The 288,358-nt window shown below is 32.3% G+C and overlaps 5 protein-coding genes across 12 annotated transcripts; 3 read left to right on the top strand and 2 right to left on the bottom strand.

Annotated features, from left to right (window-relative positions):
- Window positions 1-95,671: 95,671 nt before the first annotated feature.
- Window positions 95,672-149,888, bottom strand: LOC127731601 (DNA repair and recombination protein RAD54-like). Of its 2 annotated transcripts, none has more exons than XM_052240375.1 (21): window positions 149,739-149,888; window positions 133,911-133,994; window positions 128,209-128,307; window positions 126,467-126,527; window positions 125,706-125,841; window positions 117,831-117,900; window positions 115,560-115,637; window positions 114,588-114,635; window positions 114,254-114,322; window positions 113,361-113,454; window positions 112,398-112,522; window positions 109,050-109,200; window positions 108,240-108,346; window positions 103,864-103,936; window positions 103,076-103,228; window positions 101,062-101,172; window positions 100,200-100,323; window positions 99,706-99,784; window positions 98,721-98,900; window positions 97,280-97,443; window positions 95,672-96,376 (listed from the first exon to the last, which is right to left on the bottom strand). In XM_052240375.1, the coding sequence occupies exons 1-21, from the start codon at window positions 149,748-149,750 to the stop codon at window positions 96,175-96,177; spliced, it is 2,220 nt and encodes a 739-aa protein (XP_052096335.1). In that variant the 5' UTR covers window positions 149,751-149,888; the 3' UTR covers window positions 95,672-96,174. The 2 variants fall into 2 exon arrangements, with proteins under 2 accessions (XP_052096335.1, XP_052096346.1); XM_052240386.1 differs by lacking the exon at window positions 149,739-149,888 and adding an exon at window positions 140,038-140,247.
- On the top strand, window positions 140,310-190,455 carry LOC127731529 (histone-lysine N-methyltransferase, H3 lysine-79 specific-like). 5 transcript variants are annotated; one of them, XM_052240334.1, is made up of 24 exons: window positions 140,310-140,513; window positions 140,620-140,660; window positions 151,683-151,757; window positions 153,638-153,701; window positions 154,873-155,010; window positions 155,371-155,461; window positions 162,472-162,566; window positions 167,033-167,151; window positions 167,580-167,628; window positions 168,007-168,106; window positions 171,266-171,372; window positions 173,109-173,150; window positions 175,301-175,369; window positions 175,596-175,727; window positions 177,171-177,285; window positions 177,774-177,908; window positions 178,534-178,665; window positions 179,217-179,308; window positions 179,962-180,063; window positions 181,237-181,368; window positions 182,669-182,725; window positions 182,966-184,412; window positions 184,784-186,190; window positions 186,489-190,455. In XM_052240334.1, the coding sequence occupies exons 1-24, from the start codon at window positions 140,439-140,441 to the stop codon at window positions 186,497-186,499; spliced, it is 4,827 nt and encodes a 1,608-aa protein (XP_052096294.1). In that variant the 5' UTR covers window positions 140,310-140,438; the 3' UTR covers window positions 186,500-190,455. The 5 variants fall into 5 exon arrangements, with proteins under 5 accessions (XP_052096294.1, XP_052096293.1, XP_052096291.1 ...); XM_052240333.1 differs by having other exon boundaries at window positions 175,596-175,865; window positions 181,237-181,320; XM_052240331.1 differs by having other exon boundaries at window positions 175,596-175,865.
- A 6,545-nt stretch (window positions 190,456-197,000) lies between these two features.
- On the top strand, window positions 197,001-238,395 carry LOC127731597 (importin-13-like). Of its 2 annotated transcripts, none has more exons than XM_052240359.1 (29): window positions 197,001-197,078; window positions 199,009-199,097; window positions 200,519-200,638; window positions 202,209-202,267; window positions 202,742-202,850; window positions 204,302-204,400; window positions 205,558-205,611; window positions 206,032-206,104; window positions 206,394-206,610; window positions 207,256-207,340; window positions 212,298-212,429; window positions 213,781-213,861; window positions 215,337-215,475; window positions 215,973-216,022; window positions 218,245-218,346; window positions 218,544-218,691; window positions 219,235-219,416; window positions 220,086-220,112; window positions 221,406-221,540; window positions 221,852-222,001; window positions 224,304-224,384; window positions 224,749-224,886; window positions 225,465-225,561; window positions 226,635-226,690; window positions 228,197-228,263; window positions 231,388-231,446; window positions 232,225-232,314; window positions 233,175-233,356; window positions 234,499-238,395. In XM_052240359.1, the coding sequence occupies exons 2-29, from the start codon at window positions 199,068-199,070 to the stop codon at window positions 234,605-234,607; spliced, it is 2,871 nt and encodes a 956-aa protein (XP_052096319.1). In that variant the 5' UTR covers window positions 197,001-197,078; window positions 199,009-199,067; the 3' UTR covers window positions 234,608-238,395. The 2 variants fall into 2 exon arrangements, with proteins under 2 accessions (XP_052096319.1, XP_052096308.1); XM_052240348.1 differs by lacking the exon at window positions 231,388-231,446 and adding an exon at window positions 230,665-230,723.
- A 1,881-nt stretch (window positions 238,396-240,276) lies between these two features.
- Window positions 240,277-241,338, bottom strand: LOC127731808 (centromere protein K-like). The gene has a single exon (XM_052240651.1). It carries the CDS (start codon window positions 241,265-241,267, stop codon window positions 240,455-240,457), a length of 813 nt encoding a protein of 270 aa, XP_052096611.1. The 5' UTR covers window positions 241,268-241,338; the 3' UTR covers window positions 240,277-240,454.
- Window positions 241,339-250,209: 8,871 nt separating this feature from the next.
- LOC127731739 (eukaryotic translation initiation factor 2 subunit 1-like) lies at window positions 250,210-267,206 on the top strand. 2 transcript variants are annotated; one of them, XM_052240585.1, is made up of 8 exons: window positions 250,210-250,273; window positions 254,840-255,086; window positions 258,215-258,294; window positions 260,976-261,124; window positions 261,582-261,688; window positions 263,252-263,349; window positions 264,137-264,280; window positions 266,681-267,206. In XM_052240585.1, the coding sequence occupies exons 2-8, from the start codon at window positions 254,849-254,851 to the stop codon at window positions 266,846-266,848; spliced, it is 984 nt and encodes a 327-aa protein (XP_052096545.1). In that variant the 5' UTR covers window positions 250,210-250,273; window positions 254,840-254,848; the 3' UTR covers window positions 266,849-267,206. The 2 variants fall into 2 exon arrangements, with proteins under 2 accessions (XP_052096545.1, XP_052096538.1); XM_052240578.1 differs by lacking the exon at window positions 250,210-250,273 and adding an exon at window positions 250,711-250,853.
- Window positions 267,207-288,358: the final 21,152 nt, after the last annotated feature.

The raw sequence follows: 288,358 nt of genomic DNA, 5'->3' as shown, positions 1-288,358 counted from the left end.
TGAACTTTGATGGATAGTTGTCTCATTGGAAATTATACCACATCTCCTTATTTTTATAGAGACAAAAAGCAATATTTATTTAAATTTTAATAAATTTTACATGAAAGACCTTGTTTTGTATTAGATTCTGCTAGTATGCCGGTGACTCCCGAATTTCTTGTGATTTTGTTCTGGTAATTTTTAGGATGCTTTTTTTTCCTTTTTTTTTTCTTCAACAAGTAGAAAGATATTGGACATACGTTTTCCCGTGTCACTCTGTATAACACATTTTCTTATGACAGTTACTTTCAATAACACTGTTATTACACTCGCTCCCCCAAAACCATAATAGCTATCATTTTTTTTTTATTAGAATCATTACATAACTTAAATGTTTTATAAGAACCCGTTATTTTGATAGGCATACAACAACCGCAACACATCAGAAATTATGAACACCGTTCTGATAATAAAAATACGTTATTCGTGATTCTTTATAACCATTTTAAACAGCCGGAACATGACCTTTCTTTATCCATGAAAATACACACATCATTGAGAAAAATTACTACATACGAAAAGCTCTATACTAAGTACGCCTTTCTGCGATGTCATACGGCTGGAATTATATTAACATCAAAGATGTAGGAGATTTAGCAAGTCAAGCCTACAGTGATGCCAATGTAATGAGTTTATTCAACACTAACTTAAGATCCAAGCGTAGTCATGGTCTAAAACATTACCATCGTCCAAATGTAAAAAATGTTTGCCAAATCTAGACCACTTACTGGGAGCTTTGATGACCTTTCACATGTCCATCATCCGCTTAGGTTACATTAAATTCGTACCATTCTTTTTTCACTGCCTGTGAACTTTCATAAATGTTTTAAGAGATTATGCACTTGAAAAAGGATGTATGGATGTGTTTTCCCAAATATACTTGTATAATTAGTGATGTAGCTACTTTGTATTATCCAGTAAGATCAGAACCGTTACACAATGGAAATAGAAATTTCTTTCCAAATCAGTTTTCAAATAAAGGAATCGATGCTATCAACATTAGCAACGTTCTTCATCGCAATGAAGTAACATCTAAAATTTCGCTTTATCATAGTTTCAAAATCAGTCTGTTCGTATTGTCTTCTATAGTTCACCAGAATCATGAGACATACATGTTTAACTGAAATCAAGCATGCAAAATCTTGATTTAGAAGAATACCTCTGACATGTTACTGTTCCCACGTTCCATATATTAACAAACCCTCTGGCCATGTAATAAATGGTGATCTAATATTTATTCAACATGAACATCTCCGGAAGGTGATACATCGTGGTCCCAAATTTAGAGAGCCACAACACATCAATTGGAACAATTACTTTAAAATAATAATGGATTCCGTTGAGGATTACGCCAGAGCATCAGAGCATGGGCAAAACAAGAAGAGGTTAAACTAGACAATCTGTCAGAATGTGTTAAAGCAATTAGGTCGTTGATGCAGCGTAGAACCCACAAGTTGAAGCTGTGTAAATGTTCGACCATAGTCCGATTTCAGAGGCAAAGAAGCTGTAAAATGTCTGAAGTCTCTTCACGATAAATTCGTTGGTGTTCCTGTGGAAAAAGCTTCAAACATTATTGTTTATATCTGTAAATCCTATTACCACGAGTGTCTTTATTAGGAATAAATAAACACTCGGGTAATTCCATGTACAAAAACGCAACGTTTGATGAAAATAAGATCTTGGCAAACCATAAGTCCTTCATGACCTCTTTGATTGAATATTTCAATGAGCAACACATCTGAGGACTTAACTTGTTTGTATTCGATACCGTAACTTCACAAAGCTCTGTACAAACAACGGTACATTGTCGGCTCATCTGAATGTTCTACCAAGGAATTGTCCGTTAGATTTTGTTCGAAGTGAAAGACAGATTACAGAAATACTTTGACACTATTTACTCCCGTAGTGGCATTAACCATATGTGGATTCTTAAAAACTCAAAACATTTCTAGAAAACTTTAAATCTCGGTCATTCCTTGAAATAAATTCTATCAAAACCTTCGTATTATTCACCCTATACACCACCATGCCTCATTGAAAATGGAAAACCCGTCTTAAAGAAATAATTCACAATACTTTCCTTCATAAAAATGGTACCATTTGCTGCAAATTTATTGTTTTGGGATATAATTTGGCATATTTTGTTAAGAATGAGCCCGAAAATAAAACATGCTTCACTGAAATACAAGTGATCATTATGCTGGAGTTTCTCATTGACAATATATTTGTTGAATTTGGAGGAAGAATTTTCCGGCAGGTTGTCGGCATTCCTATGGTAAACTACGGTGCAACTCTCCTTATCGACCTTTTCCTTATTTTCATATAATTCGGAGTTCCTTCGGACACTTTTAAAAAACAAGAAGATCAAAGAAGTTATATCAATTAATTTCACATACAGGTATATTACATTTTAAAACCTTGCATCTATGATGACTATTCTGATTAGGTCACATTATTATATCCTCCTGATCTAGAAATAAAAGAAACCACAGTATCAGTTCATTTCTAGACATATACCTCAAATTTGACTACAACTGTCATCTCAGTACCAGCATCTATAACAAACGAGACGATTTCAATTTTGAAGTTATCAATTTTCCTCACCTTAACAGCAATTTCACCCACATATTGAGTATGCATTTCTCAACTCGAAAGAATATTCAACAGCTTGGAGCTGTTACTCAGACTTTGTAATACGTCATTGATGTCTTAGCAATAGATTGATGAACTAGGGTTTATCAAAATCGTCTCATCTTTTTTCTCAAAACGTTCATCGGAAAGAACCAAGACTTAATAGATAAATATTCAGTGTCTACTTCACAATACAAGATGGTCTCGAGTTTTAGATTCTAGGTGCTGAAGTTGGGTGTCCTTTTCTTTACCGTACAGTTTTCCCTTTGTTTGTCCAAGTGCTTTTATGATCCTTTTGGTCGTATGACTCTTGACATGATTTGGTATTTATGCATCCAGCCGTAGGATTTTTGGCTTTGATTATTCCTGGTGCAGGTGGGTTCAGAGGTGTGATTCGGACACAAGAGGTTTACAGTGTTGTTTTCATTTTGTTTACTCTTGTCTTTATATTTTATGTACTATCAACTACAAAAAACATGTTTGTTGGCGTCTTTGTTAGATTTATTTGTATGTTTGTTTGAATTTTTTGGTCAGTTGTGTTGTATGTCTGTTTTTATGTAATGTATGCTTACACAGTATTGACTGCTGGATCACAATTATTGTCACATTAACCTTGTATGTCTGTTTGGGTTGCTCATCCATTGTATCAATATAAAGGAACTATAAACAACTGTCATACAAGTGGGAGGTTTAGAAATCTGAAAAAATAGGTTTAGCCCACCATTTTCTTCGAAAAATCCAAGTCAGGAATATGACGGTTGTTTTCTATTTGTTCCGTTGATTAATAAAGTCTCACGTTTCATTTTCTCGGTTTTTATGGACTCCTCCCTTTTTGGATTTACCTTGGAGTTTGGTGTTTTGGTTATACTTTTTTTAATGGAAAAAAGCGTTCAATATTGTTTCATTTACTTGTGTTTTTAAAACTAGACCAATAAAAATTGTTGCACAATTGTTAAATGACGCAACTTAAATTAACATGGGCCTATGTTGGAGTTGATTTCTCATAGTTCATATAGTTTGTATTTTGATATAACTCATTTACAATATATAGAGACCTACTGCTAAATATGAAATCCACGACCTTGAAATTGAGGTACTGATCAAAGGTCAATTTGGCTTTTAGATTTTGATAATTACGTGTTATCGCTACTGGAAAATAAATAAAAGATAGACCTAAGTGATTGCTGTTTTACGTAAAATAATACCAGTAGCTACAATGAAAGAAAGATAAAAAAGTATAGCACCTTTAATTTTGATGTCCAGGGTAGCCTTTAAAAATGTATGCAGGACTTCAATATTGAAGATTACCATGAAATATTGAAGAGTGAATATATTTCCAATCAGTGTAATAGCAATTCATTATTCCAGATTGTATTGCATTGAATACTTTGAACATTATAGAAAATTTCATATAGGAACGTCATAAATAGTACAGGAAGGTACTTCACAATACCTAGAATAAATTTCCAATGAATTTCAATTCAGAAAAAAACAAAAGAAATTAATGATGCTATGAAAAAAGGGGGGTGCTGGTAATCGGTCTTTGTTTTAAAACGACATAAGAACGAGATATGCTGCGCAACAGTTCCAATCCTGTCAGTTTTGAAATTTATTTGTCAAGTATTCGTTTGTAGTTGGTTTGAAAAAAATTAACAAAAAGATTCGTCGACAGTTTAATGTCTATATTTTGTATAAACTAGTTATTTTTATATACACTTTGTACTTTTAATGCCGATTACTAGACTAACAAAAAATTGATTGTAACTATTTACATCTCTTTACAAAGTGGTTGAAAGATTTTTTACATGTTTAGACACCACATCTTTAACAAAAAATCGGTTAAATTCAAAACTTACATATTTTTTAAAGAATAACGTAACTAAAGTTCTAATGTTTCATTGATAAGATATTTTGTTAAATGTCGGTCATGTTGACAATAAAAGATATGTATGCGCTTTTAAATAAAATAGTTAGCTTAACGCAATAGTATTTGGCAACGCACATTATTTATTTCATGTTTTATCTTCATTGTTTACGTAAGAAAAATCACTTATCGATTTGATATATTGAATATATTTGATAAATGGCGTCAGATCAATTCAATAGAACGATTGTAATTTAAAATTTTGGGCTGCGGTCCAAACTACTGTCACGTGGTTGTACATATTGTAAACATAAAATACTAACGGTCCCAACAACGTAATCAAATGTTAAATCGTTTAAGACAAATACAGATCAGCGAGCTACAATTTTCTAATTCTTAAAAATCAGGTACTGCAAAGTTAATCACGTTTTATGAACAGTGTCAAAATGGATATACCCGGTGAAAGGAATACAGAATCCATGTTTTCATGTGGACTGCTGACAAATTTTTCTTGTGAACACAATAAACATTTCCCTTTTGCTGCAGGACCGTGCGATAGCTGTAAAGTGGTGAGTTTGTATGGATCACCTCCCAAAAGTTATCACTCGTTTACACCGTCCAGCAGTTATGGTTCTCCGCCAGGAAACGGATTTACATTGGAACATTCCAAGCATAATAAGAAGGTAAAACAAGCAAGGCAAGTTCGATGGACTTCTAAACAGCCAGAAATGATACCGGACATAGATGAGGATGTAGAAATTAAAACAACAGAACAATCAGTAAAACCAAAATCAATACTAAAACAGCGAGAAACATGTATGGTAGTTGTCCATGCTGAATAGCAATATGACGGAGAACAATTTTTAAGCAAAACTACCATCATTGCCTTTATTCAACGCTTCGATCAAAACTCTTTATCGTGAAAAATTTCAATTGGAACTTTTCCTGATATTGAGAGAAGTAATGTGTTATTAATAAGTTTTGTGACTTGTTTAACCATCATCAGCAACACAAAAAAAGGATTTAAAGGGATAAACGCATGACAACCCTTGTTGTATAACGTGATAATACAGTCGACGTCTAAAATTATGAATAAGTTCATGTAACGTATGTATAAACCAACAGTTATAACAATGAATACACGTAAACTGGTATAAATTGACAGTACTTGCGAACTGATATACTCAAGCTATTTATTTATATTATACAATGTATGTGCAATAATTAAATTAAATAAAACCAAAACTAGAATTTGTGTTTAGATTTATGTTTTGCAAGTCGTTGAAGTAAGTAAATATCAATCTAATTAAAATACAGATCTCTGATTTCGTTATCCTCATATGTACGAGCACGCGAAATAAGATAGATCTGAATTTTAATCAGATTGAAGTAAATGTATGCTGTATTTTAAACTTTTGTTTCTCGAAAAGATCTTCTGTATTTGCTAATGGTTATCATTTACTGTTCTTCAGTAATATCAGATCCAAAGTAACCTTTGATATCTATGAAGATAAAACTTTTGAACCATATAAGTTTGATTATGAGGTTTGTGACTGTTGTTGATAGGGTGTAGCACAGACTTACACTTGAGTTAATGTTTATCAGTTTTAGAGTAGATACATGACGAAATTGAAACATAATTATGATTATAAAAAAAAACAGCATTTACAATGCTATTTTTGTATTGAAATGATCTTAGCACTGTACAAGGTTATATTGTCAGTTTCAATGCTGGGTCAAAAGCTGAACTCTTACGTATCATTTAAACTCACGGCCTTTTTTACCTAAACGCATTATAAAGTACAACGAAGAAAGAACAGGTTTCACATAACCAATTGTACATTTTTGAATTTAAAACTCAACTGAACATGCATACATGACAAAGAAAATAAATGTATAACGGGAATAGATATGCAGCAAAAATTGAAAAAGAAGTTACAAATTCAAGATTTACATTAACAATATACAATCTTGTTCTGAAAATTGATTCCGTAAGGGAAGTTACAAAAACTTAACTTCCCATCTACACATCGTATGGATCAAGTTTATATGATAAAAAACAAAAGTTTTACCTTTCACCGCCCGAAAATTGAACATATTCAGCAAAATCCGAAAACTTTATTGAACATTAGTAGCATTACAATATAACAGTACAAGATTTGCAACAAAAACAATGAAAAATTAAAGAATTGAAAACTTCATAAACTTTATGTCACAGAGAAAGGTACACATATTTTATAACAATAAAAGACATATACGAAACAATGAAAGAGTAAATGCAGTGCGGACAATGATAATGCAATAAAAATGGACCAGACGATCGAAAAAATGACCATGGTAAACACATATTCTCTTACTCCAGCTACAGGGGTACAATTTGAAAATATGAAATGAAACACACAACAAGTTATGCAGACAAACAGATCTTCAAGAACAACTGTAAGTAAAGCTCAACATTTCGATAAACCATTATTTTAAAACAAAAACCGAGACGCATAGAAAAAAAGTATAACAAAAATACCGAACTCCAAAGTGTATTCAAAAAGGGGAAGTCCATAAAAATTAACAAAATCAAACGTTACACTTTATTAAGCATCGAAACTATATAGGCATTTTCCAAAGAAAATGGTGGGTTAAACCTGGTTTCATAGCTAGATAAACCTCCCACTTGTATGATAGTTGTTTTATAGTTCCGTTGTACTGACACTGACAAAGTTTGGTGAGCAACCCAAACAGACATTATAGGTTAATGTGACAACGATTGGGACCAAGCAGCCAAACCCGTGTCGATTAAGTAAAATATAAAGACAAGGGTAATCTCATCTCTTGACCCACCTGCACCAGGAACGCCCAAAGACAGAAACCCGATAGCTGGATGTATAAATACCGAGTCACGTCAAGAGTCATAGGAACATAATAGCACAAAGACAAATAAAGGGAAAACTGTAAAGTAAATAAAAAGACACACAACTTCAGCACCTTAAATCTTTAATAGCACAGAGACAAAATAAAGGGAAAACTGTAAAGTAAATATAAAGACACAAAACTTCAGCACCTAAAATCGTTAATTCGAGACCATCTTGAAATATTTGTGAGCAGGGGACAGATGGCAGACTAAAGGGGTATTTTCTGTAATCATATCAATAAATTTTATACAACCTATGTTTCTCACAACTTTACCTACAAATTGGCGCAAATGAAATATTTTTTATTGGCGAAAATGAAATGCTGATTGACGCAAATGCAAAACGCCGCTATTTCTTCTATTGAAGCAGTTAGCGTTATACAATATAAGCGTCGTACACTCTCCTGCTTTATCTGCTCCGACAAGCAAGTGAGAAAGAAATTAACAAATTGTGGGTATCTAGAGTTCATGATGGAGGTTTTTCCAAGAACAGGTGTTTATCTACTTTTATCCAAGACGTGTTTTTACCGCAGTCTTTGGGTATCCCAAATGTCAAATTAAGCCTACTAATTCAAAGAGAATCCAACGTCGAACAAATCACAAAACAACTGGAAATGCACCGTCATATCAATGACAAAAACTACCGGAAGAAATGGGAGTTGACCGTCATGTAAAACATGTTTAACTACTAGAAATATGAATTATATATATGTCACAGACACTACCAAAGGAAATTGAAATCGACAGCCGTGCCAATCACACATAATCAGTAGTACTGGAAAAAAGTCGTCATATATCAGTCACAAAAACTATCATAACAATTTTAAATCATTGATTATTTTTTGTTGTTTGGTCTATTTCTCAGATACTATAAGCGATAGGGCCATTATATTTGGTGAATGGAATGATTGTAATGTATACATGTCTGTCTGGCAAATTTCATCTCACCTTGTTTTCATTTTCATGGTTCATTGGTCAATTTTAAGTTTTCATGATTTATGTTATTCTGATAGAATAAGCAATAGGTCAACTATAATTGGTTTATGGAATGATTGTTAGCTTAACTTGTCTGTCTGGCAGGGTTCATCTGACCTTGACCTCATTTTCATGGTTCAGTTGTCAATGTTAGGTTTTCATGGTTATTTCCGTTTCTCGGATAATGTAAGCAGTAGGTCAACTATATTCAGTATATGATATGATTGTATGGTGTTCATGTTGTCTGGCATGGTTCTTCTGACCTTGACTTCATTTTTATGGTTCATTGGTAAATGTTCAATTTTCGCAATTAGGTCTGTTTGTCAGATACTATAAGCAATAGTCGAGCTATATTCATTGTATGGTATGAAATTCAATCATGATAAGAAAAAACAGGCGAGACATTTCAGCGTGTGCACTCTTGTTTCAAATTCAGAAACTGCCGATCTCCAACTTCGGTGTTTCTTAACAACGCAACTCGATCATTGGGGATTGCCCTTTCCATAATTCCATGTGGTGTTGTTTCTCCTTTAGTTTTACGTGCATTCGTCCGTATCATATTGACCTGAAAAGGTAAACAACTATTGTTTAGGATGGACGAAGAGGTTACATGTATATTTGTTTTATAAGTCATATTTATATTGTCATTTTAATATATAATTTATTTAATCAACAGCACTGTTGTGTTAGTATGTGATATTTTGATATGTTCTCATATCCAGTATAGCGGTTGCATTGCGGATAAGGCATTAGCAGATGCTGCTCAAATGAAGATTTGTGTGATTCATGTCGCATATATAATAATTTAATAACATCCGTTTTCCCCACTATATGTCCAATTGAATGTCTATTTGACTGAACGATTTTTTTGTTCACAAATGTTTTACTTTAGATGTTGTATGTGTATCTCTTCATTGGATTGAAATAATGTCATATTGGAATCAATTGGTGAAAATATTCACAATAAAATGTTATGGGTTAGGTTGTGGTAGTGTCATAACCTGCCCCTTTTGTGTTGTATCAATCTGCCCCTTTATGATGTTGGTTACGTGGCGATCACGCGTGAAGAATCTATATTGTACTGAGATTTTATATGACGGCACACATGATGCCCCTGATTTTATCTTCATTTGTATATCTTGATTATTTCAAAGGTATTGATAATATTAACAGGATAATAAACAGCTGCGCCATGAGCGCATGATACGCCCGTCGTCTTGTGTGTGAATTTTTATGCAATAATCATAAATAGTTTCTGACATACGGCGCGAAATACGAAAAAAAAAAAATCAATATCTCTAAAATAAAATTTTGAATCAAAACCAAAAAGTATACAGATCTTTAGATTAATATAACTAAGAAGTGTGTAAAATTTTAAGCAATAATCATATATCGTTTTTGAGATACGGCGCGACATGTGAAAAACCCCTCCCCCTTTTTTTATAAAAAACTCAATATCTCTAAAACAAAATTTTGAATCAAAACCAAAAAGTATACAGATCTTTAGATTAATATAACTAAGAAGTGTGTAAAATTTTAAGCAATAATCATAAATCGTTTTTGAGATACGGCGCGACATGTGAAAACCCCCCTTTTGAAAAAAAAAATCAATATCTCTAAAATAAAATTTTGAATCAAAACCAAAAAGTATACAGATCTTTAGATTAATATAACTAAGAAGTGTGTAAAATTTTAAGCAATAATCATAAATCGTTTTTGAGATACAGCGCGACATGTGAAAAAACCCTCCCCCTTTTTTTACAAAATACTCAATAACTCAAAAATATATTTTGAATCATCACCAAAAAGTATACAGACCTTAAGATCAATATAACTAAGAAGTGTGTAAAGTTTCAAGCAATAATCATAAACTGTTTTTGAGATACGGCGCGACATGTGAAAAAAAAACACGCACCTGTTTTAGTTACTAAGTCCCGTAACTCAAAAAGTTTTAATCTTATTTTCACCAAAAAGTATACAGATCGTTTGATCATCATAAGAAACAACAATGTTAAGTTTCATAAAATTTGGATAAGTCGTTCTCAAGTTACGGTGCGACATGTTTACGCCGGACAGACAGACGGACAGACGGACAGACGGACAGACAGACGGACAGACGGACAGACGACATTTGTATACCATAATACGTCCCATCAAAATTTTGACGGGCGTATAAAAATTATTTCGAACATCGTAAAATATACTCACTGCCTAGATATTCTCATCCGCTGTCTAATGCAATCCGTGTGACAGATTCAACCCCGGTCTCCCCTACTTCCATTAAAAAGAATGAGGAGATGGGATATATTTGCCAATGAGACAACTTTCCAACAGAGTCATTTCAGTAACAGAGATTAGGAAAAAACAACTGGAAATCAATCGTCAAATCATTCACAGAAACTAGGTTCATTAGGCTCATGTCTTTGTGTAGGGATTAACGAGTTTTTTAGATTCCTTCCTTTTAATCTCAATCAGTGGAGTAACAAAGGGTATACAAAACAACAAACAATAAAAATCCGTACTAGAAATGCACATTACACTAAAAGAAAACGACGTCATAGATAATAAAAAACAAGTTCAAACAAAAAAATGTAAGATTGGTGCTGCAAATAACATTTCGCACAGCAACGTTTAAACTGTGCATGATGACACGATCTTATGGAATGATGGGGACAAATAGAGTTACTAAGCAGAAAACAAAAGTATTGTCTAGAACTATCAATTTAGCCAAAAAGAGGGGAGAGAGAGAGATTTGAAGGACAACGTATTTCTGTTTAAATAATATTACTGTTGAAACCTGGATGCGAAAAAATGATTTTTTTTTCATTAAATTCCTCCAGGTGGAGTCAAACCTCCACAATAAATCAATAAATTTGTGATAAAATTAAGTAACTTTTTTGATCAAATGATGATATTCTTATCCCTGCTGTAAAAGCTTTTTAGAAGTCATTAAAATCCTAGTCTTCACTGCTGCATACACGCGCATATCGAACAAACCCGTAAGAAGAAACAAAAGAAACATCACCACCAAGGTTGAAATTAACAATAGGAAAGGAAATTTAACAATAGGAAAGGAAAAGGAAAAGTCGCCCAGTTTATTATAAATTTTGGCACGAAGACTATCATAAGAAATATTAATAGTAATGACTAAAATGGACATCGTCCACATTTGATGTTCATTAAATTAATCTTTTATTAGAATCATGTGCAAAACAGTGTAGGCGAGACCATTGATTGGCGCGCTAAAATATCCCATTGACTATGTCAGATTAGGTGAACGTTCGTCTGTAACGCCCACAACTCACGACGTATTTATTATAAACATTTAAACTGTGGGGTTGCCAAAGAGTTTCAGTATATATACGAAGTACAGTGCACAGTATATTATATACATATTTTATTTGCGATCATAAAATGTACGAAGTCGTCCATTACTATGTAAATTGGGTCGATTAAAAAAAAAGCTGAAAATGTTTCTGTTGCCAAGGGTTTTTCACAAGTATAGTAGTTAGCAGAAAAGTTCACCAAACTATACATTTTACCTATTCAAAAACGTAAATGCAAATTCCACAAGGCTTGATCCAAATAGCCTTTTTATTGTCTAATAACTTGCAAGTACGAAAAAGACAGGACAGAAGTATATTTTGTCTATATGTTTTGTGTACGCACACTTTTTAAAGTTGATCATGCATTCGTTCTAAAATAAAATTTTGACCAGATAAAAGTTAAAAGATGACATAATTGGACATGCAACCGCAATTGTTAAATCGCTTTGACGTCCGAAAAAAAAGATAATAATCAACACATGCATTGTAACTTTTAAAGCCAGTTAAATCCTTTTTTTTTTTTGAAAGAACGTGCGATGTCATAAAAATTGATTATCAAAACATAACGAAAACACAAGTAAAGAACGTTTACACTGAAATGCAGTCAAGTTTAGCGATTGATAATTCATTGACAACATTCTAGCGTATCACAAACAAACAACTTGTAACGTCTCACTTCATTGGCCGAAAGATTTAAATACAACAATTGTTGTGTGCACGTGAATTGACACAGGTGACCGACAATGGAATGTACTACGTTACTACGAACGTAAAAAACAATGATTTTTGGTCGAAATAATTAAATAAGTATTTTGTGAATTTCAAATAGTGGGGTCGAAATATTATACTAATAATTTGTGTTAAGTAATATTCTTTATGCATGCAGCACTTGTACCGCACTATGAAAAATATAAGGATAAAATAAAATACATGTGCCGCTTTTATACGGATGAATGTATGAACCACTTTAATTTCTTTCATATTGACGCTAGGTTATTATCCTGACAATGTCGTAGTTACTTATAATAAGGATCTCATAATACTGATCCATTTCAAATTTATGATGGGTTGCACATTCCTCTTTTATTGTTTTCATGCTATAAAACGAAAATAAAGAAGCTAAGCGTTTGGTCATTCAGAAATGACGTGTCATAAACGAGCAAATTGTCCCCGAAAGATCGTACCATGTGTGCACGTGAATATAGATGTACTATGCAATGTACTATCATGGTCACCACGAAATTCAAATGAATTCAGTGAAGGCATGTTGGTGTAAAAAGGTTTGAAATGTTTCATCGGCGAAGATTTTATTTTTGCATGTGTGGAACTAAAAAATAAATAAATACTTGTGAGAAATGTCGTAGTTTATAAGGAACTATATAAATGTACTGTTTTCGATTTTGATTGGTTGAAAATTTATCCTTTAATTTCATACCGTAAGAATAGAGCTTTGCATAACATTGTTGAACAATCCGCCAAAGTAACGTGTGGCGTGCGTGCGTATTAAAATGAAATACAAAATCATACATGTATGATAAACTTATAAACGAAATATTAAGAAATTAAGGATGACTACTGTAAAAGTATGTACAAAAATGGAGTCACCTTTTATCAATACATTTAGTGAATAACCACACTTTTTAAAACTGATTGTTTTCTATGCAACTATTTAAATATTTACAATATATAATTTTCAACCGAGGATAGCAAAACAGTTAATTATAAATTAAGAAAGTATATCGCTAGAGTTTATAAAGTACATTTCCTTCCACTGTGCCATGGTTTGCCATCTCCATTTTTTCTCTAAACAAAGCATGGCTGGTTACATGTTCTGAATTTACTTAGAATTTCGGGATTTTTTTTTCAAAATCAAGTAAACTAAATCAGAAAAAAAATCACACTATCCTAAAACTTATGAAAGAATGTGAATAATGAACATGACAGTTTATAACACAAACCCATTTACTATAAAAATCGAGCAATATCTTTAGTATGTAATTTGGTTATTTTTGTAGTTAAGTACGGTTTCATTTCAAGTACAACGTTAATTCATCAAGTCCATTGAATAAAAGATAAGGCAGGGTGAGCAACTTGACAAAAAAAGGCAGGATGACGATTTATGTAAAAAATCAGGATAAACGAATAAATATAGTCAGGACCTAACAGACTGAAAAATAGAAAGACAGGACAGAGATAACAACTTAAAAAAATGCAGGACAAAATGTTTCATCCAAGTCCTTCACCCCCAATCAAAATAAAATGGTAGCTCCCTTAATCCAGGACCAATTGAGAGGAGACAGTTGAATTAAATATTTCGACGTGACTGTTAAGATTAAAGTTTAAAATTTTACATGCACATGTATAAAAGCTAGAATTGCCATGCGATAATCAAGAACACAATCATGTTCGGGAATACGACGATGGAAGTTTTTTAACGACCTTGACCGGCTACGTGAATACTGATCAGTTCATTCAGCTTTATAGTACGCGTGTTCTATTTTCGCAGGTGTGAGGTCGAAGGTTTGAATTGACCAATGAAAACGATCGTTCCTTAACGAGTTAATCTAATAAAGTTTGTTTGACTGATTATGTTGCACGACCTTTCGCTAAGCTTGACCGCAGTTCAGTGTAAGTATTCAATATAAATCAAAACACAAAGGTTATTCCTGATTAGTTTTTCGAATTATTTTATTTAGGCGTTGAGACCCTTTGGTGACCTCACAGTTTAAATGTCTATAATAAATACGTCGTGAGTTTTGGGCGTTACAGACGAACGTTCACCTAATCTGACCCAGTTAATGGGATATTTTTGCGCGCCAATCAATGGTCTCGGCTACACTGTTATGCACATGATTCTATGTATATGATTATATCCAGTAACTTTTACCTCATAATATTATTTATTATCCCACTGGTGTATTTCCAATCCATTTTAACTGCACAGTTCTATTTTAAACTGATAACTTTGTGCTTCCTATATTTTGACGTTTCGTGATACATATAGATTATAACATGGCCTTTTTCATATCAGACCCCTTATCAGCCCTAGGTCATGTTATCAGCCCGAGAGCCGACAGGCTCGAGGGATGATTTTGACCATGGGCTGATAAGGGGTCTGATATGAAAAACGACATGTATGTTCTTTTTATCATATACTTCAGCAGAAGACATACAGACAAAACTATTTTAAAACTTTGAAACAATGCATTTGTTGTAATATTTGTTTTGTATTTTTTTTATAATATATTTTCTTGATTATTAATATTTTCTTTTTCTCCAACTTTGTTATGTTTTACTAAAAAAAAACGTACCATTGAGGTACCTTTTCCGGATTTTGCCGAATGACGTCGAACTGTCATGCGATAACGTTACAGAAAAGCATGCGATAATAACCGGAAGCATTTGATATGAAACGGAAGCAGTTGATATAAACCGGAAGCAGTTGATAACAAAAGTCATATCACACGGCTAAGGCAATTCCTCAAATTTAATGAATAAATATATGTACAAATAAGTTTGATCATGGGGTACAATTATACCATTATTTTCTATAAGTATATGATAAATGTATTTAGATTGTCTGTGAATAAACAATCAATTTGAATTTAATTGAAAGCAAAAACATTCTCAAGTACCTGGTGTTGACTTTAAATTTTAGGAATCAGTTCATTGCTACACAAAGTATTGCTATAATAAAAAATACGCTAGTTGATATTATACAAGCATCATTAATTTTACATAAAAATGACTGATATAACTTAATAAAAAGCGAATAACTTTGCCATCATTGCCTTTTAATTGACTCTTATTAGAATCTTCTCCGAGTTTTTTCAGGACAGTGTTTTGTAATAAAACACATATTTTTCTTATATGGAATTTCAGTTACATTTCGTTCTTGAATCAATTATATCGTCTGGAACTGCAGATCATATTTTTAAATAAAAATTAACCAAAGATAACGATTCGACATTGATAATAAGTTTACAAGTAATACAAGTTCAAAAAAGAATTCAAAAACAAAGATCAGTGGTATTAGCCAAATTATAATTAATCTCTAATGATTTTGCTCTCGTCTCTCTTGATCATATAGATAACTAACATATTTATTTTCCTTTTAAGGTTAAAAAACAAGAGCATATATAAAATATCATTGAATATCTTTAATAATTACTTACATAAATAAGTCTTTAAGCCGTTATTAACCTCTTTAAATGAATAAAATCATAATAAACATGTTTGTTTTTAACCTATGTAAATGTTTAGGTTTGATAATCTGGGTGTAGGTGGAGGCTTGCGTTCTTATTGACGATTAATAAAAATTAATTTTATGTGTTAAGCACGGTTATAAAATATTAATGATTTTATAAATTTGCCTTCATGTAATTCCTGACATAAGATCCCTCCACACACTAGACAAACCCAAACGCTTTAATCCCTCCACACAATAAAACAAAACCAAACGCTTTAGTCCCCCCACACACTAGACTAAACCAAACGCTTTAATCCCTCCCCACACTAGACAAAACAAAACGCTTTAATCCCTCCACACACTAGACAAAACCAAACGCTTTAATCCCTCCACACACTAGACAAAACCAAACGCTTTAATCCCTCCACACACTAGACAAAACCAAACGCTTTAATCCCTCCCCACACTAGACAAAACCAAACGCTTTAGTCCCTCCACACACTAGACAAAACCAAACGCTTTAATCCCTCCACACACTAGACAAAACCAAACGCTTTAATCCCTCCCCACACTAGACAAACCCAAACGCTTTAATCCCTCCACATACTAGACAAAACCAAACACTTTAGTCCCTCCACACACTAGACAAAACCAAACGCTTTAATCCCTCCACACACTTAGACAAAACAAAACTCTTTAATCCCTCCACATACTAGACAAAACCAAACGCTTTAATCCTTCCACATACTAGACAAAACCAAACGAATAGCGCTTTAATTGCAGCGCTCAAAGAACGCCCCGAAAGTTAACCCGACATATAGTACCATGTCGATAACCCTACAATAAAGCACAGAGATGCCGTATAATACCAATAAATTATAGACTATAACGAACACGAAAATTTAATAAATACTGTTATTAAAGTCATCGAAGGTACCAGTCTTATAAATTAGAACTTTGAACTCGTGTTTCTTCTAGACAAAACTCAGCAGTGGAGCTCGGTTCAAAACATTTTGAAGTAAAAAAAAAACATTGAAAACCATTTAAAATTCTATACTTGAAGGTAGAGAACACTATTGTTTCGAGCTTTTTTGTTTGTTTTTTGTTTTTTGCTTTTTATGAACAGAAAAGGGGCAAATCGATTATATATCATGTCAACACAAGAGTGCCGCTTACTGGGCAAGATATACCCTCAAGGTTGTAAAAAGTCTTCAAAAATACTAGAGTACGCGTTTCATCTAAATAAGACTGAACAGTTGTGTTCGAATCAAAACATTAGGAAGGCCAAACAATTTGCACGTTAATGTCATCGATCAACACATGAGTAATGCAAAAATGTAGACAACTATGGGATAATCCACATATTTGTTAGATAACTGAGTAACAATGCATACAAATTTAAGGTCAATTTTTTTAAGAGTAAAGTTTTTTTTCTTATATACAATGTAGACCAATATGTTATTTTTGGTAAACAAAAACACAACGAGAAGTACACATTTAACAACACTCACAGCAGTAATGTATGAATAAGTAACATGTTAACGAAAAATCATGTATTGAGTTAAAGGAGATGAGGGGGTATGCGTCAATGAGACAACAATCCTTAAAGGAAAAAAAAGAAACTTCTTAGTAGATTTAAATGTGCTGTGTGGAGGCCGTAGAAAGTTTCTCCGTGCTTGATATGTATTCTCTTCTGTTATGGTGTATTTATTCTTGGGATAACTTCTCTTATATGTGTGCCACATCATTCTCTAAATTTAATGAACAGTTTATTTACTAAAATTTTAATAAGACGCACACCACTTATTCCTTGCCCTCATTCCTATCCACGTTAAATTTTCACTTCAAAACATTTTATGGAAGCGGGATCAATATACCTGTATTTATACATCAGACCGTACTGCACTGGTTACCGGAATTTTGGATACACCAAACCAGGCACTTCATATCTGAGAAACAGGCTATATATGCTTTCAATTTTAGAATTCAATCATACATTTTTGTATTATTCAAAATTATCAGTAAATTGTGTGCCCTACAAGGATCATCAGTCCTTCACCTTTCATCTGATACCTTAATTACTAAAATATATGCTACATAGTTTAAGATTTACACCTGTGCGTAGGAACTATTTTGTTTTAAATATGTACTACTTTCCAGTGTGTTCTTTTTCGACCGGGCTTGATTGGGTGGTGTTACATCTTCCAAAGTCTATTCAAATTATTTTTGCAAAGAATTCCGCTTAAGCCGGTGCTATGGGCCGTCTTAAACTTGCAGTGAGGTGAGAGTTTTGTTGCTCCGTGCTGAGGTCTCACTGTGACTTTGAGATGAGGAACAGCAATAAAAGCGCTGTTCCTTTGCTTTTTGTATGTTTTTTTGTTGTGCATTTACTGATTTTGTGTCATGGATGGATACCCCATATCCTTTGTTTTTCTATTAAAAAAATATAATATAAATGAAACTCCTTGTGATATCTAGAGGCCAGCATACAATCTTCAACAATACACAAGTTTTTAATCCATTTCCAGCGAGTCTAGAAACGTTAGGAATAAAATTATATATTATCTAATATGTGCCATCACCGCTCAATCATCTAAATAACCTCATCATAGATACCAGGATTCAAATTTTGTATTTACGCCAGACGCGCGTTTCGTCTTCAAAAGACTCATCAGTGACGCTCGAATCAAAAAAGTTAAAAATGCCAAATAAAGTACGAAGTTGAAGAGCATTGAGGACCAAAAATTCCTAAAAGTTTTGCCAAATACAGCTAAAAGACTATTACGAAAATAAATCTACGACAACCATTTAGAAACCAACAAGGTCCTGACTTGGGAGATGTTTATTAACATGAGCCTGGAATAAACTCTTCTATTTCCTTTATGTTTTAGTAAAAGTACATGGAGGGTCGCACAATAAAAATATGTTTAGAAAAAAAGAACTTATAATATTGGTATTTATAGACAGCACATGGACAATAAAATCCGTATTTAATAACATTGCATCAAAGACTGCTCGCAATTGCACAAAACTCAAAGTACTTAATCTGCTTATATAGAAAGCTTGACTAATTACACTTCAATATCGACCTCTTCATATGTTTTTGAGTAGACTTCATTCAGCAATCCAAAGTAACTATGTTAATACAATTACAATAAAAAAAAAAGAAGATGTAAAAAAAAAAAATTTAAGTTGTGTTTCAAACTGCATTACAAAATCACAGCCATGCATTATGAACAGATGAAACGGGACATCGATTAAATCAAAATGTCGTTTATTTCTTTAAATAAGTGACAACTTTTTTTTAATCTATGAAGGTTGAAAATCAACTAATATTCCATTATTTGAAAATAACAATTCAGTGACACATTGTTATATTGATTTATTTGTTTATGTTAATTAAAAAAATCAATAGTATTTTCATTCATTATCTTCCATCATGTCCATGGGCACAGTAAGCCAATACAACATTATACATTTATAAGCCAATACAACATTATACATTTAGAGTTCACTACAAGGCCTTCAACATTGGGATTCAAACTCAACAGACAACGGTTAACAGTAAATGCAAAAAGAATAATTGATATATGGTCTTTTCCAGTTGTCAAAAATGAAACTCAAAGAACAAGTGCACACACATAAAAAACAATTCCATCTCAAAAATAATGCCATGTTTTATGAACAAACACATATTTAATTATAAAATTTGTCACCAGAAACATCAAGATACATATGTTTTTTTTTTTTTCATAATGGCCCTGATACATATATCCTTAATATTAATTATGGACTCTGACTGTTCTTGAATGAAGTTGGTTAATAAAAGTATCAATATATAGACTTTTATATATTGGCCCTGTAACATGCCCTTGGTATTAATAATGGCCTCGGACAGTTGTAATGGCCCTCGGCGTTGCCTCGGGGCCATTACAACCATCGTTGGCCATTATATATACCTCGAGCATGTTACAGGGCCAATATGAAAAAGTCCATACATTAATACTATAATAATGATAATCTGTTTAAATAAACTTGTGAAGTAAAAAAGAAAGATTTCAAAATCAACGCATTAAAATGATTGCTAAATGTAAATAGCTTCATCATAAAAAGCCATGTATATGAAGTACACCCATTTATTAAATGGCACCAGTGGAATGATACTTTCACAATAAAATCCGATATTTGTGACCAATTTATGATATCTGTAATCATGTTGTCAATGTTTCATTTCAACGGTGTTTTGATCTCTAAAATGTTGTACGTAATAAAAAATGATGCGTGCATCAAACGTACTGAGAAATTATGTAAACTTCCGTTTTGAAAAAATCCTGTTGCAGATCTAACTTTACTCGTTTATTTGTCGAAAGGTATAGAGAAATTATAGATATTATTTTATTTAAATAGACAATAAAAGCGTAAGATCCTCTTTTCACTAAGTTTTCTTTGACGGATTTTTTACAGTGTCAACGGTAATACAAACTCTGATCAAAGGTTTTGGGGCACTTTGATTAAATATAATCTCATCCTATTTTTTGGCTGCTTAGGTTGGCTTTGATGTTAATAATCCAATCAGATTTGAATTTAAGAATGATACAATTTTGTTTACCTTGCAAAAGCACATGGTTAAAATGGTATGAAAAGAAGAGCAGGATGGTTTCCAGTAAAACTTGTTAAGAAACTTGTTATGGATGTGACATCACAGATGAAGTGATGGAGTTGGATGAGAACAGAAAAGTGTCTGCCAAAAGACAACAACATGTACTAATACTTATTTGTCTAAAAATTGCAATACAAAGAAGATTGTGAAGCAGCAATGTAATCCATCTATGAGAAGGTTTTTTTTAGCCATTTTACTCTTTGTGTTCCTAGATTTACCGCCCTGTTCTTTGACCAATCAACAGAATATTTTCGATAGTGACAACAAATTACAATCTGTCATCACAAATAAATAGTTTAAACTACATCACATATTTATGTGCCTGTCTTAAGTCTGAAACCTCGTTACTGGTTCTTGTATGATATCTGAAAGTTTTACCTTATTTGATGAATTTTATGTTAATAGCTTTTCTTCAGTTGTTCCCGTTTTTATGTTAATGGCTTTTCTTCAGTTGTTCCCGTTTTTATGTTAATGGCTTTTCTTCAGTTGTTTCCGTTTAGATTATATAATTATTATTTTTTTAGACTCGGGACGATTTAGAGCATGATATATTGTACAACTGTCTACAATAGAAGACTGAATGTTGACCCCTACGTGACCCCTACATGTCATTTTGTTATTTGGGTCGTTTGGTTTCTGTCTCACTGATGTATACCCAACTTCTCTTTTTATTCAAGAATAGTAAAAAACAATAAGATGTATATACGTGTTATAGTAGAACTGCTTTAAACAGTATCGGTCGTAATTATTTATTAGAATCGTGTATTTTTGGTTATTTCTTAAACATCTACATAAATGTCGAGGAAATCCACAAATTAGCGTTAAAATAGTACCGTCGAAACCATTTATTAATATGAATACATATCATATCATAAAACCACAAACATAAGACAAAACACTGATGCAATGTTTAAACCATAAACATAGTTGCAATTCCAACATTCCTAGGTTTTTTAAACTTTGTATTATATTTCTTTGTCGTAGGTCATCCTTCCCATTTGTACGTCGTCTAACTTGCGTCAGATTAATCACGAGTAAATGATTAAAATTTAAATTAATATTTGGTAGCTGGCCAAATTGTCACGTGACTTTTACTATAAATTCGTAAAGTAAATAACAGAATGTAAATAACATTATTTAAGGATTGAAGCTAAGCAATAGATATTATAATTAAAGGCTCATTTTTTGACAAGACATGGATATACCCCCAAGAAGAAACACAGAATCTATGTTCGCCTCTGGAATGATGGACAGTTTGTCTTGTGAACATAATAAAGATAATTTATTTTCTACTGGACCTTGTGATATTTGTAAAGTAAAGAGTATATATGGAACATCACCGAAAGGTGATTCATTGCTAACTTCGTCTAGTTACGGAACGCCACCCGGATGTGGGTTTGCCATGGGTAATTACAACGATGTAAAGAAGGAAATTCATAGAAGACAGGTTAAGTGGTCTGAAAACGAAGCAGAATTCATACCGGATTTTTCAAAAGATGAATTTTCAGACAGGAAAAAGACATTAAAGACATCACCGAAACCCATCCTTAAACACAGAGAGACTTGTGTAGTTGTTGTGTATGGGGGTGATTAACTTGAGTCTCCAGTCCGTTTTATTTCAAGACAGGAGTCTTCATAGTAGTTGTTGGATCGTTCGTTCTATTTCTAGAAAGAAGTCTTTAATGCAGTTGTTGCATACAGCTTAATTGATGTTTGTTAGACAACTATGTAGTATTGAATAGATGTTTCCAATGTTACATTCTTTGGAGAAGACGTTAATTATTTGAAAAAACGTGTTTGTCCTTTTCGAACAATGAAATATGTTTAAACTAATATTATAAACCAATCAGAGATTATAATTGTTGCAAAATCGGACAGAAGAGGCAGAAGATACATAAAAAACAAAACTTATCACTAATGTATTTGTTTTAATAAATGATAAAAAATGGTAAGCGTTTCTTTTTTTTAATGCCGTTTGTGTAATTGCATATACAAATGTAGTTATATTATGGAATACTTTACTCCATTAAACTGACTAGGAACATTTGATCCTGTCGTACAACCCATGGAGATGCTTACTGTTTCTGTGCTTGTCGACTCGACTGGTTCGTTATGTTTGGGGTTCATTCTAAACTTCTTTCAAAACCGTATTTGTGTAATACTTAGTTTATTTCAATCCTTCCATCTATAAGGTGGCACGGTAGTATTTCCTGGCCCATAGGGATAATGATAGCCTTTTTAGAATTTTCACCACTTTGTAGCACTGCCCAAAATTCTACATACATTTAACTGAAGTGCTTTCATTATAATATTCAAAAATTAATTTGAAAATGTATGATGACCGTTTACTTTTTTTTTGCTATCTTTATAAACCTAAGGCCACTAGTGCTTTTAGGTCTTTTATCATGCAGTGAATACAAAATTTAAAAAAATTCTCAAAATCATTTTCTCCTGTATGTAAAATTATTTCATAATTTTCTAAACCCGATTCATCACTTAGTTTGGGGAAGTATGATCAGTAGAAACTGTATTTTTTTCCCCGTCACACTGTTCAGATACATTGACTTAAGTAGGATACACAAAAGAGCAAAATTAAACTCCGGAATGTAAATACTACCGTGCCACCTATAACGTATCCCGATTAGTGAATCAGTCATGTTACGCAATTTACATATTGATGATAAATCACCTTTAATTCCGTTTCAGCAGGACGTTTTAATCTGATATTAAAATCTAAATCCGTTTGATGCTATTATATAAAAAAAACATTATGTGAAAAGCGAATAAATCTTGCATAAATTGCTTAATATTTATTCAGTAAAAATTTTAAATGAAATTCTAAAATTAAGTGCAAGAAAACCAGAATACTGTTTCGTAACAATATTCCTGTTTCCACAGTATTTATGTTTGAAAATGCTTGAGATAAACAAAAATATAATTATATGTATTAAATTAAGAACGGAGACGGGGAATACGCCAGAGACAACAACCCGACCAAAGAGCAGAAAACAGCCCAAGGCCACCAATGGGTCTTCAACACAGCGAGAAAATCACGCACCGGAGGTTGGCTTCAACTGGACCCTAAACAAACATGTATACAAGTTCAGCAAAAATGGACGTCACACTAAACTCCGAATCATATAAATGACCAAATTAAAAAAATATACAAGACTAACAAAGGCCAAGGGTTCCTGACTTCTACCAAGAAATTTGTTTTGCATGCACACGTATAAAAATTGCGGTTTTTATCCAACGCAATTTTGAACGTTGTTTCAATTTAGACTTGTTTATATTTTTTCGTTTGGGCTTGTATTATATTTGCCTTCGGGTTTATATGATCCGTTCATCCTATTTCGACCCTTAAAAATTCAAGAGTCTATACTAAATTGAGGTAATTTATATATGGCCTTCCAAATACCGTTTCGATTCCTAACTTCACTGAAGAGACATTAATTGTCGAAATCCGGATATGGTGTACTAATTTTTGCACCTTTTGTTTGCGGTATACCATCTCTTCCGCAAGTTTATTGTTTTCTGTTTGGTATTAAATTAATAATTAAGATCCATTTTGTTACATCTGGTGACCCGTTTATTTGGCAATCGCCAATGGCAGTCAGCAGGGTTTAAGAACATTCGTTGTTCGACCTGCTAGTCAAATGCTTTTGTTAAAATATACTTTTTCACTTTTTGGTCTTTTGGAAAATGTTGTTTGTGCTGTATTTAGACCCCTCTAAAAAGAAATTTGTTTTTTGCATGCACACGTATAAAAATTGCGGTTTTTATCCAACGCAATCATAGGTTTGAACGTTGTTTTCAATTTAGACTTGTTTATATATATGTATTTTTTGGTTAATTCTCTAAATCGATTTATGACTTTTGAACACCGGTATACTACTGTTGCCTTTATTTTCCATCAGCCAATTTTTTATAATTTTCAAACCGCAATTATTCAATGCTGTTTTTTTTAATACGACAACCATCATGAATTAAATAAATGTAAGAAAAGGAAAGTATTACATTTACGCAATCATTTTTCCTAAAAAAAAAACCAGAATATATGTTTATTTAAACATGAATTATATTATATAAGAACCGAGCGTTACTGAACAACATACATGCTCATTGCAGTAGCTAGCTAAATGAAGGATCGGTCAATATTTTCGAACATATGATAAGTATATGATTGATTCCTTATTCAAAAAATAAAAGTTCGTGCCTAATGATGTTTGACAAACGGACATGTCAATATCGTGAACAATATCTAGAGGTTTGTTGAACAACAATATGTGTTTCTAACGCATATTCACATACCTGTTCGAAATATCTGGCATAACTGTCAATTCGAAGCCAGAAACTTATTTAAACTAAGAAGTTGATTTTGCCATTCGTAACTGACCCCTTTTCTCTTCATATCATTTATTTTATTTAGTCTGAATGATCTTTTTATTCAGTAAGAATCTATTGAACCAATTTTGTTACTGAAAGTGGGAATATTAAAACAACCTTGTCTTTCAACATCCAGCACCAAATTCATGAAGTGTATCATCTACCATAACACCCTATACTTATCACAATAATATAGTTCTCAGTATATGTAATGTGCGAATCCTAAAATGTCATTTATACTGTATCCGTGATGAATTTCTGATGTAAAATGATAAATAAACAGACGACAAATTCCAGATTTTTTAATAAAATAAGAAATAATATATAATGTGTACTGTTTTTATAAATTCATGATCTAGGTATGAGATGCGGACGGGTTTTCATCGCGCCTACAGCCATCCAGGTGCAAAATTGATACACAAATAGATAAATATTAAGAATAGTTCACGAACAGAGTGTGCAAGAGATTTAAAAGTAGCAGTTAAGTTTCATTTGCAGAAAAATGTACATTTTAACATAATTATTAATGTTGTTTAACTTAAAACAGGGTTTGTTATTCAGCTTGTTGATATTGAATGAAATTCCACTATGCTGTTTTCGTTATACGATTCAGGTTTACTGTCGAATAATGATACTAGACTTTCATTTTCACTGTAGGGCGATTCATTTCTATTGTATATGCGATGCATTTTCACAGAAGGAAATTAATTAATTTTCATTATATAAAGTCTTAATTCAGCCGACTCTCTAACAAAATTTATGAAGTCAGAAGGATTGATTATGTATGCATACTTAGTGAGTGAAAGCCTGAGGTAATATATCAATAAATTCCTTAAACATGGTATTTATTGCTAATATAGTCAAATAATTTGTCCTGATCTGTATGTAGGTTAAAATTTATTCTTTCCTATGACACGTCATCATTAAATACATATATCTTGGACAGTTAAGCCAATCCACGTCACCGGAAAAGTAAAATTTCTGTTTCGGTCTAAATCTTCATCGCATACTAATATATTAAACGTCATTAGAGCTAATTTCCTAATGCTTGTAGTTAAAAGATGTGGTTGGCCTTGATTGTGTAAATGTTGCCTAAGCATTGTAATTAAGATTGAGAAAACGTTAATACAAACAAAGCAAGCAAGCCAACCAAACCTTTAAACTACAAGCGTTAGGAAAATAGCTCTAATGGATGCATTTGATATAACAAAGAGCATTCAGAAAATGATCTTCATTTCACGATTGAATGAGTGGAAACGTTTTCATCTTGCACAAACAATTGACGCTTGGATGACTGGATAATTGATGTTTATCATGCCATTGTGTATAAATCTTATACAGTAAAGAAAGTTCGAGCAACAGTCGAGTCACCTTAAATATGCTTGAATTTCTTATAAGTCGGTGTTACAAATAAACCAATACGCAATTGTGAGAATACAAAGAAATATTGAAAACAGTTTATTGTTACATGTTTAAATGGTCCTATAGGGTATAACCGCCGTACAGTTGATTCCGGACGTTAATCGCTACATCGCGAAGCGATGTTGGTAGATATACCGTTCTTATATTTACACCAAAGACTAATTGACTAACTGTTCAGTTAAGTATTCAATGTTTATGAAAACAAAGTTTTACTGCTCCTGGCAGCATTGTATATCATTTATATTACATGAACACCATGTGACTATTTTAAATAGACAGGTCTGTGAATTACTTGTAAACATCGCGAAACAAACACTATGTGTAACTCAAACTTGATTAAACTACAAATAGAGCATAGTTGGTTGGCTCTTTCACTAAATGCGACCGTGTATTTTGTGCTTTGTTGTTGTTAAAATACATGTACATAATACGAATGAGAAACCCGTTGTTTTAATTTTATTTGAAGACATTTACTTGAAAAACTGACCTCAGAATTTTGACACTGTACGATTCATTCTCTTTGTAGTTTGTTTTCTTTCTTTAGTACCGTTCGTTGTACATTCTTGTACTGTTCGTTGTGCAAAAGCCTATCAATACGGTAGAAATATGTATGACACGGCGTGACAAATGTTTAAAGCTTTTTTAAGCGAGTTATAAAACTTTTCAAAGAAAATTCGTCGTAGAAAAACGTTATATTCATGGATGTTCTGCTCCAGTAAATTTTCGGATCCATGACAAGCTAATAGCAAACTCACCAACAATATTTGAATATGCATGATATGAACGTGGTTATAACCTTGTATATACAAGTAAGCATCTACGATTAGCTTGCATTTCAAATTGTAAATATCATCAATATTAAAGTCATTTAAAAACTATTTTCAGTTGTTGTATGTCGAATAATCATATAAAACGACAATGAAAATTCATCGCGCTTCCAAAAATTCCACATCAGAAATGATTGCACTTACAGTGATAATTCATCGCATCTATAGTTAAAATGAATCGCATTCAGTAATCAATATTATGGATTCTGCTGCTTAAATAACACTTTTTGGGACTTTAATCCTGTTATTATACATTAAAAAGTTATAGTCTAATGAAATTCTTTTAAAACATACATTCAAATTTATTATTTTGTATTTTCAAAAATAAACAAACGCAGTTTTTCTCATCATCCTTTATTCTACAATAGACATACTCGCATACAACAGTGAAAATGAACTAACTGGATTCGCACTTTATATACACTGGTTCTGTTATGGAATGACTGAATGCGAATTGATCCTTAGATATTATACGATAATACGAAAGAAATTTTAAAACGAAAAATTAAAATGGTATGCAAACATTTATGCGAAAGTATGTTTTTCTAGACGTAGATCAACGAATTTCACGGTATGCAAGTTCAGTGGCTTACATCAGGTAACTTTCTCAATAACATTGACCATAGTGAAGCAATGTGTAGTTCGCGCCATCAAAAAAGGTTAACAATCTATGTGTATGTTGCATATTCAAATCGTACCTTGACAAAAAGAAGTGGAAGATACCAGGGGATGTTCAAAACTCCGAAGTCGAAGAGAACTCAATGACTACAAAAAATCATTAAAAACACTACATATAAAACATAAGAGTGAGCAACACACACGCAAGCACACAAAAACTGGGGGTGATCTCAGGTTCTGAGGGGTAAGCAGATCCTATTTATTTGGAATTAACAGAGAAAAAAGCGATTAACTAATTTTGATGTAACCCGAAATTGTAAAATGAACAATTAAATCGCTACAAATGTTTGCACCTGTCCTAAGTCAGGAATCTGATTACAGTAGTTGTCGTCTGTTTATGTAGTTCATACGTGTTTCTCGTTTCTCGTTTTTATATAGATTAGACCGTTTGTTTTTCCGTTTGAATGGTTTTACACTAGTTATTTTTTGGGACCCTTTATAGCTTGCTGTTCGGTGTGAGCCAATGCTCCGTGTCGAAGGCCGTACTTGACCTATAATGGTTTACTTTTATAAATTGTGACTTGGATGGAGAGTTGTCTCATTGGCACTCATACCACATCTTCCTATATCTAATTAATTTAGTACAGACAATAGTAGCGAACACGATCTCTCTGACATGCGCATCCAATACGTTTGGTTTTTGGCGTATTTTTGCGGAGAACGAAGAAGGTTAACCTCGACGAAGTTCATCAAAAATCGTGATGGTATGTTTGGACTTCGATTAAATGTGTGGCTAGCTTACACTAAATTTGGAAATACTCGGAACTCTCCAATGTAACATCAAGCAGTAGCCAAAAAATGAAAAAAAAAAACAAAACACACCTGAGTATGCAGCAACAAATTGTGTTGAATGATATATTAATAAGTATCGATGACGCCCCGGAAAAACAACAATTACCATGACAAGATAATGATGTAGTATCTAAAAAGCTTATAACGTTTTATCTGTTCAAAATTAAATCACGCATATTCACAATTATTCATTTATTATTGTTTAAACCTCTTCAAAAACGCCTTTCACTGATTTCATTTCTATGTACAACATAAAAGTATGCTTTCAATCGGAACCATACCAAAATAAAAAGAAATGTTTTAAATGTACAATTTATGAAGATTTAATTTTTTTTACATTAGTGGCTTCACTTGAAAGGTAACTTTAATGGAATAAGATTGATTGATCATTGCTTACTTAACGTCTTATTGAAATGAGAGACATTACGAAATGCAAAACAAATTTGAAGACTTAACTTTTATTTTGTTCAGGGATGAACCTCGTAAGTATATGGCCGGCGAATGACATGTTACAAACGCCACATGGTTATGAAGAGTCACACTAGAATTTTCGACTAGGGAGATGCGGTTTAGTGATTTCAGGAGTCAAACAACAAGTTTTTGTTAGAAAATTTTCTAAAGACTACAAAATGGAATTATCATATCAGAAATTTTAGATAAAATTGAGAATGGAAACGGGAGATGCGTCAAAGAGACAACAACCCGACCAAAGAGCAGAAAACAGCCCAAAGCCACCAATGGGTCTTCAACACAGCGAGAAAATCCTACATCCGGAGGCGGGCTTCAGCTGGCACCTAAACAATAATGTAAACTAGTTCTGCGGAAATGGACGTCAAACTAAACTCCGAAACATATATATGAACCAAAATTTTAAAAAAAACATACAAGACTAACAAAAGCCATAGGTTCCTGACTTGGGACAGACGCAATATTGCGGCGGGGTTAACATGTTTTGTGACCTCCCCCTATATCTCTAGCCAATGTAGAATAAACAAACACACAGCAATACGAACAGTAAAATTCAGTTCAAAAGAAGTCCGAGTCCGATGTTAGAATAGGTAACAGAAGAAATTAAGTAAAATGACAATAATCAACATGAATTAACAAATGACTACTAGCAGTTACCGACATGCCAGCTCCAGACCTCAATTAAACTGATTGAAAGATTATGTCTTTATCATATGAAAATCAAGCACAATCCCTCCCGTTAGGGGGTTTAATATCATACCATCATAAAATATACCAGAAGAACATAACCGGTATCATGCCAACAACTGGTTTTAGAATAAATGTGTGTATTTCCGATGCAAAGACCCTATGAGTGAATCAATATTAATTCCAAAAAATCCCATCTTTAATGACCTGACAACAGTATCGTAACTATATCCCTTCTGAATAAGTCTGTTTATAGGTTTGCTTAGTTTTTAAGATGAATGACGACATTTTTGTGCTTTGTATAGAATATTACTATAAAAGATGGGATGTGAAATACCTGAACATATACTATGTCTGCACGTTGATCTATATTTACGAATGATGTCCTTGTACCGATGATAATATTTAGTAAATGTTTTGACAAGTTTGTGTTATCGAAAACCTTGGTGTTATAATTTTCAGTAATACAGAGATATCTTTCGTTAAAATCAAATACGTTGTTACATACACGAGCGAATCCAACGAGTTGAGATGCATAAACACCATAGGATGGTGTTAAGGGAACGCCACCATCTAAATATGGATAATTAACAATAGGAAATGAAAAATCATCTCTTTTATCGTAAATTTTAGTATTAGTCTTTCCTTTAAAAATATAGATATCAAGATCCAGGAAAGGGCAGTGTTCATTGTTAGCATTAGCTTTATTTAAAGTCAGTTCAGCAGGATAAAGGATAAATGAGAATGTATTCTTTTCAAAATAAAGAAAACTTTTTAAAATATTTATATTTTCCTTCAATTAAAATGCAACACTTTAAAACTTTAATCTAGAACAATGTTATAAGTAAACACACTCTGAAATTCAATAAAAGAAGAAACAAAGCAGAAAAAAAGAAAAATTATTCGCCTTTTTGTTTACATAATGCACGTGGATTTAATTTTTCGAAAAAGATCATCAAAATTAGATTTATCCATGAGACAACATCAGATCCCACAACGACATATCGCAGTTACCCTTTTAACCAAAAATGACGACCTTGCGACGAGACCAAATTTTCCAAAACCAAACTATTATATCAGAGCAAATTAAAAAAAACAGTAGTAAGACATAGAAATTTATGTTTTAAGCATTTTTTACTTTGTTGTTTTCGAATGTAATTGTGAAAATCCTGTAGAATCTGCCAATACCATCATAAACTACGATTTTGTTATCTTCGAAGAAAGTGTTGTACTTCACATTTGGTTTATAATTTCCCGTTCTCCGCTATTAAATTGGATATTCAACCAGTAAAACTGCTACAACATATATGTTATTTTAATAGGCGTATGTCATTTGCAATCAAATTCGTCTTTAAATTAAAGAAATTTTCAAAGTTCTCATTTGCAGAATAATAAACTTTGTATAAAGTACTATACATAAGGTGTGCATTCCTCCTATAATATTGCTGTAAACAAAAAGTCTGACATGATTTGTTTATTAGTTGTAGGTGGATTAGAACTAGAAAAAAATGTATCAACAAAACTGTCGAACTTTAAGGTAAATTCAAAAAGGTGGAAGCGAATCAAATCCGACAAAACCAAACACTCAACCATACCAACCAACGGAATGACTAGAAAATTAAATCTCATATTCCTAGCTAGGTACAGTTTTCAATGACTTCGAGAACTCTTAGATTGGTATCCTGTTTGTCTTGTCTTTTTGTGAGAGGTTTTTGTATGCTTAGTGCCAATCTGAAGAAACAAGCCTTTTCCCGCTGACTTTTAAAGTATGCTCTTATGTTGTGCTGATAAACCACTTTCCCAGGTTTGTGGAGGATGAACGCTCACAATATGAAAATTAAATGTGGTATTTTTTCAAATGAAGAGGAAAGTGAGGACCCTTTTTTTCGCTTCATCCGCTTTCTGTTCTAGCGACCCCGACGTGACCAAATATAAACCCGATCAAACGAGAAAACCAAGTAGCTGATCTATGACAAAACAATAAGCGAAAAGCAAATATGCCAACGACAACTGAAACGAAAAACGCTAAACAGACAATTGCCAACGACAACTGAAACGAAAAACACTAAGCAGACAATTGTCAACGACAACTGAAACGAAAAACACTATGCAGACAATTGCCAACGACAACCACTAAATTACATGCTTCTGGCTTGGGATATGCACATTTAAAATGTGACGGGGTTAAACATGTTTTTGAGCGCTCAACCACCCCTTAACTTGAGACAGTAGTGTTAAAACACAACGATGATAAGAACACACATCAGAAATCAGTTGAAAATGTTTTGAACCATCAGATTGTCACGAAGCACAAAATACAGTATCATAAAAAACAGAATACTCTCAGTTTCATAAAGCTAGTTCAAAGCCATTTACGTTTAGCCCAGCCACATTTTATATGTGCCTGTCCCAAAGTCAGGAGCATATACTTCAGTGGTTGTCGTTAGTTAAAGTCTGCATAGTCATTTTTCGTTTGTTTTTTTTTTGTTGGTTTTTACATATTTCAAACCGTTAGTTTTTATATTTTGAATATTTCACATTTGTCATTCCGGTGCCATATCTTGCTTACTGTACGGTAGGAGTTTGCTTATTGTTGAGGGCCGTACCGTGCTCTATAGTTGTTTTCTTCGTCGTCCTTTGGTTTCTGGTGGATAGTCAGCAATCATACCACATCTGCTTATACTTATATATCACGTCTTCTGTATTTATTTTACAGCTAGTGTTGCAGGATATCTAAAGTTTATCACGATGGACTCAAGTAATCACAATGGCCCATGGCTAAAATGAACGAATTAAGGGACAGAAGTTTTCATTTTCTTCCTAAAAAATGATTGCGTGCTCTTTTATAATTACGGTAATAAATGCATACTGTTTAATATATTTTCAGTTTTGTGCATTTGACATTTCTATTCTACTAATTGTCATAATAACCTACAATGTATTAAATAGGGATTTCGCTTGATTAGTAACTAGTAAGTTCAATGGAAAACTTTGAATTAGAATAGATCCGTTTTGATTAAATGAAAAAGGTATGAAGGGAAAATCATCAGCGTTAATAAAAGAATTTGCCATTTAGGACCAAAAACACGACGATGTATATATGCATCATTTGATATCAAAGGATTAAATTAACAAACTAAACTTCATTTGGTCTCTAGTGAATAGTTTTACCACATCTCTTTACTTTCTTACTCACTAAAATCAGCAACTATAATAGAAAGATTTGAGATTAATAAGTACATGTTGTGATAATCTTTTAGGAAATGTCACAGTAGTGTATTGAACGAAACAAGTTGGTTTACTTTATGCATTTAACTGGAATAATAGGTACAAACTCATGTTTGAATTATCAGTCAAATGTTTATCTCATTTGTGTGTTTTCTTCTCTTTTGTGCATTTCTCAACACTCAATTGTATTCAGTTTTACTTTTTGTGTGAAGCCCTGGAATATATCTTGAACAAAATTTTTGAACCAAAATGTATTTAAGAAAATATTAAATTAAGAAATTATCATGTATCCAACAAATGCTCTCCTACATACATCTACGAGGTAAAATGTATGATAAAGATGTCAATGCACACGACACTTGTTTTGAACCTTTCAAGATATGGTTGGAAAGATAAAGCCTAAAACGTGTGTGTCCATGCAAATAAAATGGTTTACAGCCAAAACCTATAACAACTATGCCTACTGATGGACTTGCAACCTTAGTTTAAGTACAAGTACATATGAATGACAAAAAATGGGGAATAGGTCAATCAATGAGACAGCAATCAAACAATGTAATAAAACATACATATAGTTTATAAACTGAAAGTGTAGTAAAAACGTATCGTTGAAAATTCATGATAAGGAAATATTGGCCACAGGACGGTTGAGCGACTAACAGTTCGCAACCAGCGAAGCAACCTCAGTGATTATATTTAAACACGTACAAAGCCGATTTTTTTCAGTGTGCACACCACGTGACACGTTTTTATTGATGGTAGTTTTCATACAGCAACGGAAGCAACATGTATTTGAATGCTTAAAATTAATATACCAAGAAAAGAAAGCTTTGGAACAAACTATAGCTTTTCTGAAATAGTTAAAATTAAAACAGACAACCTTTACATTATTTAATCTTGTTTCACTATTTCCATTGGCGAAGTGTGGATAAACTCGTCTATAACATGGGATTGGCTATGAACATTTAAAATATATGTTGTTCTCGATATATATGCTTATATAAATCCTAAAGGAAGATAGGGTATATAAATGCGGCAAATTGGAATTATTCAATCCGATAAATACACTTATTTTTGTCATTTTTACCTTTCTTTTAAAGATTTTTGTCCTTTTATTGTATATTTTTGACTTTTGCAACTTTAGTATTCTGTACTGTTTTGTTCTTATGGGACGACCATTTGATATTCTGGAGGGAGGAGCACCTTTTGCGAGGCTTGTTTATTTTCTATTTTGATCATAATTTTTCCTGCAAAGGGGTGCTTACAGTGTTATTCAGGATATTCATTTTCACCCTGAATTGAGCAAGATGATTAGTTCTTACCAGGTTAGAATATTCATTTTCCAAAATCCACCTGCCTTCCCCTGCCCCAGAATATCAAATGGTCGTCATGTACCGTTTTTGCAAAAGTTTTTACCAATAATGTACTACCGCAGGTAATCACTCCCTTCTAAACAGTATTATACTTTATCAGAACTTTAAACAACAATCAAAAGGTCTTTGAATAATTTGTTGAAATACTTTTCCTGATATTATAGGTTAAATATGAATAATGAAATTTTGGGAGGAGAGAACATTTCTATTTACTTCATGACACTATATCTTGACATTTCGTTATTAGTGTCTGAACCATATGGTTTATGGAATAATGCCACTTATATGTAGATTTGTTATTCCTGTTAGTATGATAACGTTTTATTGTCAAATATTTTAAAGGATAATTTTATTTATGTATAATATAGTGAAAACATTAAATTGTAATACTTGCGATATGGGTTGGTATTTTTTCTCCATAGTTCTTTCTGTAAAACGAATTTTGCAAATGACTTTACTATAAATTACTTTATTCTATCAAACTGAACAAGTATTTATTTGTGTTTCAGAGATAGCTGTATTCTTAGAGAAATTATATTTTAAAAAATTGACAAATAATCTTGTATTATAAACATTAATTTTTGTAACGTGGTTTAAAGCAAAGTTTATCATATGAGATCACAAACGATCATGTTCCAGTAAAGCAAATGTGTTTATCATGTGAGATCACAAACGATCATGTTCCAGTAAGGCAAGCTTGTTTATCATGTGAGATCACAAACGATCATGTTCGAGTAAAGCAAAGGGGCCCTTTATAGCTTGCTGTTCGGTGTGAGCCAATGCTCCGTGTTGAAGGCCGTACCTTGACCTATAATGGTATACTTTTATTAATTGTAACTTTGGATGGAGAGTTGTCTCATTGGCACTCATACCACATCTTCCTATATCTATTGTTTATCATGTGAGATTACAAACGATCATGTTCGAGTAAAGCAAAGTTGTTTATCATATGAGATCACAAACGATCATGTTCGAGTTCGAATTCAATTAGTTTCATTGACACTGTTTCACATAACTTCGCCTTGTAAAGTGTAATACACGGAATGGGTCGTTGATCGTTGTATGATATCGTTTGGTGACTTTTTAAGTTTACATTTTACCAAATTGTGTAAAGTAGAAGTAAGTCATGCAGAATGTGCTACTTGATAGGTAAATCCGTTTCAATCTGACCATCATAACTGCAAAATATTTCATGCATCGCAAGTAATCGATACCGATACACTTCTTCCATGTTTGCAATTAGGAAAATGGTAAAATAAATGAACAATTCTTGATTTTCAGGCTCTTCCAGTATCTATTTTCGGACTTGAATGTGTGCCTTTTTGCAGTCTCGCTAAATTTGAAAATAATGTAACTGCATGTTGAAGATATAAAGTGTTGATATAAAATGATATAAGATGTGGTATGATTGCCAAAATGAGACAACTCTCCGCAATAGAACAAATGACACAGAAGTTAACAACTATAGGTCACCGTACGGCTTTCAACATTGAGCAAAACCCATACCGCATAGTCAGCTATGGGCTTTACTCATCAGATCGATACAAAGCAGAAAGACATCAACAAAACACAGACCGGACGTAGCAAGGTATTTATACATCCTCACAACAACAAAAAAACACTAATTACAGATCTTAGAGTTGTAGAGCGATGGATGTTGAGCTTATTTCCATTGAATTTATTTCACAATTAGACCATTTAAAAAAAAGTCATAAGATTTAATAACATTTGCTGTACAACGGAATTATGTTCTAATTCCATAATAGAAATAAGAAGATAAACATGTATAAATATAAAAAAGAAGATGTGGTATGATTGCATATGAGACAACTCTCCATAAGAGACAAAATGACACAGAAATTAACAACTATAGGTCACCGTACGGCCTTCAACAATGAGCAAAGCCCATATCGCATAGTCAGCTATAAAAGGTCCCGAAATGACAAATGTAAAACAATTCAAACGAGAAAACTAACGGCCTAATTTATGAACAAAATAATGAACGAAAAACAAATATGTAACACAGTAACAAACGACAACCACTGAATTACAGGCTCCTGACTTGGGATAGGCACATACCTGGGACAGTGGTGTAACAGTACAACATAAGAACAAACTATAAAACTCAGTTGAAAAAGGCTTAACTCATCAGATGGATACGAATAGAATTACATCTAACAAAACACAGAGTGTACGTGGACGGGTACTTGTACATCTAAACAACAAAAAAGACACAAAGTACAGATCTGAGAGTACTCGCAGTTACTGACAGCTAGTTCAAAGCCAATAACAACTAATAAAAAAAATCATGCATCTAAGACTAAATTATCAATCAGGACACATCCAACATCCACTGGATTTAGTGTACAGACGTCATAAACAGTCAGAGAAAAACATGACCTTGTGCAATGCCAAGATACAGGTATCGACAGATTGTAGAGCCATGAATGAGCATATAAAGTATACTTTGATCCACAAGTATCTGACTTAACATTTTATACTTCATATACAGAAGGTGTGCGTACAAATATTGGAATAGGTATTGTGCGAAAAAAAACCCGTATAAAAATAAGGAGATGTGGTATGATTGCCATTGACACAAATTTCCACCAGAGTTCAAATGAAGTGGATGTAAGTATTTAAAGGCAGCCTTGTCTTTTACCTTTTTATACCACGAGAATCATGTTTATAAAGTTGTGTGTTTATGTTGTTTGTAACCTCTTTAGAGTTTATGCTTATGTTTAAAGTTTATAACTATACCGAATCTAAATTAAGCTTTCGTATTCGTATATTTGGATCTCATTATTGAACTTTAAAAAAAATGTTTTTCAATTGCTGACATAGGATTAAGGAATTAAATACTTTAAGTGTCATAATTAGTATTAACATTACAAGAGTATGATTACATCATTATATAAGATAAGTAACTTAAAGAAATATATTTTGATATGTTTTGATGTAGTCACAGGTACAAGGGGGGGGTAAGTAGCATTATCGCTGTTCATCTGATTAACCGGCATCCTATTTTTAAAAGTACTTTCTCAGACCCTACGACTGATTTAATCTGCTCTTCAATTTTTCATTCACAATTTCAGATTTGTTCAAATGTGAATTTTATTTCAATATATTCGAGTTTAGATTCATTTCAAATTCCTCTGATATCAGAAATTCGAAATAGCATTTGTATGCATCCTTAAACTTTAAAAAAAAGTATCAATTCGTATTCAAAGAACATTGATTTTCCAGACAATATACATGGCAGAAACTGCAATTCTACATTAGCCTGATTCGTGTGTTTTATTATGTCGAATAAATCAAATTATGTAATCGTCATTTAAAAAATTATCTTGACTCATGTATATATCTTTACAGGGATTTTTATATTTAGTTGCCTTAATTATCACCATCTTACTGAACAGTAATAAAATCATGTAGCTTCTTTAGAATATCTGCCATGATTGTGTTTTTGCATTCGTATTTATTTTTTCTCTGTAAAGTTTATGGTTCGAGTTAAGTTTTCGAACATAGACTAGCAATCTTTGACGAAATTTCTTGAAATCCGCATAGGCGACAAAACTCTATCTCTTTCTTTCTGGTCTAAGGATAGAGTATGGTGGCTTTTTAGAATAATACTTTTCTAGTCTAATCAAGGAACCGCTGTGGACATCCTCGAAAAAATTCTGAAAACTCAATTATAGAATATAGAGGCATTGAATAAATGTTAGCTTCTGTACACTTTGTAAATAATTTCACTAATAATTATCTTAAACCAAATTGATGCACTCGTTTTCAATTATAAGTAGGGATCAGAAAAGTAGCAATCCACTTTAACAAATTTAAGTAAAAAAGATAAAAGACAAATTAAAAAAAAAAACAGAACTATTCAAGATCGCAACATCATTTAATTAAAACAAATACCATAATTAACTACAATGATATCATAACATCTAAATAAAAGTGAAAACAAATCTAGCCTTTATCAAATCCATTAAAAACTGGGAATAAAAGTTTTGAAGGTTTAGAATATCCTTCTTCGCGACCGTGAAGTAACCTGTCGTATTGGCCTGAATTGATTCTTGTAGTCATAAAAATACTGAATTTGGTGTTTCAAGCACTATTTTGTACTCCGAGTTCTGAGTAAAGAGTAGTACGACCCAGAGCCCAGGAACTCTTTTATCAATGAGAAGTTTATAATTGAGAAAACTGAAGTTATTTCTTTTAAAAACAAACTAAAGTTAAACGACAGGTCGTAGGTATTCGTATGGACACCAATTGCGCCCCTTTAATAGCAGACTTGTTCCTGTCTTGTAGTGAAATCACATTGTAGGGCCAAACTAAGAAAAGACCCGTCTTAATTTCATTTAATTGATAAATTCAACAACACTTACCGTTATTTTGATGATATGTTTTATAGTTTAATAATCAAGAATTCTCTAAATATACTACTATCATTAATTTTATCAAAAGAATTGACTTTTAACTAAATCAATTATAAACAGCAATAACTGTCCTTTCCTAGATTTAATATTTAAGTATAACACAGGGAAATCTACAAGTATTTACGACAAAAGGGACGATTTTTGTTCCCTTTTGTTTATTTTCATTTTTGTTTTGGATTGTGATGTTCCTTGGGCACTATCTTACGGTGTGTATATATCCCCACTCGTTCGCTATGCCCGTGTCTGTAGTGACGTTTTGGATTTTAATGAACGTAATCTGTGTATTACTGGTAAATTATTAAGTCAAGGATTTCGTTACCACAAATTACTTGAAACCTTTACTAAATGTTTTCATCGATACAAACAATTGGTTTGGAAGATTGTCTGTACCTGTAGGAGACTTATTACAATCGGGATAGCACATCCTAATTTCTACGGTGATGTTGTTTATCGAACCCGTAAAATTAGATACGACCCGAGTAAACTTATCGATCCTTGAAATAAACTGCTTCTAATAGGTGAACAATTTAATACTGTAATTAGATCTTTGAAGATTGTTTTTATCGGTATACATATTGATTTTGTTGATATAAATATTGATTTTGTTATCAATGAATTAAAACCAAATACATATTATTGCTCTACATCTATGAATACGGTCCTACATTCTGTCGAGAACTGTATTTGGCATTACACAAGATCATGTTTTTCTCTGACTGCCAATGACGTCTTTACACTAAATCCATTGGATGTTGGATATGAATTGATCGATTTTTAAGTCTAAGATACATGATTTGTTTTATTAGTTGTTATTGGCATTAAACTAGGTTTCATTAACTGAGAGTACTCTCAGATCTGTACTTTGTGCCTTTAGTATTTTTATTAGTTCTTTTTATGCTATATCGTTTGATGAGTTAATATAGAAATAAGAAGATGTGGTATGATTGCCAATGAGACAACTCTCCACAAGAGACCAAATGACACAGAAATTAACTACTATTGGTCACCGCACGGCCTTCAACAATGAACAAAGCCCATGCCGCATAGTCAGCTATAAATGGCCCATAAATGACAAATGTAAAACAATTCAAACGAGAAAACTAACGGCCTGATTTATGTACAAAATTTTGAACGAAAAACAAATATGTAACACAGAAAGAAACGACAACCACTGAATTACAGGCTCCTGACTTGGGACAGGCACATACAGATAAGCCATTTTAACTCATTTTGATAGTTACTTCCTATGTTGTGATGTTAAACCACTGTCCGAGGTTAGCGGAAGGTTGAGCGCCAGCAAACATGCTTAAATTTGCCACATTCTGTATTTGCCTGACCCAAGTCAGGAGCCTGTAATTCAGTGGTTGTCGTTTGTTGCTGTATATCATATATTTTTTCGTTAATTGTTTTTGTACATAAATCAATCCGTTAGATTTCTCATTTGAATTGTTTTACATATGTCATGTCGGGACCTTTAATAGTTTGCTCTCCGGTAAGGGTTTTGCTCATTGTTGAAGGCCGTACGGTGACCTATATTTGCTAACTTCTACGTCATTTGGTCTCTGGTGGAGAGTTGACTCATTTGCAATCATACCACATCTTCTTATTTTTATACAAATCATTAATGGACTTTATATAATTATTATTTTATGCGTATTGTAACGAATTCTTAAGTTGTTTTCCACAGATAAGAATACTGTATAATGTTTTAAATGCGTGTATCAAATCAAACAAATAAGCAAACACACGTCTCAACGTGACCTAAATGGTGAGAAAGTATGATGAATCAAATAAAGCTGAAAAGACTGCATTGTAAATTTTCATCAATTCTGAGGTGATTTTTATTGTTTCCTCAAAATGATTACCTGAGACAAGTAATATTCAAAAAGTTATGATGATTGAACCTAATAACATCTATACATTGGTTAAGACGGTTGTTTTCTGATTCTATATACTAGATTTTCACAGAAAATCGTGACTAACACGATATAACAGTCATAATGAATAGAGAAAACCTCAATTAATATCTTTACAATGAAAGAAAATTGACTTCTTCGTTCATTATCCTCGGATATTGAATCTTTTTAATCGATACATGTGTTTAAGATTCTTAAGATTCTTAAAGCGCTTGTTTAGATTAAAAACTTTGAGTATACTAAAAAAAGTAATTACTTTATTTTAGAAGGTAACACGTGTAGCATAAAATTAATCTTCCATGAGGCCCTCTAACAAATAACATAAAATATAAATACAATCAAGTTCAAAGACCGAGTTGTCAATAAGTTAATGAAAAAAACACGAGTAATCTTTTTATGTTCCAGATTATTAGAAATAAGTTGACAGGTATATAGAAAGAGGCAGTCATACAAATACAAATTATAATTAAGAATTAAATGCTTCTTTTCATATATTTTTGTGTGTAAAAGCGTTGACCAAAATTAAGCACATTTTGTATGTATATATTTGCACACCGTCAACGCTTTAACAACACAATAAAATTATGAAAAAGAAGTAAAGAACTCTTATAATTATATTTCATACTTTATTCACCATTTATAACCACGAAATTACAAGTTAAGGTTGATAGGGCGATCGAATAGAAAGAAAACTAAAGAATAACATTTTTAAATAAGAAATAATAGATTTGTAAGATAATATGGATCATGGGACTCGTTTTCTTACTACAAAACAAAACACGAAAATTTAATGTGCATTCCTTTATAAAATCCAGATTATCTGAGTTATCTAACCTTTTATTACCCGTTGATAAATTAAGAAATTATGAAGAAACTAAGGTTCAAACTTCCTCTGGGAATGTAAACATTAGCTTAATTTGACTGTTCTTTTTATGTCCCTTTACAGCATAAATCTCTGGCTTTCAAATATTTGTGTTTGGACGTTGCTGATGAAGGTATATTAAAAAATGCGCCTCGGACTTACGAAGTTTTTAAAGTGTTATTTTTAGTTGCTAGCACTGGGTCGATACCACTGCTTATTGACTGTTAGTCCCCGGGTGTATCGTCAGTTCAGTAGTGAGTACTTCGGTACTGACATGATTTATAAAATATCTGTCTAAAATTGCTCGCTGATAAATAAAGAAATTATTAAAAACTAAGGTTCAAACTCCTCAGGCAAAGTTAATTCAGAAAATATTTCGGACGCACAATTCTTTTTGTTTATTGCTCAGTTGAAGAAAAAATTGAATCAGGCAAAAATTAAGATAACACACATATTTTTCTTCATTCAAAAGAAGTCTTATAATTGAATAGCATTCCTCTTTAAAGGTTTGCATATTTCACTAACGATCTAGACCGATTGTTTTCTGCTATTTTACAATCTAAGATGGCTCAAGACATCCGATCTACCTTAAATCAAGCTTTTCGATTATTTTCTATGCATTGTTGTAACGTTGTAATGGAGAGCACGTGCAGTCACAAATTTTGCATTTTATTGGAATAAAAATAGTTTTAGAATGCCTCATAATTGTTGTCTGCAAATCAAAATTATGGAATCGCATGAAATATGTATGTTATATAATTATTGGGTCTAAAAAGGACACGTTTTCTATATTATTCATGTTATGTTTGCTATAGCAAAATAAATGAGTGATATACGGTATGTCTTTTTATACCAGCTGCGTAATGTCTACATTTTAAAATGATGAACATAGAAAGGAAATTGCCTGCCAACATTACTCTTTGGTAATATGTCTTCCATGTTATTATTATGGCCACATTGACTTATATGTCTATTTTTCATACAAATCCTCTAAAAGCATTCTCTATTCTAGTTTTGGTTCATGTTTTCTCAAAGTGGAACGCTAACCATAAATGGCTTCGTATGGGCCACTCGCGAAAAAAATAAATATTATCTGGCATTAGTATAATATGAACTACTGCTTGTATTGACTAACTCGGAAAAGTATGAATAGAATGACTTGGAAAGATAACTATTGGCAATATAATACTTTATGTTACCAAATACTGTATTATGTTCAACCACAGGATAGCTAAAAAAATGTGTATACTCAATACAATTATTGTAAAATCGAACTAAGTGGGACAATTAGTTCATTCACGAAACAATGCAAAATTTGTTTTGCGTGAAGAAAAGGATATATAATACTTTCCATTGGTCTAAGTATGTATGACTGTTCTTTTTTAATAATAAATATTTTGTTTAATCTGATATAAACAACTAAGGCTTTGAAAGAAAAGTATCAGCTACGGCTTTATATTTTTTGAGGAACTGTTATTGGAATTGGTACATACATCTGTATCGCTGTATTAAACATTCGGCATGTGTAAGGATGGTAGTAGGACTGACCACCAACATTCTATGTTTGAATTCGGACTATGTAACGTGTGTTCAACAGATAAACATAAACATGAGAAACATAAATCTAAACGTCTGTCCGAAGATCATCATGTCCAGTGGACAAAAGATCCTGTTGTTCGCCAAACTAGTATTCACGAACCTAATGCGTCGTTTGGAAAACCGAAATCTATTCTGAAACATCGACACAATTATATCGTTTTTATTTGCGATATTTGAAGTTTATAAAAAATACAGTGAGATTTGAAATTTAGATTTCAAATATTTCATGAAAATTAAAGAATTGAAAATGAAACGAAAACAATCATTTATTTGGACAAACATGAACTCGGGGAAAATATTACAACATGAACACTAAATAATTTGTACTCGTGGATTTTTATTATGTCAGTGAACTGTTTGTTGTAAGTTCACCAAAAGCAAGTGATATAATTCTGTTGTGGTAGATTGCATATTGTAAAAGACTTTTAATGGTACAAATTCAGTTCATGCGTACAATTATTGTGTTTGCAATGAAATGTGCGAAGGATAAGTGATTTCATTTCTTATTTGAAACACAATTGCTTTGATTGAGAAATGTCTATTTTCTAAATAGGTCACTTGTGGAGCAGGAACTACTGGCACTTCCGGAGCACATGAATTCTCTCCTTATTTTTTTAATAGACTCGTGCTGTCTAATTTTGAGTTTTCTGTAAAGTGTTTAGTGGACTGTTATTTGTCTTGTCTTCATGGATTTTCCTTTGACTTATGATTCTTGACTAGCCTCCTAAGTATCTCCTCCTATTTTTGATCAAATGATTCGTTACCTTCGGGGTACATTTGTTGATTGATTATTAGATACACAATATACGTATAATACAGCCATTGAATGCTGTATAGTAAATCAGCATTGAGACCTAGATTTTTTAAGTTCGTTGTAACAAAACTATGTAGTAGGATGCATTATCCTATTTTAATTCTGATGCTATCAGCTTTCTCTTATTTTCAAATATGTCATGTAATTTTAGTACTAAAGCGGAGTGTGATTCCATTCATATTCAATTCTTCCCACATTTTAACTGTTCACCATAAAAGTAACTAGCAAGCTTTACAGCAATTATAGAATGTTTCCGAGAAAAAAATGTGCGCCTCTTTATATCATAAGAAGAAATGAAGTCCACCACTATCATTTTATTTCCAATTCTATGTCTTTATTGTCAACAGGAATAAGCAAAATAAATGAAATGATATACAACTGTTTAATTCTCTACACAGACTGTGACCAACGAATTTGGTTTATTTTGTATACAGGCTATAGTATACATTTTGTGTGGCTCTATATTAAAGCGCGATGGCTTTTTCTGAGCACTCAGACTTGCACCATAAATAAAGAAATTATCTTCATGATATAGCCAAAAATGCAATAAATGGTGTTAAGCACCAAAAATCATCAATCAACCGAATCTCATTCCTTTAAATATAAAAATGCGTTGTACGAAGGATAAATAGCATGGTACTTATGTATTGTTTTGTAAGAACTTGTTTGTTATTTTGAAAAATAATCCCGTTGTTTGTCAGTTTATGATTTTGCTATATTTAAATTTCAAACAATAGAAAGAAATTGACACTTGATTTAACTAAGACTATATTTGGACGTGAAGTTCCTTAAATAACTAACCAACCAAGGTCGTGTATCCAAGTAATTTATCCATTGTATTATTAGTAATTAATTTTTGTCTCAAATCTCCTTAAATATTTTCAAAACAGAATTTAAATTGACTGATTTTAGGGGAGACCTCTTTCAATACTTATACATTAAAATATTCAATTCCTGAAGCACTACGCAATACCCATCATTATCCAATTATAAAAGGATTTTTTGGGGAAAATATAGGAATCGAATGAATTAAAAGTTAGATGTGATATTTTCAAATTCAAATTATTACTGTATTTCATCACAGGTATTAACTACATTTTGATTGTTGTTTATTTAGAGTACAGTGGCAAATATTTCAAGCATAATCTGGACGAAAACAAATGTACTTTTTAACTGATAGGTAGGGCCTGAAAACTGGCACGGCCAGGATTTAGGGTGGGATAAGGTTGCATAAAGGCAGAAACTTTCAAGGGGTTTTAGCGTGAAAGTTGCTTGTCAATCGCTCTAAAAAAAGGTATTGAAATTTTACGCCCTATTCCTACCGGACGTGGCTGTGTATTTATATATCCCACACAGCCAAATAGGATCTTAAGCATAGGTTTTACCAGCGGATGGAAGAAGTCTAGGTGACCATATTTCTATAACCAAGTCGATCCTATCGATTAGGTATCAATAATGGTAAATATAATCGAAACACAAACCATTTGGTCGCCTGGTGTATCCATTAAAGTGTATCCCTTTAGAAGCAGATAATAAATGCATGTATAGTTGTATTTTAGGAGTTTTCACCTTTTAAGTATGGAGTATATTCACGAAGAAGCAAACTGAAAACAAAACTATTTTCAGATTTCTAGAACTGAATCCAGGATCTAGATTTCATGTTTCTTTATAAAATATCATGTCTACAATTCACATTTTACGGTTTGAGTATTTCTGATGAACGTAAATCCAGAAAAGCGCTTCGGACTCGTAAATTTTGTTTTAAAGGTACTATTTTCATTTTTATAGCACTGGGAAGATACCGCTGCTGATGGACTATTATAAGTCCCCGAGAGTATCATCAGTTCAGTAGTCAGTTCCTCTGTGCTGACATGATTTATAACATGATTATACCTTTTTTAAATTATCCGTTGATAAACTTCGAAATTATTAAGAAAGTAACATTCCAACTCCCTCAGGCAACATTGACCTGAGATGGATTTGGCTTTTACTTTTAGGTCACTTTTGGTCATATAGCTCTTCCCTTCCTTAGGTACTTATATATCCTTGGCTTTCATTTTCTGGGGACTTCGAGCGTTTCCGATAAAGTAAATCCAGAAAAGTGCTCCGGACACATAATATTTATAAAGTGTTATTTTCATATTTAGGATAATTTTCTTATTTCAAACAAAAACTATAACAAACTGGATTTATCGATGACAATTTATAATGATGCTTTATCGAACGTAACGTAAAATATATTTGACACGAATTTACCATAAAAAGTAAGATCTGCATTCGTTACATCTTACATACAAACATTTGGTGCTGCATTAGGATTTGCTGAAAAAATCATTACTTATCTATAATTCTCAAAGATTAAAGATTAACTTGTCAGCTAAGTGAACATTTTGTGTTTCGTGTAGATGCTTCTGCACCATGTCTTAACATTAATTAAACTTCAAAGGAAACTAGTATTTCCATTAGTAATTTCTATAATGCAAGAATTATACATCAAACATAACCGGTTTAAATTAAGACATTAAGTTTTATGGAACGAGAAAATGTCTTAATATCATGAAACGTAAAACTTATAAAAACAAGGAGATGTGGTATGATTTCCAATTAGACAACTATCCACCAAAGTTCAAATAAAGTGGATGCAAGCAATTATAGGCAACCGTACGGCATTCAACAATGAGAAAAACCCATACCGCATAATTGGCTAATTATTTTGTCAGTTTTATTTCAAAATGTTGAAAACGATAATTATGGTTTGTGATGCTTTTCATTAAAATCATAGATTTACAATATACATTTACTGAGTATCATGTTTCTCTATTTGATTGAAGACGTTTTGTTTGCCTTTGGATTCTGTTGCACAAACGGTCATCACACCAGAGTGTGTAAATGATAGAATAAAAAGGTCGGACCAATTTAATCTCAGGACATTTACAACCAGGTCTATTTTAGAACATCTCAATTGTTTTTAAAATTTTCAGATAAATGTCCTATTTTTGGACAAGTAACCGGATCATAAATGAAATGTTCAAATATTTAAATATACATAGATGGAGATGGAGGGGAATTAGCCATGCCTCCTGAGTTAAAGTAAAGCAAACTGAATGACAATTTTCAACGTTTATAACTTTCAGACTATATGCTTTAAAAGTGTTTTCAATCCGTTATTGATAGAATGCCATAAAGTTACAATTACTGTTGTAGCAATCAAGTAATGCCCTTTAATTTGAGCGTAAACACGTCTTTCTCTAGCGTGAGTATAATGTGGACCTACAGTTATAGGGATTCGTCAAACTTCAGTTACAGTTATACAGTTCGAATACCGCTCAGGGAACGATATAATTTTGCAGGTGCAAAATTTGCTGTTCTGACATTGTTGAGCTGAATTTAAGACGTAAAAAGTATATCACTGCAGAGTCGTTGATTTTACTATCCAACAGACAAATATAACGACTACCCAATAGACAAATATAACGACTATCCAATAGATAAATAAAACGACTATTCAAAAGACAAATATAACGACTATTCAATAGATAAATATAATGGCTATCCAATAGACAAATATAACGACTATCCAATAGACAAATATAACGACTATTCAATAGACAAATATAACAACTATCCAATAGACAAATATAATAGCTATCCAATAGACAAATATAACGACTATTCAATAGACAAATATAACGACTATCCTATAGACAAATATAGCGACTTTCCAATAGACAAATATAATGACTATCCAATAGACAAATATAACGTCTATCCAATAGACAAATATAATTACTATCCAATAGACAATTATATTTAAGAATTGTTACAAGAGAAGAATGCAAGTTAAATGTGTGATTTTATAACATCTATAACTGTATTCCTTTTACCATAAGTTGTTAATCAGAAATCACACAAACTGCACAAATATTACAGCCGTAGATTAAGACGACGAGGAACGGCATCGCTTGACATACGGAAGCTATATTTCATATTACCTAGTTGGCGGAGTGCTCTAGGGCGTTGTATATAATGTTTTTGAAGTTGTCGTTGATGTATCTACAGGAACAGTATAAATGTTAACTTTGATGGGCTGAATTTAAGCCGTTAAAAGTATTTATACAGAGAAAGCAATGTAGAGCCACTGCCTCCGATTCCAAATGCAGAAAATATATTAGTAAATATATACATATAGTTGGAGTTATTTTGAATGAAAACAACTACCTTAAATCGTCATATTTCAATCCCTATTTCTACCCCCAATTAACCTTTAAGTTTCAGTGTATCTTTAAATGTTGTGACAAGGACTTTGGTTCGATACTGTTTCTATTGTAACTGCAGTACTCTATTACATGTCTTTACACACCCTATGATTATAATCTAACACATATTTAAATCACAGACAATCAAAAGATAATGGTTATCATTGTATCTACGTTACCATCTGACTTCAGACAATGAATGAGTTGGACGAAGTACTCTGTAACACAGACTTAACAACAATCGCAATGAGAAATCGGTCTTAGTTTAAACTGGTGTGTAATTTCAAATATGTTTACATGCGGGTGCAGAGATCAATATGAATAAATAGATTACGTACTTTAACTTGTTATTCTATTATTGTTAAAACTGGCAATTGTTCAACTCCTGCTATATTTAAAGCTGGAAATTATCAACAACTTTCAGTAACTACATGTCACGTTAGACGTTTGAGTTTGATTTTAGAAATTAGTTTTTCACTTTCGCCATCAGTTGTCAGGAAAAAAGGATTGGAACCCCGCTATCACTTTATTTTGGACTTTCTGTGTTCATCTACAGCAATTATTAATTGTGTACAGAAACTATTAGTTATCAACCTGTGCTGATGTGAGAACAGTTTTACCGTTTTAAGTTTCCTGTATTCACTGCCCTTAACCTTTTGGGGGATTCATTTGCATTTCCAAGGAGACTCTGCATTTGTCTGGCTGTAATTGTCTGTTTTACCAATCGGAAGAGAAATTTTAACAATGATTTACGATTGTGAACATACCAAAGGCTCCATGTTTTCTACAGGACCTTGTGATGATTGCCGCAATAGAATGGACGGTTTTAGAAGTAAAAGCTGCAATAAACAAACAAAAATCCATTGTTATACACCAACTTCTGACAATGATATAAACAAACAGAGGACATTTCAAGTTAAATGGGCGGATAACCATAAAGTAATACCGGACGTCGAGGAAGTCACTTTTGTTCCAAGGATAACTAAAAGATATAAACCAATTCTAAAACATAGGGCCAGCTGTGTAATATTCGTCCATAACAGTTGAATAATTATGAAATGAACTTATGAACTGGTCAACAGTAAAATCCAAAGAACAAGATCGCTTCACAGTGAGCTGGTGTAGTATTCCTTACGTACGAGGACGAGACTTGAGATAATGACTATTTATCTGAATTGATGATGACAATGGGATAATTCAAATGTGCAATGACTGAAAAATACGTGCAATTGTTAACATTACTATGAATGTGCTTGTTTGCTTTATACAAATACAAATAAACAGGTAATAAAGTAAAGTCTCTCTTGTATTGATTAAACAAATAAACGCAATATATACAATTAACAACTATTAAGTTCAAAAAGCACCCTTCTCTTCTTCACTAAATGGCGAAAATATCGGAAATATTACTTGAAAACGTGTTCATAGGCATGATTCTTTTGATAGTGCTATAAAATGGCATAATCAAAGCTGAAATATATGTCTGAAAATGATTTGCTTCTTCGGGATTAATACCTTTCCTGTTTGTCCAGAGAGTATTAATCGCTCAGTCTTTTTTTTTTTTGTATCCGATCAAGATTTATCAGATACAATATGATTTTATATTTCATTTTAAGCTCACCTGAACCCAAAGGGCTATTGTCATCACTTGGCGTCCGTCGTTTGTCGTACATCATCATCGTACGTCGTCATCGTCTATTATCTTTTACAAAAATCTTCTACTTTGAAACCACTTTGCCAATTGGAACCAAACATGACCAATCATCCTTAGTGTATCTTGTTTTAAAATCGTGTCCGTTGATCCCGCCTGCAAACAAACATGGCCACCAAGGCTCAAAATAGAACATAGAGGTAAATGCATGTAGTGTCTTTTATCTTGTAAACCATTATATATATAGTTAATCTGATAGACCCCAAATTTTCATAATATTATCCATATTGACTTAAACTGTCAGACGACTCCTTTTATGAGTTATTGCCTTAAGTGGCGTTTTTTTACCATTTTTAAGATTTTTGCTATCATCTTGCAAACTTTTTTAGATTAAGAGAAATTGTCAATGGCAAAAATGATAAGCAGGACAAGATCTGCAAATAAGTTGACATGGCAGTAATCGTCAGGGGCGCATTGCATTTTCGCCAATTCTTTAAAAATGCATTACATCATTAGCGCCACAACGCCAAAAATTAATAATGCTTTTGTGCCAATTTACAGGTAAAATACAACGAAAACGTTTTGAAATAAGTTGTGTCCTGAATACGAGGCTCGTATAAGAAATGTTGCAGAGTAGAAAAAAATGGACATACTTTATTCGGAAACAAATCATGAGATTAGGAAATATGTCTGTAATTTTTTTAATACCTCCGATTTAGGATAGCTAATAGATATAGGAAGATGTGGTATGAGTGCCAATGAGACAACTGTCCATCCAAGTTACAATTTATAAAAGTAAACCATTATAGATCAAGGTACGGCCTTCAACACGGAGCATTGGCTCACACCGAACAGCAAGCTATAAAGGGCCCCAACAAATTACTAGTGTAAAACCATTCAAACGGAAAAACCAACGGTCTTATCTATATAAAAACGAGAAACGAGAAACACGTATGAACTACATAAACAGACGACAACTACTGTAATCAGATTCCTTGTATTGAATGTATTGAAAAACGGAGACTGATCGTATAGAAGTATCATAAAAAGATACAAAACCAGAATCACAACAGATATGGACAGCAAAACCATTATAAAACATTGAATGATACAGTTAAACATGGCATAGACCAGCAAAAAGTACAATCTCAGCATTGAAATTTTTTTTATCTCTGTTTAATGTTTTCATTTTGATTTACGATGAATGTGATTTTTATGATATTTTGCTATCAAAACTATGTTGTAACATTATTATTAAAAGTCTTTTTTTTCATTATAGATTTATAATATTTACTTGTTTATTTTGGCGCAAATGAAATATATTATTTTGGCGCAAATGAAATACATTATTTCGGCGCAAATGAAATATATTATTTTGGCGCAAATGAAATATGGTTTGTGGCCCAAATGAAATATTTTTTTGGCACAGATGAAATGCCAATTGTCGCAAAAGCAAAGCACCGATCGTCAGTTTATTCCTTATAAGAATTGACGTCCCTGACTGATGATTTTACTTATTTTTCGTTCTTTGTGGTAACTAAAGAAAATAGAGAGAACTGTAAATAGCAAACATGATCAGCAGGACAAGATCGAAAAATAAGTCAAGATGAAATCCTTTGTCGACTCATTATTGCACTTGAATGACGAATCACACCCATATTTGTTAGTGTTCAAGCTAGGATTTGAATATAGAGGGGCGAGCATATAAATAAGAGCACTTTAGCGTGCAGTCAGTCTTGATTTGTTGCAAGCAAAGCCTTGACACATGATCTGTATTTAAATCAAATTGGTCCAGTTTAATTATCTCTCCATTATTCCCTGTAGTAGATCTCTCCATTATACCCTGTAGTAGATCTCTCCATTATACCCTGTAGTAGATCTCTCCATTATACCCTGTAGTAGATCTCTCCATTATACCTTGTAGTAGATCTCTCCATTATCTCTCCATTATACCCTGTAGTAGATCTCTCCATTATACCCTGTAGTAGATCTCTCCATTATACCCTGTAGTAGATCTCTCCATTATACCCTGTAGTAGATCTCTCCATTATACCCTGTAGTAGATCTCTCCATTATACCCTGTAGTAGATCTCTCCATTATACCCTGTAGTAGATCTCTCCATTATACCCTGTAGTAGATCTCTCCATTATACCCTGTAGTAGATCTCTCCATTATACCCTGTAGTAGATCTCTCCATTATACCCTGTAGTAGATCTCTCCATTATACCCTGTAGTAGATCTCTCCATTATACCCTGTAGTATCTCTCCATTATACCCTGTAGTAGATCTCTCCATTATACCCTGTAGTAGATCTCTCCAATATCTCTCCATTATACCCTGTAGTAGATCTCTCCATTATACCCTGTAGTAGATCTCTCCATTATACCCTGTAGTAGATCTCTCCATTATACCCTGTAGTAGATCTCTCCATTATACCCTGTAGTATCTCTCCATTATACCCTGTAGTAGATCTCTCCATTATACCCTGTAGTAGATCTCTCCAATATCTTTCCATTATACCCTGTAGTAGATCTCTCCATTATACCCTGTAGTAGATCTCTCCATTATACCCTGTAGTAGATCTCTCCATTATACCCTGTAGTAGATCTCTCCATTATAACCTGTAGTAGATCTCTCCAATATCTCTCCATTATACCCTGTAGTAGATCTCTCCATTATACCCTGTAGTAGATCTCTCCAATATCTCTCCATTATACCCTGTAGTAGATCTCTCCATTATACCCTGTAGTAGATCTCTCCAATATCTCTCCATTATACCCTGTAGTAGATCTCTCCATTATACCCTGTAGTAGATCTCTCCATTATACCCTGTAGTAGATCTCTCCATTATACCCTGTAGTAGATCTCTCCATTATACCCTGTAGTAGATCTCTCCATTATACCCTGTAGTAGATCTCTCCATTATTCCCTGTAGTAGACCTCTCCATTATACCCTGTAGTAGATCTCTCCATTATACCCTGTAGTAGATCTCTCCATTATACCCTGTAGTATCTCTCCATTATACCCTGTAGTAGATCTCTCCATTATTCCCTGTAGTAGATCTCTCCAATATACCCTGTAGTAGATCTCTCCATTATACCCTGTAGTAATCATACATTCCATTCTTCATAGATTATTCTTTATAAATATATATATTACTGGTTTTTTTCTAAAAAGAATACTTTTAAATAAAATGTGCTTTTTTTAGCGACTGTATTCCAAAGAAGATAGAATGAATAAAAAAATCGCAGTTTTGTCTAAAATAAAACGAGAATCATAATTAAAGAACATATTACATAAATAAGCACCCTTAAAATACTTGGCATAAATATACATGATATATGATCCTCATCAGTTAGTATAGTTAAGTTTACATTATGAATGTTGATGTAGAAAACGCTACCTATACCAAATTCATATCAAATCTAGAGCTCTGTAATTTTTACTGACTTTGAGTTACTGACTGAACGCCTAATTCATTAGGATGAGACAAAAAAAACACGAGACACACTTTCATGTCTTCATTCCTAACTAAATCTGGTTAAAACAGTACAAAAAGACACTTGGCTCTTCTTTAGTATAAACTTACAACATAATATGTTACACGAACGCTAACGCCTGCGGTAGAATTCGATATTCTTTGAAAAGTGGGTTACATAGGAAATAATGTGAATAAAACTAAACGTGTTATACAGATCAAAGCAAAGGAAATGTGTTATACAGATCAAAGCAAAGGAAGTGTGTTGTAAAACTAAACGTGTAATACAGATCAAAGCAAAGGAAATGTGATTGATTGATTGTTGGTGTTTTAACGCCACTTTTAAGCGCCACTTTTGGGCTATTTCGTGGCGGCCAGTTTTTATTGGTGGAGGAAGCCGGAGTGCCCGGAGAAAACCACCGACCTTCGATAGGAAAACTGACAATCCTAGTCAATTAAGATTGGAGTCGAGTGCACCCGCACGAGCGGGGTTCGAACTCACAACCTCAGTGTTGACTGGCTAGTGATTACAGTAGTAGAACTACTTAGACCACTTGGCCATCGAGGACCCCAAAGGAAATGTGTTATACAGATCAAAGCAAAGGAAATGTGTTATACAGATCAAAGCAAAGGCAAAATATTATACAGATCAGAGGAAATGTGCTATAAAAAATGTTTCAATGTTGACTATTAGCGCTTATAGGACAATATGTGATCTTATAGCAACATATTCGACAATCGGGTCTCGAATACTCATACTGTCAGACCATCTGTATATAATGTCTCCCCTTCTGGGCGTGTTCCAAATGTTATAACACATTCAAGTCTATAAAATATTATCATTAGCCACACAAATAAGCAACCAAACAGCATACACTGTTGTTAAGTAATAATTTCAAGATGGCATGTATATCATATATCGCACCACCATGATTCGAAGCAAAACCTTTTCCAATAGGCGAAGAAAATTCCCGTACAGCTGACTCCAACCACCCAGTTACGGGGACAAACAAAAATCATACAACTGGTCGCGACTGTATCTATTTATCAAACTTAGATAGCAGACAGTTGATTGATAAATCTGTCTTCTGAAACAGTTCGGGATCAATTGCTTGCGTTATACACTTGTTTATACATTCACTTTTTTTAAATAGAGAGGATAAAACATAGATTTCAAAATACACTTTTAACTTTGAAAATACCTTATATGAGAAGCGTATTTGCCAATATGGCATATTTTTTGCGCTTTAGCTATTGTTTTAAAATCTTCAGATGGATAGAAATAAGATGCTGTCATCTATTTACAAATAGATTTTAATTTAATTTAATTCTTTATTTATTTAAAGAGGATTGTCAACAGCCAGAGGCTACGTGTGGGTCTCCTCAACATAGATATATACAGATTCACAATTAACAAAGATTGTTTTAGTTTACAAACATGTTTAACACAAGACAAGACAATATGTACAGGACAAGACATACGAATGAAATTTGACTACACAACTATCCAATCACTCGCTCATTCTTACTCACATACACACGACTTTTTTTGGATTCAGTTATATAGAATAATAATTATGGAAAGACGATTTTGAGTACAATCAGGTCAAATGAAAAAAAAAAAAAAAAAAAAAAGAGGAAATAAATAAAAATAAAATAATATAAGTGTATGTATGTGTTTCACAACTAATATGTTTTATTACAAGGAAAAAGATAGTATACAAATAAGTTATTGAGCTATCGAGAAAATCTATTTGAAGATTTAATATATCGAAACACACACTCAAACAGATCTGAATTAGTATCATCAGACAAACCGTCACTACCTTCTATTAAAATTTTACTAAGATAGTTCGGACATAGATCCCGCAACATTGCTATATTTATATCTGGACAAATCAGATTCTTAATACCAAGTAGAAGAGTAATCCGATAGTTCGTGTAACGGGCGCAATGAATTAAATAGTGTTCAGTGCTTTCAATACGGTTACCTGGGCAGAAATCGCAAAACCTATTTAATGTAAGATTATATTTGTACAAGTGGTCATTAAGGGCACTAAGCCCTAAGCGTAATCTAGTATGAATCTTTTTCTCATAACCATGCCCTCGTGAATATACTTTTTTACTACACAAATTGAGATTCTTCTTGGATGGGAAACATTAGCTGAAAGAAGAGAGAGAAGAAAAATTCAAATGTTTTATAATATCCAAAAAAATAATGTTCCAGAATATTTGACAAATTTAATTCCCCCAAAAATCCAAAGTATGACGGTCTATCCTCTACGCAATGGAAATGACATCATTATTCCATTCTGCAGACTAGCATTGACTAATGATTCATTTATTCCATCAACCATACGTCTTTGGAATAATCTTGATGATTCAACTCGTGATGCGGAATCAATAAATAAATTAAAAACTTTACCCTCAGAGTAACATATTTGTACCGAAGCAATATGAGTTTGGAATTCGAAATTTAAATATTATTCTAACCCAACTTCGATGTTTTGCATCATTCTTAAACTATGATCTATATAGGGTCAATATTATTTCTGACCCTTCTTGCCGCTGTGGTGTTAATCGTGAAGATTCCTATCATTTCTTTTTAAATGTATATTATATTCAGACATACGAAATAAAATGTTTGAAAGTCTGCGCTGGCTTCCAAAAGATTGTAAAATTAACATAGAACTACTAACCTCGGGTAGTTATCTTCTTTTTCTAGAGCAAAACCAAACCATTTTCAAAAATGTCTTCGAGTTTATTAAAAGTTCGGAAAGATTTTTAATTGTCTAGATAGCAAACCATGATCGCACACGCATCATCATCTAAGTAAAAGTCTTCCTTTTTTTTGTATTTTTGTTTGTTTAATTTGTATTTAATTTTTTGTTTTTGTTTTCTAAATATTCATTTATTTATTTTTATATATTTATTTTTTGTCTATATTATTGTTTTCTTTCTGTCTTCACTTTTCTGTCTTTTGACATAAATCCATATATATATATATATATATATATAGATATATATATATATATATATATAGATATATATATATATATATATATATATATATATATTAAATAGATATACCATTATATACATGCATGCTCATACATATATTTTGTATTATATTGCTATAAATGTTAAATGGAGAAGACTTCATAAGACTGTTTGACTTGTGTCTTATCCAATTTGTACTTGAACAAATAAAATATGTTTAAACTGAGATTCTTCTTTAACAACCTTTTGAAACTCGCCAAAGATGTTGCTGAAATTAGTTCAACTGACAAGCTATTCCAGTCTTTAATCGTAGCTAGAAAGAAAAGAATTATAGTATTCTTCTGTTCTTGACCTGATAGGTATCAAGTTAACATGTCGTCTTAGTTATAGTTTTCGGTGTTATGATGGAATAATGGATGAAAATTACGGAGATAATCTGGGACAAGATGATTTTTAATTTTGTACAGGTATGTAAGTCTATGAACTTTAAGGTGTGTTTTAAGAAGCTCAAGGCCAACTTCTTTCAATAAAGTGACATGTTTTGTGACCCTGATTGCCCCAGTAGATATAATGCAGGCACGTCTCTGTTCATGTTCAATGTTTGCAGAATCAGCGCTAAAGTAGTTATCGTAGATGACATCTGCATAGTCTAGCAATGAACGAACAAATGCTGTATATAACTTTTCAACGCATAATCTTGATAATAAATGTCGCATCCTCAAGATAGTGTTAAGTTTACTATGACAATTCTTACAAATATCAGCAATATGATCGGTCCAAGAAAGTTTATCATTCAAAATAAGACCTAAATGTTTATGGTGTGTAACTCTCTTTATATTTACATTATTTAAGATCAATGGAGGGTAATGGGGTATATTCTTCTTCTTAGAAATAATGAGATACTCCGTTTTTTGTGCATTGAATGTTACACACCATTGATGGGACCATGTGTTCAACGTGTCGAGGTCTCTGTTCAGAGTTTGAAAACAATCAGAGATGTCATCAATTTGTATGACGAGGGAAGAATCATCAGCAAACAGTTTAATATTGCTGATAATTCCATCTTTAATATCATTAACATAGATAAGAAAAAGCAGAGGACCGAGTATAGAGCCCTGGGGTACACCAGCATAGATGTTTTGACTCGATGATGTCTGGCCATTAATAACGACTCTTTGAGTACGACCTGAAAGGTAATTCTCTATAAGAGACAAAAGTGAACCACATATGCCAAATTGTTTAAGTTTGAAAATCAGGCTTTTGTGCCAAACTTTATCAAAGGCCTTTGACACATCTAAAAAGATTGTACATACATCAGGCTTACCGTTATCTAATGACTTGTAAATTTCATGAGTAATAGTAATTAGTTGATTCACTGTTGAATCGTTTTTCTTAAAACCTGAATTTTCAGTGATAAGTAAATCATGAAATTCACAGAACTCATAGATAGCCTTGAAGATGATTTTTTCAAGGATCTTGGACACAGATGATAGTAGAGCAACTGGTCGGTAATTAGACATGGTGTTTTTATCGCCTTTATTTTTGTACACTGGGCACACATTATATACTTTCCAGAGAGATGGATATACTCCAGAACGTAGTGAGAAATAATTAATTGAACAATCTAGTGAGTGGTTTATACAGAGATTGAGCACAGTACTTTAGAATATGGTTTGATATACCATCTGGGCCACATGACTTACGTGGGTTAGATTGGCGTAAATATTTAAGAACATCTGATTCAACAGCCACTACGTCCTGAAGACGGTAAGAAAGGATATTGGCGGTAGAGCGGGTAAATCGTTTTCATGTTGACCTAAGTGCATCTGAGCAGAAAAATAACAATTAAAGAGTTCTGCCTTTTCAAGATCATCAGTTATCAGATTCATGTTATCTTTTAAAGGGGGACAGCTCTATCTGAATTGTAACCTAAACAGATTTACTAAGGGACCAAAATTTCCTAGGATTAAGGTTTTCTCTAGAAAATGAGCGAATGATATTATTTTCATATCTTTGCTTAGCATCTCTTTTTAAGCGATTGACCTCTCTCCTAGCAACTATGCGATATAACTTGTCTTCGTCTCTCCTGGTCCGTTGATATTTTTTTGAAGCAACGCTCACGCTTACGAATCGCTCGCCTAACCTCGTTACTCATTCATGGTTTATCCTTTTGACGAATAGTCACTGTTTTATTCGGTATAAATTCAGAACAAGCGGAGGTGATAAGGTCAATCGTATAACTAGCAATGTCGTTTACATCGTCAGAAATTTCATATACGGAATCAAAGGGAGCGTTATATAATGCAGTATTCAGACTATTAAAATCAGCTGACTTGTAATCCCAGACACGACGCTGAAATGCACGTGGTTTTCTTACTTTGAGGGATAGTTTATAGAAAATAATGCAATGGTCGAGATTAAGTAAGGGGAACTAACTCCGAAGTTCGATACACAACGTTCATTGTCAGTAAATATAAGGTCTAACAGTGTCGCACTGCTATCCGTATACCTGGTCGGTTCATCAATTAATTGTGATAGACCATACCTATGTGCCAGATTAAAAAGGGATATAAAAATAGATTTTACTGAGATCTATAACATGCTAAAGCTGACTTAGATAAATCTTTAATTTATGTCTATTAGACATTATCCATATTTTTTCTAGACCACGTTAGTCTCTTTAAAATTAATACAGCATGTATCTAGATTACACCAGTATATATGATGTTTGAAGGTGGCGAAACAAGTTTGTTCTGTGGTCATTAATCAGTTCTGAACCAATCCTTTACTTAAAAGCGAAAAAATAAACTCCAATGGAATCTTGTAAAATATCGTGCCAAAAATTTAAAGATTAATACCTGCACATGACGCACATTACATATTACGAGGTTTGTATAGGGAAGTCTTTTGATATATAGGCTAACAAATTTGTTTATAGCAGATACAAAAAGTTTAAAAGAAATGTATTTTCCATAACTTTTTTGCCATTTGTTTTTTAAATTTCGCCAGAGCAGATTTTACACTTTTGAACTTGTCCTATATCGAAAAGACATAATCACCTAGAAATTAGATAAGAAAAATCAGAGACTATGAAGAAAAACAATATAATCTTGTAACATGACGGATTAGATTTAGTAGACTTTTAACTATAACATAACGACAGTGTATTGTACAGGGATTAATATTGTTTTATGACTAACATCATAATATACGTTAATACCTATTGTGAACTGTTTTGAAACATAGGTTAAGGGGATTAGAAATAAACAAACAGATGCGTAGAATTGCAGGGCATTTATTTTCCCGTTATATGTTCTTGCTATGGAGTTGATTGTTTTTGTTAAGTTTTCTTGTTCCATTATTGACAAAATATAGTTTATTCTGATGAAAATGTTTCCATGTATACATAATAGTCATTCTATGTTTTCTCTTGGGCCATGTGATAATTGCAAGAGACAAAGACTCCGAGATGGAAAATCTCATTCTGCAGAAATACTTTCTCGTTCTGCTCATCAGCAATTTAGTGGAAGATCTGACAGGAGTGTTCCTATCGAGAGGCGTTCTGAACCACAATTCAATTCTAATTGGAATAATCCACGTGATCAAATGAAGAGATTGGACAGACGGCATCAAGAAATATTAAATGGTAGAAACACACATAAACCTGGGACATTTGCGTACTATCACGATTCACGAAATCTAGAAACACACCATTTTAGTGGTGGTTCGTTCCAAATCGATAGGCGATCAGATCAAAGGGCATCACTAGAGAGTCGATCTGGAAAAAGAAATATAGTTGGCAATCAAAAGCCTATAGAATATCCACATGAAATACAGAAAAAAATAGAGCCGATGAGATTAAACAGTTCGGAACGTCAGCAGCATAGGTTTGAATGGGATATGAGAGATAACTATAGGTTAGGTAGTGGATCAGAATTCGGTCAACGATTGAATAGTAGAGAAAGGCACAATCTTGGTAGCAGATCCGGAGAGAGAACTTGGCTAGACACAGCGAACGATCCTAGGTACATTAGTAGTCGAGGATCTGAACGTCGGTATAATATGTGGAGTCGACCATCCACAAGAGAACACCTCAATACTCCATCTGAAAAAAGTGCTAGAACGAACCGACGTCGAGTTCATTTAGTTGCTAGTCCACATTATATCACAGAGTCGGATCAAAATCGAAAATCTGTACTTCCATCAATCCCAAATGACCAAATTAAACCAATTCTAAAACGTGGGAAACCAAAATGTGTCATAGTCGTTCACGGTAAAGGATGAAGTGTCAACAAAACTTTTTTTTCATCGACAATTGGAAACATCTTCCAAGTTTCGAAGCATAAAACATTCTGAAACGTATTACATTAAGACCATGCATGAAATTCATTCATTTTGCTTCAATATAATTATCTTCTATCGTCAAAAGAAGAAGGTGCATGACAACAGTTATCGCTGTCTACAGTGGAGATCAGGAATGACAACCAAAAGCTTGCATGAAGTCCATAATACGTTGACGGTAGGCCTCTAGCCATAGAATATACCAGACATACATTTATAAGGGTATACACCCTGTCATTTCATAATCGAGAATTCAAACTATATCAAAAGAAAACAACTTTTGTTACAACATTTATTATTTTTAATGTGCGTGATCGTATTCCGTGATGACATTTGATCTTGAAACGTGAAAAGTGATACGCATTTTCGATATTATCAATGTCTTTGATTTCTCGAGTAAACTATGCGTTCCTAATTTTGTCTGTTTTTTGTTGTTTATTATTCCGTTAGGCTCTTAATTAGAATTCATCTACCCGTAGCAAGCCTATTGAATTATTCTACTAATTAGGTAAAAAATAATGCAAAGAGTTAAAAATAGTAATATATATTAGTTTCGAAAAAAACATGACAAATTTACCTGTAATTACTACAAGATTTCGTAGCAATGTAGTCCTGAAATCGACAATCTATTTTGTTTAACCTTTTGTGAAAGTTTGTTCAGCATGCAAAAAGAAATCAGTGTCTATATTTGTATCGCATATTATAATTTCTATTATCAGGGTTTGGTCGACACAGTCTCAGAATATATCATTTGTCTGCATAGATGCGTTTTGCATTCTTACTTGAAACTCTGTACAAAACGTGTAAATCAAACCGAATATCATTCGTTCTTGTAATTGAACTTTCGAGGATTGGAAATTGCGAATAATAGCCAAGTAATCCCTATTGCGATTTAGGTCAAGTTCATCGTTTATTTACGTCGGTAACCGTACTGATTGAAAATTATTTTGAAACCCAATTATATATATTTTTTAAGACGATCTGTAATTTTCACATGTCATTAAATGAATATTGACTTGTTTTCATTATTTATCGAGAAAATGCACGATATTTAAAGCGTATTTAAAGATTTTATTCTAATGACGATTCGAGACTGATAAAACGAATGTGGAGAAAATAAATAACTTCCGGCGGTGATATTGAAAACATTATTCCTAGTTCTTGATATGGTGAAAATTCCTAACCTATAAAATATTTTTTCCACATTCGTTTCATCAATCTCGAATCGTCATTAGAATAAAATCTTTATAAAATAATTTATATATTTATATATATTTAACCTCTCGGTCTTTAGCAAGGTTAAGGACTCATGTAACAGCATGGCGATAAGGATACTATCTTAACTTCAAATTTTTTAAAGAAGGGACCAACATATCACCAATTCTTAAATTAACAGGAAATTCCGTAAACTTATTTTCTTACTGCAAATATAAGGGTATAAGAGGAAATGCTAATACAAACATTGGACCTTTCTTTACAAAAATGCGCGAATCTTGTTGATGATCGTATTAAAGGAGCATTTTACATTGTGTCATAGATCAAAATTATTCGTTCAGTGTATGTTCACTTGTTTTTGTTAATATGTCTTTTGATTGAGATAGGCCATTTCAATTGATATTTCATAGTGTGTCTTTCTATGTTGTGACGTTACACTATTGTTTCAGGTAGGGTGAAGGTTGGTGCCTATTAAAACGTTTAAACCCGCTGCATTTGTTTGCACCTGTCCCAAGTCAGTAACCTGATGTTCGGTGGTTGTCGTTTATTGATGTGGTTCATAAGTGTTTTTCGTTTCTCGTTTTTCATATAGATTAGACCGTTGGTTTTCATGTTTGAGTGGTTTTACACTAGTCATTTTTGGGACCCTGTTCGGTGTAAACCAAGGCTCCGTGTTGAAGGCCGTACTTTGACCTATAATGGTTTACTCTTACAAATTGTGACTTGGATGGAGAGTTGTCTCGTTAGCACTCATACTACATCTTCTTATATCTATTAGCTACGAGATATGAAAAAAAATAGAATATGATTTAGTGTGGTTCAATCATTAATAAAAGTGAAATAATGAAATAATAATTCGCTTTTAGCAGTAATTTGGTTCAATTTTGTCAAAATAAGCACAGAAACATCGTTGATGAATAATTCACTTGCAAGTGAATAATTCGGCCTCATAGAATCCGTATTCATGTGACCTTCAATTTAACCCATTAGCTAGAGATTGGTTACGCTTGTTTAAGTCGTGTTCAGCCACTAACAGGGAAAGCATGTCAACATTGAAAGTGAAACAAAGGTGAACCATTTTGTTGACTGATTCGATCCACCAAAAATCATTTGTATACAGGTAAAAACGATAATTAACTTATTTCTTAACCAATAACATGAAATCAAACAGACAAAGAAAAATCCAATTGCACGAGGTCGCTATCTATTTATATTTATGTTTATATTTATATCGGGTTATGTGACCGACGGTAGTATTCGGAGGTCATCGCGATAGTTAAATGGCGTCTAGACTGAAATACACACGAAATTCTGATAAATATTATCAAGTACATGCATTGCTAAATGTTTATTTCAGACTTATTGTAATTTGGATATACGTTAAAGTATGTTATAAATCAAATATGAGAATTGAGTCAAATCGGTGAACATGATTTTGACAGCTAATGCCCCTTTAATTAAGCATTTCATAAGTAATTTTGAACCAATTTGTTCTACTGAATATGAATAGAAGCAGACATAGATTATATCAATGAGATAGCAACCCAACAGGAACAAAAACAATAAACATTCTTAATGGTCATCCACGGTAAAGGATGAAGTGTCAACACAACTTTTTTCGTCAACAATTGGAAAACTCTTCCAAGTTTTCGAAGCATAAAACCCATCTGAAACGTATTGTTTGCTTTCGGTCAGTTGGATAACACATGATAATATAAGAACTTACACTAAAAATCATCACAAGAAAGCACTTAGATAAAGGCATAACAAATAAACAATATTTCGATTTAAAAACATCAAATTATCCCGGAAAACGTTTGTGTGTGTATAGGCTGACAAAGCAATCAACATTTTTTACATTTGCTTTTTAGTTTAATAAACATATGGTATTATATTTATAAGTTATACTTGTACTGTTGATATTCAATCAATTTTTTTGGTATTTTTGAAACGAACATTTATTCTGAGTTTTAAGCAGACTAATATATCCTCTTTGTTTTTTAAATAAAATTCTGTACAGGTTTTTATTAGGGCATTGTACAAGATCGAGTCTTCCTATAGTGTTTGTGGTATTTTATCATCCATTCTCAAGAACAGCTACCTATAAGAAGTGTGTATTGTTGAGTCTGGGACGGCCTGATTCCATATCAAAAGGCTGAGTACATGATCTTGTTTTCAGTAACAACGAGCATTCTTTGATACGTCATAACTTAATATTGCTTTGTTTGTGATCATGTTTATAACAGTTATAGAGTAATGTAATTTATTGTATTCAATGTACCAGTTCATTTATCCACTGATCGAGATTGAAAAGAAGAAGGTTAAAATAAGATCTCGAATTAGTTTAATCACGCCACATCTTCATGTGCCCGTCACAAGTAATAAACCTCGTCACTGGTTGTCTTTTGTCATACCTGAATGTTTTGGTCAGTTAGCAACAGCTGGCTCTAAGCGTTCCTGATGAAGGTAAATCTAGAAAAGCGCTTCGAACGCATATTATTTATTTTATGTGTTATTTTCATTTTTGTAGAGAACTTTGTGCTGATGGCAAATCTTTTTGATAGTCCCACTTCTTTTTATGTCATAATAAATAATACTTTTAAGAGCTTGACATTCTGTCAACACATCTTTATATTGTTTCAAAGACTCTAGATGTCGTTGAGTTTTTACATCGTGATGACCGTGATCCTTATCGTTTGTTGTAAATACATCTCTTCAATGAATACTGATTAAAATATTTTTGTTTAGAACATAAATTAATAATATGAAAATTTGTTGTCGTTAGATATATATAGATTATAACATGGCATTTTTCATATCAGACCCCTTATCAGCCCGAGAGCCGACAGGCTCGAGGGATGATTTTGACCATGGGCTGATAAGGGGTCTGATATGAAAAATGACATGTTATGTTCTTTTTATCATATAATTCAGGAGAAGACATACAGACAAAAACTATTTTTAAAACTTTGAAAAAATGCGTTTGTTGTAATATTTGTTTTGCATTTTTTAATAATATATTTTCTTGATTACTAATGTTTTTTTCATTCAACTTTGTTATTTTTTACACAAAATACGTACCATTGAGGTGTATTTTCCGGGTTTTGCCGAATGACGTCGAATTGTAATGCGATAACGTTACAGAAAAGCATGCGCTAATAACAGGAAGCAGTTGATATAAAACGGAAGCAGTTGGTATAAACCGGAAGCAGTTGATAACGAAAGTCATATCACACGGCTAAAGCAATTTTTCAAATGTAATGAATAAATATATGTACAAATTAGTTTTATCATGGGGTACAATTATACCAATATTTTCTATAAGTATATGATAAATATATATATGACCATATATATATATTTCTCTAATTCTTCGTCAATTTATCCCTTTCTGCACCCATTGTATAAAAAATATTTAATCAACGTGTGGTTCGTTTGATCTCAGTTCTTCATTGGTTAAAATCCGATTATGACGTAGGATTTTCTTGCTTTCCTCTGAATTTCCTATTGTGACGGCATGAAAAAAGGCGACCATGCCTGATGACGTCACATAGAAAGAACACATCTTTTTGCAGATCATTCAAAAAGAAGGAAGAAGTTTGCCTGCATATTGTTTGAAAATCATTAGAGAAAGAGATTCCACCACCAAATCTCGTGTAATACGATATTTATCCACTCTCGACAGTTAAATTTTAAATATTTAAAACGCTCGGCGAGCCTCGCGTTTTAAATTTGAAAATTTAACTGTCTCGAGTGGATAAATATCGTATCACACTCGATGCAGTGGTAGAATCTATATATATATATATCTTCCGCATGCAAAGATATTATCAATGATTTTTTACTTATATATATATTATCAATGATTTTTTACTTATATATATATATATATATATATATATATATATATATATATAAGTAAAAAATCATTGATAATATCTTTGCATGCGGAAGAATATCTCAAGAACGTTTTGCGACAATACCGGCAAGGACCGGTAACTCTGCATGGAAGATTGTTTTTGCGGGAAAATATGAATGCCAACTCATATCCAATCTTTTAGAAAAATCGAAGTTTTACAGAAGAGTGTCCACCATGCACTTGAATTCAGAAATAGAATTAGAATAATAGAATAGAATTATATATAAATGGATGAAAATTATACATACATGTAACTGTTATATTAATATAATATATAACAACAAACCAGTGTATACTGATTTGTATCACTACAATATAATAGTTATTACGGTGAGGTTGAATTTCCTGTCATTTATTCATCATCAGCGCACGAACTTGTCTCAGAAAAAAAAATATCTGTACATTAACCTCAGTTTCAGGTATAGAGATGTGATTTTTTTTGTGACAAGTGCTTTTGACCATCCACAAGAACTTGCGGTCAACCGATGTTCAGTACTTCAGTACTTTGATTTCTTTTGCTGGGTTTTTACCTTATTGACGTTCACCCCAACACCCCCATTTATTCATTTATGTTAGAATCTAATGCTCTGAATTTTCATTCTGTTCCTGATAGTTCTAAGGATAATACACAACCAATTGTTCAACAACTAAGTTTCTGCATGCACCTGTCTTAGAAGCTGTCATGAAAATTTTGGATATAAAAATAACTATCTCTGTGAAGTTCTGTCTGTTCAGGTTGTCAAAAATGAAAGAAAAATATATTTACAACAATGTGTGTCCGTTACAAGATTTATGTTTTAAAACGAACCAATATATCGAAATGTCCTTCCCTATCGTGCTCAAGTAAACGACAGACATAATAATGTTGCCCTTTAAATATTTCTAATTTGTTCAATTGGAAAGAACTTCAATCTTATGACCACGACAGGATAGTCAATAGAAAATGACAAAATATGTTAAGGCCCATTTTTGAACTCTTGCATTGGAAATTAACACTTTTCATATATTCAATCAAAAAGCATCCATCAATTATTATTTTAAGTTTGCCTTTTAAAAATACATTAGACCTTCGCAAAAAATGTCAAAATGTCCTGTTTGCCTTATGGTATTGGTTATTTTTCTGCGTAAATCAGTCTTTTGTGTTGTTTTTTTTTTTTTATATTATTGTACCGGATGTTCTCTGAGCTGAATTTAAAATAACAGTCATCAAAAATGAACAACTTTGTGTCACCATTAGGTATTACACAACTTGTCACTGAACGAATACTTCAATAGCGCAATCAAATCCCTGATGTCAAATTCTACCAATAGTAAATTTCTCTTGAATTATTAACACTTTGTCACAGTATAGTTTAAGCTGTACATCGGCATTTAGTAACCATCCCGAACGTTGCTGAGTTATATGTAACATTAATATTAACATTTTCGAATGCGTTATTATCAAAGTCGGAGAACTTAAACGACCGAGTCAAAATGACTTTTAGAATTGATACGAATCTAAGATATATGAATATACAAGTGCCTGTTATGTACGTAGTACTACTGATTTACTCCTGACAAATTGATTGTTGTACCTTCACAAATCACACTTGATAATAAGGCTTCAATAGCATGTTATTTACTTTAGTTGATGTACATTCATTTCTAACTAATACTGGTCCTTTGAAAGTGAATAAAACTCGTCTTATTCCAAGTGGAAGGTATTCATTCAGTTCAATAAAAACCCAACCCAGTTCGTTTATCTACATTTACATAGAGTAACAAGGTGGAAAAGTCCGTTGATCCGAAAAGTATGGTCCGTTGATTTAGATTCACTGAAAAAAAAACATTGGGAAGTCAAAATGAATATATAAATTCCTATATTTAAACACGCGAATAGATATATGATCAAAAGTGACCTAAAATAACAACTAATTCTATCTATGGTCAACTTTGACTGAGGTAGTTGGAACCTTAGTTCAACCAAGAATTTAATTGCAAACGTACATTGTAAATCATGCCAACACCGACGCACTAGCTTCTGCGCTGATGATACACATGGACCAACAGTTAACTGACAGCAGTATGGACCCATTACCGAATAATGAAAATAACATTTTACAAATGTGTTGCGCCTGAAGTTATTTTCTTGATTTACCTTCACAAGGAAAGTTCATACCCGAAAAAAAAAAGCCAATGATGCATTACTACCTACACATGCGCAGAGCAATACAGTCAAAAGTGAACTTAAAAGAATAAACAACTCAATCTATGGTCTACTTTGACTTCAGATGTTGAAACCTTAATTTTTTTTAATAGTTCATCAATTAATCAACTGAGAATTTGATTACAAAAGTATATTATAAATATTGTCAGTAACTAAACACCGACTACTGAGCTGATGCTAAACTCGGGGACTAACAGTCAACCAGCAGACACCGACTACTGAGCTGATGCTACACTCGGGGACTAACAGTCAACCAGCAGACACCGACTACTGAGCTGATGCTACACTCAGGGACTAACAGTCAACCAGCAGACACCGACTACTGAGCTGATGCTACACTCAGGGACTAACAGTCAACCAGCAGACACCGACTACTGAGCTGATGCTACACTCAGGGACTAACAGTCAACCAGCAGACACCGACTACTGAGCTGATGCTACACTCAGGGACTAACAGTCAACCAGCAGTCGACCCAGTGCTAGAAAAAGGAAAAATAAAAAAGGAAAAATGAAAATACAACTTTAGAAATTAGTTGCATTCGAAGCACTTTCCTGGATTAACCTTCACCAGGAAAGCTAATACCCAAAATTGAAAGCTAGAGGTGTTAAACTTCCTGAACATGTGAAGTGATATATGATCAAAAGGGGCATTAAAGAATAACCGAATCCATCTTAGGTATATTTTGCCTGTCTGAGCGAGTAACCAAATCCATCTTAGGTATACTTTGCCTGAGCGAGTTGGAACCTTATTTTTTATCAAGATATGATCTCAGTTACTGAAAGCAAGCTTAATGTACATAACCTGCTATCTCTGTTTCTCTGCAGACAAGATTAGAGGAAAGTGGAAGGGTTTATTTTATGATACCTACATCACCTACTGTCACCTAAAGTACACCTAGTCAATGAAAGTTACTACAAAAATCTCCATCATCTTAACGACCAATCAAATTGCTAAAAAAGTGAGCAGTGATAGAATAAATAAGAATACCGATATTTAGCTATGAATGTCAATCCACAAAATTCACTGATTAGTTGCCCTCAATAATTCAACGAGATGTTTTTTTTCTGTTTTCACTTTTAGTTCACTTGAAAATTTTAGGTGTTTTTTTTCCTTGTTAAGTTGAATTAAGGTGATTTTCCCCTTATCACTTATCTTATTAGCTTGTTACACAAGTACTAACACTTTTTAGAACTTCATTTGACTGTTATCAGAATGTATTTTCGACTTTACCCTTATCACAATGTGTGATTTATATGTACATTCTGCGTGAAATGTCACTCAGATATCATTGAAGTTATCAGAAGGATTTACGATGGTAAATTAATAAAAAAAAAATGTTCGTGCAATGAGGACCAAGCTGCATACGTTTATCTTAACAGATAACGCAATACTTTAAGATAATATGGAGGAATGGTTAACAATAATATGGAGGAATGGTTTACAATAATATGGAGGAATGGTTTACAATAATATGGAGGAATGGTTTACAATAATATGGAGGAATGGTTTACAATACTACACATTGGACTTATGAATCAAGACAAAGAAAATGTTCAACAGGTCGCATGATCAGTATGATTATTATCATCGATCACTTCTGCTGCTACATCGAACTCGGTATCATTATTATCATCGATCACTTCTGCTGCTACATCGAACTCGGTATCATTATTATCATAGATCGCTTCTGCTGCTACATCGAACTCGGTATCATTATTATCATCGATCACTTCTGCTGCTACATCGAACTCGGTATCATTATTATCATAGATCGCTTCTGCTGCTACATCGAACTCGGTATCATTATTATCATCGATCACTTCTGCTGCTACATCGAACTCGGTATCATTATTATCATAGATCACTTCTGCTGCTACATCGAACTCGGTATCATTATTATCATAGATCGCTTCTGCTGCTACATCGAACTCGGTATCATTATTATCATCGATCACTTCTGCTGCTACATCGAACTCGGTATCATTATTATCATAGATCGCTTCTGCTGCTACATCGAACTCGGTATCATTATTATCATCGATCACTTCTGCTGCTACATCGAACTCGGTATCATTATTATCATAGATCGCTTCTGCTGCTACATCGAACTCGGTATCATTATTATCATCGATCACTTCTGCTGCTACATCGAACTCGGTATCATTATTATCATAGATCGCTTCTGCTGCTACATCGAACTCGGTATCATTATTATCATCGATCACTTCTGCTGCTACATCGAACTCGGTATCATTATTATCATAGATCGCTTCTGCTGCTACATCGAACTCGGTATCATTATTATCATCGATCACTTCTGCTGCTACATCGAACTCGGTATCATTATTATCATAGATCGCTTCTGCTGCTACATCGAACTCGGTATCATTATTATCATAGATCGCTTCTGCTGCTACATCGAACTCGGTATCATTATTATCATAGATCGCTTCTGCTGCTACATCGAACTCGGTATCATTATTATCATCGATCACTTCTGCTGCTACATCGAACTCGGTATCATAATTATCATCAATCGCTTCTGCTGCTACATCGAACTCGGTATCATAATTATCATCGATCACTTCTGCTGCTACATCGAACTCGGTATCATAATTATCATCGATCGCTTCTGCTGCTACATCGAACTCGGTATCATAATTATCATCGATCGCTTCTGCTGCTACATCGAACTCGGTATCATAATTATCATCGATCGCTTCTGCTGCTACATCGAACTCGGTATCATAATTATCATCGATCGCTTCTGCTGCTACATCGAACTCGGTATCATAATTATCATCGATCGCTTCTGCTGCTACATCGAACTCGGTATCATAATTATCATCGATCGCTTCTGCTGCTACATCGAACTCGGTATCATAATTATCATCGATCGCTTCTGCTGCTACATCGAACTCGGTATCATAATTATCATCGATCGCTTCTGCTGCTACATCGAACTCGGTATCATAATTATCATCGATCGCTTCTGCTGCTACATCGAACTCGGTATCATAATTATCATCGATCGCTTCTGCTGCTACATCGAACTCGGTATCATAATTATCATCGATCGCTTCTCTGCTGCTACATCGAACTCGGTATCATAATTACCATTGGGTCGCTGCTTCTGCTACATCGAACTCGGTATCATAATTACCATTGGGTCGCTGCTTCTGCTGCACTGATGTTGGTATCATTATTACCACTGGGTCGTTGCTGCTGCTACACTGAAATCAGTATCATTATTACCATTGGGTCGCTGCTTCTGCTGCACTGATGTCGGTATCATAATTACCATTGGGTCGTTGCTGCTGCTACACTGAAATCAGTATCATTATTACCATTGGGTCGCTGATTCTGCTGCACTGATGTCGGTATCATAATTACCATTGGGTCGTTGCTGCTGCTACACTGAAATCAGTATCATTATTACCATTGGGTCGCTGCTTCTGCTGCACTGATGTCGGTATCATTATTACCACTCGGTCACTGCTGCTGTTACACTGAAATCAGTATCATTATTACCATTGGGTCGCTGCTTCTGCTGCACTGATGTCGGTATCATTATTACCACTGGGTCGCTGTTGCTGCTACACTGCAATCAGTATCATTATTACCATTGGGTCGCTGCTTCTGCTGCACTGATGTCGGTATCATAATTACCATTGGGTCGCTGTTGCTGCTGCACTGATGTCGGTATCATTATTACCACTGGGTCGCTGTTGCTGCTACACTGCAATCAGTATCATTATTACCATTGGGTCGCTGCTTCTGCTGCACTGATGTCGGTATCATTATTAACATTGGGTCGCTGTTGCTGCTGCACTGATGTCGGTATCATTATTACCATTGGGTCGCTGTTGCTGCTGCACTGATGTCGGTATCATTATTACCATTGGGTCGCTGTTGCTGCTGCACTGATGTCGGTATCATTATTACCATTATGTCGCTGTTGCTGCACTGATGTCGGTATCATTATTGCCTTTAGGTCGTTACTGCTTCAACTTGATTTATAACCATTTATTTCTATGATTTACAATATCTTGCGCAACGCTGATTAAATATTTGTTTGAGGCAGGAATCATATTTGTGCTTTTAGTTTGTATACAAGAAAAGACAAAGAAAATGGAAAATTATCCAAGTAGAAAATATTTCCATTATTTATAATGTGCACTCAAATTTGTAAAACACAATAAGTGTTGTTATCTTTGTAAACTTTGTATGTTAAACATTTTAAATGGACAAGTTTAAAAGAAATCATGACCCTAGAATAAAAGCCATCAAGATTCAGTTATACTAATTGCGTCACGATGTTTAAACATGTAGAAGATTTTCTGTACTTTGGTTGCATAAACAAGAATAGTAATATAAAACATTAAACCAAAAATAACCGACTTCTAACTTCAAAATCAAAGGATAATGGTGACTAAAGTACATTAAAACATGAGTATTGTACATTGTAAAATCCGTTTTCCACCAACATGTAATCGTTAACGAATTTACAGTAGCTGTCCTAATGGAGAACAGCAATAAAGAAATCATAAATATTCAAAAGATTTCTAATTGTCTTATTTTGAATAAAATTAGATCTTTTAAACATATAAGGTACATGCACGGTTATATACCACCGAATGCTACTGATCATCGAATTATTACATAACACGTGCCATCAGAAGAGCAGGTACAGCTTACACTATCGAAGCATCTGAGTATAACAACTAGTGAAATCTGAAAGACTATTAATAGAAAAGAAAATTACGAAGCATTATCAAGACTCTTTACAGAATGCATCATCAAAAGCAAAATATTATTTTTTTTAATTCAACTCACTCTTTCTAATTCACAATGGAAAATATTGCATTTTTATCAAATGTATGTAAAGAAGAGAATAATTCAATATCCTTAATATTCTCAGTTGACTATACATGTTTTATTTTAATCTTTTAAGTTACAACTCTATTGTATCTTATTTATCAGAATCGCTAAGTAACATAGAAAAACACTAAATTCGAAGGAGTGTAGTCATAAATGACTATCTTGAAGAACATATTTTCATATATGTGTACCAGCTAAGACATTTTGTAATCTAAAATACAGAAAAATCTTGTAAAAGTATTAAAGTTTGATTTTCTTCCTATGAAGCAGAGTGACTATTTATACACGTTGATCAACCGTCTATTATAGTATAATAGAACTAGACAAATCGATTAAACTAAACCTCATATTGACTCCTACTAAGAAGCAAATGTCCATTTTCCTTTCGCCCTGACCCCCCAGTAAGAGTTAAATACAATCAATCATTCTGTAGATCAAAAGGGCTAGGGACAGGTCAAGATTAAAAAAAAAAAAGAATGATACGATATAATTTATTACCTTGTATATTTCGCGAGTAAGATAATCTAGGGATCACAAATATCCCCCTCCGCGATTTTGTTGACGGGATATTTTAGCTTATCATTCATAAATGTAAAATTCACATTTTTTCCTTTCTTGAATTATCAAAGGCTAATTTGCTTCAACTTATTTCACTCCTGGAGAACTTTATTTAGTATGCTTTTCTCAGTCTTATTGCAAGCAGACTGCTAGCCAAGAATCAGTCAACGAGAAAAATAATTTAATGGTGACATGATCTAACAAAAAAATTAATGCTGGACTCCATTTCTTATAAGGCATGTGTTAGTTTATTTTATCTGCAGTCTGCTTTAGGTTTGTAACACAAACTTATGAAGTCACGTTTTCATCACTAAATAGTTCTGTGTTTTGGATGTTTTAAAATAACGATAATCATTTCGATATTTATTCATTAATACGTTATAGGTTGTATACTTCCTACATACTATTTCCTTCTAAAGATAACGTGCTCAACTCTTTTTTAGATTTGAAGAATTTTACATTTCATACGGTTTTAAATTTTCAATGCTATATTTTTATTGCTCGAAATTTCAATCACTTTTCAAACACGTTTTGTACTTTAAGTTGGTCTAATCTTGTGATCACAGCCCTCCGTCGATCGAAGGTCCAATATTTAAGATATATAAGTATACTGTAGTGTACCCTCGGTCAAATTTCTTTACGAATTCAAGTATTGAAAATCGTGTTTTATAAGTATCTTTATTTTATTTTCCAATAATATAAAACAATTGTCACATATCATTTAAGAAAATTATCAACAACAATTGACTTCAAAAGAAAAAGACAATTTCAATAATTTACGTTGATCACGCATTATATGCATAATTGTGTCAAAATAGAACTAGTTACAAACAGTTAAAAACAATAAAAAAAGGATAAACACATTTTTTTCGTCAACATAGTTGATTAAGGGATCTCTGAACCCTTATCCTTCCGAGCTTTGTTGGTAAAAGTCAAAGTATATCTTTAGATTTTTATAAAAACACTACATTGGGTCGAGGAAAGTTGATTTCTAAATATTCATGTAGATACTGTGGTCTTTTCTCGACTGTATATATAGACTTAACGGCTCTACATCAAGGTCCATTGTGTTAACTTCGTTGTTTTTGTTATACCAGAGTGTTGTCATGATTGAAGCATATACTAGTATTGCACAAATGTGAATATTAAATGTTACACTTAAAATCCATTTTTACAGCACAAAACACTCATAGCATAACCATAATGATAATCTGCAAGCAGATTTGTTCCGAACTTATTTCTTTATTTAGAGAAGATATTACAACTTCATTTCTTGTATATATGTACTGTCCAACGTTTCATGAAAAATATCTTCAAACATTAATCCTGGTGAACTATAACAACACAATTAGGTTTATGTTTCAAAATTGATCTTGGTCTTGAATGGAATTGTTCACTATCGCTATCATCGCTGTGACGGCAGGTGCAGTCATGGTTAACACGCTGTTTTATATCATGTTCAACTTTATTATCAGTTTCAATACGTTCATGTTCCAATTCATGTTCGTGTTCATGTTTGTGATTGTGTTCATCTTCACCCTGATTTTTTTTATGATCTTCAATTATAGTCACTGGGATAAATTCCGTTTTCTTTGCGAATTGCACATGATGATGGTTATTGTCCACCATACTGTTAATATTCTCTGACGGCATACTTTGAACCGGTTGATTAGACGATTCTCGCAGTAATAATATCTTTTTAGAATCCGAGTCCATTCCAAACACTAGTTTTTATAACATACACCATTTCAATTTAAAAAAAATATTCAAATCTAATGTAAGCAGCGACGTTTCCGATGTAACGTGTACACCTTTCTGATAGTCAGTTGCTCTAACGCTTTCGGTTTTTGAAATATCTGGCTCTCTTGTTAAGCACGAAATATAAATGCGACTTGTCTTTGTTTAAGATAGAGAAAAGATTGATTAGCTATATATTACTTGTTTTACGTTCAATATTTATATATATTTAAATGGACTAGTGGAACCATGCCAGAAATTAAGCCACCGAATTCTTATGTTTCTACAATAACGTATATAATTAACTTCACTATTATCTTTTTGTCAAATATCTTGTTTAATTGTGTATGTTTGACATTGATCAAGGTCCTTAACAATTTATAATCTAATGTAACATTTATCTTTAATTATCAATAAAGCAAAACAATTAAAAGAAGCAATAACAATTTGTTTTTTAAATCTTTAAAATTATCGCGATATTTAGATCCAAGAGATATGCTTAAAATAACTGTCAAAAATTATTTACATGGATGAGCACTATTCCAACTATTTTCATATTGTTTGGACATAAACAAACTTTTAACACGCAAGTGTAAAGTTCCCCTTTTAAAGTAATCTAGACTAAACTACTGTCATAAAAGAAATTACCATACTTAATCCCTGCACGCAATCAAAATTGTACAATATTTCAGTTACTACAATTAACTCTTTCCCTTGCAGTAGAAGTTTTGTAACAAACCTATACTGTAAGGTTACTCCTAAACCTTATCGAAATCAACGTAGCACCTTTTATAAAATGGTACTATGCTTGATGCCTATCCGTTTAAATTTAAGAAATTGCATCCCTGTGTTATATTCTTTGACATATTACCTTGGGTATGTTCCATTTGTCGTATCCACAGTCCCGTTCTCCTTTTATTACCGTATACCGATTTTGTGTCATGTATTAATATACTTCTACTTGACCGTGAGGGAGTAAACCGTACAGTGTACAAATTCGATATTACTTCAAAAGTAGAGGTCATATAGATTTAGGTCCAGTCGTGCTGTCTTATTAAGCATTATTTTCTTTTTAAAGGGGCACTAGCTACGAGATATATAAAAAATCTAAAGTATGATTTGTTTTGTTCAATCATTAACGAAAGTGAAATAGTGAAATAATAATTCGCTTTAAGCAGCCAGTACGATTCAATTTTGTCAAATTAAGCGAAGAAACATTGATGATGAATTATTCACTTGCAAGTGAATAATTCGACCTCATTGAATCCGTATTCATGTGAACTTTAATTTAACCCCTAAGCTAGAGATTGATAACTCATGCATTGTGCGTGTTCGGTTATTTAAAGTAAAAGAATGTCAACATTTAAAGTGAAACAAAGGTAAATCATTTGATTGATTGAATCGATCCACAAAAAATCATTCCTATACAGGTAAAAACGATGATAAACATATATTTTTAATCTATAATATGAAATTAAGCAGACCTAGAAAAATCCAATTCCACGAGTCCAATCGTGCTGTCTTATTAAGCATTATTTTCTTTTTAAAGGGGCACTAGCTACGAGATATATAAAAAATCTAAAGTATGATTTGTTTTGTTCAATCATTAACGAAAGTGAAATAGTGAAATAATAATTCGCTTTAAGCAGCCAGTACGATTCAATTTTGTCAAATTAAGCGAAGAAACATTGATGATGAATTATTCACTTGCAAGTGAATAATTCGACCTCATTGAATCCGAATTCATGTGAACTTCAATTTGACCCCTAAGCTAGAGATTGATAACTCATGCATTGTGCGTGTTCGGTTATTTAAAGTAAAAGAATGTCAATATTTAAAGTGAAACAAAGGTAAATCATTTGATTAATTGAATCGATCCACAAAAAATCATTCCTATACAGGTAAAAACGATGATAAACATATATTTTTAATCTATAATATGAAATTAAGCAGACCTAGAAAAATCCAATTCCACGAGTTCGCTTTCTATTTATATCTATTTTTATGTTTATATTGCTTATATGACCATCGGAGGTCTTCGGAGGTCAACTCGATAGTTAATTAGAAGGCGTCAAGACTGAAATACACACGAAACGCAGCTACATATTATCGAGCCCATGCCTTGTAAATTGTTTATTTTAGACTTTTTACAATTTGGATGAATGTTTTACATGGTTATAAATCAAATATGAGAATTAGAGTAAAATCGGCAAACACGAACTTGACAGCTAGTGCCCCTTTAAATAAACAAAATAATAAAAAGCGTGATTTTGTTTTTGCGTAGTTATAAGCTATAAAATTGAGAATGGAAACGGGAAATGTGTCAAAGAGACAACAAGCTTACTTACACATAGAATTTCAAACTTTTTTCTTTGTACAACTAGGGTTGGTTTCATGTGTATGTAAAATACACTACGGGTTTAACTTTTTCTTTTAAAGTTTATAAAAAAGAAATATGGAGATGTTGTGTGATAACCCAATGAGACAACTATCCACCAGAGTCCTAATGATGTGGATGTAGTAACTATAGGTTCATATTTCTTTTGTATTTCTGTTCAAATGACTTTGTCAGTAAAACCAATTAATTCATTTATCTTTTTAACATTTAAAGGTTTCATATACATTACATCCCTATTGTGCGTCATAGCTACAAGCAAACAGCTGTAAAACCAAATGAGAAGATCTTTTTCTGTCCATCGATTTTTCATCCACTAGATTAAATTAGTATGATTCTGTGTCGTGAAGCTAGCATGCACACAGTGTAGTGTATGCCCATTTTTCTTGTTTATTTTGTTTTATCAGGGAAATAGTTTGGCAAAAGAAATGATTTCCGAACCCCTTCGCGTCATCCGAATCGTATATATGTCAATACGTTCGTTTCTAATGTAAGCACGTCCAGTAATAAATGACGAAAAAAACAACAGTTTATCCAAACAACAACACACCACTATGTACCAAATTAAACAAGATTGACCCAACAACCAACAAAGAATGTCAAACAATAACTCTCTACAATGATATCAAATTGAACTGAAATGGGTATAAGACTAGCCAAATTGATTCCATGACAAATGAAATAAAGCAATTAAACTAGTCGAAAATAGTTCACTTACTTATTTCAAAATTAGTAATTTCTTTTATGTACTTTTTCAACTGAAAATGTGAAATTTTAATATAAATTCACTTGCTCGCGATTTTACCCTTGCATCGTGCAATTTCAACAAACTAACGACTTTTTAAATACATGTTAATAGAAACCCTTTTCTACATTATTATAATTGCCTTTCCTTCGCCACGGAGGTTTTTTCGATAAATGATAAAACACAGAAAATAGATGCTTTCATTGTAAATGATTTCATATTGTAATAACAGGTTTTCAGTGCATTCATTTTGGTTCAGAATGTCAATGACATTAATTAAATTGGTCCCAGGTGAATTCAATACAAGGTGGATAGTCTTCATGTTAGTGAAGATCATTAATAATAGCGAATAACTGTGAATCGCCTTTGAAATGAATATTATCTTAAGAAAAGATTATCTATTTTATTTTCCATCATAGACTAGTTATTTTCTCTACCAAAATGAGGATTGAGTAGTTTAATAGCTAGTTAATGGTTAGCATAAGCTTTCATTTTAAAAGAAAGAAAGAATAAACGTGTTTTAAAACTCTTATGTTAAGTCACATAGTTGTTTGATTTTTTTTCATTAAATATTTATTTACGTTGCATAACTTTGATGTCATGATAAATCCAGTTCGGTGCCTGTATTGTATTTTGGAAAAGTCCTTAAGTTTTATTGATCTGTCATTTCTGTGGTTTCTGTTTTCACGTCAGATGCTAATTCAATTTTCCGGCTTTCTTAATGTTTTGTATGGTGTAATTTGATAGACATTTACTCATTTGCTATATTCATCCTTTCAATGGTTCTCTTTTGTATGTCACACTTAATACGTTGAACCACAGCTTCTGTAAGGTAAGGAATATGATTTACAGAAAAGGTGTTTGTGGCCTACAAAAATATAAATACAAAACATAAAATATTGTTACCATTTTAAAAAAAATACTTTGACACCTGTCCTCTCTGATATTTCCGAATAACTGACATTCTACTGGTCTAGTTTAAGTAAGACACATGTTCCTGAATGACTTTGCATATTTCAGAGTTTCAAAAATACTGGATAACACCGGCTTATTCTTCCATACTAACAAAGAAATTTCGAAATTATTAAGAAAATGGGGTTCCAACACCCTCGAGCATAGCTGATCTTCGATGAATTTAGCTATTCTTTTAAGGCTCCTTTGGTCGTTTAGATCCAAAGGTTCCATCGTATTTATACATCCCTGGCTATTAAATGTTTTTGGTTAAAAGGTGTTCTTAATGAAGGTAAATCCGAATAAAAGCTTTGGACGCCCGAAATTTATATTTATACTCATGAACAAAGCTCTATGAAAAGACACAAAATAAAAATAGGGAGATTATGATGTGGTATTATCAATGTGACAAGAAATGGACGTGAATGTGAGCAACTAAAGGCCACCGTGCAGCCATAAACAATGTACAACAGTTTGAACCCATGTCGTATAGTAAGCTATAAAGGGTCCCAAAAAAATGCAAATAGTGAAACCATTCAAACAACAAAAACAACGGCCAGATTTATGCTAAAACAATGTAGGAAAATCAATTATGACGGACAACTACCTACAACAACCACTGATTTACAGGTACAAGTCGTATTCAACGTTTTAGAAGTATTAGAAGGTACTCGAAATCAAATTTTATAGCGTTTATTTTTATAGCATACATCGAAGTGTGGTTAGTATTCAATGTTTGTAATCAAGATTAGACCGTTTGATTTTTATAATATGTAAGGATTGTATTAGATTATTATCACTCAATATAAATAATAAAACCTAAAATGGTTGTAACAATTTATTCATAAATGAAAATATATTTAGAAAACTACGTTTGCGTTTTTATGTTGAAATTTAGTGTTATACCCATATTCATGGTAGTAATACTAGAATCAATATTTTAAATTGTTTGTCGTAGAAATATTGTATTTGAGTATATTCGAAAAAGTACTATGTAACACTTTATTTCACAGATACGTCTGTCATTCGAGGTACAGAACCTAATCGTGTATGTATATTATTGATGAAACCGATCAATGCTATTGCTAATCAAGAATCATCTGACTGTAGATAATCAAGAAACATCTGACCATTGCTAATCAAGAATCATGTGACTGTAGATAATTAAGAATCACCTGACTAGATAATCAAGAATCATCTGACCATTGCTAATCTAGAATAGTATGCCTGTTGCTTATCAAGAATCATCTGACTGATACTTATCAAGAATAGTCTGGATGTTGCTAATCAAGAACCATCTGATTGTTGCTAATCAAGGATAATCTGACTGTTAATAATCAAGAATCATCTGTATTTTGCTAATCGAGAACCGTTTGCCTGCTGCTAACTAAGAATCGCCTGGCTGTTGCTAATCAATAATAGTCTGCATGTTGCTTATCAAGATTAATCTTACCTTTGCATATCAAGAATCATCTTACAGTTGCTATTAAAGCATTTCAAAGTTTTCCTCTGACTTTTATCTCGTAATTTTGTTTTACGGCTTACCATAACTCTCTGCTCTGATTACCCCTGGCTTTGAGCTCTTCTTCGCCCATTGCTATTCTCCTGGTTAATTTACCATGTTTTAGCAAGTTTCTAATGGGATACGGTAAAATGTTCCTAAACAGTTGACACTCTGGGACCTAGGTATACTTTGTTAAGTGAAATGTAGATTTTTAGAGGGGTGTCATGGTATTGTGGACGGAGCTATTGTAAACTAAAGCAGGAATGATGGGCATTATCAGATACATATCAGTGTTGCTTTAGGGTCCATTCTTCTGTTTCCCAAAATGTATCATCTACAGTGACCCGTCTTAGTTTTTGCATCAAAATCTTCCTGAACAAATAGTTCTATCTGTTAGTAGTTTTCATAATTGAAGTTAAAGTCAATGACCATAAGGTTAAATATATCAAGGGCAATAAATCATGTACGAAGCAGTCGTCATTTCTTTAATTCGGTCGGACACTTTTCTATAATTTAGATGTATTGTGTTAAAGTTTTGATCACAACGTTAATCGTTTTCAGTGATAAAATGTAATTTTCTGTTATAAAACTCTAATTATTATTAAAGTTCAATGAACTGTAACAGTTTTTGAAATATAGAAACGAGAGAATATCGTTTGTGCGTCAATATGCGGTAGATCATTTACACCATGATCAAAACAGTCATGTGCCTTTTTAAACAAAATGTTGACCCTTACTACACCTTACTTTTGTTTAGTCAATACCAAAGTCAATCTATAATTCAGAAAATTCAATGATTTTTGATAAGCCCGTAGTTATCTTTGTTTATCAAGTAAAATGTTTGTCATCAATAATAAGCATACATTTCAAAATAACAACAACAATAAAAAGTAAACGTAGTAGTAGAAATAGGAGTGACATGCTTTATTTAATAGTTTTTGACAGAAATTAAAATTTTACATAAAATGTGTTACTCAGCCCAAGGAGGTTATACCTTGGTATTACTTACTCCTCGTGTTATTTAAGTTTTTCTGGGTGTTTCTTGTTCATTATCTCATGAGCACCTATATCCAATATGTTGCTTGTTACAATGAGTTCTATATAAAACGTTATACGAGTGCTTCGTTCGTACAATTTGCCAAACAGAATATTTTTGTAGGCAACAAAGAAATAACAACACAAAATATCATTAGTAATTTATCTTTCTAAGTGTAATAATAGTTTTTATGCTTTATCGCATAAGTTCAGTTGTCTGCAACTGCTTCTTGCTCTAATTTTATTCCACTGTTAGTGTCTTTTTCTATAATTTCAAAGGCATTTTAAAAACTATAACGGTCTTATTTAAAGTCTTTAGGTTTTTCAGATAAAACGATGACGCCATTATGATTGACATTGAGGTTTTTTTAGATAAAACGATGATGTCATTTTGATTGACATTGTGTATAACTTCTTCGGTACAGAATTTAATTTTTTAAGATCAGACACGGAAATACCAATTAAGTTTTATTATTCACATGCTCCAGTTATAACTATGCATTCCTCCTTTCAGACTATCAAAAGCACGGTGGGAATATCAACTCATTCTTACGTACCAATAGAGCTCTTTGAAAAAGACACAAGTCTTGGACGACGTCTTGGAAACATAAGTAGGTACTTAGAATGCATTGTGGGATATTTAGCACCATAACACACGTCTGATTTATTGTCAACGATGATGATCAGATTTTTATCTTGATTAAAGACTGAGTAAAGATAAAGATCTGTATGTAATAGCTACTTATAATTAACCCAGCATACAAACATGACTTGGCTGAATTAGATAGTGGAATTTAGGCCTGATTAGAAAATACAAAAGTGTTTTGTTCTTTGATCTTCATTTATACGTTAAATATTTGTTTAATTTTCCATCTTCCTTGTAGCTAAAAGATAAAATAATTCATTATACAATCGTATTATAAAGGTACATTTCAATGACTTTACAATTAATAAGATTGATTTTCTGTCTGAAATGTGAATGCCAGGTACAAATTAGTCTGAAAAGTTGCATCAAAATAAGTATGAGCGAATGCTATCATATTATCTTATATACGTTGAAATTTTTGCTGCGTTTTTCTTGACACTTCGGAATTCGAGAAAAAATGGGAAAAGTACTCCCTGTTGTCTGAGAAACACGGTTGGTTTCATTATTCCAGTTACGGATATGTTTGAAAGATGACTTGCATTTCCCAAGAGGGCGAAAAAGATGACTTGCACAAATTCAGAAAATTATTGAATTAAAGTATTTTAACGGTCCCTTTAAATAGAAGCCATAGAACGACACGTGTGCAACTGTATATCTTATGTAGTTTTAATTTGTTGATATGAATGAGCAAGACACGTGTACTTGACAATACATCTTCATAAAAGTTCATAAAAATATTTAAATAAAGAAATCGGTCAAATAGAATGAACATTTTCATGAGATAGACCTCATATTCTATACGTATTTAATGTAACATTTAAGTCTGTGTCCAATAATTATTCACATGATTTTCGACAGAGTACGATTGAGACGAGTGTATCGAAAGCTAACACAGATACAATCGGAACACAAAAACTGCCCATTCTGAACGTCTGAAAAAAGCTCCCGGCACAAATTCCTGAAGAGTTTGAGCCTAGTTATTAAAAGAAATTTGGTTACTTGGAACTAATTCCAAAATGTATCCCTTTATCGGATCATATATATATATATATATATATATATATATATATATATATATATATACCATGGGTCTCAGTTATTGACAAAGTGGGTTAATACTTATTTTGCTGCCCACAGTGCATTTTCCTTATTTATTCTTTATCAGGTACAATAAGGTCAATTTTTTAAAGCCGAGGACAATCAAGAATAACTTTAAAACAAAAGGACTAAAACAGAAAACCAAAGTCGATTGAGGTGCTTAGAATGAGTGATTCGGCGTCTTAGTAGCAATCTAGTTAACCAAAGTCGATTGAGGTGCTTAGAATGAGTGATTCGGCGTCTGAGTAGCAATCTAGTTAACCAAAGTCGATTGAGGTGCTTAGAATGAGTGATTCGGCGTCTTAGTAGCAATCTAGTTACAGAATAATGAATAGTATATGTATTTACAAAACGTTTACAGTTAATAACAAATGTCTAAACGATAACGTTCTCGCACTTGCTGAATTCTGTTAAATTGTCAAACTGTCTAAGATATTTTACTCAAGTAAATGTGTACTCATTCTACGCAGCAAACACATTGTTTTACACATTAAAATCTAGAAAATGAAACAAGGTGCTTGTAGCTGTATCTGTTTGCTGTTTAAACATTTATGACAAGCGTTTCAGAAAATATAAAATATATCAATGTCAATATAAATAAGATGTGGTATGAGTGCCAATGAGACAACTCTCCATCCAAGTCAAAATGTATAAAAAGTAAACAATTATAGGTCAAAGTACGGCGTTCAACACGGAGCCTTGTCTCACACCGAACAGCAAGCTATAAAGGGCCCCAAAATATCTAGTGTAAAACAATTCAAACAGGAAAAACAACGGTCTAATCTATATAAACGAGAAACAAACAACAACCACTAAACAACAGGCTCCTGACTTAGGACATATATATTGCATGTAAAAGTCAATTGAAAGCACGGTTCGGGTGAAAGAAAGGTGTTGCAAGTAAATGTCAACGAGACAGCAACCCAACACATGAAAACAAAAAAACGGCATTTCGACGTCAAAGGTACTTCATGTTGATTTTATTCCTACTAAAATGTGTTCACATGCAACAATTTACCATGTCTGTTCCAACAACGAAGATGAACGACTAAGTTTTGAATTTTCTTTATATTTTATTATCTCTATATATTCCTTATGTTTCGTATGATGTGTTCCCATACTATTTTTGCCATTGGGCCAACATATTATACAATATCTTTTAACATATTGACCCGTTTATGCAGTTTAACATTGGTGTTCACCCAATGATTAAATTCAGATTCTATCATATAAGTATGCACTATACGGCCTTGTCACAAACTATAGACGTGTTCAGACAAATGACGTAGTCCAAGGCTCGTGTCGGTCAACAATGTAAAATTATTAAAATGGTATTAAAGATGGTGTCTTCTGATTATACGGTACATATGTTTTAACACGATATTATTGTCTGCGAATAAGACGGCTTTAGTTCTGTAATTGTCAGAATGTACTTTTCTAATGGGTTGTTTTCATATTGGAAGATAAAAACTAGAGTTTCACCGGAACTTTCATTATAAAAAAATTTTCAGGACCAAATGAAATGGTTTAATTCCTTGTATGGTTTATTGTGGAAGTAGGATCCGCTTGCAGGAATTAAATAAAACATGGTATTTCGCATGTAGTTTTGTTACGATAACATTGTTTATAAAGATAACAAATTTAAGATTGTCATTCACCTCTGTTTCCTAGGCTGAATAGAAGTTCTTGGGAAAGGTTTTAATTATACTGTTGTTAGTCAATCACCGCATCGTGCCAATCAAAAATTACTGCAAACTAAAATGAAATTTTTTTTTCTCGAGAAAATAAGTATTGCCCATCGTGACCATATTTGTTTCCTCGACCAGTATGACACGATGACCATATTCGTTTCCTCGACCAGTATGACATGATGAATATCTTTAACAAACATTTTATAAACTATCCCCGTCAACATTATGTATACTGGTCACTATGTGTTAGAGGTGAAGATGGAATGTTTTAAAACAGGTAAAAACAACGAGTCTCAGACAATGACTGTATAAATAACAGTACATATAATGGATCTACAAAATTAAAGAATGTCCCAAACGCAATACAGTCAATTTACTGTTTGGTAAAACTACTAATACAAGCAAAGATGTGATGGCGTGTTTTTTTCATTTATTTGCATGTTCAATTTGGATATTTATTCCAGGCCTTTATGGAAGTAATGTAATCAACATACAGATTAAGCCAATTATACTTCCCTTCATACATGTATTATATTCACGTTCTTTTATTATTGTCAATGACAGTTGCAACAAAATAAAACAAGAATTGTCATTAAAATTGCATAAACCTATTGTACTATTATATACTGTAACTCCTGAAATTATTGTTAATTGAATTGACTATTGGTCTATATATGTCTCCTGCCATGATAATGGAATCTAATAAAAGTGAACTTTAGAAAGCAGGAAGAAGACCTCATTGAAAAATATTCAATTGTACAAATTTTAAGTCGATATATTAAATGTCCATTAGCACTTTGGACAAGTTCAATGTTTCATAGGCGACTTCCATTAGAGAAAATATCTCATAATATATTAAATCCACTGAATGCATAGTTATAATTTTGAAAATTTCACAGCACCACCCGGCCAAGAACATTCTCAGATCAACCATGAAGTGTTGGTTAAAAAAAATTATACATTGCCCAACATCACTCTAGATATTTTCAGATCACCACCAAAAGACATTTCACACAGGATTTATGTTGGAATTGAACCTATGTGAACGTTTATCTTTTGTCAGCTTTTTAATTAATTAAATAGTCTAAAATCTAATATTCACTCATTTTGATGAAAAGAAATCAAATGAGTCCTTCCCCATATAGTTATAATAAAAAAAGGGGAAATATGCTAAAAAATTGTGGTAAAATTTTCCTATCATTCATCTTTACTTTTTCCATTTTTTTGTAAAGCGGTAGGGCCAATATCCTCTGAATTTATTTCACACTACGGCCAAGTTAAAAAGTCTTTAAATTTTCGCTTTATCTTCATGTGTGTATTCTTAGTTTGTACCAACATCATGACGTATGTCTAATGCCTAGTTCACACGTACATTTAATTCGAATTGATGCCTCGTTCACACGTACATTTAATTCGAATTGAATTCGAATCGAATGCAAATCGAATTCGCTTATTGCGTTCACACACTCTTCTTTTTTAATTCGAATTGATTCGAATTGGCTAAATCGCATTATCCAATTCGCATTAGAAATGCGTTTTTGTTAATACGAATTAAAAGTTAACGTCGTTAGGACAGTAAAGCGAATTTGACGCGCATTGCAATTAGAATTAGAATTTACGTTTGGACGTTAAACGTTTCGAATGCGAATTAAACTAATTCGAATTAGTTAATGCGAATCGAATTAGAATTACGTGTGAACGCAGCATCAATTCGAATCGAATGCGAATCGAATTCGCTAATCGCGTTCACACACTCTTCTGCTGCGTTCACACGTAATTCGAATTCGATTCGCATAAACTAATTCGAATTAGTTTAATTCGCATTCGAAACGTTTAACGTCCAAACGTAAATTCTAATTCGAATTGCAATGCGCGTCAAATTCGCTTTACTGTCCTAACAACGTTAACTTCAATTCGAATTTAATGTATGTGTGAACGAGGCATTCGTTTTTAATTCGAATTGGTTCGAATTAACTAAATCACATTATCTAATTCGCATTAGAAATGCGTTTTTGTTAATACGAATAAAAAGTTAACGTCGTTCGGACAGTAAAGCGAATTTGACGCGCATTGCAATTCGAATTAGAATTAACGTTTGGACGTAAAACGTTTCGAATGCGAATTAAACTAATTCGAATTAGTTAATGAGATTCGAATTCGAATCACGTGTGAACGTAGCATTATGCCTAGTTCACACGTACATTTAATTCGAATTGAATTCGAATCGAATGCGAATCGAATTCGAATCGAATGCGAATCGAATTCGCTAATCGCGTTCACACACTCTTCCTTTTTAATTCGAATTGATTCGAATTGGCTAATTCGCATTAACCAAATCGCATTAGAAACCCGTTTTTGTTGATACGAATTAATGCCTCGTTCACACGTACATTTAATTCGAATTGAATTCGCTAATCGCGTTCACACACTCTTCTTTTTTAATTCGAATTGGCTAAATCGCATTATCCAATTCGCATTAGAAATGCGTTTTTGTTAATACGAATTAAAAGTTAACGTCGTTCGGACAGTAAAGCAAATTTGACGCGTATTGCAATTCGAATTAGAATTAACGTTTGGACGTAAAACGATTCGAATGCGAATTAAACTAATTCGAATCAGTTAATGCGAATCGAATTCGAATTACGTGTGAACGCAGCATAAGTTAATGCGAATTGAATTCGAATTACGAGTGAACGCAGCATAAAGATGGAACAAAAATGCAATTTTGGACATTTATAAAAATTGATATGAAGGACATTTGCCAAAACCCAAATTCTGTGGAAATTAAATTATGTAGTTTTTTTCATTTACAAATTATTTCATTTTGGTGAGCGATGTCGTTTGAAAAACATGTAAAATTTGTAATCTGGTATCAAAATTTCCTCCAATAGCAATATTAAGCACTGAATAATATTTTTGTTATCTTACCGATACAAAAAAAAACTGAAATATAATAAAGATTCTCTTTAATGTTCAAATACAAGTAGGTTTCAACAATTTTTCTGATTTTGGCCCTGTGAGTAAAATAAAAACAGTTGAAATGATCGTGTTTTGTCCTTCACTATTGTTACAGTTGATATGCAATATTCTTCTAAAATCAATTTTGTCTAGGTACCTCCTTTAGAAAATTCCTTGTTTTGAATATCTTGAACGTGGGAATGATTCAAATTTATGGTAAACAGTGATATAGATAAAAAATTAAATAACATGTTTACACAATTTAAATCTATAGTGATATTACGGTTGTGTGCACTGGAATAATTCCATGTTAGGTAGTATATTTATCTCAGGAACAATATAACTTTGAAACTTTGACCTCAACTGACAATCAATTATATGTAATCTTAAATAACACATATACTACTATCATTTGGACTGTACTTTTATCTGCAAGAAGTTAAAGTGCTGAATGAAATAAGAAACATAAATTTATATAGCAAACATACTTATTCAGTAAATGACTTTATTGATCCTCTAAATAAATATCTTTTCATCAAAATGAATATTATATGGACATTAAATGCTATAGTATTTAATGACAACCAACATTCAAAGCGCATATTTCCATATTTTTTGTTTAAATATTTACTCATAAATCGAACTATATTAAACAGTATGAAACTTGATTTATACATTTAGTCTTTCGCGCTTCATTAGTGTCTTTTTTCAAATTTCCTGTTTAAAGAGTTTTCTTAATGACATATGAAACACAAGAATGAGCAAATTCCATAGATACCCAAAGCTTTATTAGACAGAGAGAGAGAGAGACCTTTATTATAAACGTTAGTTGAGACCATTGTAGATACACAATTTACGACCACCTTAATGTATTTTGTCTGATATTTCTTCCTTTCTATTTCCGTCCCGTATAATCCTTGACTTTAATGGTAATGCACTATTTGCACAGCAAGATCGTCATTTGCCAAACTCATGATTACTTGATTTCTAAAGTATAACTTATGTGTATAGCTGTGGTCACACCTTACCGGATAGCACAAACGGACCCCCAACGGACGAAAAAAAAGTTTTCCGTTGGCAAAAATGTTATCCGTTGGTAGTCCGTTGATGTACTGACCAAATAAAACGGACGCGTAACGAATGAATAACGGACACACACCGGATATGCAACGTACGAGAAACGGAAACGTACCGGACAGAACGAATGTCCAACGTACATCCAACGGACGAGTACCGCATAAAACGGACACCTAACGGAAGCGTACCAGATAAAACGGATGAACAAGATATACGGAAAAATTAAAGGCGACAATAATAATACATGTAAATCGCATAAATATACAAAAAGTTTCCGTGTAAATGGTTTTGGTTTGTTCATTAAAATGCCGCCAAAGGGTAGTGTCTGGCCTAAATAAGAGCTGCTTGATAGTGAAGACGTGCCCTTACTCTAAGATCAATTATGAATTATAAGAATTCATGACACTCAAGAAATCTGGCATACCAATAATTGGCATTTCTGACGCGAAATTTTCAATTGGTATTTATCCGTTTCAGATGCGTTCATCATCCATTTTATCCGTTATACGTCCGGTAGAAGTCCGTTTCACATTCGTTCAACATCCGTTTAATCCGTTAAACGTCCGGTAGAAGTCCGTTTGTGAATTTGTCTACCGGACCTCTAACAGATGAATAACGGACAAGTAACGGATACAAAACGGAAACGGAACGGACGAGTACCGTAAAAAACGGACACTTTATCCGTTGAACGTCCGTTCAAAGTTTTGAACATGCTCAAAATTTTCCACCGGACAGAACGGACGTCGACGGATGAAACGGACGCTGAACGGACACGAAACGAAAATGAACGGACGTCTAATGAATAAGAACAGACGTCTAACGGATATGAACGGATTGGAAAAATGTTATCCGTTCGGCGTCCGTTCGCGCTATCCGTTAAGGTATGACCTGGGCTTATTATAGAAATATAAAATAGCCAATATCAACATCGCTATACACATGAAGTTTACTTAAATAGTCCGAAACTGTTCATTAATGCAGGACATCGACAATAATTTACACACCTTTGGCATTTTGTACAAGATGTATAAATTCTTCGAAATTACAGTAAAAATGAAAAAGAAAGTACAATAACTCGACCGTTTGTCGGACTCTATATAAAATGCGGAAAAGAAGTGTGTATCTAATTTGCCGAAAAAAATTTGGCGCCGATTGTGCTCTCTTGTTAATCAGCTGTAACTTTCATTAAAGTCTGTCATACTTTTTTTGTTTCTAACAAATTGAGCATCGTATATAAGCCTCTAATTTATTCGTGCACCGATATGTAAATATTACGGAAAGAAATGTAGTCGGAGTTCCAAAGTTAGCTTGCATATGTGATGACCCAAAGCTAATTTTCAAAATTCACTTGAAACAGTAACAAGCAACAAATCCAATAGTAATGACTGATCTAAATGTTATCAAAGTATAAATGAAATAATTGTTTCCTTTCAACTATTTAAATATACACTACAGCATGAATCCGGCCGACTCTCCTTTATCAGTAGCGAATCCCGTTCTCTAAAACATGTTGTGGTTTTTCTTCTTTTATATAAACATGAACGTTTAACATGTAATAAAGATAAAGGCTGTTTTTTTGTTAAAGATTTATAATGCAATACAAGTGATAAATACACACTTGCCTTTACTGAAGTGGATCCAATATTCAGAATTTGTTTTATGAGAGAAAACTGTAACTCATCTTACAGAACCCTTTGTGTCACATAAACTTAAATTCCGACTTGACATAAATCTTTCTTTTAGCCTTAATGGAGTTATCAATGAAGGTCATAACTATACTGCTGTTGTTCAATCACTACATCTGATATTTTTGGGTATGAAAATCTATTTAATAATTTGTTGTTTTAAACAAGATCATTATGTTTTGTTTTTTTTTGCATTGAAATTATGAATAAATTTTTTCTTGGAATTGCACCAGATCGTTTCATCCTGTATTGTTAATGGAGTAGCTGTAAAAAAATGTACTCAAAAGTACAATCACCAATATATAATGTACAACGTATATACATGACAAATACAAATAAAGATATAACAAACGACAACCCCTTTAAGAGTAACTGTCGTTTTTTAATCACATGAACATGGTTGAGTAAACTAGTTTTTCAGATGAGATCTCTTTCCCTTTGCGTTTAATTTTTATCAGTGGAGTAATAAAAGGTACATAAATGAACATACAATAATCAAAGCGCTTGTGAGCAGTGATAGGTAAAGATTGCTTTCATTTGCAATGTGAACATTAAAATAAAAATTGAATGGCAATGAAAACCATTTAGGAAATGTTTTGAATTTGAGTTATATTCATATGCCATGCACAACTTCTGTAATTTTTAATAAAAATAGTTTTCGTGAAAAGTGTGATTATGCAAATTCACATTAAGTTGTAACTTGAATATATGTGCTGATATTGTTAATCAATTGCTTGACATGGGGATTTATAATGATCTAAAGAATGTTCATCTCACTGCACTATGTTGTTTGAACTCTCAAAGGTAGAGATGAGGCTTGGAAGATATTACTATCAAGCCAGGGACATCAGGGTTTGAATGCATTTTATGCAATCTATATCCCAAAAATAATGGTATAATGGAAAACAAAAACACAAAAACAAATAAAACAACAAATACACAATAAAATACTGTATCAATAAATTACTGAAAGTCACACTGGCATGTGCTATCAAAGCCAATCCACACACCAAATAATGTCAACCTATCATATCTAGTTACTGAGGAACAGAATAAAGCTTATTTCATAACATCTTTCCTTGTGGCTTAGTTGACCCCTTCATAGGCCAAGCTATTATATTCTGTATTATTGTATTTTCGTTTCATGTTTTTCATTCATTCTTATCTTGTTGTACAAATGTATATGTACAATGTATATATTATTTTTTCATATGAGAAATTTTTTTACTCTGAATACGTAAAAATTTCGCAATTCACCTTCTTGTTTCTCTTTTCATCTATGCATTGCCCAATAGAATGGAAAATACATGAGCTACTCACCGATTCATACAAGTGAATGTTAAACCTCTGATGGTTTGTTTGGGCTGTAGGAGGAAAGCATAAATCCTTAGAACTTAATGTAACCTCTGAAGGCTGAAAATTTCGTCACCACAAATTACTTAAAACCTTTACTAAATTCTTCCATAGATATAAAGATTTGGTTTGGAAGTTTGTTTGTTCTTGTAGAAAACATATTTCAAAAGGGATAGCACATCCTAATTTTTAAGGAGATGTTGTTTACTGAGGCCGAAAATTTATATACGATACCAGTAAACTTATCTATCCTTTAAATAAACTTATTCTAAAAGGTTACCAATTCAAATCTATAATTAGATCTTTGAATATTGATTTTATTGGTATAAATATTGATTTTGTTATCAGTAAATTAAACTTAAACTAAATATTATTTTTATATACTTGTGCACATTCATGGCTCTACAATCTGTTGATACCTGTATCTTGGCATTGCACAAGGTCATGTTTTTCTCTGACTGTTCTTTACACTCCATGGATGTACTGATTGATATTTTACTCTTAGACGCAGGATTCTTTTATTAGTTGTTATTGCCTTTGAACTAGCTGTCAGTAACTGCGAGTACTCTCAGATCTGTACTTAGTGTCTTTTTGTTGTGGGGATGTATAAGAACCCTGCCACGTCCACTCTGTATTTTTGTTTCGATGTATTTCTGCTTTGTATCCTTCTGATGAGTTAAGCCCCTTTCAACTGATTTTTATAGTTTGTTCTTATGTTATTATGTTGTACGGTTACACCAATGTCCCAGGTTAGGAGGAGGGTTGGTGCCTTCAAACTAGTTTAACCCTGCTACATTCTGTATGTGCCTGTCCCAAGTCAGGAGCCTATAATTCAGCGGTTGTCATTTGTTGCTGTATATCATAATTGTTTTTTGGTCATTATTTTGTACATAAATCAGGCTGTTAGTTTTCTCATTTGATTTTTTTTTACATTTTTCATTTCGGGGGCCTTTTATAGATGACTATGCAGTATGGGTTTTACTCATTGTTGCAGGACTATAGTTGTTAATTTCTGTGTCATTTGGTCTCTTATGGAGAGTTGTCTCATTGGCAATCATCATACCACATCTTCTTATTTTTATATAGATTTGTGTTTTCACTGTTTTTTTCAGAATACATAACAATGCATTTATGTTTGAGCTTCATACATATATATTATCCATACATCATAATACTTTCTCATTATTAGACAAAATAACTAACAATAGAAGCATCTAACATTCTATCTACCGGTATTCTTTCTAAAGTATATATGAATGGCATATGTAAAAAAAAAAAGGAGCATTTCCCTCTTCTCCCCCCCCCCCCCCCCAAAAAAAATGAAGTGAGTATGTCTCAATGGATAGATGACATGTTTTAATGTTTTAGAATGCCTACCTAAAAAGTAGATAATATAATACAATACTAAAAAAAAACTCATAAATGGTTCTGCAGAACCCTGTGTCTTGCCTGCGATTGCTGCTGTCAGTGTTAAAGTGTAATCTTGACTTAAAAAGTTGCTAATACTTTGTCTTGGAGATTAGCTTTTGTCCAAGTTTCATAACAATCCATGAAGTTTAATAACTTTATCAACTCAATTTTTTTATCCCAGCCTGTCTGTAAATGTTAACTGTAGAAAATTAAAACCATCTATCAGAAAAAATACGGAAAATGAAAAAAAAATATTTTCAAACATTTGCTTCAGAAATTATCTCTTAAACAGAAAAAAGCTTCTGCCACAGTTTCATAAATTCTATGAAGGTTTGACAAAGTAGTTGATGTGTAAGGAACTTTAAACCCAGACTATTTTTACTTGTTAACTGTAAAAACTAAAGTCCATTTATCAGTAAAATACAAACAAATGAAAATAAATATTTTCAAAATTTGGTCTGGATACTGTCTTTTGGTCATAAACAAACTTCTGTCAAAATTTCATAATATTCCATGAAGGTTTGACAAATTAATTGATGTCTAAAAAAACTTCCACCACAGACTAAACCTAAATGTTGACAACACCTACGACAGAATCTAGGATTGTACACCTCATTTTTCATTCAACTGGCCAGTAGGACAGTGTAGTCAATTGGTCTCTGTAAACTTTTAAAAAAAATTTAGAGATCATACGTTGTCCGTCAAGATGACTTGTCTTTGAGAAAAATTAGGACAAAAATTTTGGTTTCTTAAAATAATATTGATTTATTGGGAAAACTTCATTTTATTTGTGAATAGCTTTTATAAATATGTACTAAGAAAACCAAAACAATTTCGTGTCCACGGTATTGTTTAATTTCAAATCTAAAGTGAATTTAAGTACGTTTATCACATGCCCCAAAAATGTACCTACCTCGATTGAGCAGTTTATTAAAGTTTTGGTATTCTCATTTTTGTAATATTTTAATATGAATTCTCTTTAAAAGTGCATATCAAAATACATACATAAAAAATTAAGTGTGATTTTGCATATTTAAAAAAAAACCTCTAAAATTGCTACTTTTAAAAGATGTATTAAAGAGGGTGGTAAAGGGTTATTTTCGTGCAACGTGTTTTGCCATTTTTATTTCACGTGCAGCCGTGAAAAAGGTTTGTTATTCACCGTGTTTCGTGAAATTGGTAAAAAGATCAACGTGCAAGAAATTTTTAATTGTTTGTTCATCGTGAAATGGCAATTTTATTTCGCGTTCTTCCGTGCAGATACCCCCTCCTTTAAGCCCCTCATTAAACAGTGTCACCAACCAATACCAAATGTGGTACAAATGTGGCAACAACTTTGATAAAATACTAATATTTGTTTTGTTTCATTTGAAGAGTAATTTTGCACAATATTCTATTTTTCTAATTTTAGTCCTGTAATAATGTTCTATTACTAAGATGTAATCATAAACAAAACTGGTAACAATAGGACATTAGACCTTTCCTTTATTGCTTTGAAAGTTATATCCCTTTCCAATGACGCTGGCCACTACTTAATTTAGCCAAAACTGCAAGCATTGTTTTTATAGGACAATATGTTAAAAGTTCTTTTCATTAAAAACCACTGGGCTAATCTGAAACTAAGTTAACCAGAATACTTCGTACAATATGTCTGTAAATATTCAACGAGAAGCATTTCTAGGAACCAAAAATAATGTTTTCAGATACATAAAACTTATACAGTTAATGTCAAATCAAACAAAAAAATAACCTAAACCTGTATTTGATTGTCCATAAATTATCCTCCAAAAAACACTTAAAATTCTGGTCAAATCAAAAGTGTGAGGAATAGATGAAGAGATTCATTTGTCTCTGTCAAGTGGACGCATAAAATAATGATTTTTTTTATCAAAAACTTTTTCAACACCTAAAGTGGATATCATTTTATAGAAATATACAAACATATAATGGCACAAGTAATTTATGTAGAGTCTCCATCAACAAATATCTATTGTTATATAATGTTACCAAAAGTATCAATAAACAGCAGTGCTTATTATTTCCACCTTTTATAAAAACATATATGACTTTATCACTCTAAAACAATTCATAGCACTTTATCACATAAATTCTATCTAATAATTAATTTCCGTACTTCTTCTATACCATAGTCCTTTCACATTGAGCTGATAATAACACTCACACGAGGCTGTCAGGCAGTTTGGACACGTTTTCTTGAATTTCCTGCTGACAATACATTTTCTAACACTCCTTTCCATATCATATTCACATTCCCTTTCTAATAAGACAAATAATTGGATGCTATACAGTTTGTCTCTGTTCCTCATGAGATCTATGGTGAAATGTAAATGACACAGCTGAGTCCCATGCACCTTTTAACATAATATCAACAAGTCCTTTCTTGTCAGCACAGTGGTACCATTGAGACAGATCAGAGGTACAGTCAGAGTCTTCAGGTGGAGGTCGCACCTGTATATTATTTACACATCTCCTACATTTGATTCTGGAAGAGAAAATAATATTGCAAAACTTTATTGTTATTTAAACAGGCTGAAATTTCTCAACTATTTACTGATTATAATTTAACTTTGTGTTGAAAGTCTTTAAGAAAAGGTTTTGCTACAGGTATCACATTTAACTTAACATTATCAATGATTCATGAAAATGAGGTCAAGGACTTACAAACCCTGCCATTTAGACATGTATACCTAATAATCCTTCCATACACAAAATGTATTTGACCTCCTGAGAATTCTTTATTATTCATGGGATACCAATTTTCGTGAATATTTAGGATATGAGTGAAGTTCAACAAAGTACAAATTGTCTACAGGCTAATATGCAAACTTTGGCAAATTCATGAAATCATATATCAAGGAAAATACAATTTTCCTCAATCCATGAAAACTGGTATCCAAGAAAACAAATGAATCCACAGTATTGCTCATAGTATCCAAGAAAAGGATCTAAACATGAAAACTGAATGCTGACCAATAAGCCATGAAAATGAGTTCAGAGTCAGACGAAAGGAAATCTTCCTCTTTTACATTTCATTTTATTAAGAATTAAAACAGCAAGAATACACAAGTTTATTCAAACAAAATCCTGAGGTAAGAGAAATAACTCTGAAGCAATCATTGTATAGTGAAGCATAGGAATTGTTAAAAAATTATAGATTTGTATAGATGTATCAACCAATATAAGGCAAATTCAAATAAACTATTTTACAAAGGACCTGTCAAACTTCAAAAGGTGTAGATCAACACGATAGTACTAAACTCAATCAAAATGTTTATACCTCACTAGAATTTTTCTTATATCAGTTGAAGGCTTCTCAATCCTGTCAACAGATTAACAGTTACCTTAATAAATGAAAGATGTTTTAAGGATGCAAAAGTAAACCTACTTGTCATGTGTATCGCTGATTGTTTCTTCATTAAGACGGAACAAGTCCTTTAACTCATCTCGACTAAAATGTTTTTCTACATCTTCTTCTTTATCTACAACACAACTGCTTAATGCTTTTTTGTGGGCCTGCCTCTGGAAAATCTTCTCCTCAATTGTCCCAGTCTGTAATTATAAAAAGTTTTTGTATCAATATCTCTACTCTTATTCATATGGAAAAAAAGATAACAAGCAAGTAAATATCGTAAAATCACCAGTTCTTTTTTTTACACTAACAGTATTTTTGTTTTGTCTAAAAAGTGTAGGATAACAGATTAAACTAGACAAAGTGATGCCCCTGCTCTCCACTCTGAAGTAACTGCATTATAGGACTTTCTTTGAGATATAATTGTGTCTTTGAGACACAAATGATGTCCCCGCAGTTGCAAAGTGTTATTCTAAAATACACAAAGTCGAGCATGGGACCACATCGGTCTATGGTTCACTGTAGGAGGAGTTATTTGGAAACGCTATGCACCTCTTATGCAAGTATATACTCCAAAAATGACAAAGTTCAACTATCTCCCAAAACAGCAAATATTAATAAAAATCAAAACCCTGACCATATGCACACCTTCAATATATGTACAAACAGCCAGCAAAGTGAAAACTTCCTAGCATTCAAACTGTTGGAGGAGTTATACGGAAACGCTTGCACCTCTGATGCAAGTAAATACTCCAAAAAATGACAAAGTTCAACTATCTCCCAAAAAAGCAAATATTAATAAAAATCAAAACCCTGACCACATGCACACCTTCTATATATGTACAAACAGCCAGCAAAGTGAAAACTTCCTAGCATTCAAACTGTTGGAGGAGTTATCCGGAAACGCTTGCACCTCTGATGCAAGTAAATACTCCAAAAAATGACAAAGTTCAACTATCTCCCAAAAAAGCAAATATTAATAAAAATCAAAACCCTGACCACATGCACACCTTCAATATATGTACAAACAGATAGCAAAGTAAACACTTCCTAGCATTCAAACTGTAGGAGGAGTTCTGTGGAATAACTATATACCCATAATGGGACAGATGGACGGACGGACAAGGGTAAAACAATATGCCCCCCAACTTTTTGTTAGTTGCGGGGGCATAATAAGAACAAAGTTACCTGCATGAGTGGGCTCTTGTAACACACAAAGAACTTATATTGTATTATAGCCTTTTGAAAAAAGAGACTGACAAGGCCATTTGTCGCTCTGAAATATTTGTCAATACAATCTATTCCTTCAAATTCAATTGTTATCATATTTCATCAGTATTGTTGCACAAACCTTTACATTTTTATATTTTTTCCTGTTTTCTTAACAATCTGGTACTTATCAAATTTGCTGGTTTATTGTTTTCTATACTCTTTTTTTTGTGTACATGTATATGTTAAATATATGTATTATACTAACAGCAATCAATCTGTATATATAACACTGTTTTTTCTGTCCATCTCTCCAACATCTTGCCATAGCCTGATCATCATTAGCAGGGTTCCAGTCTGGATCAAACATCACCAGTCTATTAGCACCAATTAAATTTAAACCACAACCACCTGCTTTACTACTTAACATAAATATATATTCTGGGCTCTGTAAAAAACAAAAAGATCACAAAATCACATAAAAAGACATGACAGTAGCCAAAGAATAAATTTTGACATGAAAATTACTCGTAAAAAATTTATTTACAAATCTAAAATTTACATTCTATATATGCTTTAACAAGCTCATAATATAAACAAGACTGCACACGCTAAAATGTCTTGCCTGCTTTTCTCATACTGATTGAATTTATGTTGAAAGTCTGTAAATATGATGGTTTTACTAAGTATCTCATAAAAAAAAACACTTAACATTATCAATGATCCATGTAAATGAGTTCATGGTCAAATGAGTATTTCACATGACAAAAACTCTTACATTTCTTTTGATGATATTTTTTAGTAATTGTTTTTTCAACAAGTCATATTTTTTTCTTTATTGAACATGTGTAAGCTATTTTTCTTACAATGTATTAAGTGGTTGAATTATCTAACATGTAAAATTTACAGATGCTCCACACTCATGAGCATAATAGAAACAGTGAAACTGTCAATAAATATAAATATGAATTTTCACTTAGTGCTATTCCAGAATAAATGTATGGTAAGGTTGGAAGTCACATATGTTTTTGTTAATAGGGGTAAAACAAATACAAATTAAGTTACAAATGAAAATACAAATTATGGTTGGAGTAAAAATACAAATTATGGTTGGTGAAATTACAAATTATGGTTGATGTAAAAAAGTGTTGTCCAACTCCAAAGGGGCCTTCCATTTTATCAAGGAATAGTCCTGAATTTTATCAATGATTTTTGTAACCAACTTAATTATAAAATTGAACATAAGTACTTACTGTTGGGTTGTTAAATTTCTCCACAATTTTCGCTCTCTTCTTAATTGACATTGTACCATCTAGCCTTACAAACAAATACCTATGAAAGCAAAATGTTTCATATACACCATAAACTATAAAATCTGTAAGATCATACAAAAAATTCTGTGAAAGTAAAAATAATCTTTAATGACAAACTAATTACAATGTACTGTATATGTCCAATGGCAAATATTTGATCAATTTGTGTGATGATAACAAGTAATAAATAAAAAAAATTCTAACATCTATAAAAGTTTTGATGTATATCCTATATCGTCATTTGTAAAATTTGTTTCTGCTGCCATATTAGGGCAGTTTAGCACCAAAGTCAATTCTTTGAATAATATTCATCATCTCTTTTCTGTTTCCATTTAACTTGTGATGCAGTTATCAAAAAGCAAGTTTTCATTGATTTCATTTGAGTGTCATTAGGTTATGCTTGACAGAAATCTTGCACTACATCTTAAACTTACCCTCTCTGTCTAAACAACTTCTCACACAGATCTAAGGTTTGTGTATAGTTAGACACTAACACCACTTTATCACTTGTTGTGGTCTTTATTAATGCTAACATGCAATCTAGAACCAGAAATTTACCTGAAAAAAGCAAAAGTTGTCATTGAAATACTTATGGCAAAAAAAGATATGCAGACAGCTATCTCTATATATGTAATCACATTTCAGGTATTTAAAGATTTAAGAGTAACAAGAATGTGTCAATAGTACACGGATGCCCCACTCGCACTATCATTTTCTATATTCAGTGGACCGTGTAATTGGGGTCAAAACTCTAATTTGGCCTTAAAATTAGAAAGATCATATCATAGGGAACATGTGTACTAAGTTTCAAGTTGATTGGACTTCAACTTCATCAAAAACTACCTTGACCAAAAACTTTACCCTGAAGCGGGACAGACGAACGGACGGACGAACAGCCACAAGAACTGACAAACTGATGCACAGACCGAAAAACATAATATCCCTAGATGGGGCATAAAAATGACCAGTTGATCCAGACCAACAGATTATTCCAGCTAAACAGTGCTTCACTTATTGTGTACTGAAGCCCTAGCTGACTCATTAAATCAAAATGAGGTTTGGGAGATTTTTTATTATATACTTATGTTGTTACAATATTTTCTCATAAACTAAAGAACCTTAATTTCAAAGAGGCAAATGAACTGGAGGGAAATTTGTTATGTTATGTTATGTTATGTTATGTTATGTTATGTTATGTTATGTTATGTTATGTTATGTTATGTTATGTTATGTTATGTTATGTTATGTTATGTTATGTTATGTTATGTGTCATGTCATGTCATGTTATTGACTTACCAGATAATTCAGGTTTAACAGTCTTCAAATTATGTCCAGCAGGGAAAACATCCAACGTCCCTTCAAACCCTTCAGCTTCTTGTAAACATTTATCATATATCAAGTCAGGGTCTGAAAAAAAAGTGAGGATTTATTTCTTTCAAAATAGAATATGAAGTAATTCTGTTTGATATTGTAGAAATGTGTGACGAAAGTGTTAAGTTCATTCAACATACTGAAAAATTTTAAGCATGGGCAAACAGATCATAAAAGTGCTTAGAGTTACAACTCACTACTGTCAAGCTACTGACCAAATATAATATCCTTCTGTTCAGTTATACCTGAGAAAAATGTTAAGAATATATTTGTTGGACAGATGAATGGACAAAGTGATTTCAATATAGCCCCTACTTCTAGAGTGGGGGTAAAATAAAGTTATTGATAACTAAAAGTTGGACAGTTGAAAAGAAATTTTTACTGGTGATATATTATAAGGCCAGGAAAATAGATTTTCGAGACCATAAAATTTTAGAGGTGACAAAAATCTTTTAACAGCAGTACTCTATCTATATATTCAAATAAATCCCTTCTTAAACTTCTTAATTTGAATCATTACACTAGATTTGTCTGTAGGACACAAATGCCCTTGACTGAAGCCAAAACTTTGAATGTACATTTCTTGGAAATCATAAGAAAAATGAAATGTACTAGGGACATACACTGGCAAGATTATGATCATAGATATATCATTTGGTTAATATGGACAAACTCATTAAGATATTATGTGTTAATTAAATGGGAAAAGTCAATCAACCAGAAAGACAAATGTTGATCACCAGAAATAAATTTCAAACTTAAATTCTGCCAAAAGTTGGTTAACTTGAACAAAACCCAAACACAACCTCTAAGTCATCACAATACACAAATCTACCAAAAATCACAGCTAGATCTGCAGGCCATACCAAAATAAAACTAAAACAAGTACCATTTTCACAAAATTTTTAAGTTCAAAGGCTATAATTTCGGCTAGTAAATAGGTATGAAACACAAAACTAATTTGTAAGTCATAATATACTCTAACGTACCAAAAATCAGATAAATTCTAACTGCATATCAAAACAAAGTTTGGACTCTTTACTTCCATTGAGGATTTGATGAACTTTATCTTCTAATTTTCAATGAGGGGTGAGGGATTGGGAGTTATTAATCTACAGAACAGTGTTGTATGTAATTTTTATTAAATTCATTATAGAAATTCTGATACTGTGAATTCACTATTATTCGTTGGATACCAAGTTACAAGGATTTCATGGGTAAATTGGAACCATGAATTAAAATGTTCATCGAATTACAAATTTTGTATAGACTTGCAGACTTTTGCAAAACTACGAAATCAAATATCCACGAAAATGCAAGTTTTCCTCAATCCATGAAAATTGGTAGCCACGAAAATAAAAGAATCCACAGTATTTTTTTGTATTTAATGCATAAGTAAGAAATCACATTCAAGTAATTATATAACTAAGAGTAGAATTATTTTGAAGCTTTGCAATTCGAAATGGTAAGAAGATCCTATCCAAACAGATAATTTAACTGCAAAATCATAACTCCTTTTTTGCTATACTTAGAACAGCATTATAATTTTATAACGCATGTCTGTCAGTGAGCAATGAGAATTAGTTAACTGAGAGTAATATTGTTTTGCATTGTTCACTGACATCAAATTTTCTGACTTGAAATACAGTCAAACCTGTAAACAGAAGTCATCATAGGGACTAGAGTAAACTGATCCTTTAAGAGAAGTGAACTTTGAATTTAGATTCAAAATGAAAAGGTATTGCTACAGCAGGAAAAGGGTGACCTAAAAAGACAGGTTTTCACTTAATAGAGTTGACCTTTATATTAGGTTTGACTTAATAATTCTTAAATTGAGAAACTACAAACATGATCTTTGCAATACATCTGGAATTATAACAAGTTTGATGTAAATAATTTCAACGTCTTTTTTCTTACATTTCAGAGGAAGGATACTTACGATTACACAATTTTTTGAGCTGTGTAATAAATGACAAACTGCTTCCTGTTACTTTGTCTCCATCCACTTGTATATCAGAGGATTTGGATCTGACCAACATTTTATATAGTTCTGACTGGAGGGGTGTCAGATTACAGCATACTATCTGTTCAACTGTAATAATCATGTATTTACTCAAAAATAATTACTAGTAAAACAATAATACACTTTAATAAAACTGTATTGCTATGTTTTATTGTGCTGTTTCCTCAATGGCATTTAATCCTTTTTTCCTTTTTATATAAATTTATCTGAGCAGAGAAGTTTTTCTTCCTAAAACAATCATTGTGGATATTTTGTTTCAATGTTTTTCAGCAAATAGTTAAATGGATATGACAGCATTTTATCTTTTATATAAGCAATATAAAAATCATTTCGTTAAAAAGACTAGTCATAAATTATCTGTCATGTAGCAGGATGTTGGTTTTCTTGTTTTGCACTTTTTTAAGTCAAGCCTTTTATAATTTACTATACCATTTGAGTTTTGCTCATTGTTAAAGGATGTACAGTGAACTATAGTTGCTTACATACATGTCATTTATACTCTAGTGGATAGTTGTCTCATTGGCAATCATACCACATCTCTTTATTTTTATAGTTACATCATTTCTACAGCAGTTCCAAGTTATATAAAAGAAATCTATTCTATTTAGTGCAAAATGACACAGAAAAACAGATATAAAAAGTAAAATATTAATCTACAGAACAGCGCTGTGTGTAATTGACTCACTCATTTTTAAGAAACTTACTTTTCACAGGTAAATATCTGGTTAGTAAAACCTGTGTTCTTCTAATGATGCATTTATTTACTATTGATGCCAACTAAAAAATGAAATACAAATGAAACTTAAGAGAGATTACAATTTCTACCTTGAAAGATGTCAGACAAATTGCTTCATCACTTGATTGACAATCAATTTCTAAAAACTTTAGCTTTATTTAGAAATAGGCTTAAGGTATTTGACTTGTCAATGAATACTTATCTCTTCTTCAATACTAATAAGTGCTTTATGAAGAAAACTATATCAAAATCAGGGCTTTAAAAAACGGTCGTATTTTCCCGACAAGTCAGATAGATTATATAAATGACTAGTTGTGCCGAGGCTGAAACGGACATTTAAATATAGTTCAGAAAAAAAATTGAAGTTTATGCGATCTTTTTGACCTGACCTTTTGCCTTAAACAGCCACACATTTCCAGTCATGTAAGTGACATGATGAATAATTACTATCAAAACAAACCCTACTATAAAACCCTCTCATTACAATCGAAGTTAATAAGTTCTCTGACAGCTGATTTTACCTGTTCAGGCGACAGGTAAACTATTTTGTACCGGACATTGATCGGTCTATTAATAGTTATTTTCTTAAATTTCAGCAGTTTGCGTCTAATTAATTTAGTCAACAAGATTCAGATTACCAGAAAACGTATATTAATATCATTTGATAAAATTTAAAAAGATAGTAATAAAGGTTTAAAAAAAAAATCGTCAGAGCCACGTTGTTTGAACTAGTACACTCGTGCGCATGTGCACAGGTGTGAGATTAACTTATGCATCCGAATTTTCAAAAATGCTAAAAATATCATTGACACCTTTATCTAACGTTCATTTCGAGTCTTTTCCTGTAAAAATAACACGGAAAGAGCTACTTAAACTCAATCGTGCTTTGTAAACGTACACAGATTTTACGTATCTGTCTCTGGTCCATGTTTTAACAAGTCAACATCCGGTAATAGGAAAAGTACTTTTCAAAAACGAAAGTGAAGTTATTGACAGCATAATTTTGCACAATTAAAGAGCCTTAGGCAGATATTAGTACATTGATTTTGCACACTTCGAATGGTGCACTGTCAATTTAACAATCATAATTTATATGATGCCCAATGATTACTATGGTTGCCTTTTATTTCTAAGTCTTAAGGCATTAAAATCGGGATAAGACAAAAAATAAAATGCTTCGCTGGGCGCAGCTTGAAACGACCGCAGAGGTCGAACCCTGAACAGTTGGGGCAAGTATGGACACAACATTCAAGCTTGATACAGCTCTGAATTTGGATTGTGATTAAATATTTGACACACCATAGGTTTCTGACACAGAAAGAATGTGGTCTAAGAACTTGAATTTTTTCAATTTACCTATTATGGTCCAATGTCCAAAACCAAAATACATGGTTAGATTCAGCATATCAAAGAACCCCATATATTCAATTTTTGTTGAAATCAAACAAAGTTTAATTTTGGACCCCAACTTGGACAAACTTGAAAACTGGGCCCATAATCAAAAATCTAAACACATGTTTAGATTCAGCATATCAAAGAACCCCAAGAATTCAATTTTTGTTAAAATCAAACTAAGTTTAATTTTGGACCCTTTGGACCTTAATGTAGACCAATTTAAAAAAAGGGACCCAAAATTAAAAATCTAAAAACACGGTTAGATTTGGCATATCAAAGAACCCCAATAATTCAATTTTTGATGAAATCAAACAAAGTTTAATTTTGGACCCCTTTGACCTCAATATGAACCAATTTGATAGCGGGCCCACAAATAAAAAATCTAAATACATGGTTAGATTCAGCATATCAAAGAACCCCATATATTCAATTTTTGTTGAAATCAAACAAAGTTTAATTTTGGACCCCAATTAGGACCAACTTGAAAACTGGGCCAAAAATCAAAATCTAAATACATGTTTAGATTCAGCATATCAAAGAACCCCATATACTCAATTTTTGTTAAAATCAAACAAAGTTTAATTTGAACCCTTTGGACCTTAATGTAGACCAATTTGAAAACTGGACCCAAAATTAAAAATCTAAATACACGGTTAGATTCGGCATAACAAATAAATAAATGGTCAAAGATTTTACAAATCTAATGCGCCATACTGTGAAATTAAAGATTACTTCTTGAAATTTTTCAATATTTGAAATTTGAAATAAAAATAATATTTGAAGAATAATTCTTTTTAATTTCTGAAATCTGAAATGAGAAAAAATTGACCCCCCACAATTTCTTTTTACCACCCCCCCCCCCCCCCTCCCCTTTTTCCCCCCAAAAAATTCTTTCCCTCAAGATATGGTCATAATCTCAATTCAAATTTCCAATGGAGTTTGCAACCATAATTACCCATTTAAATTTACCATAGTGCTAACTTAATCTATTTTATAATAGAATTTAAAATATAGTGTCAAATCTTTCATATGGATTTTTTTGTAAAAAAAAAAGATGCAACATTTGCAGAAATTTTTACTGATCTTCCTTGATAAATATGCATTTCTTTAAACATAATTTAAAAGCAGTGTAAGGGAAGTAACCAAAACGTTGTATTTGGATTACCTCCCTTACACTGTTTTAAATTATCTTAATTGTTCATTAACCATTACTTTATACATAATTTAAAAGCAGTGTAAGGGAGATAATTTCAATGATGTATTTGATTTATCTCCCTTACACTGCTTTAAATTATGTTTTGTACTAAAGTATTTGTCCATAAACCAGGACAACCTTCTTTTTCCCCCTTTTTTGCCCCTAATTCCTAAACGGTTTGAGCCATAACCCCCCAAAGCAAATCCTAACCATCCCTGTGTGGTATGGAAACTTGTAGTGTAATTTCAGAGAGATCCATACACCGTTCCACAGTTATTGTCTGGAAACTAGAAAATGCTTATCTTTGGCCCCTTATTCCTTAACTGTTGGTACCATAACCCCCAAAATCAATCCCCACCTTCCTTTTGTGGTATTGAACCTTATGGTAAAATTTCAAAGAGATCCATTCACTTAAACTAAAGTTAGAGTGCGAAAACCAATGTGTCTTCGGACAACGACGACGACGTCATACCAATATATGAATTTTTTTGCGGTCGTATAAAAACAAGAGGCTCTCAAGAGCCTGAATTGCTCACCTGTATTTCAGAGGAGAAGATTTTTAAATGTTAGCAAACTTGAACAAATTGTGTAAAATTGTCTTTAAAGGGCAATAACTCCTTAAGGGGTCAATTGACAATTTTGGTCATATTAACTTTTTTGTAGATCTTACTTTGCTGAACATTATTGCTGCTTACAGTTTATATATATCTATAATGATATTCAAAATAATAACAAAAAACTGCAAAATTTTGTTAAAACTACCAATTTGGTGGCAGCAACCCAACAATCGGTTGTTCGATTCGTCTGATAATTTCAGGGCCGATAGATCTTGACCAATTAAACAATTTTACCCCATGTCAGATTTGCTCTAAAAGATTTAGTTTTTGAGATATAAGCCAAAAACTGCATTTGACCCTTATGTTCTACTTTTAGCCATCACGGCCATGTTTGTCGATGGATACAAACTTCGGATAAAATTTATAAACAAGATACCCTAAGGAACATTTATTTAAATTTTGAAGGTAATTGGCCAAGTAGTTTCAGAGGAGAAGATTTTTAAATGTTAGCAAACTTGATGAACAAATTGTGTAAAATTGTCTTTAAAGGGCAATAACTCCTTAAGGGGTCAATTGACAATTATGGTCATATTAACTTTTTTGTAGATCTTACTTTGCTGAACATTATTGCTGCTTACAGTTTATATATATCTATAATAATATTCAAAATAATAACAAAAAACTGCAAAATTTTGTTAAAACTACCAATTTGGTGGCAGAAACCCAACAATGGGTTGTTCGATTCGTCTGAAAATTTCAGAGCTGATAGATCTTGACCTATTGAACAATTTTACCCAATGTCAGATTTGCTCTAAAAGATTTAGTTTTTGAGATATAAGCCAAAAACTGCATTTGACCCCTATGTTCTATTTTTAGCCATGGCAGCCATGTTTGTCGATGGATCAAAACTTCGGATACAATTTATAAACTAGATACCCTAAGGAACATTTAGTTAATGTTTGAAGGTATTTGGCCTAGTAGTTTCAGAGGACAAGATTTTTGAAATAGTTTACGACGACGACAACGGACGCCAAGTGGTGGTGAGCTAAAAATGTCCAGCTGGCTCAAATATTTTTTGGAAGCCCCGATCAAAATACAAATAGCATAGGTAACTTATAATTCCAAGGTTCATCTCATTCTACAATATATTTTCTATTGATGCTGACCTACCAGAGATCATGAAATCTGTCTTATTACCTCTTGTAGCCTTTCTTGTCCTTTCTTATGTTCAGCATCAGTTGAGCTTGCATCTCTTCCTCTTAATATTGGTGTTTCAAACTTCCTTTTGAATTCCTGTGCTGTACCTAAGTAAATTATTATTAAACAAAGTTTATTACTACTTGATACAATTCTATCACAAATTTCTTATTTCAGATACATGTGAAACTTCCAACTTTTGTTCAAGAGGTATCTTAGAAAATCATTAGATTGTTTTTTAAATACTGTGGATTCATTTATTTTCCTGGATACCAATTTTCGTGGCTTTGAGGAACTATTGTATTTTGATGGATATTTAATTTCAAAGTCTGCATACAAGTATATAGGAAATTTGTACCTCTTTGAACATTTGAATTTGTTGTTTCTCTATACATACAAAATCCATAAAAGTCGATATCCCACGAATAATAATGAATTTACATAATATGTTGATACCTCTCTTCTATATCTGTAATTGACACATTATTTAAAAAAAAAGTAGAATACTAAAATGTCTGACATGAATTAGATTAACACTTATATTTATCAAACTTCAGAAAGAGTATTTATAATTTGGTTGCAGAACAATGTCAATTTATTACACAATTTTGTCATCTAATATTTAGAATACTTTTAGCTATGAACATTAGCAGCAATATCTTTATGAAACTTTATTGATTCATGTGAGAAAAAAAATCATCATATATTGAGATTCTTTATATGCATTACAATAAACCAAATTGTATCTTACCAACTTGTTTCCCTTTATTGTTGTTCCCAAAATTTCTGAAAATGTAAATACTTATTTACCTAAAATTCCACCATTTACAAAATGTACAAGACTAAAGTATTCTAACAGATCATTTTGTATAGGTGTTCCAGATAGTAAAACTCTTCTCTTGGCTTTCAATCCATTTAATGCTTGGTATGTCTGATTTTCTGAATTTTTTAACCTGTGACCCTGAAGAAAATGAAACGAGACTAGATTTTTTAAACTGTTTTTCATTTGTTAAATGATGTCAATGACATTTTGATCTTCATTACAAAGGAAAAGGTATATTTTAAGACTGAATCTGTAAATCAGAGTAAATTAAAAATTGTATACCATTCAAAATCACATTGTTCAAAATTGAAAGCAAGGCTATCTGAAAATATAAACTGTGACTTCATGATGTAATTTGACTGTAACATCATGTAAATGATGTAATAATGAAGATTTGCCAAGTTTGAGCTTCAATAGGTAAATGTCAGTTGTTTTTTTTACTAAATGAGGCAAAGTAAAATTAATTACCTGTACCCCTATTTTTGACATTTTTACCTATTATGTCAGTTTGTTTTGTTCACACATTGTTGTCAATATAATGGAATTTTATGCGACTGTTATACAAGTGAGAGGTTTAGCTAGCTATAAAACCAGGTTTAATCCACCATTTTCTACATAAGAAAATGCTGTACCAAGTCAGGAATATGACAGTTGTTATCCATTCGTTTGATATGTTTGAGCTTTTGATTTTGCCATTTGATGAGGGACTTTCCATTTTGAATTTTTCTCTGAGTTCGGTATTTTTGTTATTTTACTTTTTAGAATGCCTAACTAACAAATTCAGAATTTTGTTGATTTATAAAGGGCATAACTTGAGAACAGTGAAAGTGAGGCCACCCAAATTCTAACTTGATCTGTCTTTGGTGGTAATAATCACTGTGTATAAGTTTCATAACATTTGGTTGAGGCAAACTAAGAGAATGGAAACCAATTTTTTAGACGTACAAGTGTAAAACCCAGTCACCTAGAGACGGGAGCATAAAAATAGCCATTCTTTCTTGAACTACATAGATTGAATCTTTGATTCATACCTTAAGAAATTTGTACTTAGTTGAACATTTAAATTCGTGGTTTACCTATACCTATGAAATCCACTAAAATTGATATTCCACAAATACTAACGAGTCCACAGTAATCACTATAGGATCCTTACCTAATCACATATAACCAGCCCTACTGAACCTTTATCCATTACATGAGCATTTAATCTAAATGTCTAGTATTATATAATTATTATAGGATTCTCACCTCATCACATATAACCAGCCCTACTGAACTTTTATGCATCACATGAGTATGTAATCTAAATGTCTCATATGATATAATTACTACAGGATCCTTACCTCATCACATATAACCAGCCCTACTGAACCTTTATGCATCACATGAGAATGTAATCCAAATGTCTCATATGATATAATCACTATAGGATCCTTACCTCATCACATATAACAAGCCCTACTGAACCTTTATCCATTAAATGAGCATTTAATCTAAATGTCTAGTATTATATATTCACTATAGGATCCTTACCTGATCACATATAACAAGCCCTACTGAACCTTTATCCATTACATGAGCATTTAATCTAAATGTCTAGTATTATATATTCACTATAGGATCCTTACCTAATCACATATAACAAGCCCTACTGAACCTTTATCCATTAAATGAGCATTTAATCTAAATGTCTAGTATTATATATTCACTATAGGATCCTTACCTAATCACATATAACAAGCCCTACTGAACCTTTATCCATTACATGAGCATTTAATCTAAATGTCTAGTATTATATATTCACTATAGAATCCTTACCTAATCACATATAACCAGCCCTACTGAACCTTTATGCATCACATGAGCATTTAATCTAAATGTCTAGTATTATATATTCACTATAGGATCCTTACCTAATCACATATAACAAGCCCTACTGAACCTTTATACATTACATGAGCATTTAATCTAAATTTCTAGTATTATATATTCACTATAGGATCCTTACCTAATCACATATAACCAGCCCTACTGAACCTTCTATTACACAAGCATTTAATCTAAATGTCTAGTATTATATATTCACTATAGGATCCTTACCTAATCACATATAACAAGCCCTACTGAACCTTTATCCATTACATGAGCATTCAATCTAAATGTCTAGTATTATATAATCACTATAGGATCCTTACTTAATCACATATAGCAAGCCCTACTGAACCTTTATCCATTACATGGGCATTTAATCTAAATGTCTAGTATTATATATTCACTTTAGGATCCTTACATCATCACATATAACCAGTCCTATTGAACCTTTATCCATTACATGAGCATTTAATCTAAATGTCTCATTTGATATAATTACTATAGGATCCTTACCTCATCACATATAACCAGCCCTACTGAACCTTTATGCATCACATGAGCATGTAATCTAAATGTCTCATATGATATAATTACTATAGGATCCTTACCTCATCACATATAACCAGCCCTACTGAACCTTTATGCATCACATGAGCATGTAATCTAAATGTCTCATATGATATAATTACTATAGGATCCTTACCTCATCACATATAACCAGCCCTACTGAACCTTTATGCATCACATGAGCATGTAATCTAAATGTCTCATTTGATATAATTACTATAGGATTCTCACCTCATCACATATAACCAGCCCTACTGAACCTTTATGCATCACATGAGCATGTAATCTAAATGTCTCATATGATATAATTACTATAGGATCCTAACCTCATCACATATAACCAGCCCTACTGAACCTTTATGCATCACATGAGCATGTAATCTAAATGTCTCATTTGATATAATTACTATAGGATTCTCACCTCATCACATATAACCAGCCCTCCTGAACCTTTATGCATCACATGAGCATGTAATCTAAATGTCTCATATGATATAATTACTATACGATCCTTACCTCATCACATATAACCAGCCCTACTGAACCTTTATGCATCACATGAGCATGTAATCTGAATGTCTCATTTGATATAATTACTATAGGATCCTTATCTCATCACATATAACCAGCCCTACTGAACCTTTATGCATCACATGAGCATGTAATCTAAATGTCTCATATGATATAATTACTATAGGATCCTTACCTCATCACATATAACCAGCCCTACTGAACCTTTATGCATCACATGAGCATGTAATCTGAATGTCTCATATGATATAATTACTATAGGATGCTTACCTCATCACATATAACCAGCCCTACTGAACCTTTATGCATCACATGAGCATGTAATCTAAATGTCTCATATGATATAATTACTATAGGATCCTTACCTCATCACATATAACCAGCCCTACTGAACCTTTATGCATCACATGAGCATGTAATCTAAATGTCTCATATGATATAATTAAAATAGGATTAGGATTTCTTCTTCCTTGCTGCTGCATAAACTGATCTGTTAAATAAAATAAAATTGTCATTAGTTTCATCATCGTTGTTGAGATATAATTGTAATAAACTAAATAAAAATTATCTCAGTTTGTACATGTACCCACATTTTTAGTTAGCAAAGATGAGTGGAACTTTTACACTTTCTTTGATTTTCATATGCATGTACACATGCAAGTCAGGCCAGTGTTTCATGCATTGAGTGGTTAATTGGAGAAAATCCCATTGCAACCTTATGGTGACCTATAGTTGCTAACTTCTACGTCATTTGGTCTCTGTCGGAGAGTTGTCTCATTGGCAATCATACCACAACTTCTTTTTTATCTAATTTGACCATATTTCAATGTTAAATCAATTGAAAAATGAAATAATAAAGCAAACATATTGTAATAGGATCTACACTTCTTACACATTTTTTTAGTTTACTTAAGGTGGTACCTAACACTACAGGGAGATAACTCTGTAAAAATCAGCTAAACGTTTTAATTACGTTGTATTGTTAAGGAAATATTAAGCTTCTCAATGATCAAAATTAGTGTTTGTCAAACTGCTATATAACCAATGAAATTTTTCTGATAAAGTGGTTGGTTCAAATTTTTTGAAATTTTTATATTTTTGTCAAAGGGTCAAAGTAAACATTTTGTCAAAATTTTATGAAAATTAAACGAGCCAAATTAATATTAGTCAAGGTGTTGGGTACCACCTTAAAAACCTCCAATACAAAGTTCTCTGAGATAAAAGACCTAACAATAAAAACCTGATGTTTTCTTATTTCCAAACTTGTACAAATTCTTTCAAAATTGATAATGTTAACATAAAGTTGCACTACTCTGAACTTTTCTTACTTAGATTTCTGTCTATTTCCTGTTTGGTACCAGAATCAATGGCCAGTGGATTTATCTTCTGTCCTAACCATTTAAATATCTCATTATACCAATTCTGAAATATAAAAATTCATATTTCTAAATATATTTTCTAAAATGTCAATTTATCTATCAAGCATGCAATTCAAAAATGGAAATGCATATAAATATGAAAACAAATTTTACCCAACAGTTTAAGGTTATATTCCCTCTCCAAGTACCCTAGGTTTAGAGATAATTATGTCAACTATATGTTGTAGTGTTTACATGGTGACCATGACAGTGAAGAAATCAAAATGTAAGATTGGACATTGGCCGTTTGCTTTTAAAAAATACAGCTCTTAGAAGCCCTTACTTATCTAACTTATATCTATGGAGCACTGATAGAAACTATTGACCAAGCTGGACCAGCAAATCATCAAATTAATATATATGAACTATTTTTGATGAAGGATGTAATATCCCTATAAAATACAAAACTGAAAAGGATCTTGTTTCTGAAAGATGCTTCCATGATACACCAATTCCTACCTTGCATAACCAACATTGTCTTAGCTTCTACCTATACACCTACCAAAATTCATACAAAACCAACAAAAATTCAGTGTCTTAGCTTCTACCTATCCACCTACCCAAATTCATACTAAAACCAACAAAAATATAGTGTCCTAGATGATTTCTGAACCAGAGTACTATATATTATAGTTTTCATGGTTCACTTCAATGCTCCTTATCTACATATAATATTGTTCAAATAGTTTACATTTGATTTCATTCTTTAACCGAATACGATATGAAAGTGGAAATAAAAGAACCTGGATTATTTCTATTTGAAGTAAATATTCCAAACAAAGTTAAATATATAATGTTTTTACCTTTACTAAACTACTAGGTGCTACAACCACTGCCTTGTCTATATGTGGACAACAATCTGGACTTTGTTTCTGTAATGAAAAATAAGATAAAAATCTCTAAAGATAATAAAGAGCATTAAAAGAACAGCTTTTTAAAATCACAAATATTTGTATTCCCCACTTTCTGAAACGACATTATTCATGAATCAAGTGGAAAATTAACATTCATAAATTCATTTGAGTTATTATTAAATAAAAGGAACATCCGTAGAGCACTTACAAGGTCTTTTTTTCATTTTCTAATTGAACTTACCAAAAATGTCAATATCTATTTAATGTTACATATTGTACATACCAATAATGTCCACATTAATGTTATACATTGTAATGTCTTCCCCAGTCCCTGAAATAAAAAATAAACAGATTTTTATATTTGACATGTTTACCATAATATTGGTTTTCTTGACCAGTACCACAATAACAAATAAATTCCTAACTTTATACTATTCTTGACCAGTAACACAATAGCAATTTAATTCCTAACTTTATACTATTCTTGACCAGTACCACAATAACAAATTAATTCCTAACTTTATACTATTCTTGACCAGTACCACAATAACAAATTAATTCCTAACTTTATACTATTCTTGACCAGTACCACAATAACAAATTAATTCCTAACTTTATACTATTCTTAAATTATAAAACTGAATTTCATTGTATTCAACAATATCTCATATTCTATAAATTAACTTGAAACTAGAATGCACATATTGTCCTGCTAAACATATTACTAACTCGTAATTAAGAATATATCAGAAAACAGAGAGCGATTGTCTGACTCATCCAAAAAGGACTCTCACATTAAAACTCATCACTGCCTAAATATGAACCCATTCTTTTCAGTAGTACTTGAGAAATTTGGGATGAAAAATTAAAGTTCATTCAAAAAAAAAATGTTGAAAATTCAAAGTATATGTAAACATAAAGGTGTCTGACAGATCCGAAATGTACTTACTTTACAACTCATCTTTGTCAAGCTGCTGATTACATAAAAGTCATTCTGTCCAGTAGTACTTGAGAAAAGTGTGACGAAAAATTTGAAGTTTTAAGTTCATTCAACATATTGAAAAATTCCAAGTATCACCATACAGGAAATAAGTGTCTGACAGATCATATAAGTGCTCACATGTTACAACCCATCACTGTCAAGCTGCTGATTAAACACGAAGCCATTCTGTTTAGTATTTTTAAGAAAAGTGTGACAAAAGTATTTGGTGGATGCCCGGTTAAGGTGATTTTATATTTATATTATATTGCTTACCATTTCATCAGCCATGATACAGCCATAACTGTTCTCTATTTGTTCTCCTGTCACACAGTCATACATAAACTTAACACCCTGCAAGATCATTTACCGTTAGATTTACATATTTCATTCTTTGATATATTTTCTGAAGGTATCACAAGATATCAATGCTTTTGAACTTTGAACAACCTTTTATATTTGTAACATATCAGACTATAATGTTAGAGAAGTTGCAAAGATAAAATTTGAGACAATATATGGAAATCTTATTAGGAATTAAGTTTGTATGTTAAGAAAATAAATCTATATTATGTACTGGTATGTATTTCAGACACAAAAATAAGCTACTATTAAGGCTCCTGATTTACTACATATGTGTGCGTTTAAATCATTTTTATCCAGAAAATAAGAAATTCTACAAATAGGTTGCAAATATCAACATAATTACAATTTTCAGTGGAAATAATAAAGTGGTTTGTATCCTTGTCTAATCTAACAATAGTCAGGCAATGCCTATAAAACCTCAGTAATGAGTTTTTGAAACTGGTCATCATGCTTCATGCAAATTTGTTATATATATTTGTAATGCCTTTATGTAAATTATTAATATTTTTCAAACTGATATTTTCAAATATTTTTGTTTAAAGCATTAATATAAGATTAATTGATAGTTTAATACTGACTGTAAATTCAGAAATTATTGCATGCATTCATTATTGTGATTTTTTCATTTCAGACAAAAATGCGATTATTATTTTTGCGATACTGAGAAAAATCCCCATCCATTCATACAAAAAAAATCCAAAATGCGAGTTTAAATTATTGTGATTACAACCCTGTCGCATTTTTCGCAATAATAAAATCCTGGCAATAATTTCCAAATTTACAGTATCCAGAAGGTAACAAACATTTCATGCATAATCATAGCTATAGCCCATCTAAATAGTTCTGCAAAGTAGGCCCGGACCACCACCTTGAATTTCAACAAATTTGGACTGCCATTGCAAAATAGGTATTAAGGATAGGGCTAGAAATATAAATACAAAATACTCTCTGTAGATTTTTCGCTACCAACATTATGTATAGATATTAAACACTAGATATGATTCATAAACTGTTATCACAGAGATATGTCTCGCCTTTTTGTAATTTTGATAATGCAAATGTTGAAATTAAAAGAGCAATACTTTAACATGTCAGTTATGCAAATATTCAAAGTCGATGAACCATGACGGAAGGTACATGGCTAAACAATCTCCATTGAATGAGATGTGCCAATGCTAATACAACTGCATACCAAATACCATTGACTTATTATAAGTCGTTCCCTTTAAACAAACCTAAACACAAACATTAACTTGTAAACTATGTAAAAGTTTCAAAGTCAATGAACCATGATCAGGGGTGGGGCTATATAATCTCCATGGAAATGATACTTGCAAATGCCAATACATTTGCATACCAAATATCATTGACTTAACATTAGCAGTTCATCTTAAACTGATCTAATCACAAACTAATACATGTAAACTAAGCAAAAGTTTCAAAGTCAATAGACCATGACTGAGGGGGCGGGGCCAAATATTCTCCATGGAAATGAGATGTGCTAATGCTTATACAACTGAACACCAATTAACATTGGCCTACCACTAATGGTTCCCCTTGAACTGACCAAATCACAAACTAATACATGTTAACTTAGCAAAATTTTCAAAGTCTATAGACCATGACTAAGGGGGCAGAGCCAAATAATCTCCATGGAAATGAGATATGCCAATGCTTATACAACTGCATACCAAATATCATTGACTTAACATTATAAGTTCATCTTAAACTGATCTAATCACAAACTAATACATGTAAACTAAGCAAAAGTTTCAAAGTCAATAGACCATGACTGAGGGGGCAGAGCAAAATAATCTCCATTGTAATGAGATGTGCCAATGCTAATACACCTTATCGCTATTCCCGCTTGACCCGAGAATCTGTCCCGCTCGAACTTTTGACGTCATATAACAATCACTTTTCCATTGTGGCGTCAGACATTTTCTATTATGACGTCAAAATTTTACGGGAACTTGTGTGATGTCCAGTAATGGCAGACAAATAGCGATAAGGTGTATACAACTGCATATCAAATATCATTGACCTACCACTAGTGGTTCACCATGAACTAGACCTAATCACACACTAATACATTGTTGACGCCACCGCCGCCGATGCCGGAAACAGCATATCTATGTCTCGCTTTTTGACTCCGTCAAGGCGACAAAAACCATAACTTGCCTCTCTTTGATGAGGTCGTAAAACATTACTTAACAATGGATCAACTACTACATGTACTGGATGTTTCTCCCTGAAATAAACACAAATCATTGTATCAAACTATCATTAAGACTATCCAATATTCAGAAATGGAAATCTTGTAACAAAACAAATAGAATAGTCACTTATCTGTGTTCAGGTGTTTTTCAAGATGTATGTTAATGAATATCCCTTTACAAAGGAGAAGGTTTAATGCAAAAATATCAGTATTGGCAGGATGAGGGACCATAATAAGTGTTAATAACAGGATGAGGGACCATAATAAGTGTTAATAACAGGATGAGGGACCATAATAAGTGTTAATAACAGGATGAGGGACCATAATAAGTGTTAATAACAGGATACCAATATATATTTAGTTATGAACTACACTTGATGGAAACCAATCCTGCTAAATATGAGAGGTTTCTGTAAAACGGGTTCAGAGTAGTTGTGTTCAATAGGTGTTATAGTCACAAAAAATAGTCAAAGTCCCATAACTCCCCTAATTTTTTTTATCATATTGACAGCATTATATGGTCAACTACATACGATTGCAAACTATAGTACCAAATATGAGAGCTTTCTGTCAAATGGGCAAGTCAAAAGTCTCATTACATGAGTAAAAATGGTCTGTTCCAAATGATGATACTACACATGATGGCATACAATCCTACCAAGTATGAGAGCTGTCTGTAAAAACGGTCCCAAAAAAAGTTGCATTCACAATGTGTCATTGTCAGAATACTAAAAAAATGGTCAAAGTCCCATAACTCCTGTACAAATGGTTGAATCATAATGGTGGTATAATATGGTCAACTACAAATGATGGAAAACAATCCTGCCAACTATGAGAGCTTTCTGAAAAACTGAACAAGAGAAATGGTTTTCACAAGGTGTCATCATAACAATACTAAAACTAGAGGCTCTAAAGAGCCTGTGTCTATGTGCATATTCAACAAAGGACACTCTCCAATAGTGTAAACGAGAATCGAATTCATGACAAAAATCTATTTTTTGTTGATCTTATATTGCTGATCCCTACGTCTGTTTAGTTTGTCTCTATCTTCTTAAGTTTTTGCTCAAAACATAAAAGAGGGTAAAAAAATACTCATTTAAGGGCAATCACTCCTATAAAGAGTGGCAGTCTGCTAACTATATCGGCAAAATTTGACTTGTTTGTAGATCTTGCCTTGCTGATCATTTTTGTTATTTGAAGTTCTACTTATCTATTATAATTTTTATCAAATAACTAATTCTTACTATCAAATACAAATAAATAAATACTTTTTCACCAATTATGTATATAAAAAGGGATTTCCTTCCAAAGCTATTTTTATTCGGGGAATAACCCCATGTACTTTATACCAAACTGTTTATAGCACCCGAGTGAATATGACCACAAATAGTCCTAACAAGTATAAAAGCTTTATGTCAAACAGTCTCTGAGTATTTAAGTGTTTCAGTCACAAAAAAGATAACATTCAAAGATCTTAATTTGGATTTAATGGTGATGCTGTAATTGTGGCAGCAAAATGGTTCATTTTGATGATAATTTCTCAACTATGACTGATTTAGGCCTAAATTATGATAGTTTTTTTTCCTTTAGACAACATATGTCACAAAGACTTACCAATATAACAATTTACAAAAATACACATCTTGTTTCCATGCATTTTCTATACAAATTAGTTTTGGTCAAAGGGTTGTGCAAAATTTTCCAGAAAGAACCCTTAGAAGCTATTAAAACAGTATGAGACAAACTAAAAGAGTGTGGAAATGAAAAAATGTGCAATATTCCTAGTTATAAAGGGGCATAACTCTAGAACAGTAAGTGACTTACTGCCAAAATTTGAACTGTCTGTGAGTTAGGTTCTTAGCATTGTGTATGAGTTTCATAAAATTAATATGAGGAAAACTTAAGAGTGCAGAAACGAAAACATTTGCAATTTTCCAAGTTATAAAGGGCATAACTCTAGAACGGTAAGTGATTCACTTAAGTTAAGAGTGTGGAAATGAAAATGGGACATCCATAAAGATGGACGGTCAAAGGTAACACTTAATGCCCCCATTGCCTACAGTGGGGGCATTAAAATAGAGCATTGCTGATATAATAAACAAATTGCATCTTTTATACTGAGATTTTATTCCATATTTTCTCCTTAAAGTTTGATATGCACTAGAGAGGTTCTGAGTAAAGTGATATTTGCTGGTAAGCATGGTTAAAATTAAAGACATTGCCAAAACCAGAAATAAGAAATATTTAACATTTTGTAAAGAATATACAGGGATAATATATTTCAATATCCAGAAAATTCCGGAAATTTTAAATGCATGCCCAAGCAGACGAATGATAAACAAGATGTCTGAAACAGACATTGTGTCCTTTCTGCAGGCATCAGAGCTAGAGTAATTGAAAAAGTATCATAAATGTTTGACAGCTAATGCCCCTTTGATGTAATAACTCTATATAATACTTTTTCGAATGTTTCAGTCAGTGTTTGTCTTTTCATGAACCTTCCCTACATTTGTGATTTTAATAGCTGAAGAAGAATAACATATTGTGTCAAGTCTATTATCTATAGTCTATTACTGTTTATCTATTCTATAATAAGAATTATTGCACTCATTGTGAATCTTTGCTTGACCCTATATTTGGTATTTCACTCTGGAATGCGTCATGTTTTTCAGTTTACCATAGGTAGTGTCTGGATTGCGTCACCTTTTTCAGTTTACCATAGGTAGTGTTGCCTTTGTCAATTAAAACATCAATTTGTTAATGAAATAAATGTCAACTGTAAGTTTTTCACACTATTTTTGTTTTTCAGTCTTGGTGAGGTAATACTGATTTTTTCTTATTTAAACATTTGTCTTAGTTGTTAATTAGCAGAATGTCAACTGCCCTCGACTTGTCCATAAAAATTCATTAACAGTTTTATGTGTTAATTTGAATTCAAAGTGCAAATTGCACAAGTACCTGTCTTTAATCCAGGTGTGCTTTCCTTGAATCATGTTTGTTTCAAAATTTTACAGTCTATAAATAAAATTGAAATAACAATGCAGATTCACAAAACATGAGAAATTTTTTTAACAGATATTCAATTGTGTCTATATTTACAAGAAAAAGATGAATAATTATGAAAAGGGATGAATCTTCTAAATACTGTGTAAGCTATCATCACCATATTTGGAAGTACTAGAAAATTCTATATTATAGGTAACTTCTATGGTAGAGCACATAAAGTCCACAGTCCACTCTAGTGGACTCAAAGTTTCCCAAGAGAAGCAATATGTCTGCAGTCTTACCATTGAAATATAGCAATTAATATAAGTTTAATTCCGTTGAGAGGAATTTGGATCAATTTTTATTTTAGATGACTCAATGAACTTTGGTGGATAGTTGTCTCATTGGCAATCATACCACATCTCCTTATTTTTATATCAAATTCAATCTACTATTTCAAAAGCATAACAGTTTGTAATGGGTTCTATATAACCCTGTGACCCATGACTGCCGCTGTTAGTGACAAAAATGTGTAATGGTTAATGCAAAAAAAAATATTTTTCTTTTATAAATTATATTACACAAATTTAAAAACTTTTTTTTTCAGTTTTGCACAGGGTGCTATATCTTGATTATGAAGAAACTTCTGTCCAGGTTTTTAGTATTCCATGATAATTTGACAAAGTTATTCAACTTTTAATATCTTTAACTACAGAATGTATGTACCCTAATGTTGACTGCAAAATAACTTTTTCATTTATAAGTATAATAAATACAGGAAAATGTATTTTTATACACCCTTTTTATGGGACATATTATGGTATACCGTTGTCCGTCCGTCTTCAATATGTCGGACAATAACTCAAAAACGTTTTAACCAATTTTCATGAAACTTTGGTGAATTGGTTATATATATATATTGACGTAAGCTCCCTTTCGATTTTTATAAATTTTAGATTTTACATATCTGAGTAATCAGTTATGGGATTTATTCATAAAAAAGGGGGGATTTTCCAGTTTTCGGACAATAACTCAAAAATGCTAAGAGCAGTTTTCATGAAACTTTAGTGACTGGTTTGTATCTCTTAAAATAAGCTTCCTTTAATTTTTTATAAATTTCTGATATGGCATTGAGGAGAAATTGAACTCTATTTGTTGAAAAAGCGATGGGTGTATCATGTGCTCATGGAGCAGCTCTTTATTAATAATTCTAGATGGTATCTCTTGATTATGAAGAAGCTCCTGTAAAAGTAACCTGGAATTCCATGAAGGTTTGAAAAAGAATATTGACATTTTAACAAGAGTGGACACGCTGAAATGTCTCGCCTTCTTTACTAACCATTGATATTATGTTGATAGTCCTAAATGAAAGCTTTACTACAACTATTACATAAACTTAACATGATCCAAGAAAATGAAGTCAAGGTCATATAAACCAAACAAGAAATACATGTACACCTTACAATCATTCAATACACTAAATATAGTTGACCTATTGCTTATAGTTTCTAAGAAACAGACTTAACCAAGAAAACTAAACATTGACCAATGAATCGTGAAAATGAGGTCAAAGTCAGATGAACCATGCCAGGCAGACATGAACAGCTTACAATCCTTCCATACAACAAATATAGCTGACCTATTGCTTATAGTTTAAGAAAAACAGACTGAAACACATAAACTTAACACTGAGCAATGAACTGTGAAAATGAGGTCAAGGTCAAATAAAACCTGCGAGACTGACATGTACATCATAGAATATTTCCATACACCAAATATAGTTGACTTATTGCATAATAGTATAAGAAAAAAGACCAAAACTCAAAAACTTAACTTTGACCACTGAACCATGAAAATGAGGTCAAAGTCAGATGACACCTGCCAGTTGGACATGTACACCTTACAATCATTCCATACACCAAATATAGTAGACCTATTGGATAAAGTATAAGAAAAACTGACCAAAACACAAAAACTTAACTATAACCACTGAACCATGAAAATGAGGTCAAGGTCAGATGACACCTGCCAGTTGGACATGTACACCTTACAATCATTCCATACACCAAATATAGTAGACCTATTGGATAAAGTATAAGAAAAACGGACCAAAACACAAAAACTTAACTATAACCACTGAACCATGAAAATGAGGTCAAGGTCAGATGACACCTGCCAGTTGGACATGTACACCTTACAATCATTCCATACACCAAATATAATAGACCTATTGCATACAGTATAAGAAAAACAGACCAAAACACAAAAACTTAACTATAACCACTGAACCATGAAAATGAGGTCAAGGTCAGATGACACCTGCCAGTTGGACATGTACACCTTACAATCATTCCATACTCCAAATATAATAGACCTATTGCATACAGTATAAGAAAAACAGACCAAAACACAAAAACTTAACTATAACCACTGAACCATGAAAATGAGGTCAAGGTCAGATGACACCTGCCAGTTGGACATGTACACCTTACAGTCCTTCCATACACCAAATATACTAGACCTATTGCTTATAGTATCTGAGATATGGACTTGACCACCAAAACTTAACCTTGTTCACTGATCCATGAAATGAGGTCGAGGTCAAGTGAAAACTGTCTGACAGGCATGAGGACCTTGCAAGGTACGCACATACTAAATATAGTTATCCTATTACTTATAATAAGAGAGAATTTTAACATTACAAATAATCTGAACTTTTTTTTCAAGTAGTCACTGAACCATGAAAATGAGGTCAAGGAAATTGGACATGTGACTGACAGAAACTTCGTAACATGAGGCATCCATATACAAAGTATGAAGCATCCAGGTCTTCCACCTTCTAAAATATAAAGCTTTTAAGAAGTTAGCTAACGCCGCCGCCGCCGGATCGCTATCCCTATGTCGAGCTTTCTGCGACAAAAGTCGCAGGCTCGACAAAAACTATCACCCTAGACTGTATCTTAATGTTAACTTAGTCCATCTATCAGTAAAATATGAAAAGGTAAAAACAAGAGTGCACATGCTGAAATGTCTCACCTTCTTTACTAATCATTGATATTATCTTGAGAGTCCTAAATATAAAGCTTTATTACAACTGTCACATAAACTTAACATTAACCAAGTAAACTAAACATTGACCAATGAACCATGAAAATGAGGTCAAGGTCAAATTAAACCTGCGTGACTGACATATACATCATAAAATATTTCCATACACCAAATATAGTTGACCTATTGCATATAGTATTAGAAAAAAAGACCAAAACTCAAAAACTTAACTTTGACCACTGAACCATGAAAATGAGGTCAAGGTCAGATGACACCTGCCAGCTAGACATGTACACCTAAAATCATTCCATACACCAAATATAGTAGACCTATTGCATACAGTATAAGAAAAACAGACCAAAACACAAAAACTTAACTATAACCACTGAACCATGAAAATGAGGTCAAGGTCAGATGACACCTGCCAGTTGGACATGTACACCTTACAGTCCTTCCATACACCGAATATACTAGACCTATTGCTTATAGTATCTGAGATATGGACTTGACCACCAAAACTTAACCTTGTTCACTGATCCATGAAATGAGGTCGAGGTCAAGTGAAAACTGTCTGACGGGCATGAGGACCTTGCAAGGTACGCACATACCAAATATAGTTATCCTATTACTTATAATAAGAGAGAATTTAACATTACAAAAAATCTTAACTTTTTTTCAAGTAGTCACTGAACCATGAAAATGAGGTCAAGGACATTGGACATGTGACTGACGGAAACTTTGTAACATGAGGTATCCATATACAAAGTATGAAGCATCCAGATTTTTCACCTTCTAAAATATAAAGCTTTTAAGAAGTTAGCTAACGCCGCCGCCGCCAGATCACTATCCCTATGTCAAGCTTTCAGCGACAAAAGTCGCAGGCTCGACAAAAAAAAACACTTTCAAAATTTGACTTTAGATGATATCTCTTAATCATGAAAAAACTTCTGTCTAAGTTGTATAAAATTCTTTTTTAACATTAAATACACTCATACTGTGTGACCTATCTTGAGACAACTGAAGAATGTAATAGCAATGACAAAACCAAACTGATTAACTTAGATCCAATTTATCAGGTTTTTAAGCATCTGGAAGAAATGACCTCTTGACCCAGTTCATTGAAAATAATGATTTCTACCTAATGGAATTGAACTTCTCTCATTTTTTTCACTTTACTCTCTTCAGCTATTTTTTTTAGGGGGGGGGGGGGGGAGAATTGTTATGCAGTCAATCTGAATTATTAGCCCTATTCATACAATTCATACATCATTCCATGCACAGTTATCAAAATATACCTTGATGTACAATGCAGTTGAATTGTTTCTGTATTTTGCAGTGAGATTGTCCAGCAATTTACAACCAGTTTTTTTTATATTTCTTTACCCTAAATTTCAACGTTAATTTATTGTTAAGCTAAATTATCATTGAAATTTTGAATTCACCAAAGCATGACAGAGAAGCCAGGCCTTATTTGATATAATGTACCCAACTGTCATGCATGGATGGGTGATACAAATGTATATCTAAATATCAATGATGTAATATATGTAGATATTCTGGAACACACTTTGTCAGAAAACTTATCATGAGACATATATCTTTTATTTATATGTACATTGTGCATAGCTGTAAACATATGCAAAATATACCCATTAAATACTAAATCAAGACTACTGGTATTCTTTAAAGAGAGTATGTACTGACTAACTTATGGTTAGGATTATGTGCTGTAGAAGTGTTATCAAATGAAATCAACCATATCTCCTTATTTTTATATTAAGTGTGTTTTGCTATATTTTACATACAAGTCAACTTTGAGTTGTTCATGTGCACTGAGTTCTGGTGGTGTGTATAAAACCAAAGCTCCTTCTTCAAACGGGTCGTACAATGGTTGTCTGTTTCCCTGTCGTCTTACACCTAAAGCTCTATTAAGTGTGCTTCCTAAAAAAAGAAAAGAAATAAATATGAGATTATGTCTTACTGCAGTTTATATATATCATAATTTTTCAAGTGTTTCAAATTTTTTTGGTAATAGAAATAAACAAATTACAAAAGTCTCACGTTTAATATTGATATCTTTGTTAGTGTCAGGCCCAGATTTTAACCATTATGAACAGGTTCTTGTAAACAACTAATCTGCTACACTTGGTTTTGCTGAAATCTAAAATCCTTTTTTCGTCAGTAACATTACTGAACTACATTAGATGCATTAAATTTTAATAGCATGTGTAATGACAGCAATCTTTTGTTATTTGATCCACCTCAGAAATTTGTCAGAAATATATTCTGAGTACAGTTTGAAAAATTAGATGACATTTCATTCAACATGCAAGTACCTCAATCTACCGCTCAAAGGTGTAGTGCTTATTGCAGTATCTGAGAGGGAGGACACCATAAACTGCTTTATAATATCAATAAATTCAAGTATGCACAGTTAGATTTTATGGTGAAATGAGTCGCTGAATACATAAATATTGAACTACAAATCACAATCGATGCGTAAAAATAGTATAACAAATCACTGACTACTATCACCAATATTATCACCAATTCTTATCTCACTTACCTTTATAGTTAGGAATTGGAATCTTAAATGGTTTTGACAGTATCTTCCTGATAAGAGCTTCCTGGTCAAATAATAGAAATCAAGATAATAATGTTGTAATTATTAGAAACAAAATTGTTCATGTTGTTAGAAAGGAAGGAATGGGGGATTAAGGGCATACGATACAGTTACAGGGGAGATAATGACGTTGCTAACGTAATATGTTGTTTTTCGCGACAACAAATGACTTGATAATGTATGAAGATTATTTGTTCCAATTTTTTTAAACGATGATTTTTTTTTAAATTAGATAAATATGAAGCAAAAAATGATGTTTTTACTAAAATCATAAAATTTTAATAAAAATTATTTTCAAAGAATTGTTACACAAATTTAGAGCATACTTTTGTAAAGAAGATATTCTAAATCGTTTTACAAAAATCCTTATGTGTTTATTTATGAAACAAAAAAGTTAAGTATGTCCGTCCAAAGGATAGAAATGTACAAGAAACCGAAATCTTAAGTAAATGTCTAAAATTTCAACGCCATTTATCTGTAAATTTAGCACATGAAGGTATATTTTTTATTACATATTTGAATCAACTAATTGAAAAATAGCTTGTATGCAAATTTTCGTAAAAAAATCACCGTGGGATCAAAACTGTATCGTATGCCCTTAAACAAAACCAACAAGACCTATTACCAAATGATATACAAATTTCAAGTTGATTTCTGATAAAGCAAGTTTGGAATAAAAACAAAATAGACCATAAACCAACATTTAAAAAAAAAACGTAATTTGTAGTTATCAAAAAACTTAATTTTAAAAGTACAAATACTGAATGATGACACAGAAAGAAATAAGACCCAATATGACATGTATTTATTTAATTTAAATTACTTAATGGCAAAAATATAAATACAGAAATTAAGTTATTATTTTCTCAAATGTCATTATGTTTAGAAAATCTATTTACGTAAATTCTAAATTAAGTAATACAACGTAACATACATTGATACTATAATTGTGAAATTTTTGTACATGTATATTTTTATTCTTTTGTGATCATGCAACTGTATAATGGTGCTTGATTATAATATTGAGATGAAAGAGCAGCCAATAATAGTACCACTTTACATGTTTATTGGGGTTTTACTTTGACAATACTGGGAATATAAAAGCCAATTAAACCACCAACCTCTGAGTTTAGCAGCATCTAATTAATTGTTCCCATCCATCCCTAAATATTTAAGAACCCATCCTCAATTTTTTCGTCAAAAATTAAATATCGTAGCATCACTCTTGATATCGGATTCAAATTCGACTTTTAATATAATGTCAGCTTCTTTTATTACATCTTCCTTTAATTTTTTTCTGTGGTGATCCATGCAATGATCTTATTCAGAAGGTATTGCATCATGGGAAAAGTATTATTTTTGGTGATATTAATTGGTCAAGAGGATTATATTTGTTAGGATATTAGTGTTTTTAAAAGTAACCTGAGCTATATTATGGCTGTCAAGAGGATTGTAAGACTGAGCATCATATAATACAAGTACAAGGATGAATGTGGAATTTCTATGTAAATCCATATTATTACAAGACATCTTTCCAAGAATCTTCAGAACATTCTTTGAAATTAATCACTGCTACAACTTTCTGTTTTTCCTGAATGACTTTTTGACAGGTTTTACAAGTATGGTAAGGAAGTAACACTCGTGTCTCTGTGATTTTTATCATTATTATGATTTAACAGACTTACATGTTGAGATATAGCATCATGACAAATATTGGTTGAAATATTGGATAAAGGTGATCTGACTGGACTTTGGTGGTCATCTAAACATTTCACCCTCTTCACCTATAAGAAAATGGAAAACAATTTTGTGTAAACTAGAGAGCAACATATACTGGAACTTGGATGTGATCAAAGATTTACCATGTACAAAAACATAGACAACTAGACATCATTGAGATGGGAGCCATCTCTGTGGGCCCCGCTGACCTTGAACTTTGACCTAGGAAGTTGTACAAACATTATGACACACCCTCTGGTGTTGGTTAATATACATATCAAGTATAAAGTATGAAATTATAACGGTTCTCTAGATATAGAGCGGACACAATTTGTTACATACAGACGGACAGACTGATCACTATAGGGCGACCCGCCACTAGGCGGGGACCTAATAATCCCTTATTCTCAATAATGTTTTATTATATGACTATAAAACTTCTGTCTTCTCACTGACTAAAAGCATAGAGAAACTTCTTTGTAAAACATTATATTCACCATGGGAAAATCAAGAGAGGTTAATATAAGATTTGGAACAAGTACTGTATACCTAAATAGTTATTTTTCTAGGCAACTTCAATGACATAGAGTTATGACTCATGCAAATTCTCAATTTTCTTATTTTTTTCTGTTTAAATTTTATTGAATATTTCAATTTATAAAAGTTAGCAACTGCCAAAGCAGATAACACATTTAGAATAAAAACATGGAGCAATTAAATATCTTGAGCAAATACAAGAATATTAGAAATAAATAAAAAAAAGTCATATAATAAAACAACTGATGACATTTGATATCAGTTGAAGCAATAATTTATAGACCTCTAAGATATGACATTCATCCCAGGTCTGTTGGCCTCGGTGAATATAATATCCTTGGGGTTGATAAATCATTGTATCAACCTCATCAAAAGCCAATAATTGGATAGTATATTCTAGCTACTCTATCAATTCATTAAGCTGTTCTTACTCCAGCAGGAAAATTCTTCCAATTTTATTCTCAGATGTATTTGCATTTCAACACGAAAGAAAGTCTCAAAACAATCTAAATAAGGGTGATTTAAAAAATAATGAAGATAATTACAAATTATGCAGCCCTGAGATGAGATGTGGCCAAGAAACATCCAAGAGTTTAAAAGACCATCGATAATTTGTTTATCGATATTTTGCCTATGACGTCATTGATGTTTACATTGACAATGTCACATGCGACTTAGTTTCTGACTATAATTTTCTATCTCAAGCGAGTAGCATATGATATGAAAAATCAGATCAAAGGAAAAATACTGAAAAATAGAGATAAATTATGATATATACTGACTTAAGACAAATACTCCTTGTAAAGGTATTTATTTTCACTATTTTGCTCTCGACACTGTCTTTTGATCATAAAAAAGCTTCTATCCAACTTTCTATCCAACTTAAGTAAAATCCCATAATGGTCTGACAAAGTTATTGATGTCTTAAAAAACTTTTTAACACAGACTGACCCTAAATGTTGACACCGCCAATGGAATTAAGGATCGCTATATCTCGATTCCGCAAGATACATGAAGCAGGCTCTGCAACATTCAATTGTAAAAGTAAACAAATTGTCTTAAAGCAAAATTCCTATAAATTCCCATAAATTTTTGTAAGATATGTATGTGTACAGATCTATTAAAATTTTGAATTTAAATGTTGGCTATCTGTACAAAGCTGCAATAATGCCTATAAGCACAGCATTCATAAATTAGTTTGACCACAAAAAAATTCAGGAGAGTGACATCTACCAATCAACAATATGTAATTTAATGGTACAATATCAAAGAAAAGAAAAAGTTTTAAATATCTGCGACATAAAACATATGCCAAAGCTAAAAGATGAAATTATTGATGCCAGGAGTGTGACATGATTTTAAATGGCATGGTTTTACAATTTAGAATTTTGAAATAGTTATTTAATGGGTCGCCTTGTGTTTAAAATCTGAATTTAGGTAGAAAATTATAAGTTATATTGGTGTTCCTTTTGGTTATAGTGTGGTGTCACTAAGACAATAAATGTGCAATAAGTTACATATACCAAATAAAATTATTGTACATGGCTTTAAAATAATAAAAATACTAGAACACACCCGCAACATCACGTTTCTGTGACTGAATTAAAGTACCTATGCCTTATTTTTAGCCTGGATTTTTAGTATTCATATTGTCTGAAGTCAAACATAAAAAGCCCTGGATTTTACAATAATAAAAGAACAGAGCTTCAATGTCCCCGGTATTGCACATACTTTATCTGTTTTGTCCAAGGGTAATAACTAAAAAAAATATTTTTTAAACTTTTTAAATTTATCTTACTACAGAGTTGAAGATTTGAGATCAATTTCAGATATATTTAATATTTCCAGGGGAAACTCATTGAAAACATTTTATCAGCACTTATTTTCGAAATTGTCCGAGACATTGCTGTTATAAACCTTTGATATGAATTTGATAAAAATTGTACATTTGAGAGCACTTACAATGCAAATTTCCATATAATTTTATTTTTTTATAACTTATATTTCTAAGGGCATAACTCTTTTATAGTAAAACATTAAAAATAGTTGATCGGCACTAGTTTTCGAATTGGTCCAAGACATTGCTGATATAAACCTACAATATAAGTTTCACAAAAATCTGGTAAAAATTGTACACATGAGAGCGCTAACGATGCAATTTTCCATATAATTAATGTTTCCAAGGGGCATAACTCTTTTAAAAATACTTCATCTGCACTGATTTTTGAACTTGTTCTAGACAATGCTGATATAAGCCTACAATATAAGTTTCATAAAAATCTGGAAAGAATAGACATCATGTACATGTGAGAGCACTAACAAGACCAGATGAATGGACAGACGGACAGAGGCCAGTATTTCTATGTCCCTCGCAAGGCATCGGACAATAAACTGCTTCGCTTAGCGCAGCTAGATACGCCCGCAGAACTCCAACCCTGAACAGTTGGGCCAAAAATGGACACAATATTCAAGCTTGATTCAGGTCTGAATTTGGATTGTAATTAAATATTTGACATATTATAGGTTTCTGAATAAATGTAGTCAAAGAACTTGAAATTGGTTATATGAATTGAATTTATATTCAATTAAAGATTTCTTGCTGTTGTGCAATACTTAGTAAATCTGTTGTCAGACTATAAACAAATAAAGTTCAATTAATTCTCAATGTCAGATTAGAAATTTATGAAAACTAGAGGCTCTAAAGAGCCTGTGTCGCTCACCTTGGTCTATGTGCATATTAAACAAAGGACATAGATGGATTCATGACAAAATTGTGTTTTGGTGATGGTGATGTGTTTGTAGATCTTCCTTTACTGAACATTCTTGCTGCTTACAATTATCTCTATCTATAATGAACTTGGCCCAGTAGTTACAGTGCAAAATATTTTGTAAAAATTTACAAAAATTTACCAAATTTATGAAAATTGTAAAAAATTGAATATAAAGGGCAATAACTCCTTAAGGGGTCAATTGACAATTTTCGTCATGTTGACTTATTTGTAGATCTTACTTAGCTGAATATTATTGCTGTTTACAGTTTATCTCTATCTATAATAATATTCAAGATAATAACCAAAAGCTGCAAAATTTTCTTAAAATTACCAATTCAGGGGCAGCAACCGAACAACGTGTTGCCTGATTGGTCTGAAAATTTCAGGGCAGATAGATCTTGACCTAATGAACAATTTTATCCCCATGTCAGATTTGCTCTAAATGCTTTGGTTTCAGAGATATGAGCCAAAAACTGCATTTTACCCTATGTACTATTTTTTAGCCATGTCGGCCATCTTGGTTCACGGGCGGGGTCATCGGACACATTTTTTAAACTAGATACCCTAATGATGATTGTGGACAAGTTTGGTTAAATTTGTCTCAGTAGTTTCAGAGGAGAAGATTTTTGTAAAAGATTACAAAAATTTACGAATGGTTAAAAATTGACAATAAAGGGCAATAACTCCTTAAGGGGTCAACTGACCATTTTGGTCAATTGACTTATTTGTAGATCTTACTTTGCTGAACATTATTGCTGTTTACAGTTTATCTCTATCTATAATAATATTCAAGATAATAACCAAAAACGGCAAAATTTCCTTTAAATTACCAATTCAGGGGCAGCAACCCAACAACATGTTGTCCGATTCATCTGAAAATTTCAGGGCAGATAGATCTTGACCTGATAAACAATTTTACCCCATGTCAGATTTGCTCTAAATGCTTTGGTTTCAGAGATATAAGCCAAAATCTACATTTTACCCCTATGTTCTATTTTTAGCCATGGCGGCCATCTTGGTTGGTTGGCTGGTTCATCCGACACATTTTTTTAAACTAGATACCCCAATGATGATTGTGGCCAAGTTTGGTTTGATTTGGCCAAGTAGTTTCAGAGGAGAAGATTTTTGTAAAAGATTACAAAAATTTATGAAAAATGGTTAAAAATTGACTATAAAGGGCAATAACTCCTTAAGGGGTCAACTGACCATTTTGGTCAAGTTGACTTATTTGTAGATCTTACTTTGCTGAACATTATTGCTGTTTACAGTTTATCTCTATCTATAATAATATTCACGATAATAACCAAAAACGGCAAAATTTCCATTAAATTACCAATTCAGGGGCAGCAACCCAACAAAAGGTTGTTTGATTCATCTGAAAATTTCAGGGCAGATAGATCTTGACCTGATTAACAATTTTACCCCATGTCAGATTTGCTCTAAATGCTTTGGTTTCAGAGATATAAGCCAAAATCTACATTTTACCCCTATGTTCTATTTTTAGCAATGGCGACCATCTTGGTAGGTTGGCGGGGTCATCGGACACATTTTTTAAACTAGATACTTGAATGATGATTGTGTTTAAGTTTGGGTGCATTTGGCCCAGTAGTTTCAGAGGAGAAGATTTTTGTAAAAGTTTATGGATGACGGACGACGGACGCAAAGTGATGAGAAAAGCTCACTTGACCTTTCAGGTCAGGTGAGCTAATAAAAAGGGAGCTTACATCAATAGATATAAACAATTCACCAAAGTTTCATGAGAACTGGTGACAGCATTTTTGAGTCTGAAAACTGGAAAATCACCCCTATTTTTAATGAATAAAACCCCATAACTCAGAAATGTAAAATGTAAAATTTATAAAATTCTAAAGGGAGCTTACATCAATACATACAAACAATTCACCAAAGTTTCATAAGAATTGCTGAAAGCATTTTTGAGTTTTTGTCCGAAAACTGGAAAATCCCCCCTTTTTTTATGAATAAAACCCTGCAACTCGGAAACGTAAAATCTAAAATTTATAAAAATCAAAAGGGAGCTCATGTCAATAGATATAAACATTTCACCACAATTTCTTGCAAGTTTGTGAAAGCATTCTTGACTTATTGTCCGAAAACTGGAAAATCCCCGTTTTTTTAATGAATAAAACCCCACAACTCGGAAACGTAAAATCTTAATTTTATAAAAGACGAAAGGGAGCTCACGTCAATAGATATAAACAATTCACCAAAGTTTTATGCAAATTTGTTAAAGCATTTTTGAGTTAATGTCCGACATGTTGACGACGGACAGACGGACGGACAACGGTATACCATAATACGTCCCATAAACGGGCGTATAAAAACTGTAAGTACATATATACCTGTGGGGAAAACGTTTCATCCTGGCTTCTTTTACTGCCACTATTGACCAGAAAACTTCTCTGGCTTGGAGCCTGACTTTTTCTCTGTAAAAATATATGCAAATAAATAAATGCAATTATGGTTACACTGGATAACCTACAAAACTTACTGAAGAACAAAATAAACCTTAAAAAAATAATGCCATTTCACAAAACTAAAGATCAATTCCCACAAACATATATATATGTACATGTCCATCAAATACAGAAATGTCTGCAGTTTCTTCCAATAATAATAATGAAATTTGAGAAATATGCACTATGCTCATTTTAATATGGGTAGTCATTTTATTTGTCAATACCTTTATACAGAGTGTTAGCAAGGACAATATAAAGCCTACCCATGTTAAAATTAGCATAGAGCATGGCATGATAAACATCTTCTGATTCTAATAGGAGAATTTAGAACTTTTGTACTTTGAAGCGGACCTATAACACATTCAAAAGGTAGCAATTTTGATTTGATAAAGCCAAAATGTTATATGAAACAATATTTGACAGGTTTTATTACCTAGATTAGGTAGACAATACATAGTAGGAACCTTTAAATGTTCAAACCATGCCTTAAGTTGAGATGTGATATTGATAATCATATGATTGTATACTTTTTAAATCTGTTAAGGGCAGGGTTTGAATGTAGAAAAATTTATACTTGTTCTTAAGAACTTCCTTGTAGTTCCATCTGTACCAAACTGTTGTAAACGTCTCACCGATAAGATTTTAGGCGAAACTGAGAAACTTTTTTTTAAGAGCTAACTTGTATTCCTTTCTATTTCAGAGATTTTCAAGTAAAACAATTCATTCACAGCTTTGAATTGTAAATAATTAGTTCAATAGTAATTATTTACCTCTATTTTGCTGCTTCAACTTCCTATATATTACTTAAAACGACCATACCATAGGCATTTACTTTTTATTTACTAATACTTTGCTACCACCATCTTGACCCAAAACCGGATGTACAGTGGAAAAAAATAACATTTGCCAGTGAAATCAGAATTGCCAGACCTATGCATGCAATGAAATAACCTTATCCCAAAACTCAGAATTTTACCAGTATGAGGGTTTAAGTCACTGGTATTACTGTACGGTGAAAAATTATGATTGCAAAATTAGCCAATGAAATAGTAATTTACAGTTGTAAAGTCTTTATAAGAAATATTTGATGAATTCAAGCAGCGGAATTCAGATAAATATATAACGAAACGAATTAAGTATAACTGTAAGTTGTAGCACCACACATATTCCTTCAAACTGATCCTGAACCAGGCTGATAGATCACCAGACAATAAGACACAATACAAACAAATGATTTGGCTGTCTGACATCTAATTTGTCTGTCAGGACAGTGGGACAAAGTTGTTTCTTGAACCAGGCTGGTAGATCACCAGACAATAAGACACAATACAAACAAATGATTTGGCAGTCTGACATCTAATTTGTCTGTCAGGACAGTGGGACAAAGTTGTTCCTGAACCAGGCTGATAGATCACCAGACAATAAGACACAATACAAACAAATGATTTGGCAGTTTGACATCTAATTTGTCTGTCAGGACAGTGGGACAAAGTTGTTCCTGAACCAGGCTGATAGATCACCAGACAATAAGACACAATACAAACAAATGATTTGGCAGTCTGACATCTAATTTGTCTGTCAGGACAGTGGGACAAAGTTGTTCCTGAACCAGGCTGATAGATCACCAGACAATAAGACATGATACAAACAAATGATTTGGCAGTCTGACATCTAATTTGTCTGTCAGAACAGTGGGACAAAGTTGTTCCTGAACCAGGCTGATAGATCACCATACAATAAGACATGATACAAACAAATGATTTGGCTGTCTGACATCTAATTTGTCTGTCAGGCCAGTGGGACAAAGTTGTTCCTTAACCAGGCTGACAGATTACCAGACAATAAGACATGATACAAACAAATGATTTGGCTGTCTGACATCTAATTAGTCTGTCAGGACAGTGGGACAAAGTTGTTCCTTAACCAGGCTGACAGATTACCAGACAATAAGACATGATACAAACAAATGATTTGGCTGTCTGACATCTAATTAGTCTGTCAGGACAGTGGGACAAAGTTGTTCCTAAACCAGGCTGATAGATCACCAGTCAATAAGACATGATACAAACAAATGATTTGGCTGTCTGACATCTAATATGTCTGTCAGGACAGTGGGACAAAGTTGTTCCTAAACCGGGCTGACAGATTACCAGACAATAAGACAAGATACAAACAAATGATTTGGCTGTCTGAAATCTAATTTGTCTGTCAGGACAGTGGGACAAAGTTGTTCCTAAACCGGGCTGACAGATTACCAGACAATAAGACATGATACAAACAAATGATTTGGCTGTCTGACATCTAATTTGTCTGTCAGGACAGTGGGACAAAGTTGTTCCTGAACCAGGCTGACAGATTACCAGACAATAAGACATGATACAAACAAATGATTTGGCAGTCTGACATCTAATTTGTCTGTCAGGACAGTGGGACAAAGTTGTTCCTGAACCAGGCTGATAGATCACCAGACAATAAGACATGATACAAACAAATGATTTGGCAGTCTGACATCTAATTTGTCTGTCAGAACAGTGGGACAAAGTTGTTCCTGAACCAGGCTGATAGATCACCAGACAATAAGACATGATACAAACAAATGATTTGGCTGTCTGACATCTAATTTGTCTGTCAGGCCAGTGGGACAAAGTTGTTCCTTAACCAGGCTGACAGATTACCAGACAATAAGATATGATACAAACAAATGATTTGGCTGTCTGACATCTAATTTGTCTGTCAGGACAGTGGGACAAAGTTGTTCCTAAACCAGGATGATAGATCATCAGTCAATAAGACATGATACAAACAAATGATTTGGCTGTCTGACATCTAATTTGTCTGTCAGGACAGTGGGACAAAGTTGTTCCTTAACCGGGCTGACAGATTACCAGGCAATAAGACAAGATACAAACAAATGATTTGGCTGATAGATCACCAGTCAATAAGACATGATACAAACAAATGATTTGGCGGTCTTACATCTAATTTGTCTGTCAGGACAGTGAGATGAAGTTGGCCACAGACTGGTAGTACTTATGCCATACCACTTCTACATTGTTAGTTGTTTTGTATGCTGGTAAGAACGCAACATTTTAAATGAGGGATTAATTAAACTTTGATACCACAACATTCAGTTGGGTATACTTCTTAAACAAGTAATTTTATCATCACCTCAGTGATTTTAGACTAGTGATTTGAAAATTTCAGTAAGCACCTAAGCGACGTAAAATAATTGTTTTGTTGGAACTGTTCAACAGATACTTGAAAATTTATCCAAAAACATTTCTATTACTACTGATCAACAGTGTCTTCTGTATAACAGTATGGTTGGATCTGTACTGAAATAGGGGTTTTTAAATTATTAATATGTTTTCTGAAAGCCACCTATAGTTCATTTGCATTTAAGCTTTGTAACTTTTTGAAAATGCATGGCAAACTAGATCTGTTATAATTGACTAGTTATACTTTCCATGTAATTGTATTGTTCTCTATAATCAGTCTTTTCTGTAGCATTGCATGTTGTAAATGCTTTTGCAAATAAACATCCATTTAGTTTTAATAGTTTTGTCCAATTCAATTGTAATCCAACTTGTGATTATTTCGTCAATTACCAAGATGTAAACAATTTCTTGAAGCAATAAAAAGATTAACAAATTGATTTAATCATGTAATTAAATTTTCACAGTATAGTGTAATCTAGGTGTCTTCCTGCTATTCCTACATTTTATAAATACATATTCCTTTTATTCCTACAAACAAAGAACAATAGATGTTGGTATAAGGTGTTTTGTTGTTTTAGCAATTTAAATTTGATTTAAATACAGATAAGGCTCGACAATGAGTAAGGGTTCCGCCGAACCCAGTGTCTCGCCTACTTTTGCTGTTAGTCGCAGGCTAAACAAAAATGGGGAAAAAATTATTAAAAATTTTCCTCTAGATACTATCTTTTGATTGTAAGAAGTTCTGTTCAAGTTTGGTAAAAATCCAAGAAGGTTTATGATTCTAATAAATGTTTTAAAAACTTTAACTGCAGACTGTACGTAATGTTAACCGGAATAAAACTAAGTCCATTTATAAGTAATATACGAAAAAACAGGAAATAAAATTTTTACAAAATTTCCTTCTGGATATTAGCTTTTGATCGTAAACAAGCTTCTGTCCAAGTGTGGTACAAATTCGAGATAGTTTAAGAAAGTTATTAAAATTTGAAAAACTTTAACCACAGAGTGAATATATGTGGACGCCGCCGACGACGACAGAATGTAGGATCGCTATGTCTCTCTTTTGCGACAAAAGTCGCAGGCTCGACAAAACGGGAAAAAAAAATGGTAAAATTTGTCATTTATGGGCAATAACTCCTATAAGAATTTGTCTACCAGTTTTATGGACAATTGGTAGAGCTCATTATTCTGAACATTTTGCTCCTTTCAGATTTTCTTTATTTATAACGGTTCAAAAAATAATGGACAAAACTTGCATTTTACCCCTATGTTCTATTTTTAACTATGTAGGCCATGTTGGTTGGTAGGCGGGGTCATCGGACACAGTTTTTAAACTAGATACCCTAATGATGATTGCGGCCAAGTTTGGTTAAATTTGTCGCTGTAGTTTCAGAGATGATTTTTGTAAACGATAACAAAAATGTACAAAAAATTGTTAAAATTTGACTATAAAGGGCAATATCTCCTTAAGGGAAATTGCAGAATTTTACATGGACAGCAATGGGGCTATGAATTAGTGGTTTTATACCATAATAGTTAATGAGACAAGACTTTTCATTTTTATTTGCTTTATCTCATCAAGATATTTTTTCAATACATCAAAAAATATAACCAAAATATTAACCCCTACCCCTTCTCTGAAGTCAACATTTTTAACCCTCTTGCTGCTGCTTATATAATGTGGTTACATTTCTAATAGACCTTATCGCTATTTTAAAATCTGAGACACTTGACCCGAGAATCTAAGACACTTGAACTATTGACGTCATACAACAATCACTTTTCCAGTAATGGCAGAGAAATAGCGATAAGATGTTTGCCAGGAAATACGACAGCTAGACGTCTGTGACGTCACATGTCCCACTTTGATGACGCTTAATTGGAGAGCCATTAAACTATATAATCATCTGTGTTTTATTTGAATGAGATGTAGTAATGAACATATGCTTGCATAAATTATATATATGGACATGTGTCCCTCCAGCACAGTCGGTGTTGACACATGTGTCACTCATACCTGCCAACCTTTAAAAATCGCCATGGGGGATTTTAAGCGCAAGAGGACCTAATGTTCCTCTTATATTGTCATAAGTGTTCTTTATTTACTACTATATTGTTTGAATGAGTATATATGTGCTTAAATATCCTTTTAACTCTTTTGAATGCCTGTTTTGAGGTCTCTTGTTTATATAATAAAGAATTTAAAAATTCAGGTCAACACCTCTCATGGGGATATCCCCCATAAATCGGGATAGTAGGCAGGTCTGGTCCCTCAGGCAGCAAGAGGGTAAAGTTACCTGATTTGACTACTTTATTAACTTCAAGGCTTTGTCCTGATTTACAAATTATTCTAATTTTATGGTTAATTTAAACAAGGATTTAAATAAAAAAAAACACAAATTAACTTGGTGCGTAATTTCTGGTGCGCATCAAAACAGGTGCCAGGAGCATACAATATAAACAAGGTAATCTTGATTTCACATGATATTGCAGGTTTTTCTCCAAAAAAAAATGTCAGTCATAGAGGATATGAATGACCCAGGAGAGAGTTCCCCTAACAGGAGTTAAACCTTATCTCTAACCCTCTTGATTATAGAGATATTTTAACACCCCCCTTTTACTTCATGAAAGTTTGTTTTTTTATTCTGCTGTTAATCCACACGTCTAATTAACCAAATACGGTAAATATTTAAAATTTGTAGATAAGTTGACACGACAAACATACTCTTGCGGATACAGTTTTATGTAGGTGTAAAAAAAACTACGATTCATGATTACATGACGTAACAAACCATTTCGCAAAACAGAATCAGTGTGTAGGCGGTCACATCTCCTTTGTGTGTTTTATATCAACATCGTTGTTTCAATAGTTTTTCTGTAGGATCATCATCATTGATATTTTACATGATTGTTCTTAAAGAGATACTTTAAAACTCAACAATACATATTTTTTCATTCATCTGAGCAAAGGGGATTTTCCTTTTCGAACAGAGCCGCCATAACTGGTGATTCCCAATTTGCCTGACAGAACCAATCAAATTTCCTGTTACATCTCACGTGCCAGACGGTGTTCCCATGTGCAGGAACTGACGCTGGAAGTGGGTTACTGGGACACTGAGAGTAATGGTCAAATACTGAGATATACTCTCAATACTTGACCATCAATGGATAAAGAAAGCATACACGATCAAGCATGGAAAAAGAACTAAAGTTACATAGCCCAGTTGGGACGGAACCTGCAATATTTACTTGGCCATTAGCTTCGTCGGTAAGGCGTGTTTAGACTGAAAATCATAATACCCTTTATCAAAAAGACAAAATTTCTTCAGTTATTTTAGTATTTTTTCGCTCATAATATATATTTTACTTTTCAGGATAAAGACGATGAGAATAACGAAATTGTTGAAACAATCAGGTAAGTCGTTTCTTGAAATAATTACAAAAACAGAACAAAACACTGACATGGTCTATTTTTATACAGACGCCATGCAGATAATGTATTCAATCATGTTTCACTGACTCGCAGGAATGTAACCGATATTTTTATGAAAACTATTAATCTTAGTTAAGTGCACGGGCATTTATTATTTATGCTAATGAATAAAGTAATTATAATTATAGATTAAAATCAGAATTGCATAGTCAACATTTTATTTCTATCCCAATTTATGGACAGACTGAATTACTATTTTGGGTCAAATTTAATTATGTCAAGTGTGCACAGTAGCCAGTACATGTAGGCAGCTCTGTACACATGGATATGTGCAACAAATCACAAAAATGACCAAATGCATAAAAAAGAACCCAAAGATTTTAATTTGCTACAAGTGTGTTTACTTGTATATTCCCATTTTTTCTATGCTTATATCCTATAAGTCTTGATGATGAATAACTTATGAAAAGAGAAAAATCCATATATTGATATATACATATAAGTAGATAGTAATGAAACAGGTGTGCACAATGGTCAGCTTTTACAACAAATGACAAGTACAGTATTCCCATATTTCCATTGACAAAGAAAATATGCTGACTCAGCAATTTTACACTGTTATGATCAGTAGTAAACCTCTTGTCTGTTATGAGGAGACATACACCTGACAGAAAGAAGGAATGTACCTGTATACTAAAGTGAATATATAATTTACCACTCTTCTTGTTTTCTGTTCTGAATTAGAATAGTTTCCATAATCAACATGATACAATCCTAATATCTTGATGATATACAGGATAAATTATCCATTGTCAGGTTTTCTTACAAATACATGTTCATGTATCTTGATAGTGTCCTGTTATTTTCTGAATGTTTGTTAATATATTGTCCAACAGAGGCCTCATAAAATTATTTATGTAATTTATTGATATCTCCTGCTTATATATACATACATCTATGTAAGAGTCTTTGTTATAGGTATACGGACCTGGGATCATCAGTTACCATATTGATTTCTGGTAAATTAATTTTCCCATTATATTTGTTTAAAATTCCATTCCCTACCACTTCCAGATTCCAATGGGTCTAAAAGTCTATTGTACACTTCCCTTATGCATTGTTTGCCTCAGGCATCTAAGTCCAATAATTTTACTGTTCTACATCCTGTAGATACCTATATTTTTTGCCATTGCCAACGACCATACTTTCTCAGACTGCTTGTAAGGTCTTAGACAAAATCTGTTGGAGGTGTACTGGTTGATATTTTTGTTCATGAAAACATGATTATTTTTAAATTGTAAAAACCAGTAACTGTGAGTACATTTTTTTGTACTTCAATTGGTTCTTTGTGTCTTTTTAACCGGATTTTCAAAGGAAAAATTGTTTATTGATTTGTAGATGTATGGTGGGCGGCTGCCAAACCGTGTCCGTTCATTAACATGAAAAAGCTTTGACGAAATTTTTTCAAATTTAGATATGTTGTTTCCTGTGACTAAATGAAGTTCAAGGTCAATTTTCACCAGTTTAGCTTTTCTCCTTGTTGAGTTCTAGCCCTTTCCCAAGAATTCAATTTTTGAAGAATTATTCCATTTCTGTACAAAGGGAAATAACTCATTTATTAAACAGTCTTCGAATTTAGCCACAAGTCCGACGGTCCTGGCCAGTAAAATCGGCCGTGGACTTGTCAAATTTGTTGTTCAAAAGTCCGACTGGGCTTGTAGATTTTTCGGTAGTTGGTACGCTCTTTGCGTCTTTGGTAATTAGTGATACCAATAAATCGGTTTCTATTTTGCGCTTTTTCACATGAATTAAACGTATTGCGATTAATACTGGATCGAGACATTGTATGAAATGACAGATCATTGGTTTCCTTCCCCCTAACTTATATTCCCAAAATGTTTCTTCGGCAATGTACTGGCGGAGCTCGTCCGGGAAGCCGTTTTAGCCCCCCGCCGATGACAATGTAAGGAAGAGAAAGTACGACGCTACACGGTCGCGTCAGTTCCTTTCCAGTTGGTTAGAAGGAAGTCCGTGGTTGATGTATGAGTTGAAAAACAAAATGTTCTGTTCATGGTGCACAGAACATAAAATGGATTCACAGTTTGTGACCCCAGGTAGTGACAACTTTAAATTGGATACTATTAAAATTCACGAGAAGAATAAGAGTCACAAATTTATTGCTCTAAATATGAGAAGCCTGCAGCTGAACCATCAGAGTCTGAAAAATGTTACAGCATTCTAGCAGGGTCCGACACTTACGGTTGTCCGATTGCCCGGGGCAAGCTAATGCCGTATTCGGACAAGTAAAAACATCATCTTGGTTGTCCGATCGGGCAAGTGAAAAAAAAAGTGTTATATGATTAAAATTTCACAAAATCAATAGTGTCTGTTGTTTTGTCCATAGATTACTCAGTGATAACACCGCACGGTCGAGTAAAGTGGTCTTAACCCCCCTTCAGTGCGTATATTTCGTCAATTGTTCGCACTGAATTCCCCATTTTACCAAAAATAGATCACGTTTAAAAATATTGGCCAATCAGGCGGCCGCGGCGTTGCTTCGTCATTATCGTTATCCATCGGGACACCACTCGGGCGTTTCCGACGCACGTGTTATTCCCACCGACCAATGGAAAGCGGAGGTCTATTTTCGTTGTTCTAACTTTATAATTTGACATCGGATGTGTATTTCCCTAAGATGGAAAAACGTAAAAGCTTGAAAGAGAAAATGAAATTAAACTTTAACAAATTTGTCAGTTGTTGTCAGTTTATCAAGAAGGGTTTTTTGAAATGGCATTTCTTAGATAAATTATTATGAAATAAGTATCTCTATGTAAATGATCCAATAGTATATTTTCATACTCCATAATCAATTTACACCCCATATACATGATAACTATATTTTATCTGCATGTACTACATTACAACCACAAAAATAGCATGTAAAAGTTTGGGCATGTAGATTTCACTTTCGGACAAGTAAAAGTAATAGGGCACTTGCCCAACTGGACAAGTTGGTATAAAAGTTAATGTCGAACCCTGTCTAGAGAAGGCACCTTCTTTCTAAATTTTTAAGAGAATAAAATTATTATAACAGCTACTTTTTACTTTTTTCTCCAATTGTCAATGTTATTCCTATTAAATTTATCTTCAAAACATGACACTCAAAGCTCTCAGAATGCAGGATTTTGCATCTAATTTTCAAAATTTTTCTGGGGGGGCATGCCCCCAGACCCTCCTAGCTGGTTCGCAGCGCTTCGCGCTGCTCAGCCGTGATAATAATTTGTGTGGTCTAGTAGAATTTTCTGGGGACTTGTAAAATTTATGAACCACAAGTCCTACTGACTTGTAGGTTGAAAAGTTAAGTGTGAAGACTGTTAAAAGATTTTTATAAGACATTGTATTAATGATAAATGACATTTTGGATTTTTTTTTCTTTTCTTTGGTAAATTGTTTGAAGAATTTTGTGGTAGGTTTGTTTGTTATTCTGTATAAACTTATTTTCTGAATGCTATATATAAATTTTTTTTTGATGAAGTGAACTCCTTTAATTAGATGATAATCTATTTTTTTATTAAAGGATATATTTCATTACATTACATTGTGTAGATAAAGTTGTTGACATTGATAGATAAGTTGCAGATCTATATTAGTTTGTGAAAGAACAAATATTTGGAACTATTAATTATATTTGATTAAAATTTTGAAAATAGATATACATTGTGTAACATCATATCTAATTTTAGAGAGTTAAATCATATCTAATTTTAGAGAGTTAAATCATATCTAATTTTAGAGAACTATGTTTGCTTTATTAGTTAAACCATATTTCTGTTCAAAGGGAAATAACTCAAACTTATTCCATGAACTAATAATGATAAAATAAGTAACTATATTGATTCTGTTCAATTAATTTTAGTCATTAGTTGTCAAAATTTCTTTATAACTATTATCTTTGAGTCGTGTGTTATGAAGGTAGATGTCACAGTTGTTATGTGGTATTTTATTTTTGTTGTGTGTGTTAATGTTTAATTTATACATGATCCAGTTTGGGGTTCATATTTGCAAATATCCTTTTCATTATTAATTAGATAATAATCTATTTTAAATATTCAATCACAATCCAAATTCAGAGCTGTTTTAAGCTTAAATGTTGTGTCCATACTTGATCAACTGTTCAGGGTTCGACCTCTGCAGGAAAATCCAGTTTGTTGTCACTCGACAGCCTCTTGTTGTTATTTGTTTTTGTGCTTCCTAAAGTTGCTAATACCTTCATAAGTTGGTCTCTGATAGATAGTTGTCTCATTGGCGATCATACCACATTTCCTTACATTATATTTAGAACTGATCTGTTTAGTCAATATAAAATAACAAAGAAGTGGTATGATTGTCAATGAGACAACTCTCCACCAGAGACCAAATGAAGTAGAAGTTTACAAATATAGGCCACCATAAGGCCTTCAACAATGAGCAAACCCTATACTGCTAATAAGCTATAAAAGGTCCTGAAATGGAGAATGGCTAACAATTCAAATAAGAAAACTAATGGCCAAATTTACGCACAAAACAATAAATGAAAAAAAAACAAATATTATATACAGCAACAAAAAACAACCACTGAATTACAGGCTCCTGACTTTGGACAGGCACATACAGAATGTGGCTATGGTTAAACATGTTAGCTGGAGCAAATATCTTCCCCTAACCTGGGACGGTGGTGTAACAGTACAACATGAGAACAAACTATAAACATGTTTAACCCTGCCACATTCTTTATGTGCCTGTCCCAAGTCAGGAGCCTGTAGTTCAGTGGTTGTTTGTTCATGTCTGTCACATTTGTTTTTTTTGTAAATTGTTTTGTTATAAATTAGGCTGTTAGTTTTCTCAATTGAATTGTTGCGTATTTTTCATGTCGGGGCCGACTATACGGTATGAACTTTTCTCATTGTTGAAGGCCGTATGGTTGTCTATAATTGCTTACATCCACTTCATTATAACTTTGGTGCATAGCTGTCTCATTGGCAATCATACCACATCTCCTTATTTTTATATAAAAATCATTTGAAAAGGGCTTAGCTCATCAGATTGATAAAAAGCACAAAAAGTGAACAAAAACACAACACAAAGTACAAATCTGAGAGTACACAAAATATTGAAAGCCAGTTCAAAGCCAATTCTTACTAAATGATTGCATCAGAATATACCCAAAAGTCAATGTGATATGATGAGTCCTGTCATTTTTAGAGGCTGAAGTTTCATCCTACACAATCATGGAAAAAGCATATGATGGGTTTATTTTGTAATGTGATAATCAAGATTGTTAACTTGGGATGCAAACTAGATCTCTGTTAAAGAGGGTATATCAGATAGGGAGTAATTTGGCCTCGTAACAGACCACCTACATATCCCAAATTGCACTCTACTTACAAGAGTCATCAGATTTACTATCCCAATTCTAATTGGACGTGTAAAACTGAAGTAGGATTTACCATTGTCATCTGTATGTTTACTTGATATTACTTGGTTTATTTGATAAATTCTGGATTAAAAATGTGAATTTTCTAAAAATAATGAGCCTATTTGACAAGTATGAAACTGTTTAATTGGTCTTAAAATTGTGAACACTTCTCTCTTAGGCTTTTAGCATCATGATAATGTGATTCTAGCTAAAATTATTTACTTATAGATCGTGTTATGTGACTTGATGCTATAATTTCTAGAACCACAATAGTATTTCCAAATCCCCTGTTTACCAGGATGTTAAACTTGTGGAGAGAACACTAGGTTTTCAAATAATTAACAATATTTCTTGTTCCTCATTTCCTAAAACACACAGTAATCTATTTTTGACAAGCTCAATTATTCCATGCAACAATGTTGTATAAGGTATTGACCTGATTTTTAGTATGTACAAATAATAATATAGTCCTTAAGGAAATTCATGTTGTGCCCAACACATCTAATTTCCCAGATACCAATGTTGTGTAAATTAACCAAGAATAATAATATAATCCCTAGATTAAGCAAACATCTTATTCTTTGATGCAAACATATTGTTTGAGATACAAGACTTGATATGGATACAGAATATTAAACACACCACCAGGCTTATAAAGTGATCAAAGGCAATTTGTCACCTTAATTTAAGGACACATGAATGCATTATTTTATCTTTAAAATTGAACTCTTGTCAGAAGAAAACTTGTGCATGGTGCAGCTGTTCAATTAAGAAATAAAAAGGATGAAAACCATAAATTGTGATTTGATTGAGCTGTTTAGTATATGATTTAAAAGTTTTGACATGACAAACTTGTCTAGACTGCTTTTACATATAGTTCATGTTTATTGATCCAAATGGTTGTTACCAATCATTTTACAACAGGAAGTTTCTATTCAAAGTCAAAAATATTTATATAATCTTTTAAAGGAAAAATATATAGGAAGTAAAATTGATTAAAAAAGAACCTTTCCATATGAGATTGTATTCAGTGAAATACACCCTTATTAGTACATGTAATTTTATGTTTGTTTATGTTGGTTCTTCTGATTAGATAAACTACTTTTTGGTTACACTATCTATTATTGTATCATTCCTCTTCAGTAAAAGTTGACATTTGAACAGTGGAAGTGGTATACGTGCTTGAAATATAAGTTTTATATTTAACAATATTTATTTGTAAACATGATAAGAATAAGATGTGAACATAAATTAAATAGCACTCCAACATCAGTTACACAAGTGAACCAAAATAGATATCTAGACGTCATCCTATGATGATCATCAACAATGGAAGCATCCACACAAATGACCATTCCTTAATTGCCAAGAGCCTAAACATTTAAAATTAATGATTTCATCTATTTTACGGTACTTCAAGAGAAAATTTTTGATTTTCTGAAAATTTCAAATGACTTCAAAGCTTGTCAAAGGTAAAGTAATCCAATTTAGGAGGGTTACCAATGCATGCATGGCTAAGAGGGGTTAGTAAAATCATACTGAAATATCAGTAAAAGTTAAATTAACCTTAGCCATGCATGGCTAACCCTCTTTAGTTTGGTCAGTTTTCATCATACATTTCTTATCAATTTTCCAGAATTCAAAATTATTCCAGATTCCTTGTTTTATAGATATAGTGAGTTCCTAAGCAATCTACTAACATGTAGATCATATTTGTTCAGAAAGTCCTATTCATCTGAATTAAGTGGCACATGAAACCTTTTAACAACAAAATTCACTAAAGAGTTAGTGTTGCAGAGTCATTGACCCCAATTCTATACAACCTAATTTACACCAGACCTATCAAATGCTTGACAGACCCCTATAACTCCTTTGCTGTAAATAAGTCCAGACAAAGATTTACTTGTACACAATATACTTCTGTTAATGTGGTTATAAGGTTACTGAACCAACAGTTTATATATTGTTCTATACAGGAATCAATAGCAGTAACTTGTAGTATCATTTATAAGTGACGGGAAAGTCAACCTTTCACCCTTACCTACTTCTTTGACCAAGATTTACCTTTACCTTCCAGTTACCCTATTCTCAAAAAAATATATGAACATATATTTTCATGTAAGGTTTACAATTGTATGAATATCATCTATAATTTATAGTGACACAAAACACCCCTTTTTTACGAACCAATAATTTCTAAGGTTACTGACCATATAATGACCTAACTGTACAGGAGGATCAATAACCTGGAATCTACTGACCTAACAAATCAATAATTCCTGTAATGGTTACAGAGCATCATAATCATTAGTGTACTGAACAAAGACAAATTCTATCTTTTATAAGGCATTGACTTGTGTTGATCAGCTTTTATGTAGATGGCTTGTTAGCTAATAAATAGCATAGCTTTTAAAAGGACATGTCAATAAAGGAATTTTTTTATTCAGGTTCATGAAAAAATAGGTCATGGGTAGATTTAAACTACTTGTATCACTGAGGTACTCTGATTTGAATTGGGTCAAAGTTATAATGTCTAGTCTAAGTGTATCTGTAGAGTTATGATAGCCAAGTGACATATATAACCCCCTGCTAGATTTATAAGTAGATATTTACTTGTTTTTGTTTTGCTGTATTATTTAAGATTATCTCTAATGTCCTTTAATGAATTGGATGTGGATAGCAGATCTTTGAGAGTCTGTTCAATTTATTCACAACTCCTCTTGACTCTGGACTATATATAGAGCTTGATAATTGCCACTCTTTATCGTTGTTGAAGACAGTCTGACTGTTGACCTCTAAAGTCTTCTTTTGGTGAACCAAGTTTTCTGGTTCTTAATTTGGGGTAGTGCAGTCAACATGCAGGGAGATGACTCCAGCTGTCCTATATAGATATTAATTTGGGATCCATTGTGTTATGGAGCTGGGGAGGGGTCCAGCTGTTTTCCTGTAATAACTTGAGAACTGTTCAGCCAATGCTTTTCAATTTTAATACCCGGGTATGTTGTTCCTGATTACAACATGAGGGTCATTTTGATTTAGATTGATTGGACACTTTATGTTGATTCTGTGTGCTAACTGGAAAGCTTGAGCCAATCCTATTCAAATGTTTATATATTGTTTCAATGACCAAATTGATGTCAAGATCAGTCTTTTTCTTTTTCCTTTAGGAGTTATGGTCCTTGATAACTTTAACAATGACACTTAAATGTAAGAACAATCTGTTTTGCTGTCATTTTGACAGCCCATTGTTTGGTTTGTTCTATTGTTTTGTTTGGTTGCTGTATTGACATATAATCCATATCTCCTTTGATTCATATTTACAATCTATAAAAAAAATTGTAAATTGAAGATTTTCTTTTGCCTTGATGATTTTCTTTAAATCAGCTTTTCAAAATCAATGGTATAATTTTGTGTTGATAAATTGCCAGATGTTATTTTTAATGTGGCATTTACATGAAACCCATTGTTGTTTCCTAATAGGGGTTTTATGTAATTGTTTTGCTCTATCGATCATGTTTTTGGAAAATGGCCTAGTTCTATAAATAATAATGCAAGTAGATTCATTACAAGATTAGTTGTTAAAATGTTTTACTGAAAAATCTTACCTCAAGTTTCATAGAAATATCAAATGATACATTGGTATTCCAATTGGGCTATTGATAATTGAAAAAAAACAAGCAGTTCCTAGTTTCATTTCCTTTTAAGTATTGACTTATTTTGATTGCACTTATAAATGAAAATCAAACTACAGAAAATTAAGTGCAGTTTATGTGACAATATTTTTAAAGTGTTGCTTCCTGGTGTAAATGTCATCAATTGAACAATATTAAAGGTTTCAGTTCAATGGCATCCTAATATCAACAGATACCAACAACTCTTAGATTTTACCTGATTACTTTTTATTTAAACCTGTACAAGTAATCAAATATTATGACATCTGGCCTTATTTTAGAACAGACACTAGATTGCTGGAATTCATGTTTTTTTTTATCCTGACATTAATGAAAATCAAATAACAAACACACATAACATATAGCATACACATACACGTGTGTAAATGTAGTATACCATTATTAGACATACTCCTCTAAATGCTCTAATACTTTTATCATTAATCCATTACACATTACAATACCTTTTTTTCTCAATTATTATGATTAAGGAACAACATTTTTGTTCATTTATGATTTATTCATATAACTAAGGTTATTGAAGAACAATTTTCCAAACTGTGTGAAGAAAAGTTGTATTAGAATATCAGATACATTTTTAGACAAGAAATCTAAAGTATAAAAGCCATATCTGCACTGATAAAGGTTTATTGATTTTATGGTTAAGTATAATGCCACAACTTGTCTGAATCCTTGGTTACAAATTAACACAGATTCTCTTTATGTATGTCCTATATCCATATTACATTTCTTTATAATCATGATCATACAAAGTCATTTAAAGGAAGGCTTATCTTCAGAAAGAAATTAAGTTATTCTGACAAAATGATGAGACAGCATTTGCACCACAGGGCTAAAAAACTCTTTGAGGTGTATTGTAATAAATTCATTGTGATGAACAGAAATTTTGGCAATAAGGTCCTTTACTCATTTTTAAAACTCATACATTTACATAGATCTGAATCAATACACAAATAACAAGAAACAAAGCATCATTATTGACATCAGATATACCTATGAATCATCAAGATATTAAACATCCTTTAACTTTTTTGGTGTCCATCCCAAAGTCTAATTACATCACAACAACAGATATTTGTACTAACTTTATGTACATGTACATTGTTACACATGTTACACATATCACACATGTTACACATATCACACATGTTACCACTGTGATGGTATGCCACTGCAAAACATATGATAGTTAACTGTTTTATGGTCAAGGGACGCAGTGACATTTGATTTTCTTTGACCACGAATATAGTTCTTAGAGTGGGCAGTGTATGACTGGGTATTTTTTTCCAGATACCAGCTTCCAAATTTATTTCTCTATATTTTATCCATAAAATAGTAAGTAGGGGATGAAATTACATGCGAAATTTTTTTAGATTTCAGTAGTGATTTGGTCCAGTTGAAAAAGGCCAAAAACTAGTATGTCTGAAGCTGTCACACTGAAGTATAGACCCCCTTCACATAAAATTGTCCATATTTTGAGTTAGAGCTGGTAGACTTTTCTATAACTTTTCTATAATTTGTCCTAAAAGTCATGAAAGTAGTACACTAAACTGTAAAGGGAAAACGAAGATTCAATTTTTATTGTCTAAAAGAAATGCACTACGAAAGAAATAACTGTTCTTCGGCCTTGTGTACTAACTTAAAGTTTATTGTCATAGTTTGTAGTTGTTCGGCCTTGTGTACTAACTTAAAGTTTATTGTCATAGTTTGTAGTTGTAATCCACTGTCTGTGGTGACAAATCACTACATAAAGTGGCTTTCAAATAAAAAACTATTCATCACCAGTATGGTATATAGTTGCAAACCATATTTCCACTCTGCTGTGTCCTTATTTTTCATATGCATGTATAATTTCAGGTGGGTACGTGCTGACTATCCAGATTTGGATTATGCCTTGGCCAATCATATACTGCAGGATTATGACACCAAAAGGTAATCTATATCATTATATTATCCATTCTAAATGATAGTTTTATTTAATGACATTTACAAATTCATTACATATGCAATACTACTCCCACTATTAGATCAATAACGTATGGTTCATGTTTACTATGAAATACATTATATTGTAAAAAAAAAGTTTTTTTTATCGATTATTTAATTTTACGTCAGACAGTTGATAGTGATAAGTTATTTATGAATGAAATGTTGTTATTATTTATGAGTTCTAAACTATGATGCATATAATGACACAATATGATGCACTTATACATTTAGGTAATGTTTTCAATGTTTGATCTATCCAGCCATATTGATAGGCCTTTGAGACAACAAGTAGATAATAAATATTCTTCTATCATGACACTGACTTGAAAATCAATAGTTATTATATAACATGGAGAGAGACCCTAAAGCTGTGTTAGGAAAGATCATGACAAGTCTGATTATAGGATCCGTACTAAAAGGTTGCATTAGACACAAACCCATAAATGGAATAGAATAGAAACAGAAAATCCAGCAACAGTTGAAACTAAGCAAGATTTTTTACAAGGATTCAAAAAAAAATTGAGCCAGCCATACATTTTTTATACGACCGCAAAAAATTTGCGTTCGTATATTGCTATCATGTCGTCGTCTTCCGAAGACATTTGGTTTCCGGACAATAACTTTAGTATAAGTAAATGGAGCTCTATAAAATTTAATCACAAGGTTCATTAGCACTTTTGGAAGGTTGGGATTGATTTTGGGGGTTATGGTCCGAACTGTTTAGGAATTGGGGGTAAAAAAGGTGCCTAAAAATGTATTTTTCTAGTTTCCGGACAATAACTTGTGTATTAGTGTATGGATCTCTATGAAATTGTACCACAAGGTTCCATACCACAAAGTGAAGGTTGGGGTCAATTTTGTGGGTTGTGGCTTTAATCGTTAAGAAACTAGAGGCCAAAAACAAAACTTTTCTAATACTGGCTATGCTGGTTCTAACATAAATTTTTTCTGATCTGTATATAAAGAAACAGCAAATACTGATATGGCAGGAGATACACACTAAACAGGGTGTGTAAATCATTATATTTAGTTTGTAAACAGATCTACTAAATATTGCACAACAGCAAGAAATCTTCGATTGAAAATAAATACAAATCTTTTAACCAATTTCAATGAGGATTAATTTAAAGTCTTGAATTATTTGAGGTTTTTACCATGTATTACTATATTGGATATTTGGTCATTTTTAAATAGGACTACATTGAGGTCCAAAGTGTCCAAAATTAGACTGTTTGATTTCACCAAAAACTGAATTCTTGTGGTTCTATGATATGCTGAATCTAACTGTGCATTCAGATTTTTAATTTTGGGCCCTGTTTTCAAATTAGTCCATATTAAAGTCCAAAGGGTCCAAAATTAAGTTCATTCATTGTTTGAATTCATGGTTTTTTTTTTTTATATGCTGAATCTAACTATGGAATTAGATTTTGGATATTGGGACCATTAAGTAAATTAAATACCCCATTTCAAATTTTAAAGTTATCTGACCACATTTATTCTGTGTCAGAAATCTATAATGTGTCAAATATTTAATCACTATTCATATTCAGAGCTGTATCATTCAAGCTTGAATATTGTGTCCATACTTGCCCCAACTGTTCAGAGTTTGACCTGTGCAGTCGTATCCAGCTGCTCCAGCATTTTTTTTATCATGTTTTTAATCTTTAGACTTAGTAACATCAGACATTCCATTACATTCAAGTCAATCAATTTGAAATGATACTCTCAATATTGTATCAGATGGTGTTTAGGAAACTCTATTATTGTTCAATTGTAAGTAATTAACCGTTTATGTATTTATATGTTGCATTTTTTTTTTTAAGTTATGAAAGCATGAAGAACTTGTGTGATAAGTACAACAGAACAATAGACAGCTTCAAAAATCTGGTAAGTGCTGCTGGTAAAGTTAAAAATCGCCCTGTAGTACATGTGTAGGTGTCAGACCACCAATTCACCCACTCCAATTTAGAACATATATAAAAGTAGCCCTTCCCTGTCAAAAAATAGTGCATTTGATGTCATTGTTTACTGAAACTAACCAACACATTTGCAGAAATGAAACTTTTGGTGAAAGATAAATCAAGACCATTTTGAGTCAAAATTTACATGTCCATAAGTTTGCATTAAAAATTTGAGGATAAATGCCCACTATAGTATACTTATTTAAGATTTCTAGAAAACCTGGGGTTATTTTTAGTACTAGTTCTCTTCTGAACGGTGGTGTTTTATTACAAGACTTTTACATTGGTTGAAAATTGGCATGTAGAAATGTGAAACATACAATTCAGGATATATCTGGTTTTTATGAAGTTTAACTTGAGGTGAAATATTTAGAAAGCTACATGAAAATTGAAAAAAAATGGTTCAATAGATGGGATTTTGAATTGTTGGTCTGACAACTGTATGCCCATAATTGTTGGTCTAATGTAGCATTATGACACCTTATGAATGCTTCTCCTCTGAGACCATATGTCTGAAGCCTTCATGCATAGTGAGATTGTTGGTCATTATGTGTTGTTGTCCAAACTTTGTAGGAGTTATGGGCCTCTTGTAGCACTACTTCAGCGATTTTTTGCCCTCTGTAGCATAATGACACCATGTGAACTCCTCTACAAAGAGACATTTTGGCCGAAAGCGTTCATGCTTATTAGGAGTGTTTATCATCATGTATAGTGGACCATACTATACTCCATTTTGCCATCTTTGCATGGGATGTAGGGCTTTGACCAATAATGTAATGTTTGTAGAGATTGTTCCACGACATATTCTTGAGACTATATATTTCACTGTTATAAAGTTGCTTGGGCCATTTTTCCATGGCATAACAATCTTTAATGGGTTGCACAAACGTCAATTAACATGAAATGACATTTTCATTTACACTGTACTGATTAAATCTGTTGTATTTGTTAAAGATGAAATTACTTCTTGAATTTAAAAATTCAGAGATGTTAAATATTAATTATAGTGCACGCTACCCAGCCCTTAAGTTTATTTACCTGTTCAAACAGTTAATATTAAGACTGAAATTTTAACTCCTTTTTATTTTTTGTATTAGTGGAAAGGAGCCTCTAGACCTAAGAAACAAAGTGACAAAGCATCTTCAGGGCTACTCAAACACATTCTACAACAGTGTTATAATATATCAGTAGAAGATCCAGAAAGATTGAACCAGTATGAACCATTCTCTCCAGAGGTAACATACCTTTTAGTGCTTCCAAAATTATTATTTTATAAAGTGTTGTATATACCAAGATTATATTGTTTCATAGACACAATCAGTTCCTGTGTAGGATTGTAAATCAGATGTCAATTTGTTGACTTGTTATTTAACTTTCATGCACAAAAATTATTCTTTTTTAATTATATGATTTCATTTATTTTCTATATGTAAAATTGAGTTGTGACAAATTAACTTATTAATGTTCCTTCTGAACATGTTCAACACAGATTTATTGGGTTAAAACCTGCACAAGGTCTTTCCTCAAGTAAAAGCATTGAATAACATATTTTTTACGCATAGATTTATTGACTGGAAATATTCTGTTATGTTCAGGTGTATGGAGAGACATCATATGAACTTGTTGATCAGATGATAAAATCAGTCAATTTTACTGAAGATGATTACTTTATTGATCTTGGAAGTGGTAAGTTAGTAGTATTGAAGCTTAAGATTTGTTTTGACCTTAAAAGTGGTAAGTGTTTAGGACTAACTCTGAAAGATTTGTTTTGATCTTAGAAATGGTAAGTTGGAAGAACTGAATCTAAGTACAAGTATTAATCTTTCAAGTGAAAAGTACAAATGACTGAAGCTTGATATTTGTACTAATCTTAGAATTGACAAGTGCAAAGGACTGAAACTTAAGATGTGTATTGATCTATGAAGTGTTAAGTGCAAAGGACTGAAACCTTAACTTTATGATGATCTTGGAAGTGCTAAGTGCAAAGGACTGAAACCTAAACTTTATATTGATCTTGGAAGTGCTAAGTGCAAAGGACTGAAACCTAAACTTTATGATGATCTTGGAAGTGCTAAGTGCAAAGGACTGAAACCTAAACTTTATATTGATCTTGGAAGTGCTAAGTGCAATGAACTGATTCTAAAAATTTGCATTGATCTTTTATGTGTTTAGGCCAAAAGGTCGTATTGATCTAGGGAGTACTGAAGCTTAAGATTTGTTTTGATCTTGAAAGTGTTAAGTGCAAAGGACTAAGACCTAAATCTTGTAATGATTTTGAAAGTGGTAAGTTCAAAAAACTGAAGCTTAAAATTTTATATTTATCTTGGAAGTTGTGTTTTAGGTGGTAAGTTCAAAGGTTTGTTTTGATCTTGTAAATGGTAAGTGCAAAGGAATGAAAAAAATTGCATTGATCTTATATATGGTAAGTTCAAAGGTTTGTATTGATTAAGGAAGTGGTAAGTGCAAAGAAATAAAGCAGAAGATTTGTAATGATTTATCAAGTGCAAAGGACAGAAACTTTTAAAGATTTGAGTTGATCTTGGAAGTTGTGTTTAGGAGTGAATCTAAAAAAAACGTTAATTATGTTTTATGGTAAGTTCAAAGGTTTGTATGGATTTTTTTAAGTGGTAAGTGCAAAGGACTGAAGATTTAAGATTTATATTGATAAAGGAGGGAGTCAGTGCAGAGGATTGAATATAACAATTTTGTATTTATCTTTGAAGTGGTATATGCAAAGGACTCAAGCTAAAGATTTGTATTGATCTTGGAAATGGCAAGTCTTGAGGACTGAAGCATAAGATTTGTATTGATCTTGGAAATGGCAATTCTTGAGCATTGATGCATAAGATTTGTATTGATCTTGGAAATGGCAAGTCCTGAGGACTGAAGCATAAGATTTGAATTGATGTTGGAAATGGCAAGTCTTGAGGACTGAATCATAAGATTTGTATTGCATGTATTGATCTTGGAGATGTCAAGTGCTGAGGACTGAAGCATAAGATTTGTATTGATCTTGGAAATGGCGTCTTGAGGACTAATGCATAAGATTTGTATTGATCTTGGAAATGGCAAGTCCTGAGGAGTTAAGCATAAGATTTGTATTGATCTTGGAAATGGCATGTCTTGAGGACTGAAGCATAAGATTTGTTATGTCATATCTTAGAAAAAAGTAAAATAACAAATTACCGAAATTCTAATGAAAATTCAAAACGAAAGTCCCTTAACAAAGTCAAAAATGGCAAAATCAAAAGCTCGAACACTTCAAACGAATGGAAAACATCTGTCATATTTCTGACTTGGTACAGGCATTTCTTTATGTAGAAAATGGTTGATTAAACCTGGTTTTATAGCTAGCTTAACTTCTCACTTGTATGACAGTCACATAGAATTCCATTATATTGTTAACAATGTATGAGCAAAACAAACAGATATAATAGGTAAAAAATGTCATATATTGGGGTGCAGCAGTCAGCATTGTGTTTTAATGTTAATCACTATAAAAACAAACAATTATTTAAACAAAGAAAAACAAAATGGCATATAGACACTGTATAGACAAAGCACAGAAGTAAAATTGAAAGACGAGAAGTGGTAAGTGTGCAGGACTTGAGCTTAAGATTTGTCATGATCTTGGATGTGGTAAGTGTGCAGGCTTAAGATTTGTTTTGATCTTAGAAGTGATAAGTGTGTAGGACTTGAGCTTAAGATTTGTTTTGATCTTAAAATTGGTTAGTGTATAGGACTTAAGCTTAAGATTTATATTGATCTTGGAAGTGGTAAGTGTGTAGGACTTAAGCTTAAGATTTGTTTTGATCTTAGAAGTGGTAAGTGTGTAGGACTTGAGCTTTATATTTGTTTTGATCTGAAGAGTGCTAAGTGCAAAGGACTGTATCTTAAAGATTTGTATTGATCATTGAAGTGGTAAGTGAGGAATAAAGCAAACAATTTTGAGATATTGGAAGTGATAAGTAGGGAGGACTAAATCTGAAGATATATATTGATCTTGTAAATGGTAAGGGAGTAGGACTGCAGATTAAGAACATTCAATTATGTTGCATTTCTATCTTTACTGACAGCTTTTTCATCATCTGATGTAAAATTCTATTGATTTGTAATTACTGTGGATTCTTTATTATTTCTTTAATACTAATTTTCTTAAGTAAAAATAACATCACTGTCCGGGGTTAGGGAGAAGGATGAGATGCTTACAAACATTGTCCACCTCACCATATTCTTTATGTGCCTGTCCCAAGTCAGAATCCCACATACAGAATGTGTGGGGGAGGGGTTAAACATTTTTGTGGGCATACAAACCTCCCCTAACCTTGGACAGTGATGTTACAGCACAACATAATAACAGCCTATTAAAATCAGTTGAAAAGGGCTTCAGGTTATTGTGAATTGAACTTGCCCAGTACAGTATGTATGTTATGATATGAATGTAAGGAGATATAGGGTAAACATCAATGAGACAACAAGCAACAAAAATCAAATAAAAACATCCAGAAATCATAGTGTTTGTTGAATCACCCTTTAGAGGAGTTATTTTACCCTTTAGAGAAGTTATTGCCCTTGAAAGATGATATTTACCATTTTTTTCAGAAACTATAATAGATAGAGAGTGACATTAAAAGGCAAAAATGTTCAACACAATAAGATTTGCAAATATGTCAACATGGCTGCCAAAATTGTCAACTGCCTCCTTAAAGGAATTATGTCCACTGAGTGATTATTTTCACCCATTTTTTTTGGGCGTTTTCATCAAAAATAATAAACTTTAAAAAGCAAAATAGATCAGCAAAATGAGATCTACAAGTAAGTCAGCATGACCAAATTATTAAAATCCTTTGAGGATTTATTGCCCTTTATTGGACAATTTTTATACAACCGCAAAAATTTTTTTGCATTGTATAATCTATGGTGTCGTCGTCCATAGACACATTTGGTTTCCAGACAATAACTTTAGTTTAAGTGAATGGATCTCTTAGAAATTTTACCAGAAGGTTCAATACCACAAAATGAAGGTTGGGATTGATTTTGGGGGTTATGGTACCAACAGTTTAGGAATTAGGGGCCAAAAAGAAGCATTTTTGTAGTTTCTGGACAATAACTTGTGTGTTAGTGTATAGATCTTTCAGAAATTGTACCACAAGGTTCCATATCACAAAGGGAAGGCTGGGATTGAGTTTGGGGGTAATTGCCCCAATGGTCCAGGATCTATGGGGAAAAAAAGGGGCAAAAAACAAGCATTTTTCTAGTTTCCAGACAGTATTGTGTTTAGTGTATGGATCTCTCTAAAATTGTACTACAAGGTTCCATGCCACAAAGGGAAGGCTGGAATTAATTTGGGGGTAATTACTCCAAGGGGGAGGGGGTTCAAAAAGTTTGGGGGGATTTTTTTTTCCAATTTATTTAGGGGGTTCATATTTTTTTCTTCAAAAATTTTAAAATTTCAAATGATTGCACAGTATTGCGCAATAGCACAGTATTGGGCAATAGCAAGAAATCTTCAATTGCACAGTATTATGCAATAGCACAGTATTGCGCAATAGCAAGAAATCATCAATTGCACAGTATTGCGCAATAGCAAGAAATCTTCAATTATACAGTATTGCGCAATAGCAAGAAATCTTCAATTGGCCAGTATTGCACAATAGCAAGAAATCTTAAAATTGCACAGTATTGCGCAATAGCAAGAAATCTTCAATTGAAAACAAATACAAATTTTTTAACCAATTTCAATGGGATTAATTTAAAGTCTTTAATTTTTGGGGGTTCTAACCCTTGTATTACTTTTTTGGAAATTGGGCCCCATTTTTAAATTGGTCTACATTGAGGTCAAAAGAGTCCAAAATTAAACTTTGTTTGATTTCATCAAAACTTGAATTATTGCGGCTGTATGATCTGCTGAATCTTATTGTGCATTTAGATTTTTTATTTTGGGCCCTGTTTTCAAATTAGTCCATATTAAGGTTTGAAGGGTCTAAAATTAAAGTTTGTTTGATTTCAACTAAAATTAAATTTTTGGTGTTTTTTATATGCTGAATCAAACCATGTGGTTAGATTTTGGATATCCGACCATTCTAGGTAAATTAAATGTCCCATTTCAAATTTTTAAGATCTTTGACCACATTTATTTTGTGTCAGAAACCTATATTATGTCAAAAATTTGATCACAATCCAGATTCAGACAGTATCAAGTCCAAACTTGCCCCAACTGTTCAGGGTTCGACCTCTGCGGTCGTATCTGGCTGCGCTCAGCGAAGCATTTAATTTTTTAATGATTTCTATAATTTTGCCAATTATTTCAAATACTTAATTAAGTATAAGCTGTAATTGGTTAAAACGATCATCAATACCAGATCTCATAAAATGTCATCAATTTAGATTCACAAATAAGCAAACATAACTGATTACAATACAAGTAAAATAAATATCGGTATGGCATTTGTTTACTAGGTGAACGATTCAGGTTCTTGGGATCCTGTTTGTTGTCATATTGAAAACTATGGATGATTTTATTAACACAACTTGTCTTAGTATTTAAGAATACTTCTGCAAAGCATTAATTTTTTTTTTTTGTCAAACAACAATTTAGAACAAACCATTGAAGAATTTTAAAGTAAATTTGTAATTAAAAAAAGTATTTTCAGCAGAGAAGTAAGTCTGTTTACATTTCTGCATAACTTATAATTTCAATAGATACCATAAATAGACAAGTCAGAAAGATTTTTGATTTATTTCGGAGTTCCATTACAGAGAAATTAATATCAGTTAGTTCCATTTTTTTTCTCTATTTTTCAGCCTCCAATTGTAGCCATTACTGGTGACCTCACCTAGTTTTGAGAATGGTTATCCTGAGTTATTTATATAAATAGCCGTATGTGTAACTAAATGCAGCAATAAATATTGGTGTATAGTTGTCATAGGTTATTATTACGAGATAATAAAGAAAAAAACATCAATTGTGTAATTTTTGGCCGGTTGGACAAAGTCTTATAGTATGAGATGGGTGGGCAGGCAGGTGGGAAAAAGTTGGCACATAATTTGTGTGATCACTTCTACAGTTTTCAACCCAGATTCCTGAAACTTCACAGGAAAATTGCACATATGATGAAGTTGTGCACATGCTATTATGGAGATGTTTGAGGAGTTTTTTCTTATTATGCCCCCGCCGTAGTGGAGGGGGCATTAAGTTTTACCCTTGTTCGTCTGTACGTACGTCTGACGTACGTCCCATAGTTTGTTTCCGTTCTGTAACTTTAGTTTGCCTCAACCAAATGTTATGAAACTTATACACAATGCTTATTATCACAAAACACAGATCAAGTTTGAATTTTGGTGGCATCACTTTAACCATTCTAGAGTTATGCCCCTTTACAAATGGAAAAATTGCTGAATTTTTCGTTTCCGTTCTCTAACTTTAGTTTGCCTCAACCAAATTTTATGAAACTAATACACAATACTTATTACTACAAAACTCAGATAAAGTACAAATTTTGGAAGCGTCACTTTTACTGTTCTTCAGTTATGTCCCTTTATAACTTAATATGATATGCAAGCGGGGGCATCATCTGTGTCCCATGGACACATTCCTCATTTATTTTTCCTAACTTGGGAACTAATTCATTTTCAGCAAAATTTATTCACAAATATTGTAAGCTGGCCATTTCAGACTTTGATTTATTTTTTAATGGTCCTACATGAATGATTATTGAAAATATTCCTTTTTTTTATCCTTCACATTTATTTATCACAGCTAAATTTCATACCATCAAACTAATAATCATTTATTTTCTTCCATTTAATTAAGTGTAACTTAATCTCAAGAAATGTATTCAGGATCAACAACCTTGATGATCCTATTTGAATTTAAAGCTTCAATTTTAAACTATGGTTGCACAACACACAGTATAGAAACAAATATCAAAATATGCTTCCTGACTTCGCTGTCATTCTGCCTGTCATTTCATTGCAAAATCAGTTTTAAAAATACTGGAAAAAAAATGACATGAGGCATGGTTGGGCAAGACCCAAGTGATGCCTCAAGGAATCATTAGGGATGAAAGTGTAAATAAGATGAATTAAAGATTGTTGATCTTGTTTTTGAAATTTGAAAATTAGGGCCATTAGAAAATTTTGCCGCAAACCCCTACTTTTCTTTTCATAATTTTATTACATATAGTTTATAAAAATCTTATAAAGTCCCTGATATTTATTCTTTAAGTTTTTAAAAGAAAAATGTTGACAATGTTAAATATATAAAAAAGAGAATCATTTCCCACCAAATTTTCAATGGCTTATATATATATCTCTAAAACAAGGACATAGACCTTTCATTTTTTTCTGCCTTTTTAGTACTGTTATTTATATACTTTCAATTTACAACAGTCTTTTAAAAAGTTTAACATGGCAGGTGTGCTCGCCTCCAATCTTTATTGACCAGGATTGTCAGTTTTCTTACCAAAGGTCATGATTCTCTCAGGATACTCATGCTTCCTCCACCAATAAAAACTGACTGCTACGAAATAGCACAATAGTGCTGAAAGTGGCATTAAACACAAATCAATCAATCAATTTAAAAAGCTTAATTTTTTTTTAACAGAGCAATGAACAACCTTAAAGCTTCCTGAATAAGGCTTCTGTCATCAAGCTGAGATGGGCAAACTATATTCTGAAATAAATTTCTATTTTAGGTGTTGGTCAGGTAGTTTTACAAGTAGCAGCATCAACACCTTGTAAAATGTGTTATGGTATTGAGAAAGCAGAATTTCCAGCAAAGTATGCAATGGTTAGTATGTTTATATAAGTCAAATTATTTAATATAAGTTGAAAAATATATACATTTTTAGCTTATTATACCCTGCTCCAAAGGTAGGATATACTGGTTTACATCTGTCTGATTTTCTGCATGTCATTTGAACTTATGGTTGCTAATTTTTCTCAGAAACTACAAATCAGTGGTTCCTGAAATTTAGTATCAAGCTTCATTTGAGCATTCCATAAATTTTTCGTCATATTTTCTGAGTAGCTACAAATGAAGGTTTCTGAAATTTGAATTAAAGCTCCATGTGATCATGCATTACCATGTGATGGGTTTTCTCATTCATCACTCATCAACTTCATGTAAGCCAGGATATCATTTGTAACCCATATCTCACATTTGAACTTGTTAATTATGCATAATGATCCCAATTTTTTGTCTCGCCTTGACAGCGTCAAATAGCTAAACATAGGTATGCTGTTTTTATACGGCCGCAAAAAAAAATTTTTGTGGTCGTATATTGGTATGACGTCGGCGTCGTCGTCCGAAGACGCATTAGTTTTCGCACTCTAACTTTAGTTTAAGTGAATGGATCTCTTTGAAATTTTACCATAAGGTTCAATACCACAAAAGGAAGGTGGGGATTGATTTTGGGGGTTATGGTACCAACAGTTAAGGAATTAGGGGCCAAAAATAAGCATTTTCTAGATTCCAGACAATAACTGTGGAACAGTGTATGGATCTCTCTGAAATTATACTACAAGTTTCCATACCACAAAGGGATGGTTAGGATTTGCTTTGGGGGGTTATTGCTCAAACCGTTTAAGAATTAGGGGCAAAAAAGGGGGAAAAACAAGGTTGTCCTCATTAATGGACAAATACTTTACCTTCGAAACTCGCCTAATAGTCGATCCTACTATAAGTCGGGGGCCCTTTTCAGCTCCAAATTCTAAGGATTTAGTCTTGACCCTCGTATAAGTCGGACAAAATTTGGGCATTTTTTTTTCAGCTGACAGTAACTGAACGCCGGTAAAACCAATGCAAATCCAGGAATAATATTCATTTCTGCATTAATGTTTGTTTGGTTTGAATTTAGTTGATGCTCATCATGATAATTTATATTGCTGTTAATAATAAAGATGTATTCATTTCTCTTGTTTTGTTCACTGTTCAAATGTTAGATAAGCCATGTGTTGTTTACGTAATGCATCAATGATTTTGTAGGGTATGACTAACAACCTATTGTTTGAGAAAAGCGAATATAAACCAATATGAACCTGAAAAATTTAAAGACAATCAACACTTGATGAAAATATTTTTCACAGCATACATAACTCGGTGTTAAATGAGCATGTACACTTCATAATTCTTATTATATTGTGATGATTAAAGGATTAAAAAAATTAAGTGAAGCTAATCAATATATTAAAATAACTAACTCCAACTCATTAGTGTCATCTGTTTACCTATCACTGATAGTTTTCACACCTTTAGTAAATACAACTCTTTGTCTCTTAATTGGGGTTATCAATGGATTATATTGGCTTGTCAATCAATTTTGTAATTTTTGTTTACCTGAGACACTTAAATGAATAATATTTTGATTTTGGGAATGAATCTTAAAATTATTTTTTGATTATTATATGATTTATAAGCATTGAATTGATATCATGATATCACAATAATGACACAATAACTCCGCTGAAAACATCCTTTCACATATTTGGTACATTGTTATCTCCTTTTCATTTTTGGTTCTTGGCTCTTCTTTTGGGTTTATAGGAAAACCATGTGACCATGAAAATCAATACACAAACCGGAAACAGTAGAATTTCAACACGAATTTGCAGAAAATGTTTAACAAAGAACAAATAAAACACAAAGACAGTATTGTAGTCATTTATTTTCAACAAAAACTTTTTATTTATTGATTTATGTAGGTTTGGCAATCAAAAACGTAGTTTTGAATAGGAAATTCACTCCTGACCACTTTTCTCAAGCTTGGATTTTTCCTCTGGTCGCTAGAACTCGTCTATTAGTCGGTCCCCCTCTCTGGATTATGAATTTTACTCCCAATTTTCCGACTAATAAGCGAGTAGGAACGGTAGTACAAAACATAATTTAAAGCAGTGTAAGGGAGATAAATCAAATACATTATTGAAATTATCTCCCTTGCACTGCTTTTAAATTATGTATTAAGTAATGGTTAATGAACAATTAAGATAATTTAAAACAGTTTAAGGGAGGTAATCCAAATACAACATTTTGGTTACTTCCCTTACACTGCTTTTAAATTATGTTTAAAGAAATGCATATTTATAAAGGAAGACCAGTATGGCGCATTAGATTTGTAAAATCTTTGACCACATTTATTTATTTGTTATGCCGAATCTAACCGTGTATTTAGATTTTTAATTTTGGGTCCAGTTTTCAAATTGGTCTACATTAAGGTCCAAAGGGTCCAAAATTAAACTTTGTTTGATTTTAACAAAAATTGAATATATGGGGTTCTTTGATATGCTGAATCTAAACATGTATTTAGATTTTAGATTTTTGGCCCAGTTTTCAAGTTGGTCCAAATTGGGGTCCAAAATTAAACTTTGTTTGATTTCAAAAAAAATTGAATATATGGGGTTCTTTGATATGCTGCATCTTACCATGTATTTAGATTTTTTATTTGTGGACCCCGCTATCAAATTGGTTCATATTGAGGTCAAAAGGGTCCAAAATTAAACTTTGTTTGATTTCATCAAAAATTGAATTATTGGGGTTCTTTGATATGCCAAATCTAACCGTGTATTTAGATTTTTAATTTTGGGTCCCGTTTTTTAAATTGGTCTACATTAAGGTCCAAAGGGTCCAAAATTAAACTTAGTTTGATTTTAACAAAAATTGAATTCTTGGGGTTCTTTGATATGCTGAATCTAAACATGTGTTTAGTTTTTTTATTATGGGCCCAGTTTTCAAGTTGGTCCAAGTTGGGGTTGAATTTTTGGGGTTCTTTGATATGCTGAATCTAAACATGTTTTTAGATTTTTGATTATGGGACCAGTTTTCAAGTTTGTCCAAGTTGGGGTCCAAAATTAAACTTTGTTTGATTTCAACAAAAATTGAATATATGGGGTTCTTTGATATGCTGAATCTAAACATGTATTTAGATTTTAGATTTTTGGCCCAGTTTTCAAGTTGGTCCAAATTGGGGTCCAAAATTAAACTTTGTTTGATTTCAACAAAAATTGAATATATGGGGTTCTTTGATATGCTGAATCTTACCATGTATTTAGATTTTTTATTTGTGGGCCGGCTATCAAATTGGTTCATATTGAGGTCAAAAGGGTCCAAAATTAAACTTTGTTTGATTTCATCAAAAATTGAATTATTGGGGTTCTTTGATATGCCAAATCTAACCGTGTTTTTAGATTTTTAATTTTGGGTCCTGTTTTTTTTAATTGGTCTACATTAAGGTCCAAAGGGTCCAAAATTAAACTTAGTTTGATTTTAACAAAAAATGAATTCTTGGGGTACTTTGATATGCTGAATCTAAACATAGGTTTAGATTTTTGATTATGGGACCAGTTTTCTAGTTTGTCCAAGTTGGGGTCCAAAATTAAACTTTGTTTGATTTCAACAAAAATTGAATATATGGGGTTCTTTGATATGCTGAATCTAACCATGTATTTTGATTTTGGACATTGGACCATAATAGGTAAATTAAAAAAATTGAAGTTCTAAGACCACATTCTTTCTGTGTCAGAAACCTATGCTGTGTCAAATATTTAATCACAATCCAAATTCAGAGCTGTATCAAGCTTGAATGTTGTGTCCATACTTGCCCCAACTGTTCAGGGTTCGACCTCTGCGGTCGTATCAAGCTGCGCCCAGCGAAGCATTTTATTGGCAGCTGCAGTGTCATCAATGTATTAGTTTGTGATAAGGTCTAGTTTATGGTGAACCACTAGTGGTAGGTCAATGATACTTGGTACGCAGTTGTATAAGCATTGGCATATCTCATTTCCATGGAGATTATTTGGCCCTGCCCCCTCAATCATGGTCTATTGACTTTGAATCTTTTGCTTAGTTTACATATATTGGTTTGTGATTTGGTCAGTTTAAGATGAACCACTAATGTTAAGTTGAAGTTAATTTATGCAAATGTAGTTTCATTTCCATGGAGATTATGTAGCCTCATCCCCTCATCATGGTTCATTGACTTTCACATAGTTTACAAGTTAATGTTTGTGTTTAGGTTTGTTTAAAGGGAGCAAGTCAATGGTATTTGGTATGCAGTTGTAATAGCATTGGCACATCTCATTTCCATGGAGATTGTTTAGCCCTGTACCTTCAGTCATGGTTCATTCACTTTGAATATTTGCATAACTTATATGTTTAAGTATTGCTATTTTAAATTTTAACATTTGCATTATCAAAATAACAAATAGGCAAGACATATCTCTGTGTTAACAGTTTATTTGTAACAAAACTTGCCTTTTTAGACTATGGAAAAAGAGTGCATAAAGTGGATGAAATGGTATGGTAAGAAACATGGTGACTTTCTTATACAGAAAGGAGATTTCCTGGAAGAAGATGTTAAAGAAAAAATTAATAATGCAACGTATGTTTATGGTTATGAAATTATACCTCAGTAACATAGAGTAAATTAAACTGTTTTGATAGTTAATTTTAAGATTTCAAAAATAATAAGTGTTATTCTGACCACTATACACAAAATAAGACACACTAGATATATATTCTAAAGTAGGGTACATGCAGTTTATATCAAAAGTTATCCCATAATTTAATTTTCCACTGATGCAGAATATTGAATTTTGAGCTGATGATATTTCGAAAAAAATCTTGCTTACAAATGTGAAGCAATGAGTAAAGTTTACAATTTAGTATACTGACAGACACAGATGCATTGGAAAATGTAATTCTGTTATATTAAGTATATAATCATGACATCAAATATGTGTATGGTTACAAGATTATACTGCAAATAAGCACAGGAAGGTCTTAATGAGTGATATTATTATGTTTTAGTGTTATTTTTGTAAACAACTTTGCCTTTGGACCTCAAGTAGATCATCAGGTGAGAATGATTAAAATGTTTATATAAATTCCATCATCTTACTTTCTTGGTTACAATTATATTTTTGGTTTTTCTGTATATAATATCTTCGGGTAGATTTTTTGTCTTAATTTATTAATAAAAAAATATGTATTTGTTTTCTTTGTGTACTCAAAGTCTGTAACAGAGTTAAAGTTGTGAAGTTTAATTGACCTTACAAGAAGAATCACATGATTCACAATTTTATCAATTAATTAATATTGATAATTAGAAAATAAGTTGCAAATTAGAAATTTCTAAAGCTAATTGCTATTGACAAAGGTACATTTTATAAATATTAATTAATCTAATGGTAGAAAATTATATTTGGACTTCAATTGAATGTTTTTTTTATTACAGTTGAAGTTAAGATTTGCCAACATGAAGGAAGGAGCTAAGATAGTATCATCTAAAGCATTCTGTCCTCTCAATTTCCGTATCACAGATAGAAATCTTAGTGGTAGGTTTTTCTTAGTAGGACAGTGATTTTCTAAATTGGTAAAAATTATCTTAAGATATTGGAATACTATTTTAATTCTCCATTTATATCAGAGAAAACTGTATTTCATTAAAAAGCATCTACTTTCTTCTCATCCAATCATCTGAAAGCAAATTAAGTTTTCTGAGGATAAGTATAGAAGTCACATCAATATCTGCTGGGCTTTTTTTATATGTTTGAAATAAGTAAATTATGACAAATTGAGAAAAATTGTCACTTGCATGATCTGTGGCAGTCATTTCTGGAAAATGGAATGTTTGAAATATATATTCAGCCTGTAAATTACTACTTAAACTTTGAAATTTTATCAAGTAAGCAGATATTGATTTGAATCAAAATTAACAGACAGTGGTTTTGGGTTGAAATTTATTAATAATCAGGAGCAACATTTTGTTACTAGGAAATGATGTAGGGGAGATAATTATTTGCTAAATTAAAAAAAAAAAATTTTGAACACAATTCTGGGAAAGGCTTCATGCTAGTTTGGAAAATTATAGCAGACTGCATAAAATTTATTGACAATGGAAAAAGATGCTTCTAATGAAATTAGGGGCACAGGACGTTTGCACTTTTTTACCTGTAACACGATAGGACATTTGTGCTCCAAACACTGGACATTTGTGCTTTAATTTTTGATACACGTGTATTAAATTGACCGGACATTAGCATTTTTTACCTACAGTCGTCTACCTGATATTTTAAGGATTTGTAATCATAACGTAAATAAATTCAACTTATATTTGAGGTTAGTGAGTTTACACTGACACAGTCTTAAAAATAGAGTTCTAGACTAGTAAAGGGAAAAAAAATGTTTATGTTACGATGGATTTTTATCATTGAACAGCAGTCGGTTAATTACACTAAAATTTGTTATAATGATGAACAGGAACCTCAGTAAAGAATTGAGAAAGAGAAACTAGAATATTTACTTGAAATGTGGGTGAAATACCAGTTAGGACAGATAACAAGAGCTAAATTTGTTCAATCCCTGAGCTTTAGATATCAAGCAAAAACTGACCTGTGATGACTATGCATGTCTTTATGTCTTTATAATGTTTACAATAGCTATATATAACTATATTGATGTGCTATGCAAAGACTTTGAAACATGAATGTGTTATGAAATGACTATTAAACTTTAAACCATAATGATGACTATTATGACTGTAACTCTACAGGTCAAAGCAACCGGACCTAAGCCCTTTTAAATGGGAGGGAAGTCATATGAAGCAAATATTGTACAAGCGCAAATGTCCTACATGTATATAAAAAGGGCAAATGTCCTATGAAAAAGCGCAAACGTCCTGTGCCGGAACTTAGTATAATAATATATACAGTGATTATATAGCACCAACCATTTATAAAAAAGGTTTTGTTCATCTTATGTATCTGTTGAAGAAGAAAAATTCACTTGCATTTCTAATGTCAAAAAAGAATTATTTATTTTTGTGCTTATATGAGAGAGAGAAAAAAACTCTACTCAAAAATAAAATGGTTGGTGACAATGATACTTGGAAAATCTGATAAAAACGTATTTATCAACAACAAAAAATAATGAAAATAATAGATTTACAATACATTTTGACTTCAGATGTTAATGTTCATCATATTTATTATGGGTTGACCTGTTTGTCTGTCACCAGTTATGCAAATTTTCCATTGCTATTCACACACCATTTTATTAATATACTTTTTTTTCATTTCAGTAGTAAAATTTTTGTGAGGATTTACTTTATCAACCAAATCTTGCTAAAAGCACACAGACTACTGTTTATTTATTTTTTAGATGTCTGTCCCTGTACTATTAATTTCACCATGATATCTATTTTACTGGATATGAAAAATTTAGAAATTTTCATTTAAGGCATAGGAAATTTATTTATGCTGTTAACGTTTAAAAACCTGCTTTGTAAATGTTGTATGATGAACAATATTTCTTTGCATGATGATTTTAAATGTAGACTAGTCATCATACATGTACATGCTCTAATAAGGAAGCTCATTTTATCAGCCAAATAGTATTTTCCATTTCTTTTTTCATAGACATGTATGAGTTCTGATAAATATTTTAGCAGTACTTATTTAGTGAGGTGGAAAGCAAACCTAATCTTTGTGAAACATAAGGGAAATGTATTTTTGTAGACTTTCTATAGCACTCTTCTTAAAATAAACTTTAATTTTATCCCCGACAGATGTTTGGATGACAGTTATAAACATTTTATATAATATTTGAATTTTGTACCCTTGTGATTGTATGTTGCATTAAATGTAAATTTTCTTTTTTTTGATTTTGAGGGATGGGTTTGGCAACTTGGCATTAAATTGACCTTTCTTTGATTCTTTTACAGTTACAATAATGACATGATTTTAACCGTATTTCAAAATGACATCAATTAAACCATATAACTTTTCATATGATTTTGATATAACAATACAAGTATCTTATGGTGATGATGGTCTGAACTTGCGTTTCCCTGATATCATCATGTTCATTAACTTTGTTGTTACATTAACCAGCATGTTATGGCCAATCATTTTACAGATATTGGAGCTATAATGCATGTAGAAGAATTGTCTCCTTTACGAGGAGGTGTATCTTGGACCGGAAAACCAGTCATTTATTATCACCATACTATTGATAGAACACTGGTGAGTCAGGAGTTAGCTCCCTTTGGAGAGCACTGTTATGTCGTTTGATGTTAAAAAAATCATGTCTCCTGCAAATTTTAGAGTATTTTTTAATCAAATTTTATCAGAATTAATTTAATTAGCTTTATGGGAATAAATCTCAAAACTTTATCATTTTGATTTGCATGTTTTCCTATAAAGAATTTATATTAAAAATTCCTGAAGTATCAGTTTAGCAAGGTAAAATCTGCAGAAAACATAATTTTAGTTTGCATTATAATCTTAAGAAGTTTTCAGTTTCTCAAGTTTAATTGTGATTTGTAATAATATGGATCAGTTTATTGTCTTACCTAAGTGTAGCAGCAAGCTTATATATCTTTTGTTGATCACAAATGAACATTAAACTTTGGAAACTGAAAGCTTGAGTGTTTGGTTACAGTAAGGTTGTAGCTAGATACTTTCATGGGTCTAAGCTCTTGACTTGCATTACAGACATTGGTACAATAATGCACGTAGCAGAGCTGTCCCCATTAAGTGGTGCAGTATCATGGACGGGGAAACCCTTTGCCTACTTTGTACATACAATTGATAGAACATTGGTGAGTACTTCGTCAGCGTCAATCATTTTCATTATGGTCTGGTAGAACGTTTCATCTTCATCATGTTCAGGTAGATCAGTATCAATGTTGTTTTCATGTATCATCATCATCATCATTAATATTGTCACAATTATTATACTTATGTCTCAGTTTTGTTTTTCGGCATGACTCTGCTTAGATATACTTGGTGGAAACAGAACTTATAACATTTGTCTTTTGCACATAAAGTTTTTCAGATTTAAAGATCTGTTTATAATAGAAAAACAAAGAATATGGGGTATCCATCCATGAAACAAAATCAGTACATGCACAGCAAAAAACACACAAAAGCAAAGGAACTGTGCTTTTATTGTTGTTCTTCATCTCAATGTCACAGTAAGGCCTTGAACAAACCAAAAAAACTCTCACTTCACTGCAAGTTTAAGACAGCCCCTAGTGTATTGAAAGCAATGGTTTTTAGTGACAGGGATAAAAAAAAAAAGAATACTAAGAATAAACACGACCATCTGTTGAACTGGGGTTTGAAGTAAGTACTGTCCCTGTATTAGATAGATCAATTCTATCAATTCTACCTGTTGATAGACATTATTAGAGTATCGTTTCTTAAGTAGAATGTGTTACTATATTAAAAAGTTAAACAAAAGACATAAATATGTAAGACAATTCATCTTGTGGTTCAACATAAATCAGTAAACTAGTGTTGTAATTATGAAGAATGAAGGACTTCTATGAAATGTTTGTGAGTTCATCAGCCAGTTTTGCACATTGATAAATTATGGGGAAAATAACCTTCAATTCTTATAATACAAGTTTATAGTACACCAAAAAGATAAAGTATAAAGAATAATAAATTCAAGTACTCAGAGCCTCTATATTTGTTATTAAAAAACATGAATAGGAAGAAAACTTTTTTTTTAATCGACAACATATAAATGTAATCCCTCAAATTTTTAGAATATTTTTATGATAAAATACAAATATATATAAATAAAAACAAATATATCTTAAAGATATGGTTGTTTGTTAACTGCCAAGATATAGTTGTGAAGGAGTCTGCTATTAAGTACAGATAAAGCATTAATCTCCAAATGAAATTGGTATCTGGACTTTTGTAGCCATACTAGTTGCAGATGACATAAAATCATTGGGAAATATCTATAGGCAAATCTCAATGAGACAGCAACCCAGCATAACATTGCAGAATAAACTCAAAAGAATTCGACATTTGATTCAGCTTTTTTAAGAGATGCACTATTAGGTAGTTAGATATGATGATATCAAGTACATTATCTATATAAATCAATTTACAGCTCTTCTATAAAAGCATGCAAAGCAAACCTTTGATCAACTTGCTTGCTATGTTTGTTTGGATGTTTGTAAACAAAAGGTAGGAAGTCTGTTTCAGTCTGTTTACTATATACTGGAATTTGATTGGACAATAAACATTAACTTCATTGCATGTCAATTTTTATTGTCTAATCAAATTCCAGTATATACAAAACAGACTGAAACTCTGCCTACCTATTGTTTGCAAACATCCAAGCAAACCTAGCAAGCAAGTTGATCAAAGGTTTGCTTTGCATGCTTTTATAGAAGAGCTGCAACAAGGTAAATACTCATTTGTTTTTGTCATTTATAGCCTTTAGATTAATATGATTGCTCAATTTACCTTTTCTATTAATATTGTATGTACCAGTATGACAATTCTCAGAAATGCTATTTTTATATCTTTTTAGTTGGAAAAATACTTCCTGAAATTGAAAAATCCTAAGATGAAGGTTAGTATTTAGAACATCAACTTAAAATTATAGTGTGTTTGATTCAGCTTATGACATGATGAATGATCCCAGTTGTCAACAGTTTGGTTCTTAACATTATCTGTTGATCAATGGATTAAATCCAAACCAGACTTATGCTGACATTGTTCCTTTATGGGATCGCCACGATATAGCCTTTTTGTGCTGATGCGGCGTAAAGCAATCGCCAATCAATCAATCCTTTTTGGGAGGTTAACATCACTTTTAGGGTCACTCATAGCTATTAGGATTGTTTTAAATTTTAACAAAGTCTTTGTCCTTAAATGATATTTTTATGCCCTACCAAAGCGGAGGGGGCATTAAGTGTTACCTTTGCCCGTCTCTACGTCCATCCAAACGTCTCAAAATAAGTTTCCTTCTCTAACTTTAGTTTGCCTCAACCAAATGTTATGATACTTATACAAAATGCTTATTACCACAAAACACAGATGGAGTTTGAATTTGGGTTGGATCACTTATACCATCTAAGAGTTATGCCCTTTACAAATGGAAAAATTGCTGAATTTCTGTTTCCTTTCTCCAATTTCAGTTTGCCTCAACCAAATGTTTTGAAACTTATACACAATGTTTATTACCCCAAAACTCAGATAAATTTCGAATATGGGTAGTGTCACTTATACAGTTCTCTAGTTATGTCCCTTTATAATGTTATATGCAAGGGGGCATCATCTGTGTCCCATGGACACATTCTCCATTTATTTAAATCAAACAAGTTATCTTTGATAAGCTTTGATGAATTATGCTCCTTTTGCAAACCCTTAAATCATTTTTATGTCAGTGGGTCGTAGCAGCATAGTAATTCACAACTTTCATAAACTGGTTGAGAAGAGGAAGACCAATATATTTGTATGTCCAAGAGTCAAAGTTCAATGGCTTAGCCATAAATAGATTGAAATTCTTCTAATAACCTTCTCTATTGACCAGAACTTTTGCATATTTTAAGTTAGCCTTATGTTAATTGACATTTGGTGGTGTGTAGTGTACCTTTTTTATCTTTGATCATAAGATAAATTTCTTATTATATTTGCATATATTTTTTCATGGCTAGTAGTTGAAATATTTTGACTTAGCCTTAAGATAATGGTCAGTTTGTAAATGGCCTATGGGCCTATAAGTAGTTTGCTGTTACAATCCAATTCCACTGATTTGAATACAAAACTTTGTTCAATTTGAAAAAGCAGTATTATTTGGTTAATTATGCAAATATTGAAACAACTGCTAAAACAACTGCAAGATAGATCTGGCAGTAGATTCTAAAATATGTAACAAATAGAATTATTTACTCTATTCTAGCTTCTTCATGTGAAATTTTAGCCAAAAAAGCCAGGAAAAAATTACTGGAAAGTTATTGACAATTTTTGTCGAGCCTGCGACTTTTGTCTCAAAAGCGAGACATAGCGATCCTACATTCCGTCTTCGTCGGCGGCGGCAGCTTCCACAAATATTCACTCTGTGGTTAAAGTTTTTGAAATTTTAATTACTTTCTTAAACTATCCTGGATTTCTACCAAACTTGGACAGAAGCTTGTATATGATCATAAGATAGTATCCAGAAGTAAATTTTGTAAAAAAAAATCCTGTTTATCCGTATTTTACTTATAAATGGACTTAGTTTTTCTTCCAGTTTACATTACATACAGTCTGCAGTTAAAGTTTTTAAAACATTTATTGGATTCATAAACCATTCTTACCATCAAAAGATAGTATCTAGAGGAAAATTTTTAATAATTTTTTCCCCATTTTTGTTGAGCCTGCAAATTTTATAATTGAATCTTCTATTTACATGTATTTTTATTGATGAATTAAGGGATAAATCATCAAGCAATGTAAAAATTATTTTCTTTATCATTTTTTCATTCAATACATTTATGTTTAAACTCTTTTATAAATCTATAGATTTGATTGCATACTGTACTGTTTATTTTTTACAAGCATAACTTTTTTCATACATTTCAAATGTTTTATTTCATTAACTGTAAATCTATTATGTGCATTCCCCTATCACACTTAAAACATAGACAACAGCAAAAGAAGGCGAGACACTGGGTTCCATGGAACCCTTACGAACTTTACTTAATAGATATAACATTGTGTGATGAAAATATTTTATAGGATGATGAAGAAGTTAGAAGAGACCGGAGAGGAAGGTTATTGGAAAAGAAGGTTAATGAAATGAACAAGGTAAGAAAGTTTTTTACACATTTAAAAACAAATTTTGTGATTGAAAAAAATCATTGCAAATGTGAAAAAGGTTTGCTGATAAAAAAAATCATTGAGGTAAAAACTACATTTTCAACTTTAAATCACCTTGATTGAAGAAAAAAATATTGATTAAAATGAACAGCTGATGTAAAATATTGGTAACACCTGTCATGACAAGTTCATTTATAAACAATGTGTTTTACAGGATGAAATAAAGAACGGTGTGCTAAAACCCAAGAAAGGAAAAGATAATTGCTCAGCCATTCGTACAATAGACTTTGACAGTAACAGTAATGCTAGTACAATAATCAGTGATACAACAGACGAGAATATCCAGGTACAGGGACCCACAACTCGCCGACAGTGGTCAGAGTTGGTGTCCAAACCTAAATCTGATAGTGCTTCAATGGTGGCCTCCTCTAATGAGGAAGAGGATAGTGTTATAAGTGAGGCAACAACAGGGTCCCTTTCTCAGGTTTGTTGTCCTCGTTTAAAAGTGTTGGTTTGGTTGTTTGTTTTGTTTTCTGTACGTTGGTAGCACTGCTAAAGATATCTTCTATGAACATTTTGTGTGGACATTTTGGTCTATTTTTGCTAAGAAATTTTGCATACTATCCTCCATAACAGTTTCCAAGCTTTACAACACATTGTTAGGAAAGAGTTGGTTTTGATTAATGGTTAATTATTATCATTCAAATATTTCTTCTTCAAAAAATGGAATTAAATTTATGAAAGTTTTGATTAAAATATTCATCTATTGAAACTTCTAGTAATTTATTATTTTGTTTTATATACAATCATTTTGCTAATTTGATATCCATGTATTGTCTTACATTATAATTTCTCCTAGTTAATAAATCCTTTGTCATAGTTTAAAGTTAATGTTAGACAGTAGTATGAAATGTATGTCATGCTCAATTCATCCTTAATTTAAATTATTCGGACTTGTCAAATCAATGATTTTTAATGGGTCACCTTTAAGTTAAGAAACTATCTAAAATATCTGCATTAACTTCCAAGATCAGCTCAAGTTTTGTCCCAAAGGAAACTTTTGTAATCAGCTATAGATGAACAAAACAGAGAATACAGTTTTTTGTTTCATTTGGTTTGTTGGTGTTATTGTGGACTGTTATTTTATTGTCTGGTTTATATGCATGGTGACAGTTTGTTTGTTAGTTTATTTCAGAGGAGGTACCCATTCCTAGCTAATTTTATGTTAATATTGTGTATCATACTTCTTTTAGATAATTTTTCATTTATACACACATTGTGAAAATATGTCCTATACTTTAATAGAATTAATACTTTGTTAAATTAATTAATTATATAAGACATTTTTCTATACATTTAAGGAATGACTGTAATATTTTTTTCTGCCTATGAAGAAATAACATAAAAAATGTAGTACACACTGAATAACCCACATAGCGGGTTTTTTAAAAGTGTGCACCCCATTTTGGAGGTTATTTCGAATAGACGGAAAAAATATTACAGTCATTCCTTATAATTTAATTCTAAATTCCATTTTTGAGGAGTAAATCTTGAAAAATCGTCACTGTCACATGATATAAGTATGTCTATGAGCTGATAGACAAAAAACTTTTAGCCAATCAGAAGACGTGTTACATCCAAAATTAAATTATTGCAGAATAAAAGTGCTAAATTTACTTCATTATTCAATTTTTGAATAAACATTTTTTTTAATTATACAATCTTATCTTGCATGTATTCAAATAAAAACACTAAAGCATTTTTCAATGTGTTAATTTTTTTTTTACAGTCAAACATAGAACTGGATGTTGAGATGGCACAGAAAGTAAAGGAAATGAAGAAAAATCAAACAACAAAAAGGTTACAGAATGGACGTCACAAAAGAAAAAGAGATGTTCCAAATGGTAAATCTTAGATTAATTGTTTGGAAAAATAACATTACATTTATAGAGAAAATGTTTGGGATATATTCGATAGTTAACCTTTTCCCATAGGTTAGATAAATATGAGTTGGTGGTTAATCAGGACTGTTCCTTTGAAATATACATCACATAGGGATAGGCTATATTAAATCATTAATGAAAAGAAATAAACTAGAAATTTTAAAACTGTTGCTATATTTTTAAATTGTCTATTTGGGGCCACTGTGGTTTGATTGAACTACATTTATTGGAATTATGATCTTAGATCAGTCATTTTTTAACAATCTTCAATGATTTAATCTTACTATACATAACAATTTTCAATGATTGATTTTAAATTTCAGCATTTTTAGGGACTCAACAGTCTTGTTTTTATGTTATTATACTAAAATTTAATAAAATTGACAATATGACTGGTATTTATATTTTACCCTTTGCATCGAAGTTTATTATCTGTTGTTAACTTCCAGGACGAGCAAAAAGAACAAATTTCTCTACAGCAAAATCGAGAGCTGCAAATAGAAACAAGAAGAAAGAGAAAGTTCTTGCGTTGGATAGTTTGAATCTGTTACATACACACACCCTCATGTCAACATCCAATTCAGGTAAGATATATGTAATCCAGTGCTAAGGGCTGTTCCATTAAAACATACATGGTACCCAGGGAAGGCACTTTAAAAATGGGGTAACCACCTATAGAGGCAAATTAAAATTTCACTTACATTTTCACTATGCAAAAACATAGATGAAACCAACCCATAGTTGAGATTTGAAAGTGCCTTCCCTGGTTACCATGTATGTTTTTATGGAACAGCCCTAAGTTACTGCTAGGATTGAAAAGATACATTTTGGTTGTATATTTTTTAAATTATGAAATTGTACAAAGTTTATGGTTGCTGCAACTCCCAGCTTGTAAATTTTTCTTGAAAAAATTCCTTTTTTGGTTTTGAAAATTGTAAAATCTTATGCATTTTCCTTCCAAGACTTTTTAGTATTAAGTGTATCTGATGACAGTTATTCCAGAAATGCGTGTAATGTTCCTGCAAAATATTCCATCACAAATAAAACATTTTACCTCATAATGAAAAAAGTGATTGTTGCATGGTGTCAAAAGGTTATTCAGATCAAGATCTAGGGTAATTCGGAGAGAATTCAACTAAATACCCAAAAGTGTAAATACACCTATTTCAAAATGAAGTAACATTTCAGCAATTTGATATTGTTTTGCAGCATCTCCAGAGAACCAGAGGAACTGGAATGATAGGAGTATGACTGGAGTATCCTCTAGTTGTTTCAAAGCAATGACACAAGATCATACTATATCTAGATTAGAGACAGAGCAGGCGTTACATCAGCTCTTAGGTAATGCAATTATTTTGTTGATAAACTTTGTTAAATTCTTTTACAATTTATTAGGACTTTTTTATCTGGTTGACCATGGCATGACACTTAAATCACTCTTGATGTTGTTTGATTAGAATTATGTAATAATAAATATGATATTTGCATGCTATGAAATTCTATTGATTAACATTGTATCTTTTTGTAATATTTTGCAAATAGAATATGTTTAAACTGATCACTCTTGATCAACATGTGTTGTTTGTTTGCTGTCTGATTGATGGTTACCCCACATTTCCTAATTCTCATATTATTGTTTATATTGGAAAAAAGGAGCCCTTGAGAAAAGGGAGAAAATACAGATGAATGCAAACTGAAAGATCTTCTAATGTTGTAGGACACAAAATTAAGTCATTGTTGTTCTGACTTACTCCTTCTTAAAGTTAATTGATGAAGATTTAAAAAAAAATATTCAAAATTATTACCTCAGTAAAACTTATCATCAAGCATGTATATCAATGTGTATAACTAAATATTAATTTTTTTCTCAGTATTGTTTTTTTCTATTCTAGAGTTGTTTAAACAGCAATATTCACAGTTCCTGTCTTATATGCAGACACCTCAGTATAGAATATCTTTGCAGCAACAAATTGAACAAGAGAGGGTAAATATTTTGATTAAGTTAAATATTAGGTATTATATGTTTTGTTGTAGTGACAATTATTAATGTAATAAAGAGTGATTGATCGATTAATAATTGTTTGCTTAATGTCCAGTAGCAACTGTTTCATGTATATTCAGGACGAACAAGGCAGTAGTTTGGGAAGAAATATAGTTCATGTAACAGTTTAAAGTATTTAAAAAATCCCTAATTTTTTCTCATTTTAGAAAATAGTAATTGTACAAAACACAAGACTACTATTTCAACACATGGCGAAGTGTGTCAAGGAAAAATCTCCCTGTTAACATAGGAATGTAATGAAATTTAGCAGAATTAGAACACCCTGTGTAGCTGTGCATTGTCATAGTTATTTATTTAATCGGTATTATTTTGGAAGTTTCCTATAGCAAAACATGGCCATTTAAAAAAATGGAAATTTTGTCAATTCAAACTCTCTACAGTTTACATTTGTTCAATTGCAATGAAACAATATTTTATGGAATTGCTTACTATGGTATGAAATGTGAATTTTTTTAGAAAAAGTAACTGTCAAAATAGACAGTGAAAATGGAGGAGACAAAAACAATTTTTATTTTCTTTCAATGGATAATTTGAATCAATAAATATAAGCAAATCATTATTACAATATATTTCAGGAAAAACAACAGAAATTGAAAGCTAAAGTACAGCAGTTAGATAAACATATATCTAGTATACAGAAAGAAAGTGTAGGACATTTACAAGCAAGATTAAAAGAGGTTTGTCTTTACGCCTTGTCTGCAACAAACAGTGGAGCAAATACACACATTCTTTCAACTGTAGGATTCTTTATGAAAATAAGAAGATGTGGTATGATTGCCTATGAGACCACTCTCCACCAGAAACCAAATGTTACATGAATAGTTAGCAAATATAGGTCACTGTACAGCTTTCAACAATGAGCAACACCTATACCGCATGTCAAGCTATAAAAGGCCCCGAAATGACACATGTAAAACAATTCAAATGAGAAAACTAACGGCCTTAATATATGTACAAAACAATATAAATGAAAAGCAAATATGATATACAGCAGCAAATAACCACTGAATTACCTTGGGACAGGCACATTCCTCTAGCTGCAGGTCAATGCAAAATTTTATTGTATCACAGAAACATCTTCATCAAAGATTTAGGCATGTCATGGTTCAGTGATCACCTGAAATGTTTTTACACCAATAATAGGCAAAGCTGCACGATGGAGCACCTTGTCCATTAAACATAGACAATTCTTGTTTTATTTTATTTTTGATATAGATCAAAAGAGGATATATGTATGAAGCAAGATAAGGTTTTGAGTCATATTTATTTATGTCTATTATTGTTACTATTTGGGTAGTTATTTGCTTTCTTACAAAATTGAATATACCAAGTTAACTCGTACTGTTAATTTCCAGTGAAAGATGAGGAAAACTGTGATATTATTTTTTCTGCCATATATATCATCTATTATCTAAGAATTGGTTGTATCTTATTTTAATTTTATTTGAATTCAAAAGTTTTTTACTAGAAAATGCATGAAGCATATTAGTTTTTTAGTCAACACTTTTACAACTCTTGAAACTGAAAAAAGGCAAATTCAATTCTTAAAACCTTTTGCAATTTATGATTGGAAAAATTGCAGTATAAGAAAATGAATCAAGTTGAAAAGTTTTACTCATTTATCGCTATTATTGTATTATCTTTCATTTTAACGGAAGCACACATGTCTTTGATTCTGTTCTTCAAGGGGTTATGAAGTATAATTTTATGCCAGTCAAATTAAAGAGATTCAAATAAACTTGCACTCAATTTGATTGTTTTTTTTTTTTATTGTGGGATATTTATGTCATTAAATTTTGACCATGTAACAAAAAATAAATCCACTGAAGATACAATATTTCTCTTTCTAGCTTGGTATACAAGCATCAACTCCAGCAGAATTCTTGTTGCAGGCAAAACGTATTGTACTGGAACACAAGGAGTTGGAGGGACAAGTGAGTACCGTAGAACAACAAATTAAACACTTGGAGAAAATAAGTCCGGTACGTCTGTATTTACATTTAGACGTCATCATCATCAGTCATGCATGAATTCATCAAGGAAGATGTCATAACAACTCATTTGTCATGCATGAGTAAATACAGAGTATCATCAGGAAAAATTTCATTTAAAAATTGTAATAAAAGATAAAGTATGTTAATTCTATTGCATACTTCATTTGCCATATGACTCCTGTGTTGATTTGATTTGTTAACAGATGATCCTCTGAAAAGAAATTCATCAGATTAACCTTTGTCATCAAATGTCTGTCAGTATCTTATCTTATTAAAAATGCAGTTCCTGTATCCACGCTTCACTTACAAGGATCTGATAACAGTCCATTTTACTTGTTGTTTAGGTAATTATGATATCAGCCAATGAAATTTCTGCATCCAAATTATTTTTAAGGGGGGATTATTACAACAAAACCAGAGGATTCAGAAAGGTCATAAAAACTGAAGATCTTTTTTTAGCGGAGCATGGAACAGGATCTGTATCTTAATCAGATTGATCAGTATCATTCATCGTATATCTTATTTGATAATTTCCAATTTCATTAACCTGTTGGTATGCAACAAAGATAGCAACTTTACTTTGTTTAATGCAGTAAAATGAGAACATTGTATTAGTTCAAGTTATTAACATAGAATTGTGCTATTTTTAAACAGAAAAGTCATTCTTCATTGCATTAGATATTGCTTTGTATCATTCCTAAACATGTACATTTTTAAAAACTAAATTAAGATGAACATAGTAAATATTCTACATATTTGAAAAGTATAATTTTGTTTTGTATTAATGAAATGTAATGTAATTTTTTCCATCTTTTTGTTAAAATTCCACTGATTTAAATTTTATTCTAATAAGCCCCATGGGCATTATATTTTCTTGAAAATATGAGTATGCTTGTTAGGGTGGAGTTTACAATTAACTTTGGTAGGAAATCATTTTACCTAGTCCAGCTAGTTTCCTACAGTGGATTTATGGAAAGATATAAATTACATTTCATTTAATTTTTGGCAAACTTTTGGAAGACATTCAAAAGTGACAAGACTTAGATAAGCAAAAATTAGAAAGAAAAAAGTATTTGAAATTTGACCAATAAAAATACATGACTTCACTTATAACATGTGTAAACATTATGAAAATAACTAAAGCCATGCATTCTTTTTGTCAATAAAGAAAATTAAGAATGGATACAAAAAATAGAAATAACTTACTGATCTGCTAATATTTTGATATAGATTTGCATAAAAATGAGATATTGATACAAATAGTCAATTTTTTGTAACTATATTTTAGTTGGATGGTGGTACAAGTGTGTTGGCAGATAAAACAACTAAACTGAATGGAATCAAGGTATTTTATTAAATTATAGCACAGGACAAGCTCCTATTTTGTTGAATTGTTTATATAAGAAAATCAAACTATATTTTTAACTACTCATATATATTTAAAAAGCTTTGAAAATTTTGTGAAGTGATCTTTGATGTTCAACTGAATGTAAAAATAAAGGTTATGTGTCTTTGCATCATATCAGTAGCTTCATATATCATAAATTAAAAGAATGCATCACTTAATATATTTTGTTTCTTGTAGAATGGCTACCACACCACCGAACCATTACCTGATATCATAATGAAGGAAGTTAATGCATCTTATACACAGAAAAAGAAACTAATCAGCAAAGTGAAACAACTAGAGGCTGAAGTTACAGAATTAGAAAGGAAAAATAATGGTCTTCAGAAAGAAAACAGGATCAAAGTAGAACAAGAAAATAGAATAAAAATAGAAGAAGAAAACAAGATAAAAGTGGAGCAAATTAAAACTGAAAAGAAAAAAATACAAAAGGCAGCTACTTTAGATAAATCAGGGATTGACATTAAAACAGTGATTCATCCAACCATTACTCAGTCAGCTGCTCAGTATGTCCATACCAAGACTCAGGCATCATCTAATACTCATACTATCTCAGGAAAAGCCAATCATTCCATTTATATAGAACCTAAGAAGGAAAGGCTACCTACTTCTGGTTCTACTCAGGTCAACATGCCAACATTTAGATCTCTTCTTCAAGCAACTGGCGAACAAATGAAAAATCAAGAGGAATCGAAAAGAAAGATTCAAATACTGATGAATCCTAATCCAAAAATAGGATCAAAAGCTAGTGCTAAACCAATAAAACCGAATCCTGTCCAGTTGAATGGGGCACATAAAATTGTTTATTTAGTCAAAGATAACACAGTTCCTGCCATTGGAACCAACAGAACATTACTGAATACAATCAAAGATGTTAATGCACGTCCTTCTCTGCCCATCAGTATTCCATTAGATCATCTGCCAAAAGATGAGTTACGTGAAAAAATAAAAAACAGTTCAGTGAAACCAGATGTCAATGATAAGCCAAAACAAATAATTGATATGGACTCTATGTACTCTCCAATTAGTAGACCAAGCAGTCAGGGCAGTACCACAGATACAGCAGAAGAACCACCTCCACATTACCAACCTGAACAAAAGATTTTTCCACAAACTAAACACCCAAATTATATCATATACCCAATGGCTTCAAAGCCATCAAATTTCACTGTTAATAACTTTGTAGAAAATGTAGTCAAAAATGAAATGGGTCGTCCTCAGAAACAGCAGATAATATTTAATGGAGCGAAGAAAGAAAGTCAACCTGTCAATAGTTCACAAAGTGATAAAATTCTAGCTGAAGCATTGTTACAAATGTCAAAAGCACAGAGCAAAGCACCAACAGGACAACAGTTTCCTTCCTATGTTACTAAAGTTTATGTTTCACAACAGAACACGAATGTTAACAATAGTGCTGATAATCAGAAATTAAAACGCAAACGATCTGACTCTGCACAAAGTCCAGAGAAAAGAAAAATGCCTTATAAACCATCTGTTAATTCCAGTCCATTAAGTTCCATTCCATCACTGATGAGTATAGCTACTAGACCAATCGGTATCACAGCCCTTAATTCACCAGAGAAAAAATCATCAGAAAAACCTATTGTTCATACTTCTAATAATAAAAGTAAGTATAACAAACAGACATTTAATGTAACACTATGTACACACAGAAAAAACTAACTGAACCATATATTGTTTTTAAATGGCTTTGGAATAGAGAGGATTGAAAGATATGGTTTTCATGAAATTTCTCTGAATTCTGTATTGAATGAATGATATGAGTTAACTTGTTTTCAGACATTGTGACAAAAGAAACATTTGTGAATAAGTTGGATTTGAGTTTAATGTTCATTCAGACTTAATGGATCATGTGAAGACACTTCAGGCCCATGTTCCCCCCAAAATTACTGAATTCAAGCAATGGTTTTAAATCAATATTCAGATTTTGTATATAACTTATCTGAAAATATTCCAGTATAAACATTATTATTTCAGATAATCTAAAGAGGACACCAACTAATGGTTACACAACAAATGAATTGTGGAAATCTCCAGACAAATTTGATAGATTTGATGCATTAGTTGCTCTGGCCTCCTCAGAACTTGGTGGTAATCAAACACCTATCAAAAAAATATTTCCAAAAAAATCTGGACCTAAAACTCCACCTGGATCACCACCATGCAAACGTAAATCTAGGAGGAGTAGGTCATCTAGTAGTGACACAAGTTCAAGTCGATCACGATCTTCAAGTTGTTCTGGATGTAGTTCTCGTAGTCGAAGCAGGAGTTACAGTAGCCGAAGTAGGAGTAGATCTTCAAGTTCTTGTTCCAGTCGTAGTTCTGTCAGCATAAAACGTAGTAATAAAAGTGCATCTGTAAAGACAAGTAATCCGGGGAATCAATTACAGTATTATTCAAATAATAAGCCTTCTATTGCAATGTCTAGTATGAACTATATACCTAATAATAATATAATACTCAGCCAGCAATTGAATACCGGTGTAAATCATCATCTCAGTAATAGCGCATCATCATTACTTCATCAACAGGCCATTAGTCAACAGCTTAATAATCATGCTACGTCATTACTCAACCAACAGGCAAGTAGTAATGGAGCAATAATTAACCAACAGTCTAGTGGACCTTTACTGGCAACTCCATCTAATCCTGGTGGACCTTTACTGGCCACACCGTCTAACTCGGTTGGATCTTATGTTCAAAATGGCTCAAATTATTGTTTGGTTAATAGCAATGCACATTTAAATGGTGGTGGAATGGTCCTCATGGGTGGACCTTCTGGAAATGCACCAATACAGAATACTGTCCCAATTTTGCCAGGGACATCACTACCTAATAATGTTGTACTTCTGTCATTCTCACAACAAAATGGAGGACAAATTGTCAGGACGCCTACACCAACAAACACAGTTCCTGTAGGAAAGAAAAAAATAGTGGAAAAACTACATCAACCTCCACCTCCTCCTCATACACTACTAGGTATTGGTGGTTACAAATCTAAACAACCAAATACATCTCCTCAAAGATTTAACGTCCCTGACATGACACGTCCACCGCCTAACATTAACTTGTCACCAAATACCGCTGGACACAACAAATCTCCAGGACTAAGTCCACTAAATGATCCACGACCTATGTTTATAAACCATCAGGTGATGACACGTCCACATCAGGAAAACTTGGGTCTACGTCACAATAGTCCTCATCACAGACCTTATAATCCATCAGAAATTGGTTTTACTGGTCAACAACATGTGCAATCTGCAAATAAGTACCGTCAGAATCTTCCATCTAACCAATTAGGAGATGGTGCAAGATTCACACAAAATCCTAGATTCAACATGACTAATGTTAGACCAAGATTTAACTCAACAGCACAGCAAGGTAAAAGTTAGGTTTATATGAAATGTTCTGAATAAAAGATCTAAATACAACATTGGTGCTCTCTGGTGTTAAAAACTTTTTCTTCACATGATAATGAAATACCACTTTATTTGGTATCAAGTTCTATATGATATTTTTGTGTATTGTTAAATGCCTAAAAACTATTATTGCAATGATGTTTTTTACAGTATTTTCAATAGATAAAAGATCTATATGATAAAAGCTCATATGATGGTGCTCATGTTGTATCTTTAAAACAAATTTTGCAGGTTTGTTTGACCTGTCATTATCTTTTCAGGTTGGCACTGATACAGTTTCCTTAGTAACTGATCATTGGTGTCAAGTTTACTGAAAAACAGTTTCCATAGTAACCAATTTATGATGTCAAGTTTACAGATAAGCGATCACCACTGACATGTCTTTCTGTCATCTTTGATGTGCCAAATAAATGAAGATCTTCATATGTCATATTGCTAGCATTAATTCAAAAATAGTGTAAAATGTATGGTGAAGAAGAACATGATTATAGATTAAATTATGAAAGATGAATAAATGAAGACATTAATTTCATAAGATAAATTTAAATGATCATTATTAAAGCCTTAATACCTGAAAATTAGCAAGTTAATGTTTACGGCCAGTAAAATTCATTTATTTCGATATCAAAATGGCAAAATTTTATTCTTCATATTTTTTTAATACTTTAACATAATATTAGAAAATGTTGTTGCTGATGTTGCATTTGCTAATATATATTTGAAGTAGCTCTTTTTTTATTAGATAGATAAAAATGTTTACAAAGTCAGCGATAAATAAAATTTGCTCAGTTTATGTTTTAGGCATGATCTTTTTTTGTATAATGATAAATACAGTCAGCCCCTAGTACAATTTTGTAGTCAAATAAAATATTTTTGGGGATTGATAAAACTTTTATTTCTATAGAAAAATATGTATAATATCAATGGTACATATATTTTTTTAATAAGTTTTTAACATATATAGCAAGAGTACAAAATTAATTTCGTTTTTCAATATTTCCTTAATTTTACATTAGGAGATACCTATTAATCATTCTTATCCTATATCTGCTGAATTTTCATGTTGTTTTTTCATCACTCAGGATTCATTTGTTGTATTGCATGATTTTTTTGTTATCTAGAATATATCCGTTGTGCTTTTAAATTATATTCTTAAAAATTGAAATTTCAAATATAATATGACCGTATTGATAAGATAAGCCAATTAATTTTTGTAAAAGTGAAAAATTCGTGAAAATAGAATAAGCAATGGATTCAAGTTATTTTAAACAAAATATGTTGCTTCATTATATTCAGGAATGGTTTTAAAAGGATTAACTTTTGTCTATTTACTAAACTTTTACAAGTATTCATTCATAATTTAAGATTGTGTCCTTTGAAATGGATGAGGTTTATTGTAAATCAAAAGATTTCTGAAGGAAGAAATTAATTGCATGTCACATGAATTCGGCCAATTGTGTTTATCATTTTCATCGTTCATGAATTTACTCCTTTTATGACAAAATTGAATAAGGCTATTCTAAAATTAAATGAATGGGGGTAGGCACTCGTTTCTCCTAAACCTCCTGTAAAATTTTTAATAAGAAATTGAATGCACTAAATATGAACCCCATTACCCCTAATAAGCAGAGGGGTGCATTCTTTTACTTTGGAGGGCAGAAGGGCGGGGGTTAAGGCATCAAGGGCAGGCCGCCCTTCTATTTAGGGCAGGCGGGAACACTGCCCTTTATTATTGAATTATTGATAGTGCGTGCCTTCCAAATCTCCTCCGAAATACATACAATTCTGAAATAGCTTTTAACAATATTTGGTTATAACACGTAATTATATTGGGGTACTGCTCTGATTGTCTTCAGCTCATTATGAATTAAGCTTATTTTATCATGTTATTAGGAATAGATTTAGTTTTAATTAGGGACAAAATTATTTTTAAGTGTTTACAATAATATGTTTTATAATTTTTGCAATTTACATATCACATGTGTTTTAGTATGAATTGTTTTATATACAGCCCATTGCATTGGACTGTTAGATTTTGGTGCTGAATTAAATTATATAGCATTGTTTAAGGGAATTGTTTATAGACTGATGAATTGTTAGTGCTATTGTTAAAAAATTTAAATGTTTTTATGTTGCAACATGAATTAATTTAAAGCAAACCTCTTATACAATGTTGTTAACAGAATAATGCAAAGCGCTGTAGTGACTTTTCTATTAACATGTATAGCAATCAGATGAGGCACTCGTGCATTATTGTGTTGTTTAATTAGAAAAATGATGAGAAATTTGTTGTAAGATGGTTTCTGCTATGCCATCTTAAGTCCCATATCTTGGCACTATACATGTTAATGGTAAAGTCCCAATTGATTTGTTGATTTTTGCTGTAAAAGTAAATTATTTGAATGCTTCAAATGTACATATGTGTAAGAGTATATTCAGAAAATGTATTTGTGTTTGATGGATTAGATAAGGCATTCTGTTGTGGAGTCAACTTGGTATGGAAAGAGTGTATGAAAGATTTTTCAACCACATTGAGTGTACAATATAATTTCTGTCACAAAAAAAAATCATTCCAGGTTTCCCCATATTATTTTACATATAGAAATGGCATCTTCTCATTTATGCAGAAAGAAAAATATTGTATCAGCTGGCCAGTCAAATAATATTGTTTTCTTTTGAGCATGTTTTTTTTACTAATTTGAATGTACAACTTGTTTTTTAATGTTATTTTTTTTACCATAATTTTAAAATATGATCAGTTTAGATAAGCAAAATAAAATAGTCTCAAAAAGTTTATATTTTGCAAAAGATACATCATGGAACATCTTTTTACTTTTTCATTCTATCACAAGTTCTCTTAATGAAGAATATTTATCCATATGTTAGTTGTTAATTCATTTCCAAAATATATACATGTATCTGGAAAAAGATTTAAACATACTGCAGTAGCATAATTTAAAAACATACAATATACAGATACATGTTTCTTTCTCAAAATAAATCGAGAGAAAAATAACCATTTTGCACTTGCATTACAAGTACTTCATTTTTATCTCACCTAAACATAATTTATAAACATTGGTTTTTTTTCTTGTCTGTCGTGAAAGTTTGATAGTTTACGAAGTCATAGGAAAAGTAAAATTTGACAGGATTTCTCCATATCACATGTATTTGATACTCTTATTTAATGTTTTGATCAGATTTTTGTTCCTTAAATTTCCCATAAGAAGACATGGACCTTGCCTTTTAACATATGAGGAAACTTGTCAATAAAAAGTTCTATACAGTTAACATTGGGATTGAATGAATGAACAAAATTGCTTAGAGTTTTCAGGGTTGTTTTAACATAGACAGGAAGAAACAAGGGAGACGTGATTTCGTTTTTCAAAATTAAAGTTTTTCATCCATCTTTTGTGAAATTTGAATTATTAAAAATATAAATAGATTGTCACATACACACACAATTTTTGAAAAGCAACATAGACAAAATTTCAAGTTTTAAAGATTTGCACATATCCATAATTGATCATTTTCAGAATTTTTATGCTCATTTTTTAACACAAAAATATTATCCATCTTCTTGTTATACTTATTGGGTAAAATTAGGTAAAGGCAGCAGCTGATTAATTATCGGTGGATTAATAAAATATACTGGTGATAATTATTGATAATTAGTTTATACGCTTCAGGTTTTATATATATATATATATATACATACATATATATGATGTATTTAGATAATTTGATTCAGGGCAGCTGAATAAATAGATTTCTATTGGTGTATGCATAGTCTGATGAGCTTGTCACTGTTACATTATTTTAAATTTGTTAAGCTGCTATCCTGATCCCCCTGTATTTCCTTGTGGATCTATAAAGATCTATCAACTTCATAAAATAAGTTACTGCATATGCTAATATGGGTAAATTTTTTCTATTTTATTTTAACTAACATCATAACAGAGAAAAGATATCAATCAAAACTGTGAAAATATGAAGTATTGATAATGGATCCACATAGAAATATAGAGGTACAGATGATGTGGTTTGGATATGTCATTTTACCTTTGCTTGTTTATTTTACCCACAATAAGTTTGTTATTATAGTCAGTAACTAAAGGGATTGTAGTTTTTCATTGTAAATATTTCACTTGTTTAAGTTAATTTTTCCAATATAAGTTGCATCAGTTAATTCAGATCTCATTTCATCAATAAAATTTATAAACTGTCTGAGTGCTAGTTTTATTGCCTTAAAAATAAGAATACATGTTTTAGTATCCCTAAGTGCAAGATAGAATGGATATATAAAACCACAATAAATCGGTTACCACTGGAACCATACAGACTACAACCGAATTTAGAGGCAGAAATTTTGAGAGGTCAATTTCAGAGATGGAAATCTGATTTTGAACCGTACCAAAGTTATAGAGATGAAATCTATAAATTCAGGCATATTATGTTTAATAGCATATATAAAAATAAGAAGATGTGGAATGATTGCCAATGAGATAACTCTTTTCCATAAACCAAATGAAGTAGATAGCTACTCTTCTCCATAAACCAAATGACGTAGATAGCAACTGCAGGTCAAAGAACAGCCTTCAACTGAGCAAAACCCATACATCATAGCAAGTTATTAAAGGCCCAAAAATGACAAATGTAACACAAATAAACTTGAAAACTAAATAACTAATGTATAAACTAATAAACAAAAAACAGATATGATATACAGCAATTAACGACAACCACTGAATTACAGGCTCCTGACTTGGGTCAAGCACATACAAAATGTGGTGGTGTTAAACATGTTAAAGGGTGCCCGACCCTCCCCCTAATCTGGGACAGTAGTGCTATAAAAGAACAAACTACAAAACATTAAAAAAAAATATGTATAATAAAAAGCAACAAACAACCTCTCAATTACAGGCTCCTGACTTTGGACAGGCACATATAGAATGTGATTGGTTAAACATGTTAGCAGGTGCCCCAACCCTCCAATAACCTGATACTGTTGTGTAAAGGTGTTGGTTTTGTTACTGAATTTAGCAATCAAAAAATATTTTACATGTGTTGCAAAACATTTTGAAAAGTCTCTGTTGATAAATTTAAAAATTAAAAAGAAACTTAGGTTCTAATTCGCTTAGGGAAAGTTGACCTTATGTGGATTTAGCTATTTCTTTTATGGTCCATTTTGGTTTTACATCGAAGTATTTGTACTATAGCTTTAAATTTTGGGGTTTGATTGTTCCTGATGAAGGTTAACCTAGAAAAATGCTCTGGACACACCAAATATATATACTGTTATTTTTCATTTTACAATTATTCCCTATGCTTATTTCACTTACCTTCAAAGGTTGAAAAATTAAGTTCAACAAATGGTGATGTCAAAAGAGTGATAACACTACTTAAAAATCACTTTCCATTCCACATAATATAGATTCAAAGGGTTTTATATTGAGAAAAATATTTTACCATCAAAGCAATATTTAATAAGAATATAATAAATATCACTGATTAAAGATAATGTGGAGAATCCATAGCATGTAGAATTGTTTATAACTAAGAACTCAGCTAGTCCTTGGGTCTGTGCAAATAAGGATTCACACCCATATAATGATGGCAAATTATGTTGAGGGAACCAGGGGTTTGTAAAAATCAAGTTAATTAGACTTTTCAAGTGTTATGATCGGTTGTGGTAAAAAGACTACAGAGGAGGGATTTTACAAGTTATACTGAGAAGTTCTGTTTTAAAATGAATATGAGTTATAGTCCTTCATCAATGCACAACATGTTCAAATTACATTTATTTTGTTCTCTATATAAACATGATTTTCGAGTACACTTGATTACGTGTATCTTGTAATTGTCGGAAAAGGCAATATTGAATTCAGGACACTGATATTGTATAAAACAAGAGGCTCGAAAGAGCCTGTGTCGCTTAACAAGGTACATCTTCAACAATAGACACTCTCCAACATTGTAGACTAGAATAGAATTCACGTCAAAAATCTCTTCTTTTTTTTTTGTTGATCTTATAATGTTGATCATTTTTCTGTTAACAGATTATCTCTATCTTTTTTAATAGTTTTTGCCCAAAACACAAGAGGGTAAAAAAATCGTCATTTAAGGGCAACCACTCCTATGAAGAGTCTACTAACTATTTTATCAACATTTGACTGGCTTGTAGATCTTGTCTTGCTGATCATTTTTGTCGAGCCTTCGACTTTTGTCGAAAAAGCGAGACATAGCGATCCTACATTGCGTCGTCGTCGTCGTCGACGGCGTCCACAAATATTCACTCTGTGGTTTAAGTTTTTGAAATTTTAATAACTTTTTTAAACTATCCTGGATTTCTACCAAACTTGGACAGAAGCTTGTTTATGATCATAAGATAATATTCAAAAGTAAATTTTGTAGAAAAAATTCTATTTTTTCCGTATTTTACTTATAAATGGACTTAGTTTTTCTGCCAGGAAGCATTACATTCACTCTGTGGTTAAAGTTTTTGAAATTTAAATAACTTTCTTAAACTATCCTGGATTTGTACCAAACTTGGACAGAAGCTTGTTTATGATTAAAAGCTAGTATATAGAAGGAAATTTTGTTCCATTTTTTCCGTATTTTACTTATAAATGGACTTAGTTTTTCTTCCAGTTAACATAACATACAGTCTGCAGTTTAAGTTTTTAAAACATTTATTAGATTCATAAACTATCCTGGATTTTTACCAAACTTGAACAGAAGCTACTTACAATCAAAAGATAGTATAGAGAGGAATATTTTTATTAATTTTTTTCCTCATTTTTGTTGAGCCTGCGATTAACAGCAAAAGTAGGCGAGACACTGGGTTCCGCAGAACCCTTACGAGTTTTTACCTATTATCAAGAAAACTATGATATTTTAGTAGAGAGAAACATTTTTTTTCCGTTATGAAAGTCAAATTTTGCCGATATAGTTAGTAGACTGTCACTCTTCATAGGAGTGATTGCCCTTTAATGAGGATTTTTTTACCCTCTTTTGTGTTTTGAGAAAAAACTAAAGAAGATAGAGAGAAACTAAACAGACTAAAAGATCAGTAATACAAGATCAACAAAATAGAGATTTTTGTCATGAAGTCTATTCTTATCATTTCTTATCTACAATGTTGGAGATATAAGCAAAAAAAACGCGAAAAAAAAATGGTAAAAATCGTCATTAAAGGGCAATTACTCTAATAAGGAGTCGTCTGACGATTTCGGCCATGTTGACTTATATCAGTAGATCTTGTCTTGCTGGTAATTTTTGCTCTTAAAGTTTCTCTCTATGCATTATAATTTTAAAAATAATAGACAAAAATGACAATAAAAATCGTAAAACTCGTCATTCAAGGGCAATAACTCCTATAAGAGGACTATCTGTATCTGTATCGTTACGTCGAAGGTACCAATGGATCACAGTCTTAAAAAAGAATGAGTTCTTAAATTGCTCGGTTTAGCAATTTGTTGTATCAATTGCCTTTGAGTTGTTCTTGACCGAATTGTTTACTATGTTAGTGCTTTCAAAGTCTTAAAAGCGTTTCGGTTTGATAATCCTTTTGGTTTTGCTCTTTACCAAAAATTCTTCAGGTTCGATAGCTGGGACCAAACCCTCAACCACTTTTAACAGAACTATTCTTCTGGACTGCAGGTTTTCTAGTTCCAGTACGGTAAGCATTTTTGCGACCGATCCTTCTCTAGATTTGTAATCCCCTGTGATGAAACGTGCTGCTCTACGCTGTATCCTTCCTAGTTGGTTGATGTTGTTTGTTGTCTATGGGTCCCATACTATTGACCCATATTCCATTGTAGATCTTACCAATGAGATGTAGGCTGTTTTCTTGCAGTCTTTTGGGCAGAATCGTAGGTTGCGTCTTAGAAAGCCGAGTGTTGAATTTGCTTTCTTGGCCACATTTGAGATGTGGGTGGTCCATTTTAAATTTTCTGATATTTGTAGCCCCAGGTATGGATTGTGTTGGACTTGCTGGAGTATGTGTCCATCAAAGGTGTATAATTTCTGGCTTTTGACCTTAATATTCAGGATGTAACATTTCTTTGCGTTAAAGCGAATACCCCAGTCTTGGTCCCATTTTTCTAGGCTAACCAGATCTTGTTGTAGTAGTGTGTGGTCACGTTGAGTTCTTATGTTTCTGTATAACAGACAATCATCAGCCAAAAAAAAATCTAACAGTCGATTTTACTGCATCTGGCAGGTCGTTGATATGACAGAGGAAGGGAAGGGATCCAAGTACGGTTCCTTGTGGAACTCCCGAGTCTACTGTAGCTTCTTCAGATTCCTCTCCATCAATGACAACTTTCATCTTTCTCTGAGTGAGAAACATTTCCAGCCATTTATTCAGTGGTCCTCTCACACCATATTCATCTAGTTCGTGTAATAATTTGTTGAGGGGCACGGTGTCAAATGTTTCTGAAAAGTCCAGGGTAGCAACATCAAAGCATCATGTGATTTCATGAAGTCGTGCAGTGTGACTAATAGCTGTGTTTAACATGAATACCCGGATCTAAATCCATGGTTAAGTGGTGTGAGTACCCTGTGCTTGTCTAGGTGGTTTAGCATGTGCTTACAGATAATGTGTTCTAGTATTTTACACGGCACAGATGTTAGTGATACCGGTCTGTAATTTTCCGGTGCGTGTTCGTCTCCTTTTTTGAATACGCTCGAGATGTTATCATTTAACCAGTCTCTGGGCAGTGATCCAATATTTATTGACTTTTGGTATATTATTGCAAGTCCTGGTGCTAGTTTTTTGGAGCACTCCTTGAGGATTCTGTTTGGTATGCCGTCTGGTCCTGATGCTTTTGATGGATTTAGTTGTTTAAGCAGTTTTTCGACACCTTCATGTTTTATTTCAAGTGATGGGATTGAGTTCTTTATGTATTGTGATGTTTTAGGCAGTGTTTTGTCGTTGTCTCTGGTGAATACTCATTTGAACTGTAACTTTTTTGTTGTATCATTAGTTCTGTCTTCCCTTTATTGTCATTCACTAAATGGCCATTGCTTTTCAACGGTGATACTCCTATGTTGTCTTGAAGTTGTTTTCTAGATTTGATGTATTTCCAAAAAGGTTTTGAATTGTTGTTATCCAGTCCTTCCATTGTGGTGTTGTTGATGTATTCCCATTCAGCCTTTCGGACTTGTCGTTTGCATTTTTTTTGGAAATGTTTCAGTGTAGTTTGACCAGTTCTTTGTTCTCTTTGTTTGTTGGTATCGCCTGGTTTTCTTTTTGAACATTTTCCTAATTTTGTGGTTTATCCATGGTAGACTTGTTTTAGAGCGGTTGAGTTTTGATGGTATGTTCTTATCTAAATTTGAGTAGAGTTCGTTTTTGAATGTTTCCCACAATTCTTGTACTGTAGCATCATTTTGATACATATCAGTGATTTTGGTTGATAGTATATTCAGTTCTTTATGGAGATCTTCCCATTTTGCTTTTGAGTACTAGTATATGTAGCATTTTACTCTGGTAGTGTGGTTTTGTGTTTCGACTTACAGCTTTGACTTAACTTGATGGACAATGGGAACAGCTCAACATTCTGAACATTTCTGACCCTGTCAGATTTTCTCTATAGTGGTTTTCAAAACAAAAGACAAAGCTTGCATTTCACCCCTATGTTCTAATTTTAGCCATGTCGGGCATCTTGGTTGGCAGGCGGGATCATCGGACACATTTTGAACACTAAATACCCAATGACAATTGTGGCCAAGTTTGGTTAAATTTGGCCCAGTGTTTTAACAGGAGACGATTTTTGTGAAAAGTTAACGGACGGCGACAGACGACGGACGCCAAGACTTTGCGCACTCAACATACAGAAACAAGTGTCACTAAGTCAAAGAAAACAAAATGGCAATATGTTTGAATTAGAAAATTGACTCTTGCATGTTTACAAGCGGGGGGATCTGTGTCCCATGGACACATTCTTCTTCTATTTATTTCGTTTATTAGCCTGTGAAAGCTTTATTTAGATTCGGTATAGTTACAAACTACAAAACTTAAGCTCTAACGAGCTTTTTACCGGTCACATACAAACGTATACAACAATATAAAAAGCATAATTATTCAAGTAAACCAAAAAAAAAACAGAAAAGTAAATATAAAAGTAAGCACAGCACGAGCATGACAAATCAAATTATACATGCTAGCATTCACTATAAAAGAGCAAAGTAATGTAAAATAAGCACCGGCGACATTCCGAGTCATTCCAGGACTGTGTAAGACTCTTGAACTGAGAAAAACTGTTCTCCGTCCTGAAATGTTCCGGAAGGCTCTCCACAATGTAGTAGCAGCAAATTTGAAACGTTCCTTACCGTATGTAGTAGTTTTTACATGTGGAGAATCCAATATATTGTTATTTCTGAAAGAATATTTCGATTGTTGTACCTTTGATAAGTCTTATAGACATACAGGTGATAAACTATTAACATTTTTTAAAGTTTCCATTGCCATTGTTCGCATTCGTCTGACTTGCAGAGAAGGCATCTATTCTTTTTTTTAATTCGTCTCTGTGCAGAAAGGCACTTTTGGCAACTAAATTCGTTATTAACTTTAGGCAACACAACTTTTCCCCCTATTTACTTGGCTACTGGTGTACTACAACAACGTCGCTACTGAATCTTAGTCGTAAGTTTTTTGTGCCGAAACCGACTCCTGGATCTCAGGCCATATCGTATATATCGGAATTTTTGTTAGTTCCGATACGTCTCCTGTTTTTATAATAATTCCACATTCGGAACATCTCGGGTTCGTTCCTGACCTCTGAAAGTTTGAGAAAAGAAAAAAAAGTTAAAACCTGAAAAAAATTCTATTTGAATGAATAATGGTAAGGAAATGAACGGAAGTAAATGAATACACGACAGATATTTGCACAAGTTCGTTTCCTTCTTTTCTCAAAGGATTAACCCGATGACAGAAAACTGATATCTGCCTGTCACGTTTTTTTCACCATGTTGCATGTATGCATCATGTACAATAGGATAACATTATAGAGCCTATATTAGAGACAGTCATTGATTCTGAGCTTCAGGATATTAATTTCCATTTAAAATTGTGTATGTTTCAATTGCATCATTACAGATCATTTTGTAAGCCAATGTTGGGTAATTTTTAGTTTTCTTAATCTCTCGGGATAGCTGAAGTTACTATTACCTAGGATCTGATTAGTAGCTCATTTCTGTACACTATCTATTTTACCTACATTATTTGTTTCTTATATGGAGTCCACACATACACTGAACTATCATAATCTAAGTGTATCTTGCCAGTGGAAAGAAGATATCAGCATTTGTTGTTAAAAAGATCTTCATATGCAGCAAATATTGAGTTGACCTTGTTAAGCTTCACTGTATCTCAGACAGTTTACTTTTGCATGTTGCTTTTTAGCAATGAATTAACATCATGGTACCCTAATTTTTGTCAGTTATTTTGTCCAACCTCATCATGCTTATTTGTCATTTCTCTTCAAGTTTCTCAAGTTAACCCTTTTGATACTCAGTTTTTTTTCTAATTTATAAGCTTACCCTGAAATCATCACTAGGATAACACACCCATAAATAACATTTGCACTTCACAATGGTACATTTGGCTTTATCATATGGAGGCAAATTGTGTCTTGTCAGTTTTGTAATAGATGTTAGAAACATATACCATTGAACATGTTGTAACTGGTCTGAACTAATGGTATTGCTGCTATTATTTAGCCATTAACATGATTAAGAAAAATGGAAATAGATATCTTTTAAACTCTCCCATCTACAAGTCACCATCCCCAAAAGACAGATTAATCCAGTAACTATAAGACAGCTGTGAAACATGCACTTCCTCTTGTACTAAATTTCCATTTTGAAAAAAACAAATACATCAGCAATCTTTCTTTCCCACTGCAATTTAAACCTAGAACAACCTTCCATTGAGCTTTGTGATGAGTCACTCTGTATAGTTTTTTTAAATCAGCTGCTTTAACTTACACTTACAGTCATTAAAATTGTCATGTATTAACATTGATTCATTGATTCTGATTTAAAAAAGATATTTCCTATATTTATATACATGGTTCCTTGTAGTCATGTGCAGTACATGTACTAGTGGCACAAACTTCTATGTATTGAAAGGTCACAACAAAGTAGAAGTAGAAGACTGCCAACTTTGTGCCAGATTCAGATACCACATATAACAGACTAAAGCACAAACTTATAAAGAAATATGTTGAACATGGTATCATTTTCTAAATAGACTAGAATCTCATAACTACATGACAATTATTTGTAACTGAAAGAGGTAATTAAAATTTTTGACTCCATTGAAAAGGTCTGCATATATTGATAACTTTATGTTAGTACCAATGGTTTTAACCAATGCTTGAATCATCAATGATATGTCTGTATTATCATGATTTAAATTGTACATTTTTAGAGTAAATTTTCCATTTAATGAATTGTCATTTAATGATATTTTTCTTAATCTATTTTCATACAAATGAAAGTACCCTTAAATTGTTTTAGTTTGATGCCTTTAAACACTTTGAGTGTTTGGTTTTCTAGACTTTTGGTTGTCAACATAAATGAAGAAGGCTGTTCCAGAAATGTGTGTTGTACACACTGAAATTGATACCATACACATATGCAAATAGAGTAAAATTAGAATTGTTTACACATATGGATATAACATTACTCAGTTTCAGACTGAATCCAGTTTTAAGGATAGTTTCACTAAATGTCTTTTGATTTTATTCATTGAATCTTGTTGCTTTTCAGGTGTATCAGTTGAGATGAAAGTGAAATGGTTCTAGATAACTGAGTACATCAATTTCAATATGGCTTACACTGCAGAAAATGTAGAACAGGTGATTAATCAGTTCTTATAGATAAAACATTTCTTCTTGGTCGGCTAACAATTTACTAAACAAGGCCATTGACTCTTCAAGACTAGTTAACTAGTGATAATATTTTGATGATTTTTATGAGCCATGTTTTGTAATTGTCCTTTAATTCTTTCTTTTTGTGGTTATAGACTTATTAATAAAGGTTATAATTTATATACTGTAAGTGTTTTTGTTCAATCACTATGTCTGGTATTTTTATACCCCCGCTGTAGGCAATGGGGGCATTAAGTATTACCCTTGACCTTCCGTCTTTCCGTCCTTCCCATTTTCATTTTGGCACTCTAACATAAATTTAATTGATCTTAATTTTATGAAACTCATACACAATGCTAAGAACCAAAACTTGCAGACAGAGTTCGAATTTGGGCAGTGAGTCACTTACCGTTCAATAGTAATGCCCCTTTATACCTGGGAAAATTGCAAATTTTTCAGTTTCTGCACTCTAACTTTTAAGTTTGTCTCATCCAAATTTTATGAAACTTATACACAATGCTAAGAAACACAACTCGCAGACAGAGTTCAAATTTGGGCAGTATGTCATTTACTGTTCTAGAGGTATGCCCCTTTTTAACTTGGAAAATTGTAAACCTTGAGCAGGCCGCTGCTGCGGGGGCATCGTGGCCTAAGACACATTCTTCTTTTATTTCAACTGATAATCAAATTGCGCATTTATAGTTTGAAGCAATGCTTAAATAAATCTTTTGTTTTTTTCTGCTTTGAAATTCTGTACAGGTTTTATTTGTTTGTTCTTGACATTGCACAAATTCGTGTCTACCAGTGCTGTTTGTAAAGTCTACTCTGAAGTACAGCCACCAGCATGAGATTGTCGAATGGCATGATTTATTATCAACAGGTTGAGTACTTTGAACTTTCCCTTGTAACTTGGATTATTTTTTGATATGGTATTGTTTACAATCGGTTTGTTTGCTCATCAGGGTTTGTTATTCCATTGTTATAAAGTTCAGTGCTTTTCCTGCGCTTGTTATTAGTGTATTTTCCAGTTCACTGATCTACATTAAGGGAAAGGATTGAGATCTAATAGTTAAAACCCACCATATTCAAGTGCCTGTCACAAATCGGGATCCTCATCAGCGGTTGTTATTTCTCTTATCTTAATGTTTTAATTATTCAGAGAATTTATTGTTAATGGCAGACCTTTGATAGTCAGAAACTCTATTAAATTTATTCACATGGTTTTTTAGACTCAGTGCAGAGTAGCACCATCCTTGAATAGCCTGTGGTAATCCCTGCTCTACTACACAGTGCATCTTACTTTGTCTTAGCTTATAAGTCCTTTTTCATTGAGATGCATTAAATATATAGGCAAAAGCAATTAGATGTTTGATACATTTGATCAGTTATAATTGTTTGTATTATTTTAGGCAGTGCTTCAGTTTTATCAGCAGTCAATGGTTCATCCACAGATACATGAATGGTTAACTAAAGCACAGATTTCAACAGAAGCCTGGTCATTTTCTTGGGAACTTATGGGTAGTCATAAAGTATGTAAGATTAGCAGAATAAATTTTTGTAAAAATGAATATTTAAAATGTTCAGTCATAATGAAATTCTGGTTTATTTTGTCATTTGGTGAGTATTAAGATTGACCAGTTTCTGCTTAGTAGTTACTCTGGTTAATAAATTATTGAATTAAAGGTCATCTTCAGTGGGAGATATTTTTGCATAACAGATACGTGTATACTGTTACCATAAACATTTGATGTCACATTTAAGAATTTCTGTTTTCATTGTAATCTATGTGGTTACCATCAATTCTGTAAAGCTTGAATGTTTAGTTTATATATAAGAAAGAGGTGCTTTCATGGATCGAGATATCTACGAATAAAAAAAAATTATACTTTTTGTCCCGCTGAATATTGAGTACTTAGATACGCTAATCAGACAGAGACAGTGTTAAGTCTCTGCATAAAGCTTCATACTTATGAAGGTAGCTGAGCTGAATAATCCATATCTGGTATATAGATGCCTTGTGGTCTGACATATATGTCTGTTGTCCTTGACCTCATTTAACTGGTTCAATGACTGCTTGAAATACCTGTATAATATGTATGAGTAATAAGGCAACCATATTTGATATAAAACAATTTCAAGATATATAAGTCTGTCTCACAGCATTGATCTGATTATGACCTAATTTTCATGATCCATTGGTCAATGTAAAGTTTTCCTGATTAGGTCACTTTCTCAGATACTAAAGTAATAAAGTAATCGGTCAACTATATTCTGTGTATAGAGTGATTGTAAAGTTTATATGTCAGTTTGACATAGTTCATCTGTCTTTTACCTCTTTTTCATTGGTCTAGCATTCATTGGTCAACATCCAGTTTATGTGATTAGGTTTGTAATTTAAATTCTAAAAATGGTTCATTTGATCCTTACCTTATTTTCATGGATTATTGATAATGTAATGTTACTTTTAGCAGAGACATATACATATATATAGTAAAATGACTTTCAACATAAAATTCAATTTTAATCAATTAAGCTGGCAAAACATTTCGAAGTGTGCACTCTTGTTTTGTTTTTGTTCCACTGTGAACAATCAGGGAAAAGATAATTCCCCAAACTCTTGGAAAATATCCTAATTTGAATGTGGGCTTATTAGAACTTAAAAAAAACATTTTTGTGGCCCCACCATAAAGTGGTCTGGCCATATAGTTTTACCCTTATCCATCATTCCGCAACAAACAGTTATATAGACTTTTTTCTAAACGCCTTCACATATTGAGCTGATTCTTAGTATGTAAGTCTACTATGATGAGTTATAGGTTGAGTTAACGTTTGGTTCCGATCCACTGATTTTTGCCGAAATTACGGCCTTTGACTTTGAAAATTTTGTGAAATTAACAGTTATATAGACTTTCATTCTCAAATTTCCTCTCCTAAAAATGGCTTCAAGCTTTTTTTGCCAGCGTGGCCATTCGTGTCTTTCAGACAGATCTAGTTTTCATCTATTATATTTGTGTCATATGAATGTTCATTAATTGCTTGAATTTGCCAATAAATAAACGATAATGAAAAATTTAATCATATGTTTATTGTCTTTTATAGACTGCAGAAGTACAGTATTTCGGTGCAAATTCCTTACATGTGAAAATTTCTAGGTTTTGGTGAGTGAAGATTATGTAACAAAAGAGAAAGTTGAAAAATGCAATTTGAGTTTGCCATATACACAAGACACATTAAACAAACACTTCATATTATTCGAAGTAGTCTTTTCCATTAATATTAGTACATTTGTAAGTTAAAGTAACTTATAATTCTCCTCTCAGGGGAAATAAGAAGTGTAAGCATGCGTATGAATGCACTCTTTCCTCACATCCATATCATCAACAAATTAATTGAAAGAGCTTAATATTGTTCTTTCTTAAAATCATTTGAACCCACAATCCCATTTCAAGTACCTTCTAGCCGCTTTCCACTTTTAATTACCTTTCAACTTCCATACAAGCTTTTTTTCTAGTATGACAGGAGGCTGTTATACCTTAGAAGATACATCTATAAATTAACTCGGACCATAATACTGAACCATATTACTGGAGTATGGTATGTAGATAAGACTGATAGATACCCATATTTTTCAGGCATGAAGTGCCCCCTGATCAGTATGATGGTTTACAAAGCAGATTATTGGATAAAATCATAGAATTTGGTGCTGGACCTAAGATTGTACTGACAAGGCTGTGTGTTGCTGTAAGTTGAATGCTTCAATATAAAATTGCCACTTTTAAGGTGGTTTTCTAATTAATGGTTAACCCATGTCATTAATTTGATTGAGATATAGAATTTATGTTAAAGTAGATAAAAGGATGAATAACAACACTGCATACATACAAACATATTAAGATAAAATGATGAATAACAACACTGCATATATACAAACATATTAAGATAAAATGATGAATAACAACACTGCATATATACAAACATATTAAGATAAAAGGATGAATAACAACACTGCATACATTCAAACATGAATTCAGACAAAAGGATGAATAACAACACTGCATATATTCAAACATGAATTCAGATAGAATGATGAATAACAACACTGCATACATTCAAACATGAATTCAGACAAAAGGATGAATAACAACACTGCATACATTCAAACATGAATTCACACAAAAGGATGAATAACGACACTGCATATATTCAAACATGAATGCAGACAAAAGGATGAATAACAACACTGCATACATACAAACATGAATTCATACAAAAGGATGAATAACAACACTATATATATTCAAACATGAATTCAGATAGAATGATGAATAACAACACTGCATGTATTCAAACATGAATTCAGACAAAAGGATGAATAACGACACTGCATATATTCAAACATGAATTCAGACAAAAGGATGAATAACAACACTGCATATATTCAAACATGAATTCAGACAAAAGGATGAATAACAACACTGCATACATTCAAACATGAATTCAGACAAAAGGATGAATAACAACACTGCATACATTCAAACATGAATTCAGACAAAAGGATGAATAACAACACTGCATATATTCAAACATGAATTCAGATAGAATGATGAATAACAACACTGCATACATTCAAACATGAATTCAGACAATAGGATGAATAACAACACTGCATATATTCAAACATGAATTCAGATAGAATGATGAATAACAACACTGCATACATTCAAACATGAATTCAGACAAAAGGATGAATAACAACACTGCATACATTCAAACATGAATTCAGACAAAAGGATGAATATCAACACTACATACATACAAACATGAATTCAGACAAAAGGATGAATAACGACACTGCATATATTCAAACATGAATTCAGACAAAAGGATGAATAACAACACTGCATATATTCAAACATGAATTCAGACAAAAGGATGAATATCAACACTGCATACATTCAAACATGAATTCAGACAAAAGGATGAATAACAACACTGCATACATTCAAACATGAATTCAGACAAAAAGATGAATATCAACACTACATACATACAAACATATTAAGATAGAAGAATGAATAACAATATTGCATATGTACAAACATGTATTCAGATAAAAAGGATGAACTGCACTTTCAGCTAAGGGAAACTTATATTGGGTTAAATGATTAAATATTTTTGTTTAAATGTTTCAGATTTCTTCATTAATACTTCATATGACACCAGAACACTGGCCTGACCCATTGTTGACATTGGTACAAAGTTTTCAGGGAGATAATATTCCTAACTTAAATGTAAGATATACTAATTGTACCAGTACAATGTAGCACAAAGTTTACATAACTAGAAAAAGTCCAACTACAAGTCTTTAAACTTCTTCAAGAGACTACTCTATTGAAATTATTCTCTGACTGAACAATAAGATGCAAATCAGTTCATGTAGATTTATCAGGATTAAAAATAAAATATCATTATGGAAAACAATAAACTAAGTTTTTGTCATTATCTTATTGGTATATATTTGTGTATTAAAACAGTCTTTATAATGGTATTACCAATATTTGTACATAATGTTTAATTTTACATTCCAGAGGATGTTATTGATGAACGATAAATTGTAATTTAATCATGTTTTAAGCAGTTATCTAATATTTTTATATTTAAAAATTGTGTGCAGAAATTGGTTTGATGAATTACCTGATATTATTTAGTGTATGATGTACAGCATGAATAATAATGAAAGACTATTTTACTTAATGTGTTCAATGCTTTTTATATTGCTGTTTAAAGAAATTTAAGAAAAGATATGTATTTCTGTAGTACCAAGAAAATCAGTTTAGATTTTAAACTTATGAAAAGATAAGTATTATGAGAATACATCCATTCTATGGAATCCCAAATTGAAAGGAGAGATAGTTAGAAAAACTTTACTAGAATTTCCCTTACCATATTACATTAGAACTTTGGTAAAAGAGTATTTCGAATTATTTATACATATTCTAGATTACCATTATATTTTTATGTCCCCACCTTGGGCAATGGGGGCATTAAGTGTTACCCTTGATCGTCCTTCAGTCTTTGTGTCCATCCCATTTTTGTTTCCACACTCTAACTTAAGTTTGTCTCATCCAAATTTTATGAAACTCAAACATAATGCTACTAACCACAACATTCTCTACAGGGTTCGAATTTGGGTTGTGAGTCGTTTACCGTTCTAGAGTTATGCCTCTTTTTAACTTGAAAAATGGCAAAGCTTGAGCACGGGCATTCGTGTCCTCATACACATTCTTCTTTTATCCTTTAAAAAAACCTCGATACATATGGTATTTCTGACTTCACAATATTCAAACTTACTATAAAATGCCATGCTCTGAACATGAAACTTCTTTTCACTATTCCAAAGATATCTATAAATGAAGAACATTGCCAACTAAAGCCATTTTGTTTTCAGAGTACACAGAGGCTACATATATTGTTAGAGACTATCAGGGTGCTACCAGAGGAGGTAGGATACATTTGTATAAAAGTTCTAATTGTAACAGATTTTCTAATTTATAAAATATACCACCATATTAAGCTGTCAAAATAATACCAAATAAAATATTTGAATTGTCATAGCTGATTAAAAAGTTTGTTAATTACCAGACTAGGAGTGACATCTACTGAAGAATTGAATTGTGTTATTTTGTTCCAAGTTTTTGCTTTAAAAAAAAGAAATTGTGGGTAACATCAATAAGAAGAACCTAACTATGTCATAATAAATTTAAAAAAAAAACTTAATGATGGTTATCAAAAATGAAAAAAATTGTAGTTTAAAAATTGCATACTAAATGAATTTTGTCATTATAGTGTGCAAATATGTTACACAATGAGTACATGTTAATTGCTAATAATATAGAATTAATGAAACAAATGTTATTTACAGTTTTTCAGTTCCAGTCTTGCTCAGAACAGACGATCTCTACTAAGACAGGAACTTACAAAAGGTTTACAGCATGGTATGTGTTTGTTATTAATTATTTTTAAGTACAGTCATTAATAAATTTCATTTTTCCAGTTATTTCCTTTAATGATATGATAAACAAATCATAAGATAACATAAAAAAAATATTTGACGGATAATATCAGTGAAATTTAAACTTGATGATTTAAAAGTTTAGTTAATCAAGACTGAAAAATGATCCAGTTCACAGGATCAAGATAATTCAGTTACCATCTTCTCTGTTACAACTCTGTAATTGATTAACTTCAGGAATTTTAGAAACTAAGAATTTATGTATATTTCAGTTCTGACCTTACTGCAGAGTCTGATGATACCTACTTCACCAGAAGATGCGCAAGACCAGGCCCTCAAGTGCTTCTCTAGCTGGGTTGAGTTTGGTGTGCCTGTAATGGAGGGAGAACCTGTGATACTACAAGTCTTTCATACCTTGTATAATCCTAATCTGTTTGATACAGCTGTGGAAAGTCTAGTCAATGTTTTCTCTCATCCTGATTCCCTTAGGTTAACCTCTATCTTCAATTAATTAAAAACAAGAGTGCACATGCTGAAATGTCTCACCTGCTTTACTGGTCATGATTGTATTAATGTTGACAGTCTTTAAGATAAGGGTTTTACTGCAGGTATAACTTAACTTAATATTATCAGTGATACATGAAAATGAGGTCAAGTTCAGATGAAACCTTCCAAAAGGACATTTACACCTTACAATCATTCCATACACCACATATAGCTGACCTATTGCTTACTGTATCTGAGACAAGGACTTTACCACTAAAGTGATTGTTAAAAGTTCATCAAATTGTTCATACGTCCTTATTTTTGATTATCTGTATATGATATGTATGCTAAGTATTAAAAATGTGAATTTCATATAATGAAATAGGGACACAGTGGCATGATGAAAACCACCACATTAATTTCTTAAAATACAGTATTTAAATAAGGTTGAAATTCCTTTTGAAAGTGATCTAAAGTATGCCCATTTCTGTTAATTTTCTTTACTGCAGTCCTTGGTTTATTTGGAAATTACATTTTCCCTCAAAATGGATAAAAAAAAAATAATTACATTATGGATTTTATTGAATTATGTATTTTGCTCCAAGAATTACACAATGTCATTCCTTCTAAATCAGATGTATATTTCAGATTTCCATACACAATACAGAAATTCCTTCCAAATGTATTACAATTATCTGAGATGTTTAAAAAGGCCACAGAATCTTCTGATATGGTAAGGACCGCTAAAACATATGGTAGATTTACTTCTGTAAGAAAAAAATTTTGGGATGTGCATGTAATATTTACTAGTTGATATTAAACAACAAACAACCAATGAATCATTCAGAAATAAGTAAAAAAGAAATATTACCAACTACCCATATGACTGTAGTATTCAGATTTACCAATATTGTTTGTTCAAAAATATTGGTTTGGGTCAGGTTATATCGAAATTGTCTAGCTGGCTCAAGGGACCCCCCTTGAAGGTGGCAGTACAATTTCAGTTATTCAAAATGAAGAGTAGTTGACATTTACAATTGAAAAATGAGAAAGGGTGTTATTAGCAACGAGAAAACTATGAACAAAGGTTTACTATTATGCTTCATTTAAATAATAAAAATCTGCTAAAATACGAATTCAAATACAAATACCTAAATTGAGGTAAATTATATGGCCTTCCAAATACCGTTTCGATCCCTAACATCACTGAAGAGACATTAATTGTCGAAATCCGGATATGGTGTACAAATTTTTGCACCTCATGTTTGCGGTATACCATTTTCTCCGCAAGTGTATTGTTTTCTGTTTGGTATTAAATTAAATATAAGATCCATGTTACATCTGGTGATCAATTTATTTGGCAATCGTCAATGGCAGTCAGCAGGGTTTAAGAACATCAGTTGTTCGACCTGTTAGTCAAATGGGTTTTGTTAAAATATACTTTTCACTTTTTTGGTCTTTTGGAAAATGTTGTTTGTGCAGTATTTAGACTCCTCTACCAAGAAATTTGTTTTACATGCACACGTATAAACATTGCGGTTTTTATACGACAGCAAAAAAATTTTGCGGTCGTATATTGGTATAACGTTGGTGTCTTCGTCGTCCGTAGACACATTGGTTTTCGCACTCGTAACTTTAGTTTAAGTGAATGGATCTCTATGAAATTTTACCATAAGGTTCAATACCACAAAAGGAAGGTTGGGATTGATTTTGGGGTTATGGTACCAACAGTTAAGGAATTAGGGGCCAAAAATAACATTTTTGTAACTTCCAGACATAACTTGTGTGTTAGTGTATGGATCTCTCTGACATTGTACCACAAGGTTCCATATCACAAAGGGAATGCTGGGATTGATTTTGGGGGTAATTGCCTCCAAATTTTCGGAATTAGGGGCCAAAAAAGGGGCAAAAAACAAGCATTTTTCTAGTTTCATGACAATAACTTGTGTGTAAGTGTATGGATCTTTATGAAATTGTACTACAAGATTCCATATCACAAAGGGAAAGCTGGGTTTGAGTTTGGGGGTAATTGTCCTAAATGTTTAGGAATTTGGGGCCAAAAAGGGGCCAAAAAACAAGCATTTTTGTCGAGCCTTCAACTTTTGTCGAAAAAGCGAGACATAGCGATCCTACATTCCGTCGGCATTGTCCACCAATATTCACTCTGTGGTTAAAGTTTTTGAAATTTTAATAACTTTCTTAAACTATCCTGGATTTCTACCAAACTTGGACAGAAGCTTGTTTATGATCATAAGATAGTATCCAGAAGTAAATTTTGTAAAAAACAAAATCCTGTTTATCCGTATTTTACTTATAAATGGACTTAGTTTTTCTGCCAGGAAACATTACATTCACTCTGTGGTTAAAGTTTTTAAGATTTTAATAACTTTCTCAAACTATCCTGGATTTCTACCAAACATGACCCATATGACTGTAGTATTCAGATTTACCAATATTGTTTGTTCAAAAATATTGGTTTGGGTCAGGTTATATCGAAATTGTCTAGCTGGCTCAAGGGACCCCCCTTGAGGGTGGCAGTACAATTTCAGTTATTCAAAATGAAGAGTAGTTGACATTTACAATTGAAAAATGAGAAAGGGTGTTATTAGCAACGAGAAAACTATGAACAAAGGTTTACTATTATGCTTCATTTAAATAATAAAAATCTGCTAAAATACGAATTCAAATACAAATACCTAAATTGAGGTAAATTATATGGCCTTCCAAATACCGTTTCGATCCCTAACATCACTGAAGAGACATTAATTGTCGAAATCCGGATATGGTGTACAAATTTTTGCACCTCATGTTTGCGGTATACCATTTTCTCCGCAAGTGTATTGTTTTCTGTTTGGTATTAAATTAAATATAAGATCCATGTTACATCTGGTGATCAATTTATTTGGCAATCATCAATGGCAGTCAGCAGGGTTTAAGAACATCAGTTGTTCGACCTGTTAGTCAAATGGGTTTTGTTAAAATATACTTTTCACTTTTTTGTGTCTTTTGGAAAATGTTGTTTGTGCAGTATTTAGACCCCTCTACCAAGAAATTTGTTTTACATGCACACGTATAAACATTGCAGTTTTTATACGACCGCAAAAAAATTTTGCGGTCGTATATTGGTATAACGTTGGTGTCTTCGTCGTCCGTAGACACATTGGTTTTCGCACTCGTAACTTTAGTTTAAGTGAATGGATCTCTATGAAATTTTACCTTAAGGTTCAATACCACAAAAGGAAGGTTGGGATTGATTTTGGGGTTATGGTACCAACAGTTAAGGAATTAGGGGCCAAAAATAACATTTTTGTAACTTCCAGACATAACTTGTGTGTTAGTGTATGGATCTCTCTGACATTGTACCACAAGGTTCCATATCACAAAGGGAATGCTGGGATTGATTTTGGGGGTAATTGCCTCCAAATTTTCGGAATTAGGGGCCAAAAAAGGGGCAAAAAACAAGCATTTTTCTAGTTTCATGACAATAACTTGTGTGTAAGTGTATGGATCTTTATGAAATTGTACTACAAGATTCCATATCACAAAGGGAAAGCTGGGTTTGAGTTTGGGGGTAATTGTCCTAAATGTTTAGGAATTTGGGGCCAAAAAGGGGCCAAAAAACAAGCATTTTTGTCGAGCCTTCAACTTTTGTCGAAAAAGCGAGACATAGCGATCCTACATTCCGTCGGCATTGTCCACCAATATTCACTCTGTGGTTAAAGTTTTTGAAATTTTAATAACTTTCTTAAACTATCCTGGATTTCTACCAAACTTGGACAGAAGCTTGTTTATGATCATAAGATAGTATCCAGAAGTAAATTTTGTAAAAAACAAAATCCTGTTTATCCGTATTTTACTTATAAATGGACTTAGTTTTTCTGCCAGGAAACATTACATTCACTCTGTGGTTAAAGTTTTTAAGATTTTAATAACTTTCTCAAACTATCCTGGATTTCTACCAAACATGGACAGAATAAAATTGAGAATGGAAATGGGGAATGTGTCAAAGAGACAACAACCCGACCATAGAGCAGATAACAGCCGAAGGGCACAAATGGGTCTTCAATGCAGCGAGAAACTCCCGCACCCGGGGACGTCCTTCTATTTTTAGATAAGCGATTTTGAAGATTGAGACGTGTAGATACCCTTTGAACGAGTTTAGTATTTAATATTTTTCCATTTCTAAGCTTCATATTTGTTTTTTGTTATGAGGATTTTAAAAGAAAGGAGCAAAGACTGGCGTCCAGAATATGAACCAGCACACAATAAAACAACAGAAGCTTGTTTATGATCTTAAGATAGTATCCAGAAGTAAATTTAAAAAAAAAAATCCTGTTTTTCCGTATTTTACTTATAAATGGACTTAGTATTTCTGCCAGGAAACATTACATTCACTCTGTGGTTAAAGTTTTAAAAATTTTAATAACTTTCTTAAACTATCCTGGATTTGTACCAAACATGGACAGAAGTTTGTTTATGATCAAAAGCTAGTATCTAGAAGGAAATTTTTATTAAAATTTTGTACTTGTTTATCCATATTTTACTTATAAATGGACTTAGTTTTTCTTCCAGTTAACATTACTGCAGTTCAATTTTTTAAAACATTTATTAGATTCATAAACTATCCTGGATTTTTACCTAACTTGGACAGAAGCTTCTTACAATAAAAAAATTGTATCGAGAGGAATATTTTTATTAAATTTTTTCATCATCTCATTTTTGTTGAGCCTGCGATTAACAGCAAAAGTAGGCGAGACACTGGGTTCCGCGGAACCCTTACAAATTTTTCTAGTTTCCAGACAATAACTTGTGTTCAAGTGTATGGATCTCTCTGAAATTGTACTGCAAGGTACCATATCACAAAGGGAAGGCTGGGATTGAGTTTGGGGGCGATGAATCATAAGGGGGTTCAAAAAATTTAGGGGGGGAGGTTTCCTTTTTTTTCTTTAAAATTTTCCATTTTGAATTGATTATTTCTGATTTATATATAAAAGCAAATAATAATGATATGGTTTGAGTAGGTAAATTTAAAATTTTTAAGTTCTTAGACCACATTCATTCTGTGTCAGAAAACCTATGCTGTGTCAAATATTTAATTACAATCCAAATTCAGTGCTGTATCAAGCTTGAATGTTGTGTCCATACTTGCCCCAACTGTTCAGAGTTTGACCTCTGCGGTCGTATCAAGCTGCGCCCAGCGGAGCATTTTATTATCCAACGCAATCATAGGTTTGAACGTTGTTTTCAATTTAGACTTGTTTACATTTTTTCGTTTGGGCTTGTATTATATTTTCCATCGAGTTTATATGATCCGTTCATCCTATTTTGACTCTTTAAAATTCAAGAGTCTATCCTAAATTGAGGTAAATTATATGGCCTTCCAAATACCGTTTCGATCCCTAACATCACTGAAGAAACATTAATTGTCGAAATCCGGATATGATGTACAAATAATTTAATGATGGCAGGGATCATTTGACGGGTGGCGGAAGATATTTTAGCGATGGCGGTGTGCCATCATGAAACAGGTCATGGAGATCCCTGGTGAACTTTTACTTTATCATTCAAAATACTGTTACTTAGTACGTGTAATAAAAACAATTTCTGTTTTTAAACAAAATGGTTGAACTGTGAGACAAATTGTAGAATTTTTCCTTTCTAACATAAGAATTACTTTGATTTATATACAGGATGTGTGTCAAGGAATTTGTCAGATAGTTGTGGCATTAGCAGAGAATCATACCAAGCTAATCATTGATGCCTCATTGTGTCTGGATGATGAAAGGAGAAATAATGTTTTAAATCTGATAAAAATGGTTCTGGTAAATACTTATTTTAAAAATAATTAGAATAATGCTGCTTACAACCTGAGAAATAGTGATTAACTAATTAATGATTTACTATAATGCGCTTCAATTTTGTATTTGATTTAGCTTTCCAACTGTTTTGATTCAAGGGCCACTGATGAATCTTATGTAGATGAAACTTACATATATGGCATACTTAATTGTAAGCCTGGTATCTGATTGGTTTTTACAATGTATTTCTTTAATGTGTACAAATAACCATGATGTGATGTTTGCTTGCTAGCTAAATAAGATCAATTCCTTTGTTTATTGAAAGAGTAACTATTTCTTCTATAAAGCATTGAATTGGGATTGGTTACAAAACAAGGACTCCAAAACTCAGATTGACCATTTGTTTCTAGATTTACAGCAAAAAACTTCACTTCTATGCACAAAACATACACTCATATAAACCTGGGGAGAAAAACACACACTAAGTGTTTATACAATACATTGTAACTGTTTGTTTTAGGTAATAATGATACAACTTGGATAACATCCCTATCCACAACTATCAGTTAATTTATGGGTTTAGTCATTTTAATAAAGGGCAATCTTTTTTTTTCATTACTTGTGAAAGTGATCAGATAATTTAGTTTGATGTCAAAATATTTGAAATGTTTTCTATGTCTTGTTGCATCTAGAACTTGTTTAAGTAATTGTGAAAACTCCCACAAAATGTAGAAATGTAGTGTATTCAGGAAAAGTAAGGGCACAGTCAGAATATGATCATTTTATTTTATACGTATATTTTGGAATTTTGAAAGCCTCAATACCTGATTTGGAAAAATCATCAATAGACGTATTTACACTTGTATGCAAATTTGTCCGCCATTACGTAAAATCACACAAGTTCCCGTAAGATTTGACATCACAATTTTAAAAATTTGACGTCACAATAAAAAAGTGATTGTTGCTTGACGTCAGAAGGTTATTCGGAGCAGATCTAAGGTCATTTGGAGACAAAATTCAGCTAAATACCAAAAGTGTAAATACGTTTATTCCCCCTTGTATATGCCTGAATTAAGAAAATGTCAATTCAAAGCACTCTAATGTGTTATTACTGTATGTTTATTGTTATGGGAATCAATAAAAAAAATAAGTAGAAGAAAAAATGAATAAGGAAGGAACAAGTTGCATAGATACAAAGAGTGATGAAGAAAAGGGGGGGGGGGGGGGGCATTTTTGGTAAAAGAAGGATGATTTGTTAATATTTATCAGAAGACTTGTTTATGATAACATATATAAAAGTGAAAAGTAAACAAGAATCTGCACAATTCACCTGACACTCATTTTGACTGAAATAGATATTATCTATCTTTTATAGGCCTGCACATCAATTCCAGGTCATTATCCTATAGATGAGAACTTTAGTAACATGCCATTTACCTTTTGGTATGTTCTACAGGTAGGCCAATAATTAGATATTAGATATAATATTGCAATGACAAAATCAAAAGTGGTTGACCCATATGGAAAGCTGTAGGTAATGGTTCTGAGATATTTGGCATGATCAATTTTATGAAAAGTTGTAAATGACATAATTTCATTTAGAAAAATGATGCATTTTCTTGAAATGTCACCAAAATCTACAATAAACAGGCAATTTGTTTCATAATAAAAAAGGCTATTCTTGTAATAGAATGGTTTGAAAAGATGAATATCCCTTGAAAAAGTTTTTTAGAATATAAAATACAGGTTGAATTCCGTTTTATGGGATTCACATGTACTCTACCAATGTTATGGTCCTTTTCATCTTCAAAAGAAAAAAAATGTGTAGTAGATTGGAATATCTTTAATATTTGTTTTTGGTATAACAGGATGAGATTTGAGAATCTGACCAATTAAGCTTTGTGTTTGATATTACAGGATGAGACTTGAGAATCTGACCAATTAAGCTTTGTGTTTGATATTAAAGGATGAGATTTCAGAGTCTGACCAATTAAGCTTTGTCTTTGTAATTACAGGATGAGATTTGAGAATCTGACCAATTAAGCTTTGTCTTTGATATTACAGGATGAGATTTGAGAATCTGACCAATTAAGCTTTGTCTTTGATATAACAGGATGAGATTTGAGAATCTGACCAATTAAGTTTTGTGTTTGATATTACAGGATGAGATTTTAGAATCTGACCAATTAATATTTGTTTTTGATATTACAGGATGAGATTTTAGAGATTGACCAATTAAGCTTTGTCTTTGATATTACAGGATGAGATTTTAGATTTGTCTTTGATATTACAGGATGAGATTTTAGATTTGTCTTTAATATTACAGGATGAGACTTGAGAATCTGACCAATTAAGCTTTGTGTTTGATATTAAAGGATGAGATTTCAGAGTCTGACCAATTAAGCTTTGTCTTTGTAATTACAGGATGAGATTTGAGAATCTGACCAATTAAGCTTTGTCTTTGATATTACAGGACGAGATTTGAGAATCTGACCAATTAAGCTTTGTCTTTGATATTACAGGATGAGATTTGAGAATCTGACCAATTAAGTTTTGTGTTTGATATTACAGGATAAGATTTTAGAATCTGACCAATTAATATTTGTTTTTGATATTACAGGATGAGATTTTAGAGATTGACCAATTAAGCTTTGTCTTTGATATTACAGGATGAGATTTTAGAGTCTGACCAATTAATATTTGTTTTTGATATTACAGGATGAGATTTTAGAATCTGACCAATTAAGCTTTGTCTTTGATATTACAGGATGAGATTTTAGATTTGTCTTTGATATTACAGGATGAGATTTTAGATTTGTCTTTAATATTACAGGATGAGATTTGAGAATCTGACCAATTAAGCTTTGTGTATGATATTACAGGATGAAATTTGAGAATCTGACCAATTAAGCTTTGTGTTTCATATTACAGGATGAGATTTTAGAGTCTGACCCATCAAAATGTCAGCTGTTGCTGCCTGTGATACAACCATTCTTTTTTTCACTGGTAGAAATTCTGTTAATCAAAGTTCAGTACCCTGATGATCAAACATATACTTCTTGGACCTCAGGTAAAACATCTTATCAAATTCCTTGTACAGAGTAGTTCAATTTATTACTGGTAATTAGTCGAAAAAATCAGAATAAGTTTGTGGCACTTAAAGTACTTTCGAAATTTGTGCGCTACATTTCGTATGCTACAATGCTTATGTTATTACGTCACAGTAAGAATTCACTGTTCAATAATGTCATTTACACGGATTGACCTTGGTTCAACTAGTGTAACTCATTTATAAAAACTACCTCGAGATCGATATATTGGTAATAAGAGAACTAAAAATGTGAAATTAATTCGTTTAACAGGTTACCATACTAGGATTAGGTTCACTAAGGGATCTTTTTGGTATAAGCCTAGGGAAACAAAGTATTATAAAGTCTTGTGATTTTTATGTACAAATAATGAATAGTTATATGTGAAATATATACTCCTATGTCTTTTGAATATCATTGATGCATAGTTTGACACATATGAATTGGAATTTGTTTAGTTTTAGTAACTGTATTTCAGATGAAGTAGAACAATTCCGATGTTACAGACAAGACATAGGGGATACCATGGTAAGTCAAACAGAACCTTGTTAGATAAGATTATGAAGAGGAGGCTTCAAATTTATTTCTGAATTCAATTTGAATTACATTTATATAGGAAATCAAAAGTTTTTCATCTTGGAGAAACAATACCATGTGCTTGGAGATATATTATCAGATATAGTTATGGCATATTTATTCCTATGAGGGGGCCTCGGTGGCCGAGTGGTCTAAGTAGTCTAACTACTGTATCACTAGCCAGTCAACACTGAGGTTGTGAGTTCGAATCTCGCACGGGGCAGGTGCACTCAACTCCAATCTTAATTGACTAGGATTGTCAGTTTTCCTACCAAAGGTTAGTGGTTCTCTCCTGGGACTCCGGCTTCCTCCATCAATAAAAACTGACCGCCACGAAATAGCACAATAGTGTTGAAAGTGGTGTTAAAACACCAGTCAATCAATCAATCAATATTCCTATGATTACTTATCTGATGTGTACTACCTCACTTTATTTTTCTGTTTGGTAGGTTTATCAAAATTGTTATGCATTTGAATTATTTACCCTATTCATACATTTCTAGAATACACACATGAAATTGTGTGCATGTGAATTTGATTATCAGATTTAGTTTCAAAATTTATCCTGTTAGCTGATGAATTACATGTTGAAAGAAGTAAATGAGGTTCTGTAGCTTTTTTCTGTTTGTCATGGGTTCAGTTTGCTAGAAGAAGTTTTAGTTTGATTGATAAATTTTGTAGACCTTGCACATTTGAAATCCTTGGTTGGTTTTTGAACCAATTTTTTTTTCTTGTAAGTATGTTGACTTTTTGTTCATAATTGTTTGAATATGTTGCTTGTTTTAAGTGATTTGTTCACTGACTATGTGTATACATAGGAAATAGAAGTATTGACATGAAAAATTTTCTTTTCAAACACTTCCCCAGATAAATTAAACTCAATAATGAAAATTGTGAAGATGTGGTGTATACATTTATGAGACATAAATGCAACAACACAAAAAAACAAATAATATTTAGAGATATAGAGGTCAATGTACTTAACAAAAGACATTATGTAAAGCTCTATTTTGCCCTTGATATGAAATACATGTTATACTCTTCATCTGTGTTTTTCAATGCACACATTTAGCATTATCAACATCTAGAATATAAAAAATCGTAAGATTTATTAAATCACCCAATATAGAATTGAATGTGCTTTTTTGAGAAAATTATACGAAATGAAAGCATGGCATGATCACATTTTTAGCAAAAAGTACTTTCCTGCTTCATGCAAAATGTGAAGTGCACTTGCTATTATTTCGTTTTAAAGTTTTTAAAACAGCATTCATTCTATTATGTATAATTCTATTTTTGTGTTGCCTTGGCGAAGTTGAAAAAGCGAGACTTATGCATGCTGTTTGCAGCGGCACAGTGGGTGGCGTCAACAATACATTAGTTTGTGATAAGGTCAGTTTATGGGGAACCATTAGTGGTAGGTCACTGATATTTAGTATGCAGTTGCATTTGCATTGGCACATTTCATTTTCATGGAGATTATTAAGGCCCTGCCCCCCTCAGTCATGGTCTTTTGACTTTGAAACTTTTGTTAGTTTACTTGTATTAATTTGTGATTAGGTCAGTTTAAGATGAACCACTTATGTCCAGTCAATGATATTTGGTATTCAGTTGTATTAGCATTTGCAAGTCTCATTTCCATTGAGATTAATGTCATGGTTCATTGACTACGAAACTTTTACATAGTTTATAAGTTAAAGTTTATGTTTAGGTTAGTTTAAAGGAACCATTTATGATGACTCAAAAGTATTTGGTATGCAGTTTTGTAAGCATTGGCATTTCTCAGTTCCACAGAGGTTATTTGGTCTTGCACCTTTAGTCATGGTTCATTGACTTTGAATTATTTGCTTAGTTTAAATGTTTAAATATTGTCATTTAGATTCAACATTTGCATTATACTATCAAATTACAAAAAAAGCGAGACATATCTCTGTGTCAACAGTTTATTATTTTTATCTGTATCTTCACTTTCTTCAGGATCCATTGAACCCTGATAATGATGTAATAACAGTACCAAATTTACAGCACCAGATACGTATTTTGACATAAAAAAAATGTTTCAGTGATGCTCCAGACCAAAATATTTGAAAATTCAAACCCTAATAGAATCTCTGAAATATTCTAAAGTTTATAGCTATTATATCATAAAAATGATTACATATTTTATATTTTAGATGTATTCCTTCAGCATATTAAGAGAACCATTATTAGGATACTTGTGTTCTGTGTTAGGGTCTTGTGTAGATAAAAATGAATCTAACACAATACAATGGCAGGTTAGTATCAAAATTTACCTAAACTGAAGGCAACTTTCTAAGACATAATCTGTTTTTCTATTAATTTCATACAATTGAATTAAAGTCTAGTGCTTGCATCTATTTCTAGATTAAAATTATTTACGCAGGTTTTCAGGGGAACGTATTTAGTAAATCTTCAATAATTTACAATGTATAAAGTCTGTTTGATATTGTAGTTGGCAGAAGCTATATTCTTCCTGTTTGGATCAGTAGCAGAAAGTGTTGATTTAGAAGAAAACCTGTACATGCCTAATGTAATGAATCTCATTCCAAAACTACCTTACGACAATATAAAGTTTATCTCCACAGCATTATATATGGTTGGTAAGTATAAAGAGTTTTCATTGTTATAAGTGATAAAGTATTAAAATTTGCTGTGTATTTCAAACTAAAATTTAAGTTCCAGTAATAAAAAGTGTGTACAAAATACTGCAAAGTTAAGTTTGCTTGTTCTTAATGTGGACTATGAAATCAAACTTAAATTTTTTTGCTATCTGTTGAAGGTCTGTTTTAAGCCAATCAGAACGTAAAACAGGTTCCTAAGTGTGCATGTAGAACCAGCTTGGCTAAGTTTTTTGTATACACCAAACAAAAAAGTCAATAAAAAAATTAAATTTCTTCTTAAAAATTACACTCTTTAGTAGATTAGCTATAATACTTACATATTGGTTATAATAGTATATGGAATCTAATTTTCTAAATGGATTTGATATAAATTTGATTAACTAAATGTAATTGATTAATATATGTCACAAGGGTGAAGTACATGGTTTGTGTAGTTATAATTTCACAATGTGGGGTTATTATAGTTGCAAATATTTCCAATGAAAAATGACTGAATGTACTCTGTTTGTGATTTTTTCCTAGGATCTTTTGGTGAATGGTTGAATTATCATCCAGATATACTTGGATCTGTGATACCTCTGATACTGCAAGGTCTAACAAATAGTGAAGTAGCCACAGCAGCTACAATGTCACTTAAGGATGTCACCAGAGAGAATCTAGATCATATCACCCCATTCATTCATCAGATCTTATCTTCTAGTCAGGTATGTAAATGCTTCAAATTTTGGAAATTATTTGCAACGGTTTGTTGTGACTTGAGTTCTGCAACTTTCAAAGCTTTTTGGTCTTTGCTAAAATCAGTCTGTGTCTTAAATTTCACAACATAATCAGAAAATGACTTCCATAGCTACCAATAAAGTTTTGATGTAACACTTAAGCTAATTCAGAATTGATATTTTATAGTTTTCTCTTGTCACTGCCAAACATATTTTTGTAGAATACCGGTTCAAAATTAAAGAATTTTATATAGAATATAAAGAAACTTATTCCTTGGTTAATGAAACAAAAACCTGTTTATAGAAATTCAAATTAGACATGTTTTTATTTATAGAATCTATTTTTCATCCAATTTGGTTGTGATTGTTTCCCTTTATGTTCATCTATGTTAGAACTTTCAGATAAATTGCAATCAATTTTACTCATACAGTTTCTGTGAAATAAAAGGGATAAAGGGACAGAATATTTTAAGCTACATTTACTAACAAGTTTCTGCAATATTTTTTTTTAAATTCCAGTTTCTTCAAAAGATTATCTAAAAAGGTCAATCAGATTTTATTATTATATACTTGATATTGTCTTCAATGTCAGACATTTTTTTAAAACAAATAATTATATTATACAAGTATAAAAATTGAACTATAATTATTTTGTAGAATGCGCTGAATAGCAATACTCTTAAGGTGAGTGAGTTTTATAAAAAACTAAAAACCTTTATCCTGTGCTAGAAAAAGTAGATTCGAGAAAAATGTTAAATTATGATTTTAAGGATGTCAACTGTTAACTGGTTAACAGTCTGAAGAAGCGAATAACAAATAATAAAATCGTTAACCAGTTAATGTGACCTTTTTTTAATTTTTAGGTTAATAAATTTGATATGAATGTACCAGTATATTGAAATCATAAATAACAATGATAAATTTTAAAAGGATCACTGTAGTACACATGTAATAAATGAAATAAACTGTCCAGTATATTTATAACTTGATTGCATATGAATACATTCCATATTAATTAACTAATCAGCACCAAGACATCTTGACTATTAGAGTGGGCAAAATTTAAAGTAAACATAATTTACAAGGTATACATGTAGTAGGTGTGTAAAATAAATATACATAGAATGGAACAGGTTTGGTCATATATCAAACGAAATGCTGATTAATTATTGTGAAATGCAAATTTCCTGTAAACTGGTTGTACCCTTAACATGCAGACACGAGCAATACCGAATGATCTAGGAAATGATGTATCTATAATCTACAAAACATTGTATCATTCTATGCATTAGGAATAAAGTACTACAGACATTGTCTTTGAACATCAACTTTCAAACCTGTTAACTAGTTAATCATACTAATGATTATCTGAGTAACCGGTTACCTAAAAATGATAATGTAACAACACTAAATGTGGTTCTCCATATTTATTTAATTTATAGAATTAATGAAATGCTGTAATCTGGCTTGTGAAACAAAATGATATTTATAAGTGTCGCATATTTATGATTAAGATGAAGGATATTTAATTCAATGAGGCAGCAATTCTAACAACAAAAATATATAAAAATCCACATACAGTAGTCAACAGTATACTAGGGTACATACCAAGCTTTAAGTTGCCATAAGCATAGCCATGGATAAATTTATCAGAGACTAAAAATATGCCATTTGACACCAAATTCTTTTACGGACAAAAACACTAAAATATAACTACAAAAAACAACTGACTTTGGACAGTTACATTCAAATGTAGCAGTGATAAACTATTCTTTTAGTACTCTGCCCTAAATACTTTTTGTCTATTTATATATTAGTATTAATTTTTCAGTCCCTACACTAAAGAAAAGTTGATAATATTAATAATAATATTGAAGAATAAGAAGTTATAACTATAAAAATTATTTCAATCTGTTTACAATTGATCTAAAACAATTGTGGTATTATTTTATATTTATTTGTATAAATTATTTGCAGAGTAAAGACTGTATCAGACTAATGTGTTCTATTGGACAAGTGCTGTCAGTTCTACAGTTTGAAGAAATCATGCAGTATCTGAATGCAATACTAACACCTCATCTACAGCAAATGGACGAACTATCTAAACAAGATGTAAGAATTATAAATGCTCTGTGTGTATAAAAGTAAAATTGTAGCTGATATTTAAAGAGAAAAAGAAAAAATTCCAAAACCAAACTTATATTAAGATATATATTAAAATTTAACTCCAAATTAAACAGAAAGCAAACAGATTTCCAATATCAGTTGAGTGAATAAATTGCAGTACTTTAGTGCACAAAACCTTTCAGTATACCAAAGTTTTTATGTTTTAGGCATAATAATGATATCGGTAGTTAGATAGAAATAGGGAAAATAAACATTTATAAATAGGCATCAAGTTCGCAAAATTGATATATTTTCAGCCATCAACAGTAGTGAAGAATGCAATATTACTGAAGCTGAAGATGTTAAGTTGGTTGTTCCAGTCATTAGATACAGAAAGAGAAAAAGAGGAGGATGTAGAGGAAGGTCAGCAAAAACAAGTCAAGGTCAAATCTGACAAACCTAAACCAGTAAGTATGACAAAGTCTGATTTGACAAACTTAACAAAGTATGGCAAGGTCAGGAAAACCTCTCAAAGTCAAATATGTAAAAACCCAAAACTGATTTGAAATTTGTCAAAGTCAAATCTTATAAACTATTATGTAATGGTCAAGGAAATTATCGTTCAGTCAAATGAAATAAATATTGAAATATTGAAACCTAGAATTAAGGTATGTCAATTTACACAAACAGAAATATCATTTTATCCAGGTTTAAACGAACATTATAACTTGCTTTGTCAAATAATGTAAAGCCAGATATTATTTTGTGCATTTATAAATGTGATTACAGATGATCTGTGTGATTTATTGATGTGATTACAGATGATCTGTGTGATTTATTGATGTGATTACAGATGATCTGTGTGATTTATTGATGCAATTTCAGAAAATGTTGCATACAAATAATGCCAACAAAATCTGAAAAGCAAATTCTAATCCCTTTTATTGTCGAGCCTTCGACTTTTGTCGAAAAAGCGAGACATAGCGATTCTACATTCCGTCGTCGTTGTTGTCGATGTCGTCAGCGGCGTCCACAAATATTCACTCTGTGGTTAAAGTTTTTTAAATTTTAATAACTTTCTTAAACTATCCTGGATTTCTACCAAACTTGGACAGAAGCTTGTTTATGATCATAAGATAATATATAAAAGTAAATTTTGTAAAAAAAAAATTCCATTTTTACCGTATTTTACTTATATATGGACTTAGTTTTTCTGCCAGGAAACTTTAACATTCACTCTGTGGTTAAAGTTTTTGAAATTTTAATAACTTTCTTAAACTATCCTGGATATCTACCAAACATGGAAAGAAGCTTGTTTATGATCATAAGATAGTATCCAGAAGTAAATTTTGTAAAAAAAAAAATTCCATTTTTTCCGTATTTTACTTATAAATGGACTTAGTTTTTCTGCCAGTGAACATTACATTCACTCTGTGGTTAAAGTTTTTAAAATTTTTAACAAATTTCTTAAACTATCCTGGATTTGTACCAAACTTGGACAGAAGCTTGTTTATGATTAAAAGCTAGTATCTAGAAGGAAATTTTTTTTAAAAATTTTGTTCTATTTTTTCCGTATTTTACTTATAAATGGACTTAGTTTTTCTTCCAGTTAACATTACACATACAGTCTGCAGTTTAAGTTTTTAAATCATTTATTAGATTCATAAACTATCTTGGATTTTTACCAAACTTGGACAGAAGCTACTTACAATCAAAATATAGTATAGAGAGGAATATTTTTATTAATTTTTTTCCTCATTTTTGTTGAGCCTGTGATTAACAGCAAAAGTAGGCGAGACACTGCGCTCTGCGGAACCCTTACGAATTTTATAATTATTTCATCATATTTTTCCCAATAAATAAAACATCAGAAAATTTCTGAATATGTATTAATACAAAAAACTAACATCAAAACTAGCATTATAATTGAAACTAAAAATTAAAGCTAGAACCAGACAGTTTTTGTATTGCCTCAACAAAGTTGCTGAGGCGAGGCTCACAAGTGCTGTTTCCAGGGACTCTGTCAACAATTTGTTTAAGTTTGTGATTAGGTCAGTTTAAGGAGAACCACTAATGGTAAGTTGGTGATATTTGGTATGCATTTGTATAAGCATAAGCACTTCACATTTCCATGGAGATTGTATGGCCCTGCCTCCTTAGTCATGGTTCTTTAACTTTTGAATTTGCTTTGTTTACATGTTAAAAGTTTGTGATTAGGTCAGTTTAAGGGGAACCAATTATATCAAGTCAATGATATTTGGTATGCATTTGTATTAGTCGAGGCACATGTCATTTCTGTAGAGATTGTTTGGGCCAGCACCTTCATTCATGGTTTATTTATTTTTGTATGTTTTGCATAGTTCACATTTTAAAGTATTTCCATTTTAATATCAACATTTGAATTACATACAAGCGAGACATATCTGTGTGTAAACATTTTTTAAACTTTATGAATCCACAAAAAAGAAGTAGGAATAAAGGACTACCTTTAAATCGGGTCAAGACCTTAAAGTAAGTATAAAAAATCTATTCATTTGACATATATTAACACTATCAACTGTTTTCATATACTGGTGCCATTTAAGGCCCTTGATAACTGACAACTAATTACCATTTTATGCTTACATGGGTATGTTGAGCACCAATTCTTTTATAATTTTCTATAATTTTTTAATCACATTAATGACCTTTATTATAGTATAGTAAGTTCTCTATTTCACACTTTTGAATATTAACATTTTACCCAGACTAACAATATGAAATTTTCAGGTATATGTTGTATTGCAACAGATAGCACCAGTTGTTCAAGCTTTGGTTACAAAATGGATAATGGATCCTAGTGTTATAGAGGTAAGTTGATCATTTTACTGAGCAGGATTTTCTGAATTACTTGAACATCTTGTGAAGACCAACGAACATTTTATTTAAATTGTAATAATTATGAACACTAAAAAAATTTCTTAAAAAAAAATTTGACAAAGTTATTTTTAGGAAACATTCAATCTGTATGGTACAGATTATAAATTATACCTTTGCATTTGTTAGATTGAGCTAAAAATTCTGTCTTATGAAAAACACAGGTTTAAGAGCCTCTAGCTTTTTAAGCAAGATTCAGTTTGCTGCTACTGTCAAACCTTACACTGAACCTTTATATGAATTGAAAATTGATATAAAAAAATATGTATATAAATTAATAATATTAATCTTTTTTCAGGCTGTATGTGAATTATTTAAGAAATCTCTTAGAACTTTAATGGATGATTTTACAACAATAGCACAAGATGTTTCACAGATGTTAGTTCAGATGTACCAAGCCATCACGCATCCTGCTATATTAGATCTGTCAAAACAGGTAATCTGCCAAATTGATACATGGAGTGAAATGTTTAATCTTAATTCATTTGTGTGATTTGTAAACTAATTTGATGTATATTTTTTAATGCAATATGTCTGTGAAAACTTTCTTTCAGAGAAATTTAAAACATGATTGATACATAAATAAGATAAAAAGAAGTAAAAATATTAGTGGACTATACAACAGATCACACAAGACTCCTCTGAAGAAAGATGTGCATTTGACTTGGTATGAGCTCAAAATGTGTTTTCAGGTCAAACCAATTTATTACAATACATAGGCTACTACCATAAGTTCTGAGTTCTTCTCTATTGCCTTAGAACAACAGACAAAACCCCCAGCTAAAAAGGGTAAGGATTCCAATATTTCATAGAATTTCTTTTTTTTTAATGTATAATTTTTCAGTGCTTTTATTGTTGTTCTTCATCTCAAAGTCATAGTGAAGCCTTCAACACTGAGCAAAAAACTCTCGACTCACTGCAAGTTTAAGAAGGCCCCCTATCATCGTTTGAGCATATGTAAAGACACAATAATTTAGTATTTATATAAAACATTTTATTCTAATTTTATTTCAGTTAATTCTGATGTTTGGTGAAGATGAGTGTTATAAAGAGACATCAAATGCCTTATTTAGATCTCTATGTGATAAAACACTTACTCTGTTTCAACAAGGTTTGTAATCATTTTAACTTAGAAGCCACCATTATCTTTCTTGGCAGGATCATTTTAGCAAACTTATCAAATGACCTCTTTTGCTTTTACCATCACTATATCATAAATATTAACTTTTCATATCGAAATGTTTTACAATTTTTATCACACTATGGTAAAAGTTGCATAAATATTCATGTACTGGTCATTTCAAAGATATCTATAACATGATGTCAAAGTCTGTTGGAATTTATTGGCTATTTCCTCACATGATGTGTAAATGTTTGGACTGTCCCTTACTAAATAATGGTAGTCCAAAATGATTTTTACCTGCACAGTACAATATTGTGGCAGTTTTGGAATGCAAGAAAATCTACATCTGAAAAAGTCTAAGAAACAATTTATTTATGATCATTTACAAAATGTTTTAATGTCATTTTGTACTTATTCATGACATGTATGTACTACAGATTTCAGATTCACTGTATTCATCAGTAGATATAGTAATTTTTTTATGAAATGGTTCAGTTGAATAAAAAGGTATTTGGGATAATCTTCATTAAGACATCACTCAACAAGATCAAGTAACAAATATTGGACATTTTATGGTGATCTTATGGTTTTTAACATTCTCGCTGGAATTTATGTTTTATCATATTGGATATTGGTACCTCCAAATAGCTTCAAATAAGAAAAGGAGATGAAAAAATTAACACAGATAGATTTCTGCAGTAGGAAATGTTCTTCAATATTAGTAGTATAAAAAATATTTTCATTTAAGTTTAGGGCAATGCACACCAATTGACAAACCATGAAAAAAAGTAAAATAACCAAAAAATACCGAACTCCAAGGAAAATTCAAAACAGAAAGTCCTTTATCAAATGGCAAAATCAAAAGCTCAAACACATTAAACGAATGGAAAACAACTGTCATATTCCTGACTTGGTACAGGCATTTCCTCATGTAGAATATGATGATAAACCTTGTTTTATAGATAGCTAAACCTCTCACTTGTATGACAGTCACATAGAATTCCATGAATTTATATTTCTGTTGGTTTGAAGGTCCTTGACAGTTATTTGTCTATTTGTAGGTGCTAACCAGTCCTTTACAGATGTCATAGAAGGATTTATGAATTTCCTGGCTCAGGTTTGTATTTAGCATGTTCATAATTATTTCATAGACTTGATTAGATTATAATCTAGTAAGATTAGTTTTGGACATGCAACAGTCTGTGGTGAATGTCAGGCGCCGAATAGTTGCAGAAGAAATGCAACTTGACCATTTGAATCTGTTATCCATTTTTGATTGGGTTTTAGTATTATATAGCATGACTCTTGGATTGAAATATGAACAGACAGAAGGACTGTCTAATGATTATTTTAAGACAGTATATCATCTATAGCAAAAGCTGAAACTAGAACTTTGCACTAAGGACATATATTTATCATCTGATAGATCCTGGACTCTTGTTGTATATCAATACAGGTAATATCTTAAATGAGTACATTACTTAATTCTATTATTTATATTAAAAAATGAAGCAAAGAATATGATCAATTTTCAATATTCATGCTTTGACGTGCAGTTATATGTGGAAGCAGATCTTAAAGGGGCATAAGCTGTCAAATTCATGTTCATTGATTTTACTCAAATTCTCATATATGATTTATAACATACTAAAACGTATATCCAAATCCTAAAAAGTCTAAATAAACAATTTATGATGCATGGACTCAATAATATGTATCAACATTTGTTGTGTATTTTAATCTAGACGCCATCTAATTAACCATCAAGGTGACCTTCGAAGACTGCCCATGGTCATATAACCCGATATAAACATAAATATAGATATAAATAGATAGTGAACATGTGCAATTGGATTTTTCTAGATCTGTTTGATTTCATATTATAGGTTAAAAAAATAGGTTAATCATCGTTTTTACCTGTATAGGAATATAAGTTTTTGTGGATCGAATCAGTCAACCAAATGGTTTACCCTTGTTTCACTTTCAATGTTGACATTCTTTTCCTTTTAATAGCTGAACACGCCTAGTTTATACGTAACCCATCTCTAGCTAAGGGGTTAAATTGAAGGTCACATATATACGAATTCAATGAGGTCAAATTATTCACTTGCAAGTGAATAATTCATCAGCAATGTTTCTTAGTGTATTTTGACAAAATGTAACCAAACTGGCTGTTAAAAGCGAATCATTATTTCACTATTTCACTTTCATTAATTATTGAAAAAAAAAAAAAAAATCATATTTTGATTTTTGTTATATCTCGTAGCTAATGCCCCTTTAAAACTTCCACTCAGTTTACTTAAAAAGTTGACCTTGTGTATTATTGTGAAAGGTTAATGTTATTTTAAGAAGTGTTTTTGTGACTTTTCATACAGTCTGACTAAAACTGCTACTATCCACTGGGGTTTGTGCAAGTGGATAGTGGGGGCTTGCTTTAGTCGGATTGTCTTTCATATTAATGTTATAGGTTATGTTTATTGTAAGAAGTGGTCATGTGTCCTTTCATTTGAATGTACTAGGGTATCTGTATTGTAAGAAGTAGTCACTATGTTGTTCATATGAAAGTAAAAGTTTATGATTATTGTAAGAAGTAATTACTTAATCTTTTAAATGATTGTAAAAGGTTATGAAGAAAAGCAGACATATCATATTAAACAGTGGATGTAACATAACAGGTATATTTCATGCTGGTAAGTAACAATATAGAATAGGTTTGTTATTATAGGACCGCAAAAAAATTTTGCGGTCATATATTGGTATGACGTTGGCACATAAAGACACATTGGTTTTCGCACTCTTACTTTAGTTTAAGTGAATGGATCTCTATGCAATTTTACCATAAGGTTCAATACCACAAAAGGAAGGTTGGGATTGATTTTGGGGGTTATGGTACCAACAGTTAGGAACTAGGGGCCAAAAAGGGGCCAAAAATAAGCTTTTTTGTAACTTCCAGACATAACTTGTGTGTTAGTGTATGGATCTCTCTGACATTGTACCACAAGGTTCCATATCACAAAGGGAAGGCTGGGATTGATTTTGGGGGTAATTGCCTCAAAATTTTAGGAATTTTGGGGCCAAAAAAGGGGCAAAAAACAAGCATTTTTCTAGTTTCATGACAATAACTTGTGTGTAAGTGTATGGATCTTTCTGAAATTGTACTACAAGGTTCCATATCATAAAGGAAAAGCTGGAATTGAGTTTGGGGGTAATTGCCCAAAACGTTTAGGAATTTGGGGCCTCAAATAAGCATTTTTCTAGTTTCCAGACAATAACTTGTGTTCAAGTGTATGGATCTCTCTGAAATTGTACTGCAAGGTACCATATCACAAAGGGAAGGCTGGGATTGATTTTGGGGGTAATTGCCTCAAAATTTTAGGAATTAGGGGCCGAAAAGGGGCAAAAAACAAGCATTTTTCTAGTTTCAGGACAATAACTTGTGTGTAAGTGTATGGATCTTTATGAAATTGTATTACAAGGTTCCATATCACAAAGGGAAAGCTGGGTTTGAGTTTAGGGTTAATTGCCTTAAACGTTTAGGAATTTGGGGCCAAAAATTAAGCATTTTTCTAGTTTCCAGACAATAACTTGTGTTCAAGTGTATGGATCTCTCTGAAATTGTACTGCAAGATACCATACCACAAAGGGAAGGCTGGGATTGAGTTTGGGGGTGATGAATCATAAGGGGGTTCAAAAAATTGGGGGGGGGGGGGTGTCCTTTTTTTCCTTTTTTTTCTTTAAAATTTCCATTTTAAATTCTGATTTATATATAAAAGCAAATAATAATGATATGGTTTGAATAGGTAAATTAAAATTTTTTAAGTTCTTAGACCACATTCATTCTGTGTCAGAAACCTATGCTGTGTCAAATATTTAATCACAATCCAAATCCAGTGCTGTATCAAGCTTGAATGTTGTGTCCATACTTGCCCCAACTGTTCAGGGTTCGACCTCTGCGGTCGTATCAAGCTGCGCCCAGCGGAGCATTTTATTTTTAAGTTATTATCTATTAACATGTTTGACTTCTTCCAATGGTTTTCAGTGGTAATTTCTATTAAGCAAGAAAATATATATATTTAAATGATCACAATTGGAATTGTAATTCTACCAAAAATTCTAAGAGGGCTGTCATTTTGAGCTCTACACTTTCCTAGGAGCTTGTTGTTTTTATGCCCTTGCCGTAGGCAACGGGGGCATTAAGTGTTACCCTTGACAGTCTGTCCCATTTTTGTTTCCGCACTCTAACTTAGTTTGCCTCATGCAAATTTTATGAAACTCATACACAATGCTAACATGGCTAAGAACCAAAATTAGCAGACAGTTCGAATTTGGGCAGTGAGTCCCTTACCGTTTTAAATTTATGCCCCTTTATAACTTTGAAAATTGCAAATTTTTTGATTCCACACTCTTAACTTAAGTTTGTCTCATCTAAATTTTATGAAACTCATACACAATGCCAAGAACCGAAAACTAGCAGACAGAGTTCATATTTGGGCAGTGATTCACTTACCTTTCTAGAATTATGCCCCTTTATAATTTGGAAAACTGAAAATATTTTAGTTTCCACACTCTTAACATAAGTTTGTCTCATCCAAATTGTATGAAACTCATATAAATGCTAAGAACCACAACACAAATACAGAATTTGAATTTGGGTTGTAAGTCATTTATGCTTCTAGAGTTATGCTCATTTTTAACTTGGAAAGTTGCAAAGCTTGAGCGGGAGCATTTGTGTCCTCAGACACATTCTTTTATATTATTTTGTAATAACTAAGCACTTACCAGTGTAACAGTATACTAGATTTCATATATTATCTATAAATAAAAGAAGATGTGGGTAATTTCAAGATCAATGAGACAGCAAACCAACAAAATAAAAAAACAAATCTAAAGACATCTAGCAGTCAACATATGGTCTTTAACAATAGACAAGTGTTGATAAAATATATTAACAAAAGTCACCCTGTGTCTAAAAAAGAATTCAATAAATTTAAGATGGACTGACATAGATCCACAATTGATACCAGCATTGCCCACAATATTTATTTCTAAATTATTTCTGGAATATGATTATCATCATATATGTTTTATCAGGTATTCAGTCATTAAGTCTTCCTGAACATCATACAGTTAAAGCTTCCTCATCATTCCTGGTAAGTTAGATGAAAGGATAACGTTTGATCAGGTATTCAGTCACTAGTCTTCCTGAACATCATACAGTTAAAGATTCCTCATCATTCCTGTTAAGTTTGATGAATGGATAATGTTTGATCAGGTATTCAGTCATTAGTCTTCCTGAACATCATACAGTTAAAGATTCCTCATCATTCCTGTTAAGTTTGATGAATGGATAATGTTTGATCAGGTATTCAGTCATTAGTCTTCCTGAACATCATACAGTTAAAGATTCCTCATCATTCCTGTTAAGTTTGATGAATGGATAATGTTTGATCAGGTATTCAGTCATTAGTCTTCCTGAACATCATACAGTTAAAGATTCCTCATCATTCCTGTTAAGTTTGATGAATGGATAATGTTTGATCAGGTATTCAGTCATTAGTCTTCCTGAACATCATACAGTTAAAGCTTCCTCATTATTCCTGTTACGTAAGATGAAAGGATAATGTTTTATCAGGTATTCAGTCATTAAGTCTTCCTGAACATCATACAGTTAAAGCGTCCTTATCATTCCTGGTAAGTTAGATGAAAGGATAATGTTTGATCAGGTATTCAGTCATTCAGTCTTCCTGAACATCATACAGTTAAAGCTTCCTCATTATTCCTGTTACGTAAGATGAAAGGATAATTTTTTATCAGGTATTCAGTCATTAAGTCTTCCTGAACATTATACAGTTAAAGCTTCCTCATCATTCCTGGTATGTTAGATGAAAAGATAAGCATTTTATTGTTTAATCTTAGCTGTTTAAAAATCAGAGTTCAAATTGCTTAGATGGTTTGACAAGAAAATTTGTTTTTAACTTCAAATGAATATGTGATATTGAAACATTTTTTTATACAAAAAGGGTCCAAAAAATATTCCCTTGAATTTTACATTTCCTTGCAGAACAAAATTTCTAAGTCATGAACATCAATCTTGGTTGTTTCAAAGCACCATTATTTTTCATTTTGGGGTAAAACAATGGCAGTATTACTCCTAGAAAGTCTAGATTGTTATTTCAATAACCATGAATTAAAGGAGATATGGTGTATATGCTAATTATACAGCAACCCATCAATACAAATAAACAAAAGACATCTAGAATAATTGATATATTACTTAGTTGTTATTTTGAAACATATTATATTGTGCTTTTGTGAACTATTCATGTTCCATATAAAATTAATGAGATGTGGTATGATTGCGAATGGGACAACTATATATCCACAAGAGATCAAGCATGAATTTAAACTTTGGATTCTAACATAACCCTGAGTATTGCATGCTGTGGAAATGAAATTTGAACAAGCAAAGTTTTTCCTTTGATGTAAATCTGACATCTGCTTAACTAATATGTATTCAAAATAGCAGGCATTACTGCAATAAGGGTTAATTGAGTTAATAAATGACCAAAAACTAACAAGTTTATTTTAAAACTGCTGCTGTAAGGAATGTTATTTAACTAAACAAGATAAGTTATTTATTGTATATTACAGATTGAACTGATAACATTCAGTCCAGAGATACCAACCTTAAATCAAGTTATCACATCAGATGGACATGTGTTGGTAGATAAAGTTTTAAGGGTATGTTGATTTTATGTTTTATACAACAACCAAATGAGAATTTTAAAATATGTAGATTAATAACCAATTTGTGTTATGTCTAATTTTGATATAATATGTTGACACAAGTAATACAAATATACGATGACATCTGTAAGACAATGAAAAAAAAATCTGACTGACTGGATTCAAATTTGCCTGACTTTCACTTCTGTCAAACATATTGAGAGAAAACACTGTTGTACAGTTAACTATATACATTATAGTAAAATACATATTACAATTTTAAAATATGTTTCATTTCAGAGAAACCAGATTTTCCTAATAGTAACAGTGACCTCAAACTTTGACCTATTAACTCCAAAATGGATTGGTATCATCCTTTTCACTTAATCTTTAGTCTATTTGTTTCATTATAATCATGCAAGGGAAACTAGTTATCATCTCGAAACTAATTTTTTACGAAAGTTACTAATTTTAGTAGTAGTTACCTTGAACTTTGTCCTTTAGATTTACTCCAAAATCAATAGGAGTCTTTTCTTACCCTTCATCATTCTAATCAATAAAGGGAAACTCCAGTTTCCATTCAGAAACCCTTTGTTTCAAACACACAGACGGATGGATAGATGGAAGGATTGACAGACAGCAGATGGACTGACAGATAAAGTGATAACTATATGCGCCAAAAAAATTGGAGGAGCATAACAAGTGTTTCTAGTTTACACAAATATCAGAATGCTTATATATTATGTATTGTTTGTTTTGTAGTTTTTCATATAAATGAGTTTACTCATTGCATAAAACTTGATAAAGACCAAATTTTGCTTTAGATTATTTGTAATAACCAGCAGACTTAATTACTTTTCTTTGTTCTTTTGTAGTCCGTTGGAGGGGAATCACCTAGAAGTATAATAGAAAACATTTCAGATATTTTATTCACATTGAACAAGGTTTACACAGAGCAGCTTGCAAAATGGTTGCATGATTTACTGGCTAAAGAGGGATATCCTTCACCTAGGGTTAATAATCAAGACAAAGAACAGTTCATTAAAGCAGTTTTAAGGTAGAATATATTATCAAGACATTCATGTCAAGATGGAACTAGTATTGAATGTTGTTGTTTTCAAGCAAACTGTACATGTAGAAAACAAAGTTTTGTCCTGCCTGCAATTTAAATGATTAGGAATATCTAAGATATTACTTTTCTACGGGCAGCTTCAGAAATTTGCAAATATCTTTTCCCCATTTTCATCAAGGATAACAAGTTTGTATGGAAGACCTTGTCACCCAGTCACCTAACCTTGACCTAATCTTCACACTTCAGTGGTCTGGTTACATTTTCATGATTAGTCCTGGCCTTATGGTCATTAAAATTTCGAGCACAATTATCATACTCAGACTCAGAAATCAACCAATCAAAATACTGGATTTGGTGTAGCACAAATTGTGTATACCAAGTACTGAATATGTTTTATGACTGAAAGCCCTGTTTTTAATAATTATTACCTGTTTGGTCTACAATATTCGGTATGCATGTTGATTGTAACAAGTATATCCATTTAGCACATATTAAATGGCCTTGTTCTGATTTCCAAACTTTCTCCAGTGATCAAGGAAAGTGGTTAGGATTATGTATGTTCCTCAGTTACTATACTATTAACCTGACATTAATGCTTTGTTGTGCAGGAAATAGTCGGAATTATGTAATTTATATTGTCACATTCTAGAGCATTGATGAGACAATATAAATTCTATAAACACAATTCTTGAAACTGAATGGTCTATGGAATAACTCAAACTTATTTACTAGTATATATTTTGATATTTATTGTATTTATAGATTATCGTTGGTCATCTCAACCGAATTGATTTTCTCGCTTGAGCCATTACGGCAAAAGTGAGAAAAGCAATAGAGTTGAGATGACCAATGATAATCTGTTTATCGCTATTTTACCTATGACGACGTTAATTTCATTGACAAAGCCACGTGCGCCCTAAGTTTCTAGTGATAATTTTTCATATCACTCTACTGTGCTGAGAAAGGAAATTATCAGTAAGATCAAAGGACAATTTCGTAAAATAGCGATAATTCTTTTTATCAGGCATACTGAAAGCCAATAATACATGAATTAATGTTGTGAATTTATTAACTGTTTACAACTAGTGTGTTATGTACCGGTATGAAGTTGACTCTTCTATTTTCAGAGAAAAAGGAAACAAAAGGCGCGGAAGAGAAATTGTGAAGGAGTTTACACTTAAATGTCGAGGACTATTTGGAACAGAGTATGCAGCACAAGCATCTGCATTTTTGTGATAGGTGTTCAGTCTGATGTTTAGGACCACGTATTTGTAGTATTTGTTCAGCTGTTCAGGAGAGTTGTAGGTTGTAGCAGCAAAGAAAAAATTAGGGCATTGAAAATTTCCATGTTGGTGGATTCATTGATTTTTTTCCAGGACAAAATGATTTAGGGTATCTTATTCTATGAGATTACCGTAACATTATATACATCTGTGATATTAGTGTATTGCTGCATGCTGTAAATAATATACCATGTGGATGGTAGTACCTTGATTCTCTAGTTACACTGGATTCACTCATCCATTTAACAAACACACAAAGATGCATTTTTTCTGCTTCATTGTGATTTGTATTCAAGTTATTTTTAGAAATTGTTTAGTGGATGAAGAAACAAAAATGAAATTAACCAATCATTTTTATATTTTATATACTTGATAAATTTCGGCTAATGTTGTTCGTAATTGCTGTAAGGTGATTACAACTTTTGACAGCAAATAGATACCAGGCATGTTTTATTGAACCATCTCCAATATACATCAGCAATGGGCAAGTCAGGGTTCATTGCACCATCACACACCTTAGGTCAGTTGGAACAAGAAATTAGTCTTATGTTAATTTATGACTGATCAATACTCAGAAAATGACATTGCAACCAAAACATTCAAATTAATCTGTTATCTACCAGTAAATGGTTGTAAAAATGTGCAAATATTTATTGGTACAGAAATAAAATATCAATTTAGTTGAACATTACTTACTCTCAATGCAAAATAAAATTTTGTGCAATGAATAACTTAAGTGTGATTGGATCCATGAAATGCATTGTTTTTGTGGTTACCAAATAGGAAATTTGTTTCAATTGATCAAGTCTAAGGATAAACAATCACTTGTATTCTGCAGATGGGTTTATTATATTAGCATGTTTTATTACCTCTCAACATGTAGTACTATGTACAAGTTCAATTTCTGATACTGAATGAATCATTTTGTTATGGAAATAGTTTTATGTGTGTTTTGCTTTTATATACGGAGTGTGGCAATATTTATGCATAGAAGGCCATAAAATATATGTGCTGTTTCTCAGATCCCTTCCAATACCTTTCTATAAAGAGATGACAACAAATGTTTTGATTGGACTTCTTCTAAAATTTACCAAACAAATTAAAAGTAAAAAGTTATTAACATCCCACAATTAAAGAAGTTGCTCCCCACTCTTTGATTCTTACCTCAAGACTAAATAGCTTCCCACAACTGTTATAAATGACTGAGAAACAGAACAATAATATTCCAAATTGCAAAAGTGTATGAGGTTGATATCTCACGAGCCTTTCTAGTGCTAGAGTGTTTTCTGAATTAATTGGTGCTTTTCAGCTCACTAAGACCAGCGGTTCATGTAAGTTATTGTCATCACCTGGCGTCTGTCATTGTTATCAATGTTTAAAAACAAATCTTTATCTTTGCAAATCATTCATGTATATCAGATGATCTCATTGGTCAACAAACAATTACTATAGATAAAGGAAAGGGGAGTGATATAGGTAAAGAGCTGTAAATTCTGAAATTTTTGCCATGTTTTTATTATTGCAACAAGATAGGTTTCGCAGACATAAAATCTTGCATTTTAAATTTTGATAGTACTAATTTGATGCAGCATTTCCTGAAATGGAATTACTTAATCTCGATTTTTGTCCATTGTTCAACAATACAAAAAGTAAATATGTGTACTAGTATACACAAACATTTCTGAATTTACAGTAAGTAAATATGTGTACTAGTATACACAAACATTTCTGAATTTACAGTAGCTATAACTTTCAAGTATTTTGCTAGTATTTGTAACACAGTAACAAGGTTTTCCTTTTGCTTGAATTCACACATTCATTTGTGATGTTTTGAGGTACCTATTTTACCCATATTATGTTAGTTACACATGCATTTCATACTTAATTGACTTTTGTACAGTTTCAGATTTAAAATCAGCTATCAGATACTAAATGGCAAACATTCAAGTAATTTGGTTTTCAGATGTACCTATTTTTTTAGATTTTTCATAAGCTAAATGTTAGGTCAGTATGACAGCTTCTTACTAAGTTAAGTCAGTAATTTGACCTAAACATCATGCAGCAGTGCTGTTGACTAAGAATTTTATCTTCAGTTTAGTTGGATATTACATGTAAACTGTATAGTGATTGTCAAGGAAAATAAATCTTCTTACATGTTCTAACATTACTTTTAGTTTCACACATCATAGACCTAGAAAATAACATTATTTCCACCAAAATTAGGACACCTCAATTAAAATTTTAAGATCTATTTCTGGGAACTATTTTCAAATACCAATCTTTATTCATACCTATAATGGTTTACTTTTATAAATTGTGACTTGGATGGAGAGTTGTCTCATTGGCACTCATACCACATCTTCTTATATCTATTGATTGCCTGTCAGCATTTACTAAGTCACAAATGCATCATTTGTCTGACAGTTTCCAAGCCAAAAATTTGTTATGCACACGTCATATAGAACTGATCAGTAAAGTTCTATGCCACTTTAGCATGGTTATTATATATTACCTAAGTCTTTTCAGTTACCCATAAAAAATATGCCCACATGACCTACATTCCACGATTCATCTTTGACCTAATTTTTACATTTGCACCACATAGATAACTTTAGGAAAAAAGTCTGTCCAACTATGATACAAACTTCATAAAGTGCTTGTAGAAGAAACCTTTGTTTTTTCATAAAAATGGTGAAATATTCTCATCATAATGAGACAAAGGCATCTAACAAATTTATTCTTGAATTTTGTTTGAATTTATGCATAATATTTAGAGCATTTCAGATGAATGCATTGTATTTGTTTTGAAATAATTTATCCTATTAATTTTTATTCTACAATTTATTTCTAGATGGTTCTATTATATTTCACAAAAGTGGTTTTTCATGAAAAATGAACGGGTATAATTTATAAAATTTGTATAGTTTTTCATATATGGGTGAAACCTTTTTATGTGTAATAAAAAACTGTTAAAAAAATTTCTGTATTTTGGTTGTAAACTGGACTTATTTTATAACACTATAACATTAGATTTTCCATGTTTAAAAGTAGGTTTTTCAAAACTTAAATATGAATTTCATGGAATTTGAATAATAAAAGTTTATAAAATCTGAAGAAACCTCAATTAAAAAAGGTTTGAAAAATCATTTCATTTGTCTTTTTTTCATTTTTTTATACCTGGACTTTGATTTTTACATCAGTATCCAGGTTTATCACTGAGACAGAAAAAAACAAAGCTTTTTGAAATTGGTATAATTAAAAAAAAATGGATGACAGCAAAGCAATGGAAACACGATCTCTTTCCAAAATAAAATAATAAATAACAGACATCAGTTAACATCAATGTTCATGTACCTGTCCACATTCTTATCTAAAGAAATGTTAATTGAACTATAAACTAACTTTGTAGGTTCATCTCAGTTTGTTACATTTTGTATTTGGGCATCCTTAAATAATCTCAGCAGTAGGTTTACTTTGGTAAAAAAGTTTTATACTGTATTTCATATTGCTTCATTAATTTAGTTTTTAATGCTGAGGATCAAGTGAACCATTGTTTTATTCTTAAGGAAGATAAGTTATTAAGTGTGCTTAATTGTACTATTCTACAGTTGTATTTTTTCCATTTTCATATTGTATTTGTAAATATTTGCTATTTATGAACAATATTTGTCAAGGAATTATTAAAATAAAGATGTAGATCATTTTAAATCTCAGCATTTCTATTGATCTATGGGAATTTAATGCAGTTTTGAACATTCTTACCTTAATGATTATTATCAATTACCTACAGAAGCTGCTATAAAGGAGCTTGTACCACAAAATTTGGCTTTTAGTTTCAAAGCACAGTCATATTAATGGCTTACTTGGCTAAAAAATAAAAGGATACACAACTTCTTGGCCCAAAATATAGTCTTTTTTTAAATAAAAGGATACTTACTTACAGATTATCTTAAAATTGAAACAATAAATTTTTAGAAATCATCAAATAGATTCACATTTCACAAGTTTTCTGGATGACAATGAATCAAAATTTATTCTCATGAAAATATTCAAAATTGTACAATACTATTTTCTTTCACCTGCACAAATCACAAAATGGGAAACATAAAGATTCTGATCTGGCTGCTGCATAAACCATTTGCACGAAGCTTTATATTTTAGAGGATAGAAGACCTGGACGCTTCATACCTTGTATAGCTCATGTTGCCATTGCATTGTCAGTTTGTTTTTCGACTTATGAGTTTCTGAACATCTCTTTGGTATCTTTTGCCCATCTTTTACAATGTTTATGTCTGCTGTGTGTCTATTGTCCTCATTTTCTTTAGTTTTTTTAGTCATGTGAATTTATCACTTATTTATGGGTAATAGGATAACTATATTTGGTATATGGGTTCCTTGTAATGTCTACATGTCTGTCAGACAGGTTGCTTGTGACCTAGACATATTTTCATGGTTTATTGGTCAATTTCAAGTTTTTGTTACTAGTATTTGGTCTGTTTCTCAGATACAAAGCAATTGGTCAACTAAATTCTGTGTATCAAAGGATCGAATGGTGGTCATGTCGGTCTCATTTTCATCATTCAAAGATCCTTGTTATGTTTCCATGGTAAATAGAATTATTGTATGATGTACATGTTGGTCTTACCTTGACCTCATTTTTATGGTTCATTAACTTCATTGTATTTAATTATTTGTAGTAAGTTTTTTTGGTTAAGTCTGTTTCTTAAGCAGTAGGTTAACTTTATTTGGTGTATGGAATGATTGTAAGGTGTAAATGTCTGTCTGACATAGTTCATTGACCTTGACCTCATTTACGTGGTTCATTGATATAAGTGTAAATGTTATGTTATACTTTTCTTTAACACTTATAATGTTAATTCAATCACGACCAGAAAAGCAGTCGAGACTTCAGCCTGTGCACTCTTGTTTATTATTCTTTTGCACTGATTTGGAGATTAAAAATTACCAACTAATATGAATAGCTTTTCAAAATGCAAAGGAAATTTTCCAACCCCAAAATAGCAGATAAACTCATGAAAACAGCAAACTAGAGGCTCAAATGTTTTCTGAGCTTCAGAAAAGACTTGTCTGACAACTGATTAATATATATGTGTACATTTTGTAATGTTATTGGTTGTTTTATGTTTCAGAAGAGAAGCTAAAACATTTGAAAATTGACCAGTTAAATCAATACATTATTCCTGCCAAGTTTGGTAACGGGTTCAGACTTTAAAAGTAGTATCAATCACCAAGTCAAAGGGAATATACATTTATGTGGTATGGTACACACTATCTGCATAATGTACAATGTATGCTACCAATTAGACTGTTGAATCAGCACAATATTGGGAATATTTGTTAGGTTTATACATGTAGAGATTCTTCCAATCCAATTATCATTCCTACTGTGAAAATTTAGCAGTGCAACCAAGCCTTGTCAGAATAAGTTTATACTACATGAAGTTGTTAATCTGACATTTTATCTTTTTGTTCAGTGATCACTGATTTACATGTACCTTTAAGCATGTTGTTAAGAGTGTTTGATGTCAGTTTTGGAAATTTACATGTGTATACTGGTTATCTGGAGACTGAGTACACATCATTTAAATTTATACAATTACATTAAATATTTTACATTTTATACATGTATAATTTCAAAAGTGCAATCTTTACATGGTTATCAATAGTTATAATTCAAATAAAAACAAATAAAATACACTTGTTCATTATTGTACATATTAAATACATAATATTCCAGTCAAATAAATACAACTACAACAATGTACCTATGACTGCCCAGTCACAAATGAAATGGAATAAGCTTAACCCGCCTAGGATCATCTGGATGACGGACAACAATCTGACATCTAAGCAACAACTCAACATATGGGGGCCAATACCGTTTGTCCAGCACTATATACGGATGATTTGGTTCATCAAAACATTTGTTCATCAATTCTGATATAATGTCTTTCAAACTGAGCATATTCCTAACAGTCACTGTTTTATCAGCTGAGCGCAGCTTTTTCTGAACATCGTTGAATTCTTCCTCAGAAGGTAACTTAAAATATTTGCTACAAAACTGTGATGAATCCTTTAACAACTGCTTGAAGTAAATGTTTGCTTTTGCTGTTTTATCAGCTATTTCACTTTTCAGCTTTTCCTTAGCACCTTCTGCATCATTTGTTTCAAAGTTTTGTTCATTAAGTCTTTTTGCGAGAGAATCAAGAACTACATCACTAATTTGGTCATTCCAGCTTCCCTCTTCATGTATTTCAATCTCAAGTTCACGAGCTTCAGCATTTATGAACGTAAGAGTATCATTTAATTCAGAAATGCTTTTCTCTAATTCTTCTTTTATTACTCCATAGTGGACTTCCTTAGAATCTGGAAGGATGGATAAAGGCGAATTCTGAACAATGTTAATTTCAGCTGTTGTATGTTCAACTTTTTCCGCAAGCAACCCACAAGAAGGTGCAACTCCCGTCTTCTCAGGGAAGGCTAATGTTTCAGTTAAAATGGGTTCAGTGTCAACTTCTTGAAGACGATTCAGAGATTCAAAAAAATCACCTTCCGTATGGTGTAATGTGATATTTTTTATTGGAGAGGACATCACTTTGTTTTGTTTTCAAGTTGCATTTCCCGCAAAGAAATCAAACGGAAGCGGAAACAAGTTTTATTATTATACAAACTAAAGTGTGCATTTGATGTTTTCCGATACCAAAAAGAAATCGCTGATTAAACGAAAGGAGAATAACCGTAAGGGACTGGTCATTTTCTTTCTTTGGGGACCTGGGAGAAAAAAATTCCCTTATTTTTTCAAGTACCCACATTGAAAAGGGAAAATAAATTCAAAACCCCCCTTGCAATGAAAGACATAAAAATTTCACCCCCATCTTTCTCAATACACCTTATCGCTATTTAGTCCAATCCGGAAAAAACAGTCATTTAGACAACTTCCTGTTTGGGTCAACAGGCCGCAAACAAAGGTCATCAGTAACGAGCTGAGGGAGGGAAAAATTTAGAAAGCGATCAATAGGAAACTTTGATAGATTATGATCCACTTTTTCCAAACTCAAATTAAAGTCAAAAAAATATTGTGTTTGAAGTATTTACGATGTTTTAAACAGGTCTCATTGAAAAGTATCATGCATGGTGCATTGTTTAAACAGGGTCCCAGATAGCGTCAACTGGATGAAAAAGTTGTGTAATTTTAGAACTTATCCGGAATGGAATAAATAGCGATTAGGTGTATACTTTTGTTCGTTATAACAAAAAATACATGCTTACAATTTCTATTTATAATATTATTATTCAATACAATATTGCATCAGTAGTTGATCTAGAGCTTCAAGTGGGGAATTTGGTTGTGACTCCAGTGAATCCTTTTTGGATATGCCAGTTATGCACGGTCTTGAAACTTTTGATTTGGATCTTAACAAATGAGCCTAGCTGAGCGAGGCGAACACAAATTGATGTTTTTCGTGAAAATATTATATTTTTTTATTGAAGGGGAAGCGTAGGGTGTTGGTCCCCTGATAACGCATCTCCAGGTTATAAAAAAAATAGCTCGACTCCCAGATATTACTTACTTACTTACTTAATGATGTTTTCCGGTACAGGATCTTCACGTTTCCTCTTCACCAGACTCATATATTGAATTATTATCTCTATTATTTCTGTTGCTGCTTCTTGTTATTTCAGCTCGATAATCAGAATAATAGATTTCTTCGTATTCCCAGTTATTATCTAATCTATTTTTAAACGAATTTATAGATGGAGCTTTTGTTACTTTATCTGGTAGTTTATTCTATAATTTGGCAATTTTTACAGCAAAGCTATTTTTCCTCAGGCTTGTTTTAAATCGTTGGTGAATAATTGTGTTACTATTAACTCTTGTGATATGCCTATTTACGGTGTTTGAAATTAGTTTGAGAAATGTACTAGTTTCTGGATCATATTTTCCGTTTAGTATCTTATATGTCTCAATCATGTCCCCTCGGACCCTTCTATATGACAATGTTGGCACCTTAAGTTTTTTCAATCTTTCCGGATAACTTAATTTGTTGAATCCAGGTATCTGGCGTGTAGCCCTTTTTTGTACATTTTCGATTTTGTCAATGAATTTCTTTTTGAAAGGTGCCCATACTGACTAGCATAGTCTAAGTGTGTTCTCACCAATGTTTTGTATAGTGGTATGAAGATCTTTGCATTTAAATTTTTAAACGTTCTTCTAATTGTCGCAAAGATTGAGTTAGCTTTGTTCACTTTTTCGCATATGTGTTTTTCAAAGGTTAAATCTTCGTCTATAACTACTCCAATATCCTTCTCTTCTCTGCATTTGATAATATCATGACCTAATAGATTGTAAGTTGTGCTGTAATCTCTTACCCCTCTGCTAATACTTAAATCTTTACATTTTTCTGGGTGGAATTTCAAGAGCCATGTATCACTCCATTGTTCAAGATTTTTTAAATCGTTTTGCAGTATAACTTGGTCTGCTTTGTTTTCAATGATTCTAAAGATTTTGGTTTCGTCCGCTAATCAGTAGGCATCCGATGTGACGCAATCTGGCAAGTCGTTTATGTATAGAACAAATAACAGGGGGCCTAGTACTGAGCCTTGGGTTATTCCAGATGTTACATCTTTCCACTCTGATGTTTCCCCATTCACTGAAACTCTTTGTTTTCTATATGACAGAAAATCTGTTATCCAGTCTAGGATTGGATTTATTATCCCAAATTTCTCAATTTTCTTTACGAGTCGCCTGTGTGGTACTTTATCAAAGGCTTTCATGAAATCGGTGTATATGCAATCAACCTCATGGCCATTATCTATAGCTTCTGTCCATTTATCTATTACCTCTAGTAGTTGTAGTGTTGTTGATCTTCCAGAAATAAAACCGTATTGTTTATTTGAAAATAATTTATTTTCTTTCATATAGCTAATATGTTCAGATCTGTACTTATATATAGTGCCTTTTTGTTGTTTGGATGTACAAGTACCCGGTCACGTCCACTTGTATTTGTAGTATTTGTATTTTTATCCATCTGATGAGTTAAGCCTCTTTCAACTAATTTTTATAGTTCGTTCTTATGTTGTACTGTTACACCACTGTCCCAGGTTAGGGGGAGGGTTGGAATCCCGCTAACATGTTTAACCACGCCACATTCTGTATGTATGTGCCTGTCCCAAGTCAGAAGCCTGTTATTCAGTGGTTGTCGTTTGTTTATATGTTACATATTTGTTTTTCGTTCATTTTTTGTACATAAATTAGGCCTTTAGTTTTCTCGTTTATATTGTTTTACATTGTCATTTCGGGGCCTTTTATAGCTGACTGTGCGGTATGGGCTTTGTTCATTGTTGAAGGCCGTACGGTGACCTATAGTTGTTAATTTCTGTGTCATTTGGTCTCTTGTGGAGAGTTGTCTCATTGGCAATAATACCACATCTTCTTTTTTATATCTCTTATAATTTTCTACATGATTTTGCAAACCACTGATGTAAGGCTTACTGTTCTGTAGTTTTTTGCTTGTAATTTATTCCCTTTTTTGAAGATTGCACTCACTAGAGCGTTTTTCTAATCTTTTGGGACTACTTTTTGGGTTAATGATTGGCTAAAAATGATGCCTAGTGGTTCAACTATACATTCCTTGACTTCAAAAAACAGTCTGGGGTGTAGGTTATCAGGGCCTGGAGATTTATCTGTTTTTATTTTCTGAAGGTGCTTCAATACTAAATCAGTGCCAATATTTAATTCCTCTATTTTGTTTTGTATTGTGATATGTTTAGGTTCTTGGATATTGCCTTGGGGTTCATTTGTAAATACACTAGTAAAATACTCTGATAATATTTTAGCTTTTTGTTTGTTATCATCCGTTTTTTTTCTCCAGATTTTACATCTTCCGAGTCAACGTGTAGGTCACCTATACCTTTTCTTGTCTTGGATTTGGATTTTATGTAACTCCATATGGCTTTAGGATTTGTCTTGGCATTATCAGATAATCCTTTTTCAAATAATTTCTTTTGTTTATTGACTGATGTTTTGGCCTGATTTCTGACTTTGTTGTATTCAGCTCATGTTTCTGGATCTTGTTTAGTTATGATTTTTTTTAGATAAAATCCTTTTAATCAACTCTCTCGTGTTTTTGTCTATACGGAATACATTTTTCTTTTTTCCTATTTGTGTCATTGTTTTAGTTGGTACAAATCTGTGTTCTAATTCTTTTAAAATGGTTAAAAAATAATTCCAATTATTATCAATGGAAATTTCAGCATTGAGTTTATCATGCCAGTCTGTTTTATTTAGCTCTTGAATAAAATCTTTGTAATTTCCATGATTATACAGTTTAGCTATTCTTGGTGTTCTTTTTATATTTACATTACAGTTAAAATCAAAGGAAAGGACGCAGTGGTCGCTTTTTCCAAGCGGGCTCATATACTCTAAGTTTGAAATCATCTCTTCTTCGTTTGTAATTACTAAATCCAGGGTATGTGGGGTGTCAGCTCCTCTCCATCGTGTAGGTTATCTTGAAACCATTGATTTAAATTCTCAATCGTGAGTTTTACGGTTAATCATGTAAGGAAGCATGCAGCAATGAGTATTATAAGTGTTTATATCATATGGAAAGGAGTATACTCAGAAAAGCTTTGAGCTAACGAGTCTGCCAAAACTTAGACATCAAACAATCAATCCATGAAATTGTCGTTCTTCATTTCCAACAAACAAACAGAAGAAGGTATTGACTTACATGAAACAAGTATCTTTTTTCCATCCGCAAAATTGTCCTTAGATAAATTCCGAAATTTCGAGCGTTCAAGAAGCCTGGGACATAATATATTGATATTTCTAGAAGGAGATAAACCGTGAAATCAGTATTGATTTAATACCATGCATGTTACTGCAACGAAGCGGGATGCAACAAAATAAACTATATTGAAATAGAGAGGATCAACGTGTTTTTTTAAAAGACTATCCTTAGTCCACATGGATCCAATCCATGAACTATTTAGAAGGCAATTATCATGGTACACCTAACAGCTTATTTAACCCTTGGACATAATATATTGTTAGTATACTATTCCCAGTTTAACCTGAATGAAAGTGACCGTAATTACCGATTGAATGATTTGTGTGCATTATTTCACAATAAATAAAGGATATGTGGTATGATTGTCAATGAAGTAACTATCCAATTGAGTCCAAATGACCGTATATTATAAACATATCAGTTTAGTCCGTTGAGGTAAGGTTTTGCAGGGCGGATCGAGCCATTTTTAAAAGGGGGGGGGGGGGGGGGTTCCAACCCAGGATAAAGGGGGGTTCCAACCATATGTCCCCATTCAAAAGCATTGATCGTCAAAAAGGGGGGGGGTTCCAACCCCCGGAACCCCCCAACCCCCTGGATCAGTAGATGAAATATGCCATATGTGTTTTATTGTTAGTAGCTAGGTCAATAAATTCGCACAACAGTTTCTTTCTTTTGAATTAAATTTTAAAAGGCATTAGCTACGAATAAGACTAAAAATTAAAATATGAATTTTTGTTGGTTCAAACATTTATAAACGGAACTTAGAAATAATATTTTGCTATAATATAGTTAGTTAGGTTCAATTTCGTCAAAATAAGATGAAAAAAAACACCATCGCTACTTTATTATTGGCTTGCAGGTCAATTAGTCCATCCATTTGAATCCGTATTCATGCAACCTTTAATTTGACCTTTATTTTAGGGAGAAGGTTGCACATGTGGTTTATTCATTAAAGGACTGAAACAATGTCAGCATTGAAAAGTGAAACAAGGGAAACACCAGGAAAAACCATTTCGTTCAATGATCCGGCCCACAAAAAGACTTTTTTGTATACAGGTAAAACGATGATATACATTTATTTTTACCTGCCGCTTCGCCATGCGAAGGCGGAAGCAAGTCTAGTAACCGCTCGACTCCGTCCGTCCGTCTCAGCGAAAGAAATGTTTCGTTAAAGTTTTCACAGCTCCTATTTAAGGGGATGATTTGGTTTTAAGTCTGCAGCTTGATAATGTTGAGTTGAAGCGAGAAACTTCTACAATCTCTTTATCTGCCGTATAGCCACTTCCTGCTTGTCGATATTTTGAAATTTTGTGACAACACTCATTGTACAAGGAAACTTTTCGTGAAATTTTTCTTGGCTGCAGTGAAAGGGAATGATCTGTTATGCTCCTGTGTGAGTCCAGTATACATGAACTACAACTATCTCAATCAATTGTATGTAGCGACGCAGGTCCAGATCCTGTATTGGTCTTGTTAATCTAGAACCTGAAATTAAACAGAAAAATCGCTATTATACAATAGCACGTGCTTGTCTCTTTATGTATATTCATATTTGTTTATATCGGGTTGTATGACCGTCGGAAATATTCCGAAGTCATCTCGATGGATAATTAGATGACGACTAGTCTAAAATTCGCACGAAATTCTGATACATTAAAATCCATCGATTATACTGACTCCGTATAGCCTCTATATAAAAATAAGAAGATGTGGTATAAGATTACAAATGAGACAACTCTCCACCAGAGACCTAGCTTAGTTATGCCAAACCCATGTGTTGAAATCTACACAATAAAAATTGGGTCTTGCATATTTTGTCAAATAAAATAAGCTAACATACTAGGCTGGTGTATAATACTATAAATAAAAATGGAAATGACACTAGCAAAACTGAAATCATGGTGTCATGGTGTTTGTTTTAAATCCTAATTTTCAGTTGTCCTTCACCATGAATTTCCAAAGGAAAATATACCGATTTATGATGCAGACCGTCTTGTTTTAGAAATCGCTTAGAGTGAATCGAATTCTCCGAAAATACAAGATAACCTTTACCAGAATCTCTGTCTTTCTTAAGAAGTCTGTTTAGACAAGAAGAAGAATTCAAAGGACAATTCTTTAAGTTGAATAAAGGGTGTAGGATATACGTCAATGACAAGCATTCCAAAAACATAAAAACTCAAAAACATCGTTTGCTTTATTAAAAAAAAAAATTCCATTATGGTTAAGAAGATAGATGTTAAGATAATACAATGCACACATGTGTATTTCGTTCTTATGATGTGTTGTTACAACAGAGGGTTGGGCGCTTACCAACATAATTTACCCCGTCACATTCTTTTTGTGCCTGTCCGGGCCCAAGTCGGAGCCTGTAATTCAGTGGTTGTCTTTGGTTGCTGTCTGTCATATTTGTATTTCTTTATTGTATCTAGCATACAATACAATAATAGTATAAAGTTTATTAACTAATCAAAGTTTCATAAGCAGAGCAGACTTATCGTTCAGCTCCAAAGTGTTATATTTATCTTTTTAATACTGGTTAATGAAATCATAACAGTTGGTACTGGCAGGTTATTATCACGTATGATACGATTTGGACACGCCTGCATAGCTATTAAATATTCATGACTTGATAGATAAGAACAGCGCGTGTAGCCAATAAATAAAGGCAACAGTAGTAAACCGCTGTTCGAAACTCATAAATCGATAGAGATAAAAATAAATCCGGGTTACAAACTAAAACTGAGGGAAACGCATCAAATATAAGAGGAGAACAACGACACAACAAAAACACAACATTAAAACTGGGATGGAGAGTTGTCTCATTGGCACTCATACCACATCTTCTTATATCTATAGATCTGTAGTGCAAATGTATAATAGAACCACTAGCGGATTAAGGGGGGGGGGGGGGGGGGTTCGGGAAAACCCCCCCGCTTGAAAATCTTGAAATATTTTTTATTAGCAAAAAGCATACAATCACTTAATCATTGCTTTTTTTTTAATGCTATCTTTATTAAAGATTGAATATTCAGTGAGCACTTAATTGGGTGACACGTTGTCGCTACACTCCGTTAAATACACACATGTCATAATTATACATTGGCCTGGGGGAAATAATTAGAGGATCAAAGGATTTAATTTAGACCATCCAAGGCTGCTATCCTATATTTTATTACTTTGTTTGTTTAATAATTAAAACGACGTTTTCTGGTAGCTTGATTTGAAGAAAAATACTTTCTCACTCTATAATATCCATAAGATTTTTTTTATTATTTTTTTTTAAATTCTGCGCAACTGCTGCGACACCTGCTGAATCTATGGATATTGCAAACCTTATTTCCACATATGTACCTAGTGCTGATATGTATATATATATATATATATATATATAGCATTCTAATTGAAAACTGGTAACCACTTATCATAGTTGTTTTTCCTTTTCCTAAACGAGAAATGTACGGGTTTAAAAGATGTTTCAAATATGCGTGACTGCACTATTACCCATGGATTGTCTATTTAACTTTACCGACGGAATTTACTGCAAATTTTGCGTTTTGTTCGCTACTGACCACAACCTCGGACACAGAATTTGGTAAAGGTAAATGGTGAATGGAAACACAGAATACCACCAAACAGCCTTATTAAGAGAATTACAAGACTTTCAGCTCTTTCAAACTCTTAAAGACCTATTTGCGATCAACCACGACAAGCGAGAGACTCAGTGGCCTTGCTTTAATGCATATTCATATCAGCACGGAAATTGTCAAAAGTGCAGTGATCGATCAGTATGCTAGAGCCTATAACATCAGGATGAAATAATCAACAATAGACTTTTTAGGATAACTTTGTACATTCAATGTTTGGAAAACTAATGTTAAATAATGCTTCTCACCCCCCCCCCCCCCCCCCGCTTTAACCTCTGGATCCGCGCCTGAGAACATACTAACAGTAATATAATGTTTAATCATTTAAAAGCCAAGCGAGTAAAACACGGATCTATCATCAATCCTGGTACCCGTTTCATCCCTATCTTTCCGTCCGTCCCATGCTTATTTCCGTCGCATTTTTCTCAGAAACTTCCTGAAATTTGTAACCAGGCTTCATGAGAACATCCTTTACCGTGTGAAGAATAACTGTATCAATAGCCTGTTAACACCGTGAGCCGGTTGAGAGTTCGAATCCCGGACGTGGCAGGTGCGCTCGACTCCAATCTTTATTGACAAGGATTGTCATTATTCCTGCCGAAATCGATGCATCTCTCAGACACTCAGGCTTCCTCCACCAATAAAAACTGACTGCCACTAAAAATCACGAATAGTGCTGAAAGTGGCGTTAAACACGTTACACCAATCAATAATGATCTTCTTCGTTGTGTTTACATATTGATAATTTATTTATCCCTAGTATAACAATGTCTATGATTTTGTCATATAATTTAGGTTAATTCGTTCTTAAATAGACCATAACTCATGTAAATACATTGAAACCGGAAGGGGACCAAACGAAGTGCATTTAAAAAACAAAGAATCAGCACTTCACCATAAGATTTCTGAAATTTATCTAATAAAAAGAATTTTGTCTTTTTAAAAGCTATTTGACTGTAAAATGTTCAATATCTTTTCTACGGTGTATCATGTGCTATACAAATTACGTTTATTCATGCTTATATAACATTAAATGAAACAAGAAGCCACAAATCATACAAAATCATAAACTATTTTAAATTCGTTTTTCACAACATTCTGATAAACATATCTTGCATCAGACGGAACACATGTGTCAAATTTCCCCAAGACCATAATATCAATGTAATTCACACTATAATGCTTATGCGAAGTCATTTAAGATAGCCATCCTCTGTTTGGCATACACTTATGCTAAAACGCTATTCTGTCAAAGCAATATAAATTAACGTTTCGTCTGTCAATTTTATGAATTTAGCAGTCTGGTCAAGGTGTAATTACAATCGAGTTCAAAATACACCAGTCACACCCACCCGATGACACGCATAACAAAGAGACATTTAGAATAAATGGTCTTCAACATTAGACCTGCATATATGAATAAAAGGAAATGTGGGGTATACATCAATGAGATGTTAAACCAAGAACAATAATAACCAAAAGATTCAAATAGGGAGGTCAATCATGGTATTAATGCCCTGAAAATATGTTACATTGTCCAATTAAAATATAGGATGCAATGCTTCATTGCATACGAATTATTTCTGTATATTGTGATTAGACATGTCAAATATGACAGTCTTAAACCTACAACTGCTTAGCTCGGTGTGTAATAAACCAGAGCAACAGATCTTGCATCAGAAATGATTATATTTATAGAATTTATTCATACATTCAGAAGCACAATTGCACAACCAAGTTTTTGGTGAGAATACTGTATATTATTAATTGTATAATTTTTTTTTGTCATGAATTTGTTTTTAATATTTGGCCCAGATTTTTTTAAATAAAAGTTTATTATTGAGTACACACAAAAATGTACATTCTGAAAAAAAATTCTGGTAGTTTTGATTAACAAAATATATCAAAGCATCATGATCTTACAATTAACATACAATGGAAAAATGTTAAGTTTCAATTCAAAAATTGATACATGTACTACTTAATGATGATTTTACATCTCATTATTTCAAACAATGTACTTTTATGAGAGTTTTTTTTAATCCTTGCCATAAACAGCTGGTAGATTAAAGTCTATTTCCCCTATTATTTCTTACTTAGGTGTATTTGAGAAAGTAATATGAGATGATGTTTTTAAGTAGGACTTTTTTTATTGTTGTTAGAAAATATATCCCTTTTAAAAAAAATTGGAGACAGTGTGATGGAAGTCTTAAACAAACAGACAGAAGTAGACAGGCACACAATTCCTTTGCCTTTTAGATTGCATGATGAGAATATTTGAATTCATATTGTATTAACTAGATGTCATTGAGATGGGAGCCATCTCTGTGGGCCCCGCTGTGAATAATGTGTGGTAAAAAATTTGTATCTTTATCATTGGACATGGGGTTGTCAAATGAAAACAAAGTTTTTGACCTTGACCTTTGACCTAGGAAGTTGTACATAAATTATGAAACACCCTCTGGTGTTGGTTTAAATACATATCAAGTATAAACTTTGAAATCATAACGGTTCTCAAGATATAGAGCGGACACCATCTTTCCCATAGGACATGGGGTTGTCAACTAAAACCAAAGTTTTTGACCTTGACCTTTGACCTAGGAAGTTATACATAAATTATGAAACACCCTCTGGTGTTGGTTTAAATACATATCAAGTATAAACTTTGAAATCATAACGGTTCTCAAGATATAGAGCGGACACCATCTTTCCCATAGGACATGGGGTTTTCAACTAAAACCAAAGTTTTTGACCTTGACCTTTGACCTAGGAAGTTGTACATACATTATGACACACCCTCTGGTGTTGGTTAATATACATATCAAGTATAAACTTTGAAATCATAACGGTTCCCAAGATATAGAGCGGACACGATCTTTACCATAGGACATGGGGTTGTCAACTAAAACCAAAGTTTTTGACCTTGACCTTTGACCTAGGAAGTTGTACATACATTATGACACACCCTCTGGTGTTGGTTAATATACATGTCAAGTATAAAGTTTGAAATCATAACGGTTCTCTAGATATAGAGCGGACACGATTTGTTATGGACGGACAGACGGACGGACAGACTGATCACTATAGGGCGTCCGCCATTCGGCAGGTCCCTAATTAATAATGCTTTGAGGTAAAACATACTGTAATCTATTATGAAACAAAATAATTAAAATTGAGCACACTTCAAGAGTGCAATTTTATTAAGCAGGTCGACATGTTTCGCCTGCTAGGCAGGCATCATCAGGACAATTTACATATAGAAATTAATTACTGTAGTACTAAAAGTGGTACAATAAATTTGACGCCACAATTTGTGTTGACAAGGTGAGAGAAACAATGAAAAGTGAAAATAGCATGTTATAAATAGATAAGATAAATATAGAAAAATAAAGTGTGTTTAAAATTTAAATAGAGTTCGTTTTTCTTTTATATGGTGCATGCCATTGTTCTAAAGGCTTGGTATCTAATGGACGAACTTTCCATGGTTCCTACCACTTCGCAAGGCTTCTCTCCCAACCTGTCCATTGTTGGAGGTTACTGCTTCCTGGCAAGTTGGTAACAATGGGAAAATTTTGATCGCCGCTAATAGGAAATAAAATTGTCAGAAATCGTTCCCTTGTAATTTATTTGGTATATATATATATACTTGTTGATTGTCTGCTGTAGTTAATCTGTTTATCAGCCTGGTTGTAAATTTATAGTTCATTTATGTTCGGCACCCCTGTGGTGTGTTTTTGTATCTGTCTATCATTTATAGATACATGTAGGGTGGTATCAGAAATCTTAGTAATTTTGGTTTCTTTTTTGATGATGTGTCGCACATGGAATATTTTGTGGTCTATGAATCCGCTGGTGGCCTGAAGATTGGCGCAGTCCGCATAGCAGAATTTTTTCAGATCCAGGGATTCACAATGAATATAAGAATTATAACTCCTTAAAGGTGAACCAATGCCGTGGTGTTACTTTTGCCAGTCAAAATTAAATTGTTCTGTTGAAATAATTTCTTCAAGCTAAATTAAGCTTCTAGATTTGTAGTTTGCAGTGATTACAAGGACAGCAAGGCCAAATTTTAGTTTGTTGTTTTTGGGCAGGTACCGTAATACTAATTTCATAGAGTAGAAAAATCTTACATTCAGTCCTTGCTTGCTTGTTGTTGAAGGTTGTATGGGGATGTGTGTATGTTTATTGATTTTCCCCCTGGCACAGTCCAGGGAACATAGAAATTCAGGGTGTCTGACTGTCTGGTCTTGTGAGCCCTCTCGTGTAGCATTCTTAACAAATTTTTAGGAAGTTTATATCTTAAAGGTTTATATCTCCATTGTTTCAGAAAATTTCAAAAATCAGTGCCAATCAACTAATTTTAAAGGAGTTATGCCCCTTGGAAATATATTTTGTATGGAAAATTGCATTGTAAGCACTTTGAAGCCTACATTTCTTGAAGGATAGTTATGGAATTTAGATCAAAGATTATATCAGTAATATATATAGCTAGGTCATCAGTGCTGATCAACTTTTTTACAGGATCAGTGTCCCTTTGAAATGTAATTTATATTGAACATTCCATTGTAAGCACTCACACCTACATTTCTCATTGGATTTTTATGAAACTTATATCATGGTTGATAATAAGGGTGGAACAACTACTTTTACAGGAGTTATGCCCTCTGGAAAGAAATATTATATGGAAAAAGACATAGTTAGCAATCTCATGTCAACATTTTTTGTCGGATATTATGAAAACCAACACAAATTTTGTTTGTAGTTATTGCAATTCCAATTGAACAGATACATTACATCTGTGCATCGGTGGGTGCATTGGGATGCTGTTATTTCATTTTATTTGAATGACTATTGTCTACTTATACACACCTTTTTTTCATTCCTTTTTATACGACCGCAAAAAATTTGCGTTCGTATAATGCTATCACGTCGTCGTCCAAAGACATTTGGTTTCCGGATAATAACTTTAGTTACTAAAGTGTATGAATCTCTATGAAATTTAACCAAACGGTTCAATACTACAAAAGGAAGGTTGGGATTGTTTTTGGGGGTGATATCATATAACCAATTTCAAGTTCTTTGACTACATTTATTCTGTGTTAGAAACCTATCATGTGTCAAATGTTTAATTACAATCCAAATTCAGTCCTGTATCAAGCTTGAATATTGTGTCCATTTTTGCCCCAACTGTTCAGGGTTGGACCTCTGCGGTCGTATCCAGCTGCGCTCGGGCGAAGCAGTTTATTCTTTTTAAAACCATAGAACTTGGTGCCAATGCAAACAAATGAATTTTCAAATAAGTTATTTGTTATCAGAATGTATTAGGAGGGTTTGATTTTTTTGAATAAAGAATCTCAAAAATTCAAAAGGATCTTGATTGTTGTATGAATTAATTGTTGTATGAATTGACTATCTTTCATTGGGTTTCAATATTCTGTTATCACATTAGTATTGTCAGACTTTGAACATTAAACTGCACCAATCTCTCCTTTAGTTATAGCTTGAGCAACTTTGAGAGTCCATTAACATTAATAAAAAATACCAACACTATTAAAACCAGCTACAGTCCTTGCCTCCAAGAACATTGTGTGTTCATCCTTCAATACCAGTATTCAATCAGAATGTTCAAAACCTTATTATTTTTTAAAGGTTTATCTGAACTCCGTCACATAAAGAATTTAAATCATGGTAGAAAATATATGCATTGTAACTGTTTTTCTTTTATTACAGATATAAACAATGGTTCTTACGTGTAGATTTTATGGTAATAAGTACCCAGAAGTAGAGGATGTTGTTATGGTTAATGTCAGGTCTATAGCAGAAATGGGAGCATATGTTCATCTCCTTGAATATAACAATATTGAAGGAATGATATTGTTGAGTGAATTGTCTCGTCGACGTATCCGTTCTATCAACAAATTAATCAGAGTTGGGAGGAGTGAATGTGTAGTTGTAATCAGAGTAGACAAAGACAAAGGTTTGTAAGACAATTAGAATGTTCATTTTAAAAATAAAGAGATGTGATATGATTGCCAAAGAGACAATTATCCACCAATGACATGGACGTAAGCAATTAAAGGTGTGATTGTCATGGAAATCTGAAATTAACTGAATTCAGTAGATTTTTCAGAAATCCTTTAAAGGGGCATTAGCTACAAGATATAAAAAAAATTAAAATATGATTTTTTTTGTTGAATCATTAATGGAAGTGAAATAGTGAAATAATAATTTGCTTTTAGCAGCCAGTTTGGTAAAATTTTGTAAAATAAGCTAAGAAACATGGCTGATGAATTATTCACTTGCTAGAGAAATTGAAAACATATACCGGCAGCTACAGATGGGTTGCGCATGAACTAGGCGTGTTCAGCTATTAAAAGGAAAAGAATATCAACATTGAGAGTGAAATAAGGGTAAACCATTTGATTGACTGATTCAATCAACAAAAACTCATTCTTTTACAGGTAAAAGAGATGATTAACATATTTTTATACGATTGCAAAAAAATTTGCGGTCATATATTAGTATCATGTCGTCAGCGTCCTCTTAAGACATTTGGTTTCCGGACAATAACTTTAGTAAATGTAAATAGAAATCTGTGAAATTTAAACACAAGGTTTATAACCACAAAAGGAAGGTTGGGATTAATTGGGGGTTAAAGTCCTAACAGTTTAGGAACAGGGGCCAAAAAGGGGCCCAAATAAGCATTTTCTAGTTTCCAGACAATAACTTGTGGAACGGTGTAGGGATCTCTCTTAAATTATACCACAAGTTTCCATGCCACAAAGGGATGGTTAGGATTGGCTTTGGGGGGTTATGGCTCAAACCGTTTAGGAATTAGGGGCAAAAAAGGGGCAAAAACAAGGGTTTCCTGGTTAATGGACAATTAAAAAAAAGTACAATGCTATGTTTGGATTACATCCCTTACACTACTTTTAAATTATGTATAAAGAAATGTGGTATTGTCTTGAGGTGATTTATTTTTAGAAGTTACTATTTAAAAATGCTGATTAAGGAATATTAATTTTAGCCATGATTATGTATGTCATTTTCTCCGTGACCAAATTTCATCGGGTTTTTTGCGTTTTTATACGTTTATTTAGTACTATAAAATGAAAATAACTTACTATAAGCGTTTTAGTTACTCTTTAAGACTTTTATGATGTATTTAAATGGGTAATTATGGTTGCAAACTCCATTGGAAATTTGAATTGAGATTATGACCATGGGGGGCGGGGGTAAACATATTTTTTGTTTGCCAAAAAAAAGGGGGGTTCAATTCGCAACAGCATAGTGTATTGCATAAAAGCAAAAAAAAAGGGGGTAATTTTTTTTTTTTGGGGGGGGGGGGGGGTCAATTTGCAACAACATAGTGTATTGCTCAAAAGCAAAAAATTGAATATAATTCTAAGTTCTTTGACTACAGTTATTCTGTGTCAGAAACCTATTATGTGTCAAATATTTAATTACAATCCAAATTCAGACCTGTATCAAGCTTGAATATTGTGTCCATTTTTGCCCCAACTGTTCAGGGTTGGACCTCTGCGGTCGTATCCAGCTGCACTCGGCGAAGCAATTTATTTTTACCTATAATATGAAATCAAACAGACCTAGAAAAATCTAATTGCATGTGTTTGCTATCTATTTGTATCTATATTTCTGTTTATATCTAGTTATATGACCGTCGGCAGTCTTTCGAGGTCACCTCGATGGTTAATTAGATGGCGTCTAGACTAAAATTCACACGAGATGCTGATACATATTATCAAGTCCATGCATTGTAAATTGTTTATTTTAGACTTTTTATGATTTGGATATACGTTTTAGTATGTTATGAATAAAATATGGGAATTTTAGTCAAATCGATGAACAAGAATTTGACAGCTATGCCCTTTTAAACAACATATTTTCTGATCAAAAGTCACAATTTGGTTTTTTCCATACTGCCAAGAATGTTCAAAAAATAAAAAGATGTAACTCAAACAAATGATACAAAGAACCTATAAAAGAGGCTTTTTATGCCCCTGCCGTAGCAGAGGGGAGGGGGCATTAAGTTTTACCCTTGTCCGTCTGTACGTACGTACGTCCCAAAATTGGTTTCCATTCTCTAACTTTAGTTTGCCTCAACCAAATGTTATGAAACTTATACACAATGTTTATTACCACAAAACACAGATCAAGTGTGAATTTTGGTGGCGTCACTTTTTCTGTTTTAGAGTTATGCCCCTTTATAAATTGAAAAATTCCTGAAATATTTGTTTCTGTTCTCAACTTTAGTTTGCCTCAACCAAATGTTATGAAACTTATGCACAATGCTTATTACCACAAAACTCAGATCAAGTACAAATTTGGGTAGCGTCACTTTTACAGTTCTTGAGTTATATCCATTTATAATGTTATATGCAAGCGGGGGCATCATCTGTGTCCCATGGACACATTCCCCATTTATTTCATTATGGAACATTCAAAATGTGAAATGTGCTTACGTTTGCTGGACTGTTTCATCTGTGTTATGGAAGCTGCTGGCATTCCATGCATTATTTCAGTCCCTGTCAAAGCAAAACTAAAGACTTTATGATTGGTATTTGCTACTTTTTCAAATAAATAAAATTTCAGAATATAATGGTTTGCCACAAGTACAAGAACATGTGTAAAAAAGTGTTGATTAGGTGGTGATGCTAATAATTCTATATTTGGGTTGGTTATTCATTAATTGAAAACATACAACAGAATCAGTTTATTCAAATTGCAGCCAATAAATAATCACATTGAATTGAACTTCTACTGTAAAAATTACACTCCGAGCAGGCACTTTTGAAACACGACTCGTCATGTCAGTGTTTTGAACTAGTATAAAACAGCTTGTATCTTCATATCACATAAACATACTAGGTTACATCCTAGATTGTGTGTAGTATTTGTTTCAGGGTTTTAAACAGCCATCACTTAATTAATCGTATTTGTTGTTAAAACCCCACTTCAATGAGATGACAGTATATTAGTTTCAACATGTCCATATAATTAATAAAGACCTGAAAAAACTATGAACCAACATTTCTCTGATTTATGCAAAACACATATGTAGATGTACAACATTTGGTTTTTCAGGATATATAGATTTATCAAAGAGAAGAGTTTCACCTGAGGAAGTATGTAAATGTGAAGAGAAATTTGCAAAAGCTAAAGCAGTAAGTGAAATAAAAGTTTGTGGAATCATTTTAAAAATTTGTATCTGATTTAAAAGAGAAATTTCAAAAGAACATTGAAAACAAGATTAATAATTAATCTGCTAGCTATATATGTATGTGCAAAGTTTTACCTGTAAGGTCTTAATGTGATTTTGTTCTAAGATAGTATAAATTGGCTTAGTTTAAATATGCAGCCTGAGTGTGGAATATCAATCTCATGTAAGAACCACAAACAAATATTTATAGAAGAGGTGTTTTTCATGTAGACAAACAATGTATAAAATCATCTTTTTGGTTTCTGCATAGGCTCCTTATTTGATGCTGGTCTGTGATGTAATTACTACTGAACTACTTGTTTTAGTTTTGTACTATTTTAGATTTAATGCCAACATAACAGTCTGGTCCAAAACTTTTTTGGCAGCTAGATTATTGGGCTAGTGACCATGTTATGTCTACTAGACCAACAAATTTTCACAAGACCGAAAATTTTCAAGAGAAATATAAGATTTAAATGAATTGTATATATATTTATTAGGTTGAGGACAACCCTCCAAATGGGAAACAGTTCCCCAAAGTGTAAAAATCCCTTAAATGAGGACATTTATCTAATGATAAAAACCTTTTTTTATAATTTATATTTTATACTTAAAATGACACATTTTCATGATAAAAACAACTTTTCCAAAGGATGATTAGTTCTAAACTGTGTTTCTAAACAGTTACAAGCCTATGAAAACTTTTTAATGTTGACAATTTTCAAGACTAAAAACTATTTTAAAATTCAAAATAATAATATAGTTCTTTTGCAAAAATTGTTCCATTTTCTATAAACTTGTGCCATTTTAAGTAAAAAGACTCAGCGAAAAAATTAACATTTTTAACACTAGTTAACTAATTCTCAACTGAGAGATTGTTACTTATTTGGGGAATAGTTCCCTAATTATTGGATGTCCCCAACCTGTTTATTGTCACTTCCATTAATATTGTTGAAAAAGCCTAGATCGTTTTTCCAAGTATTTTTTTTTTTAAACTTGAAACTTCTTCAAGAGTGTTGTTGAGGCTTTTTCAATGTTTTACCTGGGATAGCCCCTTGTGTTCATTTCAGCATTGAAGCCACGATTATTTGTTTACATTGAGTGGTATTTATAGATTGTGTTTATGACTAGCACATGGTTGAGCCTCGTTCTCGATTTCGTTGGTAATTAGGTATATCACTTTGACGACTGGTATCCTTTGATTAGAAGTAAGAGAAACCGTATATAATAATTTAGCGATAACAGTAAAAGAATGAAAACAAGGTTGGCAACATTTTTATATGCCCGTTTATGGGACGTATTATGGTATACCGTTGTCCGTCTGTCCGTCCGTCCGTCTGTCCGTCCGTCTGTCCGTCGTCAACATGTCGGACATTAACTCAAAAATGCTTTCACCAATTTGCATAAAACTTTGGTGAATTGTTTATATCTATTGACGTGAGCTCCCTTTCGTTTTTTATAAAATTTAGATTTTAAGTTTGCGAGTTATGGGGTTTTATTCATTAAAAAAAGGGGGATTTTCCAGTTTTCGGACAATAAGTCAAGAATGCTTTCACCAACTTGCAAGAAATTGTAGTGAATTGTTTATATTTATTGACATGAGCTCCCTTTTGATTTTTATAAATTTTAGATTTTACGTTTCCGAGTTACAGGGTTTTATTCATAAAAAAAGGGGGGATTTTCCAGTTTTCGGACAAAAAATCAAAAATGCTTTCAGCAATTCTTATGAAACTTTGGTGAATTGTTTGTATGTATTGATGTAAGCTCCCTTTAGATTTTTATAAATTTTACATTTTACATTTCTGAGTTATGGGGTTTTATTCATTAAAAAAAGGGGTGATTTTCCAGTTTTCTGACAATAACTCAAAAATGCTGTCACCAATTCTCATGAAACTTTGGTGAATTGTTTATATCTATTGATTTTCATAAATTTCTGATATGACATTGAGAATTAATTGAACTTTATTTGTTTATAGTCTGACAACAAATATACTAAGTATTGCACAACAGCAAGAAATATTTAATTGAATATAAATTCAATTCATATAACCAATTTCAAGTTCTTTGACTACATTTATTCAGAAACCTATAATATGTCAAATATTTAATTACAATCCAAATTCATACCTGAATCAAGCTTGAATATTGTGTCCATTTTTGCCCCAACTGTTCAAGGTTGGACCTCTGCGAGCCAAGCAGTTTATTTTTGTTACTTGTTCTCACAGATTTACAAAAATACCAGGTGCAAGTTTACAAACACTCACAGATGTTCACTAGACCAATTGGGCAATCACCAATGCTTCTGCACTAGTCCAATGAGATTTTTACTAGACAGGGGCTTCGGGCTACCGCTTAACATTGCAGTCTGAGTCATAATCGAAAATCTTCAGATTAAAGAAAGTTCTAATTTCAGTGAAAAAAATAAGGTTGAGCAAGACCATTATCACCATGTCCTTTCTTTAGATTTATAAATTATATGTAATGTCATAGTTCACCTTTATGCATTATTTCTTAACAATAACATATTTAGGTATTCAAGTATTTGTATGTGGAAAAAATAGTTTACATTTGTTGAAAAGTATTTTACATCATGTAAGGAAAATTAATGCTGTATATAGCCTATGATTGTTATTTAAATTGTTCTAGGTAAACAGTATTTTACGACATGTAGGAGAATTAATGAAATATTCCACCAGTGAACAGCTTGAAGATTTATATAAAAAGACAGCTTGGTACTTTGATGAAAAATACAAAAAACCTGGTGCAGCATATGAAGCATTTAAACATGCTGTCACGTAAGTTAGATCAAAACTGAGAAAATTTTGTCTTGTTTGCAAATCACATATTGCTCGATTAAGATGTTACTTCTAATAGACATGTTGGAAATCTCCTTGCTGTCAGTATGTAAAAAAACTGATTGTCAACCCTTAGTTAGGGACAGTAAGTGACAAGTTCTAAGGTTTAAATTTTGACATTAATTTTTTGTCTTATGTCAGTTAAAATTATCCACCCTTTCTTCAGGTTCACCCACATTATAGACCTTAACAATTGACATGTTAAAATGTTGATATACATAAAATATTTGACACTTAGTACAAATCAACCTACAATGAATCAACATGTTTAAAGGTCAGTAATGGAACGTCAATATGTAATGATAAAACTGGATTTTTATGGTGAATACACAACTGAGATATATGATCACATGTATTGCAGGATAATTTTGTTGATTTGTGCCTCTTTTTTTGATAGAAATCCTGAAATATTAGACGAATGTGATATTGATGATGAAACAAAGGAAGTTTTAATAGACAACATCAAAAGAAGATTAACTCCACAAGCTGTTAAAATCAGAGCAGGTAAGACAAATTACTGTGTGTTTCTCGGTTCCAACTTGATGTTATCTGTTTTATGAAATGCATTATTTTTACTATTTACTTGTGGGATTTTGAACCATGTTATTTTATGGAATCTATTGAGAATCTATTTGCATACTGCTTTTATTTCTTGTTTAATGTATTTTGTATGTAATATGCTTTATAAGACAAGATCTCATAAAATGTATTTTAAGGTAAAAAAATGTATTTTTAAGGTAAAAAAATTCTTGTAGTATATTGTAATATCTTAACCATTTGTATGGAACTGCAATATATATTCAGAACAAAAATATTTGATTGTAGATTGCTTAATGTCTGAGGTCCTTTATTTAAGATAGGCTTTTAGTTGACTAAAGATATTTTGTGCTATTTATAGATTATCGTTGGTCATCTCAACAAGATTGATTTTCTCGCTTGAGCAGGTACAGCGAAAGTGAGCAAAGCAATCGAGTTGAGTTGACCAATGATAATCTGTTTATCGCTATTTTGCCTATGACGACGTTGATGTTTACATTGACAATGTTTTATCGCTTTGTAAACTTATAATGTATGAGGATACAGTTCAAATTTTGTGTTGGTCAATATTGTCTGTTTTATCACTTTGTAAACTTATAATGTATGAGGATACAGTTCAAATTTTGTGTTGGTCAATATTGTCTGTTTTATCACTTTGTAAACTTATAATGTATGAGGATACAGTTTTAAATTTTGTGTTGGTCAATATTGTCTGTTTTATCACTTTGTAAACTTATAATGTATGAGGATACAGTTTAAATTTTGTCTTGGTCAATATTGTCTGAATTAACACTTTGTAAACTTATAATGTATGAGGATACAGTTCAAATTTTGTGTTGGTCAATATTTAAGAAATAATTCATGGGGGCTTGAATATATCGTGATTTTACCACAGGTTGGCCCTTTATGACAAATATTTTACCCTGAGCGATAGCGAGGGGTATAATATCGGCATGAAGGGACAACCCGTGGTAAAATCACGATATATTCAAGCCCCCATGAATTATTTCGATTCTAATAGGACAAATACAGCAATTGTTTTGGATCGAAGCGCTCTAGATGAAGGCATTATTTGCTGTTCCCATAAATAAACGCACTATTAAATTGACGTAAAAGACCAGAGCAAACTGAATAAATGACATGCTTAAACTATTTACAATAACATATTTAGATATGTCTTATATGTATACAAAAAATGGCTTATATAACACATTTTAGCATCGTTTGTTTACGTTTTCTTCTTGTGATGATTTTCGGTTTCACAAGCGTGTATTTTCCCGTAAAATGCTTATATTCTTACATCATTGTTCTATGACGTCGGGTAGCTCATTCATAAAAAAGCATATGACGCGGGAGTACGATCGGAACAGCCCAAACAATACACGGGTGTGTACTCAAAGCGTTTGAAGAACGTCCTGTTAGAATGTCTGTTTTATCACTTGGCACACTTGAAATAGAAGAAATTGTATTTAAGTTGACACAAATGGAAGTAACAGTATTCTTTATTAGTAACTAAACTTTAATTTTCAGATATTGAAGTAGCATGTACAAATTATGAAGGTGTTGATGCAGTAAAGAGAGCGTTGAAGAAAGGTCTAGCATTATCTACAGAAAGTATGCCAATTAAGGTATGAAGCAATATATAAGATCATTGATTTATAAGGTCTGTCACTGGACTGTCAGACTGTGTGATATGGACAAAATTTTATATATTTGTACACTTACTAAAACAGTACATCTGAAAAATATCCTATAAATTCCATAGTTCTTGGGAATGTTGATAAGTTGAGAAAAGTTCGATTTAATGGTTTAAAAATTACTGTTCAAGAGTTATGTCCTTAGTTACCTTATAAAAATTTCTTTTTCTGTTTCCGGATAATAATGAAAGTACCACTTTACTTGACTCTTTTGAAATTTGAACACACACCATTTTAAAGTATGAATGCAGGTCAAGTTTGATTATGATGGTTTTTTTTTTAGATTCAAGAGGCCCCTTAATTGCCTTAAAAATTTGATTATTTTTAAATGTCTTGTTAAACATTTCCAAGACCTTCCACTAACCTGGAATAGTGGTGTATCAGTAAAACAGTGATATAGACTTTAAAAATCAGCTCTCAAAAGGGATGCCTTTTGTCATTGCAACTCCTCTCAAACCACACAACAGAATTTCATGAAACTGTGTAGATAATAAGGACATACTATGTAGATGTGCATATTGACAGGAAATTATGATTCAATTTTTTTTTCTGCTACAATTTTTTTTTCTTACACTTATTTTATTTCTCCAATGACAATGTGGGGACATGGGGTATGTGAGCGTGCTCACTAAGGTTCTTTCATTTATGATTATATTATGAGAAAGTCAAAGAGCAGACTGTATAGCCTCATGTTAAATAAAGATTTTTTCTGTTTCAGATAAATCTGATAGCTCCACCATTGTATGTAATGACTACTTCTACATTAGAGAGAACAGAGGGCATGGCCTTGTTAAATAAAGCTATAGCTACTATTAAAGAAGACATAGAAGAAGCAGGAGGAATCTTCAATATTCAGCAACAGGTAGAGTACAAATATAGTCTTGCCCATACATTTTTCATAGCCCAACTGGTCTGTTGAATTTTTGTTGTTGAACAACTTGAGCAAATTTTCTGTACACATAAAAAGTCTTTTAGAATGTGGCCAATATTTTTGCTGGTTACACCAAGTAAATTTAAATTTGGTTCTCAATGAAGTCTCTGAATTGCTTTTTCAAGTACTCTTTCTATTTTATTTTTTGACATAATAACGTAAAAGATAAAACTTTCACGCAGGGGATTTTTTGTGATATTTATTTCTGCATGAAAGGTGTATGCGTTAAAATTGCGAAAATTGACAAGATTATAAAAAAGTATAACAAAAATACCAAACTCCAAGGCAAATTCAAACAGGGTAAGTCCATATGAAGAAATGGTGATTCATTAAGGGAACATCAGTTTTCAACATTCTAATTGGTCTAAACATCATTTATTAGGATGCTAAGACTACACAAAGAAATGTATGAGGATGGAAGCTGAAGTTCTGATTTGGTCCATTACTCCTTTTAACTAAAAAAAAAAAATGTTTCTTGTATATGCCTGTCTCAATTAAAACACAGTGTTTGAGTTTCAAAGAAGGTATTTTAATCTTATAAAATCATTTTAGACTGCTGAACTATCATGAAATCTTTCAGCTGTGTTTTTATACGACCGCAAAAAAAATTTGCGGTCGTATATTGGTATGACGTTGGCGTCGTCGTCGTAGTCGTCGTTGTTGTTGTTGTCGTAGTCCGAAGACACATTGGTTTTCGCACTCTAACTTTAGTTTAAGTGAGTGGATCTCTATGAAATTTTACCATAAGGTTCAATATCACAAAAGGAAGGTGGGGATTGATTTTGGGGGTTATGGTACCAACAGTTAAGGAATTAGGGGTCAAAAAGGGGCCAAAAATAAGCTTTTTTGTAACTTCCAGACATAACTTGTGTGTTAGTGTATGGATCTCTCTGACATTGTACCACAAGGTTCCATATCACAAAGGGAAAGCTGGGTTTGAGTTTGGGGGTAATTGCCATAAATGTTTAGGAATTTGGGGCCAAAAAGGGGCCAAAAAACAAGCATTTTTAGCTCACCTGGCCTGAAGGGCCAAGTGAGCTTTTCTCATCACTTGGCGTCCGTCGTTCGTCGTCGGCGTTAACTTTTTACATTTTGAACTTCTTCTAGAGAACCACTGAATGGAATGAAACCAAACATGGCATGAATGTTCCTTATGAGGTGCTGACCAAGTGTTGTTACTTTGTAGCGGATCCATCATCCAAGATGGCCGCCAGCGGGGGACTTAGTTTAACATAGGACCCTATGGGAAATACATACAAATGTCTTCTTTTAGAGAACCAAACATGGCATGAATGTTTCTTATGAGGTGCTGACCGAGTGTTGTTACTTTGAAGCTGATCCTTCATCCATGATGGCTGCCAGATGGGGACAATGTTTAACAAAGGACCCTATGGACAATACATACAAATGTCTTCTTTTAGAGAACCACATACTGAATGGATTGAAACCAAACATGGCATGAATGTTCCTTATGAGGTGCTGACTAAGTTTTGTTACTTTGAAGCTGATCCTTCATCCATGATGGCCGCCAATGGGGGGACTTCCTTTAACATAAGACCCTATGGGAAATACATACAAATGCTTCTTCTAGAGGTGCACTGAATGGAATGAAACCAAAACATGGAATAAATGTTTCTTATGAGGTGCTGATTAAGTGTTGCTACTTTGTTGCCGATTTACTGTTCAAGGTGGCCACCAGGATTTTTTATTAAATTACAGGACCAATATTAAACCAAATTTGGCCTCACTCATTATTAGGGTATCTGTTATGATTTTAATCTATTTTTACATGATTTCCAAAACCAAAGTAGAATCAGGTAAGCGACACAGGCTCTTGAGAGCCTCTAGTTCTAGTTTCCAGACAATAACTTGTGTTCAAGTGTATGGATCTCTCTGAAATTGTACTGCAAAGTACCATACCACAAAGGGATGGCTGGGATTGAGTTTGGGGGTGATGAATCATAAGGGGGTTCAAAAAATTTGGGTGGGGGGGATTTTTTTCCCCTTTTTTTCTGTAAAATTTTCCATTTTAAATTGGTTATTTCTGATTTATATATAAAAGCAAATATTAATGATATGGTTTGAATAGGTAAATTAAAAATTTTTAAGTTCTTAGACCACATTCATTCTGTGTCAGAAACCTATGCTGTGTCAAATATTTAATTACAATCCAAATTCAGTGCTGTATCAAGCTTGAATGTTGTGTCCATACTTGCCCCAACTGTTCAGGGTTCGACCTCTGCAGTCGTATCAAGCTGCGCCCCAGCGGAGCATTTTATTATTATTTGGTAACACATTTCCTTTGCAATCATTGTTCCTTTTTATTTGCAGCCTCGTTTTGTATCAGATACTGATGAAGTTGAGTTAGCAAAACAAATGCAACGATTGGAAGAGGAAAATCGTGAGATCAGTGGAGATGAAGATTCCGAGGGAGAACAGAATGGCACAGATGGTGATGATGATGATGAAGATAAAGATAAAGCTGCCGATGTGGAGTAACTTTCAAAAACATTTCTCAAATAATTTGTACACCTGTATAATATACATTGATCTGTAAATGTTAAGATTTATTGAATCAGTGAAGACACCTTCTGTTGAAAGACCTTAGTTGATAGTGAAAAGCTGGGTTCAATCTTTAAAATGGACCAATACTGTTTGCTACTAGTTACGATGAGAGTAGTATTAAAAAGGTGAATTTGTACATTTCTTGTACATTTATAATATATTTATTTCATTAAATGTATGTAATTTGATTTTGTGAAATATGTTTTAATAACTTGACTTAATGAAAGATCTTGCAATTCTTTGTAAATGCCTGTACTATAAAGTTTATATAGTAAAACATTAATCAGTATAACCTCTTTCCTTCTGTTGTAATTAAATTTACTGTTTATAATGATTCAAATTCATTTTAGTGTAAAAAAACCCAACTTTGGTAGAAATGGTGTAGTCCCAAAATTCGATATGGCCTTGGGTGCCATTGATGTGATTTAATTGACTTTGAGTATAAGGGCATCATTGATAACCTTCATCTTGTTGTTATTAACACCTGATTTTTGTGGGTGAGTGTTTCAGATCAAATAAAAGATAAATACACTGGGAAGTTGTACATAGAAATGTAGGAAATACATGCAAACATCTTTTTTCATGGGAGATGAGTGTTTCAGATCAAATAAAAGATAAATACACTGGGAAGTTGTACATAGAAATGTAGGAAATACATGCTTACATCTTTTTTCATGGAAGATACTTCACTAATTACATATAAAAATTCGTAAGGGTTCTGCGGAACCCAGTGTCTCGCCTACTTTTTCCGTTAATCGCAGGCTCGTCAAAAATGAGGAAGTAAATCAATAAAAATATTCCACTTGATACTATCTTTTGATTGTAAGAAGCTTCAGTCCAAGTTTGGTAAAAATCCAGGATAGTTTATGAATCAAATAAATGTTTAAAAACTTTAACTGCAGACTGAATGTAATTTTATCTGGAAGAAAACAAAATTTCCTTCTAGATACTAGCATTTGATCATAAACAAGCTTTTGTCAAAGTTTGAAACAAATCCAAAATAGTATAAGAAAGTTATTAAAATTTTAAAAACTTTAACCACAGAGTGAATGTGTTGTTTCCTGGCAGAAAATCTAAGTCCATTTAAAAGTAAAATAAGGAAAAAATGGATTTATTTTTTACAAAATTTACTTCTGAATAATATTTATGATCATAAACAAGCTTCTGTCCAAGTTTGGTAAAAACCCAGGATAGTTTAAGAAAGTTATTAAAATTTTAAAAACTTTTAACCATAGAATGAATGTAATATTTCCCGGCAGAAAAACTAAGTCCATTTATAAGTAAAATACGGAAAAAATGGAATTTTATTTTTACAATATTAACTTTTGAATAATATCTTATGATCATAAACAAGCTTCTGTCCAAGTTTGGTACAAACCCAGGATAGTTTAAGAAAGTTATTAAAATTTTAAAAACTTTAACCACAGAGTGAATGTAATGTTTCCCGGCAGAAAAACTAAGTCCATTTAAAAGTAAAATACGGAAAAAATAGATTAATTTTTTTACAAAATTTCCTTCTAGATACTAGCTTTTGATCATAAACAAGCTTCTGTCCAAGTTTGGTACAAATCCAAAATAGTATAAGAAAGTTATTAAAATTTTAAAAACTTTAACCACAGAGTGAATGTGTTGTTTCCTGGCAGAAAATCTAAGTCCATTTAAAAGTAAAATAAGGAAAAAATGGATTTATTTTCTTACAAAATTTACTTCTGAATAATATCTTATGATCATAAACAAGCTTCTGTCCAAGATAGGTACAAACCCAGGATAGTTTAAGAAAGTTATTAAAATTTTAAAAACTTTAACCACAGAGTGAATGTAATATTTCCTGGCAGAAAAACTAAGTCCATTTATAAGTAAAATACGGAAAAAATGGAATTTTATTTTTACAATATTAACTTCTGGGTACTATCTTATGATCATAAACAAGCTTCTGTCCAAGTTTGGTAGAAATCCAGGATAGTTTAAGAAAGTTATTAAAATTTAAAAAACTTTAACCACAGAGTGAATATTTGTGGACGCCGCCAACGACGACGCCGACGGAATGTAGGATCGCTATGTCTCGCTTTTTCGACTAAAGTCGAAGGCTCGACAAAAATGATTGTTCTTTCTATTTTGGACTCAGTAGCAGAATTCAATGATAAATACATTTGGATGTATAGACCAGCAAAAATGTCCACTTTGACTCTGTTATCCTAATTGTGTGCTATCTTAGGAATGACCAGATGAGTGGTATAGGTTTAAGATGTGTACACTTCAACTTTGTTATCCTAATTGTGTGCCATCTTTTATTTCCTTGTTAGCTCACTGGGGCCCAAAGGGCCCATGTGAGCTTATGCCATCACTTGGCGTCCCTCGTCGTCCATCGTCTGTTGTCGTAAACTATTTAAAAAATCTTCTCCTTTGAAACTACAGGGCCAAATACCTTCAAACTTTAACTAAATGTTCCTTAGGGTATTTAGTTTATAAATTGTATCCTTAGTTTTGATCCATCGACAAACATGGCCGCCATGGCTAAAAATAGAACACATGGGTCAAATGTAGTTTTTGGCTTATATCTCAAAAACTAAAGCTTTTAGCGCAAATCTGACATGGGGTAAAATTGTTCAATTGGTCAAGATCTATCAGCCCTGAAATTTTCAGACGAATCGAACAACCCATTGTTGGGTTGCTGCAACTAAATTGGTAGTTTGAAGGAAATTTTGCAGTTTTTATACGACTGCAAAAAAATTTTGTGGTCGTATATTGGTATGACGTTGGCGTCGTCGTCGTCGTCGTCTGGCGTTGTCGTCGTCCGGCGTTGTCGTCCGAAGACACATTAGTTTTCGCACTCTAACTTTAGTTTAAGTGAATGGATCTCTATGAAATTTTACCATAAGGTTCAATACCACAAAAGGAAGGTGGGGATTGATTTTGGGGGTTATGGTACCAACAGTTAAGGAATTAGGGGCCAAAAATAAGCATTTTCTAGTTTCCAGACAATAACTGTGGAACGGTGTATGGATCTCTCTGAAATTATACTACAAGTTTCCATACCACAAAGAGATGGTTAGAATTTGCTTTGGGGGGTTATGGCTCAAACCGTTTAAGAATTAGGGGCAAAAAAGGGGGAAAAACAAGGTTGTCCTGGTTAATGGACAAATACTTTAGTACAAAACATAATTTAAAGCAGTGTAAGGGAGATAAATCAAATACATCATTGAAATTATCTCCCTTACACTGCTTTTAAATTATGTATAAAGTAATGGTTAATGAACAATTAAGATAATTTAAAACAGTGTAAGGGAGGTAATTCAAATACAACGTTTTGGTTACTTCCCTTACACTGCTTTTAAATTATGTTTAAAGAAATGCATATTTATAAAGGAAGACCAGTAAAAATATCTGCAAATGTTGCATCTTTTTTTTTTTACAACAAAATCCATATGAAAGATTTGACACTATATTTTAAATTCTATTATAGAATAGATTAAGTTAGCACTATGGTAAATTTAAATGGGTAATTATGGTTGCAAACTCCATTTGAAATTTGAATTGAGATTATGACCATATCTTGAGGGAAAGAATTTTTTTGGGGAAAAAAGAGGGGGGGGGGGGGGGGGTTTAAAGAAATTGTTGGGGGTCAATTTTTTATCATTTCAGATTTCAGAAATTAAAAAGAATTATTCTTCAAATATTATTTTTTTTTCAAATTTCAAATATTGAAAAATTTCAAGAAGTAATCTTTAATTGGACAGCATGGCGCATTAGATTTGTAAAATCTTTGACCACATTTATTTATTTGTTATGCCGAATCTAACCGTGTATTTAGAATTTTAATTTTGGGTCCAGTTTTCAAATTGGTCTACATTAAGGTCCAAAGGGTCCAAAATTAAACTTTGTTTGATTTTAACAAAAATGGAATATATGGGGTTCTTTGATATGCTGAATCTAAACATGTATTTAGATTTTTGATTTTTGGCCCAGTTTTCAAGTTGGTCCAAATTGGGGTCCAAAATTAAACTTTGTTTGATTTCAACAAAAATTGAATATATGGGGTTCTTTGATATGCTGAATCTAACCATGTATTTAGATTTTTTATTTGTGGACCCCGCTATCAAATTGGTTCATATTGAGGTCAAAAGGGTCCAAAATTAAACTTTGTTTGATTTCAACAAAAATTGAATATATGGGGTTCTTTGATATGCTGAATCTAACCATGTATTTAGATTTTTGATTTTTCGGCCCCATTATCAACTTTGTCCACATTGAGGTCAAAAGGGTCCAAGATTAAACTTAGTTTGATTTTAACAAAAATTGAATTCTTGGGGTTCTTTGATATGCTGAATCTAAACATGTGTTAAGATTTTTGATAATGGGCCCAGTTTTCAAGTTGGTCCAAGTTGGGGTCCAAAACTAAACTTTGTTTGATTTCAACAAAAATTGAATATATGGGGTTCTTTGATATGCTGAATCTAAACATGTATTAAGATTTTAGATTTTTGGCCCAGTTTTCAAGATGGTCCAAATTGGGGTCCAAAATTAAACTTTGTTTGATTTCAACAAAAATTGAATATATGGGGTGCTTTGATATGCTGAATCTTACCATGTATTTAGATTTTTTATTTGTGGGCCTGCTATCAAATTGGTTCATATTGAGGTCAAAAGGGTCCAAAATTAAACTTTGTTTGATTTCATCAAAAATTGAAATATTGGGGTTCTTTGATATGCCAAATCTAACCGTGTTTTTAGATTTTTAATTTTGGGTCCCATTTTTAAATTGGTCTACATTAAGGTCCAAAGGGTCCAAAATTAAACTTAGTTTGATTTTAACAAAAATTGAATTCTTGGGGTACTTTGATATGCTGAATCTAAACATGTGTTTAAATTTTTGATTATGGGACCAGTTTTCAAGTTTGTCCAAGTTGGGGTCCAAAATTAAACTTTGTTTGATTTCAACAAAAATTGAATATATGGGGTTCTTTGATATGCTGAATCTAACCATGTATTTTGATTTTGGACATTGGACCATAATAGGTAAATTAAAAAAATTGAAGTTCTTAGACCACATTCTTTCTGTGTCAGAAACCTATGCTGTGTCAAATATTTAATCACAATCCAAATTCAGAGCTGTATCAAGCTTGAATGTTGTGTCCATACTTTCCCCAACTGTTCAGGGTTCGACCTCTGCGGTCGTATCAAGCTGCGCCCAGCGAAGCATTTTATTTTTTATTATCTTGAATATTATTATAGATAGATATAAACTGTAAAAAGCAATAATGTTCAGCAAAGTAAGATCTACAAAAAAGTAAAATGACCAAAATTGTCAATTGACCCCTTAAGGAGTTATTGCCCTTTAAAGACAATTTTACACAATTGGTTCATCAAGTTTGCTAACATTTAAAAAACTTCTCCTCTGAAACTACTGGGCCAAATACCTTAAAACTTTAACCAAATGTTCCTTAGGGTGTTAGTTTATAAATTGCATCCGTAGTTTTGATCCATTGACAAACATGGCCGCCATGGCTAAAAATAGAACATGGGTTGTCAAATGCAGTTTTTGGCTTATATCTCAAAAACTAAAGCTTTTAGAGCAAATCTGACATGGGGTAAAAGTTCAATTGGTCAAGATCCATCAGCCCTGAAATTTTTAGACGAATCGAACACCCTTTGTTGGGTTGCTGCAACTAAATTGGTAGTTTTAAGGAAATTTTGCAGTTTTTATACGACCGCAAAAATATTTCTGTGGTCGTATATTGGTATGACGTTGGCGGCGTCGTCGTCTGGCGTCGTCCGGCGTTGTCCGAAGACACATTGGTTTTCGCACTCTAACTTTAGTTTAAGTGAATGGATCTCTATGAAATTTTACCACAAGGTTCAATACCACAAAAGAAAGGTTGGGATTGATTTTGGGGGTTATGGTACCAACAGTAAAGGAATTAGGGGCCAAAAAGGGGCCAAAAATAAGCATTTTTGTAACTTCCAGACATAACTTGTGTGTTAGTGTATGGATCTCTCTGACATTGTACCACAAGGTTCCATATCACAAAAGGAATGCTGGGATTGATTTTGGGGGTAATTGCCTCAAAATTTTAGGAATTAGGGGCCAAAAAAGGGGCAAAAAACAAGCATTTTTCTAGTTTCATGACAATAACTTGTGTGTAAGTGTATGGATCTTTCTGAAATTGTACTACAAGGTTCCATATCACAAAGGGAAAGCTGGAATTAAGTTTGGGGGTAATTGCCGAAACGTTTAGGAATTGGGGGCCAAAAAGGGGCCAAAAATAAGCATTTTTCTAGTTTCCAGACAATAACTTGTGTTCAAGTGTATGGATCTCTCTGAAATTGTACTGCAAGGTACCATACCACAAAGGGAAGGCTGGGTTTGATGATGGGGGTAATTGCCTCAATATTTTAGGAATTAGGGGCCAGAAAGGGGCAAAAAACAAGCATTTTTCTAGTTTCAGGACAATAACTTGTGTGTAAGTGTATGGATCTTTCTGAAATTGTACTACAATTTCCATATCACAAATGGAAAGCTGGGTTTGAGTTTGGGTGTAATTGCCCTAAACAATTAGGAATTTGGGGCCAAAAAGGGGCCAAAAAACACATTTTTCTAGTTTCCAAACAATAACTTGTGTTCAAGTTTATGGATCTCTCTGAAATTGTACTGCAAGGTACCATATCACAAAGGGAAGGCTGGGATTGAGTTTGGGGGTGATGAATCATAAGGGGGTTCAAAAAAATTTGGGGGGGGGGGGATTTTTTTTTTTTCCTTTTTTTTCTTTTTTTTTTCTTTTAAAATTTTCCATTTTAAGTTGGTTATTTCTGATTTATATTTAAAAGCAAATAATAATGATATGGTAGGAGATACACACCAAACAGGATGTGTAAATTATTATATAATAAGTATTGTGCAATAGCAAGAAATTTTCAATTGCACAGTATTGCACAATAGCAAGAAATCTTCAATTGCACAGTATTGCGCAATAGCAAGAAATCTTCAATTGCACAGTATTGCGCAATAGCAAGAAATATCCAATAGCACAATATTGCGCAATAGCAAGAAATTGTCAATTGTACAGTATTGCGCAATAGCAAGAAATATTTAATTGCACAGTATTGTGCAAAAGAAGATACTTCGTATAAATTGCTTATTTCTTGACCAATTTCAATGGGGTTTTATTCTTGAATTCTTGGGGTTCTTTAATATGCTGAATCTAACCGTGTATTTTGTTTTTGGATTTTGGGCCCCGTTTTTAAATTGGTCCACATTGAGGTCAAAAGGGTCCAAAATTAAACTTTGTTTGATTTCATCAAAAATTGAATTATTGGGGTTCTTTGATATGCCGAATCTAACCGTGAATTTAGATTCTTAATTTTTGGTTCCGTTTTCAAATTGGTCTACATTAAGGTCCAAAGGGTCCAAAATTAAACTTAGTTTGATTTTAACAAAAATTGAATTCTTAGGGTTCTTTGATATGCTGAATCTAAACATGTATTTAGATTTTTGATTATGGGCCCAGTTTTCAAGTTGGTCCAAATCGGGGTCCAAAATTAAACTTTGTTTGATTTCAACAAAAATTGAATATATGGGGTTCTTTGATATGCTGAATCTAACCATGTACTTAGATTTTTGATTTTTGGGCCCCGTTATCAACTTTGTCCACATTTAGGTCAAAAGGGTCCAAAATTAAACTTTGTTTGATTTCATCAAAAATTGAATTCTTGGGGTTCTTTGATATGCTGAATCTAACCATGTATTTAGATTTTGGATATTAGACCATAATAGGTGAATGTCCAATTTAAAATTTTTAATTTCTTAGACCACATTCATTCTGTGTCAGAAACCTATGCTGTGTCAAATATTTAATCACAATCCAAATGCAAAGCTGTATCAAGCTTGAATGTTGTGTCCATACTTGCCCCAACTGTTCAGGGTTCCACCTCTGCGGTCGTATCAAGCTGCGCCCTGCGGAGCATTTTATTTGTTATTATCTTGAATATTATTATAGATAGATATAAACTGTAAAAAGCAATAAAGTTCAGCAAAGTAAGATCTACAAAAAAAAGTTAATATGACCAAAATTGTCAATTGACTGCTTAAGGAGTTATTGCCCTTTAAAGACAATTTTACACAATTTGTTCATCAAGTTTGCTAACATTTAAAAATCTTCTCCTCTGAAACTATTGTGCCTAATACTTCTTAATTTTAAATGAATGTTTCTTTAGGAATCTAGTTTATGAATTGTTTTCGAAATTTTTGATCCATCAACAAACATGGCCGCAATGGCTAAAAATAGAAAATAGGGGTCAAACGCAGTTTTTATACGACAAATTTTTGCGGTCGGATATTGGTATGACGTTGTCGTCATCGTCGTCCATCGTCGTCGTCCAAAGACACATTGGTTTTCGCACTCTAACTTTAGTTTAAGTGAATGGATCTCTTTGAAATTTTACCATAAGGTTAAATACCACAAAAGGAAGGTTGGGATTGATTTTGGGGGTTATGGTACCAACAGTTAAGGAATTAGGGGCCAAAAAGGGGCCAAAAATAAGCATTTTCTAGTTTCCAGACAATAACTGTGGAACGGTGTATGGATCTTTCTGAAATTATACTACAAGTTTTCATACCACAAGGGATGGTTAGGATTTGCTTTGGGGGGTTATGGCTCAAACCGTTTAGGAATTAGGGGCAAAAAAGGGGGAAAAACAAGGTTGTTCTGGTTAATGGACAAATACTTTAGTACAAAACATAATTTAAAGCAGTGTAAGGGAGATAAATCAAATACATCATTGAAATTACCTCCCTTACACTGCTTTTAAATTATGTATAAAGTAATGGTTACTGAACAATTAAGATAATTTAAAACAGTATAAGGGAGGTAATCCAAATACAACGTTTTGGTTACTTCCCTTACACTGCTTTTAAATAATGTTTAAAGAAATGCATATTTATAAAGGAAGACCAGTAAAAAAATCTGCAAATGTTGCATCTTTTTTTTTTACAAAAAAATCCATATGAAAGATTTGACACCATATTTTAAATTCTATTATAAAATTGATTAAGTTAGCACTATGGTAAATTTAAATGGGTAATTATAGTTGCAAACTCCATTGGAAATTTGAATTGAGATTATGACCATATCTTGAGGGAAAGAATTTTTTGGGGGAAAAAGGGGGAAGGGGGGGGGGGGTAAAAAGAAATTGTTGGGGGTCAATTTTTTCTCATTTTCATAAATTATAATGAATTATTCTTCAAATATTTTTTTTTTTTAAAATTTCAAATATTGAAAAATTTCAAGAAGTAATCTTTAATTGCACAGTATGGCGCATTAGATGCGTAAAATCTTTGACCACATTTATTTATTTGTTATGGCGAATCTAACTGTGTATTTAGATTTTTAATTTTGGGTCCAGTTTTCAAATTGGTCTACATTAAAGTTCAAAGAGTCCAAAATTAAACTTTGTTTGATTTTAACAAAAATTGAATATATAGGGTTCTTTGATATGCTGAATCTAAACATGTTTTTTAGATTTTTGATTTTTGGCCCAGTTTTCAAGTTGGTCCAAATTGGGGTCCAAAATTAAACTTTGTTTGATTTCAACAAAAATTGAATATATGGGGTTCTTTGATATGCTGAATCTAACCATGTATTTAGATTTTTTATTTGTGGACCCCGCTATCAAATTGGTTCATATTGAAGTCCAAAGAGTCCAAAATTAAACTTTGTTTGATTTTAACAAAAATTGAATATATAGGGTTCTTTGATATGCTGAATCTAAACATGTATTTAGATTTTTGATTTTTGGCCCAGTTTTCAAGTTGGTCCAAATTGGGGTCCAAAATTAAACTTTGTTTGATTTCAACAAAAATTGAATATATAGGGTTCTTTGATATGCTGAATCTAACCATGTATTTAGATTTTTTATTTGTGGACCCCGCTATCAAATTGGTTCATATTGAGGTCAAAAGGGTCCAAAATTAAACTTCGTTTGATTTCATCAAAAATTGAATTATTGGGGTTCTTTGATATGCCAAATCTTATCATGTATTTAGATTTTTAATTTTGGGTCCTGTTTTTTAAATTGGTCTACATTAAGGTCCAAAGGGTCCAAAATTAAACTTAGTTTGATTTTAACAAAAATTGAATTCTTAGGGTTCTTTGATATGCTGAATCTAAACCTGTTTAGATTTTTGATTATGGGCCCAGTTTTCAAGTTTGTCCAAGTTGGGGTCCATAATTAATCTTTGTTTGATTTCAACAAAAATTGAATATATGGGGTTCTTTGATATGCTTAATCTAACCATGTATTTTGATTTTTGGCATAATAGGTAAATTAAAAAAAATCAAGTTCTTAGACAACATTCTTTCTGTGTCAGAAACCTATGCTGTGTCAAATATTTAATCACAAACCAAATTCAGAGCTGTATCAAGCTTGAATGTTGTGTCCATACTTGCCCCAACTGTTCAGGGTTCGACCTCTGCGGTCGTATCAAGCTGCGCCCAGCGAAGCATTTTATTGGCTTATATCTCAGAAACTAAAGCATTTAGAGCAAATCTGACATCGGATAAAAATGTTTAAAAGGTCAAGATCTATCAGCCCTGAAATTTTCAGACAAACCGAACAACCCATTGTTGGGTTGCTGCCACTTAATTGGTTATTTTAAGGAAATTTTGCAGTTTTTATACGCTGTTTAGGGGACGTATTATGGTATACCTCTGTCCGTCCGTCTGTCCGTCGTCAACATGTCGGACATTAACTCAAAAATGCTTTAACCAATTTGCATAAAACTTTGGTGAATTGTTTATATCTATTGACATGAGCTCCCTTTCGTTTTTTATAAAATTTAGATTTTACGTTTCCGAGTTATGGGGTTTTATTCATTAAAAAAAGGGGGATTTTCCAGTTTTCGGACAATAAGTCAAGAATGCTTTCACCAACTTGCAAGAAATTGTAGTGAATTGTTTATATCTATTGACATGGCCTCCCTTTCCATTTTTATAAATTTAAAATTTTACGTTTCCGAGTTACAGGGTTTTATTCATAAAAAAAAGGGGGATTTTCCAGTTTTCGGACAAAAACTCAAAAATGCTTTCAGCAATTCTTATGAAACTTTGGTGAATTGTTTGTATGTATTGATGTAAGCTCCCTTTAGAATTTTTTAAATTTTACATTTTACATTTCTGAGTTATGGGGTTTTATTCATTAAAAAAAGGGGTGATTTTCCAGTTTTCGGACAATAACTCAAAAATGCTGTCACCAATTCTCATGAAACTTTGGTGAATTTTTTATATCTATTGATGTAAGCTCCCTTTTTATTTTCATAAATTTCTAATATGACATTGAAAATAATTGAACTTTATTTGTTTATAGTCTGACAACAGTCTTTAGTATTGCACAACAGCAAAAAATGTTTAATTGAATATAAATTCAATTCATATAACCAATTTCAAGTTCTTTGACTACATTTATTCAGAAACCTATAATTTGTCAAATATTTAATTACAATCCAAATTCAGACCTGAATCAAGCTTGAATATTGTGTCCATTTTTGCCCCAACTGTTCAGGGTTGGAACTCTGCGGGCGTATCTAGCTGCACTCATCGAAGCAGTTTATTGGTTATTATCTTGAATATTATTGGAGATAAAGATAAACTGTAAATAGCAAAAATGTTCAGCAAAGTAAGATCTACAAAAAAGTTTCATGACCAAAATTGTCAATTGACCCCTTAAGGAGTTATTGCACTTTGAGGACAATTTTATACAAGTTGTTTATGTTTTTAACTTTAAAAATCTTCTCTAGTATAAATTTTGTATTTTATTTCCTTGTACGTCAAGAAACATAGACACTTTGGCTCAAAAGGAACATATGAGTAAAATGCATTTATTTGCTTTTGAAGAAAATATGACAGATACAATGAACATTTAAATGGCATTTTTAAGCCACTCATTAATATATATTGAAAAGCAAAAATAATCATTGATGAAAGATTTAAGCAAAAAAATACCAGGTGAGCGATTCAGGCTCTTGAGAGCCTCTTGTTCAAGTTAGTGGTCATCCTGTTGGTAGCTGGACTATGCAGGTTGTTTACTGGTTGTATTACTGTAAATTATTGCAAGGTTTTTGTTAATGGGAATAATGCGATTGGATCCATATAACTGTATGCAGATTTTTCTGAAATCGCATTAATTAATCTCGCATTTTAGTTTTTTTTCAAAATTCGCAATAATAAATGCACGCAATAATTTTTTAATTTTCATTACCTCTAAAACATAGGGTATAGGAAGGTACAAGGGAAGATTTAACTTCACATTTTTAGCCTGTGATAAGTAAGGATATCTGGACCAATATCCATGTGTTGTTCATTGTTGTTTGTTTTTTGTTTGTACATATATTTTTTGACAGAGTAGTCCATTGTTTGTTAGTTGTTGTCTGTTGGTACTAAAAGATATTGTCATAAATATTTAATCCCATGTTTGAGAGCAAAAAATAGGTAGGTCAATTAAAACCTTAAAAGATTAAACATACCATGTACATGTAGTTGATTAGATGCAGAAAGTAATTTAGCCAAAATTTTACCCTATTCCCTAAGAGGGAAAACAGTGTCAAGATCAGATGACAACTGCTAGATGAATGAATATACTTTGAAAGAAAACAGAAGAAATTATCGAAGTACAGCATGTAAATAAAGAAAAGGAGATGACCATCAATATAAAAATAAGGAGATATTGTATGATTGCCAATGAGACCACTATCCACCTGGGACCAAAGGATAAGGATGTAAATAACTAGGTCACCAAAGGGCAATATTAAACACAATGAGCAAATCCATATCGTAACTACTTAAAAGCTTTATATTTTAGAAGGTGGAAGACCTGGATGCTTCATACTTTGTATATAGATGCCTTATGTTATGAAGTTTCCGTCTGTAATATGTCCATTGTCCTTGACCTCATTTTCATGGTTCAGTGACTACTTGAAAAAAAGTTAAGATTTTTTATAATGTCAATTTCTCTCTTATTATGAGTAATAAGAAAACTATTTAGTATGTGCGTACCTTGCAAGGTCCTCATGCCTGTCAGACAGTTTTCATCTGACCTCAACCTCATTTCATGGATCAGTGAACAAGGTTAAGTTTTCGTGGTCAAGTCCATATATCAGATACTATAAGCAATGGGTCTACTATATTTGGTGTATGGAATGATTGTAAGGTGTACATGTCCAACTGGCAGGTGTCATCTGACCTTGACCTCATTTTCATGGTTCAGTGGTAAAAGTTAAGTTTTTGTGTTTTGGTCTTTTTTTCTAATATTATATGCAATAGGTCAACTATATTTGGTGTATGGAATGATTGTAAGGTGTACATGTCCAACTGGCAGGTGTCATCTGACCTTGACCTCATTTTCATGGTTCAGTGGTAAAAGTTAAGTTTTTGTGTTTTGGTCTTTTTTTCTAATACTATATGCAAAGGTCAACTATATTTGGTGTATGGAAATATTTTACGATGTACATGTCAGTCTAGCAGGTTTTATTTGACCTTGACCTCATTTTCATGGTTCATTGCTCAGTGTTAAGTTTTTGTGTTTGGTCTGTTTTTCTAATACTATAAGCAATAGGTCAACTATATTTGGTGTATGGAAATATTTTACTATGTACATGTCAGTCTGGCAGGTTTTATTTGACCTTGACCTCATTTTCATGGTTCATTGGTCAATGTTAAAGGACAAGGTACGATAAGCCCCCGTTTTGGCCCCCCTATTTTCTTATTTTTCAAATTTTGTTATGGAAATGTACTTATCATATTAAAATATTCCCTGAGGTTTGAAGTTTGTTTGGATGAAGTTCAAAACCATTAATTTCAGCAACTGGGTGAGTAGAGGGGGTAAACTTTCCATTATTATTCAGATATTGTAATTATTATTCACTTTGGAGGTGTTCCGTACAACGATTTTTTAGTTTTTAAGTGCCTGCACCAACGTGACCCAGGAGTTTTTTTATTACAATGTCATTATCACTGTTTTTGCTGTCTAGATCGCCATAATTTTCTCCGGGTCAGGTAGGCGCACGCTATTAAATTTTAAGAAACATAGGCCAAAAATCGTAATTTTTCCTACTTTTGGCATTTTTGATGCCTTATCACACCCTTACCTCACCTAGTTGCTGAAATTAATGGTTTTGAAATCATCCAAACAAACTTCAAACCTAAGGGAATGTTTCAACATAATAAGTAGCTTTCCAAAACAAAATTTGAAAAATGAGAAAATAGGGGGCCAAAACGGGAACTTATCTCACCTAGTCCTTTTCACGGTTAAGTTTGTTTCTTAGATACTATAAGCAATAGGTCAAGTTATATATATAGCATGCCTTTTACGAATTAACGTATTTAATTCACGAAAAGCATAGCTTTGAGTGGATTAAATATGTTAATGAGTAAGGCATGGCTATATATGATTTGTAACATTAATGGGCTATGACATAAAAAGATCGGTTAATTGATTGCAATGGTTGCATGTTGAATACGTATAAGATCTAGGGACAAATATTTGAAGCATGATCAATTCACGGAGAAAGGCCTTTATAGAATGAAGAAAATTACTAAACATCCAGTGACATATATTTTTTAGAATATTATCAATTTTGACACGATAAAAACAGGTATCCAACCAAAATAACAGTAGGAAAATTTATAGTCATTTCTTTTACATTTGGTTTTATTCTTTCATTAAGTGGAGGAAATTAAACGACTAGAATTCCAGTGACAAATTTTTTGGAATATATATATTGATAAAAACAAGTATCCACCAATTTATCAATATCGCCTCTTCGTTTATTGACCATGTTATTCCTTTTCGTAGCACTCCTCGAGCATTCATTTGTTTCAAGTACAATGTATAGGGAACCATTTTTAATTTCACCCCCCCCCCTCCTTTTTTTTTTTGATTTGTTTTTATACGACCGCAAAAAAAATTTTGTGGTCGTATATTGGTATGACGTCGTCGTCGTCGTCGTCTGGCGTCGTCCGGCGTCGTCCGAAGACACATTGGTTTTCGCACTCTAACTTTAGTTTAAGTGAATGGATCTCTATGAAATTTTACCACAAGGTTTAATACCACAAAAGGAAGGTTGGGATTGATTTTGGGGGTTATGGTACCAACAGTAAAGGAATTAGGGGCCAAAAATAAGCATTTTTGTAACTTCCAGACATAACTTGTGTGCTAGTGTATGGATCTCTCTGACATTGTACCACAAGGTTCCATATCACAAAAGGAATGCTGGGATTGATTTTGGGGGTAATTGCCTCAAAATTTTAGGAATTAGGGGCCAAAAAAGGGGCAAAAAACAAGCATTTTTCTAGTTTCAGGACAATAACTTGTGTGTAAGTGTATGGATCTTTCTGAAATTGTACTACAAGGTTCCATATCACAAATGGAAAGCTGGGTTTGAGTTTGGGGGTAATTGCCCTAAACGTTTAGGAATTTGGGGCCAAAAAGGGGCCAAAAAACACATTTTTCTAGTTTCCAGACAATAACTTGTGTTCAAGTGTATGGATCTCTCTGAAATTGTACTGCAAGGTACCAGACCACAAAGGGAAGGCTGGGATTGAGTTTGGGGGTGATGAATCATAAGGGGGTTCAAAAAAATTTGAGGGGGGGGGGATTTTTTTTTTTTCCTTTTTTTTCTTTTTTTCCTTTTTTTTTCTTTTAAAATTTTCCATTTTAAGTTGGTTATTTCTGATTTATATTTAAAAGCAAGTAATAATGATATGGTAGGAGATACACACCAAACAGGATGTGTTAATTATTATATAATAAGTATTGTGCAATAGCAAGAAATTTTCAATTGCACAGTATTGCACAATAGCAAGAAATCTTCAATTGCACAGTATTGCGCAATAGCAAGAAATCTTCAATTGCACAGTATTGCGCAATAGCAAGAAATATCCAATAGCACAATATTGCGCAATAGCAAGAAATTGTCAATTGTACAGTATTGCGCAATAGCAAGAAATATTTAATTGCACAGTATTGTGCAAAAGAAGATACTTCATATAAATTGCTTATTTCTTGACCAATTTCAATGGGGTTTTATTCTTGAATTCTTGGGGTTCTTTAATATGCTGAATCTAACAGTGTATTTAGTTTTTGGATTTTGGGCCTCGTTTTTAAATTGGTCCACATTGAGGTCCAAAGGGTCCAAAATTAAACTTTGTTTGATTTCATCAAAAATTGAATTATTGGGGTTCTTTGATATGCCGAATCTAACCGTGTATTTAGATTCTTAATTTTTGGTTCCGTTTTCAAATTGGTCTACATTAAGGTCCAAAGGGTCCAAAATTAAACTTAGTTTGATTTTAACAAAAATTGAATTCTTAGGGTTCTTTGATATGCTGAATCTAAACATTTATTTAGATTTTTGATTATGGGCCCAGTTTTCAAGTTGGTCCAAATCGGGGTCCAAAATTAAACTTTGTTTGATTTCAACAAAAATTGAATATATGGGGTTCTTTGATATGCTGAATCTAACCATGTATTTAGATTTTTGATTTTTGGTTCCATTTTCAAATTGGTCTACATTAAGGTCCAAAGGGTCCAAAATTAAACTTAGTTTGATTTTAACAAAAATTGAATTCTTAGGGTTCTTTGATATGCTGAATCTAAACATGTATTTAGATTTTTTATTTTGGGCCCAGTTTTCAAGTTTGTCCAAATCGGGGTCCAAAATTAAACTTTGTTTGATTTTAACAAAAATTGAATATATGGGGTTCTTTGATATGCTGAATCTAACAGATTTTAACAAAAATTGAATATATGGGGTTCTTTGATATGCTGAATCTAACAATGTATTTAGATTTTTGATTTTTGGGCCCCGTTATCAACTTTGTCCACATTGAGGTCAAAAGGGTCCAAAATTAAAATTTGTCTGATTTCATCAAAAATTGAATTCTTGGGGTTCTTTGATATGCTGAATCTAACCATGTATTTAGATTTTGGATATTGGACCATAATAGGTGGATGTCCAATTTAAAATTTTTAAGTTCTTAGACCACATTCATTCTGTGTCAGAAACCTATGCTGTGTCAAATATTTAATCACAATCCAAATGCAAAGCTGTATCAAGCTTGAATGTTGTGTCCATACTTGCCCCAACTGTTCAGGGTTCGACCTCTGCCTTCGTATCAAGCTGCGCCCTGCGGAGCATTTTATTGATATATTGTTGTGTATGCACTTTGTTTACATTTATTAGGACATTTTATGGTCATTGATTTCATAGTGTAGTAGGCCAAGGAGGCGGAGCTAGACAGTGAAATAACAACTTTTGAGATAGAAGTTAAGCACTTCCCATTCTTTGCTTTTCCTATGACAAGCGAAACATGGTGGGACTGGAGAGTGCAATAACTAAAAAATCATTCAGTTAACGCAATCCTCTAAAAATAACCAAAGTTAACTCACTCGAAGATCACAGGAAAAATTACCATTCATGTTACAACTATATTTAATGCATAGATTGATTGTAAGGTGAACATGTCTGTCTGGCATGGTTCATCTGACCTTGACCTCATTTTCATGGTTCATTGGTCAATGTTAAATTTTCCTGGTTAAGTTTGCTTCTTGGACACTATAAGCAATAGGTCAACTATATTTTGTGTATGGAATGATTGTAAGGTGTACATGTATATCCGGTTTGGTTTATCTGACCTTGGCCTCATTTTCTTGGATCATGTTAAGTTTATGTGATACTTGTAGTAAAGCTTTATATTTAGTACTATCAACATAAAATCAATGATTAGTAAAGCAGGTGAGACATTTCAGCATGTGCACTCTTGTTTGCAATTACAAATGTATTTTGAAAATTGTAGTTGAAATTTAGAAATTGTAAACTGCAAACATGATAAACATAACTAGACTTATCTACAATTTCAGAAAAAAATAAATGTTTTGGATTAATGGCCTTGGAAATGTAAATTTTTTATAGCACTTATCACATTTTTTGGTCATATCTCAAAAACTATAATAGCCTGGGGAGAATTAAAAAAATAAAGTTATCAGCAAGCCAAGATCTACAATTAAGTTATCATGACCTAATCAATTAATTGGCTTTAATTTTTGTTCTGCCTGCGACTAGTCGCAGTATGCAAGACATAGGTATTACAATCAGGCGACGGCGTAAACTATTTGTTTAAAGCTTTATATTTCAGAAGATAAAAGACCTGGATGCTTCATACCTTTTATGCAGATATCTTATGTTACGAAGCTTCCATCTGTCATATGTCCATTGTCCTCATTTTCATGGTTCATTTAATGCTTGAAAAAAAAAGTTTTTTTGTTAAGTGAAATACTCATTTATTATGAGTAATAGGATAACTATATTTGGTATATGGATTAGTGACCAGGGTTAAAGTTGCATGGTCAAGTCCGTAGCTCCACTGGTCAACTATATTTGGTGTATGGAATGATTTTAAGGGGTACATGTCCAACTGACAGGTTTATCTGACCTTGACCTCAATTTCATGGAACATTTAGCAATGTTTAGTTTTTGTGGTTTGGTCTATTTCTCAGATACTATAAGCAATAGGGCCACTATATTTGGTGTATGGAATGATTGTCATCTGCCAGGTTTCGTCTGACCTCGACCTCATTTTCATGGTTCATTGGACAATTTTTTGTTTTGTAGTTTGGTCTACTTTGCAGATGTTATAAGCAATAGGTCAATTATATTTAGTGTATGGAATAATTATGAGGTGTACAGGTCTATCTGGCAGGGTTCATGACCTTGACCTCATTTTCATGGTTCATTGGTCAATCAAAAGTTGTGTGATTTTGTTAGTTTATCAGATACTAATAGCAATAAGTCTAACTATATTTGGTGTATGGAATGATTGTAAGGTATACATGTCTGCCTGTCAGAGTTCATATAACCATGACCTCATTTTCATGGTTCATTGGTCAATCATAAATTGTGTGATTTTGTCAGTTTATCAGTTTATGTGATACTTGTAGTAAAACTTTTATATTAGAAACTTTCAACATAAATTCAATGATAAGTAAAACAGGCGAGACATTTCAGCTATGTGCACTCTTGTTACACTTTTTTTGGTGTTTTTGGCAATCAACTTCAAATTTTAAAATTCAAATAGAAACTGTAAACACCAAAAATAATCAGCAAAATAAGATCTCCAAACATGCCAAAATTACAGAAATTGTTAATTGACTCCTTACTGGAGTTATGGCCTTTAAATGATGATTTTACCAATTTTATTTATGTTTTTTGCTGTTTTCTTGAAAACTATAATAAATAGGGCAAAACTGTAATAAACAAAACTGATGAGCAAATTCAGATCTACAAACCAGAATTGTTCAAACTACTTCTTTATGATGATTTTGATTTTTATACGACCGCAAAAATTAAAAAAATTTTGGTCATATATTGGTATCACGTTGTCGTCTTTGTCAGCGTTGTCCGAAGACAGATGGTTTCCGGATAATAACTTTAGTATAAGTAAATAGAAATCAATAAAATTTTAACACAAGGTTTATAACCACTAAAGGAAGGTTGGGATTTATTTTGGGGGTAATGGTGTCAACTGTTTAGGATTTAGGGGCAAAAAAAGGGGCCCAAATAAGCATTTTTGTAGTTTCCAGACAATAACTTGTGTTTAAGTGTATGAATCTCTCTGAAATTATACCACAAGTTTCCATACAACAAAGGGATGGTTAGGATTGACTATGGGGGGTTATGGCTCAAACCATTTAGGAATTAGAGGCAAAAAAGGGAAAAACAAGGTAATCCAATCCCAATTTAAAACAACAATGTTTGATTACCTCCCTTACACTGCTTGTAAATTATGTATTAAGAAATGATGATTGTCTTGAGGTGATTAGCTGTCAATTTATTTTTAAAAGTTACTATTAATTAATATTAATTTTAGCCATTACCATGTATGTCATTTTATATTTTAAGACTTGTATGATGTATTTAAAAGGGTTATTATGGTTGCAAATTTTAATAAAATTTTGAATTGAGATTATGACTATATCTTGAGGGAATGATTTTTTTTGGAATAAGGGAAAGGGGGAGGTGAAAAAACATTGGGGGGGGGGGGGGGGGGGGGGGTGACTATTTTTTCTCATTTCAGATTTCAGAAATTAAACAGAAAAGTTCTTCAAATATTTTTTTTTGGGGGTTAATATTCAACAGGATAGTGTATTGCACAAAAGCAAAAAAATGGGGTCTATTTTATTTAGGGGGAAAGGGGGGGGGGGGTCAATTTGCAACAGCATAGTGTATTGCACAAAAGCAAAAAATTGAATATAAATTCAAATCATATAACCAATTTTTGAGTTCTTTGACTACAGTTATTCTGTGGCAGAACCCTATTATGTGTCAAATATTTAATTACAATCCAAATTCTAACCTGTATCAAGCGTGAATATTGTGTCCATTTTGGCCCCAACTTTTCAGGGTTTGGACATCTGCAGTCGTATCCAGCTGCGCTCAGCGAAGCAATTTATTTTGCGTTTATTATCTTGAAAATTATAATAGAAACTTCAAAAAGGTAAATTGACCAGCAAGACAAAATCTACATGAAAGTCAAATGATGAAATTTACTGCCACTGTAGCTACAGGTTTTAAAGATGCATTTTTTGACACATTCCCCATTTCCATTTTCAATTTTATTTAACATCACACTGCATCTACTTGTTAATTGCAAAAAAACACTTAGTCCATTTATCAGTGAAATACAGAAAAATAAAAATAAATGATTTCAAAATTTTGCTCTGAATACTGTATTGTGGTCATTAACAAGCTTCTGTCCAAATTTCATAAAATTCCATGAAGGTTTGACAAAGTTATTGATGTCTAAAAAAATTTAACCTCAGACTGAGCATGAATGTTTACTGTAAAAAAGTTAAGTCCATTTATCAGTAAAATTCAGAAAAATTAAAATAATTTTTTTTCAAATATTGCTCTGGATTCTCTTTTTTGGCCATAAACAAGATTTTGTCCAAATTACAAAAAATTCCATGAAGGTTTGACAAAGTTATTGATGTCTAAAAAAATTTTAACCACAGACTGAACCTAAATGCTGGCAACGGAATCTAGAATCACTTTGTCTCACTTTCGCGACATAAATATCACAGACTTGACAAATTTTTTTACCAAGCTTGTAATCAAGAGAAATGAAGCTCAAAGCTTAGAATTACTGTAAATTTTTACAAGGCTTGAAGAATTTAAAATTGATTAAAACTGATGTTTTTTCCCTCAGATAGCTTAAAGATACCAAAAATTTATCCACACTGATGTTTTTTTTCTTCAGATAAACTAAAGTCAAATGGTGTTATCAGAACATACTGATAAATGCAAATTTAGAAAAACTAGACATCATTGAGATGGGAGCCATCTCTGTGGGCCCCGCTGTAAAAAACACGTGGTAGGATATGGGGTTGTCAACTGAAACC

This window comes from Mytilus californianus, unplaced genomic scaffold, assembly GCF_021869535.1.
Source record: "Mytilus californianus isolate M0D057914Y unplaced genomic scaffold, xbMytCali1.0.p SCAF_1, whole genome shotgun sequence".
NCBI classification, from domain to species: Eukaryota; Metazoa; Mollusca; class Bivalvia; order Mytilida; family Mytilidae; genus Mytilus; species Mytilus californianus.
Note: the sequence above shows the minus strand (reverse complement) of the source record. Positions and strands in the feature narration are given on the sequence as shown.

Coding starts and splice junctions, on each gene's coding strand:
- LOC127731597 (XM_052240359.1), top strand. CDS start 199,068: ATGGCTTACACTGCAGAAAATGTAGAACAG. Junction 215,476..215,972: donor ATATACTTCTTGGACCTCAG/GTAAAACATCTT, acceptor ACTGTATTTCAG/ATGAAGTAGAACAATTCCGA. Junction 219,417..220,085: donor AGATCTTATCTTCTAGTCAG/GTATGTAAATGC, acceptor ATTATTTTGTAG/AATGCGCTGAATAGCAATAC.
- LOC127731808 (XM_052240651.1), bottom strand. CDS start 241,267: ATGTCCTCTCCAATAAAAAATATCACATTACACCATACGGAAGGTGAT.
- LOC127731529 (XM_052240331.1), top strand. CDS start 140,439: ATGGAAAAAGAACTAAAGTTACATAGCCCAGTTGGGACGGAACCTGCA. Junction 155,011..155,370: donor ATGAACCATTCTCTCCAGAG/GTAACATACCTT, acceptor TGTTATGTTCAG/GTGTATGGAGAGACATCATA. Junction 175,866..177,170: donor CAACAGGGTCCCTTTCTCAG/GTTTGTTGTCCT, acceptor TTTTTTTTACAG/TCAAACATAGAACTGGATGT.
- LOC127731739 (XM_052240585.1), top strand. CDS start 254,849: ATGGTTCTTACGTGTAGATTTTATGGTAATAAGTACCCAGAAGTAGAG. Junction 261,125..261,581: donor GCATTTAAACATGCTGTCAC/GTAAGTTAGATC, acceptor TTTTTTTGATAG/AAATCCTGAAATATTAGACG. Junction 264,281..266,680: donor TCTTCAATATTCAGCAACAG/GTAGAGTACAAA, acceptor TTTTATTTGCAG/CCTCGTTTTGTATCAGATAC.
- LOC127731601 (XM_052240375.1), bottom strand. Junction 114,636..115,559: donor GTATCATGGCTGATGAAATG/GTAAGCAATATA, acceptor TTTTTATTTCAG/GGACTGGGGAAGACATTACA. Junction 112,523..113,360: donor GGAAATAGACAGAAATCTAA/GTAAGAAAAGTT, acceptor TTTATTTAACAG/ATCAGTTTATGCAGCAGCAA.